The sequence below is a fragment of the Acanthopagrus latus genome, chromosome 2, assembly GCF_904848185.1.
Source record: "Acanthopagrus latus isolate v.2019 chromosome 2, fAcaLat1.1, whole genome shotgun sequence".
NCBI classification, from domain to species: Eukaryota; Metazoa; Chordata; class Actinopteri; order Spariformes; family Sparidae; genus Acanthopagrus; species Acanthopagrus latus.
Genome location: NC_051040.1, coordinates 5,258,075 through 5,491,691, shown reverse-complemented (window position 1 = coordinate 5,491,691; position 233,617 = coordinate 5,258,075). Strand labels below are relative to the sequence as shown.

At 41.4% G+C, this 233,617-nt stretch overlaps 8 protein-coding genes and 1 long non-coding RNA gene across 18 annotated transcripts; 6 read left to right on the top strand and 3 right to left on the bottom strand.

Annotated features, from left to right (window-relative positions):
- The first annotated feature begins 6,142 nt into the window (after positions 1-6,142).
- Positions 6,143-10,867, top strand: nars2 (asparaginyl-tRNA synthetase 2, mitochondrial). Its single transcript, XM_037081737.1, has 14 exons — positions 6,143-6,482; positions 7,374-7,483; positions 7,597-7,717; positions 7,969-8,109; positions 8,206-8,286; positions 8,391-8,485; positions 8,647-8,779; positions 9,114-9,212; positions 9,334-9,371; positions 9,479-9,545; positions 9,672-9,809; positions 9,947-10,044; positions 10,495-10,521; positions 10,629-10,867. The coding sequence occupies exons 1-14, from the start codon at positions 6,327-6,329 to the stop codon at positions 10,771-10,773; spliced, it is 1,449 nt and encodes a 482-aa protein (XP_036937632.1). The 5' UTR covers positions 6,143-6,326; the 3' UTR covers positions 10,774-10,867.
- Positions 10,868-11,858: 991 nt separating this feature from the next.
- Positions 11,859-46,762, top strand: gab2 (GRB2-associated binding protein 2). Of its 2 annotated transcripts, none has more exons than XM_037081724.1 (10): positions 11,859-12,287; positions 27,134-27,434; positions 39,118-39,346; positions 41,250-41,842; positions 42,627-42,724; positions 42,877-43,156; positions 43,334-43,424; positions 43,569-43,671; positions 43,807-43,926; positions 44,041-46,762. In XM_037081724.1, the coding sequence occupies exons 1-10, from the start codon at positions 12,216-12,218 to the stop codon at positions 44,182-44,184; spliced, it is 2,031 nt and encodes a 676-aa protein (XP_036937619.1). In that variant the 5' UTR covers positions 11,859-12,215; the 3' UTR covers positions 44,185-46,762. The 2 variants fall into 2 exon arrangements, with proteins under 2 accessions (XP_036937619.1, XP_036937612.1); XM_037081717.1 differs by having other exon boundaries at positions 11,860-12,287; positions 43,804-43,926.
- Positions 46,763-49,512: 2,750 nt separating this feature from the next.
- On the top strand, positions 49,513-88,298 carry zmp:0000001236 (mastermind-like protein 2). The gene is made up of 5 exons (XM_037084469.1): positions 49,513-50,947; positions 78,473-79,693; positions 85,465-85,629; positions 85,719-85,827; positions 86,616-88,298. The coding sequence occupies exons 1-5, from the start codon at positions 50,537-50,539 to the stop codon at positions 87,461-87,463; spliced, it is 2,754 nt and encodes a 917-aa protein (XP_036940364.1). The 5' UTR covers positions 49,513-50,536; the 3' UTR covers positions 87,464-88,298.
- A 4,948-nt stretch (positions 88,299-93,246) lies between these two features.
- yap1 (Yes1 associated transcriptional regulator) lies at positions 93,247-118,225 on the bottom strand. Its single transcript, XM_037080822.1, has 8 exons — positions 117,449-118,225; positions 116,053-116,288; positions 105,323-105,441; positions 103,927-104,040; positions 98,487-98,653; positions 95,939-96,066; positions 94,635-94,747; positions 93,247-94,070 (listed from the first exon to the last, which is right to left on the bottom strand). The coding sequence occupies exons 1-8, from the start codon at positions 117,647-117,649 to the stop codon at positions 93,835-93,837; spliced, it is 1,314 nt and encodes a 437-aa protein (XP_036936717.1). The 5' UTR covers positions 117,650-118,225; the 3' UTR covers positions 93,247-93,834.
- A 3,960-nt stretch (positions 118,226-122,185) lies between these two features.
- On the bottom strand, positions 122,186-132,318 carry cep126 (centrosomal protein 126). Its single transcript, XM_037080701.1, has 11 exons — positions 132,179-132,318; positions 131,533-131,652; positions 130,124-130,269; positions 129,912-130,023; positions 129,533-129,704; positions 125,606-127,559; positions 124,186-124,304; positions 123,742-123,811; positions 123,159-123,368; positions 122,977-123,041; positions 122,186-122,886 (listed from the first exon to the last, which is right to left on the bottom strand). The coding sequence occupies exons 1-11, from the start codon at positions 132,214-132,216 to the stop codon at positions 122,803-122,805; spliced, it is 3,090 nt and encodes a 1,029-aa protein (XP_036936596.1). The 5' UTR covers positions 132,217-132,318; the 3' UTR covers positions 122,186-122,802.
- Positions 132,319-133,679: 1,361 nt separating this feature from the next.
- On the top strand, positions 133,680-141,684 carry trpc6b (transient receptor potential cation channel, subfamily C, member 6b). The gene is made up of 12 exons (XM_037080799.1): positions 133,680-133,814; positions 135,194-135,962; positions 136,335-136,520; positions 136,627-136,791; positions 137,292-137,508; positions 138,066-138,293; positions 138,869-139,133; positions 139,251-139,446; positions 139,621-139,827; positions 140,050-140,106; positions 140,699-140,774; positions 140,875-141,684. Exons 2-12 carry the CDS (start codon positions 135,216-135,218, stop codon positions 141,021-141,023), a joined length of 2,493 nt encoding a protein of 830 aa, XP_036936694.1. The 5' UTR covers positions 133,680-133,814; positions 135,194-135,215; the 3' UTR covers positions 141,024-141,684.
- Positions 141,685-143,306: 1,622 nt separating this feature from the next.
- Positions 143,307-149,190, top strand: pgr (progesterone receptor). Its single transcript, XM_037080809.1, has 8 exons — positions 143,307-144,610; positions 145,328-145,437; positions 146,248-146,364; positions 146,680-146,985; positions 147,320-147,464; positions 147,589-147,719; positions 148,530-148,687; positions 148,773-149,190. Exons 1-8 carry the CDS (start codon positions 143,703-143,705, stop codon positions 148,926-148,928), a joined length of 2,031 nt encoding a protein of 676 aa, XP_036936704.1. The 5' UTR covers positions 143,307-143,702; the 3' UTR covers positions 148,929-149,190.
- A 1,767-nt stretch (positions 149,191-150,957) lies between these two features.
- On the bottom strand, positions 150,958-217,708 carry LOC119009441 (rho GTPase-activating protein 42). Of its 9 annotated transcripts, none has more exons than XM_037080715.1 (27): positions 215,181-215,383; positions 207,077-207,150; positions 205,686-205,828; positions 199,841-199,936; positions 194,556-194,617; positions 176,008-176,079; positions 166,212-166,313; positions 165,855-165,965; positions 163,998-164,102; positions 163,049-163,178; positions 162,581-162,681; positions 161,863-161,972; positions 160,591-160,647; positions 158,529-158,607; positions 158,202-158,241; positions 157,822-157,884; positions 157,550-157,624; positions 156,826-156,910; positions 156,592-156,650; positions 155,956-156,061; positions 155,570-155,729; positions 154,692-154,842; positions 154,028-154,429; positions 153,514-153,670; positions 152,192-152,254; positions 152,012-152,091; positions 150,958-151,124 (listed from the first exon to the last, which is right to left on the bottom strand). In XM_037080715.1, exons 1-27 carry the CDS (start codon positions 215,232-215,234, stop codon positions 151,036-151,038), a joined length of 2,826 nt encoding a protein of 941 aa, XP_036936610.1. In that variant the 5' UTR covers positions 215,235-215,383; the 3' UTR covers positions 150,958-151,035. The 9 variants fall into 9 exon arrangements, with proteins under 9 accessions (XP_036936610.1, XP_036936618.1, XP_036936628.1 ...); XM_037080723.1 differs by having other exon boundaries at positions 154,028-154,417; XM_037080733.1 differs by lacking the exon at positions 160,591-160,647.
- LOC119009502 lies at positions 215,435-216,797 on the top strand. The gene is made up of 3 exons (XR_005071746.1): positions 215,435-215,530; positions 216,296-216,373; positions 216,636-216,797. It is a non-coding gene; the product is annotated as an uncharacterized LOC119009502 (long non-coding RNA).
- Positions 217,709-233,617: the final 15,909 nt, after the last annotated feature.

Genomic DNA, 233,617 nt, shown 5'->3' with positions numbered 1-233,617 from the left:
CTTCTACTGAAGGGGATTATTGCCTTTGTAAGGAAGCGAGAGGAGTGGAGACTTCTCTCCAATGTGATCTACTAAAATAATGTGAGATGTCTCCAAAGCGGGACAGGAGGACGCAACAAGGACAGACAGATGCACTCCAGTGTATGTGGGAAGTGTTTTAACAGCGGCCGAACATTACCAAACTTTTCAAATGCCCTTGACAAAGCTGCTGAACTGCCCCAGGGGTAACACACCAGTTACTTCAGCACTCTGACCTTAGTGATTAAAAGTACATGTCTGGGATATTCTTGCCTACAGAGGAGTTGATGTCAAAGTTATTTTTGCTGTACTGTGATAAAGTTTTGAAACCAGTTGTCATTCACTTATCATCGGATCGTTCCTGCTTCAACAGGGGAGGTGGATGAAATAAATCATCAGGGGGAAGAAGGACTCATTAATCAGAGGAGGGCAAAAGTACACACATTTTTCACATGGGAAGAAGTACAGATACTTGTGTTCAAAAAAAGGTTGTGGTGAAAGTACTGATTCAGCTTCTTTACCCAAGCAAAAGTAAGAAATGACAAGCTGCTTTCTACTGGCCATCTCTGTGCAAAGCTTACTGAACCTGAGTCTTTGTCACTACGCTTCTACCCTGCTTCTCCAGCTCTGTCTGTGTCCATCTTGTTAGGCCATTATGACGTTTTGCAGCAACAACAGAGAGCAAAAATTAATAATTCCCATCCAATGCATTAAAATTGAATTAATGAGCCTGTTTTTAAAAAGTAAGGAGCAGAAGACTTCTGCTCCTTACTTTTTTAAAACAGGCTCCTTTGTGTTAAAATGTAGGAAGTAAAAGTAAAATGTTTTCACGTAAAGTTCAGTATTACTTGTGGACTTTCCACCTCTGACATTAAAAATGGAAGAATGCTTCCACACAGATGAATGGAATTAACAACATTCACTGTTAATTAGAAAGACAGATCGTATTTGATGTGGCAGTGACAGAAATAGAATATTATTGTTGAAGGAATAGACTTTTTTCACAGCAGCTACTTTGAACATAGGTACTAATACTAAAGGTTCTGCTGAGCCTCAATTCATGTGTTCACCTGCTATTTCCTGTCAAAATGGCTGCAGTAAAAAGGCTGCATGCATGTGCAAAATCAATGTCATGTCAATTTGACCTGTAGTTTCATAAATATAGTTTATTACTGCAGAGAAAGAGCCAGCCAGACATGCAAGCAAGCACACTTACAGGTAGGTGGATATAAATAAAAACGCATAACCTCTCTGGAGGAGATAATAACTACACGGTGCAGCTAAAGTAAAATCTGTAACTTCACAGCAGTTTGCAGCAGCGTTAGGCAGCTAAAAATGTCCTGAAAGAGTTGTAAAATGTTCAGGTGGAGCGACAGATCATAAAACTCTTACAGCAGCGTTTCCTTTTCAAAACCTGACTGAAAATATGTGATATGAGGAAATGTTGATGAGAAAATGATCAAGCTCCCCAGGTTGGTAGATCAGATACAGGTTGACAAAGATTTGAGTTAAACAAATGGAATTTATTTTCCACACAGTCTGACTTTATTGATTTATTATGACATCATGTGATCAGACAAATATCCAGTAAACGCTGGCTGTTCTGTACAGGAAAGCCCACATAGGTGAGATAAGGCAAAAAAAATCCACTTTTATCTGGGGTGACCTAGATACAACTAGAATTCACAGTTCCGAGTTAACATTTAGGATGGTTTGTGCAAATGATGCTGTAAACGAGGATGAGGGTGCTCTATCCTTATTGGAGGTTAAATTAAGGAACCGGGGGGAATATGAAGCGGAGCCCAGACCGTATCCTCTAAAAGTCGGCTCTGACAAGTGATGCTGCTGTAAAGAGCAAAGTGTGGATTAGAATGAATTGTTTCATTTGACTGTGGCCTGTGTGTGTGTGTGTGTGTGTGTGTGTGTGTGTGTGTGTGTGTGTGTGTGTGTGTGTGTGTGTGCTTGAGACTAACACTGTGTGATGAGATACAATATTTTGATATTATCTCTGCTCTTCTATTCTTCATTATCTATTCTTAGCCATCTCAGGAGAGTCGTGTCTTTGACTACCTCCAGCAGAAGAAAAGAAAAGGTTTCAGGTGGTAAACTGTTGTGACACTTTAAGGTTGAGTCTGTGATACCGTTGTCACATGACCAAATCTGTGTTTTTCTGTGTTTGGATCTGAAGTTCTGATCACTTAAATTGCAACATACAGTATGTTAACCTGATCACCAGCCTCTGTGAGTCACTACAACACTATCTCATACAAAGCTTTGCTGTAAGTTCATACAAAGAGAAAGTTTTGGGACACACTTGCAGTGTGAGAACAATAGTGTAATCGACTGTGTTGTTCTACTTCACCAAGCTTCAGCCAGAGAGTGAATTATTCGGAGGCTTGAGTGCAGAGCGAAGACTCCACTCAGCTGCACAGGAACTTCTCGAGTTTGAATCAGAATTAGCAAAAGCAATTTCAGCAAATACCTCAACAGCAGGCTTTATAGAGCAGCATGCTCACTTTGAAGACATTTCGTCGTGAGCCAAGAAATAACATAAAAGCGGTAGCAACTGAACAGGATCAGATCAGGATTTATCTTCTCACTGCCACCCAATGGTCAAAATACAATTTGGCAATGTGTGTGTTTCTACAAGCCACCGACACGTTGAAATTTTATGTATCTTTATTTTGCTACTGTTTCTTTGTGTGTCCTTAAGTTCAATTTTCAGGGTGTAAGTTTATGATCTTGTTAGCTCAGCTCAGAAACCTCTTGGTTAGGGCTGGGAAAAGATCAAGTTTTGGCTTAAAAGACTTGTTCTGGTCACCACAACCAGAGATCTGGAATTTGTCCTAAGATCTATACTTGAAAAACAGCCCATGACAAATGTGAACAAATCAGTTTGCAGAACTGGCAACATTTTTTCCTGGCAACTGGACTGTTTGCTCTTAAAATCAAATTTTCAGCAAAAATTTACACTTTCAGCAGTGAAAGTGAAAACAGTCTTTCAGAGTCAAACTCTGCACATATATAATTTTACACAGTGAGGCTCAAACGTTTGAGGACAAGAAAAAAATCAACATGTTTTTGTCTGATCTAGGAGAGGTAACATCAAACCTGTTGTCGAGCAGTCCTCTTTTCCTTTTTGATTGATGATTTTTGCAGTTTTATGGCGTCCCTTTGTTTCACTGCACTAATAAATGTTGCATTATTTTCATTATTGATTAAGTCATCCATTAGTTTTACAATTAATCAATGAATTGAGCGCCTAGCATGCTAATTATAAAATCCACAGAGCATAATGTGATAATTGCTAGTTTTGGCTCCCCAACATAGATTTGGGAAGCAGCAACTGTTTGGTATTTTCGCTTTATGAATTACTGAAACAATCAATTAAGAAAATTGTTAACTATTATATTTCTGTTGATATTTAAATTAACCAAATGATCATTGCAGCTCCATCACAGATTTGATTGTATAGAACTGATTACCCTGTTATGACTGAACATCATTACTTCCAAAACAGTGCATCTTGAGCACTGTTAATGGCTATTTTCTTTGAACTGCTGACTTCTGAAGCTGCTCAATTAGGTGTAAACAGTCACACACAGAATTCTGCTCGTAACTGGAGGATTGTAGGTGAAAGCGGTGCAGCAGTCCAAATTTCTCTCAGTAAGGGTTGTTAGTTCCTTTTGATTTGTGTTTGGCCGCCTGTCACCCGAACCCATTCCCTGAAATCACATCACTATAATGGTCTAATCAGCACTTAACGAGCCATGTTACATAAAATCAATGCACCCTTCCATTTGAGAATGCAGAATATTTGGAGGAGCTGATGAAGGCTTGTGGAACGGGCAGAAGATGCTGTCGATATATGCTGCAGTTGTTGGACAGGCAGTACCTGCGGAGAGCAGAGGATGCAGTTGCCCTCTGAGTTCAGTGATCCTCCTGAGATCCAAGCTTTTACAGCAAAATCCTTTGTTTTGCTGACTAATCGTGTATTGATTTTAACAAGTTGTTAAGCCCAAATAAGGTTGTCAGGCCACTGCCAAACAACTCCTCTACCTGTAGAGGCTGCGGGAACGGAGAGCTATGTATCTCCCATTAGGGCTACCATTTGACTTCTCCTCTTGATTTATTATATGGGGAGTGTAAACAGGATAACACTTTACTTTGGGGTGTTTTTCTTAGCTGAGCCACAATCTTATACAGACAGCAGAGCAGACTGTTTTCAACTTGTTTCATGCATAGATTGCCTCGTGGTTTGTGTGGGAAGATGTGTGTCTGTGGAAATATAAATATATGCGACACGCCGTCACTCCCATGTGCAAGTAGTCAGAGACTGTTTCAAGCCTGCAAGAAAAGGTGTGTGTGTGTGTGGGGGGGGAGATTACAAATCAAGTTATAGCGACACGCGGGGGGTACCTCAACTGTGCTGTTCCTATTGATGCGTAGAAAACAGTTCCTGGATGCAACCTGAATTCACTGTTGGGCAGGACTATCTGCTGCCAATGAAAGCCAGCAGGTCCTTTGCATTATTGTTGATAGAACTGCAAAGAGAACATCACAATGCCGGCTTGTTTCCATTCCGGTAGACCTTGGAGCTGCAAATGAATAATATATTCGAGGTAACTCAGGGGTAAATGAATAAATCTGCATTAGGTGGGGATTTGGAGGGAGGAGTGGAAAGTGTCATAGAGCTACAGCACTACCTTGTGGTAGAGAAAGATATTGCCCATGACCATATGGAGGGGAAAACAGATCCCTGCAGACTATTACTCCAATTATTCATACAATTAATCTTGATTTCCAAAAAAGAAATGTGTATTATTTTTGTTTTTTCCTAGAAGCATCTTAGAGATAGGCTTCTCCTGATTGGTGTCTTCCACTGTTTTGATAGAAAACACGTTTCAACTTTTCTCTGAAGACACAGAAACTCGACCTTTACAAATTTCCCCAATATATTTTGCACTCTCTGTCAATGATTCGGAAAATGGAATCGTTCTGCTCCCCATTAAGATGAGACCACGTGCATAATTGCTCCATCCATGCTGGGGATAATTAATATCAATGACCCTGCTGACTTTTCAAATGCATCATGTTAGGTTTAATGATGATGTGTCAGAAGCAGCCCGAGGTTGAGACACCCAGCTCTGTGTATGCTGGCAGACCCAGACCAGGGGCTCCAGAGCTGACAGGCGAGACCAGGTGAATAATTGTCTATGGCATCTTATTACATTGCTGGCATGATCTGATTTACTCCGGCAGCAAATGGTGGGAATAGACCCAGTGTCGTAGTGGGTATAGGATTAACGAGGTTTATGCACAAATGGACCTCACTCTGACGGCAGATACATCATACAAGATTAAAGAGGATTTCCATGTGGTCGTGATAGCTGTTCTGCTTGCTTCATTACACTATTGAATCACTCCGTATGTGTTACATTTTAGAGTGGAAATACATTTTCAACTTTTCCTCCTATGTAGAAAATGACCTTGGTTGGTGGCCTAAATTCAACACTTTACACTTAGAGCTGATAGACAGTGACTGGGATATTAAGAGACCAAATGCTTCTATTAGAGTAGAGAACAGAATTTTATTTTTAAGAAGTCATTGTTGTGGTTTTTCCCCCACATGTCACATCATGTAACCAGTCAAAACATAAAATCAGAAATGAGTAAACTACTAAAAACTGCATATACCGCATGTGTTTCAGCTTTTGGAAACAAATTTAAATGATTTGCTTCTAGTTCTTATAAGTGGTAACACTGTTTTCATAATTGCTCCTTCTTTTGATAATTTCACAATTCTTTATTTTTTGAATAAGATGTTGTAGTATAAGATAATAAATGAAATGATAATAATGACACTGCAGTCCTGAAATTCTGAATTTTGTTTAAAATAGTATTCAGGCTTCAGTATCAGTAGTTTCTGCAATAAAACCAAATGTCATAAATTACCCACATAAATAACTGCAATAGAAACTGTAATCCTAAACTTCTGACTTCTCTCTATAAAGGGCTCCAGGCTCTCCTGAGGAAAAAAAAAACTACAACTCCCTAGAGCAATAAAAGCACTGCTGTGACATACCGACATCTGATTGGTTTATCCTAATCCACGTGACTCAATTGTGCGTCTGACGAAAGACCCAAACAGGAAGCGTTGCTGTCAGACAAGTAGAAACGTGAAAGTCAAAGCGAAATGTTAAAAGACAGTGAATTTAATGGAATATGTCGTTGTTAGTCTCTTTTAGCTGTCGCCACATGGAGTGTTTTTAGCGGGTTTCGTGTGACAAAGTGCTGCTTTAGTTACGATGTTCCGGGCTGCAGCTACAATGTTCTCTGTTACACCTTCACTTTGTCGAGGAGTGTTGTTCAGTATTCGACATTATTGTAGGAGGACGCCAACTAAACTCAGAGTATCACAGGCATTTTCTGGAGCTGAACTGGGAGCCAGTGTCAAAGTGCAGGTGACGTTATCGCCTCCTTGAATGGTTTGATGTTTTCTGGTAGTCGTTGCTAATTTATGCTAACATCAGTCCTTCAGTAACGTGCTACTTATTATAGCACACACACGGCGGTTATCATCAGATGTTGCACACTCAATTCACAGAAATATATTACCTCAAATTATTGCTGCAAACAGCCAAAGCTTAGCGTTACATTAGCCTGGATAATTTTAGCATTTAATGCTAAACCAATAATAATTTATTTCTGATTCCAATGATTATAAACATACTGAATATGGGCGGCATACACGTAAATACACTACTCAGAATTGGTGTTACTTGGCTTTTTACTCTGTGACATATCTGAATTTTTATTATGTGTTTTGTGAATTTTTTTTTTTCCACAAAAATATTGCATATCCATGCACACGCATGTATCCACCCATATCCCAATATCCTTAACTAATTATCAGCAGTGTATATGTATAATTGAATTTTTTCTTGTAGTTTTTCTTAAGTAAGTTTGATATCAAGTTCATTTGGGTGATTTTCACTTTCATCAAAGTAATAATTTAACACAATATCTCTTTACTCTTACTCAGGTGTGACTTTTGGGTCCTTTTTACTACATTGCTGGGGCTACACATAACTGAACATGTACTTTTCTGTCTATTACTAAACTAAACTATTATCAAATAGATGTTTTATTTGAATCACAGCACATTTTGCACCCTGAACTTTGACAGCGATCTAATTTTCACACTTTACTTTCCAGGTCTTTACATTTAGCTGACATTTTATTGGGAAAAAATGCCGAGTGAAATTCTTAAATGACCATGCAAACAAAAAGAAGATATTTCTATATTTATTACGAGAAGGAACATCTAATTGTAGTTTGATTCTCTGTTGCAGGGATGGGTTCGCTCTGTTAGATCTCAGAAGGCAAATCTCTTTCTCCACCTGAATGATGGCAGCTCTTTGCAGTCATTGCAGGTTGTCGCCAGTCCAGAGCTGAATGATCCGTGAGCACTTCTGTTTTATCCCTGTAGATAATCCCTCACATTCCTCATTCCTAAAGTAAGAGTAAGTGGTCGTGTGTAAAATACTCTGTCTTTTACATTTTTCTCAATTTAAGGTCGCTCACATTCGGCAGTGCTGTTGAAGTCACAGGTGTGCTTAAGAAAAGTCCACATCAACATCAGCCAGTTGAACTAGAAGCAGATCAAATCCACATAGTTGGAGAATGTAACCCTGTGGTAAGGACAATAGTCTCCTCAAGCATCCCACACACATTTTACTGAGTCACTGTGCAGGTTTGAAATTACACCTCATCTCATTCCTGCACTGTTATTCACCTTACAGTTGCACCACCTTCATTTTCACATGCTGCATTTATGATGACAGCTGCCTGTAGTAGTTCTGGTGGCTGGACTTCACTTTACTGCTGCTTTTCTTTTGTTTTTTTATTTTCATGTTGCTCTTATGAGCTTTCTTTTTTTAATCTCAGGATTTTCCCTTTAAAATCAAAGAGAGACACAGCCTTGAGTATATACGCCGGTTTCCTCATCTCCGCTGTAGGACAAACGCCTTCAGCTCCCTGCTGAGAGTACGAAGTGAGGCCACCACGGCAATTCACTCATATTTCAAGGTGAGAACATCAGTAAAAGATGTTCTAACAGAATGAAGTGTATGCTTTTTATGTTTATTATGTGTTTTCTTTTCTTTTTTTTTTTTCCAACTCAAGGAAAATGGTTTTGTGCAGATTCACACTCCAGTCATCACCTCAAATGACTGCGAAGGAGCCGGGGAGCTCTTTCAAGTTGAGGTGGGTACGATGTGTCAACAGATATTCTTAACGCGATGGTTTACATATATGTAAACAAAAGGATGACAGTCACTGAAGCCTCAAAACTTTGTACTTGCACACAGCCATCAAGCTCAGAGAGAGAAGAAAATGAGAACTTTTTCTCTGTACCGGCCTTCCTGACTGTGTCTGGTCAGCTTCATCTGGAAGTGATGTCAGGGTGAGATAAAATACATGAATTTATCTTCTGATCATACGCACATTTTTTAAATTTTTTTTAATTCACATATCCGACTTGTAAGTTCTGCCTCAGAGACTAAGAGACAGACACATACACTGAAGTACACTTCTAATTATGTCTTGTCACTCACACTCCTCCAGGGCCTTCTCCAGGGTCTACACATTTGGGCCTACTTTTCGGGCAGAGAACTCCCAAAGCAGACGCCACCTGGCTGAGTTTTACATGGTGGAGGCCGAGGTCTCCTTCACAGAGTCCTTAGAGGATCTCACCAAGGTACCCTATTCCGTTGTCCCCTAAAACAGCAAAGCTCTGTGACATTGATCAAAGTAGCACATCAGTTATAATGTCACCCTGTCAACCCGCTTGTCAGTCTGCATAGTTTTGTGCAAGAAATAGACTGATTTCTTTGTCCAGAGAAGGAGAGACTGAAGAATATTAAAGCTGTTTGATATAGAGCAGTCATCACAGACTGACTTATTCTTTCAACATCGTGGGTTCCTGCACTGTGGGTTCAAGTTTTACACAACCCTTGTGTGACTTTTAAAGTTGCCCTTGTCCACAGTCATCCAGAAAAGCTTTAATTATTAAACCTCGCCCCGCTCTGTAGGTCATGGAGGACATGTTCAGATCCGCCACGGAGCATGTCCTGGCTCACTGTGCCGAGGATGTGGATTTGTTTCACAAGCATGTGACTCCTGGACACAGGGTGAGTCCTGTAGGACGCTGTAACTTTGGAACATAATATGGCTCCTTATGCCAACCAGCCACGACTGCATCTGACTTCATTATTATCTCAACTTACATGTCTTCCCTGTTGCATCCATAAGAACACTGTAGATTTTATGCTGAAGAAGAGATTCCCCGTGTAAGTCTCTACTTTGCTAAACATGGCATGTAAAATGTAATCAGCTCAAGATTAAAGCCAAATGATGAAGGCCTTGAATGAATAATACTGTCTCGGTCTACTTTTAGGATTACCTACAGTGAGGCGATAGACATCCTCAACCGCAGCTCTCAGAAATTTGCATTCCCAACACACGTAAGTGGCGATGGTTTTATTTTATTCTTCATAGAACAGACTTGATATCTAATGTTACTGTATATTTTTCACAACCTCTGTTATTCCACAGAGCTCTGTACTAACTTCAGCTCTTCTGTCTCGCAGTGGGGATGCGACCTTCAGACAGAACATGAGAAGTACCTGGTGAAACATTGCGGCAACATTCCAGTCTTTGTCACTGATTATCCTTATGACCTCAAGCCTTTTTATGCAAGAGACAACAAGGACCATCCGGAGCATACAGTAAGACGCAGTTTAACACTGTTAAAAATGCTGAGCAGATCAATCATTTAACCACTCAGTTCCTTCCCTGTGGTGTCAGTTGGGTTATCGCAGCGATTTGCATATCCGAGCTGACTGCGACTGTCGCTTGTGTGCAGGCAGCTGCAGTGGACCTTCTCGTGCCAGGAGTTGGAGAGCTCTGTGGGGGCTCGCTGAGAGAGGAGAGGCTGGATTTGCTGAGGGCTCGGCTAGAAGAGTAAGAACACTTACTCCAGGGGTATCAGAAGGCCCAGAGGGTTGTCATATCTGCTTAATGGCTTTAAATTATTTTGTATTTTCGTTCCTTAAAATCCAGCATAATCCCAGTAGTGTCATTCTGGGATAGCTGGAGCTTTTTTAGTGCTGCAGTGGCTGCTTTGAATAAAAATAAGTTTTCTATAAATTCAAATTTGGATATATTTTCTGTACACTTGCCGTCTCCAAGGGCAGCAATTTGCAGAGTCAGAGATTTTGGCTGTAAGAACACAAAATAACTTCCCCATGATTCACCACACATATTCAGTGGTAGAAAAACCACAGGATGCATATCAAATCCAAACAAAAATGGTATTATAACTGAGGAAATTAAATGCGGTTTCAGTTTTTGCAGCTCAATGTGCTGAATTTATCTACTGCTTTAAGACCAATTATCATCATTCTTTTCCAGGGTTGGATTAGAAGACACTTACAGCTGGTAAATAAAAAAAAAAACATATTTAATTACAGAGCTGATACTTAAAAATAAAACATCCTCAAACATCAACAGATTTGTAATGACATTTTTATTTATTTATTTCGCAGGTATCTGGATCTGAGGCGTTTTGGCTCCGTCCCTCATGGCGGCTTCGGTCTGGGATTTGAGCGATATTTGCAGTGCATTCTTGGTGTTGACAGCATAAAAGATGTGATTCCTTTCCCCAGGTTTTCCCATTCATGTCTTCTATAAAACAGTTGCGTGCCTAGGAGATATTTTTTTTTGAGTCAGTGAAGTCTGTTTTTGTTGTTATTCAAACACTGAATAAATGCTACATTAAATATTGTTTTCTGTTTTTGCTGGTGGTATATTTGCCTTTAAAATATCATTGGTTCCTTTCTCAAATGTTTTTTTATCAGGGATGTTTGAGAGATCTGTTATTTTTGACAATGTGGAATTTAATGTAAGAAGAGATAATAATCTTTCATTGATCCCAACAGGGGAAATTCAGGGTGCCCAGGGACGGAATAAATACAGATAAATAGAGAAACTTTAGAGAGAATAATTAAATGTAGAATACGAAAGAAACTACACAAGAAACACACAAACAAAAGTTAGTAGCAGTACACATACAGTACCCTGCTAGTGTTGTACTTTAGTAAGGCAATATATTTTTGAGAATCAGTTTAACATAATTTGTATTTGTCATCAGTTGTTCACGACTTTCCAATCACGACAGTATGATTTATATCTTCTCAACAAAGTGACTAGTTACATCAAGTTATGTCTCCTTTTCTCGACCCACTTTCACATAAAAAATAAAAGTATGTCAAGTGTCAAGTATTCAAACTCTCCACAAGATGGTGCGTTTTCCCTCTTCCGACCAATCGACAAAATGTGAATCTTTTACCCTGCAGCTGTTGACTGCTTTTTTCTTTTTGATTTTGTTACCTATTTACTTTATTTCTTTTTTTTTTCCAAAGCGCAGAAAATATACATATTTTTAAACATTTCTTATGATTGATCACAAATATATCATTTTTATAATAAAAAGTGAAATCGGATGCGTTTCTTTTCTTAAAACTAAAACAAACTCACTTCGTTGGTCTGTTTTCTGCGAGCTGTGTCTAACACTGTCTGCATCGATCGATTCCTCCACGATTTAAACGCGTTTGGGAATGTTGGAGCGACTTTTGTGGCGATCTGCTCTCCCATCCTGTTCATCCCAGCAGCGCAGCCCATCCCTCTCTCCCTCTCTCCCTCTCTCTCTCTCCCTCTCTCTGTGTCTCTCTCTCTCTCTGCTCGGTGGGCGTGGTATGAGTTGGGAAAACAAACTGCAGACACCCTACGGTACTTCCTCTCCCTGCATCAGTTGAGTTTCCCCGCGACTCCTCGTCAGCTTCGTGCGTAATTCTCCACGAGTCGAGTTGCGCCTTTTTTTCTCTCTTCTTCTTCGCCCAGCCCCAACCGGGGTTTTGCGCCGGTCGTTGCGCACGGTACCACCAGGAGCGACCGGCAACATCACCGACCAGCACTACTGTGATTTTTTTTCTTCTTTTTTTTTATCAAATGGGGGGAGCGGACTGCACCAGTGGGAGCCAAACGCCGACAGCACTTTGAACGGGCCAGCCGTCATGTACTAAGTGACAGACGGGCGTTTGTAGAGCGACAACAGACAGAAGACAGCGACGAACATGAGCGGCGGAGAGATCCTCTTCCAGGGCTGGCTGAGAAAGTCACCACCCGAGAAAAAACTGAGGAGATATGTAAGTAAATCACACTTTCGATGAGTTTCTCTGTGTTTTAAGAGTTGGACTGGTGCAGGAGTTCTGTGTGTGGTTTCTGTGCTGCCACTTAAAATAAAAAAAAAAGTGGTGTCAAAGTGAAGACATTTAAAGTCCAGTGGTAGCAGGTGCATCCCTCCACCATCTGGACCTGTCTCCTCTCTCTGCCCCACAGCAGGCACCACATGTTATCCTCCAGTCTCAGTCCATCAGAGGAGAGGAACCAGTGTTTCATATGGAAATGCAGTTGTCAGGTTTTTAATGTAATGTAATGTAATGTAATGGGGTCCTATGACAGCGTGGAGGTAAGCCTCTGTGAGAGCCGACAGCTGTCTATAATTTGAACTAAGCAGCTCTGAGACACAAACACAAACTGCCAGCAGGCTTTATCCGATCATGATGAGGTAATGTCTCATCAAGCAGTGATGTGACCAGTTCTCATCTTGGCCGAGCCGACTAATGTCACAACAATGGTGATAACTCCACAGCATTAGGGTGCCTTGATAAGGCTTTGTAAGCCAAAGCCTGCTGTTAGCCTCTTGCTGGGCGCTGGGCAGGGAATGGCTGCAAATCAGATAATGGGATTTATGGAGGCAGATAGAACCATGAGACAATCTCCTATAAATACAGCTGTCCGCTGTTTATGTATGGTGTTGCATTACCAGGCCTCTCCATGTTCCTACTAGCTAACTTTGCCATGATGTCATCTCACTGTTTCATCTGGAAATCCATCCTTGAATGTCTTGAATTGCCCCCCCTCCCCACCTCCCCCTTCTCCTGTCCTGTCATTTCCTCATTGTCTTCCACTTAAAGCTGGCTAATGTTTACACAGAGACCACCGTGGTCAGTATGGAACGGCAGCTGCGACGGTGCAGAGGAAAAAACTTGCTCGGTTCGTAGCAGTTCTGTATAAACAATAGGAGAAAAAAGAAAAAAAAAACCCTCGCAAAGGCAGAAAGAAGCTAGCAGAATGGCCTTCCTCAGGCAAAAGTGCAGGGAACAGCCTCTCAGCCCTTCTCACCCTGCTTCTCACCCTGAGCAGTAACCTATAAACAACTGCTCTCTCACACACACACACACACGCACACACACACACACGCACAGTTTCAGCCAGAAAACAGTGTCATGAGATGGAGTGTCCAGAACAGGCAGACTTTGCGATAATCTGTCCATCTGAAATTCCTTCCACTTAAAGTCAAGGCTATGGACAATCGGGGCCATTTACTCACCAGTATTGCTGTCATCTGACATAGTTGACGTCCAAACGCAGAGGGATATTTTCAGATACCACTTTCACATACTCTCACACACACACACATTCCAGCCTGAAGGTGTGTAGTGTTTCTCAAGGAACAAGGTGGCAAGTTTGATCGTCATTATATTGGAATGAATTGAGGAGGTGTAAGGAATGTATTGTCTCGGAGCTGTAACTGACACTACAACAGATCCTACTGTCATTCCTCCTTTAGGAGATCACTTGCAACAATGGGAAAGTGTTTTTTGTTTTTTTTTTGTTTTTTTATCCATAAAGACACCTTCCCTGTCAATATTCCACCTGTTTCCACCACAGAGTCCTCCCTGAGCCAGACGAGGCCTGAGTTTGTTAATCAGTGGTGAGTCGCTGGAATGATTGGTCACTGTGTTCAGACTCGGCGACCTTCCACAGATGGTTTCTGAAAATGTAGCACACGGCTATGCATGTCAGAATGCAGCGTAGAATCCAGTGCAGGGTTAGGAGTAGAGCAGAAACTGGTACTACCACCATGCAAATTGTATGCAAAAAAGGGGAGCAAAAACACTGGTGGCAGTTGAAGCCTGGATTTAAACAGTGGATAGGACGTGAGGCAACATGTTTTCCCAGTAAGTGGGATAACTAGTCCTGGTTAAATGCTTGCTAATTGTTTACAAATGTGATTAACTCTCTGCAGTGACTCACTCTCCCTACAACAGCTCCTTCGCTGTGCAAACACATGATGAGCATAAACTTTCTGTGTTGCCCCCCTCTCCAACATGTGACCGAGTGTAGTCACTTTTCACACGCGCCGCTGCATCTCCACAAGGAAAACAGTCGCGCTCTGATGTCTCAGAGCCGCTAAATGAATCACTCGGTTGTAGTTATCTCTTCTCGGGGGCCGACTGAGGCTCCAGAGGTGGGCAGTGGTTTCGGGGGGGGGAGTGGCCTGGTTGCTTTTGTTGAACAATGTCCAGGATAAGCAGAAGGAACATGAAAACAACTGACTAATCCAGCACTTGCCCAGAGCCTCTTGCATAGTTATGTTGAGGTTATGTTGCTCAGTCAGTGGTCAGACAATATGCTTCATCATGTCTGCTACATTAGCACAAAACAACCTTTTATTAGAAGCTGCTGCTAAGCCAACTCATCACATATCAAATCAATATTCTGTTGAAATACATTTGTTGACACAGCTCTTCTTCCTTGACACCTTTAGTTTGTTTCCGCCTCTTCCTTATCCTGGTTTTTCCTGGACGTGTCTTCGTGAAGCACAATGTTGACATATGCGTAATATAAGACGTCATCAAAACGAATCATGCACGTATGAGCTGTGGCCTATTTGCATGAACAACATCAATCATGCATGGGATGTGTCACAGTGTCAACAATTTAACTCCTGTTCCCAGGTAGTGATCAAGGTGCTGTTGGCAAAACCCTCCCAGTCTGCCCGTTGTTGTATCTGACATCACAGACGTGTCTGTTCACATACAGTAAAGCATTGCCACATTCCAGACAGATCGTATCGGCAAGGTGATAGCTGCTTCTGCTTTCCTCCGGCTTGCCAGCTTCTCGGGGCTTTATAGCGTCTTGCCCTTGTGGATGGTACATGAGAAGAGAGAGGAAGAGAGGTGGGGGGAGTCAGTGAGTTTTCAAGGCAGGCCTCGCAGTGGAGCAGCAGCAGCCGCTTGTGTCCCACTGTCAGCTGCCGGGTCTGCTGTTGTTTTGCAGAGGGGCTTTGGGAAGTCCTTGCCCTCAGAGGTCAACAGAGAACGCCTCCCAGTTCCTGCTTTGACAGACACCCAACGCTCACACAGACATTTTCCTTGTTCCACTTTATCTGTGGGCCCTCGAACGGGCCTTTTTTCCCCCCAGAAGCTACAAAACTGGGGTGGCTTTATGTGACTGCAGTATCAAAGTCAGATAAGTTTATCGTGGGTTAGATATGTTCGCTTAAAGGGATCCTCGCGATTGGCATACGGCTGGAATCTTCATCTTTCAAGATGCTGGAAACAGGAAAACATTTGACGGTTGTCGTAATCTTAACTATCAATCAAAAATATGTGATACGTTTTGTGTAGACAAGCTATGTATCCTTTTCAGCAGCGCATTGTAGAGTACAAGTACACTCAATCGACATTCATGAGAAATGAATGCATGAACTTGATAGAATTAAACTTTCTCGCCTTTTTCTCCGGCAACCCGAGTGCATCCTTTCATCCACTCTTGCCATGCTGGCCTTGTTTGAACCTTTGTCATAATATCCTGTCCTTTGCCATGAACTCTGGTTTAGCCTGTGTGTTTTCTGTCCAAGACTTAATTATTGCACCAATAGCAGTCGCCAGACTTCCTTTAGATGGTACCTACAGGAAATGTTGTGACAGAGGTCCCATGACAGGGAAAAAGATTAAATTGGTCTGTGAGTATATAAATGTATTTCCATCTATCAAGACTATATCAGCTGAGCTTAAAATACTGCTGGTCTGAAGGAAATGAGATCCGATTGATTTTTCTCTCGTGATTCGGGAGAGCAGTGAAAATGTTTTTACTTGTTTGCTGAACCCTCAGAAAGGACACTATCACGGCACTGACGGTTTCATTTAATGGAGCTAAAAATAATCCTAAAAATAATGTCTCAGATTGCAATAACAGGGATTTCTGGGATTAATCCATTTTTATTTTAGACCCCTCTGCTGCTACTTCAAGGAAACATTGTACTAATGAGACCATAAACAAAAACAAACACAAAATGATATCCTTGAATCATGCTACTAGCTCTTAATAGCTTCTGTGTCGTATAACTGTCATTAGATTGACTTTCTGAAATGGGCTTTGCAGTTGTAATGTGATTCTTTGCACTGGAAACAGTTGCTCACACCTGAGGGCTTCTCTGATGCCCCCCGAGCAGGTCCGTTTGGTTCAGTTTAGATGCAGCATGATAGTGGATGGTGAGGGACAGGAAACTGTTTAACTTACTTCAGACAGCGTGTCACATGGCCGCTTACTTCGCTGGAGTCATTTTAGGTATCGGAAGGTTATTTCACTAATACAATAACAAGATCACCACGGTGCCCAGCCAGAGATGACAAGTGTTCACTTTTACCCATTCCCAAACAACATATTTTAGCTAACGTAGAAATGCAATTAATAAACATACTTTTAATTTGTGAATGTACTCTTAACTCTGCAGATTACTACAACACTGGACTCTTACTCAGATGTTGTATTTTGTGGGTTGTAATAACCAACAGAATGATTAAAGATATTAAATACGCTGTCTTGAAATAGGAAGCAGAGTGTGTCATTCCCTCGGAACAGCATACTTGTAGGTAGTGATATTTATACTTGTGTTTCAGCAGGTGGTGGCTGTTTATTCCTGGAAATATCATAACGTGTTCTGTGAGGTAGGACTTTGATAAAAGCTGAAATAATCTTGTTGGGACATAAATTGTGAGCCGTAGTTGAAGTCAGTATAGTATATGTAATGGTATGGTTAGGGAAATGTATTTCATTTGGTAAAAATCATTTCACCAGAATAACACATATATATTGGAGGCTTGAAATATATGATTGTGATATAAAGATACATAAGAGTTCTAATAACATTTACATTGTTCATTTTCCAGTTCTAATGAGACAATAATTGGCCTTTTTAATGGGTTAAGCTCAAATACAGTTTCATGTGCAGTTCAGGTCAGCTATGAGGCAAACTGATTTTCTCTTTTAATAATTGATAAGACTTGATCTGTTTACTTGAGACATTAGTGTGACAGTAAAAAAAAAAAAATCCAGGTACACTTTCATAGACTCAAATGTTGAAAAACAGCTTGAAGAACAGAGATGTGGGGCCAGGTGATTCCTGGTGATGACACAGAGAAGAACTGCGATTAAATCACATTGACCCGACTTTCCCCAAAAATGTGGGATATCAGCCGAGATTTAAGAAGTGTGCATCCCTTGAAAATATGTTTTATACACTTTAAAAATGGCCCTCACTATTTGAACTTTCTCAGAACCCTTAGCCATGTTATTCCTAACTGAAGTGGGAGTATGAAGGCAGCTGCATTAAATAGAATTGTACCACAAACAGCTGTAAATATGCTAAGATTGGAGTGGTGTGACGTGTCGTCCTTCTGTTTCATGTGAAAGTCTTTGTCATGCTGTGGTAGTTTGTAGGAGTTGGAAATGTGTAAGCAATGTGCCGTTTGGCTGAGGTTGTGGTACAGGTGGTTGTAGTCAAAATGAAAACAGCTACAGGCACGCCCATGTAGAGATCATTCATTTGGTTTAGGAAACAGTGATGCAGTGGGAAGTGTTTTATTTTCTATATATAAATCATTTTCTCACACAATTGTAAAACCACAGTTCAAGTAGCCAAGCAGACGTGAATGTGAGTTGCATCTCTGGATTGATACTTTAATACTCAAGTTCTGTGTACCTGTTACGTTGCCGACCTCAGAGATACTTTTTTCTGTCATCTTATGATCCAGACAGCGATGAGTCAGAGCAGTTCAGGAACTGAAATTTCCTACAGCTGAGGTTCAGATAAGAATAAACTCCTGAGTGTTGTGTCTATTTTGTCCAGGGTCCTGTGTGATTCCAAGATTTTCAGACGACACACTGCACCGGCTGGTTGGCATCTTGGAGGTTCACTCTCTCAAGACGCAGACAGTAGAGGCACCAGACATTCAGTAATCTGGATGGCATATTCTAGTACCAGTAATCTTTTTAATACATCAGATTGTCTCTTACATAAAAGGTAAATGATCAGCTCGACAGAACAGCTCCTAATTTGGTTTATTAGGCCATTTTATTGTGTTTATTGTGGGAGGCACTGGTGTGTGTTTATGTACACAAATGACAGCATGGCAAGTGCTCTTGTAAAAGACTGTTATGGTGACTTGTTATACTACTACAGTACAGCAAGCACTGACTCCATTGATATTAATGCAAACCTGACAAAGTGAATGTCCGGTTCATTATGTTCAGTATTAAAATAGTTTCACAAGAATAACAAGACCAAAAAGCTTTTGTAAAAAGGTTTTATGTCATATAACAGTCCATCTGACAAGCTATTTGTCTTCTGGTTTACCATTCAAATCTTACATTTTGGTCCTGTCTTTAATTTAAGGTTGTTTGTCTCTCATTTTATTTTATGCTGTAATTGATGATTGATTAGAAATAGCCACAAAAATTGTATTTAATTATCAAGTGAAATTATCCAGGTGGCAATTTGAGACGTTAATAATGACGACCACTGTATGCACCATTTGTGTGCCGGTGCGCTCCGGCTACATGATGTGTTTTCCAATATATTTTGCTGACGTCATACTGTACACGCAACATCCTGAATGCACCATCAGTCGGCTGCCTGTGATGATGCACACCGCTGGGTGAGAGGAGGCTGCATCATGTGATGTTAGCCGGAGTGATGTCGTGACAGATTAAGTTGCTGAGGTCAGACTTCCTCTTGGAGGTAAATGTTTCTGCGCTGCAGTCAGAGAGACCAGGAGATGCTCACAGCACGCCCTCCATACACCAGACGCGTATGAGTCGCAGCAGATGGCAGAGGCAGTGGAAGTGACACAAAGAGTTCTGATTAAAGATAATGCTCCCCGTTAGTCAAACTGTCAAGGCGGGCTCACGCTAAATAAGCCCAGCCTTTTGCTGATGTGGAGACACGGTGAGAGATTAGTCATTTTCCTAATGATGGAAGTGTTCAACTGCAAATTGAGACTCATTATATCTACTGAGAGCTTTTGAGAGGTTGTTTTTCATAGGATGTGCTGCAGATTTCACAGATCATTGCTCCTGTGAAGTGGCTGAATGAGGACTGTAGGTACCAAATGCAGCATCCCTCTCTGTCATTGTCACACCTGTAGGATGGAGCTTTCCGTCACAGTCATGTGGCGTTGTGCGTGGAATCATGTTTCCTAACGCTGAATCACATCAGGCTCTATTCTACATGCACTGAACGGGTTTCAAAGCTGATGTCTTGCTTTTAAAAGGAGCTTGTGTATGTGCACAGATGAGGGAAACATCAGGAGTTAAGTGTTCCCACCCTCAAGAGGAGCCTGTCTGTCTTAGCACTCCATGGCTAACCTCCCACCTTCTTTATTAACACACAAGAATTTATGGGCCTGTTTGGGACTTATCTGCATGTGTTATGTCTCGCAGCTGCCGGCCTTCCAAGGCCAGTGTTTTGACTGTTGGGGAAACCTGAGCAGTTTGATTTAAATTGCAACGGTCCTCTAATGCATCCGTTGGACCTACATGCCTGTAGTTTTATACTTGCGGCAATTCTGTTTAACATCTTTTCATGTTTACTTCTCTGGGTACACGGAAAGGACAGAGTCGTGTCCAACCCAGGAGCATCTGGATCTCTTCACCACTCAGACAGATAATGGGCTGGAGCTGCTGGAAGTGCAAAATGGACACACATTGTTGGCACACTGTCGGACTCCTGTTTTGTTTGTGACCTGAATTTATTGGAAAGGCTCCAGAAATGCGTGCTATAAACTTTGTCTGGGAGAGCGTTCTGCTTAACATCTCGCTCAGTCGAGTCGAGATGTGTAAAGCCCTGTGTAAACTGTAGGACATGCTCTCTCTAGTTCATTTGTGGTTTATTTAAGGCTCACCGTTACATGGTGTCACTTACAGTAAATACAGATACAGATCTGTCAAGTGCGGAGAAGACGCCTTAGACATATTGGAGGACGAATACATTGAAAGGTTAGAACCAAAGTGACGGAAGTGACATTTGACCAACTTTACAGAAGATCCAAAACAAAAATGACCATAATTCTTCCTGATCTGCCTGAGATGCTCTGGTCAGTCTCCTTTCAGACTCATGGAAAGCTCAATTTAGTAGTGTTATATTTTATAATGCATTTCTTTGAGGCCTGTTTTCTTAAAGAGAGTTTTTTTTCCCTCATTCTCTGAGCCAGAACTCTCGATTTACATAACACTTATTCCTAAAAAACCTGGCTAAAATGGATTTTCTATGGCTGTTGAGAGTATTTACTCACACGTGCCCTTTTGGTAGTAGAAAGAGGTTCATCATATGAAACTTTTCTTTGTGCTATTAGTGATGTTCTTCGAATGCAATTGTACTGCATTGTGTCACTCACTGACGCTCCCATCTGTTCATGGAATGTGGACTGACGTGTGACCCACTATTGATTAGGACCAGATAATCAGGACTCTGTCGTCATTGTCTGCCACAGTCCATCCAGCTTTGTCCCCATCACCGCATTAACCCGAATCACAAGTGTTTAGGCATTCCCTCACACAATCACGGCCATTATAGGGTATTAGTCCCACCTTTTTTTATGTCATGCATTGCAAAGTGGTCTCTGTTGAAAGGTTTCCTATGGAAAGACACAATTCTAGCTTAAATCCAGCTACAGAAAGGGAAATAAATCAACTCACTGATGTATTAAACATTCTTCTTTTGTTCCCACATGAAACAGATGTGGTGTGAATGCATTGAACAAGTAAAATTTAAAAACTGCACATATGAGCAGTTGACAGTCTGCCAGAATAATCAGTGATAAAGTTTACTATATAAGCTTCCAAATCAAGGTTACAAGGTGCTTTCAATGGAAAAGCCAAGATACAAATATGAGTCATAGTATTTGAAAACTTTTGCTGAAATAGTCCTTTCCTTTTGTCCATCCCTTGCTTTGAGGAGCAGGGGTGTGTTAGCTGCTTTGTTGCATTGTGAGTCTCTCTTGAAAGATTATGTCTCAGTGCAGAAAAATCAATGACTGGAAAAATAAATAACCCAATTCTTGACATTATGATTGTGGACTGCACGTTTCTCACAGCTGAACCAAAAGTGAGGCACAACAGACATAACCGTGTTGTTGATTTCATGCTCTGAACTCGGTCACTTTTTTCAGTTTTGATGAGGATAGCCGAGCTAATAAGATAATGGAAGTAAATTCATCTGTCTATTTTAATTATGGATCAATACTAATACACAATGTTTTCAAAGTAGTAAGTAGTCACATAGTGAGTAAAAACAAATCAATAAGTCAAAACTTTTGATGCACTAAGATGCATCAATAATTGTTTTGTAACTGCATTGTGCCCCTCTGAATTTTAAAAGTACAGGATAAAAAGATTAAAACGTTTATCTTTTTTTGATATTTGATATGTGAAAGCTCATACTTGACTTCTGGGAGTCCCTGTTGGCTGAAATCGGATACTAAAGATCCCCCCGACCACTTCTTCCTCCCCCTCTTCATTTTGCCCATGCGCTGTCCCAGCCCTTAGAGGCCGACCAGTGGGAACACTCTGAGAACACTGATGGGATCTCTCTCAACTCACCTTTTACTATGAGCAGTAATGGCCCAGCGCCAGTGCATTTTAATGCAGTCTCATCACGCTGTTGTCAGTGTTTGTGTGTGTGTGTGTGTGTGTGTGTGTGTGTGTGTGTGTGTGTGTGTGTGTGTGTGTATGTGTGTGTGTGTGTGTGTGTGTGTGTTAGCACTCGCTTTCAGGTTCAACATCAAATGGGAGACATGTTGCCTGAGGCGTACAGTCCTACTATAGCCAAGCATTCAGAGTCGCAAGAGGTAACTCTCCCTGCTGCAACACATGACCTTTACAAAAGCTGCTAATAGATGAGAAAATGTACACAAGCAAGGCCCGCTGCAGCTACACAGTGCTGGTGTTTGTGCAGCTGTGTAGTGTGTGTGTACTGCAGCAGCAGGTAAAGCTGAGGACGCAGGGCCAAACACAACAACCTGCCATCTCCTCCTCTCCTGCTATAATAGGAGGAGAGGTAAACAAGACCATTCTAGCCTGTAACTGGGATAACACGTGTGTTAAGATTAGATGTTTGCTCATGTACATTTAAAAAACATGTGTTCTGATGCTTATCAGGCCAGGCTGTTGACACAGCCTACTACTACTACTACCACACATACACGTACACACACTCTGTATTGCACTTTTGCTGGGAGAGGCACACCTTAGATAATTGTTTAGGCCACAACCATCTCAGTTCATTAGTCAGTGTTATTGGGACAGCGGAGTGATGAGTTCAAAGACACGAGACTGGGCTTGTTTTTATGGTGTTTATACATATGTGCCAATACAGAGAATGATTGCCGTCACTGTCACTGTCTATTTATCTTCTGAAACATGGCGTAAAGCCTTGGAGAACTATCAACACAGAGACAATAGTGTCCCGTTTATTTCTATGAATGGAGAGCGTTTGTATGAATTTGTTTGTTTTCCCACAGTATCATTGTGTTGCAATCTGCCAGAAATAGAGCACAACATGCCTATGTATCAACACGCAAAGAAACAAAAGGAATTGGCAAGACAAACTTGTTTTGATCCTATTTTTGGAAGTAAACTTGCTCAAAAGATTGTTATGTGCGGTTTTGTTATTAGATGTTTTCCTTCCCAGCCATCTAAAATAGATGCAGACGTGTTGTACTTTGTGCTGTGGTCTCTCAGTATCTGTAGCTGGCTGCCATCAGCATGGGACAAAGAGACTATGTTGGAACAAGGTAAGATCAAGCCTTTATGGGATGGTTGAATAAGACTGAAGGGACTAAACGCTGTGCGTTCATAGTTACGGATGGCTGCTCTTCTTCTTGGAGAGCTTTGAGCGCTGGCAGGCAGTCCCTTTTTTTACAGTTAAGAGCTGAGACCTTTATAATCCAAACAGAGGGGTTGTTTAACCTAAAATCGTAGGATATCTTCACAGAGTTCTGTCTTTGCTGTTTCTCATTAGAAGTATTGTTTTTTTCTGTACTCTGTGCAGTTGTGCAGTTCTTTTTACTGCTCAGATTTGACTTTTATTTGACTTTGATCTCATCTGCAGTAAGAACAGAAGAACCTGAAGAAGAAATGCCGGTACATGGGAGTTACAACACGTCTCGTGTGGCTTGTTGTGTTTTGCACAGCGTAACTCTTTGATATTGTGTTAGTTTAGGGTGTGATTAGTGGCCTGGCTCGCAGCTTTTCTCACTGGTCCAGTGGACTGTCCAGTCCAGTTGTTAACAAGGGCAATGTGTCTCAGCAGAGCCGCTTTTTTATTTTCTGCGAACAGTGATGCAGCTTAAACCAAAGCCATGAGGGGGAGGGGAAAGTTGAAGAGTAGGGAGAGTTCAGCCTAGTTTTACAGCTTCAGCCCTCACTTCCCAGCGCTTCAACAGTGATCGATGAGCTTAGACATGCTCTGTAGGACAGGCGGTGGGTGGGTTAGCTCATTTTGTTGTGTCCTCCTCCCCCATGATTTACTTTGCCAGGGAAGTTTGCTCAAATTTGAGAGAGTGTGTGAGGGAGAGAAAGAGAGAGAGAGAGGGAGATGAAAAGCTGCTCTGCCAGTTGTGTTGTTGAACAGGCGGATTTGAAACTGAATGCACCGAAGATGTTTTTCTTCATTTTCCATGCAAGATTTCTGTGAGGAGCTCAGCAGAAAGTGAATGACAGAGGGAAACATTATTCGGCTCTGCCACTCAGACCAAGCTGTAAATTATTTTGTTCTTGAATTAGACAGCAACTGCTCTTCCTGTGGAAAATACTCATTCTATTTTTAGTTTGATAAGGCCTCTAAATGAGTTGTATTTCCTTCGTGGTTGAGAGCTGTTGCTGTCTTGGGTTAATACGCTGGCCGCAGCTGAAGGATGCCAGGAATAACCCAGCTGGGTTGTGCTGACCTCTCGAAACTGGGCAACGCTCCAGGTCTCAATTAAGTGATGCTCTCTCTTTCCAGAAAAGGCAATAATATTTAAATGGGGCTTGCAAGAGTTATAGCAATTTCTCTGTGACGGGTGCAATGGCCCTGAACCAAAGAGCTTTGTGGTCCAGGAAAAAGAAATAAAATGTATTCACCTCTCTCTGTTTGTTCTCCACGTAAAGTGTAATAATTATATCATTGCTAATGGTTTTGGTTCTTAATGGCTTAAGGTAAATAAAGGTCACACTTTGACAGAATACACGGAATTCTTAAAAGGAAACTTGGGTTAGTAACACTGTTGACTTTGAAACTGCTTTCCCACACCCTTCACCAGCGCAATCTGTGTTACTGAACATTCATCAGAGCCTCCCTTATTGAGAAATTACCTAATACATATTTTGCACACGACTACGCAACTCAACAGATCATGCTGATTAAACCTCATTTTTGTTCACACTTCCTGCGACTGTGGCCAACGGTAAGATGCACACAGCGCTGCAGCGCTACTATCAACAGCATTACTGTTGTACTGCCTGCAGCTTTTATCAGTGTATCAGTCTGACAGAAAATAAAATGAAAAAGCTTTATACCCCGGCACCTCAGGATTACTTCAGCTACACATCGAAGATAAGATCACAGTCTGCACTTCCTGGAAAGAGAGAAAGAAAACATGTTTCTGCCTCTTCTTACCTGTGTTCGCTTCTCAGGGGAAAAATAAACAGAACAGCCAACATTTTAGAATTACACCTCAGTGACGTCATCCACGAGAAAAGACGATGATTGCTGAGCATATTATAGGAGAGGCAGTGTTCCGCTACCTTAAATAAAGATATTCTGTGCAAATGTGGAGGAAGTTGTACTACTTTTATAAAACACGCTATAGATTTAATGATTGATGCTACTGTGAAACACAGTATGTAATATGGAGTTGTTGTCTCTGCAATCTTGTGAGTTTCTTTGGGTTTGAACATTGTTTTAAACACTGGCAATAATGAAGTAACTCAAGAATATATATATCTAACAAAGGTCTCTTCATTTTCAGTCATTTTAATGCAGACATGTTACATATTATATCTTTAAGAACATTTTGAATTATTAGATTGATTGTGTGATGAGAAACGTGAGGAAGTTTCAAACAGCTCTCCACAGATGACAGTGATCGATAATGTTTAAACTCCATAAACATAAATAATTCCAACTGCAATCAAAATTTGTACACAGGGCTGAATTATATAAAACTCCAGCTGTCCCAATAAAGCTTTATTTGAGGTAGCTTATCACAATGTCAAGAAAAAAATGGTTAATTTATTTATTTATTTAGTTTTTTACACAGTAGAGACAAATGACTGGGCCGAGGAGTTTAACATTAACAAAACCCAGCTGAAGAGGCAGAAACTCCCTGTATTTAGCATTAGCAGTGACAACTAGCATGACCAAAAGAAGGAATAAAGGAGCGGCACCATACGGCGCCACACACTCAGCAATGACCACTGAGCAGTCTGCAGATGGGATTGAATTTTGTGAAGCCAGAAAACACCGGATAAGCAGACATTTTGTCTTGTTGCAGTGGAAAATTCACATGTGTGACACAGAAGACAGCTCTCCTCGATGTGTTGCAGTGTTCCAGTAGGAACCGACAGTGTGACAGACAGCCAGGATGCACAACACAATACCAGGACACTGAAACCAAGTGGCGTATTACAGCCAACATTGATTTGAGCTCATAAGAAAATTCAGTATGCCTGTTTCCAAGGGAGATTAGGAATACTCCTCTGAAAAGCACAGGAGAGACGCGACGCAAATCCATTTTTCAGCCCTGTGTGCGTGTTTGTGCGTCTGTGTGGTGTCAGTCTGGCTGAGGGGGGCGTGGGGCAGTTAGCCTTGCGGCAGTGTCTGTGTTGATGGAGAGAGAGAGGGGGGGCCTGCAGGATCCTGTGTGTCAGCAGCCTGCATGTGAGAGACATTGCCGAGCGGAAGTGCATCACTGGCAGATGTCCAAGCGCCCCCCTTCCACTCCCCCCTTTACTCCCCCTTTCCCTTCCTGGTCTATCTTCCTCTTTTGTCTCTGAGCACAGAGAACACAGAGGCCCTTTAAGACAGCCACTGGAAAACACATATGGAGCTGTTGTAGTCAAGGCCGCTGTTCTTCCTCTATGCTAATCTATTTTACAAATACAACAGTGACTTTGTCGGTGTGAAGTTAACACGTTGTATTGTAGGTTTCTCACTCTTGCATCATAACTGCGAGCATTGTTGGAGTGTGTGCGTTTTGCCGTCTTGTCATGTGGTTAACACAAGGGATGTTTATTTACACTCTCGCTCGAGCGACACGCACGCATCCAAGATGTAGCTTGATTTGGATTGGTTCACATCGGTGTCACTCGCCAGTTCTTGTGGTGGGTGGAGCCCTCGGTCTTATAATGGAGTTGTCATGGAGGAGCTCTGCTTCTCTGTTAGCTCACAGAGGGATATCGGCACAGGAAATACGTTGGGGAGGGAGTAAACACCTGCTGTCTCCCCCTCACAGCCTCCGACACAAACGCAAACCGCACACAACCACTCGCGTGCTACAGCACAGTAACCTGCTCAAGTAAACAGAATTTGGTTTCTGTAAAGTCTGTTTGATCAACAGTTGACATCAACTGAAGTCCAGCTGTTGACTGCGTCGCCAAGGTTACACTCTGCATCACACACATTAAGAAATCAAACTGAATCTGTTTATTATTTGAGATGCAGATGGTATCTGTGTTGCTTACATAATAAAAAAAATTCAAGGACAAGTTTATCATTCACTGGCTGCACACACATGATTTGGACACACTGGCTCACAGCACAACCACTTCCTTTTTGTGTACTTTGTGTTCTTTTCTTACCTTTTCGATCTGTTTTTCCCAGGCATGGAAGAAGCGCTGGTTCATACTCCGCAGCGGCCGCATGAGTGGCGACCCTGATGTTCTGGAGTACTACAAGAACGACCACTCCAAGAAACCCATTCGGGTCATTGACCTGCACTGCTGCGAGCAGGTGGACGCTGGCCTGACCTTTAAGAGGAAAGAGTTCCAGGACAGCTTCGTGTTTGACATCAAGACCTCAGATCGCACTTTTTATCTCGTAGCTGAGACTGAGGAGGAGATGAACAAGTGGGTCCGCTCCATTTGCCAGCTGTGTGGGTTCAACCAGTCAGACGACAACCATGGTAGGCAACCCGACCTGTCCGAGCTGCTCTATCCCTCCGTCACTGCTTCTTTTAATCACTCCACTATTTTCCATTTTCCCTCAACTCAGGCCAAGATTATTGTTGTTTGTTTATTAGGCCAGATGAACTGATAAGAACCCAAAGCTGAAGCCATCTCTGAAAGAATTCTATATTCTTTATTTCTATCTTTCATTTGGGTTAGCTACATTTTTGTAAGTTTGATAACTGATTAATTATTCAAGTAATTTATCAAGCAAATCCTCCTCCTAAATGAATACCTCCTTTCCTCTGAGTGTTCGTCAAAGCTTTGGGAAATGGTTTAGGACATTTTTCACAGTTCCCTGAGTAATAATGTGTTTCAAGACAAACAAGACAATAGAGCAAAAATCACCTCCATTTTATTTGTCTGCCACTGTCGTTCCTTGTGTTTTGTTTATTTGGAACAGCTTGCATCTTAATTGTCACAAAAATTCAGAAGCAGAGGTCCAACCACATCATATCATTGGAAATTTTTTTTTTTGGAGGGAATAGAAGAGGAGCATCCCTGCCAGAAAGATAAACACAGTTTGAGGGTGTTACGGATTTTTTTCTCCTCATTTGTTTTGTTAAAAAAAGGTCTGTGGATATGAGCCAATTTCATATTTAGAGGTTTGAGTTTGTGTTTTTGACACCTTTTCTGCTTCAAACTTTACTTATGTGCATTAGAATGCTTTGTTTCATTCCTATCATTAATAAAGAACGACAGAATTGCACCATAAAGGATGTTGGATTGAGGCGTCTATTGGACGATGTGTACTAATGATTATGCAGTAATGTTCTAATGTAAAGCAGCTTCTGTCTGAGGCAGGTAAGAGCAGACCTTTCACCTTTGAGCCATAGATTTGACGTAATTATCATAATTACACTATGCTGATCTGTTGCTATTAAAAACAGAACTGCTGCACGCACAATGTGATGACTCAAAATGAAAGATAGCGAACGCCTCTTTACTACCCTTCTCACAGTGGGCGAGGCTTGTAGCAATGTGGGTGAACTCACTACTAACCGATCTGTTTCTTTGGATGAAGTATGAATGTGTTGTGTAGTTACTGTCATGTGAGCTCATGAGGTTTGGTGGTAAGATGAATCAGATTCCAAAGAAGCTGCGATGCTGCGTTAAACATAACAAAACAGAACGCAATCGTTTGTAAATGAACTGCGATGGCCAACAACAGTTTAACGAAGTGTTCCTGAGGCGATTTGGCAATATCCTTTATACAATAATGCGTTTCACAAAGAGGTGAACTTTGCCTCATCCTTGCTTGTGAAAGACTGAGCCTTTCAAGGATGTCGGTTTTATACCCAGTCATGACACGATCACCTGTTACCAATAACCTGTGGAGGGTTCCAAACAGGTGTTGTTTTTTGATTTTTTTTCAACTTTTGACAGCTTTCCTGGTGATTTGCTGCCCCTGTCTCAACCTGTTTGAAATAACGAGCATTTATTAACAAAAATCAACGAAGCTGATGGGGTTAAGCATTGTATGTGTCTGATATATCAGTATAGTGTATGTGTCCCATCCAGATTGGGACTCATGCTGTTTTTTTTCCCGCCATCTGGCAGCTGGTGGACGTTAATTCTTGTGCACATGGTTGATCATGTATGACGTGGGACATGTGCAGGTGTGGTGTGTAAAAAAAAAAAACAGCTGTGGAGAGTTTAATAATACTCACATCATGAGGGGATACCCCAAGTCCAAGTTCAAGGATCACAAAGTCTGAATCTCAAACTGTATTAACTGTAGCCAGCAGGGTGTGGCTGGGAGAATGGGTTTGGGGTAGTGAGAGAGTTTATGTCATAACAGCTGCATCAGTGATTGCAGCCCCTTTCAGTATAAACATCACATCAGGCCTTCTTGATCATGTAACTCTGTTTTCCCTGAAAAGTTCAGTTTCCTTTTCTTAGAAACGTCACCAAGAAAAACTGTTAGCTCTCTGTGTTCATCCAAATGCATTTTTCATACTCTATTTTAGTAGGTGGCAACTTATGAGTAGAAATTAGAATTTGTTAGCACCCCTCTGTGTGCTCGCTCGTTCTCTGAAAAACCACTCACAGCTTCTTTCCATGCAAAATTAGGATTCTCAGCATCATGTGTGCCAGGGGGCTGTGATGGAGACGTGCGTTTCAATGCTCTAGATAGGCGTGAACATTTTATGCAACTCCTCCTGGAAATATGATATAAGCTTCCCGTCTTTCTTAAAGCACTCAGTGTTTTTAAGTGCGTAGGTAATAGTGGTTTTAATTTTTCCGTGTGTGTGTGTTAATAGTTAACCAAACATCCTGGAGAAAGTCGTGTTGTATGTTTTTCCATCACGAACATCATGTGTCCCTCAAGGGCATAGCTGCTTGATAGCTAGTGGTTCCCTATTACGTCATTACTACTGTCTTAAAAAGAAGGACAAGCAAAGACATACATTTGGAAAAGCAGTCATGGATCCTGAGGTGGTTAATGAGACAATCTGACCCAGTAAGCTCTGAAATGACTGACCCTTCATCTGATTGTGTTCGTTCACTGAGAAAGATCTTCCTGGCATCTGTTCAGTTTTCTACTCCATCTGTCTATCTTGAGCAGACAGAAAAAACACACACATATCTTGAGATATGTCCACAAAGCATGTACCTTCCCATTTCTAAAGAATATGTTGTTGACTTGGATGCAGATCCATCCCTCTGCGTAGCTCCTGCCTACTCCCTTGTGTGGTGTCAGGTTGTAGTCAATGTGGTGGTGGAAATAAATACTCACCTCCTCTGAACTGTTGTCATCAACATCTGCCTAGAGATAGCAAGTGCTTTGTGTATATTCCTGCCCAAATGGAAAACTAATCAGACATCTTGGTTGAAACAAGTCTTTTTAAGAAAATGCAAAAGAACATTCATTACAAGAGCTGGTGATAATCCCTGTCAGATCTGTTTTATAGTATCTCTGTAGCCTTTATAACATGAGGGATTAGTTAGTTACCAAAATTGTTGTTAATCGGTTATCTACTGATCAACTCATCAAGTAACTGACTAGCCATTCCAGCACTGCTTGCAAGGAATGAAGCAAAACAGTGCACGTTTCATGAGGAAATCAAAGAAAGCTTCCTGGTCCCTGCAGTCACCGAGAAACAAGTACCATTCTGACAGCACCGTCTTGTCATGTGGAATTTCTCAGCACAGTTTGAAAGTGCTTTCGCTCTATCCGACTGAAAAAAGTACCTGTTTATAGAAAAAGAAGGTGTGTTGATGCTGAATTTGATGTCAGAAAGCATGTGTGTTAGAAAGAGTGTGTGAAAGGAGATCACATCCTGCCTGCATCAGTATTCCTCCCGCACTGATCTTGATCTCTGAGCCTGAACACACAGAGCGATCATGGAGCCAAGCCACGGTTTCAAACCAGCAACACATTATCTGTTGTTTCAAACACTTAGCTTTTATCAGTTGATGCTGGTTCTTTTATCTCTGGATTTGTGATTATAGTGTGTTAAAGTGACTCAGATATACGGATGGTAATTGAAGCTAACGGAGGATAACTGCGCACAAACCTCTTTAAGTAGCAAAGACACTTTGTGGGTTTTCCTCTTGGCAAACAGCTGCAGGTCTGAGGCGGTGTGTCATCCAGCAGACGGGAATTCCCTCTCTGTACGAAAACAAACCAGGTTGGAAAACAAAAAACCGTGAGAAGTAAGTTCCCTCTATGCAAATGTTGCACAGGACTACAGAGGCAAACAGAAGAGAGGCGCGAGTTCTGAAAATAGCGTGTTTGTTTACATACAGAGTCAGACTGAAGGTGTTAACGAGACTGAAACGCATCAGCTCGCGCGTCTGAGAATCACATTGATGGTGTTCTGCAGCCGTAATGTTACACACTGTACACAGTGTCATATTTGTTGTTCTTATACAGCCGCAGTGCCAATGGGAAGTCTAAAATGATTGTGCAAGGGATTAACCAGGCTCAGCCAGACAATAGCAAGTCCTAAGGAGAGTAAAGTGTTAGTGTCTCTCAGAGGAGTTTGTTGAGACTTTGGCAGCATCAGTTATATAAGAACCTTGATCTGAACTTACCTTTCTGGCCTCTGCTGCCAGCAGTGAGCTGCCTCTCAGGCCTGTGAGGAAGGTTGGCCAAGGGCAGCACATGACAGCAGCTCATTGTTACACAACGCAGCTCTCCCTGTCTGCCTATCTTTCACTACATCTAATTTTGTTTTTCGCATACACACAAATTTTACACACATGGTCACGCAGAAACACACAGCGGCCGTTTGACACTGACCTCGAATCACATTATTTCAGATATGAGTGCTAATGTTTATGGTGTTGTATGTCATTCTTGATATAAACCTATTTTACTTTTATGAAAACAAATACAAATATTTACAAATGTGTTCAAAGTTTTAACCAAAAAAAAAAACAGGATTAGAAAAATAAAAGTTACAATGGCTAAAAAAACAACTTAGATAATCATCTTGATTAACATCTAGTCTATCAGGAAATGCAGCTGAGAAGCATTTCTTTATAAAAGAGCCTCTGATACTTTCCAAAGAGTACACTATTACACAGTTTGTGTACTTAATTTCTTAAGTAAGCACTTCCTGATAAACTCTCTCCTTTTTTGAATGCTTAGAGCAGCACAAGGAGACTTAAAGGAGGATATCTGTTTCTGAGATCTTATATTGATATTATATTATATCTTATGTTGATCTTTTTGGTTTTATTCACAGAACAAAAAAAAACCAAGCATCTGTTATGTACAACATATTTATATTTACTGACATGTACATCTAGTACATACAAATATACACATATACCCTCTCCTTTGGCTTCTGACTGTCTCTACACATGCACAGCCACCCTCTCCCTTCCCAAAGTGCCCTTCGTCTGCATTGATTTTTTGTTGAAATAATGAGACTCCATGGCACTGGAAGGTCAGGTTTCTGCTGCCACAGAGCTGTCTAAGAACGGTTCACTGTTGCTGCCACTGCCATGCGTCTCACAGCATGACGAGCAGCATCTGAAGCATTGCCGGAGACCTGAGACTTGAGAAATACGTTGCGCGTGTCAATCATTAAAATGATCAAAGAAGTGTGGCGTGATTTCTGTCTGTAGAGGTGAAGAAATTCAACAGAACTGAGATGCTCGAGGGTGTGCAGAGTCAGTCTTGTTTAGTTTTGGTCTTTACCAGTGAAATTGGCGAGCAGTGGGCGTTAGTTACTACTCATTATAGCACGTCTGATCATTTTCTTATACAATCACGTACTCACCAAGCTATATGTGTTTCCAAGCTTTCATATTCTGTTGTTGGGTGTTAGCGCTGTTGTTATCAGATACTGATGGCTGGGTGTGTGGCGTGTGTCTGCACCCAGGGAGACCCACCCCCGAGCACAATCTAATGAATGGAACATCATCTCGTCAATCACGGCCTTTGTTCTGCTCTCTCCCAGCTGTTTGAACTCCGAGACAAGGATAATCTCAACCGAGGCGTGAGGTTTTTACTTGTCAGCAGTCCTCTTTTTTTGTTGTTGTTTCTTGTTTTTTTTAATATATTCCCTTTTTTGCATGATGGCTCTCGCTCAGTTTTGTTCTCCTCCTCTTCAGTTTGTCTGTTTCCCTGGCTGTCCCTTGGGGGAAAAAAAAATCTAAAGTCAGTATTGTTTTTCACTTTAACTGTTGGCCTTAAGACAGTGAGAAATGGAAAGAGAAAAAAAAGAATAACTACTAAATCAGCGTTTCCAACAGCAGCCTCAGCATTTTTTTTGTCATATGGGCACTGAAAACAGATTAGATTTATTCAACAAACTCTTCCACAGTGGGTTCACATTAATCCCTCTGTGTGCAGCCAGATTGATGATTTGTTGACAGCAGATGTGCGTCTCAGTAATGCTTAAAAATGTGTCTGGGTGAAATTAATCAGCATCATAGAGATTTTGACCTTGCCATCAAGGTTTCCAAAACAATGAAAATGTCACGGAAATAGTGTAACGCATCCAAAACTTCCCCATTTACTCATTCTTACATAAGAACGGCCAGACATTTGTGCTGAAATCTTGACTTACCAACAATGATTAAAGAGGAACCTACGTGCAAGATAGTAAAGTTGTGGCCATTGTTTACTTTTCTCGTCAGTGGTGGCAGCGCTGACGAAAAGTCGGTTAAAGTGTGACCGGTGCTGGCGACACATAAACCTCCTCTGACAGGAGAGGAGTTTCACTAAATGAGAGGAATCAAAGAATCAAAGCAGAACATGTATTAACATGAAAGTAGCAATGCCAAGGTGTGAAAATACTAGTAAGTAGTAGCTCATAAGTACTCATTATTACTGATGCATTCATCTGTTCATCAATTTCTTGTTGAAGCAGGTGTCATTGGTTTAGAATAATACATCATAATATATTTGTTGATTATATGCTGTACAGACCTAGTGGAGTAAAAAGTAACAATATTTGACTCTGAATTGTGGTGTAGTATTGTAAGGATATGCCAGCAAAAAATGGTGTATTGTAAAAAGTTGTTGTTTTGTACTTCAGCACAGCATTTGAGTAAATCTATGTAGTTACTTTCCACCACTGGAAATCGATCTTATTTTCAGTCAAGTCTGTTTATAAGCAACAGCATTTTGTAGAATCTTCAAATAAAACTTGAAAATGCAGTCCAGTACCTGGTTTTGAGGATTTTATGCATACACATGAACTGTGTCTCTATTTTACATCAAACCTTGTTCATCCTGGAATGTCTGCTGTCCACTATTCGTTTGATTGATCATCTTTGTAGATTTGCTGTATGTGTACAGGTTCTGAATGTATGCGTAGCCATTTTTCATATGCAAGTTGGCATCAGCTCGATTGTTTCAGATGACAGGTTCAGTACTGGTATGTGGCTGAGCCAATCACTCTAATTGGTGGCTGCCACCCAGCCTGTATTCATATGGAAACTGCAAACGGACTGTTTTGGAATGAGATTTTCCTTCAGCCAACTGTTGGTACACATTTCAGCTGCTGTAGGTAGATGTTTAGACCAGTCTTCAGCTGTAATCAGCAATTTTGGAGTATAATCTTCTTTCTGTCATGCAGAGAGGTGTCCCTCCTCCGTCACACTATTACAGTCACTGTAATTGGTAGGCTGGTACCATTGGTGCAGAGCTGCCTCCTCTGTACAGTAGCACACAGATATTCCATGTAACTGTTTAGATGCAGAGACGTTTATGTGGGCAGCTGTTTACCGCAGCATGGCTGCCTGTCTACAGGACTACAGGACTCTCTAACTCTGTCCCAGAAGTTAGAGCGACAGGCGATCAAATGAAACACACCTTGATTAAAACTATGTATTCTTCGTATTACTGAACATTGTTGTCTCAACGCAATCTGGGAAACATTAACTTCGGTTCTTTTGTAGGCCAACTGAAGTGTGGCATTGCCAGCAGTGTTAACAGATGACCGCGCTGCATGCAAACACCACCCAAGATGCAAAAAAAGGCACTCATAGGTTTATATGAGTGATTGTATGCATCCTGACCAGATGACTGGTGTTTATTGTAAATGAAGAGCATACACATGTCACATTCTCCATCCTGCCTGGCTTCTGTGTTTCCACACTATCTTCCCATGCTGTAATGCACTATATTGTCAGGGAAGATTATCTCTTTTTTTGTTTTGTCGGTTGTAATCAGCTGCACAGCCTTTTCCAGGTAAGCCTAGCATTTTTTTCCAATGACAGAACGAAAACCAACACTCAACCTCCACCGCAGTTGTCTGTGTCCACCCTACTGTTGCACAGTTACAGTGTTTATCCACCCAGTGCTTTGCAGAAATAAAGTCACAGCGTTGAAAATGAGCTGCTGTTTCAGACTTAGCCCGACTCTGATTCATTGGACCCTTTAGGTGATTGATCAGTCCAGTGTTTTGAGGCAAATTGATGTCGCAGTGTGGTCGAGGGGCGGTGATCACATGACGCTGCAGAGCAGGCAGGCACAGGGGAGTAATGTGATCAGGGAATGCTCCTGTGTGTCTGCTCTGCTTAATACTCTTCTGAGCTGTTTTCGGGGGAGAACGAGACAGCCATGTCACTTTGTTCACTTCAGACTAAGTAGCAGAGCGAGGGCACCATTTTCCCTCTTCCTGTTGAGTGTCATACTCTCTCAGTGCTAACAGCTCTCCTCAGTGCCTACCTAGCCCACCTCTGCTGCAGCTAGCATCTTCTTTATCCAGTTATGTCATTCTCATGGAAATCTCCCAACCCCCCACTAACCACACAGGCAAATGGACCCACTATGTGGCCTTCTGGGACTCAGTGTTGCTTTAAAGAGCTGCTAATCCAGCAGATCCAGGCTGGACTACAAGTAATGTATCTTAGTACTTAGAATCAGAAGTGAAGAAAAAACAGTTTATTGCTTGAGTTATTTAGCTGTTGCTCTTTTCTAAGTTGACTTACACTAAATGAGCAGGTAGAGGCCTTTTCAAGGGCGCCCATGAGGGGATCAAACCTATTGCCTGACCTTTGCGTCACAAGATGGCCTCCCCCATCGCCAGGCCACCCTGCATATCTGGGGTTAATGTGCAACACTCATTTCAGCTGTCTCAGACCTGAGGCTATATTTTTAGGTCCAATCTCATATGAAACCATTAAGGAAATTACATTTTTCTTGTACTCAAATTGAAGCAAGGTGGACGGCGTGTACCTTAGATGATTATCTCTCTTGGAGTATTTAAGGGATGATTGCACTCCCAATGAAAACTGACGCAATTCAAACACTTCCTCTCCCTTTACGTTTCCATCAGACGCCCTTCAATTCAATAGGTCAGTGGTATTTTCTATTTATACATCTCATTTCAGATCAGATTAGATTATCATATGTCCTCGTCTAATTCTAGCCGGACTGAGAGGAAATGAGCACCCTACAAAGACGGTCTTGTCCTCGGTGATCCAGCAGGGTTCTAATTTTGGCCCCCTGAGACCAGCAGCCGGCTTCTATTAGATTATAGCCACAGAGCAGATGAGACAGTAGGTGATGTATTATAGAGCGTAATTGGAAAATTGCTCATGAACTTAGGAGCTTTTTGACCCAGTATAGCCATATGTCGTCCACCAAGCAAAAAAGGGTCTTTTTGATGCATTGCTGTTGATAGTCTGATGTTTGTTTCGAGCTGAGGAATGTCGTGGGAAAAACTCTTTGTCTCTTTCAGCTGGCTTGTTTGATGTTCGAAGCTTCAGCTCAGTCTTTGAGAAAACTGTTTTCTGGTAATGACTCAAACAAACTGCAGATAGGCTTTATTTTACTCATGCCGGTCCCTCCCAGTTTGTTTTTTTAGGGTTCTTTGTAGTATGACAAATTGCTTCTCACTTTGGTTAATAAACATTTTAGCACCTTACATTGAGTGTCACAGTACATTAGCCAGGGGAGCTAGTATTACTAGAAGCACCTCAGGGTTCCAGCTTTTTTATTTTCTGCTATTTTCCTCTATTTCTGTGTTGTGATTCTCCTGACTTGATGGAATTGCTTCCCAGTGGTAACATACATCATCAGACCCATTAGTGTCAGTGATGAGCCATGTAGGCTATTCCATCAGCAGGCCGGACCAGCCGTCTTCCTGCTCCTCCTGATTCTTCTGACAGTCATGTGTGGCAGTTAATCAAAAATGATCCAGGGCACACAGAAAAAACACAACACATTAATGAGATTACATTTTACTCTTTGCTTCTGAAGTTTGGTCGTGTCCTCGGCATTTTGATCACCAGGCCTGCATGTGTTTTTCCATGCAGCGCTCCTCTCTGGCGGCGGCGGCGGTGGGGGTGGGGATGAACTGTCTTTCTACAACAAATCAATATATCTACCCATGTTAGTGGGCCTAGTACTCACCGCACTGGATGAAAGCTTTTACAAAGCTTTTTGTGGAGAAAGGAGATGATGCCTAACCAGCCTAGGGAGAGTGGAATGGCTCAGAACAATGGTGTAATTGAGGCTCGTTGGGGGGAGTCCCTGCCTGTGTGGCTGGCTGTGGGCATGAGCATCTCACTGATGTCCACTGGCCTGGAGACCCCACAGCAGAGGCCTTTTTTCCCCTCAGGCATGGATGTGACCTCATTCAGCTAGCTGGGCTCCAGAATACCCCCCGCCCTCCAAACCATCCCTCATGCATACACACATGCTCACACACCACATTTGTATTTTCTGTTTTTCCCAGTGGCTGTGGTCCGTCTGTATGGCCAGCGCACATCATGACTCACAGAACATTGTGATCTTCTTAAAGGGCAGTTTGATCCATAACGTGCTTTGTAAAGGTCTGACAAAGGCAGAGGAAGAGGAGGAGGAGAATGGTGGTGAATAACCAAAATCCTTGTGTGTCTGTTACGGCTGCAAATAACAATTATATTCATCTTCAGTTAATCTGCCGATTATTTTCCAGATTAATCGATAAATTGTTTGATCTATAAAATGTGAGAGAATAGTGAATAAAGTCCATCCCAGTTCTGCAAAGTTCTTCAGACATCTTGGCCTGTTGGTTCAAAACACAAAGACATTCAGCAAAATACGGTATAAAACAAAGAAAATCAGGAAATCTCCATATTTGAGAGGCTAAAAACAGCCTTTTCTGCCATTTTTGCAAAAAAAAACTGAAGAACAGGAAGCTACTTTTCTGACAGGATTTGAATTGGAGCCGAAGTAAATGATAAATAGTTTAGATGCTTGATAGAAAATGTGTAATGATAGAAAAATGACAGTGTTTAAGTCATTTATTAAAACTAAAATGCACATTATATTCTTGTCAATTAAATATCTTCACTTTAGTCTCTTAATCTTACTTGATTAATCCAAAATGTTCCTTTCAGTAATCTACCTTTAAGATAAAATATTTCAAATGGCAGATGTAAATGACGCATTTTTCTCAAATAATCTCATACCAAACCTTGCCCTTATTGTACTGTGAAAGACAGAGATTATCAGTAGAGGCTGATTGATGGAGATTTTTTGCCTCTCTCCCATCAGCTAGTGTTGCACACAACATGGGTCGATGGATCAGTGGGCCGCCCACTCTCTACTCCTACAGCTCAGTTTGCGCCTCCTCATTTTGGCCCCATGCCACGTCTATTTGCAGCATCCCCATCTCAGATCTGTCTTTTCCTTGTAGCCTTTGCAATGCAGATATCAGGGATGCCACACGGAAAAATTGAGACTGTGTTGGTCACACAGTCCCAGTGTTCAAAACAATGGTCAGCTCAATAAAATCAAACAAAGCACATTGATCCTGGCCAAAAAGGATAACTTGGATCATGTGCTGTTGAACTGCTCATACCCTGCAGCTATAAAAAAAAGGCAGAAGGATACTGTTTTCTCTTCTCCCTCGAGACAGATCCCTCTATTCTATTGATTAGAGAGCAGACAGAAAGCTACTGAGTACAAGACTCCATGCAAGGCAAGGTCATGCAAAGGCTTAAAAACCATCAAATGAATTACACACTGCCCTTTGACTTCAAGGACTGTGACAACAAATGGAAAATGTTTTAGGGATTAGCATTTGTGTGATTGTTACTTTCTGTAGCATTAGATCACACAGCATGTCCAATCTGCAGAAAACCGATTTTTACACTTCAAGACAAGATGAAGAAAAAACGAAAAAAAAAAAACATTCTGCGGGTTAAACAATCGATAACTCTACTTTCCTCTGTCTGCAGATGGCAGGTTACACCATATGCCCCGCTCTGTCGGAGCAGATGTCACCGGCTCGATGGCTCCTCTGACCGGAGAACGCAAGTCCTCTGCCCCCATCCACTCCAGCCAGCCAGTCCTCTTCACCTTTGACGAGCCTGTGCGCCACACACACCACAGCTCCCTGTCCAACAGTGCGCCCCAGGACTACCTCCTCCTCCACCAGTGCATGAGCAGGAAGACGGAGAGCACACGGTAAAGGTCACGACCCTCAAGCGTCCTGTGTCAGTTTCCTGTTATCCGTTAATGCAGGTCAACATACAGGTTTACAGCACTTCCTCAGTTGAGAAGCCCCCAACAGAACTACTGTTGGTGGGGAGTTATCTAACTGCCTTGTGTGTACGTACATGTGCATGGTAAAGAAAGATTATAGTGCATCGTACAAGTATTCTGATTGAGGAAGTGCCAATAATTAATGATGATATTAAACTGAAGTGACTATTCGAACTGAAACAGTCTCAAACAAGTGATAGATCATCTTCGACAAATGTTTCTGTGAGCATGGCTGGTAAGTCTGAGTCCAAAAGCCAGAGAAAATGGTAAAACAAACAAGTTATTAACTAAAATTATGTCTTATGAAATGATTCAAAATGATAAACTATCACAGGATCTTTTTGATATGGATTTATTCTGGGTATTAATTTGCAATATTTATTTAATGATCAAATAAAATTAACAGCGTTTTCTATTTTTAAAACAATCAATACGTGACACGACGACACAGTATGCACAAGTCTAGGAGGTGTGGATACTTGAGCAGCTGTATGTGGACGTGTGTGCCTATCTCAGCTTTATGCTAAGCGCGAAAAAACAAAGGACCAAGCATTTATGTTAAATGCCCTCCTGAGTTTTACATTAACATTCACCTCACCTCCTGCAGCCGTCATGCCTGCTTCCAAGAGTCAAAAGGCAGCTTTAATAATGATGCCATTCAGCAGATAGCCCGGCACAGTAGATGATCAATGAGGTTGTGGCTGCAATTCATCAGCCCTATAGGTTTGGACTCGCGCGGGGTTAGAACTGCCCTCTCAGACACAAGATTTGCACATAAATCTGCTGTGTTGGAGCTCTGAGAAACCCAGGAAATCAAACCTCACAATCCATCTCATCAGCTTGATGCGGAGATTTCTGTCACTACCTCACCAGCTTCTGCACTGTGGGCCTGCTAATTAAGATAGGCATCTGGTGGTGGGGTATGATTCACGTCAGAGTGAAACTCCGCTCGTCTGATTACCAACGTAATCTACACAAAGAGCCCCAGTGCAGCCACAGTGATGGAAGGCAGAGTGATTAACCAAATGATTGATTGATGATTGAAATCTTAGGGAGACAGAAGAAGAATTGATGAAACATAGTATTCCTCGGAGTCAGGGAGCAAAGTGTTATGCCAATATTAATTGTATTACTTTGATGCATTACTCATTCAAATTTTTTTTTGCATCCATAATCAAGATTGAACAGGACCATTAGAAACCTGCAGTGTGGCTAACAGAAAGTCATGGAACCTTAAAGAGATCAGCACAGACATAAAGGAACGACTCATTGAGAAAATCTTATCGTTGCATTGGCCAACTAAGCCGGACCATTGGTCAGCTAACTGGCTAGAAATGTCTAAGCTTGTAGGGCTGCTCTAGTTGGCACTCAAGGTCAAGCTCTACAAAAGAGCCAGAATAAATGAGGCATGTCCCGAGGGTGCCTAACCAAAGCTGAGAAACTGTGGGAAAGTCAGCATTCTCCTCCTTAACATGGATCTTTTCTCCCTGACAACACTCTGCAAACATATAAACAAATCAGCCTTTTTCAAGGAAATGTTAGAAATACAAAAGATGAATACATATCCAATCGCTGCAGTAAGGTACTCAGGCCCTGGTGGCAAGATCCCTTTTGCAAATGTGTGCCAAGACCTACAAAGCTTCCTCTGAAGTGCTACAGTGCCATCTAGTGGCTATTTGGGCAATTACATTAAAATGAATGTTAAATTTTATTGTACAATTATTTTGATGAGACAGAATTCTGTTTTCAAGGGAGGATTTAGACACCGCAGAATGTGGGCAAAATAAATACTGACTGTGTGTGTATGTCTTTGTTCGTGTTGCAGGAGTGCCAGTTTCTCCCAGGCCACACGAAGCAATCTGTTTGTGGGGAGTGACTCTGCAGTGCAGAAACTCTCACATGGCTTTTCACACTGTCTGAATGGCATGGGTGCTCAGCTGCACGGCTTCTACAGCCTGCCAAAGCCAGGGAAACACCAGTTACCGGGGCATGATGACTCCCCACAGGAGGCCTGTTACGTGCTTCCTCGGGGTTACAGCTCTGAGGCACCGACTCTCAGCGGTCTCGGTGATGCTGAGCTGGAGAACGAGGAGGTTTACACCTTTAAAACGCCGTGCAATGCCCTCGCCACCATGCACAGCAACGAGCGTCCAACTGACAATTATGACCTTCCCACAACACCTGGCTCCTTCTACCAGATCCCCCGGACGTTTGATAAGAATCACAATGCCTTGACACCCTCCAGCTCTGAGTCCTCCTGTGCGCCTCCTCCCAGGCCCCCTAAACCTAGCCAGTCGGAGGGGCAGTGGGGGAGTCCTCACTCTGTAGGAAGCCAGAACGGAGAGGTGACGTCTGCAGTGTCAGTTATCCCACGCAGGAATACTCTCCCTGCTGTCGAGAACATCAGGCTGCACAGAGGTACACCGAATTCAATTAGTGCTTATCTGCTTTCCCAATTGGTTCTTCACGCTGCTCATGTCGTTAAGCAAAACCTCAGTTGACTCATAAAGATCTTTTTAAAATCACACATTTCACTTGTTTCCTGTTTTTCAAAATGCAAGTCTGACTTGATCGGTCCATTCTCTCGTGGTACTGCAATGACTCTGTGCTTCCTCTTCCTCCCCCTCTCTTTCTCACTCCTTCCCTCTTCCTCTATCTCTCATTCTACTGAGCAGCTGAGCAGAAACAAACGGGCCAGTCTAGCAGACACTGTTCTGTTGAGACGCTAATGAAATTCAAGCCGTACAGCCTGCTCCAGAATGCCTCGTTCCAGGCTGATAAGCAATGAAAAAAAAAAAAAAACACTTGCAGACACAATGCACTGCCTCTTATTATGCTGTGTTCTCTGCTTTGCCAAGCCCATGCTCAGGCCTCGTATAGCTTGTGACAAGAATCGACCTGTGACCCTTGTTAGTGAGGCTACAGGCTGTTCATACACCTGTGCTGCAGAGAGTAATTATAACCCAGTGAAGCATGTAATGAAATGTCACTCGAGTTCTGTTTGTTTCATTAGAAACATGAGTTTACTCCTTGAAATGTCACACATTTTGTCGTGATTTTCCTCTGCTGCTGTGATTATTGTACAATATTTGACTTGTGTGGTTTTGTCATTGTGCACTATTTCACTTTAGGGGCATTTTTTTTCCTTTTAGAGTTTATGGCAGTGGTAAATATTGATTTTGTTCCTCCACTCTCTCCACAGGCTCCTCCTTTGAAACTAACAGCCATCACCGTCCCATCCATTTCAACAACTCAGGCCAGTCCGTGGAGTCTGTCAACGATGGCTTCAGCTCTTACCTGGTGAGTCACTCACTCCATTTAACTGCACTCCCTCCTCAGACTGCAAAATACAGTTCTACCATCTTTATCCGATTTAGTGTTGTAGTTTTCCTACAATACTGAGGCTAGCGAGTCAAAGAGAGTCATGTGCTGTCTGTCTCTTTTGACACTAGAGAACCAAAGCCCCTCTGACTCGCTCAGACAGCGGAAACTCGGATGACAACTATGTGCCCATGAATCCTGGCTCGTCGCCACTCAGCGCTGCCCAGGCTGACAGTCCTAAGAATATCTACATCCCTATGAGCCCTGGGCCCCATCACTTTGATTTCCCAGGATTCTCTGCAACATTACCTGCCCGTAAGGGGAGCAGTGCCTCCCTGTGTCACCGGCCCAGCCGTCTCAGTGATGTCACGCCACCACCCATCAACCGCAACCTCAAACCTAACAGGAAATGTGAGTTTTTGACAGCAAAGTCCTCACTGATGTGAAGGCTTTGGTTTTGATTTCTTTTAATTGCCATTTTTGGAGTCAAATCACCTACAAAGTCTGCATTGTTAATTGTTTTTTTTTTTTGTTTTTTTTACCAAGACAATGACTTTTGTTGACACTGCCTGGTCTTGTTTTCCACAGCGAAGCCAACACCTCTTGATTTGAAGAACAATGGGATCATTGATGAGTTGCCATTTAAGAGCCCAGTCACCATGTCCTGGACACGGCCCATGTGAGTCTCATATAAATCATTCAGGATGGTTTATCCAAGGTCACTCGTGCACACACAGTTTGATGGTACAGATTGGTGCTGTATTTTGGTTCTGCCTGAGGTCAGAAGGTAGAGGCACTCACATTCCTGTCTGCTTTGCTTCAGGCCCGCTATGAACTCCATGTCCTCCCAGCACTGTCGACCCATTTCTACACAAAGCATCACCAGCACCGACTCGGCAGACAGCGAGGAGAATTATGTGGCTATGGTGAGTCCCAATAGCTGGAGGGGAGATGGGGGGGGGCACATTGTGTTCTTTGTTTTAATGATCCCCTTGTTTGCGTGCTATGCTTACTAGCTGCACCCTGTTTGAGTGAAACCTCCCTCCTGTCCCCATTAGCAGAACCCAGCGTCTACCTCCCCAGCCGTGAGTGGCACCAGCAGCCCGGCCCCCAGGAAGTGTGGCAACGTGGACTACCTAGCACTGGACTTCCAGCCTGGGTCACCCAGCCCACACAGAAAAGTAAACAGATGAAATTGTAGCGTTGATTTATGATAGCATTTGTTCTTATTTCTACCACAGTGCAGTCTGCCCTCAGGCTAGAGGCTCACTCCTGCCTTATTTATCGTTCCACAGCCCTCAACATCCTCTGTGACCTCCGATGAGAAGGTGGACTATGTGCAAGTCGACAAAGAGAAGACCCAGGCTCTGCAGAGCACCATGCAGGAGTGGACCGATGTGCGGCAGTCTACTGAACCTGCCAAGGGGGTCAAGTCCTGACACTGACCTGGAAGAAAAGAAAAAAAAAAGAAGAAAATTCCAATCTTAAGCCAAGCATCCCCAGTATCATGTCTCTATCATTACTATGAATACTGGCTGGGCTTGTTTAAGACTGAAATATTTGGACAATAAGCCATAACCTATCTAATGCCTGTTCTCTGTGATGATTTCTACTGCAGTGCACTGCTAACATGCAGGATATCAGGCCATGCAGGTGCAGCATCCTGCCAAAGCTCTTCATGCCGACTGTTATAACAGTGTATGGACAATTGATAATGTGTATGAAAATATCATCCGTACTCATTAATCCATCCTTTAGAAACTGCAAGCGTTTCATCAAAGCTGTCTCACACACACACACACACGCCCCTCTGCAACAGTCAGACATTTTTATTAGCATCTCGCAAGCAATTTACCAGATTGCTGCTGTTTTAAAAGAGTAGCAGAGGCTAACTGGTCGATAACCATATTAATATACTGTCAGAGTATGCTTACTGATCTCAGGAATGCCAAGATGCACTCCAATTTTGGCATGCAGGCAGACCCTCTCTTTTCACTTCAATCTATCATTTGTGCTGAGTCTTGCAGAAGCAGTGAAGAGATTATTTTCACTGCGGGCAATCATTTCAGCTTAGCAGTGCATGTCTGGTGAGAGGAGGAGGAGGAGGACGAGGAGGGAAAAATACAGCCATACAAATGTGTAAAGGCCTGTGTCAGAAGCCCTGATGATAACTGTACACGGATGTTGCCTTAGTTTCAGTTAAAAAAAAAAAAAAAAGAGCCCAAACTACGTTTTTAAAAGCTGTCGTGATGGTTGGCAGGTCAATTATTTCAATACAGGTACAAAAATCGTCCAAATGTACAGAATGAAGAAAACGGAGACAGACGTGAAGACGAAGTGTCTTGTATCTACGAAAGTTTGACTTCAGTGGTCATTTCACTTCAGGTTATATCCTAATACATTTCATCGCAAATGTGCACTGACCAAAAATATGATTTAGTCGGAGGGAGTAAAAATAAAAGCAGAAGGCGTTCTTTCCAAGGAGTTCAGATATCCTCCCTCTTTCTTTCTCTCCATCTCTCCAGAGACCATAAATACAAGCTAAGCAGAAGGAGAATGGCATATTTATGTTTTCTCGAATTCAACCATTCACTGATGTATGTCTTCGGTCTTTGATATTCCACACACTACAGCTACAGCTCCGTCTCTGAAGAGTAATTGTTTTCTGTATGTAAATTATTAATAGAATGACATATTTGCAGTGCATCTTGTTGACTGTTAGAAAATTGGATGCACTTGTCTGAGACAAAAAAAACAAAACAAAAAAAAGTGCACAACAGAAATGTAACATTGTGCTTTTCTCGTAAAAGGCAACCTGCCACCATGAAGGTCTGCCAGTGATCACAGTCACTTAAAAAAAATAGTTGAGGAAAGAATGTTTTCTTAATTTTCCTAAACTCTTCTATTTTGTTAATTTGCCTTATATTTTTCATTTGACTGTAAATTTTGCCTTGGAGAAATTTCATTATTCACAATATTATTCAAGCAAGAGCCATATTATATGTAGGACAACTGAATGATCAGTTTCGAGTTCAACTTAAGTCCAGTATTTAACTGTGGGCTGGAACCACTGAGGGGTGAACCCCTATTAGACCGTAATATGAATAGTCTGGCTGTGCAGTGCTGGATGGTATTACTGATTATTTCATTAAGATTTACTTCTTAGTGTTTTTCTACCATTTTTACTGCTTTTTGTATTCTTTTTATCATTATTTTCTACTGATAAGTGTAAGCAAGTGATATTCACATGGATGGGGCCAGGCTAAATTAAGCTAAGTTTGTGACAGTGTGTATGTTATTCCTTTTTTTTTTTTTTTTTTTTTTAAACTTTCCAAATTTTATGATCCGTACATGAAATGGGGAGCCTGGCAGTTTTGAGTTGCACTGGCAAAGCCCTTTCCCGGGCGAACTGTGATCCACGACGAGCGAGAGAGAGGAAAAGAAAAGACTGAAGTAAAAGCCCGTCTCCCTGTCAGTCTCTGAAGTGAAATGGATGTGTAATTTATTATCTAGAGAGACCCGTTGTAAGCAGAAGAGCTTGTGTATGTGTTGTGGTAGATTGTGAGTTTTTAGTATGTTAAATGACAGCCTGACTGGGCGAGATTTGAAAACACTGCTCAGATCTACTGTCAGACTGTCACTGGGTTGACGTACTGTACTAGTAGAGATCTTTTTTTTTTTAACCACTGTTATTGCTACTACTGTAAAGCATTTGCCGATTGCTTGTGTGTTAATTTATTAATTTATTGTGCATTTTGCAGTTGATAAATGTAAAAAAAAAAAAACAAAGGAAGAAAAAAACAAACAAAACAACAACAACCAAACAAGAAAACCTTCTCTTTACTAACATTGATGTATGCAAACTGTCTTGATTTTGTGAAGCAATATGACAAACGATGCCAGTCTGATGGTAATGTGGTACAGTTCATTTGGGATACGTAAGAATACAAGACTTTGTTATTCCTGTATTATGGTAGACTTAAACTGTGGACATAGAATAAATCAAGAAGTGAAAGTTCGGCGCTAAAGTTCCTCTTTGAATATATAAACCAAAGACACAGTGTTCTGGCAGCGTGGCACCATTACTCACCCACACATTCTTAATTGGTGCTGTAATGCGCAAACCTCAAATATCTGCTGCCCCCTGTTGTGAAGTACAGCAGCTGCACTCATTTGCATGGATACAGTATAAGAGGACAGTTCACTGCTGCTTAAGTTGAGGGTTAATGAAAGCTAATACACGAACATGTTGTGTGATCTATACTTTTGCCTCATATTTCTTCTTCTTTTAATACCAAAAACTTGCAAATACGCACCGCCCTCCCCATAGTTTTCTTCTTGGAACACAAAAAACAAAAAATTATATTTAATTCACAAATGTGTCCATTAAATATTTGATTATTATATATATATGGTTAGAACAAAGAATTGGTTCCTCCAGGATCTCTTAAACACATGTACTCGGCACTCATTTTATTCCAGTAATGACCAATGACTAATATGCCATTTCCCCTAAATGAATTTAAAAATGACTCATCAGATTTAATGTCTGAGTCAACCAAGACCCTTCTAACAGATTTCTCAGAGGGGCAGCTGAGAAAAACAAGATGTAGAATATTTCTTTAAGCACTTGCAGACTGAATTTTCTGACCAATAGATATCAGTAATAGCGGCCCCTCGTGTATCATCTGCTCCTGCTATGGCCAGCATAGCAATGAACAATTATGTATTAATCCTCATTATTAATTATTCTGATCCAGAAGGACATCCTTCCAAAATTAATTTCTATGGGTCCTTAAGAAATGTGAAGTAGACGGTTTGCAAATTTGACTGCAGTCAAATGACTGAAGTTGAAGTCCACATGACCAAAACTTTATTTTTACTCATTTATTTACCAGCAGAGTCTTCTGCAGTGGTCCTGCTTTAAATAATGATTTTAATGTGTTGTTATGTATTGCTGCAGAATGCATTTAGAACAACATCTGGTGTCATGCCCAGCTGTTCATAATAATAATAATAATAATAATAATAATAATAATAATAATAATAATAATAATCTTGTGACTCTTTTGGGCTGAAGCAGGGGGTGACCAGGGGCTATAATTAAATAAAAGCTGAAGCTGTATTTGGTGCCAGGCCGCTTCGAGAATATCAAAAGCCAGGGAGGGTCAGTCTGATGATTCTGGTGTCTGATAAGTGTGCCAAGTCCCACTTCCAGGTCAGCAGGGAGGTCTGAGTGTGGTCAGAGATTCCTGAACTGCAGAGTCAACAGGTTGGTGACCACAACAGCCAATCTCGATCCACTGCCAAAGTAGCACAGGGGAGGATTACAGATCCTCGATTACTACATTATAGTAATGATAATAATTATTATTATACTTATTATTATTATCATGATTTGCTCCATTTCAAAGGGGTGCAAGGATGGATGGTGTTTTGGCTCTTTCTGTGTGGACTGAGCACAATCTCCATGTGTTCGTGTGGTTTTCTTCTGGCTGCTGCAGTTTCCTTCTGCTTTTACAAAAACATACATCCTGTGTCTCTGTGTGTCTGTGTGATTTGCCTGTCTGTAGCTTTAACCCTTTATGCGCTGAGCTGTGGGTTCAGTATATGTCTTCATCTACTTATTGATGGGTAAGTCTACAACAACCTGTGACCCTTATATTATCAGGAGATGATCGACTGAATGTGTGTCTGTTACAGTGAATAACCTCAAGAGGGTGTATAATTGATGCAACTGAATATTCATTTCATGTAACTTAGAAATGAAACAGCCAGGTGGTAAGAATGTTTGCAGTTGACATGCAGCAGGTTTCAGGTACAACAGCACCCTCAGTTTCCAGAAAATAGGGGGACAGCGTACGAGCACGTCAGGAGCCAACCAGCTCTTCTGAGAGGTTATTTGTAAGTTTGTCTGCTTGTTTGTCTCTTCAGAGAGATGGAGGGATTTGTTTGTTGAATCAAAATGTTTCAGTGAAATTAATATGCAACACAGTCACCTAGAAAGTAGCATTTCGGTGAGATACGGGACCTTTAAAACAAACTCCACCTGTGCAGATGGTAGATTAAAACTCATTGCAAGCGAGAATAACCTTCATTTTGAGTCATTTTTAAAAATGTATTTGTTATAATTGAGCACTTGTAAAGTGTTGGCTGTTTTTTAATGTGTAACTTGACTGGCATGCTGACTAGATGGCAGCTTATTATTGAGCAGTAGGGTTCCAGGGAGAGGTTTACTTTTGCAGTCGTTTCTTCTCTGAGTGACAATTTTATTAAGTTGTGGAACCTCAGTTAATTAGTCGTTAGGCCACTTTACCACAACCAGATAGAAGCTTAATATATCTGATGTTGTATTGACAACCTGTGGCCACCGTTTCACAGGACTTTAAATGTAACTAACTGAGTTTGTACCATGTGTTAAATTACAGTTACTTATTCTTTAAGGCTGCTGCTGTAAATCTATGAAGCCCACAGAAACAAATGGAAACCTCTGCAGGCTTTTAGTCGAACACAAGAAACATTTAAAGCGCCTTCACAGTCTGTATTAACCACAATCAGAGATATCCAAGATGTATCTTACACCATCACAATCTTCAAATCTTTTGAAATGTTAATAAATCATCTTAATCTTCTACCTGCCAATTCAACATTCGTGTTATATTTAATAATCATTACTGACATCCTGCCCTCCTCCTCCTCCTGGTAGAGGTCCATGCCCAGCAGGACAGTTCACCCTTCGCTCCACTAGAGTGTGCGTTTGGACCCCGTTTGGTCCGGACGAGTGTATCATGTCAGAGGAGGAATGTTCATACAATGAGGGTCTGTGTATTGTAGTTCCGCTATTGCCTCGGTGCACCACACGGACAAACGATTGTCAATGGACTATGTGAGACGGATCTCAATCGGTTTATGCGACGGCTTCCTGCGCCTCGGCTGCGTGCTTTTCTCACTTGTAATTTGCAACCAGAGCCTCGTTGTTGTCCGGGTGGAAGAGAGAAGGACAGAGAGAAAGGACTAATTTCCAAAGGAAAAAAAAAATGCCGTGAGTCTTGAAGTTTAGTGGGGTTTTGTGCGTCTGTAGATTCTCCTATTTTGGCGACCATTCGCTCACTTTGATTATTATTATTATTTTATATGTATAGTTGGCAGCCTTACTCTTTTTTGAGTGGGGGAGGAATATTAAATAAGTGTGGCACGTTTGAGATAAAGTACGCTGACAGTGTGCCAGGGATGTGCCCATCGATGGAGCCGAAGTTGTGCGTGCTAGGGTTTTGAATCATCCGAGGGGATTCATACTGAATATAATTCATCTGTGAGCAGAGGTCGAGTCGTTAAGCAAGAGCGGATTAATTCCAGCTGTGAGTGCGGGAGTCTCTCCATGTTTGTAAATCATTACAGTTTTAATTATAAGCCGACCGAGTAACACCCCTGAGGAAGAGATTACTAATCAAATTCTGTAACATTTGGACTTTCTGATGCCTCTGTAGAGCGGCAGTGTGAGTTCATACTTACCTTATCTCACTTTATAGCTCAGTGTTTTTTAATATTCTGCGTTACTATAACATTTTCTATCAGATGAGAAGATAACTGTGCGACACGTTTTTCAATAAATATCACAGGCTACATCGTGTTCCCCCCCTCAAGTGACTTAGTGCGTGCAGTACAGTCGTTTTCCTTCCACATGGGATCATAGCTGAGTCCGCACGTCTTGTTTTCTTCCATGCCCGTGCTGTGGTCCATTATTAGCTCAGTGGACCTCAGTCTCCATAAACTTGTCGGGGACCCGCGGGCATGGGAGAGGCGACCCCTGCTCAGTCCGCTGCAGGGGCATTCGTACCCATGTTGGGTGTCGGTTTAGGAGCCATGCCCGGTGGGGTCGGCGGCGGGCCGGTGGTGGCCACCTCTCGGGGCTCCGCGGTGCCACAGCTCCACAACGCCATCGTGGAGCGTTTGCGCGCCCGCATAGAGCTGTGCAGGAGGCACCACTCCACCTGCGAGAACCGCTACCAGAGGGGTCAGGCCGAGAGCTCGGACCGGGAGCACGAGAACACGCTTCACCTGCTCAACATTGTCCACCAAGGGCCTGGGAACCGAAAGGCAAAGGGCAGCCGGGGATCGAACCAGCAGCCTCCCGAGTACAGCAGGGCCAACGGAGAGCAGAAGGGCGCAGAGGGCGAGCAGAAGATTTCCACCCGCATAGCGGTGAGTCTTGAATGAATGAATGAATGAATGAATGATGGTGGTGATGATGCTGATAAGTGAAGCTTGTGGTAACGATGACACACACGGTGCGATCATGATCATCGCGGTGATGACGTTGAGGATGGTGATATGGCTGCTGAGCAAACACTGCGAGATCTGCACAAACTTACAGGGCAACAAAACTCAGACCAGTAATGATTACATGGCATTCGAGCATTGTGCCAATCTGCTGGCCACAGCTGATTGCTGTGATAGTGTATTATGTAATGTTTTTTCCACGAATTACTCAAAAAAAAACCAAAAAAACAATAAAAACCTTTAAATCTTTATAAATAAACAGTGAGGGCCCTGTCTGTCCAAGCCTACAGGGCAACCAAATCCAGATCAAATGACCCAAGAGAGCCAGGAAATGTTTTTAAATCAGAGTAACAAACTCCAGGTTCCTGATTTTGCTGATTAAAGGGCCCCTTGAAGTAGATGGGATGATACAGGATCACAAAGCTTGCAAAGCAATCCATTCAGAGGAAATGGTTTTGAGGTCAATGGGCCATGGGGATGTTTTGCATTTACTGCAAACCATGTCAGCATCTCTACAGTGCAGCTGATCCAAACAGAGGGATGCAGATGCATTCTTGTGGCTTGTTTAACCCATTTAATATGCACCGGTATCTCATTTTGCAGTACAGATAATTCCGTTTCCTTTGTGTGTCTCATGAATTTGGCAGATTCTCTGGAGGATGCCACCTGTCATTGAGCAGGTTTCTCAAAGTGTGCCTTAACAAGAAAGTTGTGTTTGTTTGTATGTTTCTGAGGCATCCAGTATTTAGTAAAGAGCTGCGTGGCTTAATTTTGTACAGTTTGAGAATCTTTCTAGTGAAGGATATTGGGAAAGGAAAGTGTAGCTCGCTCCCTCAACAACACAGCCTTGTACAGTACATGACACAGGGAACACAGCGTGGCTTTCTGTGAGCTGATAGGACCGACTTCCTGTATGGCATCTGTTAAGGGCACAGCCAGTGAGATGTGAGATTTATTTAGTTGTTTTCTTTCATTGGGCACGAGGGAGTTCAGCATCTCAACTATGAATTATTTCCCAAGCAGAGTTTCAATATAATGTCAACAGGGTGAAAGCTTGCAGATGTCCCTGCAGTAGATTTGCTTGAGATGTTGGATGGAAAAATAAACAATGTAATTTTTTTTATTTTTTTTTTTATTTTCCAGTAAAGCCATAAAAGGGCATCGATGATTGTTCTGTCACTTCATTTATTGCCATCACTGGAATTGCGCACGGGATAGCCTCCACTACATGTCATGCAATTGTATTAGCTTTTGCCTTCATCAAGACTTTCACACAGAGGAAAAGTAGATTTTCCGTGATTTATAGTGGTAATATAAAGCTCGGTACTGCCGTGGAACATGATGGGAGGCAAGATCACGGCAACATCATGGATTATATTGACTGTCTAAAAGAGGTCAGGGAACATCATTATCAAGTACTGTTTCATTTTTTTTTTTTCTCCTCTTTTTTTTTTTTTTTTTTTACTGATGTTGACTCTGGAGTAGCGTGTTCTACATAAAACTGATGAGTGCAGCAAGATGGTGAGGAGGAAATGAAGTCCTGGCGCACATGTTTTTATCAACCCTGAGGTTAATATGTTTTTCGCAACTCATGATGATTGGATGAAGCAGAACAGCAGCCATTGCAAAATCCCCCTTTAATGCTTTTATACTCCATCTATCCAGCGTTAATACTGCAGAGGGTTCTTTCTGGAATCTCTTCAAATTGAGTAAAGTGTGGAAAAACACTTGAAAACAACAACTTAAACATTTTTTTTTTTAAAAATAATCTCTGCTATTAAGTACAACTTGTGTTTCACATGTTTTCCTGGGGTGCTGTAGTAGTTCACCATACTACATTCTTCTGAATTAAAAAAAAAAAAGTAAGGCTTCTACAATGGCCACATCTGTGCATGTTATTGACTGTTCACATTGGAATTTGCGATGGAAATGTACACCAAGTGAGGGGCAAACAACACAATGGATTATGACTGGCTGGGAGTGCAGAGTGAGCAGCACTTAACAACGGTGCTCATTGAGTCCAGATTAACAAAGGATATTCTTTTAGATGAAATTGGAGAAACGGGGAAGACGAGACGAGAGCTTACTTATCCAAACGTCTCAGAGAAATGATTTTCCATAATGCTTGCACGCGTTCATCGAAAGCTTTTTTGGAATACTCATATTTTAGATGTTTCACAACCATTTTTTTCTTTTTTCTTTTTGCAGTCTTTCCCTTTTTATACCTGTATCAAGTGAATGCATTCAGCAGAGAAATAGGTCAGAGTAGAGGAGCTTAAAAAAACACGAGCCCTGTGTTACAATGTACAGACATTCAGTTTTCATCAGATCAGGATCCAGCAACCATCGCATCGCACAAGTCTATCAACAATACGGATAGTGAGTACACAAACTAAAGGCTTAACAAACAGTGATACAACCTCGCTCCTCATAGCATGCCATACATTGTCATGCCCTATTATCATGCGTGTAACAAATGGCTCACTAAGCACCTTCTTGAAAGACGTCCTGGCCATGAAACTGTTTGAAGCACAAGGCCCCCATATAAATGTTTGGAGCCACTGAATACATTTCCTGCACATGTTTACTTTAAGTCAGACAGGCCTTGAAAAAGCAGTAGGCGAGGGATGCCTGGTGATTAACAGTCCTGTGTGCACTGGGAGGATTTTGTTATTTCCCAGTCTTGTTCTAGTGACAGATCTGGGAACTACGGGCCGAATACAGCATGCGCTCACAGAGAAAGTGATCTGTATGCTGATGTATTTGCCCCTGTTGTGTTTGCCCACTTGCCCTCTTTGTGTCCACCGCAGAGCAGCAGCTCTTTTTAAAAAGTAGGAGTGTGAGGCGTCTCGGTCGTTTAGTGGTGTAAAACACAAACCATATAAAGCAAAGTCCCCAAAGTTTAAATTTGGCTGAAGAACCTTGTCTTCCTTCTTATCAGTCTTATCTCCCCTGACATGTTTCCACTCACTGTTTACTGTGAGCTGCCCAATTAAGGCACAATGCCAAAATGCTCTTTAAGCTTTGTGTAATTTCGCCACAGTTGCAGCACCTTGGACAAAAGGTCAACATTGAGAACTGCTCTCAGATGCACATTTGAGTTTGATGACAGATCAGATGTTTCCAACTTGGAGTTCAGGACTTATAACAAAAGGGTCACAAGATAAATCCGACAGATGATACTTTAATCCTTCTGGACTAGAAATGATTGAAATGAAGCAAGGAAATAGGAAAACTCTTAGCATGAATTGGATGAACAGTCAAGGGAATAATGATGATGGGTTGCAGGTTGACTTTGTATTGATTTAAAGGGTCACAATGCAAAAAGGTTTTGAACTACTACACCGTGCTGTCTGTTGCAGATTACTGTCTATCAAGACAAATTGCAAGATGACATTTTTTGTTAAAACCTTAATCAATTGTACAGTTTTTTTTTTAAATGTATAATTGCATGCTCATGCTCATGCTCTCCTCTCTTCTACATAAACCAAATGCACTGTTTTGCTGTCTCTTGGCTAATAAAGCTAGCTTTAACGTCACCTCCTTGCTATTGTTCGCCTACATTATTATGTGGGTCAAAAGCTCTTGCCAGCTCCCTCTTTTTCTTCTCCTTTCTTCTCTGAGATCCTGATTTATGTGCAGGTCCTGGCATAGCAGGGAAGTTCACTCCAATAGTTGCTATTAGTTAGTTTAGATCTGTGAAATTTTTAGGTCATGTGGTCGGCTGAAAACCAACACATTTTATTTTTCATTTTCATCATTTCTTCACTTATATTTTGGATGAACAGGATTTTTGCTCGCCTCCATCTGCCCCCCAGCTGGGCACCAGAAAGCTTTCTCCTTGAGTTTAGCACCTTAAATCAGAATAGACAGTTCTACATCTAAATGTTTAATTGTCCTGCAGGAGTCATATTCAGCCCTGGTAAAATTAGCTCAGTCTTCAATCTGCGTATTTAGTTTTAAAAGGTCAAGAGAGTATTTTCTTCTCATAGTATAATTGTTGTATCAAACATTTTTTATATTTACGTTTAAAGCACATGTGTTGAGCCAACAGGACACTGAAACAGAGCAATCCCATCTCTTAATTTTGTTGTCGCCAAGGGCACCACAGCCACCAGCTTACCAGAGGATTGACAGCTTACTCAGATAGGATAGAGAAAAAGAATTCTATTCTCTTGTGGTCATGTATGATGGATGCAGAGTAGTGTGTGTTTGTGCATGTGTGTGAGTGCGGGGCGGAGTGTGCACTGTAAGTGCTTCCTGGCATACCCTGTTTGGCTGTTGAACTGCCTGAATCAGAGCTGCCGGTGGTCTGATTTCAGACTGGCTCGCCTGTGATGTGAAACAATTAGCCCAGGTCCATGGGGGCCACCCACAGTGAAGCCCACATCTCTGCCCAACCCTGTGGATGCAGCAAGGATCCATGTTCATCCCACAGATCACTCCCATGTTGTCATGGGAAGGCTAAAGTTTTTCTTTTTAGGAGTAGCTGGCTGTCAGTTGGTCTGAATACTGAATTACTTTAAGTCCCCTTTAGTGAGGACTGGAATCGCTGCGGGTGCTTTTTTTATTGACAGCACGAACGCACTGTAAGTCTGATGTGATTAAGCTTGTCTCATTGTGTGGACTGCATCTGCGAGATGAGTCTAGCATCTCATAGTGCTCTGATTAAAAGACATTAAGATAGGCCTCCATACTGTAGTAAAGCCATCTGTTAATCTCCTCCTTCTATTTGGGATTAGTGCTCATTCCAAGATATGGTTTAAACAGGGCTAAAATCAATCCAATTCTGCTCATGCATACTGCAGTTTTTGGTCTTGGAATATGTATTTGAAATGTCCTCTGTTATATAAATGTGAGTATTTCTAACAAAAAACACCCAATTTAGAATATTATAAATATCAGTTTTAAGTTTTTACTCTGTTTACACATATACAATGTTTAGGCAAAAAGACAAGGTCATATATTGACAGCTTATAACACTGGATAATTGGATGAGCGTGCACTATAATGTTCTTTATCCACATGCTGCAAAAACTGACAAGTCAAGTCAAAATTATTTATAGCGCACAAAGCATTTGTTAAAGGGCTGTACATACTGTATAATGAAATCAGCAAGTTGCAAAATTAGCATGACCAGCTAGCATCACAGTTTTCTTTTTCACTGAAATAACGATTACATTTGTGAATTTTTGTTGAGGTCTGCACCAAACAAACATGTTTTCCTACATCTGATTTGAAGGCCAGGATAATGTCTGCAGTGCTACAGTAATTATGAATCTGTTTTGTCAAATATGTCACATATTTGTCACATTCTCTGCAAAGTAAAAGGCTTCACATATAATAAAAAAGAAGAATTAGCAAGTATGTATATAAGTGAGATAGATTACATACAATGCATTAAAAATGTAATATTTGTCACACACAATACGATAAAGAAATGATAAGCAACATTAGCAGAACATATCCAAAAATGTGCAAGAGTGAGACAATGACATGCACACATACAGTATATATACAAATATATGTTACTGTGCCCACATTGCGCGAAAAGCTTTGAGTCAATACAAATCTATTATGCTCCATTTACGATCCACCTTACTAGATTTAATTTAAGAAAACTGATACCCACTGGCCTGACGGTGTAGTACACCCTGGAATGTGATTGAAGTTAAAACTCATTTGTTGACATTTGCTCAAGCATTTCCAGATTCACGTCAGGCAGTAACATGTTTTCCAAGATGGATATTATGACTTCTCCATCCATAAATGTCTGTGTTGTGTCTGACACCACATAAACAGAAGAAAAGCATCATTGCATTCAGCTCAGGAGGAACATGACAGTGGCTTCCTACTGATACACATCAGCTCACTGACTTATGTAATAAAAGTTAGGGCCATGTAACAGTATGTTCTGGACATTCCACTGTCATATCCGAAGGCAGTTCATAAATTCTTAGAACAGAGTAGATCTATGTAAGCACAGCTTGTCTTTTAAGGAAAGGGGGGAAGTGGTAGGTTAATATCACACACAAGTATAATGCTGTGGCTTGTCGGTTTCCAGGAAATTACTGCCTCTGGAGGACATTTGTTTGGACAGTATGTTGATTTTGACTTAGTTAATAGCTACTGTATCATCTTCCGGCTAAATCGTGCATGAAATGAATGTCTCTGTTCCCCAGTAAACATAGTTTGATGATAACATCAGCGTACATGCATTCTAAACAACTTAAATTTTGTGATCGTGATTGGTATGTCCTCGAGGGAGAGCAGGGTACAAGCTTCAACAAGCTTTGCTCTTGGTAGCCAAACCCAGACACCAGATTCTGTGGCACAAAGCAAAGTTCACTGATGACTGACATGTCTCAGAGGAGCTTTATTTTTCAATCCCCTTTTAGTTAATGAAGATGTTATAGACTGTATTTCCAATCTTCCACTCTTTTAAAGTCTTCAGTGTCAAGGTGGCACAACTCAGGATCTTCAGCAAAACATTAATTCTAGTATGATGATGTCAAAGTATGTCGGATGAAATTTTAAGTGACGATTTAAAGGACATCTCCAGTGCTGAGCTGTAGTTGCAGTGTTGTGTCTCACTGCCTCCATGAGATCAAACTGGTGGTTTTACGAGTCTCCTTTCATTGTCTGTCCGGCCATGGTAGCTGTCGCTGACTACCCTGTTCCAAACAATGTTGTTAATAGCAGAAAACATGTATCACTTCCTGTGCACCGGTGGATTTTTCCCAGAAAAGACCTATGAGACACTGGGTGCGTGAACAGTACATGCTTTCATGATTATGGTGTAATTTTCAGTCACTGATGTAGAACAGCAGCTTAAAGGCCACATGTAGTGCAAATAAAAATGCTAAAATCCACACGGGTGGACTGGTCAGGTCAGCCAGAGTGAAGGTGGGTTGTGAGATGAGTCTTGATTGTGCAGTTTTAGTGCACAATCTAAAAAGTCCACATGCGACTCATGTATAAAGTCCATGTCCTAATGCTTTCGGGTGAACTGCATCATTATATCACAGTTAAAGCTGCAGTGATAAGTTGATTAACTGATTAGCTGATCAACTAAAATGATAATCGACTTTAGGCTCTGGGAAATTATGCTGAGCATTTTTCACAATTTTATGGACAACAATTTTAATAACTGGCAGATAAATTGATAATTGAAATTATAATTAGTTGCAGCCCAGTTCTCACTAATATCTATTTCCTGTTTTTAGCACAGCTTTAGAAATTGCTTATTTAAACCTAAGCACTGAGAGATGGAAAGAGGTTCATCATGTAGCTGGAAAAGTACTAAATCTACATTATGATAAAATATATTTTGGCTATTAAGACCTTAGTGACCATTCTGATGAATGAAATCAATGGAAGTTTATGTTATTAATTTATAATTATGACTGGATGATTACATATAATGTTATCTCAATAGAAGAAAAACTGAATCCAGTGTAAGCTGTCTTAAAAAGACAAGGCTCAGCAAATATGATGTCATGCAGCGGCAGCAGCAGTGTGTTGGAAATAGTGCTCTGTGAATCTGGGACATCTCGGTACCTGGCAAGATTTGCATTGCCTTCTCCTCCTGAAATGAGCACACTTTCATTTCTTTTTCTGGACTAATTTTGTTAACAAGTTCCGATCCTGACAAAAAACAAAAAAACAAAAAACGCACCGTACCACAAACAAGAAGACAAAGAACAACATGTGAATCAGGGAAGACGGAAATTTCCCGACACCCAGCAGGGCAGTAAGGATGTGTGTCAAATCAAAGACATTCATGGATCGACTGTTATACAGTATCTCTAGTAGTGATGTCTGAAGAATCCCCTCATCCTCGTTCTCTCTTCCTTCACTAAACCACCCTCCCACCCGCCACACACACAAACACAAGCACACACGTAGACACACGCACACACAACCCACCCGCCTCATGTTTTATTCAGCAGCCTATGGGAAGGCTGTATCAGTCTTTGAAGAGTGCTGCCGAAATCATGTAGTAGACCCATCTCATCCTCAGTCTTCAAGGGATGATACAATGTAAGTGTGTACATGCTCAGAGGAACACAGGGGTCCGACAGTCCAGGTGGGCCAGGTCTGCCGTGCAGTTGTATGAGGCCTTATGGGTAAATTTAGCCTGTAGTTGAACTTGAATGACTGCCCGTCCAGGGTTAAGAACCCTTTTTTTCTCCACAGACATCTGGTTGCTTGTCCCTGGCTGTGGTTTGCAGCCTCTAGCAGAGCTTGCAAGGTAACAGCTTTACCTTCAAAACACCGTGTTAACATTGCAGAAAGTACACGATCAGCATCAACCTTGCAACGTCTCCTCCCTGGTGGTGCAGGTTGTTTTGTTGTTGTCTACCCAGTCTGCTAATTTACGCTCGGTGTGGTAACAAATGAAAGGTCATGTGTATGTGCGGGGCATAATTTATTTTCACATGATAACAAAGATGCTGAAACAATTCATCAGTAAATCAGATAAAAAGACAATTAATCTGTAGACATTTTAATTGTCATGTTAAGTACATGAATGTTATGGTTTTGGACTGCAATATCTGAATAATATCTCTTGGAAACTGTAATGGAAAAAAAAAATTCCCCCCTTACCTGTAGTGATATTTATCCAGCTATATTTTCTGTCTATATCTCTGCACATAAGAAAACGTGCATCTACTGTTAGTTAGGCAGCTAGCCTAACAAAGCTCACTTCGCTTGCTAGCGTTAAAATTAATCCGAAGTGGACGCCATTAATGTTAACATATACTGTATCACAAGCACGAGCCTCTCCTTCATGAGTAGGTGCACACAGCCTACACGGTCATATGGAAAGAAAATAGTTACATGGAACTGCTCACAATAAGGTCTGTGGATTGTCTTCAGTAACCGGGTCATGATGTCTGGAAAGAGGCACTGAGTTTTTCAGGTGTATTTTTTTGGGGGCACTTTTAGCACCAGTGCCATCCAGTTCTATAATATTTTTAGAACTCTGCTACTCAAACCAAATCCATCTGAATGGATAAATAGCACTATAGATAAGAGTTAAAATACTTTTTTTGAATTTTTTTCTGTGTGTCAGTTGAAAACAACATGCATCTTGCTCAATAGGAAACCATGTTGAAACCTGACATGTGTATGTTTAATATATCTGCAATATGTTTAGTTCACCAAAAATGGAAAAATCGGTTCCAAAAAATGCTGCACGATTGTTTAAAATTTCTGTGTTGATTCTGCAGCTGCAAATTAGGCTCTGCAGCAGACTCTTGTGAATATGCGTGAATACTTGTTTGATGTTTTGAATATGAATTACCCCACTGTTCAGTGTTTCATCCAAGTGAACATTTCACTGGGTTGAAATACCTCCGTTCCCTAGAGGTTTGGATTAGAGAGTCCCCACTGTATTCCTTTGTTGTTGATTTGTGCTTTCAGCATGCTTCCCGTTGTTACCAGCACTTTGTTTGAATCTTCGAGCATTATGTGGACCTCAAGACACAAAGAAAAACTCATCTGCGCCACTGAAGTCGATGGGGAATTTTAGGATGACTAATATATTAGCGCACCATCGTAGCTATTAAATCCACTTGACTGAGGAAACATTTTTTTTTCATGGCTTTTCATCATCTGGAGTTTAGACATAAAAATATATGTGAAGCTCGGGGCAATCGCTTAGCAAGAAAGGGCCGTGTTTATGTACATCTATATATTCAGAGGGGCCTTGTAGAGGTATCCATTCATGCCTGATGTGATTTCTTCTGCTGAGAGAGCTCTTTGAGGTTTGTCAGGTTTTTCCTGCTTGACTTAATTGAAGAGAGGGCAGGATTGTGTGTGAGGAAAAAGAGGGAAGGGAAGGGGGGGGTGGAAGGGAGTGGAGGGTAGTGCCTTGGAGTGTCTTTCCACAAGTGCTTTGCGACCCAGTGCTGAAACTGGAACCCTGTGGGAACAAGCATGTTCAGGTGTATTTTATGTGCAGTGCATGGAAGGTGAATTGAGGGGACAAATTGCAAGCAGCAACTGAAACACAAGCGGTTTGCTTCGCTGCCTTGTTTTCAGCACTCGTTTAACCCATTATTTATGGTTTCCACCATTTTTAGCATTCATATTGTGCCTCGCATCAACAGCTATGACGGTTTTGTTTTGGGCTGACAGTTGCGCGACGCTTGGATAAACAGGAGCTTATCTATAACTGTTCTCACACTTATCTGACAATCAGCCACCTGATATGTCAGAGTTCCCGATACTTGTTTTAGCTGCTGTGGTAAACAGACCTGCTGATCACCGGAGAAGTGGGTGTGGATGTCAACTTATGTGTTACCTTGTTAACGTAATGTCTTCACCTCGCTGAAAACCTTTACTCCACAACAAGATACAGTATGTTCATTAGACAAAACCATCCAAAGCCACAAAACCTAATCAGTTGTCTTGCTCCTCTGCTGAGGAACAAAAGCAAAGCAGCTTTATTTGCAGGGACTTCAAACAGCCTATTCTCCCCAGGGTCATTACCCTGCTCAGGAAATGAGAAAGTGGGCTCCTGATGTCACTGGCAAACCCCTTCCACAGAATGCGGGCTAAAGTAGGAGGGGGGAGGGGAGGGCCACGCTAGATCAGAGTTCAGACATGTTTACATTACAGCTCAGGATATTTCTCAGAGCTCGGCCAAGCTGCTGAAGTTCCCAGGCTCCAGAGTTGCGGAGTGCTGAAAAGAGGCACAAGCATTCACTTTTTCTTTCCCTTCTCTCCCGCCCGCTCCAGCGCTCTGGGGTCGAAGTCATAGTTCAACTCCATTTGCATCTCTGTAATGTTCTGCTCTTTGCTACAGTTGTCCTTGGGGCAATATTATAGATGTGGAATATATGAAATGTGGAAAGTCACAAACATGGTTGACATTGACAATGTTTGCATGTCTGAAATGGTGCTGCTGACATTGTGTTAGTAATGAAAGTCGAGAACTAATAGAAAATTCAGCACCGGTGTACATTATTACAGTTTTTGTCTCTAGTCCTTGACGTCTCCTTTTCTTTATGTTGTGTCTGATATGCATACACATTTACTCTGCCTCAGCGGTGACAATAACAATATGCTGTCCCATCTTTTAAGGTGAGCAATTGAGTTTAACAAATTGGTATTTTATTAAATGTACTATAGATAGTCTAAATGTAATACTGATACCTTTATTTGACCTACATAAGCAAATGAGACCGTCAGTGAGAAGACTGGCTATTTTCATAGAGTCATTATAGTTTTTCTTAATGCCTTTATGTCACCGGGTCAGATTCCAACTTATCCAGTTCGGATAATTGATAAAATTAGTACTGTTTTTTATGGCGTAGTGCTGAGGATGAATTGAGGAAAGAAGTTGCTGCTCGTCAGTCAGGTGTTACGGTATGGCTTGTTTCCCCATCATCATATTACAGTTATTAATCTTACAAACCCAAAAAAATATGTTCCCTCATCATGCAAACAGGTGTGCTTATACGTTTTTCTTTCACCTGCTTTTAAAACAAATGCATGTGCTAGTCTGATCAACATCTTTATCACAGGAAATGGTCTGTGTTCATACTTCTTTTGTCCACAGAGGCCACCATATCCACAAACCATGGAAGTCTCTTGTAGCTGCTTTAAGTATCAGATCCATTTTAGTTTTGTCATCTTGATAGAGATCCAGGGATTACTGTTTTTCGTTATAACCCCTTGTAGAGCAGTGTGGCAGGATCGTATCGAGGAGCGGCTGCATCACCCTGCCTTTATAGAGCTGCCAGCTGATTTAAAGCGTTTAATTAGTCGGGATTTCACCTGAGACTTGAGAGGATTTCTCCAGTTTACATTTTGGATCTCATTGTCACAGCCTTTGCTGCCATTGTTGGTTCTGATGACATTGTTCTCATCAAACCAATTACTGGTATCTGGTAATGTGACAACATTGTTTAAAGAGAGTCTGACTGGGCATGGAACGTGAGTGTTTAGGCATCAGACGATTTTAAAATGAATCTCTATGTATGCCAACTTATTTGGAGGAGAAAACAAAGGCAAACAATTAGAATTAAAAAAAAACTGTCACTTTTAATCATCCATCACAATTCAACCAACCATACTTGCCTTAGTTGTGTGTATACTCTTCTTATGCAGTTAGGGATTATCAACAACATTAGGGATCCATTCACTTTTGGCTTTACCTCCAAAGAGAGTCTAGCTAATATGTTTTGGCTTTCTAGCTGTTCGGCTGCTAATTTTGAACCCATTGAACGTTGTTGTTGTAGTGATGCTGTGGTGATCCCAGAGAAGTACAATAATATCATAACCATGTTGTTTTAATACATTTTGAAAAGACAATAATCTCCTTTCAATTTGGTTGTGGTTACACAAAAAACAGACTTTGGTGCTGTATCAGCCTTCAAACTCTGACAACCGTCAAATCCTAGTCCAAATGTTTCAGACTGCTAGACCAGCCTGTCTGGAGCATCAGATACGGGTCTAGAGGAAGAACATAGATGGTCTTGTTTCTTGCCTCAGCTCTGCCAATAAGGCTGAGAAGTGGCAGCTGGAATGTTTGTGTTAGTGCTGTGCTGTGGTGAGGTGTCACGGTGCTGAGCTATGCTCTGGCGCCTGCTCTCTCTCCACCTTGCCTCGAGGCACACAGACACCGCTGTTGCATCTACAGCACGCACGGAAGGTGAAACCAGGGGAGGATCTCTGGTCTGTATCTGCCCCCGGTCGAGTCATCTACGATTTGGTTTTAACAGGAAGCAGGCCTCAGGTGACAAAGGCTCGGCACCGTTTGGTGGTTATGTTGGACTATTTTCCATTTTGAGCTGATTAAGCTACAAACCCACAGATTTGGTTATGATTTCAACTATGCCACTGCTGCAGTTAAAAGTAATGCTCTTCGTCATAAAATGGATTCTTAAAAGCGTATAACAGGCCATGTTTCGCTTATTAGGACCAAGTCCCTTCTGGCAGATGTAATAGTGCAGGATTTTGACTGGCAACAGAAGTTCCTCTAATTCAGATGAGGCAAACCTCAAGTTATAACCAGGTTTGGATAAAGGATTACATGTAACAGGATTATCTAAGCAGATTATGTAATGATATCGTAAAAAATATTGTAACAAAATGTAACAAAAATACGTAATAATCAGGCCAAATCTTCAGAGATCAGAAGATTTCAGAAATGAAATCATAGACACATTTTCATTCATGAATTACCTGGTGGCTTTAGATTACCTCTTTAAAATTCAATTCGATTCAAAGTTCAATCAGAGAAGACAATTACAAAAATGGCTAATTTGAAAATGTAATGAAACTTGCATAATGTTTTTCAGTATCAGCGATGTGTGCTCTTTGCATGACAAGCCTATCCCCAACATGAGAAGATTAAATGAACGTGTAATGAGCACCGTCACCTTAAATCATGAACCAGATAGTAACAGCCTGGACATGTTGTGTAATGTGTCTAACATTTATGGAAGCTGTAGAAGAATGTGTCAGGTAGATACCGACGCTGTGCAACAGTGATGATCACTGTCTTTTTTCAATTTGTGCATTTTAAGTACCGAGAGCTTTTATTGAGTGTGGCCATTTCTGAGGCTGTAGTTTGTGGTGGATTGCGTGACGGTGTTAATGGGTTTCTATGGGTATGTGTATTTTAAGATAAAGGAAAAGAGAAATGAAAACAATGATAAAACTGGGAAGTTGAGCAAGGCACGTCCTGCTATCTGTGTAAGGGCTTTTCGTTTTCACCGTCCTCCTCCTCTTGAAAGGTCTCTGCCACATTTCTCGTGGTATTACTCCTAATTCTCCTCAGTTTGTTGCATTTGCCACTTTAAGTTTTTATCTCATTTTCACCACTCTCAAGAAAAGTACAAAGTGGGTTTAATCCATCTGGTAAAGCCAGGTGGTGAATGTTGCCTCCAGGAGATGAGAATGAGTCTTAAAACAATTAAGGAGGTGAATCCTGTAACAACACGGGAGCTGCTTTTGAGCGGGTAGAGAACATCTAAATAAAGCGTGATATTTAAAAAAAAAACATGTAGACATTCAGATTATCGTGAATTATAGAGAAGATACAGGGCAAGACCAAATCATATGTCTTGTTGACCTTTACAGCAAAGACACGAGTGGTCTACTCCAGGATAGACTTTGTTTAAACATATGCAAGTGAAGTGGACCCTTTAAACAAACCCAGGTCATATCTATACTATATCTGGCGCAGGGAGGGGAGGTACGTGTTGGGTCAAGTGCTACTCCCAATGCACTAATAATCAATTAGTTATCTAACCCTTCACTGTGTCACTCTCTCTGAGGAATGAGTGTTATTGTGTGCAGCGCCACACCGAGCTGACTTGAAAGAATATGATGAGTGTGTTGCTATCTATCCTGACAACATGTTGGAGAGAACTAATAAAAAATACTTAACCACAGACTGTAAATACACAGTCAGAGGTAATGGTTCCTGTAATAAAATCCCTTTTCTTTCATTAATTTTTTGGCTGACTTGTTCTTGTAAATTGATGGCAGAAAGATCATTAAGCAAGTAAAGACTGATTCTCTTGCCTTTTCTCCTCGCGGAGGAAAAAACAAAAAAACAAAACAAAACTGTGATGCTGCATTCTTTTCATAGCTGTTAGTGAGAAAGTGGGGTTATTATGTGTGCGTATGCATGATAACAAGAAGGAGAAAGAGAGTGAAGAGAACATTCCTTTCTCACTCCCACTCTCCACCACCACACCCCCATTGCTACTCACTGCCACCCCACCCCCAGTTTCCTTCCTGTGCTTTTTTTAGAGTCTATTGGATGTTTTTCCCACATCCGGCAACAAAGCCAGCCTTTTTATGCCATAACCTAACAGCATGGTGTTCTGTGGTTCTGTTACACGCAGGCACGGTTACATGTGATAGATTAATTGAAGCCCACTCTTTCCTAACTTCACGTCCTCCTTTACCTCACTTGACAGATGGCTGAGGTGTTCTAGTTGGGTGGAGTGTCTCCATTCAGAGAGGAGACAGGTTTTATCATATGGTAAAGAATATGTTCTGTGTCCTGTTGCCAATAACACTGGTTAACTAGATAAGCGTCTTGAAATATTTTCAAATAAGACTTAAATACTAAAAGGTGCTGTGAGGAGGTAGTGATGTCGCTGTGGATATATCATGCAAAGGGAATCTACGTAATTCTCAAACTATCAATTTTAATATTGTCTTAATATTAGACTTTAGCTATCTTTTGGATTTGCCTAGATGTTCATTTGCAGTTGTAGGTTGTGCCTTAGCCTAAGTGGGTGGCATACACACCGCTGTGAGCTGTTGTATCTGTGTCACTGTGCACCAAAATGCTTGTTAGCGATGGGAGTCTTTATGCCACTGTGTTGAGTTTCAAACAATGGCGACTGAAACTGGGCTGATCATGTTTGAGTTGTGGAGTTCATACATGGTGAACAGCAGGGCATTTAAGAGGGAAGACGTAGGAGGAGATGGTGCGTATGGCTTGTTGAACCAATTTAGGTTAAAGGAGGGAGGGAATTTTCAGTACTCCTGCGTAGGGTATGACCTACCTACGCCGTACCTTACCATGGCTTAGATTCGATGCAGAATTCTTAACCCAAACTCCGGCTCTCACATTTAGCCGAGTGTTTGGAAACAGTAGGAAGGGGAAGGGATAGTACTGGCAGTAGCAGCGTAGACCGAGTACATGCATAAAACTGTCTCTGAGAAAGTTTTGCAAATTCAAAACCCTCATGGTTTGGAAATGCCTAATAGCAATTGATCTTATTTGTAGTTCCTGTCAACAGTTTCACAACAATAGTGGTCTAAGGGGGAGATAATTTTGTGTTACAGAACCACAGTTAGCCGCTTGCCACTTGGCAGCACGGCTGATTAGAAGCAGCTCTCTCGGTAGATTTATGACGTTGCCACCTACAGGCAGAAAGCGTTGCAGTCTGTAGACATGTGCCATCTTGAGGCAGTTTCTTGGTTGCATATTGATGCCTCTGCGTTAACTCAAACTGTACTGACAAATCTGCTGGGCTGACACTTATTTTGAGGGCCTGTTGTCGGATGAGTAGCTTGTTTTCATGTGCTTTACATCAGTGACACTGTTCTTGTTAGAGTATCTGCAATATAGTATTTTTCTCATTCCATTTTTTTTTTATGTTTTCATGTATTTAAACAAGTGGCCCTTAAATGTTCACTTAAATGGACCACTAACCAACATAATATAAGATATTTAGATATATCCCGCCTAATGCTCTTTTCAGTAGTTAGTACATTATAGCAGAACAACTTTTCAAAGCGCTGATTAAAATACTGACACTTGTGTTTATCAGCGTTTGTCCTCATTGTCATTCCCAGTGAATTAATTCCCTTGGTAAGAGGGATTTTTCCCCTCTATTATGCTGCCTTGGCTGAGTTTGAATCACCGAGCTCATCTGTTTTGCCTGAAGTAGTCAAAGCGAGGGAAAAAAACAGCTGTCTAGTCAGTGAAGGGATGCCTTGCCAGTTGAGCTGTGAAATCCACACAAGCAAGCAGGATAATCTCTTCCACCCAGGCCAAATATCATATCCTGGGATGGAAATACAGATAGTCTCATGTACAAAACCTTGACCTAACAGAGTGTAATTTGATCTGACAGCAGCATAATCTATAATATGCTGTCCCAAATGTCATCACATTGGCACTGAAGGTAGATGTTCCTTTTTTTGTTTGAACGGCGATTACACCGACAACATTACATAGGCTGAGCAGCATGTTGTTAAAATGCAGCATTGTATTCGGTTACGTAGCTTTTCCTATTGTGATTCAAACGAGATGAAGAGTGACTCACGGAGGGACCCACCGACATGTTTGTTTGTGTGTTAATGTCCAAAATGTTCACATTTTCTCAGCCTGTAACAACCTTAGGCTGGCTGGGGCCCTTGTGCAGAGCAGACTGGAAGTGACGGATTGATTTACTTGTGTTTCCGCTTCCCACTCCAATTTCTGCAACTTGTACTGTGGATCACTACGATGAGCCAGTTTATCGCTATACGACAGCCTCTGTTCAGTTAAGTTATTGTTGTTCTACGGCCCAGTCCTATAGATTGGTCAGAGCGAGCCTGGCTGGGTTCTGCACTTCCTCCTTGAGCAGATGCTTTGACGATAGCCACATGGCCGAGTCGCTCATCTAAGCTCTTTTCTTTGCTTTTCAGGTTTCACTGTCCATTTGTAATACAGAGCAGACACTGGTACAAGCTACTTAAACATTTATTACCAGACTACTAAACTGCTCTTAGTGGTAGCAGCAGAACTGTATTTTAAAGAGTAGACGTCCTCTTAATTTTAATTTAGCATGTTTAATCAGGAACAGTCTGAGGCTGTACTTTGGCAGGAGAAGGACTGGGACTTATTCATCATCAGTTTGCCTTTTTCAAAGCAATCGACTACATGTTTACTTGACCAGATGCCACTATTGGGACAGAGAAACTGCCTGTAACTGGTACAGGCTATTTTGGGGTGAACTAGGTACTTTTGCACAATTCCCTGTCCTGATCAGTGGAAATCTGCGTAATCAGTGTTTATCTTTGAATGTCGGTGATCACATCATGGGAAAGTTGTTTTTTTTCCTCTCGGGCAGATTACCTGAGAGCTCAATGTGACTCCCTCTCACTAGCTGCGACATGCAAAAAGACCTGAAGCGCTGGATCACAAGGCCCACTTAGACGCACACAAGGGCTGCCTGCATGCAGAAACATGCTCAGGGACATGGGCTCTGCTGCAACCTTGAACTCTCCCTGCCACTGTGAGAGCCACCACTTGCCCAGACAGCGGTGAGCTCAGTGCCTGCAGGGTTACAGGCAATTTAGGCAATCCTTGGAATGAAATGTCTTTTTATAATACACATGAAGGAGAATAGATGTTTTATTTTTCAAATGAAAGCATCCCTTATTAGCCTAGTGAGGCAGCAATGGAGAAGAGGGTAGTGAGTGTTGTCCCTGAATGAAATGCTAAAATGCTGCTCTGTGGTTTCTGTTCTCTGTGCACAGGAAGTTTGACCATTAGGGTGCAGAATTGAAACAATCTGGACATGTTATGACCGTGCAGAGTTGAAGCGGCTGATGTTTCCTTCTTAGAAATCCAGTTAAAACTTTTGCATTAATATGAAATCCTGTTTCCGGCTACCTGACAAATTTATGTCTGTATTCACTCCCCTTGTAGTTCTGTTTTGGTCTTCACCTCATCTCAAAAATATTATTCTTTGCGTTAAATTATGGTCTCATTTAAAGTAAAACGAAGACTATAAAGCAGGGTGTGCTTTAGGGTGTGGCTACCTTTTGATTGACACGTCGCTACCACAGTGTGTCCTCAGGTTCTCAGTCAGATCCAGTCAGGATATCCTACCCAATTCCACCCACTCGTTCAAAAATGGTCACCTCTGGTTTTTAAAAAAACAAAAAAAAAACAAGATGGCAACCGTCCACTAACCACTTAATGACGTCATGTTGGGTTTACACTTGGTTTTGTCCCATTTGTGTATTTAAAAAAAATTTCTTTTAGGTCAGCTCAGAGTTTTGTCTGGGTTTGTAAAAAGGAATTTAACATATGCTCTTAACAGACAGTATCTTTCATCAGCCAGCGGTGTGAGAAGTTATTTAGTGCAGCTATTAAATTTACTGCTCTACCTGATGTTTTTTTTTTTTTTTCGCAGTCACACTTGATCCAATGACTTGTCTCGACAGTGTCAAAACCAGTTGTTTTTTTTTTAGGCCAAGGTATTAATTATTAAGGCAAACAGCTTTGAATTCAACTGAATTGTTTGTTTTTCATGGATAATGGTATCTAACTAATATCTAAGATATATCAGTATCATGTGATGTTTTGTTTTTGTCCTTCTGGGAAATGTCAGGCTGATGATAAATTTTTAGAGGTCACATATTTTCTGCACCATGATCCCCCAATGCCCCCCCCCACTGCACACTTTTTCCTCGGCTGGAGCCTGTGAGAGCTCTGCAGTGTTTTCTGTGTCCGTCTCTGCCAGCGCCGGTCTACACAGACCTTATTTGGAATGTCAGAACTGATAGGAGTGGGAGTCAAACAAAGCTTCCCACTCATTTATTTTTTCTCCTTACTTTCGAGCTGCAGCAGTCCCTTTTCAAACCGAACTAGCAGTGGATTGTTTCAGAGCGTGAGTGCAGATTAGTGTTAGACTGCTCGCCTGTCCTAATGCATGTGTGTGTAATTTAAGTGAAAGCTGAGAGAGATGACAAAACTCAACAAGTATACCCTTTTCAACTAGTGGATTTTTCCAAGCTTTTTTTTTCCATTGAAGCGGTTTAAAACACTAAATGTGTTTCCCCTCTCTAAAAGCATGAGGCTTATCAAGACCTGGCTGAGTGAAGCAGCATTAGCACAGCATTAACCACTCAGCCCAGGTTTCCCACGGGATATAAAATGGATCCTTGTTTCACTGGGAAATCGCCACAGCAATGCTGCTAAAGAGCACTTTGCTGCAATCACATCAGATATTGACTAATATTGTTTCCTGATTTGGAACAGCAGTCGCTGGGCTCAGAAGGGAGCATTAAGGAATTCATCATCCAAATAGCTGAGCAGTAGGACATAAACAGCTCATAAGTACTAAATATGGTACAATTAAAGATCGTCTCATCAATAGTTAGTGAAGATGCTAAATAATTCATACTAGTGTGATGCCGTGCATTAGCTAGTGAAGCTAAATGATGGTTTTCTTTCTAGTGGCCAGAGATATAACTGAAATGGCTCAGGACTGTGTTGCTCAACTCAGCAGTGGCACTGTTGGCTCTCACCGTGCTGCAGCTGCATGCTGAAGAGCAGCCAGATGTTTGAGATGGTGAAATGAGCCTAGCGAGCAGGAAACGGCTCTGCATGCCATAGGAATCGTCTTTGAAAACAGGAAGGGAACTTGTTCCCTGCTTATGGGCCTTTTCCTGTGGCATGACCGGAGGCAGGCCTTGTGTTTGACGGTTGCTGGGAAAAAGGTACTTGTGGTTGTATGGCAATGGCCTTTTAAGGGTACAAACATTCGAGGAGGGCTTAGGACCTGTTTAACAAGGGATTTGTTGTCAGGGAAGCTAAAATCATCACGTTGTCTATCCATAGTGGCATCATTTTCACATGTTACTCTTCGGATCTTTGGAACTTAATATCATATAACTCCAGGCTGCCTAAAGTCAAAGGTGTCGGTGTTATTATCCTGGTTTAGCTTCTCTTATGTAATAAATAGCTAATCCTAACAACTAGAAATGTTAACTTGAGGAGTTTTCTTTCATTCTTTCCATGCTCACAGTGACCTCTGGTGTTTGCAGACTTTGATAATTTCTTATTCTTAAGCCTTCGCTGTTAAGAATCTTTTAATGTTCTGATTTATGTTAACCTTCCCACACCCTCAGGCAGTTTCCCAGCCTGAAAATTGTTTCTTACCGTCTGCCTGTCACATTTAAGCGGACACAGCACTCATACCAATTTAAAGAAACATGTCATCATGGTAGATACATCATATCCCTTCACTTTTTGGTGCAGTGTTCAGCACTTTAGATGTGGATTGGACTAGCGAGAGCTGATAGAGGGTGTTTCCAGCACACAGGGTGTTGGACCAATGAGAATTTAAGCCTGTTACCACTAAATTAAAGCCTTTGCGCTACAATAGCAGCTCAGTCTATATGCAGTGGGCGGGCAAGAGCTATATGGTTATCTGTGAGTAGCTCTGGGCCTGTTTGAATTGTCTTCATGTCCAGCGCCTATCTTTCTTTTAAAATAACTAAGTGGGGACAAAGGTGGGATTTGTCTTTAATAGGAAAAAGATCATGATGTGAAAGTTGAACCTGGAAATGGTTTTTCAGTGTGCTCGATGTATTATGGCAGTTAATTGGAACACGTCCTGTAGTTTCCCGATTTTAATCATTTATTGAAGGGATCCCTTTTACTGTGGAAGCGAATACAGTGATGTATGCTGCATGGGATTGAGTCCGGGGAGCCCTCAGTCCCCCTCAGTAAATGTCTCTGTGGTTAAGAATGACATGTAGATGAGAGGCGACAGCAGTGTCAGGAGCTCTGTGAGCCACATGGCCATGGGTGATGTGATGTGACGGCTTGTCACTGCGATGTTGGTGACCTATGGTACGTCTGCAGTGGCGTGGCCTAGCTGGTGCTGCGGTGATGCCTTGACAGAGTCTGCCTCCCCCCTCCCACACAAGCTCACACACCCCATATTTGTTCCCAGGATCACTTCACCGCGATCCTTCCATGTTGGGAATCTGCGGGCCAGGAGTCTTGAGCTATCTGACAAAATACCTGACAGGAGAATATACTCGAAGAATATTATGCACAGTAGGCCTTTCAAACTACTTTTATAGGTCAAGAGTAATTTGTGTTTTAGGTCATTTTAAGGGATGCCTATTTGAAGTAAGAATGATTACAAGTCCAAAGATTGCAGAGATGTTTTATTTAAGCGGTCATATTTTCGTGGGGGTCCATGCATATTTTTAGAGCTGCCTCCTCCCGCCTCCTTTAACCTTGGCGATATCCCATTAAACTCAGTGGCTTGATTTTGAACAAAGGGCATGCCAAAGCAAGGACCGATCGGAATGCAGCTTTTAATCTGTGCATTTGGATAAAGGAGAGCTGATGTTTGAATGGGAAGTGTCTCCGACAGGATTTTTTTTTGTGCGCAGGCTGCCTTATATTAAAATAGCAAGTTTCTCCATGGAATGTTGGAGCTGAGCTACATTAACTGTTGAAAAAAAAAATCTGCCTTCAGTAAACATAATGGATGATTTCTCTTCAAAGGAGCTCTTATCATCTCTTCCCATTTCCCAGAGGCTGCCACAAAGCTGCCTCTCCTTTTTTTTCCTGCTGCCGCTGCTGCTGCTCATCCTTCTCTCCTGCCTGCTCTCTGGAGGGCAGCCTCAATCTAATACAACTGTGTCAGGAAGTGTGGGGATGCAAAGTGCTGATGAGCCAAAAGTAGCCCACCTCTGCAGTGTGCCGCTTCATCCCATCACGCGCCAGCCTGATTAGGGAAGCACACCATGAACCTATGCACACATTCCCGTGCAACCTTACGGCACATGCCCTGTAGAAACAGATTAAATATGTGTCTTTTGTTAAGGGAATATGATGAGTTATATTCCAAGTCTTCCACTTTGAGAAAAACATCGATTTTACAATTTACTATGTGTAATAAAAGGATCAAGCCTACTGATGTTATCATTCTGTCAGCCAATTTATCCACCAAAACACAGTGAAACTGTTTTAATTCAGTGCTAAACGTAGCTGCCAAAAGCTATCTTATTTGTAATCTAGACCTTGTTATCTCTAATAGATATATAGTCTTATTTTTTAAAATATAAATTCCGTTATGATTCCTTGTTGCTGCCTCAGTACACCTTCAAACATATTTCATTTCCCTTATTCTTCTTAATATTCTCAATTTTGTCCTAAATCCGTGTGAAACTTAACCCCTTAAAAAAAGGAAACAGTTCCAGAAAGACAGCGCAGAATCTGACCTGATTTGACTGAAACTCCTCCTCCTAAATTGCCTTGTGAACGTACGTACAGCCTCAGCTTCCTTACATTCCTTTAAATAATTAAGAATTTCAAGTTATCCAGTATGTTCTGGATATTTTCTCTGGATGTAGTATCATGGCTTACAGCATTAGACAGCTAGTACAACCCTATAATTAAACTGAGCCCTCTACACTTTCTCAGCATTCTGCAAGCAGATAGCTGAATTTTGTATGGCAGCTGATCATTGGCACAGGTCTTAGGGCTCTTGTTTCTTATCTGGCAATAAAGGAGCTGAAATCCCCTCTTGCAACAGTATGCAACCTGCAGAACCGCATAAATATTATGTCTCCCTAGGAACACAATAGTCGTATTTATGCCTTTATTTTGGGACTGTTTTTTCCATGTCAAGTGCCGAGAGGAAGGTTTCCAACTCTCGCAGGAGCGGATTGCAACATGTTTCAGGGCTCTGGTGAATAGATTAAAGGCTGGCGAGCTCGATCTTTTGTTGAGCCGCACTCTCATACTCAAACACAGACACAAAACCTTCGAACGATCTCAAACCTATATCCTTCAAGCGTGCATTACTCTGAGGGCTGTGCTGCTGGTATGACAGATGGTACCAGGAGGCCTGGTGTTGTGTCCCTGTGATGGCTCACCCGGAGCCCCATCCACAGTGCTCAGCATCACCACACTGCTCAGCTTGACACACGAGCTACCAGCCCTCCAGCTCCCAGGAATAGATAGCTTCTGTTGACAGGGCCAAGGTCAGGAGCCTTACTGCCACAGTCAAAGGGCATCAATATGCTGGATTGAAAAGGTTATGTTCAACAATGCGATCCAGCTCTAATCTACTTCTTAAAATTATCTCGTTGGAACTTGTGTCCACGAGCAGTACAATAACAAACTCCGCTGCCAGAATAAATGTTGGCACTAAACATCTCTGCAAACAACCAACTTTGTTTCTTTTTGTTACAACTTCACTTTCTTTATATTCAGTTTTCAGTTTTGGCTCACCTGGTCCTGTCGCCAAACCAGGCTGGAAATTGTCCCAACTTCTTGTTAAAAATGCTCAGTTTTTAGCTGCAAATTGTTCAGACGCCCACCAAAAATATTGGGTTTTGTTGCCACAAACATGGCAACAAATTTTTCCCAGTGTCCCGTTAAAAAAAATCCAGTGGTTTCACACTTCTCATCTAGCTGTCACAAGACCGCCATCAGCTCCTGCACCTGATGACAGAGTCAGCTCATATACATGTAATGTGAATATGACACGCTTTGGTAAAATGTTGATAAGATCAATATGAAACAAACAAATTTAACATTATCTGTTGTTTGCGGAAATGGGCAATGGGCATAGAATGGATAGATACCACAAGACGTTTGTGGTGTAAAATATTTAAAACACGACAGATATATTGTGTTCCTTTTGGTTTACTATAGTTGTTTGACGTTTAGATGTTGCAACCCGGCCCCGGATAAGCAGACGAAAATGGATGGATGGATGGATGGATGGATGGATGGATGGATGGATGGATGAATGATTTTCTTACTTCTGCAAAACAAAATCTCCTTTAGTTTTTTGTAATCATAAAAACCATAATTCAATTTCTGAACCTAGACCTTAAGGGTTGGTTAATGTGTTTTGCCAACAGAGAAAAAAAAATGTAAGCATTCATGTTTCCATCTCTACAACGATCAGTATATAATGCATATGTCTGAGCCTCTCATGCAGCAGGAGTCACTTTCAAAGTGATTCAGAGCTTCTAAGCTCATTAAATGTTAATCAAAAAATCTATTTTCAGTTCACTTGGAGATCTGTCATGAGGATTTCAGGCCATTCGGAGGCCACTACTTCTGAGTGCTGAGTGAACAGGACGGTCCTTTATTTTTTGAAAATATAAGAAAAAAAAACTAGTTTTGGACCTTGGGTATTAGTTTATTGTCTCTAAATTGAGCTAGCACCAGGTATGTACACATAACAACGATCTAACCTCAACAAAATCTTGACTTCACAAAATCTTGAGGAGGTTGAACTTGGAATTTTAAACTAAGATATGCACTTGAGTCCATTTTTTAAATGGCACTGAAGCAGTAGTGAGGCAACCGCGTCTCACAATGGCTTTTTGCAACACATCCACTTTCCTCTCCATTATTCATGAAGTGTTTTCTCAGACAGTGCCTTGAACCATGAGGAGTGCTCCTGTCTGTCTTCCCCAGAAAGAGCCCTGTGGAACGAGAGAAAGTGTGCATGAGCTGCACACACAAGGAGGCCTGGTTTCATCTGCATTTGGAGAAAAACAGATGTCCAGTAGTCCACAGAGAGGCGTAATGTTTAATATTGTGCATCTCACTGAAGATGGCAAAAAAGAGCTCCTGAGTGAGACATTCTATAGATAAAGTTATGGAACACTTCCAAGTAGAAATTTTATATTTTACTAAAACTTCTTTGTATTAACTCGGCATCATTCAGCCAGACAGTCATTGCATCATCTTTCTCTTTCTTCTCTGTAGTCTGTGATAAGACCTTTTCTACTGAGTCTTAGTTTGTGTTTTTAACTTTAAAGTACTGGTTGCATTTTTACAAGATTTGTACCTACCTAAATTTCAAAACATTGTGCATTTTACATTTACATTTACATTTAATAATTAATCACTTTTTCTAGTTATTTATTGCCCTCTATTGTTCTCATGTATTTCAACAGCAGGAATATTGATACTGGATATTTTTCAGAACATAACACTTCATGATTATTGTTTGTCTACCGTGTTTGAACACAGGCGCCGACATGTTTTGAAAATTCAGATGGCTTGGGGGGGTCTGTAAATGCAGCACCAACAAGAGTTTAAAATAGGGTCTGCCTCCAGCTGCAGAATTACGCACTGGCAAAATATTTTGACCAAAAAAACAAAAAGGGCAAAAATGTGTCTTTGGCTGAATGCAATGTTTTTTTTTTTTTTGCTTCTGCCTTGACACTGGTCGTTGTCATGAGGCTTTAGCAAGTTTCACCTGTTTGAAAGTAGATTTTCCTACTGTACTGAAATAAACTGAGCGGTTAGTTGGAATGCAATCTGTCCAAGGCTTGGCGATATGGCCTACAAATATTATTGTAATATATTTAGGCGATATCACATTACACATGTTACCATTATCATATAATATTTTATTTTTGGTATTTTATTTTATGTGGTTCTTCAGAAAATCGTTTCACTTCACTTTAATGCAGACTGTAAAACCAGGAAAGGCCAAAAGGTTTGCCATATCATGATAAAATATGTTTAATACCAAATCTCATATCACAGTTTTAATGTGACAATTTATTGCCCAGCACTTATCAGCAAACATGCTTTCGATGGTCAGCATTAATGTTAAGTATTACAGTTCCTACCTCCCACAGCCACTGAATCGATCATGTCAGCGTCCCTCCCCCCTTTCAGTTCAACACCACCTCCACCAACATCATCCATCCACATCCATTCAATATGTTGAAACACACACATACACACTTATTAGCTTTAATAAAGGAGGCTCGGTGAGTCACAGAGATATTTGTGCCTTGATTAAAATGTGAGGATGTATCTCTGAGCAATTGTTCAGAGCATTAGCACAAGTAATGCAGACACGAACAGAGTAGAAATGTAGTGAACTGCGGGATTCAGTCCAAAGCCTCGGGCTATGAATCATCTTAATCTAATGTGTGCCAGCAGGTGGAAATGACTCAAATTTGTTCCCACAGTGAAATATGCATCACACTGATATTCCTCTCCTGTGTTCAGGTTGGTGTACAATCAGATCCATTTTGTTTCCATGCAGGCACCACATTAAAAGATGGTCAGATAATCACTCATTTTTATGTGTATACCACAGTGAGCCTGAGATTGCTGCTGGATAGACAATTTCTTCATCACCGAACTGTTGTTAATGACTCACAGGCACATGTGAAAGAAGAAACTCTTATTATTTTGTTGACACAACAATATACGTTCCTGTAAACATGAATAATCTCAACAGAAAAAGGCGTCGTGTTAGGGTTGTTAATGCTTCAGTTTTATGGAGTGTTGCAGAGTGGTTAGAGTTGTGAGTCATAGCTATGTGCTTATTACCTTAAAGGAAGACATGCATGGGGATATAGGACAAAAGGAAGTCAGATATCTGCACCGGCATGTTAAGCAGAATCTCAGCCACAAAGGAGAAACTCTGCTATCTAACGAAGCACAATGGAAGAAATATAATGTATGCAAATGAGGGAAACAAAGACCCTATTCTCCTCCCTGCGCTCTGTCAACTGTATCAGATTCCTAGCTATCTTCTCAGCTCATCCACTGCGCTCAAACTACATTTTATCAAAACAGTTTTTCTTAATGCTGCAGCAGCGTTCTGCTGCATTGGAAGTGTTTAAATAAAATTACAGATGAAAGCTTTGTATGGTTTAACTGAATTTATCTGCTTGATCTGGTTGATTTATGACAAAATAAAGCATTTGAGACATCATCAACGTTGCCGAATCAAAAGTTGTAACATTGAATGAAAACACTGCTATTAATAAAAGCAATCTTTGGAAATTTCACAAGTTGGTGGAGTGTACAGCATCTACAAGCCTCGGAGCAAATTGTGAAATTGGATTAATTTACATGGTGATACTTTGAGCTGCATGTAATGCTCCCATCTTCAGAACTATCACCATGACTTAAATTGGCTCGCAAGACAGCTTTTGAATCGAGTGGAATAATTAAAGTCTTGTTATGAAAACGATTTCTTTAGGGTTTTTTCTCTATTGAAATTTAAATTCCCAAACGATGAAGGTCGTTTTTTGAAAAACACTTATCAGTAAATAATAAATTAATGAAATGAAGGTGAGGGGATGTGTCCAAATCAATTGAGGTCTTTTCTGTCTTTTTTTCTAAGTGTTTTCTAAATTCTACTCTGTTGTGTTTTACAGCTTCAAGGATCCTTACGAAGGAAGATTGAGGGAAATGCACCAGGACACACACCAAAGCAGAATGGTCTCTCCTGCGGTTATTCTGGATCAGACTTTAAGCGGGTCCGTATGGATACCGGTGGTCTGGGACATGGGCCCTGCAACCATAGCTTAGCCCAGTCTCACTCCCTACAAGGGTCCTCAACCATGGGCCTGCAGAGGAAGAGTTACATGATGCCCCATGGAGTGGGGTCAGACATATTCAACATGACCCTGAAAGAAATGAAAAAAGAGCCCACTGAGGTCCAGTCCTGTGGCCAGTCGAACGCAGACATGATTTTTGACTTCAAAGATGAAGGTGGTGGTCAGATTGACCCAGACCTCCAGGATCTTTTTGATGAGCTGACTAAGTCAGTGCCAACACTGAATGACCTGGAGTTTGAGAAGATACTGAAGCAGGATGATACATTCGGCTTGGATCTCGGTCGGCCAAGCTCAGCAGGAGCGGCTGCCAGTCTTTGTTCCCCGATGGAGAGGCCGATAAAGATGGAGCACTCCCCAGATTTTGGCCAGGTTCATGGTGGCTCGCCGCAGCTTCGACCAGCCTCAGCAGGACCCTCTTTCACGTTGACCAGCACCTCCTCTACCACCACGTCACAGAAAGCTAATACTCAGGCAGCGCAGCCCAGAGCCATGCCCTGCTGGCCAGAAATATCTCACGCCGAACAGCTGAAGCAGATGGCAGCAAACCAGCAACAGCCAAGCTCTCTGCTCCATCACCACCACCAAACACCACCTGCGGGATTGACCAGCTGGGCTCCTGCCATGAGTACCCACTCCTCCACCAGCGCCTTTCCCCAGGACAAGGTCTCCAGCCCGGCTGCACTTGGCCAGCAGAGGATTGGCTCCCAGAGTAAAGGGATCAACAACTGCCTCTTCAAGTCGAATGGTCACAATGGCTCCCATCATTTGGACATGAAGGTTCTCAGCACCAAGCCCACGTTGCACTTCAGCCCTAAAGCACCCCATTCTGTCAGCCAGCCGATGCCTATCATGGCAAGCTCAGTGAACAAGACCTCAGCCCAGCAGCAACAGCAGCAACAGTCACCATCGACTGGCCAGAATCAGCCACATTCGGCTCTCCACTTCCAGAACCAACAGATCTCCACGTCAGCGGCTCTCTGTCTGCCACCCAAGTCTGTTCCTGCAGGGCTGCCGTTCAAACTATCACAACAGCGACAGGTAAGGGCTCTGTCCAAAACTCCTTACAAAGGATTGTTCATGAAATTCAAATGTTCTAGAAATTAGAACAACACTGCCTTTTGCTTAGCTTGATAACTAGGCAGTCTTAACCACAGCAAGGATCCAACTACAATAACACTGGGATGCCGTGTAGATAAAACAGAATGTTATATTTTGGTATAATTCTATTTGACATAAACTCAACTAAAAACACTGCTAAGACAATATGGTAGATGTTTAACCTCACCAACTTAATTGATTTTTGTAAATATGTGCTAATTCTGAATTTGATGCCAGTAACGTGTTTTAAACAAGTTGGGACAGAGGCAACAAACAGTCACATAACATGATTTGTAAATGAATTTACAAATTAATTATACAGCGTCCCAGCTTCTTTTGGGGGAATCGAGGTTACAGACTGTAAACCTTAAAATCCCCACAAAGTGGCCACAAGGTCTTTAAGTGACATCCTGTGTATCTGCAGTGATGTATGTGATTATGTGACATGTAGAATGAAATTGGAGTTACAGGTTTTCATGCAACATTTAGCCTTGGTGATAGCAAAAATGAGGTATGTGTTTAGATTATTGAGATAACCATGACCTACAGTGTCCCTATGAAGCACCATGACTTAAATGTACAACTAACTTATAGAGTTTGAAGCTGATAGTACAATATGAGGTAACCCAAATGTTCTATTTTTTGTGTTATTTTATTTATTTATTTTTTTCAGCCGATGTCGAATATCTTGCTTGTGTATTTTATCACACTGCGTATTCAAGGTGAATAACAAATGTTCTTCTGCTGGAGACACTGTAACATGACACACAGCAGTCAAACTCCCCGTCTTTGGTCTTCCTCATCAATCACTCTCCTCAGTTCGCTCGCAGCAGCCAACCTGCTGTCTGAAGCAGCAACAATGCAGCGCTGTTTGTTTTGGGACTTTTACTGTCATTGTTCCCGCTGCTGTCTATGCCTTCGCTGTTGTGAATCCCTTGAATATGTATTTCCCCTGAAAGTGTTTTGACGATGACACAGATTGCCAGAGCATGGTAGATTAACATGCAGGACTTCTAATTTCTCTGCTTGTCATGGTGGCTCCCCGTCAGGGCACAGATATGCACAGCGGGATTTGCTAATTGGAGGTTGTTAGCTACAAGGGACAAGTGGTGGAAAATGACAGTAATCTGCTTAGCCTGGTGCCGGAGGTTGAATCACTGATTTGTTATGATTGGGGAGATTTAGTCCGTCCCCTCTTTCATTTTTGCACTAACAGTATCTGTAGCCGTCTTTGTGTGAAATGATAATGCGAGCCACACAGGAGAGCTCTCATAACCTCTACAGATCAAGGGAAGTGCTTGAGTGACTGGGAGAGGGTGGGAGGAGGGTGAAAAGGAGGGAGTTAGACAGACATGGAAGTAAACAAGGTAGGATGACAAATCACACAGATCACATCGGTAAAACAGAACCAGTTTTACCACAGTGCTACAGAGTCACGTGAGGCTGATTATGTTCATGGATGGTCTCTAGACTTAGTTAAAATCCCCCTGAAATATTTACATTTTCAAAAGGTTTCTATGAATGTATGAGCAGTATGAGTGTATTGATCAGTGTTGATTGATCTGTCAATTTCTCAATTGATGCATTAGTTGTTTAGTCTATAAAATGGTGAAAAACGTTGATCAATCCTCCAATGTCTTGTTTTGTCAAAAACCTTAAGATATGCAGTTTACTGTCATTGAGGAATAAAGAAACCAATAAATATTCAGATTTAAGAAGCTAGAATCAGGTCATTTTGACCTTTTTTACTGTTAAAAATTGATTAATCAATTGTAAGAGTAGCTGAGGATTTATTTTATAGCTGATAACAAATTGATTAATTGTTTCAGCACTAGTGCCAGATACTTTCTGTACACACAATACACGTAGTAATTAAAATTGTAATCAAACTAAGAGTATGGCTTAAGTCAGAATTAGCACTGACATTAGTGCTATTCTATAGCTACATGCTATAGTAGCGTTGGCAGTAGGGATCGTGCATGTAGCATGTTAAACACATAAATTATAACCAGTCAAAGCTGAAAATTACAGGTGTGAGACAGAAAGGGAAGCGACTGAGAAAAGCTGGATATCAAATAATGAAAAAGCCTTAAATGGATTTTGATTAATTATTTAATAAAGCAAACTTTTTCCAAAGCCTGGAGCTACTGAAAGTAAAAGCTCAGTCACCTCTGGTCTTTAAAATGCTGAGGACATGCGGCTGTGCTGGAGTTCATTAGGGGTAACGGTTGGGTGAGACTTTCCCAAGGACGTTTTTAATGTGCAGTTTGTTTGAGCAAATGAAATATGCAAACGTGAAGTTATAGTGATCAGGTAGTGTAGGAATTACGGAGGAGAACCGAGAGCCCCCTTGTGATTTAAGTGTTTGAAAGAGGCTGATAATGGTGTTTGTCTTCTGCAGTCAGCACACACGGGGTTAAAAGTCCAGCTAATGAGGAAGGGACAGCTCACAGAGAGGAGGGGAAAAAAAAGAGTGGAGTCTCTTCCCACAGTGAATTGAATTAGTAATGCCGGAGAAATAAAGGTCCTGAAAGAGTGCCCTGCTCCCCTGTGTAACACTAGCTACCAGCAGTGGGTTTCCTCCCACTGAGTGAAGCTGAAGACCGTATTTTTTTTTTTTTTTTTTAAAGCAGCCAGAGATGTGAGCTCTGCTGCTTGTTTGAAGCTTCATACAGTTTAATAATCGGCTGCTGAGTCAAACATGTCAAAATTCAAAATCCACCACTCTGTAACCCTCAGACACACACACTCTGGCAGGCGGCGTACAGTGGAGGACACTAATGCATTATGAGACCTGGGTTACTGTGGTTGGTGGGCAATGCTATTTCAAGGGCAAAATGTAATGCTGCTCGTTACATCGGCCGTGTGGTTGTGTGTATTCAAGCTAAAGAAAGGGAAGCACTTTTTTTTAGGTTCCACTTTTGCGCTTTAAACTCCAACTACAGTCCTGAAGGTAGCACAGACACTTAACTTCAGGAGTTTCTACTGACTCTGCAGGTTGAGAGCACCTTTTAGCCTGAGGATGTTTTTTGACCTCTGAAGTACCAAAAATGATCACAGGTCTTTGTGCCACTATGGAAACTTTTCCTCCCAGTTTTACAAGAATATGCATGGTCTCCTCTGTTAATATGCACCATACAGTTATTCATGCAGGTGCAGCAATAACTATTTTAAAGAAATATTAAAAACAAATTGGATTTCAAGCGCAATCCGAGGTGTGTTCGAGCTGTTCACTCATCTATAAATGTACTTGTTACAAAGGGAATCGGACCCAGAACATTGAAAGAACTCTTTTTTAATTGACTTCCAGTTCCATTATAGCAGAACACGGATATATGTGTATAGTTTTAGTTAAATCTAAAGATGAACATTCAGATTGAGCTTTACAACATCTTATCAATAGTGACTTATCACTTAAGTCAACATGGTAAAGCTTTATATCCAGGTCCTTGTAATAAATAGGTAATAAGGCACCTATAAGATGCTTATTAATGTGTATTATATATATATATATATATCTATATATATATATATATATATATATATATATATATATATATATATATATATATATATATATATATATATATATATATACACACACACATATATATTAATAAGCATCTTATGAGGGTCTCATTAATTATTTGTTAACATTTATTACACGGACCTTAATATAAAGTGTTAACAGACAACACTGTCACGTCAACTAAAGACAGACATTGGGCAGCATTTTCATCATCCTAGTGATTAGCTTCAGCTACGGATTTACATTTTAAATACCAAACGGGAGCTTGTACGTTGGTTGCCAGAATACTCCTCTTTACTGAAAATTCAGAAACCCAAATTACAGCTACAACTGAAGATAAAGGTCTGTGCTCAGTAAATAATGGCTCCTCCATGTTTGTTGACGATCTTGTGGCACAACATCCCTCGGTTGGGATAAGAGCAGGGCCACAGGGGTTGAGCCTACCAGGTCACTCCAGCAGTGCTGTGAAGGGAGTACTTGTTTCCTGGGAAAGGGAGCCGCAGCCAAGTCCAGATGCCGAGGCGCTCCCCAGGGACAGCGTCATGAGTCCAGACTGGAGGAAGTGCAGTGTGAGAGCCGGCAAGGCTGGGCCTGGATCACTGTCAGCTGCCTGCACTGCCGCAGGATGGGAGACTAAATCACTCTGCTCCTTCTCTGAGGCCTGAACCACATGTGGTATTCATTTACAACAAGCTTGTGAAGAATGAGAGGGGGAGAAAAAAACATGGAAAACAGCTTTATGACACATCAGGATGACAGAGAGGATTACTCAGTTGTACACGCTAAAACACCCCTTGTTGGGTTTTTCTTACAACAAAGAGGGAACAAGCCCTCTCCAGTGTACCTCTGCAGGGAAAATGTCTGTGGCGGTCACAATTTCTCACAGGCTCGATAACTGGATGCAGTGAATCAAAGCCAGTGACTCCGCTTTCTAGAGTAACAGGAGAAACCGCTGTTTTGATGTTTTAGTCCCTGTGTAACCTCATTGCCATGCTTGGTTTGCTGTGTGGGTTGAACTCGGGCAGAGAAGGCGAATATTAGCTCGTGAAATGGCTTGTGACTCCTGATGAGTTTCAACCTCCCTCATTCTGTGATCTTGTCTCGTTAGTTCTCCAAATTTCATTCCCATTCATTATCATTCACACACACACACACACACACACACACACACACACACACACACACACAAATTTATGCACATACTTCCCACTCTTTCTTTTTTTTTCCAGCTTTTCTTTCAGGGACCACAAAGTCACCACCCTGTAGAGATTCATCCTCTGCGAAGAATCTGTCCTCTAAGTAATGGCTTCAGCTAAACGCACTGTTAGATTTCTAATCCATTTCACCCTGGGAAACATTTTAAGTCAACACGGTGACTGACATTGTATACACAGCTCGTGTTGACTTGGATTTGGTGCACAATAACCTTGCTCATGACAAATGCTCGCACTGGGTTGAAGCTTTAGCTTCATAGAGAGAGTGTCCACAAGAAGGACTGGTTTTACTTGGAGCCTTTAGACGGTCGCGGCACTGCTGCCTTAAAAAAAAAAAAGCTAAAAGGAAAATATGCATTACAAGGACGTATAACATCTCAAACACCCATGGCTGGTGAAAGCTAATCTGCAGAAGCATACGTTCAGGACAAGCCCTCAAAACAAAAAGCCGGTTTGGATATCTCAATTTCATGTGAGTGCTGCCGACTACAATGTTTTAATCAGTGTGATAGTGCGAGGAGCCAAATGGGTTTCTAGTGGATAGAATGCCTCTTTGCCAAACACAACACTGTGATCAGTAAAGGAGAGCTTATTAAATGGAGGTAGTCATGGTGCTGGCGCTTAACTCCCCATTGGCACACATTTCCTGCTGTCTCAGGGATTCTTTCCACTCTCTTTAGACACAATTATCAAGGGAGAAGCAGGCCTTGAGGAGGGCTCGCACTCCCCCTTCCAAAAAAAGCCTCTCTCCAAGTCTCCCTTTTTCATCTGCAGAGGGAGTAGCCTTGACCACATTCTGGAGGTTGAATAGCATCTTTGAAACAGATCCATGATGTCTTGTACAGTCTTGCCCTCTAGTGGTCAAAGCGTATTATTGCACCGTTCTGGTTTTGTGTTTTTCTCCCAAAGCTTCTACAAAAAGCATCACTGACACTAGTGTAAAACATCCGTGTGTGTCTTGTTCTCAGGGTGTTCCTCCCGGCCCGAGGATGCCCACCAACGGAAGCTTAGGAGTCATGTCGGCCCAGTCGCAGCCGCGGCCCCCAGCACCCAGCAACCAGCAGAAAGGCCCCGCCAAAACTCAGGCCATGCAGCGACAGCTCAACCAACCGCAGCACCCCATCAGCAATTCAGTGGGTGACGTCTTGCATCGTGGTGCTTTCAATGGTGTTTTTTTTAAAATAACTCAATCAGTAATCACGTCTTTGTCTTTCCTATTCAGGATAAAGACAGTGCACATGATCAGTTCAGTCGTCATCTCACGAGGCCGCCGCCTGATTACAAGCAGTCAAGAAGTATGGTGGGAGTTCAGCAAGGAAGCATCTTCACAGGTAATGTTCATGTTGTGTTTTCTGAAATTTGATGTTTAAATATGCAAGTGACTCATCAGGAATTAAAGAGGTGCTGATTTGCACGAAGTTCTAGATTGGAAATTTGAGCATTGGGTGAAATATTTGAGACGAAGGTTTTTACAGAGGGGATTTTGGAGACCTCTTTTTATCCATCAGCAAATTCTGAAAAAAGATGTGAAAAACCCCCCCGGCAGAATAAGATAGAATCAAACTGGACAGGTTGTACTGCAGCGGGACTGAAGTGGAGATTATAAAAAAACTCATTTTGAGAAGACATTTAAAATTCTAAACATTTTTAGACAGAAAATAAGAAACTCCAGGTGTCCTAATGAAAAATAATCTTGTAAAAATCATCTGTGAACAGGATATTTTCATTTTTTAAGTGACTTTTTTCACATATGAATGAAAATTTCCACTTTCACATGCAGATTATATACATTAAAATGTTATTTTGTAAAGTTTCTTTGCGTATGGTCGAAAGCGCTAGCTATGAAATGTATCATTGTTGTTGTTGTTATTGTTATTATCTAATAAAATCTGCAGTTTGTGGCACCCACATGTTTTACAATCTGAACTCTGAAACCTAAATGTGAATCGTGGCCATTTTCTGTCCTCTATTCTACAATGAGTCATATTAATGGAAGGAACTAGCCCATAATCTCAGGATTACCAGGGAATGAAAAAACAGTGTTTTCACAGGTAGCGTCTCACCTTCAGTGCTGACAAATGACAACAATTGTAAACTATTTTTCTTTGTTTCTCTTCAGGTCAAAACTCCTCCCAGTCTTCGGGCAGTGGTCCTGAGAATGACCTACAGTCTATGTCTTGTCACCTCCCAAGTAGATCTGCTACAAAAATGAGTCCTTCGCCACCGGACCGCCGGTTTGGTATGGGGAATGATTGTCATCCGAGCTCTTGTATCGGCCAGTTCCAGCAGCATAACAATCAGAATCGAATTGGACTCAATCCGAATAAAGCCAGGTTCCTGGGGCCAAACGCACACGGAAATTCTTTTGTGATAAACAATAACGCAGCAGGTGTGCAACACCCGAGAACGACGGCTGACCTGCACTCCTCAGGGGTGCCGGGACAGGGTCTAGGAGGCCTGATGAAAAACGTCAACATGGGCTGGGGCACAGCCAACAAGCAAGTGACAGCCGGACTCAGTGTTAGGCGGCTACCCAATCCACTACAGTCTCAGGGTGCACAGCTGGACATGCCAAACCATCCGTACCAACAGAGACACATCGGCCCTCCCAACCAGGTAGCACCTGACATCGGGATGCTCCCTCATAACCCTGCGATAAGAGACACAGGCCCAAGACCGAGCCAGCCTCTGATTGGATCTCCATCAGCAGTGGGGAGCCTGAACCAGGCCTCCCCTGAGCAGAGGGTACCAGCAGGCAACTTTGCAGAGCCCAGTCCCAGCTCGAGCAGCTACCAGAATAACCGGGCCAACCGTCTGACCTTTGACTTCCTCCCCGAGGGAGACAACACAGTTCCAGGGATCAACACGGACTCAGACTTCATAGACTCTCTGCTCAAGTCTGGCTCTGGGAACGATGATTGGATGAAAGATATAAATCTGGATGAGATTCTGGGCAGTCACTCATGAATTTTGGGTCATCGATTGCTAAAAAAAAATCATAGAGGTTATGTATGTAAGATGTGAGGGGTAACATTTTTTAAAATGATGTTAAAATGGAATTTTATAAACTCATATTATTTGTTTTATTCAAGTATACTGTATTGTTTTGTATTGTATTTACTGTGAAAGGAATTTGTGTTCTGTCCTTAGTACTCAGCATATTTTACTCCCGGTATATCGGCCAAGAAACTGCTTTTCTCTGCAGTCACTGTTTCCGTGGTCTCTTTGTCATACTCATGCTGTAGTGCTGTCGTAGAGGATAAAATACCAACTTCACACTGTGAAAAGAAAACATTGCTGTGTTGCTTTCAAGTTTCTAAATCTGCATCCACTATTTAGCATGACATGGTATTAACCTTAACAAGTTTTGCTACCATACACACAGAGAATCTTGCCACAACAGATGTTTTCTTACTTATCGTTCAAGCTCTTTCATCTGTGGTAGTTTTTGATGCGATTTTAAAAAAAAATGTAACCATTAGTTTTTTTGTTTTTTTTCATGTGATATTTAATAATTATTGGGATAGTAATGATACATTATAATACATGTAATTAATAAAATTGATTTGAATAAATGAATAAATAAAAAGCCTTGTTCCTTCTTTGATAGATGCTTTGATTTGCAATCTAAAGCAAAAATAAAACTGCTTTATGAAAAGAAGTGTTCTCTGTGGCTTATATTATTAAAAAATAATTATTGTATAGTGTGTTAAAATCTTCCAAATCCCAATTTTTTCCTTGCCCCAAGGCCCCCGTTAATGCATTAAATTTGTATGAATGACTTGAAGTATAAGGAATTGTTTTACGACGTGTAGCAGGAATATGATTATTATGCTGCCAAAAGAAATCTGCATTTGAATAAAAATAGGCTTCTCAGTGCAAAGAACTGATTCTAATTTATATTTGTCCAATGTGAACAATTATGCTGAAGGTCAGGATGTTCTTTTCGTGTTATTTTGGGGTGCGGTACAATCAGCTATTCAGCGCTGTCTAATGTGTTTTAGTTTAAGTGCAAAAATATCTTCATATCTTCTTTCCATAGATTTTAGGATACACAGCAAAGGAAATCTACTTTAAGTGGTTTTAGTACATTCACATACATTTTATTTTTGTCTCCATTTTTTGTAGTCCATGTGGGTAAAAAAAAAAACTACAATACCCCATGAACATGCTTCAGTGACACAGATGTTTTGCATTGAAACTAATTAGAGGAATGTCTATAAAAACCAGCGTATCATTTGGTTTGCCTTGAGTTCCCAAAAACGATCTTTGATCAAAATGTTTCTATAAAAGCAGTATCTTCTAGGACACATGTGCAAGTGTCTTTCCGTCCCAGGTAAGCTTTAAGTGAAATTTACTCCTCTCAACACAAAAAAATAAATGAATAAAAATAAATTAAAAAAAAAAATCACTATTTGACACATGGAAAAAAAAAATCACTTGTGGACAAAAAAGAAAATCTGTTTCTCACGTGAAGGGAAAAAAAAAACGAAAAAAAAAAAAAGAAATCGGCACCAGAATAAAAAGAATTCTGGGAATGAGCAGGGCTGAACCTCCACCTCTGTGTCCAGTAATAAAAGACGTCTTCACTTCACGCGGCAGAATTTAGTGTGTCCACCAGGGTCTTACTTCAGATCAGATCAGGGGAAAAAAAAAGAAAAAACAATGTTTACTGCAGAGTCACTTTGAGTTTACACACAACATTCAACATTTTCCCCATTCCAACAGGAGCACTAAGCTTTATGCTTGAATATTAATCGATTACCATTTAATCTCATAACATTTTCTAAAAAAAAAAAAAAAAAATTGAAAAAGAATTATTTTGTGGGTGAATGTATTACTCAAGTAAAAAAAAAAAAGTTTTCACTAGTAAAAATGTATTATCAAAAAAATGTTTCACTTCTTTACTTTTTACCCCCAAGTGTGTGAAACCCAGTGAAAAGAATATGTTTCCAGTGGAGCTAAGATCAGTGTTTTCGTTCTGTAATACCAATTTTTGACCACAAGAGGCAGAATTGCTTCACTACTCATGTCACTTTTTTTACCCCTCTCAATCCATGAAAAAAAAAATTATTGGAGAAAACACATTTCTTTGACCCCGCACGATACATGAAAAAAAAAAAAAAAATCACAAGCACAGAAAAAAATATATATTTCATGAGTGAATTTCTTTGTTACTCCTCCCTGAAAAAAAATCTGGAATGCAGCTTGATTAATTGAATATTGCAGTTCATCTCTTTGTCCACAAAAAAATATGTACAGGAAAGTAGTGATATCCATGTTTTAGATTCAGGACACCACACTGCCCTGAATCTAAAACATGGATATCACTACTTTCCTGTACATATTTTTTTAAAACTTTTTTTCCCACTATTTATACAATAGACAACATTTTCACCATTCCAAAAAGAGCACTAAGCATTATCCTTAAATATTAATAGATTAACATTGTAATTTCATAACATTTTCTGTATGTTCCTTTGACTTCAACTAAACATCTCACAAAAAATCAAGAGTCATTGGGGGATGAGTATGGAAGCCCTGGAAGGTAAGGGATATGTTTTTTTTTTTTTATCTGGTGCTCCTTTTTCTAATTTTTTTTTTTTCATGTGTTGAGCCAAGTAAAAAAATCACTTTAACTGGTGAAATGTATTTTGTGTGTATGAAAACCAGTGGAAAAAAAGCTCTTTTCATTCTGTTTCACAAATAAGAAAACTTGTCACTTGTCATGTCACTTGTTTTTACTCTTCTCAACACGAGGAAAAAAAAAAGAGAACTTAGGAAAGAGGGCAGTGAACACTCCCGTTTCTAATTACAGATATAAATACTCCCGCGTTATGTTGGTTTGTGAGAGTTTTCAGAGTCAGTGAAGAAGTAGCTCCTCACAGTGTGCTAGCATAGCATTAGCATTCATGACTTCAGCTGGCACCAGTAGGGCTGTAGTGCCTGTTAACACACCCAATAAATAAACATTTACATTTAGACAGATGCTTTTCTGCCCTCAGGTGGTAATACAGTGTAACTGCAACACATGAGTGGCACTTCCGCCGAATACTTTCAAAATAAATCGTGAAATTAAATATTAGTGCCATATTGTGATGATCATAGCAAAAATAAATAAAACATACTACATAATTGACCAACCAATATTATTGTACATTTGCATCTGCACCGACCTGATTGCAACTAAAATGTTCCGTCCAAAAATGTTTATTTGCATTTGTCTATAATTTACAAAGCACTTGTTATACATAAATATTTATGTTGTTAGTCATGTTTTTTTTTATTTTTTTTTTTATACATATTCAAGATTCAAGAAACTTTATTGTCCATCACATAGTAACAGAAAATTAACTTTGGTTAGGGCTTGAGCAACATAAAAAATATTCACTCCCACAGATTTATGTATATGTCAAATTCTTACCTTCTAGTATGTACATAACAGCTCTGTTTATTTTTGCTTTTCTTTATAAAAATGTTTAGCCGTTTGTCTTATTCTAACTTCCTGTGAATTGTTCTCCATCTCAGTTCATGGAAGGCAAACATAGTGTACATGTGGACAAACCTGGCCAACACAGCTTCTTACTTCAGGGTACAGTATAGGTTCGCAGTACAGATAAGTCTGTATATTTAGAAATCATTAAATACAAATGCAAAACGGTGAAATACATTACCACACAAGGCAAATGTTACCACAAAGTATATACTTTATTTCAGGCCAATTTCAAAGTATCATATGAAGCAAGATATAATGTAACAGAATTTATTGTTCTAAAACACATGCACATATCTATCAAAAAAAAATTGAACAGATCATTACTGAATATAAATTCATTTCATGTGCATTTAGAAAACTCTAAATACAAAATCCTTTAACTTGTGTGATTAGTTCTACTGCTACAATGACAGTCAACAGCTAATATGCTCCGACAGTTACACTCTAAGTAAGCATAAAATCAGGTTTGTGTGACAAAATGCGTCATTGCATCAAAATGAAAACTCTGTAGCCGTGCAATACAAGCACTGTAGTGTACCACTCATTTTTAGTTGCATTGTTCTCACCAACACTGTTTATCCATCTTAAAATCCATCAACACATGATTTAATGATCAATAAAATCAAACTAAAAAGAGGTTTCTCACACAGAATAATAAAAAAAAATGTTCATGTTCTCTGATCTTAAAAAAAAAAAAAATTGTTCCATCAAGTTAATGCTACCAATTAAGTATTGGTTGGCAATAGAATCAGTGTGACATCATGCAAGTCCTCAACCAGGGGCGTGCGTGGTCGGCTGATTATTCAAAGATTACTGCAGTAATGCAATGATGTGTTCATGTTGTAAACGTCAAAATAATGTGATTATGAGAGAGTTGTCAGTGTGTTGTCTCCGTCGCTGCTGTAGCAGTTTCTTACTCGTAGAGAATGTAAACATGTGAGCGCTTAAAGAATCACTTGCTTCTCTGTTCTGAAACCTCATCCTTAAATCTCAGGGTTAGTCACTCAAAACAACCTTCTTTGTCTAAAAAAAAACAAAAACAAAAACAGAAATTAAAAGAATCTCTCAGCTATATACCTATTCAGACGTGTCCATTAACACTTTAAAAACCTACATCATTTTCTCATTAGCTTATACAGTGTGTTCAAACAGAGGCTGATTTACAAATCAGACCGTTTTTTTTCTGGACTCTGTGTGGAAAATGGAAGCAAAAATAAGTGTTAGCGTCATTACAAAAACATCTTTGGAATCCGCCACAACAATTCCTGACTGAGATAATAACTGATTGTTTCTTGATTATTTCACAAAAAAAAAAAAAAAAAAAGAAGAATTCAACAATCTGCGTAACTCACCGCCGTCAGTCAAACCCTGGCCTTCTACACTACCCCCCTCAACATGACTCTTAAACCTGCTTGAACTTGTCTTAGCTGTCTAACCCCGTAGAATCACACACTGTAACTCTTGTATACTGAACGTTGTCACAAATTGATCAAAGAGCTATAGTTTCTGTTTAGCTGAGAGATTTGCCTTTTTTTTTTCTTTTTTTTTTGGTTAATGTTCAGGAAATATAGTAAAAGCTGCATGTGATCAACAAATAAACAATAACACTAATATGTATATAGTAAAATCAGAGACGAGAAGAGAATCAGCTAAATGGTTAAAAAAAAAAAAAAAAAAAAAAAAAAAAAAAAGAAGAAGAAGAGCCAAAACTCAATCTGCAGTCTTGGCAGGATTCATCTTGGTGAAGTGATGCGTTAACAGTCGACCCTGTTACAAATGTATTATATTCATCTATGAAAGAGGTTAAAAACAAGCAAAATGCCTTTTGATCTACGCTATCATACATATGTAGTAACCTAAAAATAAAAGAATACTAGAAGGATAAAACAAAGAATGAATCATGATTTAGGCTTGGATAAGACTGAGATACAAAGAAGCTAGGATTTAAAAAAAAAAAAAAGAAAAAAAGAAATCCCTAAATCCCCTTATAATGTGTTTATAAAACAAAAAATACATTTTTGATTATTCAACATTAGGCAGAGGAAAGTGTGGCTGATGTTAGCGATGTCAGCCTAATGCTTATTGCTGCGTTACAGAAACGTAGTAATTGTTCGTGTTGCTCGCGTCTCAAAAAAATACAACTGAAGGCACTTGATCTATCAAAGGATTAACTTAGACTTGCTGGCACAGCCAAGCAGCAATGTAGTCCGTCCCCAGGCTCCAACCTTCTTACCCACCCACCCGCCCACCCCAAAGCAAAGCCAACATGTTCAAACTGGGCCTCACGTTACCTTTACTCCAAATCAGTATTGTTCTTTATGCTTCAAATACATCATTTTTGGTTTCTCAGGCTTGTTGAAAACAAACAACAAAAGAATAAAAACCTCACAAGGCCAAATATAAAGCTACTCAATCTAGATGCAACAGTCCCAAATACAGTTAAGCAGCGCCGCTTCACACTATATTGCAAGATAAAAAGAGGCAGGAGAGTACATGCGCCCGCCCAGCTCGGATATGAGGGGAGAGCAGGGGAAGGAGTGACCCCTGCTCTAGGTAAAGATGCCCTTGATTCACTGACAGACCGGTGAAAGATTTGGGGACCCTTGCGTAATTGTCTGTTCATGGGCCAGCCTTGAAGACACAGACAAAATAAAGAGATAACACACCAGTGAAAAGAATACTGCCTCAAAAGAGGGTTGGCCTTACACGCCAAGACAAAGACGGAAGTCCAGAGACGCTCGCTGAAATGTCTTGTAAAAGCATCTATGAATCCTTCACAGATTAGAGCAGGCAGCAGTTCAGAGTGTAGGCAGAGGAGGAAGGAGCGCACCGCTCGCGTCTTCTATAACCATGTGAGGAAGCTCTCCTTGTCGATCCTGGTAGCTGCCAGCACGGACTCCATGTCGTTGAGGATGTCGGAGCTCAGGGCCTCCTGCAGGCTGGGCATCAGCTCCTCGCCCTCCACCGCCATGCTCTCGCCCTCCAGGGTGCCCAGGTCCACGTCTGTCCCGGGGATGGTGTCCAGGTAGTCAGGGAAACGACTGGGCTGTGTTGCCATGGAGGGTGGAAGAGGGTCCCCTGATGAACACGAAAGAGATGTTAGGATGACTTCTGAAGATCTAGTCAGCTTAGTGCAATGATGATGTTAACTGATGACCTTCTATGTTTTTCATGCAACTGATGCCTTTATTCCTCAAATCTGAGTGTTTTCTTACACAACTTGCAGTGGGCCTCAAATTCGTTATCGTCAACAGACTCACTGAATGTGCGATTACCTACATTACTTCAAGAAATAACTTGTTTCTTTGTTAGGACCACTCCATGTGAGTGTAATGTAATATTTTCCTGTTGGTCCTAATCAGCCATCATAAATACAATGTGGTGTTTCAGAGCTGTGACAGAGAAAAGCACTAAATCCGGTCATACATTAAAGAAGCTTGGCGCGACAAATGTTGAACACTTCTGGTTGAAAAATGACTTAAAAAGATAAATTGATTATCAAAATAGTTGGCAATTAATTTTCTTTCCGCAGGGAAACCGATTGATGGACTAGTCGTCACAGCTCCACTGACGTTGCACAGAAATAAATGCTTTTTCAGACAAAAGACACCAAACAAAAGTTCTGTTCTCTTCCTGCCTCACCTGTGTCCATCTCATCCACACTGTTGAGGAAGTCATCTGGAGTGCGAGGGACGCTGTAGCTGCTCATACTCAAGCCGCTGTCTGTGCTCTCATCCCTGGAGTGGTAGGTCCCGCTGAAAATAGAAGAGTAAAGAGATCTGGGTTGTAAACTCTGCACCGCGGCTAATAAACATGATGACTTCCAACGAGCATGAAGGAAATAAAAAGGTTTTTTGTCTCTGCAGAGTTTCGGGATGACCTCAACGACCCTTCACTTAACTCCACTTTGAAAGTGAACTGCGTGAATCCAATTAACTGAACCGAAAAAGCAAACACACTCGGTTATTAAAAGTAACAGTGTGGCCTTAATTCCCTCGGGGACTTTCTGCATACATCCTTCGTCTGAACACTTCCATCCATGTGGAGGACTTGCAGTGAGTTTTGCGGTGGCTGATCCACAGCGAAACCTCAACATAACACTATTTTCGCTCTCTTACTGCAGAACATTAGGAAAAAGAGCAACAGTGAATTGGGCAACAGAGAGACAAAGAGGCAGAGGGAAGACATTTGACAAGCCTATACTAATTAGCAGAGGAAAAATATGTAGGCAGAGTATGGCAGAGGCAGGATGAATGAGGCCATTGTAAGAGCAGAGGAGTGGAGGCAACAGGGGGAGGAGGGGAGATTAGGTCGGCCTGTCGACTGACTGGACCACATGTTCTCATGGCCTGCTTGCTATTCAGCTCTTTCCTCACAGAAGAACCAGAGCTGAGGGCTGCTACCCCATGATTTCCCAGAATGCCATGGAGCAGCGTTCACAGACAGAAGAAGCTCCGATCCCTTCGTGTACCAGCTTTTTTCAGATCTAAATTTAAAGTCCAGTTTTTTATTTTTAAAAAAAAATCTTTTATCTATTCAAGTTGTGGAAGCTGAATAAAATCTAAGTTTTGTACATTTTTTCACAGGTGACGCCACCATTTCTGTTCTGATTCCTCTTTGTTGCAGCAGTTGTACACCAGAGGTCGTCATTGTGCAGTTATCTCCAGCCCAGACCTGCTGCTCTGAATGAGTCATTACCATGTGAAGAGGGTTAAGCCCAGAGATTGTCCTTCTGTTTTTACTACTTGTGTAACTCGGGGAGCTCTCACCAGAGCTCAAACTCAACATCCGAGCAAACAGATTCACTCAGACAGGATACATAAAAGTCTGACGAGCTGAACCAGAATGGGAGCCCTCGCCAAGTGACGTCAACCAGCTGCAACTGCGCTCTACTGTACAAGGGGAACATTTCCTCCGTTCGCTCTGGGCCTGTGTGTGAAACCAACCTGTTGAGGAATGGGTCAGAGCTGTTGGCTGTCATGGTCCGGGCATCTTGGGCCATAGGGGAGGACACAGGGTTCGTGCTGCCATCTTGATCCATACTGGTAGGCAGCTGATTTCTCAGAGCGAGTTCCTGTGACGACAAAGCACAAAACTCATGAACAACACAATCAACCCCACCCCTGACCTCTAATTGCACACAGCTTCATGAAAACATGTCAGAACTGCCTTATGTCCCGGCTGCCCCACAGCATAAAATGTTAAATTAAGCACACATACTGCCGACATTGGTGCTCTCCATTCCTCCCCATACACAGTGTCAGATTACATGAGGGGGCGACCACAGTTGGAGACAATTGTTTTCTACACATGCTGTATCAGATAAGGCTGCGGATATGAAGTCATGTTCTTTTTTTTCACCTCCTTCCCTGAAAGTCCTTGGACAGGAAGGTGGAATGATTCGACTTGTGTCACAGTTTTGAACGTTTACAGGGTCACTGATGACAGCCAATGGGATGTTCATATGTTTTTTTTGTAAGGGTGTAAAGTAGCTGCTATGGTAGCTGCTACCCCAAGCGGTGGTAGAAGCTTTTATTGGTTGTGGTTGAGGAAGAGTGGACACAATGTTCCCTGAGGCAAAAGGCTTTTATCTAATCTTTATAAAGTAATAGTTGTTGATTTTTTGCGCCTTTCCCTTTATTTCAGTAGAACTTGAACATGTTCCTTCTCGAGAATCTAAACCAGAATCCAGTGCACACGCGTAAACAATCTGGTTCTGATTAGGAGGGATTATGAGGGCTGTGGACTGTAAACAACCTTTATGGTTTTCTTTCTGTGCATGACCAAGCAGCGTCAGCACTCGTCTGCATACATCCACACCCGTTCTTCATCATATGTCTTGCCATGTGGAATACATTTAGGCGTGGCAAGCATTGCCCCAATGTTGAACTCCCTACACGAGCACATAATCACGCTCCTCTGTATTTGCAAACACAGTATGGCCGCTGTATTCTAAACATCTTGTATCTGGAAAGTTGCAGGAATTAGAAAGTTCACTGGAATCCATGAATGATTTTAAATGTACACGGTCCGGTCTGCACTCGAATCTTAAAGGGTGACTCCAAATATTTTACACATTAAAGTGTGTTTACAGGGAGTACTAGTACATATGTGAAAAAAAATATATAAAAAGCCTTTTGAGGCTCCAGAAAAGCTCATGTAATCCAATAAATAGCTGCCAGTGGTGTCACTCAGTTGCATTGTGGGTAATGTAGGTATCCCGTTTTTAAAAGTATGTATATGTATTCCACACACACATATTTCCTCTTCTAAACTTGTTGATCATCATTGAAGGCCGAAGATTAGATAACATGCAGCTTGTTCTGGAGCAACAAGACTTCATAGTACTGTCTTATAACAAATGTTGTCATTGCATAATTAATTAATTATGTTATTGTTTACTACATATCAGTGGGGAAAAGCAATTTAAGTGGCGTGCTGTGTACAATTTTGAGGTAATTTTATAGTATCTTTATACTTCTGTTTCACTGCATCTTAGAGACAAATATTGTACTTTCTATCTTCACTGCATTTATTTGAGCGCTTTAGCTATGAGTTTAAATTCAGGTTTACATCAATACAAAAAAACAAAAAACATTAGGATGTATCATTTAAGTTTAAGTCCTTAAACTACTGCTACATGTAAATGCGCGCAGATTGAGAGAAATCAGTCAGGAAGACAGGAAAAAGAAAATGGCAGCACTGAAATAACCGGTTTGCTCCAAAAGATTTGTTTACGTGCATGAAAACTTTTTTAAAAAGAAGGAAGAGAACAAAGTTTAAAGCCTCGATATGGCTAAGAAATCACGATTCTCCAGAAGTAATCAGTTGTAACCAGATCCTCGACCCCATGATGAAACCAGATTTTCTCCGTCATATGACCTTTTCACAAATTTGACTACAAGGTTACTTAAGTATACGCCTAATATGTCCTGAGGATTTTCAGTGAGGACAATTTCATCACTACACCCTGTCACAGATAGAAACTAAGGTCATTTCCTACTCTGTGAACTTTAAACAACCCGTTTGAATTGCATGGTAAACAAAGTGGCCGGCACCCTCATTCATAATCATAAAGCTCCGTTTCTAGTGTTATGACACAGCCTTCAGTAAACGGCTGGACTTGGCTGCGCCGCCCTTGCGTGGGCTGCACGGTGACACATCAGCGCTAGGAAGTGATAAAATTACCACGCATGACTCATCGGACTCCACTGCGGGGCGGTGTGACAATAAATTCTGATCAAAGGGGCTTAAGGTCCAACACAATACATACGAATGATGAGTCATACGTAAACATTCTGCTGGCACCCTCATTCAACCGGTGAGCAGTCAGAGGTCCAGTGTCTTGCTGCTACCCTGATGGACACATCATACTGAAAGGACTGACCCTGTGATCTTTGTGATACAGGTTAAAAGATCCTCCACGAGGCCGCAGCACATCTCGGAAGCCTTTAGATTCTTCTATAAAAACACTTGTAACTCTTCACTCCTGACCTGTGGTCTCTGTCGAAGCAGCTCCTGTTGCTTCAGTCTCAGCCGTTCCTTCTCGATCTGCTGCAGTCTCATCTGATTGTTGCCTCCCATGACTCCGCTGTGGCTGGGAGGCAGCGGCCCTCCCTGCTTCACCGGGGCACTCTGGGTGATCCTCTGCTGGTTCAGGGCTGCAAGAGAGACGGACAGGGGTTAAACTCAATCCGTACTGTCTGAGTAACATTTAGTGCTCATTTTATACATTGCATAGTGAATAAAAAAAATCTTTTGGGTCTCAATTAAGTGGGATGGGGCTCCTTTGTCCTTTGCATCACCATTCTGGGGCTAATTTGTTGTATGCAGCTTTAAACAATGAAAAAAAAAATCCTGCATATAGGATCTTCAGCTGACTATAAAACACACGCAATATCTGTGCAGCTACACCCTTTAATGCTTGGCTGCATTTAAACACTGCATAACAAGACTGACAACCCGAGCGTTTCTTTCTTTTTTTTTTTTCCCCTTTCTCTCTCTCAACAAGCTGAACTTGTAAAAGACCGGAGCCAGTGCAACAGGTTGTGTAGTACAAGGGAAGTCCCAGCACAAGTTTTCAATCTAGCATCTCAAACAACCACTATTCCTGTAAGACCTGATCCCCTCCCACTCACTGACTAAGACAGGCTTTGTTAGTTGTGTGTTGTACATTGCATCAGTTATGACTTATCCTTTTCACCGTGCGTTTCGTTTCCTTCTAGACAAATCACAGCTTATCCCCCCAAGACTCCCTGCCTCCTTTAACCTGGCCCGATGGCTCCACTTCAGCTGATTTACTGAATGCATTATGAGTAAAAAAAAAAAAAAAAAAAAAAGACACTGAGAAATTCATTTAAAATAGACCTGCATCAGGTTCTGCGATGCTATTAACTTCTAAAACTTCCTTCAACCAACCCAACGCAATTGTGATGTGTGCCAACAACCTCACTGTGTATTGGAAACACAGCTGTTCCCCGGTGAAATCTTTGTTATTCTGTACTCTAGTGAGGGTGGGTCTGATAAACATGAGCATAAAAGCAGCACAGCAATGCAGCAATCTATGCATGCAAAGTAGGTCACACGTTTTATCACCGTAGTAGAGAAAGAGAAGCGAGTGTGCTGGACCACAAGGGGTGTAACAGTAATGGAACCAATGAGGAGCGCTGTTTGCTTATGCGCTTGAAACACCAACCAAAACAAAGCCTTGACGGGGGCACAATTTTCATGCGGGGCTGCCTCTCTCTGTGCTGTCCTGCCCGCCCCGGCACCTTTCTCATCACCATTCAATCACTGTCTGTTTACACTATCTCAGGAGCTGAATGAACCGTGGCTCAGGGCTCTCCCTGGGAAGCTCTGCAGGCCCCGCCCTGCCCTGCCCTCCGTCTCCCCCCTTCCCTCCCTCCCTCCCCCCCTCTGTCCACGCTGCCGCTGCCTCCCCCAACAACCCCACCCCAGCACATACGCTTGCACACAAACACATACAGAGTCATGGAGCCGCCGCCTGCTCCTCCTCTGTCTCCCTCACATACACACAGAACTGAAAGCCATGGGAGAGTGTGTTACTTCTCCCTGCTTCTTATCTTTGGCAGATACTGAGGCCTTTTGTGGCTGAATCATTCCAGCATCAGGGAACCATCAGCTGTTCTGAAGGCAGAGGTGCTGTACATGTCAGCAGCTGTAGATCTGAAGCTTTGAGCTTTGAAAAAAATAAAGAGAAGCATGTGGAGACAGATTTCACTGTTACACAAGGCCTCACATGAAAGGAAAAAAAAATGGTTTCACACGACCTGGGTCCTGATTTTTATAGTTTTGACCATTATTTGTATTAATGATTACAGCATTGTTTCAAGATCACTAATTGGAGATTTGACAGGGCAAGAAGTGACAATCAGGCAACCAACTTATTTGAACTTATTTGGCTTAAGCTGTAAATTTTCATAAAAGTTTACAGACAGTGTCTTGGAATTTACTGTAAGAATTTTATTAACATTGTCGTTGTTAACATAACTTAATGTGCACTAATAATGATCCCAACTGTACGCCATATTATCAAAGCTGTCAAAAACAGGCCCAAACTATGTAAATAACACCCAAGTTTAATTTCTTTGAGGTGTGAGTTCTGCAGAGGATTGCGTCGAGAAGTGAGGAGGGCATTTGGAAAGCGATCCACCGACACACTAGACCGCATGTTGCTGAACGCGGTCTTACGGTGGAGTTTCTTGTCAAGGTCTCCCTCACAGACCAAACAGCTAACAGTAACCAATGTTACTGCAGGAACTATGCACAAACAATGAGCATATCGAAGCAGCGAATTACATCTGTGGGTGACATAGAAAGCCAAGGACAGGTTCAGTTCAGGGCCAGAGCGATAGCATGGAGGGAGGCTACAAGACTCTGTGTGTGTGTGTGTGTGTGTGTGTGTGTTTGGAGGGGTGCTTGAAGTCAGCAGCACATACGGGCGGTGATAGCTGGTGGGGCAGGCAGATAAGAGACAAGTTAATGCTGTCTGCCTTTTGTCTTTTTCACGCACCCCTGCAAGACAACGAGCCAGCAACACAGGCCCTTATCAGACCATCACACTGGCAGGCACATTACACCACAAGATCACCTGTGACAGGTAGAGTCGAGGGTGTGCAAGCAGCGGGAAGTTCTCTATGTGGCCAGGGCACAGCACCTTTGAAGGCTCTGTAAATATTTGTCTGATGTCGATTAAACAAGTTTAAAAAAAAAAGAAAAGAAAAAGGTCTCTCGGGAAGGTGTTGTGTTTCTGGCATCGAGATAAGCAAAGTGGAGCAACAGTCTGGATGTGAGACAAACACTGTTTTATCGTCTTGTACAACAGTAAGGTCTGAGTAAAGCTAGCCTGTGTTGACCTGGCGCTGCATGGCAAGGAGACGGAAAAAAACTGAGTCCGTCTGGGAGCTCTGTAAGATTGGGAATTATGTCAGCACATTACAGGGTAAAAAATCAAAAGTTGTACTGGATTTATCTTTTCAGTGAAAGTAAATAAAATCAAAATTGATCACTGACACTGAAGGAATTCAAAGAGATTTTTTTTCATGGGTTTTTAGTTAGTTTAGTTAGAAATAAGGTCTATGATCAAATCAAGTCCTGGAGATTGTTATGCTTTGTTTTACAACTTTGAGATTTAAAAAAAAAACAACAACAAACATGGAGACTAACTAACCTTCAAACTTGTCAACTGATCATTTTATAAAATATATAGTGTAATATAGCAGGAAGCTTAGTGCTGGTGACGTTGAAGTCATACGACCACGATGAAGTTTGATTATCACATTGCTGAACAAAATGCACAAGTGTCATTAACTTGTGTTTGCCACAGAGTGAATTTTCTGCAATACTACAAAATCTAACTGAATAATCCCACAGGCTTTTTATCAAGAGATTCAGGGCAATGCTAACTACCAGGTTAGTCTGCAATAATACCTCATCTCTGCTGCCCTCTTATAGGCACACATAAATCTAAAAGATAAATACATGTGCATATAAAACCTACACTGCGCACATTACTAGAAAAACCTCCAGGGTTAAGATTAAAAATATGAATCTACCCTTTAAACTGGCTTACTGCTGCCTCATCACAGTATGAGTATCTAATTGCGGTGACATCAGGAATAAAATGCCACTTTTCTGGTGAAGTACTCAGAAAAACATCACATGACATGATCCAGCAAAAAAAAACAAACTCGGGAGGAAACCCGCCTTCGTGCATCCTCAACTATCCTCCTCGCATGTTTTCCTTGCTGCTCATCCAGAAGTCATACGTAGGGAGACCAACACAACCACACAGGCCAGCCCCTTTTTGAACCCAGCCACAGTGCAGTCATGTCTTGTTCCCTGTTCACCACCTCCTTGGATCTTAAAGAGGATGCATGCTTATCCCGTCGGCATTTTCCCTCTGTTCCTCCGTTTTTCCTTTCTTCCCCTTTCGCCTCGCCTCTCCCAGCCGCCTCCCCCCCCCCACCTCCCCCTCTCACATTGGAGTTCTTTGACTGAAAAGGTCTAGAACAGATTAAGAGTTGGACCACAGAATAAAGAGGCCTGGCAGAGATTCAAGTCTGTCTGGAGCTAGTGCAGAACGGGGCTGTGCCTGCACTGGGCCTCATGCAGGGGAAAGCCAGCCGGCAACAACCCTCAGTTAAAGGAGCTCTGCTGCTTTTCTTCTCAAAGCTCAAATTAGCCTCCATTATCAAAGCAGCTGGCTTATGATTGGAGACCTACATAGCAGCAGTATAGAGGTATTTCTGAAGCTGAGGAGCCCAGTTCTATGCACAAATGTGAAAGAAATTATTAAAAAATAAATACAAATGAATAAAACTTGGTGTCCACTAAGCACGGACCCTCATTGATGCATAACACTAAAAAAAAAATGTCTAAACTCAAAAGTATCGCAAAAGAACAAATAACAGCAGAATGAACATTATAAGAGATGTAAAATGTATAACTAAGAGCCTTCAGAATAACTAAATACAGAAAAACTTTTATCAGATGGAGAACAAAATTGTGTTTAAAATGGCACATCATGAGTTAACAGTCTCTTTCTCCCTCTCACTCGCTCTCAGGGGCCCGGCAGCCTTGTGTGTTCAAGACTTACAAATCTTCAAAGAGGTTCGCCGATCAGAGCCGCCATCTCTTCCCAGCTGCCCCACTCCTCTTACAACTCTGTTTTGAACTTTCCTGCCTCCCTTCAGACTGGGACACACAATTGCTTACAGAAAAAAAAACAAAAAACCCTGCCCTTTAAGTGCCCGGGCCCGATAAAAAGTAACACTAACATTTAACAGGATAACAGCCAGCGTGCTGATTCGCACATGTTGCCTTTGTGAACCAGGGTGAGCTTCCCTGGGGAACGCTGCCTGTAACGAAGGGACGGCACCTGAAGCGTAAATGAGTCAGAGTGACATAAGCAGGAACCTTCATCTCTGGAAGCCTTCCTGAGCGCAGGAGGATTAGCTCATTCCCATGGGCCGCAGAGAAATCTCAACACATGTACCTGGTCCTGTCACTTATTCACCAGCCCCTGGCCACCGCACACTGAAAGCTAACTGTCAAACTTTAGCCCGGCCTGGGGGGATTAATGGCCAACTCAGCTGTTGCTCCAACACTAAAATGGCTGACAAAAGGTTAGGTGCAGATTTGAGGGGGTGGGGGGGGGGGGGGGGTTGGTGAAATCTGGAGAAATCCTGTGGTCTAACCCTAACCCCAACCATGATTAGTCACTCCTAAACAATGTGGTGAGGTGACCAAACAATGAATCATCCAGAAATTAACTCACTATTTGAGATACAGAGGCTGCTCTTTTAACATCCCTTGGTATTATTTTAGTGGCAACTTCATTTAATAAATAGCAGATGCATGGGTTTGTACTTAAAATCAGGAACAATGCTAAATTTATCTATCATAAACTCACCAAAGCGTGGGTCAAGTCGTGGGTCAAGCCAGGATGTGGTCTTGTTCTTGTGGTTGATGTAGTAAATTTCTCCCTCTGATGTAATAGCTTGTTCCCAGCCATCAGGAAGAGGACCTGAAGGATGCCATGCATATGTTAAAGAGATGCTGCTGGTCCACTCACTGATTACACTTTAGTTTTACTACACAACATATAGCAACTAGCTGAGCTTAATTTACAGGGTATTGTAGTTATAGACACTTTTAAGTAGGAGAAGCAGTAATATCAGATATATATCATATTAGTTTTCTTCTTTGAGCTTTAATGCTGAGCTTTATGTGTTTTTTTTTCCACATTCAAAGCCTCTATTGACTCGTTCCAATAACGCTTCAAATGTCATTATATTTTAAATATAAATGAATATATAATTCATCGAACAAAATCTTCAATTAAAACATAAGTGATTATATGAATTAAATCAAGAGCTGAGCGGGAAAAAAAGTACATTTTAATTTTTTTTTTGTTCCCGGTAAAGACCTACGTAATAATGATAATAGTGTTGAGTTGAAATAAGACTTTTTGTTCCTGTGGATCATTTACAGTGCTGCTGCTGTAGGACCACCCTGGTAGCACAGGTGCATGCCTCCCTTTGTGTACAGGCAGAGCGCAGTGTGACTGCAGTCAATATGTTGTTCTGTAAGGCTCCATGAGGATTACTGAACATTTTACTGGCCGATTACATCCATTTTTTATGAATTAAATGTACAGTTTTGGACTTCAGAATGCTCTGGAGTATAAAAACTATATAAACTATTAGCGTAGTTTCATTTTTAACTGCAACTGTGCAGAACTACTGGCTTTAGACAGAATGAGCACACACGTACAGAGAAAGCTGATTTGGAAATCAATGTTTTGGATGAAGCTTAGAAGTTTTATTTGGTACAGCTACTGAGAATGTAATACATCTCTGATAAACAGACGAGGCTGCTCCTCAAAATGTCTTCATGCTGTTTTAGATTTCCACGCAGGTTGCCAGATGGAACAGTGACGATTTGCGAAAAACAGAAACTTCATCGGTAAACTCTGTAATCTGTGAGTCACGGAGCTCCCAAACATGTCAGACAGGACCTGTCACGTTCTACCTCAGCCTTACCTCACCTAGGGCAAATTCCAACTGCATGGACAGAACTGAGGTACAGAGCGTCTCAGTGACATGTAAGAACTAGACTCGCCTGCTCCTGACTTCTACTGTACGTTGTAGAAAAGAAAAGAAGAGCCCAGAAATAATCTCAAAAGGAAACGTGATTCTGACTTAAACGCTGAAAAAACCCACAAATTTGTTGAACATCATCTGCTCTACACGGCATGTGCTGCTTCTACAGTGAAACTAAATATCACAAAATCAACATATACGCACCACTGGCCGGGTTCATAAGGTTCTGTTGCTGGACTGGCACAGAGCTGGTCGGGGCAGCCTGGTTCATCTGGAGCAGGGCTTTGCGAGGATCCTGCCAAGTGGTGGTCTGATCAATGTGGCTGATGGGAGAAAAGAAACAAAAAAAAAACTTAAGTCAGAAAAAAAAAAAAAAAAAAAAAAAAAAAAAAAAACCACGAACAGTAATTAGTAGCCGGTTCAAACCAGGGGCAGTATCAGTGCACAACAGCAGGTCACATACAGGAACAGATGACTCAGAGCAGTTTCAACAAGCTCTTTTGATGAAAACTCTGAATCTAACTCCTGCTTTCTGTAAACGATGACTGTTACAGGAACTCGGCTGGGTCTGTTTGGATCCAGTCTGAGCCCACAATTCAATATAGATTTACAAAGGGTTCATTCTTAGCTCGGACTGGTAGGGGATATTTTTCACTATAATTAAATTGTGTCGTAAATCAGAATTGAGAAACTGCACCTTGTTCTGAATTAAAATAGAGGAGTGCTGCACCTATTTTATAAATTGGTACGTCTCTTCCTTAAGGGATTTTTTTTTTTAAATCATCCACCTTTTTAAATGTCCTTTATGACAGTAAACTACATTTCTTTGGGTTGTGGGCATCTTGGACTTTTTTAGAAATTTTAAATACGAAACAACTAATCAATTAATCAAGAACAGAACTGACAGATTAATCAACAAATGACAATAATCACTGAGTGACAAGACAAACGGAACACAAGATGACCGGAAAACAAATCCAACATCTGTTATCCGTCATATGTTCGCTGAACGCTTCTTTGTGAAAACGTCTAAGAGGCCTCGATTGGTTTCATAACAACTATTGTAAACGTGAAAACAATGTTGCTCCATCTATTTTATGGTACGTCTTTGCTGGGACAGGAGCTGGGGCCGGGGAGGGGGGAGGAGGGGGCATTGTGTTGCGTTCTGTGAAGGCATTGATAATTAGTGCTTTGTTGGTACTTGTTGCTTGATTAAGATGGAAAGCTAATACAGGAAGCCCTCCTCTCCCGAGCAGGACCCTCTCTATTGAGGGAGGGTCAGTCCCAGGGCTCAACGCAGGGGGTCCTTTTTCCTGGAAGTGGCTCGGACACTGTGGAGTGTCAGGGGCTTTAACAATCTGGCGCCACATTTACAAAGCTTTCACCTGCTTGACAAAGGCACAGACTGAGCTACGACCCAAAACCCCACTATTCACTTGTTCTTTTTTTGTGTTTTGAAACATCCCATTTAAGGGACGCCCCCCCCCCCCCCTCACCTCCAACAAATGGGCTCCAAACTCATGTAGCTTGTTTATGTAACGCCACAACTCTTGTGTTTATTGTGCAGCGGTGGCCACGTTATTCAAATACACATGACAAAAACCAAGAGTTGGTGTCAAACACAAGTGAATTCCACCCCCAATCTATCCGTTGTACCCTGTAGGAATCACTTCTAGATGTCTTCCTCTTCCACCCACTGCGATTCTTGACAACTCGCTGTTAATTTGATCCCAAAGCGCCATTAGCCCAGATTTTGGAACAGCTGGTTGAAGTGAGAGATTCAGAGAGTTTCTCTTGGCCTCTGTGGTAATCCCAGCCTGCCTGTCTGCTCTCTGTCCCAGGCCAGAGAGCGAGAGGGCCTGACTCAGCACTCCTCCCCCCCACACAATGCAACCCATTTTGAAGCCCCCTCTTGTTTATGCTTTACTGATCAAAGGAGCTGCCAAATCCCCTACCAAACCCTCCCCCCCAGCCCTCACACACACACACACACACACACACACACCACAAACCAAGCAAAATAGCTGGAACTGCTCAGATTGGAGGGGCCCCTTGAGAAAGAGGGGTCACAGGGAGCGGGGTGAGACAACTACAGAAAAGAAAAAAAGAAAAAAAAAAGTGAAAGAGAAAAAAAAAACATCTACGGAAGCAATCCCTCTGAATTCCATTGGCTGCATGAGTTGCTGTGGTCCTGTTACACGCCGAGCGCCCGCCCTACCCCCCTTCACTGCCTCCTTCCCACTCTGGAAACTATGACATTTATTATAGAGGGGAGGGGAGAACAGGGGAGGAGACTGGGAGAGGAGCACTGGGATAAGGGAAGGGAGGACTTATCGCAAATGAGAGGCCTGCACATCCTGGTACACCAGTGCCGAAACAGAGAGGCTACGGCTGGAAAACACTGATGGAAATATACAACCTCAAAGCCTCCAAGATCTCTGATTATAAATCCTTCTCCAGCCCCCCTCGAGTTGCGCTCCTCGGCGCACAGATGAAAGTACAAATATTGAGTTTTCTATCAAAGCCTAGTTCGGGAGGCTAACATTTGTACCCCAAATCAATCAGAACAGATGTAAACAAGGCTTCAGATCAAAACAGAGGAGATTCTAATCAAAAACGCCTGTGATAAAATCCACACAGTGTGAGGGCCTCCAAGTCAGCACCACACTGTATTCATAAAGCTTGTACGTGGGAAGTCAGAGAACTGGTAAATGAGTTACCAAGTGCCGGTAATTCATCACCAGGTTTTAAAACTAAAAGATAATCCATTCACTCAACCTGCCCTGAGCCCTACATGGTCAGGGCTATACGCCGCTTCCTGTAGGCGAAACATAAAACAAAACAATGTCATGGCAACTGTTGGGACGGCTGGAGGCCACCAGTTGCTGTTAGGAATTGCTGATGATCTGCAACCTCCACGGTCACAACTGCTCGGTGTTGTCTTTACATGTCTCTGACACCACGGCAAGCTCAGCAGGACAGACATTGCACCCTCCCCCAACATCCATCCCCAGGGCAGGGCAGCGGACAGAGCAAACTGGTTGTGGATCAGACCTCGTCAACACTAGCACGCTTACGTTTCAAGACAAAGTTCACAGGTTTTCTGAAGTCACGTCCAAACTTACAAATGGTAACTGTAAGACCAGACTAGAAATAAATATATCTTTTGGGTCTTCATGAAGAACTTTCGTCACCTTGACTAGATGGGAGGGCAGGGAAGCGATAATGTAATGTTGTGTGAATGCCAATGAAACTTGGCACCATTAGAATCTGTTGTAAGAGATCTGAATTCAAACTAGCAAATATCTCCATGTCGGAGCCAACTATGAACTTTAAAAAGGCAGCCGTCAGGCCTCAAGAGATAAAACAAAAGCTGTGTAACATTTCTGTCAAGTGGTTAGTATTTTTAAAGCACTGTTTGCTGCTCACAAGTACTGTATCGCCTTTTTCCACCAAAGTAAAACCAGTTTGTGCATCTAATTCTTAACTGTTGAGAGCATTTCAGCCAAAAACTACATTAGTTTGTAAGTCGGAACCAAACAAAAAAAGTAGGTTTTTCTTCACCTGATGTGCAAACCGAAATACTCTTACAGGCTGATGTGCATTGTGCAACTCCTCCTGTTTGATAACACATCCTCAATTACATTGTTTGTGCTTAAAATTGGTAGAAATATTAGTGCTTCATTAGAATACCATTAGATCAAGAAGAATACCTTTCTTGGTGGTCCAACCTGCGATCCTATTGTGGATGACAAAACTTTGAAAATAATCAATGTCTCTGCCTGCAATCTGGTATAGTAAGCATTCTGCTGTGAATCTCAAACAGCACATCTTAACCCATCATTACCTTCTTGAGGCAGAGTAAACCATCTGTAAAATGGCCAGGTACTGCAGGAAAGGAGAGCAATGTGGTTCAAACGTGACCCGTTATCAAGTCGGTCGCCTCTACTGTTGAGCTTTACTTGCTAATTTTTGCTCAAGCTGTCATCATGGGCGACTGTGGCTTAGCAGAGCACAGAGCAGGACTCTTGATCCACCCAAGCACTTGACATCTCCTTGACTGATGGCCCAATTATCAAGGTGGCGTTTATTGGGCCAACGTTATTTATATGTGTCTTGCTGAGAAGGAGGGTGAGAGACCTTTCGCATAAAGGCTAAACTTGACTCTGCTTAAATGATCTGCCGTTCAACTGTTCAGTAACAGCCACATGGAAGCTGCTATCCATTGACTTGGACTGTTTTTGCTATACCAATATAATTCAAGATATAACTTCTGTTTTAGTACTTAAATGTTACAAGACGGAGTAACTTAGCAGAGGCTAAACATCCTTAAAAGACGTCCAAGTGAAGAACTCTGAACGCTGCACTTGCTGTTTCACAGACCGCATCTGATTACAGTGGCATGACAAACCTCCTAACACTCACAATGTCTGTTTACACCCACGAAAAACAGTGGCGTTTACATCTGGCTTCGTGGAGAATGTTCTGTCCAAAAATAAGTCAGCTCTGTGGTCTAAATGTCTCAGAACAAGCTCTGCTACCTGCCAAAGCAGCAGATCAAAGCGAGATTTGAGGCCAGATTGACTGTTTATTCCACTGAAATTGACTCAAAGCCAAATGTCAAAAGCTGCGTTTCACTGGTGTAAAACAGGGGAGTGAAGCTATGGGGAGTGCAGCAATGATGAACACGCCCTACAGCTGAGTTGTCAAATGTTAAAAATGGGATCTACAGGCCACAGTGGCTCCACCCAGGGAGTATATGCTTGGAAGGTGGTTGAGGCCAATGACTAAAGAGTGCACTGAGGGAGGCCAGATGTAATCAGGCCTCTAAGATGAGGATGACCACCTCCACTCTGGTTGACTGGGGATGCCTGGCTGCCTCTCTATCAGCAGGACATCATCAAGAGAGATTATTGGGGCAACCTCTGTGACCCTATTGTGGCTTTAAGTTTCCCTTTGAAGGAGGGTTTGTATCACCATACTTCCTAACGAAGCAACTAATTCACAACGTCCCAAGACTGAGTGTAGCTCAGAGGGTTTTGTCTGACTTATTTTCAAAGACTAATACAAAACACTAATTGACTTATACGTGGCCATGTGAGATTATTTCATTTTTTTATTTAGCAAAAACTGAGGCTGTGTTGGTTGAACTGCATAAGTACTGATTTGACTTGTCACTAATGGGTAAATCCATATTCAAAAAGTAAAAACAATAGTTCAATGTTAAGTGTGCAGCAGTTGACAACATATAAATAAATGTTTATTTTGCCATTTAAGTGCTTTTCAGCTCCTGTAAGGTGCTTTAGTTTAAGTCAGGGGAACTCTAAACTCCACCTGAGCGGGTCCACTCAGATACTACATCTCTGTGGAGATGCCCTCAGTGACAGTGGAGGCATTGATGTCTGGAACAGAGGTGTTACATCAAGACTTTGGTAAACACTAGCCTGACTTTCTCACAGTCCCATTTGTGTACTGAGCTGACAGGCCCCAGTTGAACAGGAAGGGCCTTGTCTGTGTGTGGTCAATAAACCAAAAGTTTGTCAAACACAAAGTTGCTCCAAATGAGGGCTTCACGCAGACTTGCAGCCCGGGCCTTCCCAGCACCATTTGTGACTGACCGAGTGGCCTTAGCTCATAACAGCTTAGTCTGAGATCCGATTTCTATATTGATCACTTTAACTTTGATGCAAAGTTGAAGCAAATTAGAGAACAGTTGATACTGAAAACATGTAGGTATTATATATGATGTTTACATAAGATGCTGAGTATGAGATTAGTGTTGACCAAGCTATAAACTAAATGCATTTCAGATAATGAACTGTCAACACTGCTGTGTGCTTTTTTTAAATTTTTTTTTACAACAAATGTGCTGCAAATACCCATACCCGTTTATCCACCAGATTGCAGATTAAATAACTTCAAAATGCACTACTCTGGTATAATCACTCTAAATCAGCAAAATAACTAGTTAGCAAATAAATGTATCAGAGTATAAAGTACAATATTTGCCTCCAAAATCTAATCGAGTGAAAGTATAAATGAGCAGAAAATGGAAAGTACAAATACCTAAATTGTTCGAGTACGCTACTTGAGTAAGCTGTACTTACTTAGCTAGGCTACGTTGCTGGTTATTCTAAATTCTAACACTATGACTTTAATCTTTACTGCAAATGTATATGACCCGATTATTGGTTATCAGTCGCCTTGGTTAGTAATAATCAGTATCTGCACTGACAAAAAAAAACATGCTGTTCAATCTCTAGTCTAAAGGGTCTGAATTAAAGTAAGGCAATGGTAGTTTTTCTTTATTCAAAAGGAAAAATGTTGGGGATTTTAAGACGAGAGAGAACCATTTCTGTTTTACACAAGCTCGGTATTACAATGGATGTAAAACGGTCGGCTGGAAATCCCGACATAATCTCATAGTCCAAAACAGCAATGCGCAGATATCCACTGCATACAATGAGAGCATGAAGTCCAAGCTGACGCTTTGATCAGTCCCGCTTTAACTGGAGGTCTCTTTGAATTGTATTTAGTGCAACAGATGTTCAGGAAACCCCAGATAATGTACACCGAGGCTCGACTATTTATCATCCTGCTTAAATCTCCTGTTTTACCAGAAGACATGTGCAGCTTTACAGGGTTAAATTTAGCAATATCCTATAATTCAGAGCGGTAAAGATTAACAGTGATTGCAATTGATTGAAGTTATTCGCTGTGACCAGATAAGTTAAGTCACACGTCAGCCATTCTGGTTGTGGGAAACCAGGCTCATCAAAACAGTTTAAAATCCAATTGAGAAAAGACAAAAGTGTCCATCAACACTCGGCTCTACCTGCCCCTGAGGGCAGACAATAGCTGCTCCCCCAAAGCTTTCCTCCTCTTAGGGCTGACTTCCCACGGACTAAAAGCTCATTCAAAGCTGCATTTAATAAGCGGCCGGAAACAGTGATTACCCCTCCTAGTTCACCGGTGTGTCTAAATTAGAAACCTTCATTAGTTTATGACCCAGCCCTGGAGACCGGCCCTGCCCCCGTCCCAGTACCAAGCAAGGTGACCCAACCTCCCTGCCCCTGCTGTCATAAATCAAAGGCCACAGCAAACTGCTGGAGGAAAGAGGAGGAAAGGTCAATAGACTTTGTTGACATTCTCTCAGTCCTCTCTCGGCTTTTGTTTTTTTTGTAATCGCCGAAACAAAATAAAGATTTTCGCAGGAGGCTGCTCGTATTGCATATTAATGCTTTATCACAATTTATCCCAGAGCCTGAGGTGAAGTCTTGAATTTGAAAAAACCTTGAAATCCAGATTTTGAGTGATAGAAAAAAAAAAACTGAAAAAAAAGCAGAAAATCCTCCAAATTGAGATGCTGGAAACAAATAAAGTTGAGCATTTTTCTTGAAAAATGACTAAAATTATATATATTGATTAGCAAATTGTTGGCAATTAATTTCTGGGGACTGAATAATCAAATGAGCTGCTAATCATTTCTGCTGTCAGCGCTGTTGCACTAAGTCATTCAACTTTATATCATATAGGCTATACATATAAGATATACTAGATTTTACACCAAACTCCTACTCTGATGAACATTTCAGAACATGGTGCAACTCTTAAGAAAGCCGCAGCCCTCTCTCACCGCCATCTTTAAACTTCATGTCAACCATTTGTCTATTTTGGGAAGGCTCACATGAGTCTCAACAGGCCTGTGGTCTGAATAAAGATCACTGTTTCACTGCTGGGACAAAGGGAGGGCCGGAGTTTCTTTTGGCCCCTCTTCTAGTCATCTCCACATGGCTGCCATTTAACTCCATTGACACAAAAGAGGCACCATCACAGCGCCATGGCTCCATTCATACCAAAACGGAGCCTGGCTTTTAAAAGGGAGTGGGACATCGGCATCCGCGGGGGCTGCTGTGATTCACAGAGGCCAATCAAATCCGACTGTAGGATCCCAGTGCACCAGTGAACAACAGATGGGGGAAAGAGAAATAATTCTAGCTTTAAAAAAAACAAAAAACTTTCACCCTGAGTCGATGTATCTCTAAGGACAACAGCGGTCACCTGAGTGAAATGTGAGCCCCCACTCTCCACTCAGCTCTGCTAGCTGCTGACGGACTCCCCACCCCCACCCGTCCACCCACACACACACACACACACACTCTCGCTCGGCTTCACCCCTCCTGCAACACGTCTCAGGCAGACAACCCCTGTTTATAAATAGGGGAGTGTCTTTTCCAGCAGCTCTGCCGAGGCCGCCTGTATTCCAGATCAAATATCTGAGCTTTGATGTGCGGCGTATGGAAGATGTCTCCTCCAGTTTTCCTCACTGGAACACAAACACTGTGTAGTACACTTAGTCTGGTTGTACAACACGCCAGCGGAGACACACTTCTGTACGCAGCTGCTCAACTGTTTTTCCTTGTTAGTTGGAAAGTGAGATGAAAACGTGGTAAACACACACAACCTTTATCTGCTCTGAATGTTTAGCCATTTATTCTTGATGTGCTGAAGTTTGACATGCAGGGATTTAAAGCAGGTTTTTCCTTTTCTAAAGAGAAAGATGGTCATAAGGTACAAACCTAAATTGTGAACATATTGTCTTGTGTTATGTTTTATTGTGCCTTCAGCAAGGATTCAAGGACCAATGTATGTAGTTCAGTATACTTTAGTCTCTGCAGATTTAGTGTAGATGGGTGAGTACAAAAGACTTGAGTATTTTTTTTTAACAAAGTTTGTCTCTCCTACCAAAACTGTAAAAAAAAACTATTTTAAGTCACAGTTTAGAGTCCTGTGTATTAGTTTAAGTTGGTTTTGTATCAAGTTTCACTGCTGCAATTGTAGATTTTATGTCTCACAGTTAACCAACCAGTCATAGACGGTATCTCTCAGCAGATGTTGTTTTCCGTATAAAAGCAGTGAAAAAAATTAATCTAAAAGCAAACATAAAGTACGCAATTGTTATATAAACAAGGAAAATTTGCAGTTTAAATCTGTATGTGTTGACATATTCCTACAAACTGCAAAAAAACTTGACAAAAGCAACAAATGTTTGAGCTACAAGTAATAAAAGATTTCAGTTTGGTCACCCAGTTCTGTTTAAAAAATTGCTTCATTGTCTAGAAGTGCATTAGCTTAGTCAGTTTCTGAACAACTGCAGCGATCCTGGGGGAGTCAGAGAACAGCTTTTACTCCCTCCCACCCCCACCAGTCCTTTTGTACAATTTTAGAAGAGCCTCCTCAAAACAGACCAGATGTTCTCCAGATGTGAGACCTTAAAACATCTGGTACTGAAAGCTCTTTTTTGATCCTAGTAAATTTGAGGCTATCGTGTTTGTTCAGACCCCGCGTCAGAGAGTAATATTTCCAAGAACTGACAACATGTTGCATTTAATAGGAGTAAGAATGGCAACTTCCAATGTCAAAAGCATCTCTGCGCACAATCTGCTGAGCATTTCATCAGTGGAACATTTCACAATGGGCAGATTATCTCAACATAAATAGTTGACAAAGACGTCACTTTTATGAATAATTCAGTCTGTTCGCAGAACTGCAGAAAGTGGAGGCATCACAAGACTAATGAACACACAAGAAAGTTATGGAGAATAAAAACGAAAACCCTCACAGTCTAAAACGTTACTGATGAAATCAACGACGGGCCTGAAGGGGCTCTGCTATACCTGCTCCCCACAATTAAAAAAGTTTACGTTGGATCATTAATATGGAAGAGATCTGCTGGTTAGCAGATGAGTTTTACAGAGCTGCCTGTCCTTTGCTGTCTGGGGCGGCTACAATGGTCCATTGTTTCTACTGAAACCTGAGACCAAGAAAAGGAACACTACATACAGCAGCAGTCCCTCATAAGACCTCTCTTGTTTGCAGTGGCCACCAAATTTAATAACCTACAATTTAACTATTGCAATTGTCTCTTTTTGAGCACACTGGTCACCATTGTGCACTGTAAGATTGGCAAATTATTGTCAGCATAATGTACACCGAACAGAGCCGCACTATGAGAGTCCAACCTCAAGACCACTGCTCTGCTAGCTTGGACTTTTTCTTGGCCGCTACAGGAAGCTCAATGTTTCCGTTTTTCTCAAGAATTGCAAAATAAGTGTTCAATCTGTGCTTTTAATATTCCATATTATGTACATTAAAGGATCAGTTACACATCTGTTGTCCTTGAAGGATAAATCCACCCATAAAAAATGTAAATTTTGTGATAATCTATTCAACCCCATGATGGTAAAAAGACAAGTGAATATTTTTAATTTTATAGTCCACAAACTATCTTCTCACACTTATAACTAACTTCAGCATTTAAAAAGGTAAAAATATCGCATTTTCAAATCAGTTGGGATGTCATGCTCCTACAGACTTGGATGTTTTCCATTTTTTTATATAATTTTAAGTCCACATCTACTTTAATAATTTAGAATGCTGCAATGCTGTTTTGCTCCAGAAATGTTTCGTGAACTACAACATTTCACCTGACTTTCCATCGTCGAGTGAAAGTATAAGCAGATGATGACTTAATTCTCATTTCTGGGTGAATTTATCATTCTAAAAAAGACTTCAGTATAATTTGTAATGTATATATTGTATGTCAGTGACCAGTTTTCTTTCTCGTCTTAAGTAAGTCTTGACCCATTTGAATACGTCCATTTCGCTGGCTGGACATATTTCATTGATTCTTCTTGAGTTGTTGCATTCTGAAATGTGATAAAGAGACTGGTCTTATTTGGTAAAATGAAAGGACACAGATTTTCCATTGAAAGGTTTAACATATGTGGGTTTTTTTTTAACAACAGATACCTTATTTCTTGCATCTGATATTGTCTGGCCAAGAACTTAGCGATCAATTTTAAAACTATTTTCATTTTCTGAAACCGGCGCAAACTTTCCAAGGTGTTGACACTTGTTGCCAGCATACTCACTTGAGAAAGTATCTCTGGCCAGAGGCGGTCTTGGCCATCTCCCACCCCGGGGGCAGAGGCACGTCATCAGGAATCTCATAAGAAGACTGACGGAGATGCTGAGGGTTGGGGCTCGTCGGGGGCATGCCAGACATGGAGCCACCAGAAACGGCTCCCAGCTGCAGGGAGGCCGGAGACGAGTGTGCACGGACGTGGTGGGGCGTGAGCGTGCCGCCGCTCCCAGCGTCAGTGCTGGCCTGCGTTGGAAGAGAAGTGATATCAATAACAAAAACAAAATTATCAAAATATTTTTGAAGTAATGCTTTTTTATTATTACACTATTATGAGGAGGATCAGAATCGTGTAACATTGGGAGTTTATTTCAATATTTCTCCTTAAAGTTATCTTTTAATAAATGACTGTTTAATTTGTCAACTGTCACACCAAAACTAGTATTTCTAAAAGAACTGGCCATATGGACACACACCTTAAAGGATCCATTTGTTGTGGACTTCAAGTCTATTTACTATAGACTTACTTAGATTTACCATTTCAGTCACTTCTCAGTGGTTTGTAATCACTCCACATGTTAGAAAGTTATTCTCATGTGCATATGTACACAAGTTTGAGTGTTGTGTCTGTGGATGAGGGAATCCAAGGCCTGTGCGGGACAGGGTGGGTGGGGGTTGGCACACACTCTGCTGCACAACAACGCATGCGCACTGAAGACTAAGCTCCACAGAGACCACAAGCAACAGTTGTGTGTGTGTGTGTGTGTGTGTGGTGGGGGGCGGCAGAGGGGGAGGACATGGGGGGGAGGGGGTAAATAGGACGAATTCAACAATCGTAAGATCTTTCTGTCAGCATTACAGAACACTCTGTTTACGTCACTCAGGTTTCATTATTTCCACACGATTTGTAACTCATCTAATAAACACGCAGCCGCGAACGTGACTAACCAAAACATCTACACATAAGTGCGAGTTAACTCGTCCCGTGTGGGTTCAGCCGATCTGACAACTCACTCATCACCACTGTTATAATATCATACATCGGTAATAAAGCCAGCTGCTGAGGCCAAACGGGAGGGTCTAATGTTTACTCACTTTACTTTTACGCACAGGCCCCACAAGGCCTTTTTCACAGCAGTGATTTTTTTCTATGTTGCTGGGAGATTTTAAATCACATGTAGTCCTGATGTGATACAATGTGTGAGAGCGGAGGGAAAATACATTAATAAACCTCTCAAGGCACAGCAGTAATATCCTTAAAGGACATTAACGAGTACTAAGCAGGATAAAGTGAGTACAGGGTGACTGTACCAGTCACACACTGCAGGCCTGAGCCCCCCACAGGATGGGCCCTGCTTTAATCGTGATTTCTGGGAAGGGGCAGCGGAGAGACAGGGCGGGCTTACTTGTCTGGAATGGGACTTTGGTTCAGGAGGTTTGAAGAAGGAGTCTGGCAGCTTCCTCATCCTCATGGGCACGGAAGGGGGGACGATAGTGTTTTTCGGGTTCATCACGGCGTTGAAAAGCGCCTCCAGGTCGGTCTCTGAGTCGCCCCGTACATGGACGATCTGGTGTCCGGCAGGAGGGTTATGCTGGCTCGGATCCATTGTCCCCCAAAAGTCTGCGAACTTTAGGTGTCCGGGAAAAAAAAAAGTCGCGGTCAGGAAAAAAAAAAAAAAACCCTCACAAAAAAAGTTTAGAGCCAATCCCAAACTTTTGTTTTTGTTCCCTCTTCTTCTTCACACAGCAGGAAAACAGGAAATCTCGACGACAGTCAGTAAAACTTGTCCCGAGTCATTCTAGAGTTGAGCAGCCGAGGACTGGAGTTTTCTTTCCAAAGTGTGTTAGCTGTCGATACCTGCAGTGAAACACACCGTTTCCCTGTTGTTTCTCGCTGGCATACTTGTGAATATAACAAAGCGCATATCTACACCACACTGGAATCTATGTTGTCGTCCGGCCCCAACTTTTTCCCAAAAAAAAAAGAAAGGGGGGAAAAAAAAAGGGAGACGCGGCCACGAAACACGAGAAAATAAACACAACAAACGCAAAAGTCTGTCCAAGTGTTCCTGCGCTCCGGCCGAGCTGAAGCTGCTAGTGGAAGTTCTCACAAGAAAGATTCATAGTCCGTATACAACAAATCTCCGCAGCTCACTTGGTAGAAAAAAAAAAAAAAAAAAACTTTTGCTCCAGTCGGGTCTAAACTTTGGGCAGGACATCAAACTTTATGACTCATGGGACGTCTGCTCCAGGAGGCGGGGCTTCGCTTTAATTGGGACAAGAGTGTTTAAAGGTACAGTCAGTGCAGCCCAGGGGCCCGAGGACGACTGGGGGCCTCCACACATAATATATGTATGTATTTTTTTTCAAAGTTTACATAAAAAACACGAACTTCGATTGAATAAATTCGATGCAAAAAGACCCAAATTGAATAATAAAAAAAAGAAGTTGAATTTAAAATCCCCCCACTTCTAAAAGATCAGCCTCCAGATGGTGACTCGTGTTATTGTTTATTTAAAAATCGATTGAGATAACCGAACGATCATTCTTACACATTAATTAGATCATCTGGGCAACAATTGCTGAATTAAAGTGTTCATTATTTTGTTGGCAACCACTTGAATATTACAAGGACCCCTGCTGATGCCTGATTATCCAGCTGGAGCCCAACTTTGGGAAAAAAAAAACAAAAACGAAAAACACTGAACTGTGGCTCATTTGCAACCCAAAATGTGGAAGTGCCAGAGTGTTAAATAAATACAGTAGAGATGCAAGTTTCACAAGTTGTTCAGCTACATTTAAAAACAAATGCACATGGAATTAAATTAAACAGAAATATGTAAAAACAAACACATGGTATAACTGCTTTTAAAAGTTAAGTGTTTCTAGGGAATGTTTTTTCTTTTTAATCTTACACAATTTATTGCATTTCTACGCTACTTTGAATGTGTTTATTTATTTGGCACATTGGCAAACAGTGATTTAAAACCACACTCCCTCACCAGCGTGTTGCCTCAAAATAGTACTATGCTTTTTTTTTTTTTTTACAGTGCTCATGAAAAGTAGATCCATGCAGTTCCCACAATTGTTATGCTAATGAGGCCCCTCTTCCATTGAGAAATCATTTTGTCAAGATCCACTCTCTTTGGATACAGAGGCTCTGTTTCAACTCTTTTTCCCATACATCCACTGAATGAATGATTATGAAGCCCCATTAAATACCCGCAGACACTGTAAAGCCCCCACGAGCAGATTAAAGCGCTTCCCCCTGCCACTCTCTCACACACATGCTCATGTTTCTAACCAGATGCACGTCACCGAGTCTAGCTTTTTTTAAATTCAGTTTTCTTTAATTTCATCTAATTTCGAAACTTTATAATTAAGCAAAATAAAGATTCTCAACAGGTCCAATGTAATGACTTCCTGTCAGCCTTTTCATCCAGGGGCCTTTTTGCTCCACAATTATGCTCCTATATCTGTCTTCTCTGTCCAATTATTTAAAAAAAAAAAAAAAATGTAAATCAAGGGGCATTTAATGATTATAGTTCACACCACAGTTATCTGAGAACATTTGAATGTCTGTGCAGAACTTAATGAATGTGCTGCAAGCCCACACATTCTGATTTATGAATGGCACATTCTGTGCACACATGCTGCCAGTCAAGAGATCTCCATTGTCTGGGTGAAAGTGGTCATTTTCACATCATTGTAACGCACTCAGACACATTAAAGAGATGGACTGCAGTGTCCCGGCAGCCCTGAGGGGACCACCCACTTGGCTGAGTTGGGCCACTTTTTAGTCAACATCTCTTCTTCCTGCTGAAGGGACCTCGAGTCTCGCCGGGGTTCGGTTCGATGGTGCGTTATACCAGCAGAGACGATTTCCTGGGCTCCATTTCACAGAATCAATCCGAGGTCACGGAACACAGGGCGGCTATATCCAGTCCTCCCTGTTTGAAACGCTTCGCTCGGGTGTTATTATCGGATATGATGACGCACGGTGTTGCTACAGACAGCTGGGCAGATGGGAGCTGGAGTGCCCCCTGCAGCCTGTGATGGGTACAGGCAGTCTGTGGGTGCACATCATAGTAAACAGGCAAACTTGGTATCCCTCACACACACATACACACACACACGCACACCAGACTTGACTTGAGTAAAAGTCTGAAAGTACCCTATATTAAATGTAATCAAGTATTTACATCCCACTGTCAATAAAATACATTAATTTAAAAATTAACATTGTGCATTATTGTCTCTGATGCTGCATGTAATCTGCAAAACAACTCTTAACCAAATTCATTAAATAGTCGCGTAGCAGAAAATAGAAATATTCAGGTATCTAAAAATTGTCCATAAGCTGCATGTGAATAAATGTGCTTGGTTACATTCCATCACTGGAACAAAGTTATTCTGTGTTAGTATTGAGGGTTTTTAATCAGATTTATGAACATGTTTTATAAATAAATTTGATATCCAGTCATCCCTTATAAGTATGTTATTTCTTTGTATAATCTATATTTTTGCAAGTCTGTAATGTGTAATTTGTTTTCAAAGAGAGTAAAGTTGAAAACAAAAAGGTAAGACTAATTTCAATATTGTCTTCATGTGCAATGTTGTTGAACACAGTTGCAACCTTCCGTCCACAAAGTCGCATCTTTTTTTTCCAAGCATCCGACTAGTTTTTCAGTGTTACAGAAACCGAGCCAGCAGACGAGACGCTCGCTCACGGCATGTTAAATGGACTGTAACAAAACATGACAAAATACTTGTGAGATTGAGCTTCACAACGGACCAGGGCACAAGCTCGGACTTGCAGCGGTGGAAAACGTCTTCCCTTACTCTCAGCACTCTTGCCCTTTCTTGTTGAGTTTCTGGGTGTTGTGCTGGTTAAGGCTTAAATGTCATTAAGCTCACCATTGTATTGTATAATGACTCTGAACATTAACAGTACTAGGCCAAAGGGAACAGATTTCAGAAACTAAACAACCTGCAGCAGAGTGTTCGACGCCAAAGTTTGGTCAACGCTGTGCAGACTGCACAGATGAACTCTATTGTGCATGATTTTACTATTTTATATATCTGTTCATGTGCGTTCAGAGTAAGTTAATCACTAATAAAAGGGTGAAGGGAGTGTAATTAATGGACAGGATGTTTATTTTTTTATTTTTTATTTACTTTTATATTGTTCTAAAATGCAATGAATGAAAAGAAAGGCAGTGTTGAAGCCTGGTTATTTGGTGTTTTTTTTTTTGCTTCTACTCTCCTTTTTTGATTTATTTAGGAACACTTCAATTAACATTGAACCATCCTGATAAAGTGCCAGTGTTTTTCCTCTCTAATGACTTTATGCCCATTGGCTTTGAGGTGACATCAATGTCCCTCCTCAAATAACCACATTCGACATCTTTTGTTCTTTTTACTAGAGAATCTCTTCGCACAAAACTCGTCAAAGGGCTTCTCCTGCTTCAGGCATCATCATGCACTAAACGCTGAGCATATTTTTTTTTCTGAGCATCTCTCTTTGTTCTCAGTTATGGTGTAAGATAACAAGGAGAAGGTGCGTGACTCTACATGGCAGCGAGACAACCACAGTCGCTTCATTGTTTACAGCTCCGAAGAAGAATGTATACATGGATAGAACCAGAAATGTGCAGTTTAACAACAACAACAACAAAAAAAGAAGAAGTTTCATCACTGATGGGAGCCTGACTCTTCAAATGAGTTCGAGCTTCCTCCTCCTCTTGGAGCAAGTCCCGACAGGCTGGCTGAGGGGCAAAACCAGACATGCTGGTGAAGGAGGGGCAACTGAACTCACATCAATAATCCCTGCAGCTTTTTCACTGAGGCAGAGAGAAACATTTCAATAATAAGCTTTTATCTATTATTTAGACACCTGACATCAAATAAATATAGGCTTTAACGTACAGGTGTTATTCTAATTTAGGTGCATTTTAATGAAATCTGACCGTAAGCAAGTTTAGGGTAGAAGCGGTTGCAACAGATGGCTGGAAACCCTCTGGCAGAAGCTCACCTCGTTGAGCCAGTAGGTTGAGTCAACTGCACAAGACTTAATCGTCCTTTCTGCAGCCTTCAAAGAAAGACAAACACACCTTCAACATTGCGACACTTCTCACAATAAACCATTTCCGGTCCTTAGTCCGTTTATTGACTGTTCTACACATCACTGAGGTAATAGTAACGCTGCCAAACACGCTGCACCCAGTCCATTTATCAGTGCATTGACAACAAGCTTTATTCAGTTCCAGCCATATGGTGTCAAAGCCGTAAGACAGTTCGAGTACGACTGCTTCAAAATCAAGCCAACACAGATGTACAGTGCATAACTTCCAGTCAGTTCTGGTCATGTGTCAGCTAATAAGAGGGACCTTTTTTCATTTGTACAACAAAAACAAATCAGTGTAATTTTCATAGGCACTTAAAATATGACTGCTTAACAGTAAGTGGGTCGACAAAAGCAACAAGTGTTTTCTGAGACAACATTTTGTCTGAGCAGATAGCAAAAAAATAAAAAATAAATTCTACTTACTTACATCAAAATTATTTTCTAATTTTGCTGATATGTCTAACGGCCTCTACAGTCCACTGCTACTGATCCCCTAAATCTTAAAGTTACTTTTATGGGCATATTTAGTTTTACAGGAGGTTCGACCCATTTTACAGGGTGATAAAGTGCTCTGTAATATAGTACAGATAGGGATAATGCACTGATGGGAGAGAAGACCACACATGCTGTGAGTCAGAATTTCTTCTGATATCGAGAGCGGTTGTTAGCTGAGGATGCACGGTGCTTGTGATGGTTTCCGACTTTGGCTTCCCTTGTCTGAAAAAAAAAGGGGAAGAAGGTATGTAATAAAAGATGTGGAACAGTACGCGATCAATGATGTTTTCTCTCTTAGAAATTCATACTTACAGAGGGTCCATCAATAAGTACGAGGCCCCGCGTGCCAGTACTGGCCCCCACATGTTCCCTTACACCTACAAACAGTAACAGGTAGGAGAAGTTGTACTGCACTGAAATGACAACGTATTAGTACTTTTCTGTGATACGCAGGATCTAGTTAAATGTTTCTGCAGTGTTTACAAAGTCCTCACAGAACAGCTGGTGGTTGAGTCGGTCCAGAGAGAGGAGGATTTTCTGCTCTTCCAATGAAATGGTGGTGAGTCCCTGCTGTTGGCTCCGCTGCTGCACCGTTCCAGGCCTCTGTGTTTGGGCCGTTTCCATGGCAGCCACAGTACCCCTTTCTTCCAGTCGGCCTTCAGCATGTTCTTCAGCCAGGTGTAACCGGGCCGCACTTTCCAAACCTGAGAGCAGAGGCGAATTTCACATCAAAGGCATGCATTCGCACCTGTTTCTACTTTACTTTTGTTGTTTTTATGGATTTTTAGGAGTAAAATACAGCTGTGCTGCTGTCTTTCTAAAATTCTGATGTCCGCTGTACTGCACAAATGATTGAGAATCGTCCTAGCTTAGAATAATTACTCCCAGATTACTTCTATAAGCTGTTGGATACTTCAGATTCTTTTTGGTTATATATAAAACATTACACACTTTGGGGAGAAATCTCATGAAATGCAGAACTTGACAGAAGACAGATATTTTAGTAATACTGCTGTTTATAGAAATTAAAAGTTATTTTCCACTCTCCATTAAAGACAGACACATTGAACACAATACCTTCATCTGTAAAGGCCATGTCGTAAGTGCCGGAAAACTGGCTGACTGGCTCTGTGGTCTGTTTTGTTGGCTGCATAGGACAAAATAAACACGCGTTAAGACAGTTAAGACTTGGATTAACCTTAAATGAAATTTATGCAACCTGCACTACTCAGAGAATCACAGGTGATTGGCATAATAAGCATAGTAACTGGTAGAGCAAGTTGTCAACAAAAACATCATGCATCAACGTTTATTTTTTGTAAAACACTGACAGCTCAGGTCCTTCCAGTAAGTCTTGTCTTGACAGGCATAAATCGTGTTGTCTAGTCAGTTTTACCAACACTAAGGACAGCCTGAAAGGGACTACAAAACTGATTCAACAAGTTCAAACACACACCCATTTACTGATCTTCAGTAATTATTCTCACTCTTCCTCCCCACAGGGCATCTGCATGCATGTACCTGAGAGGTCTGAGGAAGCCTTCTGTTCCCTGAGCCAGGAAGCTGTCTGCTCTGCTCCACGCAGGACTTCCTCACAACCCGCCCACTCTCCAGGGCCTGTCTTCTCAGCTTGGTTTTCGCTGAAAGAAGATGCATTTACTTAAATTGTTAAATTAACATAAAAACATAACAACATTCAACAAATGATAAGGTCAGCTGGGATGTGGTGAGCCCAGGCCCCTGTGGTCCTCTAAAGAGGATATGATAAAATGGTTTTCATCTTTAACCTGCAATACAGACGACTGAAGATCATAGCAGGTTATGTTCAGATTGTGAATAAGAACTGGAGGTGCGCAGCATTTTTCCAAAGTGTTAGAGAATAAATGGAGCAGAAAAAAACACATTTAAAGACAGACTGTGAGATCGAGAAAGCAGACTTGAATGCCGAGAAAACAACATAATAAGTTTGTGGCCTGAAGTGAAATATGAAAGAAAAGACACCACTTTATAACACTGTGCTCTAATTGTTGGTGTATTTCTCCTTTTTGTTAGGGCTTTTACGTTTCTCGCAGAAGGTGACATTGTAAGCAAAATGCTGTAGGCCATTTTGTCTACATTGTGCAGCTCAAGACGGATCTGTTCAGCTTTGCTATTTCAAACTGTAGTGTGTGAATGTATGTAAAAGCTCTAATGAAGTAATTACATCAAAGGTACATTCCTAGTAGTATTCATTGTTGCAGTGGAAAATGTGGTTTAGATCCAAGGTTTGATCTCACCCGTAAAAGGGGTAAGAAAGGATAAATGCACTCCTGTGACTGCTTTGAACCGATGATGGCAGCATGGGAAAGACGAGGCCAGACAGACAACAAACAACATTGCGAGGCAGAAAGTTTTCAGGGTCAACTAGGTCCTCTTTTCCAGGTATTACTCGATTCTCAGGAAATCAAGACTTCACTGACTATTCAGTATCAAAACAAAAGATGATGTAAACAGAGCAGTCAGTTATTATATGAATCACTTTCAATAAATGAGTAATACAGAAGCAGAGATAAACACTAAGCACCAGAGAAAACATGGCGTATTGATGCAATTTATGAAAATCAGCCTTCCAGTGAAAAAGGATCTCTTGGGAATCTTACAAGTTGGCAGTGGACTGCAAATTGGCAGTCACACAAGCATCATGCAGCTCATTCACTGCATTTTCCCTTCAATGCGATTATACGTTAGGACAGCTACAGATAAAAGGCCAGATTCGAAGGCTCACTGGGACTGTAAAAAGGATAAAGCATTAAAAGGGATCAGAATAGGGCACTGTAGCTAGTACTCAGATTGTTAACTTGAAATGTATCGTTTGATAGCTAATGATTAGAAACAAATAAGCTCTGCACACACAAAGCAAGCCACAGCTGTGTGAGAGGCAGTCAGCCAAAATATACATTACCATCCTTGGTGGCTAAAGCAGTGCGGACACCGCTCCAGAGCTGTGAGATCTCCTCATCTGTGGGAGTGCAATGCAAACGGAGGCCTTTTTCATTGTACATCGTCCCTCTTCTTCTACTGCTGCCCTGAGTTTCCTGATGACTTGAGCTGGGCGTGCCCTTTGTGTTGCCCTCCGAGACGGGGCAGGTATACGAGGGTGGAAGTGGTGTGTACATAACAGTACTATCTGTTCTCATTACATGATGTGTGTAAGGTGAGAAAAAGCCTTCGGAGTTGTCCTTGTGCAGGGCCTGCTCTACAGCCACAGCTTGTTTACAGTTGTTACTTGCATGATCCACGCCATATGGAGTCTTAGTGACGTATGGTGTCTTTTCTTCCACATATTCCATCCTAGGAGGTGGGCGGGGCACCATGATCTTCCCTTGGGTTTTGGCAATCTGACTCACCTCGGTGGCAGATTGAGGTCGTATGACAGTGCCCTTTCTAGTCCGTGAGGAAACAGGACCCGCCACAGCTCTGGCAGAGCGCTCTCTCCGAGGGACCTTGGGGCCACCAGTGGCGATGCTGCTCCACGGCACCTTGACCTCGTCTGTTCTTTCCTGGGCCAAGCTGACTTGAACCACAACATCTGCCCACGCTTGCTTTGTAAAGTGATAACCAGTGGAGGCTGGAGAGGTCACGCTGGGTCCAGACTTGGAAGCCCCTGAGACTGTAGTGAGACTTAGCTGGTGGTCGTCTGAGTTGTTACTTGACTGATTAAGATTGGACTTGCTTTTCATCTTTTTCATTATGCCCTGTTTTTTGTCCTCTTGTACCTCATCAAACCAACGCAGCTTCTTTTTGACCAAGTCTTTGCCCTCCACATCCTTAGTTTTTGCCCTGGTCAATTCAACACTATCTCTGATCGCTAAAGCTACTTGTTTCGCAAAAATCAGATGTCCTGAGCCATACACACATGTGGTATCTCCTGACATGTATTTGGGTTGCTTTTTAAGGATTCCTTTAATGAATCTGACTTCACATACTGAATGAGGTGTCCCCACTGAAACAGGTAATTTTTGTACTTCCTCCTCAGGATGTTTAAGGCACTTACGAGTGTCTGATTGAATGTTAGACAAGCATGTGTGCTGCAGCAATGCTGTGTCAGATTTTGGCTCTGAGTTTGAAACTTTATTGAGGTTGTTTATGGAAACACTAGGGTCTTTCTGGGACGACAGATAGTGGATTTCTTTTCCTGTTTGCTGAAGAGGTCCTTCTTTTGAGGCATTATCTGTTGCACTATCGTTCAGGAAAATATTTGGCTTTGGGGGAGCCCTTAACAAAATGTCTTTGCTATTGCCATTTTTGGCAGGCAAAAGGATCTCTGTAGCTGATGGATGTTTTAATTGTCTGTCATCAGTGACCCTCTGCTGCCTGAGATCCAACAGAGTCTCTTGCTTAGGACACGAAGACTGAAGAGCTGTGTTGCTGGACGCAGTTCCACTTGTAACGACGATGTTGTTGTTGGGGCTGTGCTGTGAGGAGTTCACCTCAAAGTGATCTGGGTCCGTACTTAGAATTTCACAAAGAGTGAATAAGTTGCAGTTGTGCAGAGCAGGCTGGGCCTCAGTTTTAGGCGTTTGCTCAACAGACGTAAACCCCCAAGAAGCCTCAGTAGTGTGGATCTTAATGTTTTGCACTTCAGAGTCCTCTTGTGTTTTCATCTTAGTTTCATGCAGTTTTCTTGACTGGGGTAAGTTATCACTGAGGAGCATCATCGTTGAGAAAGAAGTTATGTCTGATGTTGGACACAAATCATTTTGCTTTCTCAGGTCTGGATGGGGCTTCTCTGAATCAAGGAGGAACGATGAAAAGGAATACTGGTGATGTTTTGTACTGTGGTAGGAGTCCTCATTCTCCAAACTGTCCTTACTGGAAAGGCTTTCAGAATGACAGCAGTCAGACAGCTGGCTGTCCTGAAAAATGGGAGAACGAAAGGGATGAGTAAAAACTGATAATATGATAATAATATATAGATTTCCACAGCAGTGATCTCTCTTAAAATCAACTTTCAAGGGTAAGATTACATATTACATATCAAATGTTTTATGGTCATTTTAAACTAGCTGTCTGATTCAAAGGTGCAATTCATACAAGAGTTTGTTAACAAAGCTGAGATAGCACGGCAGAGACGAGAGAACAGCTTCACTGCAAAATAAAGTGACACCCTGCAAGTTGACAGTGAATATGTGAAGAAAGTGTGTTGTGAATATCCTCTTCTTAGCTGATGGTATGGCACTGGATCAGTATGTGTAATATGCACAGGCCAGGTATGACAGGGACATGAAAGCAACACACCAAAAAATGGAAAATGGATATTTCACCTTTCTCTCATTCAAATCCCACATTAAACGCTTCCCTGAGGCAAAAATTATTCAAAGGAAAATCAAGATTTCTGTTCCAAAATAAAATTAAAAATAACATTTACATATTAAACAGTACACACACTAATTTCACCAGAGGGTGCTAAAGTTTGTGGCAGGCAGGTGGGGACTTCCTGGTGCAGGAAACAGCTAATGTCACACCACTGCCCTCTAGGGGTTCATTTGTGTAGGATGAGATGGACAAACAGGTATTTGAACTGCCTGATATCCTGATGACAATGTGACATAGTGTAAGCTAGTTATACAAATATGTTCAGTGTTCACACACCACGTAAGAGGTATTCATTTCTGAACCTCAGTTTTAATCTTAACCCTCCTGTTGTCTTCGGGTCAAAAAGACCCTAAACTGTGTTTAACAGCAGAGAAGACACCTTAAATGTTGTTTTTTCAACTTGAAATATTTGGACTTTTCCTAAAGTGACACCAACATTAGCCAAAGGGAAGTTACAGATAACAAAAAACACAGACAAACACATACAGACACGCGCGCGCACACACACACACACACACACACACACACACACACACAGTGCTGATTGATCTAAAACTAAAACTTTCTTGTGCAGGTCTACCGTCACCATTCCACAACCCTGTACACAACTTTCAGAGATCAGAGTTGAAACAATTCCAGACACGACCATCAAGGCCCTGTTTACTGACACTTGTCAGTGTAAACATGCTGCGGATGAGAGAACCCTCAGTTCTCTCAGAGAGCATCAGACAGAGACTAGCTGTTGAACAAAGTGCAACATTTAGTGGTTAAAGAGCCAAATATGATGATAATGTTGCTCCATAACAGAAAGACATGCAATAGGTGACGATGTGTCTGCTGCCCCCAAGTGGTCCATAAAGTTAGTTAGTGCAGGTTGTGTGAGCCAACTATACGTACACAAACAGAACCAGATAACATATTGAAACCTTTTCAATTAACTTTTCAAAATAGGCAATTAAACATAAATTATCAATTTCTGGTTTGTTGGTTAGAGTGAAAGTGAAACTTCTGACAGTGTCTACATGCTGCTCACAGACTGATATGGCTGGCTGAACAAGTTGCCTAATACTGAATCCCAGAAAGTCTCAGCATGAGATTTCATTTCAGCCACTTCTTTGTACAGGGACCATTTCTTCTCTTCAATGAGCTTCAAGCACACTCTGCTCTCATCCTCAACAACGTCTGTACAGTTTCTAAACTTCAGTCAAAAGGTATCTACCAAGTATAAGCAAGTGCCTAAAATCATCAATAATACAGACTGAAGTGCAGTTTGGTTTTTGAGCAGGTCATAGCAAAGTGGCCACTCTGCTGACCTACCAGTATTAATGCAGTGTTTGTATTTGTGTGAGAAACAAAACAGCATCCTACAACACGAGTCACCCCTGTACAATAAAGAGGAGAGATTAAGTCACATAATACCAATACATTAAAAATGAGTATAAGTAATCAAGGGAGAAAATCTTTCTGCAATACATTTTGTATCCTGGACATTCGAGTGCAATAACCCACTTACCTGTGGACTGTGATCCTGTTGCTTTTCTTGTGCCTTTTCAGTTTGTTGACTGTTCCTGAAGCAAGTCATGCTCTGCTCCTGAAGCAGTTTAGTGTAGGCCTCCACAGCAGAGAGTGCTTGGCGGTGGGAGGATTTAGAAACTGTGGGAGGCTTGGGAGACGGAGTGCAGCTTCTATAGAAGAAACATAAATACAATGTATGACTTATCCAGCCATTCACAAGACTAAAGGCTATGAGAAATACATACATTTCTAAAAAAACAAAAATAGTACCAACATTTGAGTATAAATACAAGGGTTTTTTTTGTCTCATCAGAAGTGACTGGGCTATCATTAGCATGTAGGACACATGAGATATAATCATTAACCAAACTTTTTACCTGTTAACGCTGGAGTTGCTGGACAAGAACGAGGACTGCCCGCTGTGTGAACTGAGCGTGCTTTGAATTTGATTGAGTGCGTCTTCGATATTTGGGTTATTTCTCCTAAAAGCTGAAACAACATACGTGACATATAAACAAGGTTACGTGCGTCAAGTTTGTAGTGTTTTATTTCATGCGCTTAGGAGCATTATGTAAGATACATCACTGACATTGTCTGTATCTCTGAGAAGGAGGTAGATGGGCTCTTTGGAAGCGCTCAGTTGCATCCTGTACGCGCTGTCTGCGTTGTTGCAGGATATTCTGCCGCAGCCGCTGCTCCTGCACATCCCGCTGCTTCTGTCTTTCCTCCAGAGCCCTGAGGAAGAGCAGAGCATGAACCTGAGGGACATTTTAACTGATTAAATGCAGACTGACCACGTTTTAGGTAAAGAAACCTGAGTCCATTCCACAAGATATGTTTTCAGCATATTCATTAATAAATTAAAAGCTACCAGAGCGCTTCACAGAGGAAGCCAAAGATAACATCGGCCGGGTCAATCAAGGTCAGCTTGAATGTTTTATTGATAGGTTAAAATGGAATTGTAATCAATGTCAACACAAGCAGAGTACATCTTTAAACAGTGTTGAGAGCTAGAACAAAAACTACAATAAGCATTTAGTTAACACACACTGTACTACTTAAAATAAAATCTTTATCATCTTGAATTTATTACCTAATATATTTAATCTTGTGCATCTTTTGGAGCTGTAAAGATTGGAACTCCACAGTTTTAGTATGGAATTAAATTTGAGACTTTACGACAAGCTCGATCATGCAACATGAGGAAGTGTTAAATTAGGCCCAGTTATTTTCATAATCAGTTATTCTACCAAATATTTTCATGTTCAATGGATTTGTTGTTCAGACTATGAAAAAAGTATCCCACAGACTCTTCATTTGCTATCATAAATGACAAAGAGTAGAAAAGCCTAAAATATTCACTTTAAAAGTGAAATATATCTAAAAAAGTACAACAGCAATAGTTTACTCAGACAGTTTTATGGTTACCAGCATCAGATGTATACAATTATCTACTGCATTTAATATTGAATACATGTTTGTGACATTTATTTCAAAGGTAAAGTTAAACAAGTTATATTTCATATATTGTTAAAGGGATAGCTAATCCACCTCCTTTAATTTAAGCTTCCTTTAAAAGCACAAACATAATGATCAGCTGCCTCTGTAAATCCAAAATCTGTCTCATTTAGAAGGATATTAATATCAATTGCCTATTCTGATGTGAACTTTCCAGCTTTAGGAGTCAGACAGGTGAAGCCTCAGTCATGGCTCTGACCCACAGTTACCTTACGGGGCAACAGATCTATTTCAAGGACTCTAAAATCCTTTCAGCACCATGAATGCCTCAAAGGTGCTAAGCCGAGGACAGGACCATAAGCCGTCTGTCTGGGAGGTGCACACTGTACACCAGTAAGCTTCCAGGGGAAAAAAAAATGGAAGATGCTGCTTTGAGTTTACAAAGAACTGGCAGGTTTAAGTGGCATACTGAACTGAGAGGACACATCCAATCAGTGCTAAACCCTAAACATTAAAGCAGAATTAGACAGTAAAACGTACTTCCTCCGTCGGTTGGTTTCCACAGAAAACTTGCGAGCACGGGCTCTGCATAGCTTCTGTTCTTCGACCAACAGTTGTCTCTCATTTTCGAGGCCTCCATCAGCTCCCAACCTTGAATTTCTGTGAATGAGCAACTAAGGAAAGCAGCTTTATGGGAATGTACAGATACATGTCACCGCACTGTAACCTTTGACTTGTATGACACAATGTCTTGATGGTGATATTGTGACAATATTGCAGGGCTGACAATTGGTACTTTCACGATATATAACAACAGTGAGATTATTAATAAATACATCATCTGGCAAATTATAAATAAGTATCTGCTGTCAATAAGTCTCAAATAGCAGGACTGGAAGACTTGTTTACAAAATTACAATAAATCTATCTTATTATGTAGATATGCATAGCCAAATGGGTAAAGGCAATTGGAAAATATGACCTATTCTCATGATGCAATATCAATATATCGCCCATCCATACTTTGACTTGAGTAAATAATTTGATTAAAGTTGTTTTTATGGGGTACAAGTCCTGCCAATAGTGATACACAGTGTCAATAGTGACATGAGCAGCTCCTCTACATGTTCTTAAGCATTTCTATAATAACCCTACAGACACAGACAACTAAACGTTGACAGGATACGAATGGTAGAAGAAGGTGTCTTGAGGAACTTGCATCATCCGAGGCAGCTGCTTCCTCGCTGACACCGGGCAGACATGCAGGTTAGCAGAGCTGCTAACGTTAGCCGCTAACTTGGCTCGTCAGGTCCTGTTTAGCTAACGTTCAAAACTCAGTCAACCATTTTCAGGGCGAAGAAGAAGAAGAAGTTGCAAAGGAAATACTCGAATACACATCGCGGCGACTTCTCCTTTGAGAATGACGGGCTCCTCGGTCGTTTGGTGAAAGTGAGGAATAACCGAGCTGAGCTGTCACTTTCCTCGCTCTTTCACCCGAGTCTGTCTTGTGTGTACGGTCCCTCCGCGTTAGCAACCGAGGACGCAGTTCCTTGACAACGGGGACTTGTGATGGTCGTACCCGACACGTCCAGCAGAGGGCGCGGGGCTCAACACATGCAAGCGGCCTTCAGGTACACCTGGAAGTGTCGTAATAATGATAAACAACAGAATATAGATTGAAACAAGGAGCTGAAAACAACAACAGCAACAACACAATCCAACAGAAATAGAAGGGTTAGTTAAGGTAGAAAGTAGTAGTAGGAATAATGTATATTCAATTAAATGTGTCATATAGTTTTAAGTTTACGGTTAATTATAATCAACAAAGCTGGTTTAAAGTTACGTTGACTGACATTAAATGAGTGCACGTCTGTTTCTGCGCTCTTACGTGTAAAGCGGCATATAAAGAAAAATACAGATTTATAAGATAAGATACGGCAAAATAAAACAAGATACAACTTTGTTAATCAGTAAGAGAATCCATATTTCACATGCTCAAAATGACATAAACACACGAACATTAAACAGCAAGAATAATCATATAAAAGCAATCATGTAAATGTTTTTCTTAAAAAAAGCAAATACACCTTTAAACGGGATGCAAGCACATAATTGTCTGATTATCTTGGGGAGGATTGTTTTTGCATAGCTTAGGCTCTATCAGCTCATGATCGATGCCCTATGAAATATGAAGGCACGCGTGTCATTATTACGTGTTACATTTGATGGCACCTTGAGTTAAGAGGATTTAGGAAAATCTGCTTTTTACAGATTGTTTATGCCACTGCATCCAATCTATTCTCAGTGTGTCAGACATCATATAGAGCATTAGTGGCGGTGCTGCATGCAGCCTGCACACTGACAATTACAAATAGTTCCTAAGAAAATAATCCCTTAGCCTTTGTGCCTCAGTTTTTGACACAACCAGGTAGGTCAATGCATTCCTCTAATAGATTGACATACTCGTTTGTCTCTTTTTTTTCTTTTCTTTTTTTATGGGGGGCTTATAGATCATAGCTATGAAAAATTAAGGAAGTCAAATTGAGATATACACAGGATGATACAACAAACATCATATAATATACAAGATACCTTTAAAGCAGATACAAAACCGCCCACTGGGCGTGGAGAGGCAGCACGTACCGTCAGCATCCAGACCCAAGGTGGGACGCAGGGTGAGAGCCACACTCACAGGTGGGCAGCCGGCTGACATGTGCGGGATCACAGGCTGTACGAGGTGCAGGTGGCCGCCTCTGGACGCAGTTTTGGGTCGACACTTGATGTGAAAAGTGAGGTCGTCTGGGACACCAGTGTTCTGAGAGGTGAGTGGATCATCCTGACTTTATATATTGCTGTGAGTCATATATGATGCATGCTGAAGATGACATGCTTGGTGAGGCTTCTGAGGATAGAAAACAAAAAAAGCTTCAGGCCCACATGATGTAGGAGAGGAGCCACTGTGAGAGGCTATTACTCTGTGATCTCATCCTGCAGTATAGTGCCTGCCCCTTGTCATGTAGCCTCATAAACGATGTGTACCTCTTTGAGATGTGACACAGATCTCTTCTTTTCAGTAACTAGAAATGTTAACATCACATGCACACACACACACACACACACACACTCGCACATACACATCACCTGATGACGTCAACGGCAGGAGAAGCTTATCTGTCACACAGTACATCATTAAAGTAGTGCAGGAAGTGCTAGTGTTGTAATCCATCATGCCAACAGCTGCCTGTCCTGATGAAGAAGAGGCAGCAGGACACAAACAGCCAGGCAGGTAAATCCACACAGAGCAGACACCTATTCCGCTTTTAAACCCAAAGAACTTGTGATAAAAATGTCATGTTGTGATCATATCAGTTCTTTTCTTTTCACACCTTCTGGCTGATGACATAGTTTTAATTTTATCCTGTCTCAGCTGAGAGAGACTTGATGTCAAAGATGGATAGTTGGATGAATTCCCTCGGTATTAAAACATATTCTGTCCACAGCCTGCACTCACCAGGTTGTTCAGTTGAGTAAAATCTTATTAACGCTAATTATGATTGAATGAAGGGACGTTGTCACCATCTATCATCGTCTGTGCCGAAGTAATTAGCTCCTGAGATAACCACGTTATTCTAATGTAATTACTGGACAGAAAGTGGATTTATTTGTTTGACATTGACCCGAAGCATAATTAGGATTTAAAACAGTCTCTGTCATATGGTCGTACAGTCATAGTCCACTGAAGGATCCTAACTAACATCATACTTAAATAAAAGTTTACTACTGGACTTACTGTCAAACACCTGATGACAATGTTTTATAATATTCCAGAAATACAAATTAAAATCTTCCAACTGACAGAGACTGAGAGGATGGACAGCACCAGGCTATGAAATGAAGGAGAGCAGATGATGGCGCTGTGGGTGGTGTCACACATGTAGTGAGAGTTATAAATCAGCGGAGACCAGCTGTCCACTGCACCCTGTTGGTCATTCACTACTTAGGTCTTCTTGTTATCTCATTCCTAGAGATTTGTTAGAAATATAGATGGAGCTAATGTTCATTTACATAAACAAGCTGACCACTGAAAAGACTGTCTGCGCAGAAAGAAACTAACAGTAACTCTTACTAAATTTAAATTTACAAACATAAGGCATCAGCCATATACTTTCATATGATGTGAAATGTTTTAATCTGTGTTTAGGTGGAGCAATGACAGAAGAGCCATGATGCTGCGGCCAGCCATGGCCAAACCCCGGAGACAAGCTTTACGGGGAGCCGGATACCTGTCTCAGGCTCAGTCCTCCTCCTGCCTCTCCATGACAGAGGAACTTTTCTTAGATGCTGCAGAATACGGCAACATTGCCGAAGTGCGGCGGATGCTACGTGAGCTGCCGGACCTCAATGTCAACTGTGTGAACTACATGGGCCAGAATGCATTGCAGCTGGCAGTTGCCAATGAGCATTTGGACGTGACAAAACTCCTGCTTCGGAAGAAAGACCTCGCCAGAATAGGAGATGCTTTGCTGTTAGCCATCAGTAAAGGGTACATCCGTATAGTGGAGGCCATACTGAGCCATGAGGCCTTCGCGGACGGTCAGAGGCTGACCAACAGTCCCAGTCAGGCCGAGACACACGATGACTTCTTTGCCTACGATGAGGATGGCACACGTTTCTCTCACGACATCACCCCCATCATCCTGGCCTCCCAGTGCCACGAGTATGAAATAGTGCACATATTTCTTACGAAGGGGGCCCGTATAGAGCGGCCCCACGACTACTTCTGCCAGTGCAGGACCTGCAGCGAGCAGCAAAAGCACGACTCATTTAGTCACTCACAATCCCGTATCCATGCGTATAAAGGTTTGGCCAGTCCAGCGTATCTGTCACTTTCCAACGAGGACCCTGTGACGGCGGCTCTGGAGCTGGGCAATGAGCTTGCAGTTCTGGCCAACACTGAGAAGGAGTTCAAGGTACAGTTTTTAGAGGTCCAGTGTGAGGGAATTAGCAGCATCTGGAGCCAGCTTTTGGTACATCTGCTCCCTCTGCAGACAGGCTGATACTGATGTAACAAAAACATGAGTCTTAGTTTCAGGTTGTTCTTTACTCAAACACAACATTATATTCCATTCCTACCAATACGCTTTTATATTCCTGCTCTCAAAAACCTTGAAATCCGGCACACTGGACCTTCAAGTTAAGTGGTTTTCATTCAGTAAGATTTCAGGGACAACATCTGTTGTTGAGTAAAAGATTACTTACTGCAGTTATGACCGGATTTATACAGTTTGTGTTATGAGTGATTCAGAAAAGAATGAGAACAATGTTGCCTTTGTATGTTACAGAATGATTACCAGAAACTGTCCATGCAGTGTAAAGACTTCGTGGTGGGACTTCTGGATTTGTGCCGAAACACAGAGGAGGTGAAGGCCATCTTAAACGGAGACACTGAATCATGCCAAAGCTCTGAAACCTTCGGCAGACAAAACCTTATCAGGTTGAAACTTGCAATAAAATATGAAGTAAAAAAGGTAAGCAAGTGAGAGGAACACTTTATTTTCCAGGATTAGATCTGATGTTCATACTCAACCTTGGGTTCCCACAAATAATTCCTCCCACTTCCGCTCCCTCTCTCAGTTCGTGGCACATCCAAACTGCCAACAGCAGCTCCTCTCCATCTGGTACGAGAACTTGTATGGACTACGTCAGCAAACCACAGCAGTGAAAATCCTGCTTGTCCTCGGTGTAGCTGTTGGGTTGCCTGTCCTGGCCTTCATGTACTGGATAGCACCATCGAGTAAGGTGAGTCACAAAAGAGTTGACATTGACCCTGACTCCTGTGTTGCACCGTGCCTGGTGCTGGATGTTTAAACAGGACAATATTTGCTCAAACATAAAATACAAAGACTTTATAAGGCAATAAAATGTCATGGCTGTGGGTTTGTCAGCTTGTTGTGGAGTTCTTCCAAAGTGTTCAAACTAGATTAATGCAGCTTTAAATGTCACTATACGGCCAAGCAGAGTATCCAAAATGCACGGGCAGCAGTTTTATGATACAAGTAAAACATAAGCACATAAAACATTGTATTACTGCAGAGATGCTCCAGAATACAAATTATTTTCAAAAGATCTAAGGAAATATACTTGTTTAGTACAGACCCCTGCAAAAATCATTATTATTTTTATATTTATTTGTTGTTTTTCTACAAAATCGCAATATGATTTTTTTTTTTTTTTTTTGGACATCATTCAGCACTAATGTTTAGCTGTACTCTTTCTTTCCATTCCCTGACTTGTTTCAGTTAGGAAAACTTGTGTGTGGACCTTTCCTGAAGTTTGTGGCCCACGCAGCTTCCTTCATGATATTTCTTTGCCTGCTGGTCCTGAATGCAGCAGACCGGTTTGGGGGAACGTCGCTGCTGCCCAACATGACCGTCCACGACCACCCCTCGCAGCTGTTTCGTATGAAAACCACCTCCTTCACCTGGATGGAGATCCTCATCATATCCTGGGTCATAGGTCATGAGTTTAAACACACACGCCCCAGTATTCTTTAAAATTCTCACACACACCTGAACTAGCCATCAAATCTTTCTTCTTTTTCTATTATGTTGGTATATCTTTTATTTATGTTAATGTATTCCTCTCCCATCTTTCTGACACTCCTGTCTTCTTCTCACAGTACAAGTCAAGGTCCCACACTTTTCACAGTTACATCATTTATGCAGGCGGATGCAGGGTCAAGGATATTGCAAGTCACGGAGGAGTTACAAATCCCCGAACATCTATCATGCTAGGAAATGGCCTGCATAGATAATTATGTATTCTCAGCACATGTACCATAATAAATCAGACTTGTAATGACTTCCCAAAGACGGAAAAGTCAAGGTGACACTGTCACTTAGCTCTACAGGCGAGCCAGACATTACCAAATCCTATGTGATAAGACTATCAATGCAAGCCTTATTTATCATGTTTATACATGTTATACAAGTATATCAGCCATTATTTCATGTGACATTTTGTGAGAGAAACAGTGTGACTGATAAAAACATTTCTGATTTGTTTTCCTACAGGGAAGATCTGGGAAGAATGTAAAGATATCTGGTCGCAGGACATCCGGGAATACATCGCTGAACCCTGGAACCTTCTTGATTTTAGTATTTTGTCCATTTTTATGACCTCTTTCATTGCCAGATTAATGGCTTTCTGGCATGCATACACTGCCCAGTGTTACGTCGACAAGCACTATACTGACCTGTCCAACATGACGTTGCCCTTTGAGATACAGTATTTCCAGCTGGGTAAGTATATACATACATATATGTATGTATGTATGTATGTATGTATGTATGTATGTATGTATGTATGTATGTATGTATGTGTTAGGGGTTGCCAAGGCTTCACAGGAGGTCATGAGGTCTTCTCTGGTTTCAGCAGTGTGAACAAACATTTGCTTTTTAAATATAAATTTGGCCTTTATTTCATAAAAAAATGTCTCCAAAATCTGCTCAAAATTCAAATTCCAAATCGCTTGTTCGACACAAACCTCCTGGACTTACTGCATTAATTATGTGGTGTAACTGTGCAGTTTATCAGATGTTCTCAACTGTTATTGTTACACAGTGAAGATAATATGAACTGACCATTAAACATGTAACTTAATCAGAAGCCGTCAGTGATAGAAAGGGATCCCTCAAGGACAAAGACTGGGGACCACTGGTGTAAAGCTGCTTTTGACTTTACCTGCTGAACTTTATTTTCTAATTCATTATTAGAATGACCACTCAGTTGAATTAGCTGTAGCAGTTGTATACACAGACGATGATCTAAACTGAGTGAAGGTTTACTGACTGCAAACTTACTGGTTTCCTTTCAGCTCGAGTCAACTGGATGCCGTCAGACCCGCAGCTTATTTCTGAAGGCCTCTATGCGATCGCGGTGGTGCTGAGTTTCTCTCGCATTGCATACATTCTGCCAGCCAACGAGAGCTTTGGCCCTCTGCAGATCTCTCTGGGAAGAACAGTGAAAGACATCTTTAAGTTCATGGTGATTTTCATCACAGTTTTCGTGGCTTTCATGGTGGGGATGTTCAATCTGTACTCGTACTACCTCGGAGCCAAGTACAACGATGCCTTTACAACGTGAGTGTAAAACATCTGTAAACTGTTGCATAAACACGGACTGGAAGATGGTTAAATATTCAAGCAAGACCTCGGTTGCTCTACGCTTGTTTAATTCCCATCTCTCTGCTCCTCCAGGCTCGAAGAGAGTTTCAAAACGCTATTTTGGGCCATCTTTGGCTTGTCGGAAGTGAAATCAGTGGTCATTAACATCGACCACAAGTTCATCGAGAATATTGGCTATGTTCTCTACGGGGTGTACAACATCATCATGGTGATTGTCCTGCTGAATATGCTCATTGCCATGTTCAACAGCTCCTTCCAGGAAATTGAGGTACGTCTTCAGCATCTACACTGCTACATTACTCTTCCTGTTTGTGCTGTGTATAGGAGGATAATGACCAATTAGCTGTGAGGTCCTGTTTTTTTTTAATTTAACATAATTTGGAAGCAGATTAATTTGATTAAATCTCTGAATATTCACCTGTTTCATTTCCTGTTGGTGCAGGATGATTCTGACGTTGAGTGGAAGTTTGCCAGAGCTAAACTGTGGCTGTCGTACTTTGAGTACAGCGGCACACTGCCAGTGCCCTTCAACCTCGTACCCAACCCCACATCTGTCATTTCCTTCTTGCTGGGGATGAGGCAGTTTCTTTGGGATGTACCTCAAGGCAAAGGCAAGGGAAATCCAAATGATGAGATGGAGCTTAACAAGGTGAGGAAGTAGCTGCTGACAAAAAATGATATTTCAAAGGAAGGAAATTACCAAATTCATTCTCTTGAATGTAAAAAGCAAGGTTGACCTATATTCTAACTGGCCTACAGAGCCCTCTTGTGTTACATTTAGGAGTTGCAGGTGTAAGTGTGTTCCTTACAAGAATGTTTTAAGATAAGTATTAATGTTGCTTCATCTCTTTTTTCTTGTCTTCAATCTTAGTTGAGGCAACAGGAGGACCTGAGCGTGGAAGAATCACTCGGTCCAACCCGCCACCAAGTAAAGCAGCTTTCAGTGCTGATTAACCTGTTAATAACAAAGCTGTTTTTGGTTTTATACTCATAGACTTGTGACCATAAATAATGCAGTGCTAGTGACTTAGTGGGACTGTAGCTCCACATTTCCATCTAAAATAAAAATTCTGTCTTTCTCCCCTCAGAAAGTTGGGTGAAGTGTCATCGTCCACAAAACATTTTTGGACTTTCACAGCAAAACAGAATTACAACATTCTCTTAAACACCTGAAATATATTGGGACTTGTTTCAAAACATTAAAAAAAAGCCTCGACTGGCATAATTCAAAGACTCATGCAGACCCCAAACTGATTTGAAAAGACATGATTTACACTCTTTTTTTTAAGTCCAAATCTTCTAATGTAGCTGCAAAGCTAAAATCATTAACTCAAACCTGTTCCGAAGCATCAGTGTCAATCAAACCATAAATATAATCAAACAAGCTCACTGAGTTAATTAGACAGCTGCTCTTCTTTCTCTTTTTTTCTGTACACCTGTGATTTAAAAACCAAAAAAACCCCAAAAAAAACAATTAACTTATCAGTTCAAGACTCTAACCCTTTAATTCTTTATCACAGAAGATAATGAATCGCCTCATCAAAAGATACATCTTGAAAGCGCAGAGAGACAAAGACAACGATGAAGTGAATGAAGGTGAGTTCAGCAGGTCCTCTGGATACAGTGCTTTTTCATGTCTGGATCACGTAAATACAAAAACACCTCATTTGATGCTGTTTCCTTTACTGTCCCACAGGCGAACTGAAAGAGATCAAGCAGGACATCTCCAGTCTGCGCTACGAGCTGCTGGAGAGGGGGAGCCGGGACATGGAGACACTGGCAAAGCTCATCAGGCAACTGGGAGAAGTGATGAACATTCACCAGAGAGAAGAGCAGAAGAGTTAGCTGGCTGCACTTTCTTAACTAATGTAGATATTAGAGATGTATTAACTGGACTTGCTTCACTCTCTGAGTCATTCAGGGGTGCACTGTCTTAACACATGTTTTTAGACAAAAACTGAGAGATTTATATTCTGTATTTTAAATATACTAATATTGTTAACATCTTTCATTTTTTCCCTTAGTGTAGATGTATCACTTCAGGAGTAGAATACTTATACAGATTTGTCCCTGTCGCTGCATGTGCACATGTATGGTAATATGCACCACAGACTGCTAATATATGATTTTCAGACTTTGATTTATAGATGATTTTTTTAATCTGGAGTAAAAGCAGTTTAAGATGAATTTGAAAAAGAACTGCATATATTTGAAGTGGCAGGTTGAGAAGTCGGATGTAACACAAAGATAAATGATGCTTGTTGGTAATGGCTCAGAGCTCAGAGCTGTCTGTTGTTAATCTGTTAAACTGTTAATCTCAAATTGTGAGATAATTACTATCATTATTATTTTTCCTGTAACCTTGGAATCGTCCAGCAGGACTCCAGTTTTAAAAAATATTCATACAAGACCATTAACTTGTTTTATGTTGTGTGTAATAAAAATGTTGATCACTTAAGCATAATGTTTAATGGACATAATTAAAGGATTATCTTCACCTCATGGACTTCGGCGGGTTTATGGGTTTTTTAAATGGTCACAGCAGATGCTGTTGTGCCCTTTCACGCATGCTGTGAAGCAAGACAAATGTCTGAGAGTAGTCTGACCTGACATGTAGACACAACTCAGCACCATCTAGTCAGGTCGGGCGAGTTTTGAGCTGTCAGGAATCCTGACTGGAGCTGTTGTGAGGACTTTATCGTCGATTGCACAAGAACTGAAAGCTTTTGGTTGCTGTGAAACATGAGCATCGCATTAACAGATTACAATTTTGTCTCAAAGCCGTGCTAATACAACATTTGAAGAACACATCATGAAGATATGAGAGAAAAACACTTATCCAAGAACTATGTAGGCCACGGCTCGAGAATCCCCTCTGATATCAAGCAGATGACGCAGGAGAACAAGAGGGCCAAGGCCTGTGTGTGCATCACAACTACACGCATCAACAACATCCTCACTCAGCTGATTAGCTTGAATAGTAAAACCTCTCTGCTATCTAATAAGGATAACTGAACATGAAAGGAGATTAGGATGCTGTAATGACTCCTTAGGAAATATAGAGCACTGCCATCCAGACAATACCAAGGTTAATACTCTCGACTTGATCAAATGCAGTTCATGTGCATTCATACAATACAAAGAAAAAACATTAAGTCTGAGTTGAGAAGAAGAAGTAAAAATAAATGCAAACATGCAAAGATTTGAGAAACATGAAGACTTTTATTTTGACACCTTCATCTTTACATAATAATTTAACTTACTTGCACACTGTAAAAAGCAAATTATAGAATTTAGTGGAATTAAATTATCTTTTGTATGTTTTAAGTCGGTTAAATTTAAAGTTTATAGCTTTTTGTTTTCAGACAACTTCAGTCTTTTGACTTTAAATGATGAGCTGGACGAATGTAATGTACATGTAGGCTACATGATTAGTATAATGTCAGACTTCCCAGCATGCATTGTTTGAGAGGTAAAACTGTCCTGATATCCCTCTATGTTATGAAAACTTGAAGCCAAACTGACACGCTATCCGAGTTAAAAGTTAGTGTTACATTCGGTCCTTAATTTATCAAACTTTATCTCTTGTCTGGGGCGGCTGCTGCTGTTTCTTGTGTGAAACGAAAAATTGACTCTTCAAAGTTTTTACATGGAAGGAAATCAAATTGAATTGTAATGATTGTCAGTGTCATTAAACAGTCGTTGATTCAACTTCATATCTTAAATTAACTGCAGATGTATTTTGAAGTTCAGTTCACTTTCAATTGCATCTCACTAGGAAAAGGAAAAGGAAACTCTAAAGAGGATTTCAAACGAACTATTCAAAATAAATTAAGCTGACTAAAATATTCGCAGCAGCAGTTTAACTTAGATGTTTTTATTCTAAACAACCTAAATGTATTTGCAGTGCACAGCTCATGTAATTATGAACTTAATGGCAGGTTTGTAGTGTTTATTGTCTCATCTCCCATGAGCACCTCTTTTCTAATATTTTCCTGTTCGGCCAAAAATAAAAACAATATGTTGTAACTACCTGATTCGTGAGCAGCAGGGAGGAGACTAATGACCCTTGAAATTGAAGTGATCCATCGTCCAGTCTTCTCATTGGCTGGCCCATTAGCTATAGATGTGCTGTGAGGGAAGTGTTTCTCCATACGTGTGTCATCCTCTGGAGGCTCGGCTTTTCAGCTCATGAGGAAAGCTTCTGGGGCCACCCGAGCAAGGAAACATAGTGAAAGGCTCAAATTAACTTCAATATGCGAGGTTCAGTTTGTAAATCCGCACCTTTTAATGCCACATCATCATTATGCTTAAAGTACGTTTTCTCCTCTGAGCAGCTGTTACATTTGATGGAATAGACTCTCGTGTGAAAGACAGGAGAAGTCACAGCCCCCCTCGACGAGGAGGAGGACCACCACCACCACCACCACCACCACAGGAGAGTCTCTGAGCTACAGCTTCTCACAGCGCGTCCAGCCCCCGGGGCGCACTCCACTGTCTGCAGTGCGCGTCGCGGTTCAGAAGATGGAAAGCGAAATAAACGAGAGGATGAGCGCCATCAGTACTTCGATCGCCGATTCTACCGATACAAGAGTGAGCGACTTGATCGACGCTGGGTACGTTAATAATAAATTATCCAGCACCTCGCCGTCTCTTACCTGCACGTCCTCCACCGTGCGTAATTTTGGAAACACTGGCACACTGATCCACGGTCTGAATTCAAGCGGCGACGGCGCAGTTTTCAGAGACTGTGACATACTCGACGGTTCACTTGTTGCCAAACACTTTTACGCACGCAGTGAATATCTGAAGTGCGACAGTGTGCCTTGGGAAGATTTTGTAAGCGTCCAGGGGACGAATGTGGCCCCATCCGAAAGTTTACCAGGCGCAAGTTTAAACCTCTCCTCGACACCCGGAGCGTGTAAGTTCATCAAAGATGAGAAGGAGCCTGCTGTGATTATGGAAACACCCTGTCCCAGCTTTGATCCGTCACCGGAGATACCTGCTCTTGACACCTGTTGTCAGACCAACAACAGGAAGCAGCAGCTGGGGCTGAGCGACAGCGAGTCGACGGGCTTCACGCCGGCCGCTCTCGGCCCTCGACCGGGGCTGGAGGGATCTCCAAACTTTCTGATCGACCTGAACCAACCAGAGCAGCTGCCGGCGCTGGGCCAGGTGAGGACAGACTCCAGGTGCGGTTTGTCCGGGAAGGCTGTCATCAGCTTTGACGCAAACAGGCACACGGCCCCGCAGCTGACCATGTACAAGAGCGAGGTTCCCCGCTGGCAGATGCAGACGTCTCCAGCCGAGCCTCAGTACTGGGTCCAGTCCGCAGGGCTGACGGAGGGGCCGTTCACACAGAGCGGCTATGATGGGATCCAGAGCCAGCCCCTGTCTCAGAGGAACCCATCACCCTTCTCTGCATTCCTCGGGTAACATGTAACGACCACAACATTCAGCTTGAAGTCACTGTCGAGATGAAAATACAAAGCTTAATCATAGTGTAAATCTGTGCTTCTGTGTGTGACAGTTGGAGTTTAAAGATGGAAAGTAGACAGCAGTTGTGTTTAGAGCAGACACCCACCCACACACGCATGATCAGATAGTAATTAAAGATAGGTGTTTGAACAAAGTACTTACCTCCACTGAACAACTAACAGTCTGAGTCACTCAGGATGTTTCTGAGTCTGAGGAAGTGGAACAAACAAACTGTCAGATAATGACTCAGTTTGGTTTTTTCAGTGAAAACCAGACACCATTTGCTCTGGTTTTGGTTTTCGTCAGTTTCAGATTATCAGAAAGCTCCATAAAATCGCACCTGCAAAACCATTTATCATTTCTTCACTCATACATCATTACATAAAATCAGGGTCCTTCACTTGCAAACACAGAAAGGAGCATATTGAAAAAAGCTTTAAAAGCCAATCACTCATGTCAGAGTTTTATTAAAGCAATAATCAGTTCTTGCCTCTCCTCAAAACATAATTAAACTCACATGTTTTACCTCTTAATATTTCCTTTTCACCATTATGAGATGTGGAATTAAGTTTTAAAATAACAATTTTTAGATTCAAGACCCAATGTTCCTGTCAGATTAAAGAAAACAATGCATTTAGTTCAATCAGTGTGTGTTTTTTTTCTTTATCCAGAGTGCCACCTCAAAGAATGTGCATGATCTGTGGTGACGAGGCATCCGGTTGCCACTACGGAGTCTTAACCTGCGGGAGCTGTAAAGTCTTTTTTAAAAGAGCAGTCGAAGGTTAGTTGAGAGCCTCTGTCTGCTTCAGGAGCTGTCTGGTGCTTATTCATCCAATCAAGTACAAGTTCTTGTTTTTAATTTGATTTATTACTTGTCAAATATTGTCCAAGTCAAATAAACATTGTATTGGGGCTGTTGCGAAAGGGACAAACCTGAGCCATCGGTTATAACAGACAGTTTGACTGCCTCTTTCAGGCTTTCAGGCCCTCTTTAGTTTAATTCCCCCAACTTAAATTTATGATGTGTCTTTTCTCTGTTGCCTGTGATCTGTCGGTGTATGTTCACTGTTCTTTCTTTAATCCAGTGTACACACATAATACTTGAGAAAAATCCCTACTGTGCTACATCATTTATTATTATTTTTTTATGTATACTAGTGGGTATTGTTCAGAACATCACAACTAAAAGATGAGAGAGGCTGTAAAGGGGGAGCTGCCTTGTTCAGTTCAACTGACCTTCTAAGGTAGTTGTTAAAGGTCATTAGCAACAGTATCACATTGACCAGTGTTCACCGTGTTCCTTCATCTTGGACGTTTTTTTCTTGTTATCTTGTAATGCGCGATATGTAAGAGCCACTATGTCTCACTTTGGCCGTGTCACTCTGTCCTCACAGCCTTGCCTCTATCTAATTTTCCTTCTTTAGATGCCTCCTCAGAGCGCCGCCTTAGTGTCTCGGAGAAACCTTGTTAGTAGTCGAGAGCCCCTCATCATGTTTCTCCTCATTATGTGCCCTCTCCTCCTTCTTACGTGTTTCAAAATCAAGCGCTGTCAAAATTGTGTGCATTGTCTGTCACCCTTTTCACCCAACAGGCCACCATAGTTATCTCTGCGCTGGGCGTAATGACTGCATTGTGGACAAAATCCGAAGGAAAAATTGCCCTGCGTGTCGTCTCCGAAAGTGCTATCAAGCCGGAATGATGCTCGGAGGTACAATTTGGTTGGGTTTTCTTTTTGTAGGGGACTGCGGTAGAAATAAATCAATTGGCCGTGTGGCACCGAGTCACAATGTGAAGTCATGATTAGCTTCAACGAGTGTTAAAAGTGCCAAGATCAGTAGAACAAAGTCAATATAGCTGGAGTCTTTTGTAAGCAGAGATATTAAACTCCTTTTTCAAATGCAGGTTTGAGCAATTCTACCACACAGTGTGAGAGACACTGACAGTGTGTGTGTGTGTGTGTGTTATGAGCACAAGTTGCGCTCCTTGTCATCAAATCTAACCCGGCCTTGAATTCATGTTGCAGGCAGGAAGCTGAAGCGTTTCGGGGCACTGAAAGCCTTGGGTATGGCCCCGTCCCTGATGTTCCAGTCTCACTTGGCCATGTCCAGCGACAATCAGGCCTTGAACTCCATGTCTTGCATACCAGGCATCCGTGAGGTGCAGTTCTCCCAGCAGATCATCAATATCCTGGAAAACATTGAACCGGAGGTCGTGTACTCGGGTTTTGACAACAGCCAGCCTGAGGTTGCCCATCTCCTGCTCACCAGTCTCAACAGGCTGTGCGAGAAACAGCTGCTGTGGATCGTCAAGTGGTCCAAGTCTCTGCCAGGTAACGGCTCTCTGCAGCTCAGGGTCACCACGGTTGTTGCCATGGGGACCCACTGTCAGGCCTCGCTGAAGGTCGCAGCCTTAAAAAACACTGACTGAGAGAAAAGGTCATTAATACTGGATATGAGAGAAGTTACTCTTATAAAAGCATTTGATTGTCACAAGAAATGTTAAAATAAGGGGTTTATGGGTGTGATGGTATATCAGTGCATACGGGTTAGCATACAAGTTGCATCCACTTTAAGAAAAAAAAAAAAAAAGAAAAAACACACACAAAGGAGCAAGAGGTTGACAAATTAAATGTTCTCCATCGTTGGATTTGATTTTTCTTCAAGGGTTTCGCAGTCTTCACATCACTGACCAGATGACCCTCATCCAGTACTCGTGGATGAACCTGATGGTGTTCGCTCTTGGGTGGCGTTCCTTTCAGAACGTCAACAGTGAATATTTATATTTTGCACCCGATCTGGTCCTGAGTCAGTAAGTAACACAGAAATTACACTGACACATTCACAAAGCAATGATTTCGGAAAAAATGGATGGAAAAAAAGTCATGTTCAGAAACATTAACTGTTTTATCTTCTGTTTTTTTCGTGTCTGTCAGGGAGCAAATGAGGAGATCTCCAATTTATGACCTGTGCCTGGCGATCCAGTTCATCCCTCAGGAGTTTGCAAACCTTCAAGTAACCCGCGAGGAGTTTCTCTGCATGAAGGCCATAATACTCCTCAACACAGGTGAGAGACAGCCAACTTTCTGAAATCGGACCCGAGACTCAACTTTTACCTTACGTTGACCTTTTTTGTTTTTGCATTTACTGCACGAGGTACAGTATACAGTGTTGCAAACAGAGACGTGAAGCTTTGAAGACCATTTACTGCAGAGCCGCACAATAAAGGGAGTGTTGTACGGGGTGACTGGACCTTGAAAAAGATTTATGTAGCGGCTGCTATCAAGTCCTGGTTTTACACTTGACTTGAAATTATTATTTTTTAATAGCAGCATGTTTCTTTTTGAGCCACCATTGTTGACTGGAACTCCTGTTACAGTTCCTTCATGTTTTACTACATTTAAAGGTGCAGTGTGTAGGGTTCAGAGGGCTTCAGGAGGCTCTGTTGACAGAGGTAATATATTTTTTTTCCTTTAGTCTACTTTTACCTGAAACTGAGAGTCATGTCTTCATTATATTAGAATTAGTCTTTAATATCTACAGAAGGAAGAGGGTCAGTCGTGTGGCTCTTCTCAACTTTACAATGTTTATCAGTGTGCATTGATCAAATTTCTGATGACAACATGAGTCATTTTGCTGGGGTTGTGTGACAGATGACCCACCATTTTACAGCTGCTTCTTATGGGGAAAAAAGTCTTTCTTTGGCCTCTGCATCAGATGAAATTGTTATTACTTGGTTTGGTCACTTTGTCATATTGGCTCCTAAGCATGGTGCTCTTCCTGGGAGTTTGTTTCCATGGAGTCTGCTATGTTTCTACAATTACCCTAAATGGAGAAATGATTGTTTGAAATATTTTTTTTTCCTGTCTACTCTCAGTGCCTCTTGAAGGACTCAAAAGTCAGGGAGCATTTGAAGAGATGAGACAAAACTACATCCGGGAGCTGACCAAGGCTGTCCACGGCAGGGAGAAGGGCTTGGTGGCGAGCTCGCAGCGGTTCTACCACCTCACCAAACTGATGGACGCCATGCATGAGGTCGGTGCAGTGTGAATTCATGTCTTAAATCGGGGTGTGAATTTAATGAGATCCAAGACAAACATGAATGTCTCCTCTCTCGCAGATAGTGAAGAAGGTCAACCTGTTCTGTCTGACCACCTTCATCCAGGCAGACGCCATGAAAGTGGAGTTTCCAGAGATGATGTCAGAGGTCATTGCCTCCCAGCTTCCGAAGGTCCTGGCCGGCATGGTGAGGCCGCTCTTGTTCCACTCCAAGTGACGATTCCAGCACAGACACCACAATGCCTGCGGAGTCGTCCTATGACTGGACTCCTGACATGTCATTTTCTGGATTTTTCACAGCCTTTCGCTTTTGTAGTCATTATTTCTTTGGCAAATTGCATCTAATGGTGTTAAGCTCTTCTACTTCATGAGGTGGAACATGTTCCTTAACGTATGTATTTTAGTACAGATCTCCCATGAATATTATTAATTCAGAGGCATCAATCAAAGCTCAATAAAAGCTATTGGGAACCACTACAGATACTGATATTTTTTACTGAAGTTGTGACAGAGAAAAAGCACAAACAAAAACTATGAAAACGGTGTTTCTCACCAGGATTTTATTCTTAATAAAAGAAAAATGTAGGCGAAACTGACAGCACCCACTCAAACTAGTGATTAAATTATTTTAACGGGACTGTGGAGTGACTCACTGCACCGACTTCAGGGAGGAGAAGATAACGATCTTTGAAAAATATTTGAGAAAAAACAAACAAAACAAATGACTTCCTGTGAACTGATGTTGATTAGAAATAACTCAAAAGGCACACATCTCTTGCCGGGGATGAACAATGCCCTAAATGTGATTTCTTATAATATAACTTTAAAATTTTAAAAGTCTGAATCTAAATTTGCATCTAAATACACACAGCTACAGATGCTAATGGGATGCATGTAACAGAAAGTTAGTAGTTAATTAAAAAATAAATAATGAATTCACATTGTTGTGAAATCCTTTAAAATATGTGGATCAACATACAGAAATGTAAAAACAATTCTAAGACAAACAAGTCAGACCACAGCTGTAATAAATCACACTGTTTTATTTTTAGACATGTTTATGCGCTGTCAAGATACAGTAAATGATTGCAAAGAAACAAGCTCTCCATATTAAAACAAAACAAAAAAAAAAAGGATGTGAAATGTTACATATTCAGGATATGAGTATCATTTCCGCGATATGCCCCTGCATACTCCGACTGTAAGGGAGTATTATCCCAAGGCCACCTTGCATTCTTAAAAATGTAAATGGAAAAAGAACACCGTGGTCTTGGCAACATCCCAAATACATTTTCGGGACAGCAGAGAAAGTTTTAACCTTGGAGTAATTTCTCATTTTTGTAATAAGGAGGAGTGAATGGGCTGTTGATTAGTTTCTTTCTTTTATCTTTTGTTTTTTTCTGAAAATGTATCACTGAAGCTACCTTTTTAGGTATCTATTGACTTTGTACTATTGAAATGTTTATTACTGTTACAGTAACAAAAAATTAAATATTTAAAAAAAAAGCATCTATAACATAATATAATCCGATACATGTCTATTACTAGTACACCAGCGCACCAGTGACTGCAGTACCACAACCGGTATTGACGGTGGAGGCTCCACCTCATGAACATAGCATTCATATCATTATAAAAAACACATCTTTACATACAGCATATATCTGAAGCGATAATTTATAGTAATAAACAGTTTACAAGAAGTGATTATTTTTTTGATTAGCAACTTCAGAAGAACTCATGAGCTTTAAAGTACCGTACAGTACCGTGTAGCGATCCAGAAAGTGCACTGCAGCAGTGAGTTTCAGTGGATGAACAATGATCACAGGCCATAAACATGAAAGTTAAGGTGCAAACCCATTACGCTTTCTCTACTAGATCCTAATAGATTAGACTAGTTGCCTTATTTTAAATCACAGTTGTTGTTTTTTTTTTTTTCTCAATTAACAGTTCATAAAAAATGTTTATGAAACTGAGAAGAAGTCTTGTTAAATGGGATGCGATTGTTTTGTGATTCTGTTGGCTAATACTGGGATTAAAAAAAACAAACAAAAAAACATCAGTGCAGTCGATGGGTAATATATGTACACCTAACAATAATATTATAATTATTTCTTCCTAACATCAAAAATCTTGGCAGACTCTCTGAACAAAGGAGGTACTTTTTAAAAAAAATTTTTTTTAGCCTTTGTACTTCTGGCTCTGTTCAAGCAATTACTGCTGCAGAAATGTCAGTCAGGAGCAACTCAGTCAACCACATGGTGCATTATTATTATTTTTTTTTCCATGGATACCATGAAAAGGATGGGATGTTTACCAGTTTGTTAGAGGAAGACAACATAATTCTCAGGGATTAAACCCGTTCTTCCTTCGAACGTTGCCTGGAGCCAGCCTGGTTCAACAGAGGGGTAGACTAGAGGACAAAAACAGGGAAAGAGAAAGGATCCTTTAATTGAAGACAGAGAGAGAAACAGACTCCTGATCTTGTGCAGACCTCCTGCCAAACTTTTTCAAGCATCAGGGAAAGAAGACTAATATAAAAGGATTCAAGTTGAATTTTAGAGAAATAAAGGTCAGGGCGATCCCTATCAGCAAGTTTGTTTATTTTACCAACATAATTTTTTTTTTTTTCTCCCTGCTCTTCCACGCTCCCGCTCCAAGGGGCAGTTTGAGAACCACTGATCAAGTGTAATGGCTCGCCTCACATATGGTGTAAACCATAAAATCAACAACATGAATCATTGCTAAGATGCATCAAAATTACGGGGAACAGCTTTCAAAATGATCAGCTACAACCATCTGGCACAGATATGCTGAATGAAGGCTGCAGAGAGAAAAACCCTGTTAACGTAGGGAGCAATAAAAGTGCCCTGCCTGCTGGTAAGTGGTAGGGAGCGTTTGTTGACGTTTTTGCGTTTGGCTGCTGCCTCTGCTGGCTCTGTTAACAGGGAACAGGCCCTGGTGCCGTCAATCTCTAGGTTACAGTGACCTGTCAGCGCTGGTCGAGGGCCAAGTCATCTCTTCGTGGAAAAGGCAAGAGGCAATAAAATATCCTGGGTCTGTTTAGCGATGGATTAGGGGGTTTCATGCTAGGAGCAAAATTATTTTATGCCCCCACAAAACACAGGGAATTAGCCAAGTGTAGCTGTGTGCTGCCAGTACACACCAGATTGTCTGTGTACACTATCCAATGTCCTATCATCCTACGCAAGGAGGCATGTGTGATGTTGTGAGCACTTCTGGAGCAAAGTAACTGTCTGCTGAAGCATGAAATGTTCGCCTTATGTCTTTTCCGCTCACCGTTTGAGAAGTGCGCCCCCTGGGGGAAGCTGAGCTCATGGCTGTGCTCTGCCTCACACGAGTACATCGCCTTGGCATCCCTACAAAGAAAACGAAAACAGGTAATGTCATGGCAGGTTTTGAGGGGATCAGTAGGATTCAGGGAAACCTGTGGTAGATGAAGTCATGTTTTTACGGCACCTTCCAACAGGAACGGACTGGGGCGAAGAGGCATTTTCAAAAAGCAGCGCTCTGGCAGCGACCCTGAAACAGCATGAAAACAGAAGTGTTCGCTTGAATTGATTATATGAGGATATTAAAAAAAAAAACAGCTGGAAATCAGAATTGTCTGGTAAATTATGTAATCCTCAAGTAAGCAAAATACAAGTACAATCTGTTTTGATATATAATTGTCTAAAAGATGTCAAAAAATAAACTATAGGTTACAACTAAACCAAAAGTAAATCTGTACACTTTCCCTCGGCCCCGCCAGTGTTCCTCATTGTTTCAAAAGAGGTGAAAGGCATAACAACACAATACAGGAGGTTTCCTTCCTCCGGGTGGACTCAGCTTCAGCTGAGCAGAACTGAATTAAACCATATAACAAGGCTGCACTTGACCCCGCACGCAGCAACCTCAGAGTCAAGGGGACAGCAGAGCCTAGGGCAAGCTGGGTGGGTGCTGTACAAGGAAACTACTTGAGAGACCGTGTGACTGGCTTCTCAGACATGACAAGTCAAACAATCTGTTTGTCCCGAGAGAACGAGTGCAGACTGCTGCTGCTGCTGGGTCACATCAACCCCAGAGCAGGCAGAACGTAATTAAAGCCAGCTCTCCCACCAGAGAGGGAAAGACATAAATCTCCAGCACATACTCATCTGATCTTAGAGACCTCTCAATGCTCACTGCTCGTACGTAGACGAGGCTGATGACTCAGAGGGGAGAGACAAAGAGACGCAGGAAGACGGAAAGAAATGTTGTTGACTTGTAGTTATTCCGTGGGGGTACATTCAACTGCACACATACATGCACAGGGAAGAGAGGACAAAACCAAATGTTATGCTCATAATTAATTCATCTTCCAGTTGTTGGTTTTGAATAATCAATGAATCCCTTTTGTCAAAAATGTCTTTACATCTTCCCAGAGCATTTTTGCCTGTTAGTTAGATTATTATTTAATTAACAGAACTGGCGTTAAAGGTGAATTTTGTAAAAATGAAGCCAGTATAATAATAATAATAATAATAGTAATAATAATAATAATAATAATAATAATAATAATAATAATAATAATAATATATCATCACAACTGCTCCTTTTGCTGTAAGCTAATCATCTCAGTTAGCTGCAGAGCTAGTGGCTCTTTTAGCTGACTAGACTCTGCCTGGACCTGGACCTGGACCTGGACGGGTGGACTAAACCTGGCTCATCCGCCTCCCAGTGAACCCAGCGAGACACCGGACTTCAGCAGGACGGCAGGTTATGATGAGCAAAACGATTAGCTTTTTAACAAAACCCCTTACACTGAGCCAGGTCTTTGGTAGCCGTTGGTAACTGAGGTGTTCATCCTGCGGCGGATCACTTGTTTCGGAGGAATGTCTGGGTGCTCAGCAGGCTTTAAACTCTCTTTGGGCTCCAGTGTTGACAGACTTTGGACAGATCCAGCGCAGCTCCTGCGGCCTTGAGGGAGACAAACAAATAATAACTCCTGTCTCCACGAAATGTCACCAACACGAGAAAGTTTGATACTAAAACAGCTCAAACTCTGCACAAACTAATTCAGGAAATGAGCCAAGAAAATAACATTTCAACACTGCTGTTTACATAACGCTTATGTCAACTGTGTGCTGAATGTCTCTGAAAGGAGCGAGAGTCTGGGAGGAATAAGTCATGACAATAACACCATCCAGCTTATGAATCCTGTCATGAAAATGACACTGTCATGAGGTTTCTTTCCACTTCATTACTGCAAGGGAAACAAAATCAATGATCTGATGACAGACAAGCCTTAACTGGATTACTTGATGATTATACTACCTTCGGATATATGCAGTGATTTCAGAGAGGGAGCAGGTGAGCGGGGCAGCAGTGCTGGCCTGAGGTCAAGGCGACAGTGGGGGGCTTTTTTGGGGGCAGGAGACAGCCAGGGCGCCGTGCTGACTGAGGACAGGCTGAGAGCATCCTCTGACTCTCCATCTGTACGCCCCGCATCCTCCCTGGAGCTGGACTCTGGACTGCTGATACATACGGTGCTCCTGGGGCCATTTGAGAGCTGTGACGGCGTACGGCGGAGATCCAGGAGCGACTTGTCCTTGACTGGCGCAGAGGAAGCTGTTTTGGAGGAGGTATTCTGCTCAGAGGAGTGGGAGGACAGAGACTCCATGCTGCCCATGGGGGTGCTGCCTGGACTGCTGCTAAAAGTGTCACCTATGCAGGGACCAGAGAAGAGGCATACAAGGCCCTCATTAAAACCTGCTGAATGAGGAGGTAATTATGGTTATTAATAGCCTGAAAAAAGCAGATAACAGTCATTTGAAAGGGTTATTCTGGCTTTAAAAAACAGCCAATATGAGGTGACTCTCACAGAAATGTGGTGAAACAGCATGTGCAGGTGTCTGATTTATATTAAATGCCACCAATGGGTTTTTTGGGACATTGTGGTGTGACAACCTGTGGTGGCAATCACTGCTTTGGTACTCACTTTCCGCATCGGCCAGGCAAAGCTTTGGGGTGTAGAGGCTGCGGGGCTTCCGGGGCCCCGTAGACAGACAGATGGCCCTACTCCTGCGAGAGCCGGGCCGACTCTGGGGTTGGGGAAGAGGAACGTTGGGATCCGGAGGCTGGTGAAAGATCTGCAGGTCGAGAAAGGAGCGCTGATCACTCAACACAAATTACACAATCTGTGTCTCTCTTAACCAGCACAGACTGGTATTTAAACTGTGTTTTTGGAGTTTGTTATAAATAATATTTTACAACACTCACTACCCACTGTAGAGTTGCCTGTCAGGTCAGATAGTTACGTTCATCTTTCATCTAAACTACTAAGTCAGAAAAATACAGTGGTTTCTTGCTATTTAAGACATCCCTGAAGAAGATCTGAAAACTGGAATCTGTGACAGATTTTTTGACAAATTCTTTTTATTTCGGTTCTTAGCCAAATGACTGGAAAGACTTCAGGTGTAACAAAACTAAAGCTTAGATCAGCAGGTGGAGAACATTGAAACAGCAATGCTCTTTTTAGTCACAATATTATCGGTGTATTTGTTCCAAGTGAGTCTTGCATCCAAGATAATGCTATGAAGCTAAATCAGAAGTATCACAGGAGGTTTCCAGAAAATACAATATTTCAAAACATAGAGTATATAAATAATGCAATATGAAGTTACTTGTAAAACAATAAATAAAATATTGTCTTCGTGAAGTGGCAAGCTCTTTTTTGCAAATCATTTTGGACACAAATCTGTTTTTGCTTGTGTGGAACGATGGCTAACAAAAAGAAATTAAAAAGAATTAAATGTGCTTCACAATGAAGGTAAAAATACAAGAATACTGTACATCCAAAGCCAAATGGTAAATTACCTTAATGAAGTTCTCAATGAGAATTTCCACCACAATGTTCTGGAACTTGATGTTCATCATGGCGGCCACAGTTTCCTCTTGTGACCTCATCAGCGTCGGCCCGAAGATGACACCCAGGTTGGAAACCGTCATCAGGTTCGACTGGCTTTGTGTGGAAACTCTGCATGTGGAAGAGACGCGTAAGATGCTGTTCTCTGCTGACACACCCATAATGGAAACTCTTAACCATGTGTAGTTATTTATCAGACTCTGACAGATTCAGAGACACCTGTAAATACATTAAAGAGTTCCCGCGCCGTGATGACACATTTAATCAGTCACAGCAATTTCTATCTCCTCTCATAGAGCTGTTCTTTTTTTTCAAGGCTCATTACTGGAACACGTACGTGACGAGGTGCTTTATTAGTAGCTCCAGCATTTCCTTGTTCCTGTCTGGCAGCTTGTGAACCAGAGCGTGGACAGCACACACCCTGTAGTTCTGGTCATCGGACTCTGAGGAAGGGCAAATTGATGTAAGATGATCAAGAGGCTCATGTACTTGAACAGAAAAAACGACAAAGCTGCCAATTATTGACCTCTGACATTATATCCAGAGGTGTAGAAAAAAGCAAATGATTAACACATATATTAGAGCAGATTAAACCAATTTAACTTCTCAGTTTGACATAATATGAGAACTACGTGATGCACATAGCGTGAGTGTATTTTCAGAGATGGAAGACATTTAATTGGTTCAATCTTTGCTCATTTCAGATCCCTACTGTTAGTGCTGATGCAGTTTACATAATGCTAAATCTGAAAATATGAAATTCGCAAACATGACTATATTTACATTCTCATATACATCTTTGATTCAAAACATTCATACAGTAAACACAGGATTCATCTGCGGTGTCTGTTTTGAATTTGACCAAGCTCTGCTAACTTTAAAATCTCCCACTCATGTTTAATAATAAAATGAAATGGAGCAGTTAGTAGAATATCTATTATATTAAAGCGGTTAGTAACTTTTCACAACTTACTGACAGCCATGATAAAATCTTTGTGGAGCTTGAAGGTCATTAGAGGCTCAGAGAGACATCTGGTGAATAAAAAGAACCGTTACCATTTATTTCTGCAGTGACATTGGGCTTTTAAATGCAGCCACCTTTCCTTTGGTAGCTCTGAATGTGTGACTAACACATGGAGGTGAGACATTATGGAGGTAATTATGATTTCTGACAGCTAAAGATACACAGCTGGTGGGGCGAGCTGACCTGAGGTAATTCTTCAGACCGCTGGTGATAGTTTTGTTGTCCCACGTCTCTGGATCCAGGTCCATGTCCACTGGTGCCTTGGACGCTATTGGAAACACATTTTATTTTTTTTATATCACAACAATGAGCGAGCTGTAAACTGACCGGAGAAACCAATACAACCTGACATGACCTGCCAAGGCGGCTTAAATGAGCTTCGAAATTATGGACTGTTCACAGGCGTATGTGTGTGGTGTCTCACAGAGATGGAGATAAAGCTTGAGAGAGCCTTTAATAAATCATTTAGACATTTCCTGTTCAAATGTATGAAATGTATGCTAACAGGATTACCCTGGTTCATCTAATAAGGTAATGACAGAGTAATATGAGGCCGGGTGGCTGTTACACTGTCACACCACTGGGAGGACCTCTTCCCTCACTCTGCAGGCTCACACAAATTCAACCCGAGATGGTTGTGAAAAATGAGCTGTTCATTTGCGAAACCTTGACAAGCTATAGAAAGAGAAAGTGACCATTTGTTTATTTGGAAAACAGAGAATTTAAATCTATTTATGTTAGTTTTGCTTCATGACACGTGAGAATATTGTTGAGAAATAACCTGAGGACTGAAAAAACACGTGATAAACTCTGATAATACTCTGGCTCCAGTGTCTTGAACACAGACTTCATGAGCTTTTTTTCACCTTCACCTTTTTTCTTTTCCCCTCATTTTAAGGCTACTTACAAAAGACAGTGGTCATCAGCTTCTGTACTTTGGAGTTGACCCCTCCGATTCTGTACAGTCCCATTGTGTTTATGCCTGCGCCAGCAATGAAAAAGGAAATTCAGGAATCGAAACAAGGAACAAAGATTTTATGTTCAGTTAAGAATTAGGTACGTCAAAGCGATGTGTCAGCGCGGCCCGCTAATGACTGAAGCACATTGTTATTCATAATCACAAGCAGGATGCACTAAGGTCGTTCAACAAATGAAAGCTGAGAGATTTAAAAGCCTCACCTCTTGTCTCCACCAGGTCAATGCATTTCCTTATAAAGTTAAAGCCCGCTTCATTAAGAAATGCTGTAATACAACATGAGAATAGGGTTGACACATCAATTACTGTCGGTTAACTGCGCACCATGCAGGAATAATAAGCACTCCCCTATGTTTTTGCTTTGACTAATAAGATACAACCCTTATGCTGCAAGGCTCTGCGATGTCAGCTGAGTGGGTGTGTGTCAAGTAATTGTGTTAATGAACAGATATAGCTATAGGTGATGGAGGATATGTTTGATAAGTGTGTGTTGGGGATTCATTCCAAGTGTTATAAAATAAAAAAGTGTATGCAACTGAATAATGAAAGGGGTTTTGAACGATTAAAAAAAGAACAGACTTACTCTCTTCCTTTTTGCTTAGTATGGCTGGCAGGTTGTAAATCTGGAGAAAGTTTAGAAAAATCATAATCAATTTGAGGAAACATTTGGTTGAGAAGTCCCAGAAAGGAAGAGATTTCTGTCACACAGTTTTCCCAGAGTTTCTTTGCTTTATGTAGACTGATCTATTATTAGCACAAGTTGATGGTGAGGTCATCTTTCATTCTTCGAGAGACTTAGCCTGAACACACCAGAGGAGGGTGCCGGTGACCAATAATTCAGTCGTGGTATTGTTTTCTTGTCAAAGAAACTACTAAAAAACATCCTGGCTGAGCAGCCAGAGCTCCTCACCGGCTCCTTGCCATCCATGGCCTCCAGCCACAGTCTTCTGTTGGACTCTGACAGTGCCTGCAGTGTCATAACGCCATGCCTGGAAAGATATCAGAGAAAAGCTGGTCTCAGTCTGATCTCATTGCCTTGGGGCCCCTGGACAGACCGTGTTTACACTGGCTGAGACCACTATAAAAGGACTAGTGTGACTAAAATAGCTCGTGTGCAAATGCTTGACTTCAAACTGTGCCCTCGGTTGGCTCAGCGCTTCACATTCCACCCCCAATTAAATGCTACATGTGCTTAATATTAGAGTGATTCACTTTTCTGCACCCCAACATGCATACACCTTCATCTCATCTGTGTTCCACAGCGCAGCAGGTATCACGTGTCATGTCTCACCTCACCGTGTGCCACATAGCTTCACACCGGTCTGAGCTACATATCTGCAGTCGATACACAGCACTGCACAGGGATGTCATGATAGAATTAAGTGATGACAGCAAACCAAAACAAACCCCACCCAGTAGTGAGAGTTAGTACCAGCATGGAGCCATGTCAAGTTGCATGTGTTGCGATTAATATCAACCAAATTAACATATTTGTACTCTAACTTTGAGGGGAATCTCACTGTGCAGATAGTTTGGGATTTATTTGACCAGGTTTTGAGATGCGAGCCCAAACCAGTGGAGGCAGAAGACATTTCATTTTTGATGCTCACAACATTGAAACATTGAACAGAATCAGCAACATGTCTGTCCTGTCTCTAATTCACAGAACCTGTTATCTGCCTCCTTTGGAAGTGCTTTTGAGGAAGGCCCTATGAAAAATGTTGATAGTCAAGACAGTGAATTATTCCCTTCCTAGAAAGACATGTTGCTGGTGAATCTTTTAAATAACACTTTTCCGTTCCTTCGTGCACCACAAATTAAAGTTTTTCCAGAGATGGGTATCTCAAAATCTGGGCAAATAAAGAAAAAAAAAATCTTCAGTAAAACTGGGTGAATCAGCCCTGTAAAGGTGAGGTTCTGAGACGGCCCGATTCTGGCTGGGCTATAGGTGTAACAGCTCGTTTATTATAATGAGGATGAATAGATGAGCTTGAAGCCGACTGGAGCTTGAACCAACTTGTCCTTGTGGTTGGAAACAAGCACCTTGGGGCATCGTCGTTTATGATAAATGAGTTGTCTCGCAAATAAACTGCAGTTATTGTCCGTGCTCAGTGACACTCAGTGAGGGTGAGCAGCGCCGGCCCTGCTGGTTGCTGTGCAACAACAACGCTCGAGCTGTGATGATTAATTGATTAGTTGTCAGGTATTAAATTAATCCCAAACTACTTTAACAACCGATTAATTATTTCAGCAATATAATAAATAAATAAAGCCCAAATCCTCCGTTTACAGCTTCTTAAATGTAACTATTTCCTGGCATCTTAACTCTTCTAGGACAGTCAGCTGAATATCTTTGGGTTGCGGACATTTGGAGAAGTCTTTTTGGGCTTTTGATTTACATTTTTCAACATTTTCTGACTTAACAAGTAATCAATTCATCCAGAATGTAATTGATAGTTGCAGCTCTGAGTAATGCACAGCCATGAGCTAACTCTACATCCTGAAATTCACGTCACAGTAATCACCTCCTATCAAGCTCTTGTGATGCACGACCTGATCAATTCAGCCACTGTTAATCAGCGCGCAGCCAATGTGTTCAATCTTTGGGCAATTCCTTATCCTAATCCCCCCACCCTGAACAAAATCAAATACAAATCAGTTATGAATGTTTCCATACAGCTAAAGATTTCAAACTTCTCAGGAGAGACAATATTGTTATTTGATTCTCAGGAAAACCCAAATCAATATACTACTTGAGTAATTGTAGACGAGTATAAATAATTTAAGAATACGTCTGCATCCTTTAGCCCATATTGACCAAGAGATGATTGTGATTTAGTGAGGTGGTAAGGAGGTTAACAGTATTTCTGGAGAAAGGCTTAGACTTGAAGACGGAGTGCACGATATGATTAGCAGCACACATGCAGCACATGCAACTGCTCTGAAAGGGCAGCACTGGTCAGTTCACATACCGGACTTTACAGAAAAACTGAAGCGGTCTGAAAAGAGTTCCACGACAGATGTCGTTTCTACATTGACATGAACACAGAGAAAAAAAGACGGAATGGGTTCAAAAAAATAGCGTAAAATATGAATGTTGTGGACAAAACAAACAAAGAGCTCAGGAGGGTAAGGGCTTGAGGAACATGCAGGACACGAACAGAGCTGAAAACATCCAACGCTGGTAAACAGGGACTCTCTGAAGATGTTAATCAAACCTGAACAGCTCTTGCAATGCTGAGTACCCCCAAGATAATCTGGGTTAATCTCTAGTATCATTTGGGTTTGATAGAACTCAAAATGCATGAGTAGAAAAACATCCCACATGCACCGCGTCTTACATGATTTTACCACTTTTCCCATGTGGCTGACTTTTGCTTTGACAGACTAGCTAATATATAAAGTGGTGATGTTTTTACTAATTGGTTTCTTTAAATGCTCTGCCTGGCAAATGTGGAGATGTTAAAGGGAAGGGGTAATAGTGTTACAGGACAGTTTAGGCCAAAATCAAAAATAAATATTACTTCTCTTACTTTTAGAGCTATCTATCCATCCAGATTGTTTTCCTGTGAGTTTAGAAGATAGCAGCTGTAGAGATTTCCACCTTCCTTTGATTATAATCAAAACATAGTAAGTGAAAAACTCCACTGCATAGTCTGTTTATAGAAATCACTACCTGGTTACTAAAGATAATCCACAGATAATCCTTGTTGTGAGCAGTTTCATATAGGAACTATTTTTTGTCAACCTAACTACACCCGCCATCTGTATCACAACACAGCAGGAAGCATGCATCTGTCCATGGATGAGAGGCTAACAAAGCTAACTAGGCTAGTTGATGTTACAGCACTGCCAAAAAGGAAGCCATTAATGTTTTCATCCTGCGCTGTAACAAGCACAAGCCTCTCGCCAGTGAATGGACGCACACTTCCTTCTGCGTTGTGATATGTTTAATATCTAATATACTTTTTGACGCTTTGAGTACCAAAAGCCGAGTGCCATCTGGTTCTATTGTATTAAAGCAACGGGAGACATCCCCAAGGCCGATATCTCAAAAACTCAGCAGTTCACAGCAAAACAATCTCGATGGATAAATAGCACTACAGGTAAGAGAAAAAATGTGTGTTTTCATATTTTGGGTGAACTGTCCCTCTAAACATCCCGCTTATTTGTATGTTTTCAGTCCATGTAAGTGAAAAGACATCTTTGGAAAGAACAGGTAGATGATTCAGAAGGTCACAGACCTCTCCACCACTTCAATATCAAAGCAGAAACGCTTGTCAATGGAGTCAGTTTTCCTCCGAATGCAGGACTTGAGTTTGAACATTTCCGGCTGGTTCAGGACGAGACCATTCTAGAAATAAACACAGCATACGTTCATAAATATAAGTTGTGTTAGAAAATGGCAGAAATTACATAACACACATAACTTGTACTGTTATGCAAATGTATACAGAATAGTACAAACTGGAATATGATCATCCTGTTAGTACATCCAAAAGCTTGGATGGCAGTTTATCTAAAACACAAAGTCTGAAATAAGTTTCCCCTCATTTGTAAATGTTTGTAAATGAGATGGATGTGTTCGGTGTACAAATCAAGGCACACAAACTTTCTGTTTAAAGTTTATTTTGCTTTCCTTGAGCTCCTCCTTTGCTATTTGTGGATTTTGCTATCTTTGAACCATTTTTGTCCGCTTTGAGTTAACAAGTCTTATTGTTTTCTGTGCCCAATTCGCAGTTCTGTCAGCGTGACTTTTTTGTCTTTCTTTTCCCCGGTGGGTAGAGACATTCTTCTGAGCCTCAGGGGGGTTCTTTGTTTCACCCACACAGATTATACTTGCTCAGTCTCAGCTTTTTATTTCTATGTTCAACTAAATGGAAAAAAAAAATGAAAATGAAAAAAATGAACCTAAACTAAAAAAAAAAATAGTCAAGAAAAAAGTCAAATTAAGAAAACTACCTGTTTCCCGGCCGACTTATTTTCAGTGTTGCTCATGCTGAAGGTCTTGCTGCCTTTCTCGTACGTGCAGTAGTGACGTATCCAAGTGCATCCCAGAGGACCTAAAACAGAAAAAATAGAGGGAGACGGAGGCTGAGCCAAAATATTTTTCTCTGAATCACAGAGCTTCTGGAAAGACATCTGAAAATCAATTTGCAATTATAGTGTGATAAATCAAAAGTTGTTTATCACGGCTGATAAAAATCTACCATTTGGGCATCTCCCCCCTTGTTTGAGAGCACATCAAAGCGAATCGGTAAACAGGATGAGTTATGAGCTCTGTGTGTGTGAGATCTCTTCTGCAGAGGCCTGGGAGAACTCAGGACATGTTTATGGTGATGGATGTAAAACCATGCACTTATATACGAGGCGGGGGGGAGTGTGATGGGGTTGGGCTGGCTAACTGGGAGCCCTGCTACAGAGACTCACGTTTCTCCTGGACGTACAGGAAGCCTTCCATCGTCCACTGGCCTGGGGGTTTATAGTCCTGATCTGCGGATCTTATCCTCTTCATCAGCTTCTCCACTTCCTGCTTGGTGCTCACAAAGTTGTTCCGTGTCTGTGCAGAAAATGCAGGACAGGATTATAATTGCATTTCAAAAGGAAGTCTTCCGTATCTGCATTTTTTTTTTCACTGCCATTTTGCATTTCAAAAATATGACTTTGTTTATGTCGAGACTGAAATAAATTAAGAAAAAAAAAAACGTCCAACATCTGACAAAATGCTTCATACTTGTGCAGCTGCCTGAGAACACCTGGGGAGAAGGATAACTAACACATTGGCAAGACTTTTGGAAAAACACAGTCGCAGCGTCTAATTCAAATATTTTATTTCAGTATTGGAAGAATGACCTTCATGCGATCCAAAATTAGGACAGAGAAACGGAATCTTCTTTTTAGGAGACAAAGGGTCGGAATGAGGCTGTTTCATTTCCCCTACAAGTGAGATGCTGAGACAGCCTCACCTTTTCCCCGCTCCTATTAGAGCTCTCTGCATCTGAGGACACACAGGGAGGGTTACCGAGTGGAAATTGTCAGGGCAACGGTGCTGACATTTCAGGTCAAAGAGAAATTTGGGCCCTCAGGCTGCAAGCGGTAAGGTCACGGTGATAGAAAGAGGGGGCACGGCAGCAGCTGTAGTTTTACTCCCTAACTTTTTTTTTTTTTTTTTGACACAGTACCATTAAATGGCCTGCAGTAACTGCCTGCAATACAAAACTGAAAAATATTGATCCTCTGTGCAGCGAAGAATCTCATTTAATCACACAGCTATCCATTTGTGAAAACTCTGCTTGTTATGTCGGGGTATGATAAGCTGCAGAATCTGATTACGTGGCTGGTTGCCTTTGTGTACAACCCCCGAGGTGTTGAGACTTACGTTCTGTAGGTTGAACTGGAGCTGCTGTTTGTATGGCTCAAATTCATGAGCCAGCTCATATCCTTCATGGTAGAATGTAAACAAGCCCTGAAGAAAGGCCAGGAGCTGGAGAGGAGCAATATTTAAGGGTGAATAAACAACACAGAGCTTCATTACAGATTCACACCTGAGAGTACATTGTAAAGTGGTACACTGCAACATAAATTTGAAAGATATTTATTCCACTCAGTAGTGATTTTCATTCTCAATAATGGATTTAATCACAATTCTGTCACCTTAAAAGTACAAAATTTGCTTAATTCTGTTCTAAAACGATCATCATGACGTACACATTGCATTAAAAACCAAATTAACTTCAGCAGGACTGTACTTCGTAAAAACAAAACAAAAAACGATTAGCAGATCTGAAGAAATGAAGTACTTTCATGTCAATGCACTGAATATTGCACATAAGATGAAGGCCCAGTCGCAAGAATAAAATGCTGTCTTTTTACATTTCTGCAACAGTAAAATCATACATAAAATATCAGGATTTCAACAAGAGAGACAACAAAGTACATAATACATTATTCATCAATTTGTGTCAATATTTTTTTTTCACTATGTGCAGCCAAGGGAGTAACAACTGAAATGTCATTACACAATCCCGTACTAACTAATGATAATTACATTTCTCTTGACTATTTTTGGATGAGACACCAGGTAATTTAAGCCATAAATTAATATTTTGAACCCCAGCCAAGCAGGTTTTGTGCCTAAACCTTACAAGACCATAAGCACTTTGTTGTCACAACATGAAATTAAAATTATAACCTAAAAAAAACTTACAGTTGCAACTTTAAGAAAAGTGAAGTTTCAACATGTTTGTGTTTGTTTGCAGAAATGCATATTACTAATATTTATTCATGTGATTGGGTTGAAGATTCACAAGGCTGTAGTTCTTTTGTGGCAAACAGATATTGATCTTATTTTCTGTATAACAAACATCCCCAACTGTTGTGGAAAAAAAAAAAAAGCACTGGCAGTATTGTTGGAGGAAAGAATTGATCCCATCTCTGGCATGGAGGATCCGACAAACACAGAGCAGCTCTCAGTCAAATCCTCAGACACAACCACTGATTTTATTTCTAGGATGAGGCTTGGGTATATCAAATGTTCAAGGATGAACCATCTTATCTGGGACCAGATTCATCACAGGCAAGGTTGAGGCTTGTCATTTTCCCCCCCTCCACTACCTGGAGATTTACATTTCTGGCCCGGGTTCTGGGTGACCTGCCAGTGAGTGTAAACAAATGGGAGTGGGGGCTTTTCAAAGAGCCACTTCGCTGCCATCTCAAATTCCCAGACATTTAACACCTAGAGAACTTAATTATCCCTTGTATCTTCTCCACTAAAGATGTTAGAATTCACTCCATCATGTATCTCTGTGTGTGTGTGTGTGTGTGTGTGTGTGTGTGTGTGTGTGTGTGTGTGTGTGTGTGTTCGGGGGGGCTTTTATACAGGCTTTGATTTGCACTTAGTCTTGTTTTATTTGACAACAACCACTTTATCTAATTTTATCCACTACTTTGCCCAGATGGATTGACTATATTACAGCGGATTCGGGATGCAGATGACAAATTTGTGTAATACACGAGCATAGATGTTTACCTGTGAGAGACGTGTAATTCAGAAGAGAGCAGACACTTAAAAAGCCACTTTCATTAGCAGTAAAAGACTCTGCGCTATTTTGAGTATGTGCCACTTAAACAAGTCTTTTAACTACATATGTGGAGGAGAAAAAGGCAAAGCAATGACTGCATCTTAAATATGCATTCAGCACCGACTGAGCACAGATATATGCAAAACTTGTCTTACCGGCTCAACAAACTCAAATTTCTTCTTTTCTTGCACTTCTTGTATTTTGAAAACGTACTCGAGGGACGCGTCATAAAAGAGCTGTCTTTCCTTATCAATCTGCGTGTCAGCCTGAGAATGAGCAAACAAAACCAGGGTTAAGTGCCGCGGCAAAGACGGCGGTCAGACTGGGGGTGCAGTGTGTGGACAGAGAGCTAATGCTCGCATCACCACCTGGAAACAGTGTGTGCTTCAAGAAGGGATGAGCAAACAGCAGCTCACAAACAACAGCTTTATTTCTAGGAGACACTCAGCCAACCATAAAACAGTATTATTCAAAGACATGTTTGGGGATCAGAAAATTTGTTTTGGCTTTACCTCCTGCAGATATGCCTCCTTCTTTTTGGATGATAGGTTGAGGTGTCTCTCGAGCGTGGAGTAGTATTTCTCTGTTTCCTTATCAAATTTCTTCTTCCCCTCCTGAAAAGGACACATGAAAGGCTTAAACATCACCAACAATGTGTCATGCATTGCTGATGTGGGTGTGTGTGCAATTGAGCCGCCACTAGGTGGAGGTGTAAGTACATTTTCACATGGCATTCACCACATGTCTTTAAAAAGTCCTGTCAATGGATTAGCACAGGTCATAAAAGCGGCATCTGACCATGTAGTGATGAGGAGACAACGTCGGCATGTTCAGTGAGGACCATGCATTATCAACAGGACCTCTGAGTAATATATGCAATTGTTGTTACAGTGCCCCAGCTGGAGACACGAGTTCACAGGAAAACACACAACATTCTAAATCATCAACAGCATAATGCGTTTTGCACTGTCACATACAGCGCTGGCTTGATGCTGGCTGAAATTTCCTCTCCCTTGTCATGCTCCACCTACAAAGACGAGTCAAGCTCCATGGTCATGAGTCCCAGGATTGTCCCAGAAGGCTCTGAGGAAGCAACAGGAAATGGGCTTTTCATGCCAGATGCCCATCTATAAAGCATATGGACGGAGAGATTGAACATTTCACCCCCCCAAAAAAAAGATCCACTTTGCAGGCCTTAATAAAACTCTTCCCAAGCAGAGAGAACCTGTCTGTGCGAGAGCATTCAAGTGTCTCATCTGCAAGTCTGACCTCTAAACCGAGCTTTGCCCACTCGGTGCCCATCTCACTATGCAAACATTCACAAAGGAGGCTAAGGGAGAGACAGAATAAAGTGGGGTGGGGGGGGGGAGTGTGAGGAAATGGCCAATGTAACCAAATCCTGCTTGTTTGTTTTCATTCCCATGGCCCTGAAATTTAGCAAGTCTAATCTACCAGCTACTGATATGACCTAGAACAGTGTTCTGCCTCAGCAACCCCCACAGCAGTTAAACACACTGGAGGAATTTGTCGCAAGACATTGTAACTGCCCTACATAACTATTACAAGTACAGCGCAAAAAAATCAATAGATAATTTCATGTAGTAGCATCTTATTTCCATCTTTCCTGTCATGTCTGACCCAGGAACGATCTCTGCAGGAGTGGGGAAGACAAATCAATTGTGCACAGGCCCAATATTCAGAAACAAAGAGGAAATAAACAGGTGGACAGCAAAACAAACATATGATTAAACACGATATCTGGCAGACAGGAAATACATTTCCCTAAAGGACCAAGTATTGCTTGGAGAACAAAAGTGGAGCTGACTGTCGGCCTTTTTGACTGCTGTTGACGTGACATTATTTTGTGAGCACGCATGCAGCTGAAGCCCCGGGGAAAATACCAACACACACACACACAAACACACACACACTGGGGATCACATTAAATTAAGAGCTTTAGGTTTAGCTGAGCCCCGCAGTCACAGCAGGAATCTCCCAGCACCGCTGACCAGTGTGAGCATGCCAGAAAACTCCTCGCAAATCACTCCTCCATACGTCTGGACAAACTCTTTCACACTTACAAAAGAGTGGGGAGTGACTCAGAGCTGCAGTGAGTCTGTGAGGCACAGCCAGCCTGATTAAGTCACCTAAAGTGTCTTGCTTTGTTTTGATCCAGGGAGGACGTGTATAAACGGGTGCTACCATAATGATACCCCCTGCAGAACACCAGGTGTTTGACGGTTTGTCCGTGCGGTGGGTGCACTCCCGCCCCCCCCCACCCAACCCCTCCCGGATATGTTTGTGCAATCAGAGTGGAATATGAGCGATTTAAATTGCAAAGACTCTCCTTGAGACGGGGGGGTGGAGCGGAGCACGCACGCAAGGCTTTGAAGCCCAACACGTGGTGGCGGAGGACATAGATGTGGATAGATATAAACCCTGAAGCGCACAAGTTTCTGACACAAACTAATGCCGGCGCCCCAGAGTAATCAGCTGGCTGGGAATGGATCACGCCGAAGCACTTTCCAACACTCTGTAGCGCAGAAAACACACATGGACCTACCACTTGGGAGATTTTCTCATCTGATTGCTTTGTTCGCCCTCATGAATAAATCAGATGCAGGAAGAGAATATTCTGATGCAGATTCCTCCTCTGTGGTGGAACTCCTGACTGGCAAGTCTCACACTGCCGTTAACGGTGCTTTGATGCCAGCTGTAGTACGGGTAAATTTGCTAAATGCTCATATAACGTAGAGAGGAAAACTGCAAGGCAGACCATCTTCTGGTCAGGTGTTTCCTAATTTGCTAAAGTAAGGATGCTGAGAACAACCGTGAAGACAGCGGGAGGAATATTTCGAAGCTAGCTGTACATCGCCAGTTTTGACACTGGCCCTAACGAGCCTCAGGGCCATCATTCTGAGCCTCTCATCACCATGGTAACAAATGTAAGCGGCAAGGAAGGTTGGTTGTGTGTGTTGTGTGTGTGTGTGTGTGTGTGTATATAGAGGAAAGAACCCCAGATATCAGACACACTATCTACACCCCCTCACATCCACCTTATGCCCTGGAATAATACAAACATCTGACGCTAGCGTGGCGTCACGTGCTGCATAATTCTCCACACGTTCATTTTAAATGTATCTCAGAGCAGTGACATGAAAGGGAGAACTCTGCAACCGTCCTCTATGAACTCATTAGAGACAGCTAATTGGAGCAGGGGTCCAGAATGGTGATTAAATAGCAATAGCCAGGTTATTTTGATGCCTCCACCACACTCGAGCAGGTCTCTATTCCACAAGGGAAGGCGGCGAGAACACAAGGATCCAGCTCGAGTTCAGTTACTTTGCTGCAAAGCCAAGAAATGTCTCCCCCTTTACCTGAAATCCCACTTCCTGACGAGACATCACAGACAGCAGGAAGTTGGCCAATTAACACAAAATAATTACAAACATCTGCTTCTGAAGAGCTGAAAAACAAATACCCAGACTTCTGAATAGAACATGTTTAGTGTGTGTGTGTGCGTGTGTGTGTGTGGCAAACTGCAAAGCTTTGCTTGGAAAACAAACTTTTATCAGTTGATCACTGTCTCTGCTCTCTCTGACACATGATAAAAATAAAAGTACAAAAATCTGCATATACTGTGCACGCTCATTCTTTATTTTCTTTGTATCTGATCTGAGACTAACTCTTAAGGTCTGAGCTGAAGCAACCAGGAAAGAAAAGCGGGTTTCATCCTAAGATCAACCTTCAAACGCTTCTTTATCATCATGTTGTGAAAAAAATCTTTTGACAAGCTCTGCATGAATATAGATCTATACTGTATCCTATAGGGAGCCCTTAGGCTTCTCCCTGTCAAGAGCAACCTAAGCCTTCTCCTCACCACCTAACCCGAGAGATAATGAAGGCAACTTTTTGGTTGGATTACGCCACTGCTCACTGTTGCCCTTTATTCATTAACTATGTTTGGAGTCACAGGAAGTTATTAAATCTCACCATTGACGTGATCCGGATATTTTAATTACAGCCGGTTAAGAGTTTGTTTTGCTTTGCATTTAATTTCAGACTGCGTGCTAATGGTCAGTCTTGTGTTTGTCTCTGAAGGGTATTTTCAAAACAGTTCTGCTTTATTAAACCCAAAGACAGAGAGGCCTGACAGGAAAAGCTTCACCACAGATAAGGAATGACCTTAAACATAAACTCAGTGTCTCAGAGTCACTTTCGGGTTCCACAGAGCAGTGAATGTACTGGAAGAAAATACAATGAAAACTAGAAGCTATTCTGTCAAGTTCATCCTGCAAAATGCTTTCACAGAGTCACTGTTCAAGTGCAGCGTAGATAATGTCACAAAAAAGAATTGTATCAGTATAATACCGAAAATGTGTGACATCGTAAAAACAGATATTCATGAGTTTTGAAGAGGACAGTGAGATTAGTTGTCCTTAAGAGCCAATCATCTGCTCCGAAGATTATGTGAGACGTAAACAGCAATAATCATAAAAATAATTTCACATGATAACAATAATGACTAACTTACATTACTTCCAGACCGTTTGTCTCTAATTCAATTATATGCAATGTTGCTGTTTGTATTTATATTTAAATATGATACAAAACACGAGAAGCTGATGTATTCACAGGGCCTGGTTGCTTATTTCAAACAGGTAGAGACTAAACTCTCAAGGACTGCCCTGTAACGTCCTGGAGAAAAAAGTAATTACCTTCTGAAAGATTGTTTTAATGGTGTTTCTGCATTATTGGGTAGAGCAAGTGGAAAGTGATAGAATAGACACTAGAAAAATGCAAATACATACATTTAATTTGCATCACCTTATTCCTGCAGTTTGATGTTTTGCAGCACACATTTTGAGTCGGACTGTCGTCCACGTTGCTGTCATCCTGATTCATGTTTTCCTCGCCGCTATTAGGTGAAAAATTTCTAAGTCTGTGGCAGTTTTCTTGTCGAGTTTGAAGCGTCCACCTCTTTGATTAATCACTGATATATTAACTGACACTCGCAAAGTTTATTATGCAACATGATTTGCATATCTCCAGGACATCAATTCCATCTTTGATCATCTGGTGTCTTAAGTGGCTGGACTCGTGCCGAATGTCAATACAGCTCAGAGAGCTCTGCTGCGCTCTGCCTGTGATCCACGTACAGTGTGAATAGTTTAGTGCTCACACGATCAGTTTATTAGCTTTAGGTCAGTTGAACACCAGTCAATCAGCTATAATTCATTTGGATCACTTTGTATAAGATTTGAATACTTCTTACTTTAGCACCATCTGGTGGAATTATTGATTCTAAACCTGTGGTCATAATAGACAGTTCACCCAACACATATTCTTCCACTTAACAGTAGCGATATTGATCCATTTAGATAGTTTTGGTCTCAGTTACTGAGTTTTGGAGATATCAGTCATGGAGATGTCTGCCTTCTCTTGAAGGATGGAACCAGATGGCACTCAGCTTGTGGTGCACAGAGGGCCAGAAAAAAAAAAAACATCTGAAAAACTCAGCAGTAAAATTGCTTTCCAGAAATCATTGCCCGGATACTCGGGATCACACTCGGGAATCCACAGACCTCGTTGGGAGACGTTTCATGTAGAAACTATTTTCTTTCTGTAGCTCCATACAGAAGCAAGCATGTATCTACTCATGGACGAGAAGCTAACGAACATAACCACTGAGGAGGTCAATGCTAGATTCCAACATGAAACTGCTTACGATGTCCGCTGATAATCTTGGGTAACTGGGTCATGACCGACTCATATCTAGGGGCGATAGCTGCAAATCTCACGACCTGCTAAATCAAGATAATCCACAGACTTTGATCTGAGCAGTTTCATGTAGGACTCATTTTCTGTTTAACCCAACAACACAAGCCAACCAGCCAACAGGACGCATGCATCTGCCCACTAATGAGTGGTGAGCTAACAGAGCTAACTAGGCTAACTAATGTTACAGCACTGGAAAAAAAAAAGGAAGCAATTAATGTCACATCTACGTCGTTACATGCCCGAGCCTCTCATCAATGAATGGCTGCACGCTTCCTTCCGTGTTGTGATCTGTTTATTATCTCTAGTAACAACGGTTCATGATTTCAGGAGACAGACATTGCTGTTGAGTTTTTCAAATGCACTTTTGGCACTTTGAGCACCGCAAGCCAGGTGCCGTCGTGTTCCATTATAGTTTCGTCTATATTTAAGAGAAAAGGCAGACACCTCTATGGCCGACATCTCCAAAACTCAGCAGCCGACACAAAAACAATCCAGATAGATTTAGTACTACAGATGTTAGTGTGAACTATCTGTTGAACATCCCCCAAAGCAATAGCATGATGCAATCATGGAATCACAATTTAATTTTACTGATTTCTTTTTTTTTACAGTGGCTTTTGCCCAGCCCAGCTTTTCTGCAACACAATTTAACAGTGGTGGGTTAGAAAAGGCTTCAGTCACTTTTCCACACTCACCAATTCCCAAGGTTAATCAAGGTAACTGCTCACATTTGTGTGATTGAAAGATTTTAGTGTCACCCACAGCTGGCAAGCATATCCCCAAACCACTGTTAATTGATCCCAGCACTCCACAGGATGTAGGTTAGCATATTTTGAGATTTCATAGCAAGAATGCAAATGTCATCTCTGCCTCTGGAGGCATAACTAGCCAAGAATCATCTGATGTCTGTGCAGCCTTTGTCGGATGAGGACAGCTCAAATTATCAGTGGCCATCTGACTCCCATCTGGGTCTGTTTGCACTGATTCTTCACACTCAGCTAGCGGGGGACCCCTACGGTGCCCCTAATGTTGATATTGTCACAATTTCAGAGAGCAGGAATGCCACCCACCAGTTGGACACCCCCTGGTACCTTCTTGAGATAGCGTCCCTGGGGTTTGTTCAAATTTCAAGGCCTTAAACAAGTCTGACAACCAACAAACACACAGGTACACATACATAGTGTGAAGCCAGCTTTAGGCAATTTACCTCCAGTGGTTTTAAGTTTGTGGAAGTAAATACAGAAGGTCTATGTGAGACTTCAAGGAAAAGGTTCAGGTTAAAGTTTTTTAAAGGATCAGTTAGCGAAACAGAGAAGCTGAAGGTTGATGGACTGATAGAAAACAGCAGAGGAAACACTGAAACCTGGACAGGTTTTCATTCCTTATTTCTGTTTCTGAAATATCAGTCCCAGGACATTACCAACTTTCAGCCTACGAAAACAGATCTGAAACTAAAAAAAGAGCCAAGCCATAATTTCACTTCTACAGCCAACACATGGTCAGTTCATGCTCCAGTGAAAATACATGAGAGTTTCAACTCTTGTGGCTTTCTCGATTCGTAATTTTCATAAACTGTGCAAAGTTTGAAGTTTTTTTCCAAAACATTTGACTCAGCCTTGTGTGAAGCAGACTGTGCCTAATATGTCCTGTAGTGCTGCAGTCAATCTGCTGGTGTGTTATGGCCATGGAAGTGTTGTGCTTGTGCCTAAGAAGCTGCTACACTGGTACGTAACCTCAGCGGGATTACTCGCAGTATAACCAAATAAGGCAAGAGCTCCCCGTTTGTCCATCTGACGTTCTCAGACATGAAGCGCAGTAACTGGAAGGGTCAGACAGCCTGCAGATCTCTCCAGATTCTCGGAAGAGTGGAAAGTTGCTCAGCCACTCGTGATGTCTGCCTTTTATCTCACTCTAGTTGGGCTAATGTTTAGTGGGGGGATGGGCTGTAGGAGGAGAGAGCCATTAGGAGGAAGTGGTCGGAGAAAAGAAGAGGTAGTGGGAGTGACAGGGGTTGTGGCTTTTAAGAAACCATTTTATAAACATAGAGAGCCAGTGCAATAACACTGAGTACCACGGTGGGGACGGGGAGAGTGAGGGAGAGAGATGGCAGCAGAATGTGCCATTTCATTACAGTAGATACATGTGATGGTTGAGACATGGAGTGACAATGGTTATTAGCCTGGCCAGTAAAAAAAAAAAAAAAAAAAAAGGAGAGTGATCGATGTTCATTCTTCAGCACTGAGAAGAAAAGTGGTTCCTCTCCATTGCAGGTTGGATTGTGAGGACACAAGTCAAGTACAGTAAAGAAAATAATTATTTTGCAATCCAGTGGCTGTCAAGTCAAGTGAAATAAATCAAGCTGGGTGAGAGTGTGATTCTGAGGCTGGAGTGTCCCTCGCAGGGGTTATGGCTATGTAAAGATGTGCAAATGATTCACAGAGTTCAGTGCAGAGTTAGCAGTGGGCTCAGAAACTCAGTGGGAGATCTGTGGTGAGGCTCGAGATCTAGCAGCTTGCTCATGTGTGATCTCACCCAGGGAGTGACCACAAACAAGCTGCCGTGCTTTCATTTTATGCCTTTGCATTGGCCAGAAATGAAAGCATAGCTTGTAGCAACAAGCCCACTCTGTTCTTCGCAGTCAACTCGGGCTTCAACAACATATCCGCGGTGGAACCAGGATGCCTCCGAGCAACACTCTGCAGAACCCCCACTGATATCAATCCTCTATATCCAATAGATTAGTCAAGAATGCATTACATGTAACAGGATTGCAGTAATCTGATTACAAAAATGGTGAACCCAATATATTAAATTCACAGTAATCAGATTATGAATGCATTAAAGAAAAAGTCAGCAAAGTCAGGAGGGAACAGCACTGATGCTGAAGCGGTCCTGCACATTTTCGTCAGGGCTGCACGATGACGGTGACTTGCAAGATTTGTTGAAGTCTGTACAAGACGAACATGTTTCGTTTGTGGGCGAGGACATCTCTGCAGCAGTACAGTTCTTATTTAAGAAGTCGTTCTGTCACATATTTTATATCAAAGCTTAATATGTTATATTAAAAAAGAATTAATAAGGTAATAGATCCCTTACAAGTCCTTATTAGATGCTTACAGTCATAATTACAGGTTTGATTTCAGCCCAGACCTGCAAAATCTGGTTAAGATTTAACAATAAGTAATAAAAAATAATTAATATGCTTATATTACTATAATACACTTTCATCATGGTCAACTGTAAATGTCTAAAAATGAACATTTTTATGAGGCTATAATTAAGACATAATGTTATCAAGCAATATAATATATCTACTGTCTGAATCTTAGGACCTTAATATAAAGCGTTCCTATAGAGCTCAACAGTCACCGCCCACTTTTTTAACGTCTCCTGTTCATTCATTCACTCCACTGACGTTTCATAAAATCCTTCTATAAAGACTTTTAAGCCTGGAACCAAGCCAATAAACTACGAGGTGAATTGTGACCATAAAACATTTAATTCGGAGCAAAAAAAAAATGTGGAAAATGGAAAAAAAAGCAAAGGTACAAGACTGTGTACATAATTATCTAAAGAGTAAAGGAACTACTTATCCCATAAACCACTGCGAACGTAACAGTTACCGCAAATTTCATGTTTGCTAGTTACTGCTACCACTGAACTCTACGATTGTTTACAACAGAGCTACCATGATTTCATTTTCTGACCTACTGCGTTTTTTTTAAAGCTGAGGATAAGAATGCCGAAAGGGGTGAAAATCACTACAAGTCTCAGTGGTAGCAGTAACTAGCAAACACGAAATTCGCGGGTTCGGTAAACATTTCCATGGTAACAGTGAGCTCCACCAATCAGAGACATTGCTGTTACACTATAGGATTGTGGGTAGTGTAGTACTTTTCCATGATATCGCAAATAAAACATGTTCTTCTTAAAACAAGGTTGACATCATGCAGACTTGTAGCTTCTACAGGATCATGTGCCATCGTTTCACAATCTCATAACTCGTGGCAAGTCTACTTTGGATGGTTACGACATTATGGCCAATAATCAAAATCCACTTTTCAGAGTATGAATGGCATTTCCACTTCCGGAACCTCACTGTTGAGCTCTATTTCATTTTTATACAAACAATTGCAGCTTCTGCAGTTTGGATATTGCACTTGGTCGTATTGCAAATTTAATCACATCACATCTTCAAATCTAATACGTATAACTTGTAAAATACAATTTCTGTCACACTGTTTGCCAAAGACGGATAATTGCTTCGATCAATATGGACCTTAACATAAACACAAATCAACTCAACATTCTTAATATCTTTTAATATGGCAAAGTGACGTCTCTGTTTATATCCCTGATGAGTCTGATAGAGACACTTCTCTTCGCAGTGTCACACTTTTTCTTTTAATTAATGATTTCAATACTGTGGGGGAGATGAATGGGTTGAAGACGAGAGGCGAGAGTGTCAGAACGCGTGGAATGTCTTTGCTGTTCAGTCGCTAATTGCGTGCGTAGGTGGTCTCTTACCTTTGCGGCGCCGATTTGCTCTTTCCGAAACTTTTCCAGGGGGGTAATCAACACATCGTCTGCATTCTGAATCTGATGTAAAAAAAAAGAAATACAGACAGGAAGGTGTCAGAATGAAAGATGCAAACTGACTTACTCACCTTTGGAACGATTTAAAAACGACTATTAAAAGGAAAAATATCACAAAAACCTTTCAATCTAGTGGGAGTCATTCAGTTTCATCACAATGGTCTTGATCTAGAAATGTGCCAGAAAAAGTGTATGACACACAGGATATAATAGCACCGAAAATTATCCAGCCCAAGTCAAATACAGATGCATTGAGTCCAAACACAAGTAGAGTATAGAGCAATCATATTCATTAATATCTCTTAAGCCAGCTACAATGAACAATGTGTTACTGTGAGGTACCCGAAAATGAGTATCACAGAGATAGGAGATAGAGCACTCAACAATGGCTCGGCTAGATAGAAGAAAATGGAGCCTTTTTTATGTGAAGCACCAGCGTTGTCAGTCCTCGCTGAAATATGGCACAGCACAGGCAGGAGGAGGGAGCTTTACAATCGCAGCCTGCGATGCATTTAAATGTTTGAGGTATGTCTCCACATATTGGTGACCTCTCCTGTGACACAACCGGAGTAAAAAGGTCTCTCCTGGAGCCTCGTCCTTCTCATTCCAGACAGAAACAGATAAGGTGAGATATATTGTGCCAATTACAGCCTGTGCTCAATCCCTGCGAGTGAGCGTTTTGGAAAAGTGCCATTATTAAGGTGCTTCTGAATTTCCCGTGGATGGGCTTTCATCCAGCAGAGATCAGATGACATCAGACCGGAGGGGCTGCTCTACAGGAGGCAATGTCACAAATGACATGGCTCTTAGTTTGATTTAAGGTGTTATTCTGTGCGGTGAGTGTATGTGATAAACCAAGGCCTGAGCTCTATAATACATCTATGATACCAGCACTAATTTAGAGGTGTCGGCTCAGATGGACTATCAGCTCTCCAGCTACAGTCCTCTGAACACACAAACACACACACACACACACACCGTCTCGGGATAGAGTTTTTGTTTTGAGCCATTAATCACAGCGCATTTTCATTGTCCCAAAATAACCCTGTCAGCTCCATCAGCCAACCAGAACGAGTGACTTCAAACGAAGCCACAATTTCTCCGAGCCCGCAGTGTTTCCTGCATGCGCTGCTGTGACATGCTGTAAGCTTGAAGTGTAAATGTGCAGCTTTGTTGTAATAATGCACTTTAATTACACTGCGATGTTCGAGGCCCTTCAAATACAGACGGACATTTCACACTTGAAATAATGTTGTTCACAGTAGGTGGTTACAGCTGTAAATATTTGCTGTCTTGCTCTTTTTCTATAGGGCTGCACTGATCGTGATATTCTGGGCTGATGCTGACGCTGTTTTTGTTGTTATTTATTCCCCTTTAATGCCAATAATAGTATAATATTCACCCAGCATTTCATTACATGTGATCACAGAAATTCATTAAACAACCTTTAATATGCCCTTTGTTTAAAAAAAAAAAAAAAAGATTCTTATTTTCACCGTCCTTACACAACCTTATAATCTGATGGCAGGAGTTTCATGAGCCAGTTGGTCATGAATGAGCCGGCGCCACATTGATGTGACACATCAGATAAACATCAGCCACTGCCATCTGTGATCAGCTTATTTATCAATCGATGTGTTGGTATCGGTCGAGGCCGATGTTCAGATGATAATTGGTGCGTTCACAAACGTGTAGTTTACTGAGAAGCGAACAGTCAACTGACGTTCAGGACTGTGTGACTCATGAATCATCATTTTGACAGCTGCAACGTTACATAATAATTATGCTGGGATGATTAATTGATCAACTACTCTAGTTTATTTTTGATAACTATAATTTATTAATACCGAATACTTCTTTGCAAATACAAAGATGATCTGATCTGTGCTCATCTCATAAATGTATTCATGGATTAATTCACCGTCATATGTTTAGTTCATGGTTACTTTGACAATTACAATCTATATAGGACTATGCAATCATTTGACATATGAACTACTAATCACAGCCGTGAGACGCCGTATAGTTTGACACTCTGCTCTCACCCTACACTGCAGAAACACTTTTAAATTGAGGGTGTCACTTTCATCACATGCACTGCCAGATTTCACACGAGAGGGTGTATACTGAGCAGTCAAATAAGCACTTCTAAAAAGACAGTAAAGAGAAGAATTATAAATAATATGCTGCTCGTTCAGACCTGCATTACTGATCAGGCAGTCACTGGACGGGCTTGAAAGCATTGATAAAGCATACGGAGGAGAGCACTTGTGCAAGATAAACCAAGGCAATTTGGGTACAAGTGAAACTCCATTAGGAGCGTAGAGGACATTTGGCGGTCATCAAATCTAGCTGTTCTAATCCTCCAGTCATATCAAAGTCATCATGTTATCTACTGTGTCAACAGGGAGAATTATACTACTCTGCCTGTGTGATAATGTCATTTCCTCTGTCTTATCTCCTACGCTTTCAGTCTAATTGAGCCTACAATATTACCATGCTTTAAATGTAGATTTTCTAATACCCTCAGCTTTTTTTTTCCCATTCTCAGTTGAATGGACAGCACAATTAAATAAATGGCACTGTAAGCTTTGGGGATTATTGGCTAATATTTACAATTGAATGAAAGAAAGAAAAAAAAAATCTTTCTAGTTCTTTTCTGGATTTCTGTAGGGTCGGTTGTTGAGTTCAGTCTTATTTAGGACTATTTCTATTACCTGGAAGCTGACTGATCAAAATGAGACTTATGTTTACATTGAAATGGAATAAGAACACATTTATGATCAATTGTTCATTACAAAAGATTAACAGTGTGGTAACTCAGAGCTGCAACAATTAATCAATTATTTTGATGAATGAATCCTCAAGCAATAAGCATTAATCAATCGACTGAGTAAAAGTGTGAAAATCTCTTCTTCTCAAATACGAATATTTGTTCTTGTTTCTTTACTCCATGTCACAAAGACACTATGCATTTCATAGACCAAACAACTAATTGATTAATCAATAATCAACAATGAAAATAACTGTTTATTGCAGCCCAAGACACAATCAGCACACATTATATCCAAACCCGTTAATGTCCAAACCAGTGCAGAATGCAGACGGGAGATAATCAGCAAGTCGAGATTTAAAATGCTAAAAACTCTCAGATTAGTTTTGATTATTCGTTTCCAATAAGCTGATTCAGATAATTATTCTTGACGGGGGCCAACTTATTTAAACTCAACCTATTACTTTCAAGCTGGCATTGTGCCGAATGCCCTCAGCAACAGCCTCTCTAAACAGGATTAAATCCATATGAGCGAGCACAGTGTGATGCTTGAAAGGATGCAATAGCGCTAAGCAATTTCATTACCAGATAGGGGGAGGAATGTCAATGCGCTGTATTTCCCTCACTCCTGCTTTTACCAGTCCAAATATCAAGAGGATCAAAAGTCTTGCTCTAAAGGTTAATTCGCGGAGACAGAGCAGAATGCCACCAAGGCCGAGACAAATTGAATAGAACAAAGTGTGCCGATTGAATTCTGCCTTTGACACCTGTCAAAAAAAAAATATCTTCAGAATTTTCAATGTGAATGTGAATGTCCCCTTCAAATAGTTTTGGACACGCGTGTCTTCCTCATTCACCCGTTGAATTAAATGATGGGTTGATATACTATTCATGCACTTTTCATCCATCCTCTTTTCAAACACATCTATGTTCTATCTGACAACATCTATTCATGCTGTTCACACATGAGCAGAGCACACAGAGAAGCCTGCAGATGACCACATCACAGCCAGGTAAGCTTTTTGCTACCGTAGCATTCGTAAGCTCACCAGGCTCCACCCATGTTGTTTGTGCTGCAGATGTTTACAATGTGAAGAATATTGTGTTTCAGATCCATTGGAATGGCTTTCAGTTGCAGAATACGTTACTGCAGATTGTCACATTAATTCTTGGTGACGCGTTTGTGTTTTCCTGCTCTTATATGTCTATAGGTTATAATCATTGTTGCATTTAACTGCTTTAATTCCCTGGTTACAGCATGCAAGTCTATAACTGGGTGATAAATAACATTTATAGTCCTTTTGCCCGTTCCGTTTTGACAGTGTCCTCACAATAAGCAGCCAGCCTAATACACCTGAAGCCCTTCCTCTGCAGTGCAAATCAACTGAATCTCTTTGTACATCAATACACACAAACACATGCATGCACACCACTCCTGCTATTCTTTTGCTGGTTGAAGAGGCGTCATAAAAGCCTGCTCGCTCACCATGTTGCACTACCGTTCAGATGAAAAGGCACTTTTTTTTTTTTTGTTGTTCACTCTCGCATACAATATCCAGGCAAACGTGGATTTGGGCAGTGAAGAGTGTTGTGGAAAAAGGCAACCGGGCTTTGACAAGTGGGTGTTTAATCGTTCTGTGCTTGCCAGTTAAAATCTGCCATGACAATTTGGTAAAAGCCGCTAACAGAGAAAGGTGAAAAAGTCACTGACATTTCTGAGTTAAAATATATTAAGAATTCTGATTCACGTGAACCAGTAACCTTTACTTTCAATATATCACATTATTTGCTGTATGTAACACAACCGTTGTTATGGTATATCAATAGACACAAGTAAGGCTTTTGACAAGTGTTGCTTTGTTTTGATATCTGGTTTGTACAAGTCGAAGCGTTGAGGAGTCAAGAGGTGGCAACAATATAAAGAGAATTTCTTTAAGTCTGATGCTAAACATGTTTTTGATCTCAGAGCATTCAGAAAACCACAAGTGTACTATAGTCTAAGTTTACTTTAAACATAAAATACATTATGAGAACCGGCAAGCAGCAGGAGAAGAGAGTCAGGTGCATAGCCAGACCGTCTGGAGGAATAAATACGAACACTCACATCAGATTTCTTCTCTGATCCGGAGCTCTTAAATGACGGCAGGAGAGCTCAGGGATTACTTTTTAATTTCTGGGATTAAAAAGTGTATTTATCTTCATTCCCACTTATCAACCTGAATGCAGCAGAGATCTGTGGAGGTGACCTCCATTGTGGGGCTATGGTTTATGATCTGCAACGTTGACTGCCAACTGGAGCTGGAAGGGAAATGTACTGTTACTGTTACATGAACATAATGTTACTGAGAAGACAGGACAGGGAACAGGACAGAGAGAATTGGACTCTGGTGAGTGCTGAGTTTAATGAGAGCATCAACTTAACACACCCTCAGTGCCTGCCTTTGTTCACCATCTTCAGGCTAAATGTACAGTAAAGTAATCTGTTTTTTGGGGGGCGAGTAAAGACTGCATGAGTAACACAAATATACACATGTTGAAACTTACTTCGCTGGCAGTGAACACACTCTGTCCCATAATGACAAGTGACAAGCGACTACATGAAACGCGCTGTTACCTTTAGTAAAAACTGCAGATTTCTTTGGGTTTGAACATTGTTGGAAACATTTGGGAAATGTACGCATAAAACTCAACAAAATATATAACACAGGTCGAGTCGTAATAGACATTTTGATGAAGAATTCTCCCTTAATATAGCTTTAATGGTCAAAGTGCCTGCCTTGTAATTCTGTTCTCCTGTTATATTAATCAAGAATATTCTCATGAATGTCGTCTATGTTTCCACCTTGAGACCATGAAGAGGTCTCTCGGTGATAAATATTAAATCATTGATTTAACTATGCATACTGTGAGTGGCCTTCATTCCTGGAAGTGATTACATCTTCCCATTAGGTCGTCACCTAAGTTTAGCTGCCATGTGTGAATGATCGACGAAGTCCTTTGGTACTGAAATATAGCTAGTTTGAATGAAAAATTGTGTCCATTTATCAACCGTCGAAATCCAGCAGTGAGCCGCGTGTAACAGAGGGATGTTAATACGTGCTGCTGGTGAAGATTCATGAACGGGAAAAAAAAATAAAATAAAAATGGATGTGTTTTCCTGACGTGACAAAGGCGGTCCGAGTGTCGGACATCTGCACATCTTTCTCTTGAGTTGTATTACAGCTAATGATAGCCGGCAGCGTCACATAAAACTATCAGCAACACTCGCACCAATAACCACAATGACAGCAGCGGCAACCAAAAGGAATTACCCTAACTAATTAAAGTAGGTGTAAGCAAAGCCCCCACAACCTAATTAATGTGCTTAATGCATAATAAACATTATTGCCCTCATCATGGTGACGGAACGAAACATCCCGTTTCATGCTGACGGTGTGATATGACCTTTATTGAAAGAGGGGAGTGCAATAGCTGTGTGCTTCAGTCACTTCTGTCTGCAGATTGTTTTGGACAGAGGAGTGAGTGTGTGTGTGTGTGTGTGTGTGTGTGTGTGTGTGTGTGTGTGTGTGTGGCAGGGGGGGAAACAATCTCATTGCAGAGCTAAATCTTTATCTGCTGCAGCACTGGCACCTGCAGCAAGCTGAAAAGTCATCCTCCCCCAACTTTTTTATGAGCTATGAAATAAAAACAAACCTTGTGCAGACAGAGTCACGGAGCGGTGTGAGAGTAGATGTGACACACTTGCCCTACACATTTCATCGGAGAGTAAGCTGTTAAGCAAGGATATGAAGCAGCCGCCGCTGAAATGGAGACAGTAGCTGGCGTGCTGGTCCCACGAGGATTTTCTGTTGTTTGTTTAAAGTACAGTTTGGTTGCCTCTGATATACTGTAATGCTTGTTGATACCTCAGTTTAAGGCTGCTGTACAGTGGTTACGTATGTGTTTATCCTCGTGTATTAAACTGCTGCTTCAAATGACGAGCCGTGGTATGAAATGATCTGTCAACACAGACCTGTACAAGGAAATTTTTAAGCATGAAAATCATAAATTTAGGGTTTGTCAACTTATCTACCTAAAACCACAAAGCTAACTTTAATTCATTAAAATAAGATTAAGTCTACTCTTAGCCCCTGTATTAAAAAAACCTCTTGTAAGAGTCGATTAGCGCTCAGCTCTGTACAACGGGAAACAATCTTTTTTTTCTGGTCAGACGTTCCCTCTGGAAGATAAACAGTTTCTGATTACTGAGGCAGCCTGTTGCTGCAGTCGTTACTCAATGTTCTGGATGTTACTGTTTGTTTAGTTTAATGGACACGATGAAGTCACCAGGACAATAAATGGACTAAGTGTTCAACTGCAAAGTTTATCTCGCACTTTGATTCAGAGATTGTAATCAGTGAATTAGTGAGTGTGTCATAGGCTAAAAAAGCAGGGAGGAGGAAATCTGTAATAATGGGTAAACTTATAGGATTTTTGGCTAGGAGGGCAGAGTTAGACAGGCAATAGTCAGTGGCAAATTAATCAAGCAGATTTTGGTGCCTAAACCTTAATAGGATAGATAACAGGGATGGGGATATAAGATGTTTTGTCGAATATAGAAAAAAATACTTTGCATAATTTGAGGATTATTGGAATAATATTGTGAACTGCAGTTATTTGGGCCAGGATTCATTGTGACGTGGCATGACACGGTTCGGTATGATACAGGTTGGTGGCAGAAATTGTAGATCTTTTACATCTTAAATTTGAAAATTCCAACTCTGTGTTTGATTACGTGTTCCTGTTTGCATTCAAATCACAAACCACCACACTTACACAGCACTTTTAAACCCATTTTCGTTGACATTTTGACTGCCCTGCTTTGTAATCCTGTGTTCACGTATGTTGTCAACAACGGCACAAAAATGATTTCTGGTTGTCTCGTGGTGAAACCTTTGTTGTTCTGAGCAGATACGCTCGGAGCGCGTCACACTGAATGTGTACACAGCAGGGGCAAATGACAGCAACTTAAAAATAGTATCATTATTTACACATGTGTGTCACAACAGGAAGCTGTGCTGTCAGTCAGGTGTGTGAGGGGGTCAGATTATTCGGAGGGAGCTATTGTAAAAGTACGTCTGTCCCCCTCCCGCTGCACTGCCATTGCACTGAAACTAAACATTTACAACACCAACCCGACTGTCATCGTAAAAAATTAAATTGGATCCTAAAAAATGTAGCTTGCTGTCGGTAAGTTAGTAAAGCTGGCAGGCGGAGTTTACCGAGAACCCTGAGTGAGCGAGATAATTTGTCTGCTGAAGTAACATAGATATTTAACCACCATATTTCATGTATTAATTAATGTATGCCTGGCGAATCTTCAGGCTGATGTATCGGAACATAAAAATTCTCGCCTGGGAGAGGTATTTCAGCGCGGCCGGCTCTGTGGGATCCAGTCCCTCCTTAGCACAGACGAGTGACAGGAAATACATTATGTCAGCAAACAGCCTCTGCTAGTGACTGCTTAATCGTCTTCTTTCCCTTCCACACTTTCCAAGAAACAGCTGCCTTCAGACTGACGGCTCACATCAGAAGAGAAACTGCATTCCATCAGAGGAATCTGTGACCTCGCCATCCTGAAGTGACACATAAAAAAAAAAGCAGAGAGCAAAAAGACAACGAGAGCTGCAAGAAGAAAAAGGAGTCACTGCAGTGCAGCACGAACAGACCCAACACAGAGACGTTCATCAGCTCCAGTGAGGTTTGTTTTAATGAATTTGTCTCAGCCAACGCGTGATTTTGGGGATATATCGGGAACGCACAAAGTCCATATGACTTGCTTTGTTGTATAAACTTTGGTCCGCCAGGAAATCTGGAAAACAGAAGGTGTTTTGGTCGTTGCCTGAGGTCAAGAGCGAAGGTTTGCAATCGGATGCCAGGGTCATGATTCTACCATTATTGGACTGAAGTGGTTCACATTATGTTTACAGGCGCACACAGAGGCTACGACCACCAAATTAGACATATGCTACCATTTGATTGGTTGATTTGAAATGAAAACCTGGTAACTCCCTAACTAACTGTCACCTGCTTTTATTTAAACGTGTTAAGTCTTGTTAACGAGCAGACTAACCCTCGCTTCTGTCGGTAAGGTTGCTAGTAAGAGTAACTACAAAATGTGTGGGTTTTGTATCAGCATATGATTTCAATTCCAGCCCAGACATCCCATGAAAATGTCAACATTAATGAAAAATGTTGTCTGCAGCAAACCCAGCAGGAGGCTGGAGCAGTAGAGCAGGCGGACGAGGGAAAAGGTGCATCTTCAGGGTTTTAGGTGAGGTACCACTTGTGAATCATAGTCTGGTATTATCAGCAGGCATCAGCATTAAAACTGGAATTAATATGTACAGCAAATATAACCTTTAAAATGCATCTTTGGGGTGGTTTGTTGTATCCACAACACAGTTGAGACCAAACCTAAGCCCTTGCCTGAGGGGCTTTTCGTTTTTAACAAATACTTTTTTGCACAAAGTGAAAGTTACACATGGATCAGGCTCAGATACACTGAGACAAGATAAATAGATAAAATCATCTTTATCCTTCACTAACCTGCTGTTAAGAGAAACTCAGAGCCTAAACTAACAAAACAAACACCACATGTAAGTTAATGTAATGTAATTTAAACATAAATGTAATGTAAAGAAAAATGACTGAGATGAATAATGATATACACAGTGATATCTTTGCTCATGCTAGCCAAGGTTAATTTTATCTGTGGGAGGGTTTGGTACTGTCCAGTCCAAATACTTTTCAGACTTTCATTAAACAAGCCACCGCGGCTGTTGCTACGAACAATGACTGCCTTTATCTCACACTGTTGTTTCAGGGTCAACGGGACATTCCTCAGTTCACAGGCCAGCACACAAGTTACCCACAGAGCGGAGTTACTGTGCTGTTAAATCCTGAGAAAACAGCAGCAGCGAATGCCTCATGCCAGACGGAGACACTTTTCACCATTTGGTTTCAGTTCCGCGGCATAGACAAATTACGTGCGATTGTTTGTGTTGAAGGCTGCTGAAGGAAATGTAAACCAAAGGAAAACTTCCAACGTGGGAAATAAATGCAGTGCAGTGCAGAAAATCAGCACTTAAGGGACTGTTGTTCATCTCACAGTAGAGCAGGAAAAGGAAACTGGAATTACAAGATTTATCTTGTACATATTACTGGGAGAAAAATAAGGATGCTACAGCTTTTTTTTAATATTGCCACGATGTCTAGGATTTCAGAGATAGCGCTGAAGCCCTAATGCTTTTCCCCACTTGTTTTTCTCTAACAGAAATGAGGAAAAATGCGGCCCTGAATATTGACTTAATGTCATTCCTATTTATCAGTCACTAATGAGCTGAGAGTGCATTGAACCCAAATGTTATTTTTTTTCTATCCGTCACACATCACATGCATCATCTTGTTCATATTTACAAACCGTTGAACATGCAATAAATAAATAAATACACTGAACACACCCAGATGTGTAAAACATGGCAACATGGCACCCTCTTTAAGTAGCATGGCATAGTTATGTCAATTAGCAATTTCCAAGGGACATTATCGACACAGACTAAGAAATGCCTCTGGATGCAATTAGATATACCTACATCCAATTAGAGCAAAACACGTACAGTACAGATAAACAAGTGCACTTATTAAGTCTCACTGAACCAATTTATTACTAATGGCAATGCAAAGACCAGCGTGAATCTCGGCCTGCTGCTTTGTTTGTATTGGTTTTGTTATAATTCCATTGGTCAACACTACAAGTGCTAGTAAGCTAGCTTCTGCCCATCAACCTAGTATCAAGACAAACAGTGTTACAGGCCCGCCAGTCCACCATTTTACTGTTGTGTTTGGCATTGGCTCCCCGTGAAATCAACATGGTATCATTCTGTGGTCAAGTTAACAATCAGAAACATGGTGGTTACCCTTTCAAATATACGCACCAAAAGTAGTTAGGTTTAGGAAAAGATAACACTTTATCAGTCAACAGTCAATATTCACTTTGAGTTTTGAGTCACTTGTTCAAACAGTCAGTCGGTAGTACCTTAGGCCTTGTACAGTGTATCAAATGTCAGTGAAGCTTTAGCAATTATGTTATTTCTCACCTAAACAAACAACCCAGGAATTGTGACACCATCATACGAAGGGAACTCTTCCACTTCAAACCCACCTACTGTGGATAAATGGTTGTGACGGGCCCGAATACACCTGGTTGGCTGGAGATCTGTATGAATGCTACGGGGGCCAGATTCATCCGTCAGAGCAAATGAAACATGAGCTTGCAGATTCGTCTGGTTCCCAAACTAGTCTTTCACTGAAACACTATCACATAACAAGAGTATCAGCAGGGAAGAAGAAAAAAGGCACACCGTTTGGAAACATCGATAACCTGACACTGACCGTTTCCTTGAATCTTTTTTTCCATAAATGTTTGTGCTTTTACCTTTTATTTACAGTTTCTAATTTGTATAGAGCTTTACAGCTTTTTAGACAGCTACACCTGATTTTTATTTTATTTTTTTGCTTTCAAAAGAAAAACAACCACAACAACGACAGGAAAACACAATCCATCTTCCACTGCAGCCATAAAAGGCTTCCTCCCTGGGGGTTATGATCATCACTCCAACAGCAACAACATCGGGGCAGTGCCCTTCCACTCCTAAATGCCATCCATGCTCAGCAGTGCTGAACCTTCTCAATCCATGCAGAACTTGAACCACTTTCGTTCTTTTTATGCTGCTGAAAGGGTTATCAGCAGGGGAATTATACCAGAAATCTTTGTAAAAAGATAGTATAGGGGAAGTCTTCCCATGGAATAACACACTTGGGTAGTTGGTAAGCCAATCACAAAGTGCACAAGCAAGAAGATTTCAGGCCTGGCCACCTGCCAAGCCAACAGACAATAAAATGTGTCAAGCTTGACAAGGCCTGCAGAAATTGTGCCACTGGCTGGCGTCGATCCTGTGCAGACGCACCGCCGATATACAGGATGCTGGTTAACATTCCACAAAGGACACGGTGCTCGATTTGAGACGTACAGGTTTCCTTTCCATTTGCTTTGAAATGTCTGGGTTTTAGTGATTCTTATCAGGCTGCGCCCTTCTATTTTTAGTCCACAGATTCAGTCCAGATGTGGAATGGGAATAAGGGGGGATGTTTTTTTTTTTTTTTTTTTAATCATTAGAGATCTGCTACTGAAAGTTTGCACCCACTCAGTGTGACAAGATTCTTTTGACCAACGCGTGGCTGTGGATGCCACATCTGTCTGCCGTAATCTATTAGCACTAACAAACCTTGCAAATAGAAACACCATCTGGCAGCTAGTGTGGCTTAAGTATAGCAGAGAGTCAAGTCTCAGCTGGTATAATGCACAATATTTCATGTTCTGAGGGTAGTGCGCTTCCCTTGTTAAGAAGAATTTTGTACATTTGGTGAACATGTGTTGGTTTGAGGTGCTCTAATTGAGTTCTGAGACCAACTGCTTTCAAATTACACAAAGACCAGAATGAAACCTTCTGGTCATCAGCACCAGCCAGATGTCCACACCACGACAGCACCGATCCGGAAGAAAGCATTCAACGAATTTCCACTTGGTGCTCTCTCAAGTGACAGTCAATAGCTTTCTTTTTCCTATTTTCTATTTTTTAAGAAAATAAGAGATGTTCAGTGAAAAGTGTCCTGACAAAATAAGCTTTTCATACCTTGAACAATATTTGAGCCAAGGACTGACAGCTGAATATGTGTGTTTGGCACCTGTCTCCCCTGACAGTCACACATACCTCATCTCTACATTGTAGTCTCTACGCTGTCATCCTTGATTTTGTGTCTTTATAGCTCAATATGAAACACACCGACTGCTGCTTGGAAATGCAATAACAACGTTCACTGATACAGCTGTCAGAAACCAGCACACAAAGCAACGTAAAAATCTGAACCTGTAGGACTCGCTCTACGTTCCACCTCGGAATAAATATCAGAGGGTGAAGAAATAAAACAACCATCTACAGAGAAGTTACTTTGTCGACTCTCTGCTGTGACTCTGCTGAGCCTCACTGCATCTTTAGCTGATCTAATGAACACTGTGTGGATAGAATATCATCTCCTCAGATCGCTCTATAAAGTTTATTCCTTGCGTAGTCTGAATAAGTGTGATGCCACCAACGTGTTTCTTTCACAGTGAAGCATGAATGATTTAACAGCTGTGGAAAAATATAATATAAGTTATCTGTTTGGCGGCATCGAATGGGATATTATTCATTGTGCTTTAAAAAACAGGTTGCACTTTTGATTGGTGGCAGCTATGATTTATTGATGTCAGGGCAGAATGGAATATGATCAAATCAATATCTGTCTACTTTATGAGAACAACTGTATTCCCTCAGTGTCGATTCTACAATAAGCTCACAGATCCGACACTATTTACTTCATAAAACACGTCTAAACATGATTTTACAAGATGCCCTTCATAGTTTTTTGAAATCTGCAAAATTACAGGGTATGCTGGCTGTAGTTAGGAAGGTTACTGCTGAGTGGTTGCTCAGTTATGTCATCAATATGAGTCAATGCGCTGGATCCTTTTGGTGTTAGCAAAATGTGGATGTGATGTGATTCCTTTGTCCAACCAACGGTCCAAAACCTAAAGACTATCATGAATTATAAATTACAAGCAAATGTTTGACATTTCAGCTTGAAAAATGACTAAAATGATTATCTGATTATTCACTGAGTTTATGATCTAAAGTTTGATTCAAGTTTAAGTCACTATGGTGGAATAAGGGGCAATTGCTGCAAATTGTAATGCTGTGTCTATCTTTATTTGGCCTGGACTACATTAAAAGAGCATTTTTAATTATTCATGATGGAGATCAATTTACACCCAGGTGGCACTGTTGTGAAAACTGTGAATGAGAGACAGTCCTGGAAATTGAGACATAGAAAATATGCTTGGTGTAAGTCAGGGACCTGGCAAACTGCCTAATAATCACAGAGCTTGGTATACACTTCCCGTTTCTCTAAATGAGCTTGAAATTGAGCACAGTAGCTACAGACCTTATTAAGCATTGTCAATCACAGTGTTACACCCCCACAAGTGAGGTGAGTCATTATCAGTTTGCAGTTCATTTATAGGAGCAGCGAATGAGAAAAAAAAGGTTATTTCACTTCAAAATAAAACACCAGCCGGTAGCATCTTCACGGAAAACTACATCAAGGAGTCGTTTTTCATATCACAGGTATTTTAGAAAAAATACTACCTTTACATATGACATTAGGTACATCGCTGGCACTTGTATCCCAAGAGACTGTGCAAGTGGAGAATACCTTTACTTCCTGCTTCACCAACGTTAAAATCAACCATCAGTTCAAAGTGCAGGGATCAGAGGCATTTTTCTCTCATATTCCTGTGATCTAATGAGACAGACGAGCGCTAGGTGAAGAGAAAAGAGATGATGCAAAACACGGTGCTTTTCAAGCAAGTATAGAGGGGTACAGTATGAGCGAGGGGGGAGTGTGCTATGAATAGGTTTTCACTTATCAAATCTATCACAGCTGAATGAAGCACTGCATCCTATGGTGTCTGTGACCAGTCATAGCCGCTGTGATTTATTAATTCATTTCTAATACTTTGGAATCATGCGTGCTGCTGTTGTCGTCGGTTTTCGTCATACGAAGCTGTGCTACCATTCAGTTTCTGTTAATACCTCAGCTGTGTCTCTGCTTGTCATTTTGATTTGTTTTTATGTCTTTGAAATTAAACACTTTCATAGAAAAGAATCCTACCGAAAAACCTGCATTAATATGTATATGTCTTCTTTCCGTGGTCGTGCATACAAATGGCATAAACACACGGAGCTTCAAAGCAGCTTCCTTCTTTATGCCAACCAGATTTCTGACCACAAAATGTGCACTAAAAAAAACAAAAAAGGCTGTTTTTGGATGTAACTTGGTGTGCACAAATCTGCTCTGATCGCCCTCGACAGCCATCAAATGACCACCGCTACACCAGAAAGACAAAGTCACAACCATATGCCAGAGCTAGTTTGAGGCACCAGGGACAGTGAGAGCCAACCAGCCCTGTGTCACGCCGTGTTTAGTGGCGAGTGTGTCACATCCCGTTGCTGCATCCAGGACGAGCCGTTGAAAGTGTTGAAATGTAAAAAAACGTTGCCACAGAAAAGTGCGTTCCTCTGCTGCCTTTGTGAATCCGATCAGTAACAGTGACAGCGCTGCCTTGGGATTGAGATGAAATGGAAAAAAAAAAAAGAACTGGATAAGCATTGCCAGCACAACAGCTTGAGCACCACTCAAGGAAATGATGTGTCTCACAAACACATTTTCAAACAAATTGTTAGCAAATGGTTTGTTTGTTCAGATGGAGATCACAACTCACGCCGGCTGAGATTAACGGCAGTATAACGGCAACACATTCATATGATCCACTCACGCCCTTTTCCGGCACCATCAGAGGCCAGGAGTCCCTCGTGCTGCCCTGGTGACACAATCCCATATCTTTAAGACCAGGAATGGACAACACTAATGCCATTTCACTGTAATAATACCCAACATCTACGAGGATATATAGTTGTCAAGGATATAATATATATTTATTACCCATGACTGCACATTCTACACTGCATTAATGTTTGTGCATGTTTAGGTGTGTTGATCAGGGATCCCAAAAAAAGGATGACGTTTGCGTAAAATGATGCATCGAGTTGAAAGCAAATCTAATTTCCTTTCCTGGAGAAAATATTCTCAAGCTCTGCATCACTGCTAAATTAACCAGACATTGCTAGTTGAGGCTGACACGAGCGTCGCAGGCCATGCATCATCTACGGCAATTAAATCACTTACAAGGATCAGAGCTTTGGGAAAAAAAAAAACGGAAAAAAAAAGAACGCGCTTTACAGGCGAAGTGGATTTATGAGCGGTGCCTTTATGCTTGTCAGATTGATTAGGATGACACAATATTCCATAAAGCTACATGGCCTGCACAGAGGTGACCCACAACTTTAAAGGGCAACGCTTTCTGTCATAAAATTTAGCTGCACTTTGAATGTCAAGAGGAGGGAATTTTTCACATTAAGTCACATAAATCTGAGCCATATATTAACATCTATAGGACGAGCCTGTGTTTTTCAGCAGCTACCACTGTAATACCTCAGTACAATGCAGAGTCAAGCTGAGGTACAGTATGTCTGTCTACCACATGTAAATGACGCACTGCGTGGGGGCTTCAGTAGTTTGATCACATTATTCTAGTATTCTTAGAAACTTGTGAACCTGTGTGTTAATCCCTCACGTCTCACCTGTGCGCCCCATTTAAAGTGTTGTTTTTTTTTAAACTGAGAAAAGTGGCTGTAAGAAGTTTGTAGACTGCTCCTTCATGGTGTCCTAATGAAAACGTCTCAGGCGGTTCCAAAACCTATGACTGCAAACCTGCAGCTGCTCTCATTTCCATATCAGACTTGGTAAATCAGATGCACAGCTGAGGAATGTAGACTAAAGTAATTCCTTGCCTTGAGGCACCTCTCGTGTACACTCGCTTCTATAAAATCCTAGCGAGACAACTGCAATTCCCTTCCAACCTGCCTCTGGATCATCTACAAACGGTCCAGAACACTGCTGCAAGGCTGTTGATCAGATCCAGCAGGACAACTCACATCACACCCACCTCAACTTTGTCAAATTGTTTTTTTTTTTCACCCACATATAAGCCCTGAATGGTCAGGCACCTGCATGTGTACATCTCAGTCCTGCTTCATCCTTATTTCACCTGTAAGTCACTGAGGTCTTCTGACCGGGGCTTACCGGTTTTCCCTCGCACTTGATTGAGAGAAGAAGGTCATTGTGGCTCTGACACTGTGGGATACTCTTCCTGTAAGCTTGTATTCTGCAGTCTCTTTTGATGCCATTAAAGGGCAACACCACGTATGTATGTATTCAAGCCATGGGGAGCACTACTGCGTATGTGGCATCCAGTAGCGTAAAGCCTTTTGTGGAAGCTGCATTCAATTTTCAAGTTTCAAGTTTTGAAAACCGATCTAGAATTGCACTCCCCTAAAACTATTGGACTCAATGATCAAAGCCAACACAGAACCAGAGACATATCCTTTGTTATTCCACACACTATTTTTCCTTTTCAAAGACATGGCACCTACATTACCCACAATGCAATTTAGCCACTGAGTGACCTCACCAGAAATAATCCATCAGATGGCGTGCAGCTTCCTAAGGAGCCACAAAACGCTTTATACTACTTTTTCCACATATGTAGTAAAACTCCCCTGAGACCTGTAAACACGCCTTAATGTATGAAACTGTGGCGTTTTCCTTTAAGAAGCAGCTGAGACTCATTTATTCAAGCTGCCTTTTGTCTGCCTCATGCTGTCTAGGGTTTGTGATTTTTGCTGGTTATATTTCATTGTTGGTTTCTTTCTTTCTTTTACAGTTTTTTATGGATTTTACGTCTGTGAAGCACTCTTACACTTGCTCTGCTCTGTGAAAAGTGCTACACTTAATAAACCTTACTTACATCGTTTGGCGTTAGTGAATACCTTTTTGTAAATGTTTTTTGCATTTTCTGATGATCTCTCTGAAGTATGAGACGGACTGCAGACTATTGATTTATGAACTGGATGAAATATACAGTGTTTCAGATGGAGGCAGGTAGCTTTTGTTTTGTCTGGATTTGTGTGTAGTGCTCAGGGGGTCGTGTTTGTGTGCGGCATTGTGGGACATCTCTTTATCCATCACTATTATTTGGGGGAGGTCTACGTGTACACTTGGATAATGTTTATGTCCACATTATGATTATGTCGATGTATTGTGCTGCTGGATGATGGTGGCCCAAATGTCTGGGTTTGTTATTGGCCATTGTGTCCGAGTAATTTCATGAGGGATGTGTGACGTCCATTCATTCATTTATTCTTTCATCCACTCATTAATACTTAATCTCAGCACCACCCTCTAACATGCCTACTTTTGCAAAACAAACCCTCAGTGCCCACCAAGTTCGTTCTGCCACACAGTGATGACTCTGTAAAGATGTGTAATGAATCATCAAGATATCAAAAAGAAATGCAATTATATTTTTTTTAACTTGAAGAAGAAAACAAATACAAAATGCATCAGAATGTATATCAATACCATTTGAGGCGATCATCCATCATGAGAATTCCTTTATTTGTCCTGCAAACGGGGAAATTTCTGTGTCACAGTGGCCAAAGGGCAGTAATCTTTGTTCTGCACGGTGTATATTCACAACCTGTTTCTCTCTTTCAGTTCCTACAACCGCGTCTTTGTTACACCACGAGGAGTTTTGGGGTATTTCCATCCTCACTGTGTTTTAGTGGAGCACCAGTGTATTTCCACAAGCTGAATAAGACTGATTGGTGTACAAACACAGTGTCAGAATCCAGGGCCCTATATTGACGGCTCAGTTAGGTTCGGAGAGAAAATGGGAGGCTAGAAACCTGCAAATCAAACTCTTTTCACACAAAGTCTCTACTCCATACGAGTCCAGATTAATACAAATACGCACAGCACAAACCAATTTCTGTCAAAAAGGTTATTCTTACAGAGTGTCAAATCCAGGCAGGTATGTGCTGTCTGTCTCTCTTTTGTTTCATACATTCACAAATCCTATCTATAGAAAGAGAAATTGAAGTCTTACCAGGCGTCTACGTTCTTCTTCAACAGTGTTCAACAGCTGCGAGAACTCTTTGAATGACTGGGCTGAAACACAAAGGAAATATCATTTGAGGATAATATTAAAAATGAAATATACAGATGCCAGTTTCTGATATGTGACTCTGTATATCTGCAGATGCCAGTGCAGATACCTGGGCCACTTTCTTGACTATTATATCACTCTTGTCATTGTCGGTATGATTTGTAAGGTTACATGAGGCTGTAGCAAACCGCACAGCACTTCTTACTGGAAGAGCAAAAACAGATACAGACATGCATTAAATGTAAATGTATTCTAGTGCAATCTACTTGAACTGCAGGTTAAACAGACTTGGCGGCATACAAACAGGTTCAGAAGAGCAAATCTCTATGGCAACTATTTAAATGTCTGGAAAAAAAAGTTGAACCCAGCAATGCATCATCCACCACAACAGGGCAGAACCTTATGTAAAGTATAATCTAAGACAAAGATCCCTAAGCGCTCAGTTCGATTCAGGAACATTACCATTAGGCCTAATGCCGCTCCAGAGGACAGACGTTGTTGTGGGAGTTGGTGCAACTGAGAATGATGTTTTTTGTCTTGCTGTCTAGTCTACGAGGACATATGAGGAAATAAAGGATGCACTTTTCACCCGCAACACTGATTTTTTTTGGCTGGATGATTATAAAAAAACTTGACTTGTGTTTCAGGAAGGGAACCTTTTTCGTAGCACATTTTAGTTTCGCTCATGGTCTGTTGTATTGGAGATAGAGGAAATAATGTCTCTTTAGGGAGACACTGAACACTTAAACTCTTAAAGTTAAATTGTGTGTTGGATATGCACACTGATCTGATAAGTGTTGCTTGATAGAATTCAACAGTTGATTTAACTGACCTCTGCAGCTGCACTTCTGCTGTCCTGTAAACCCACGAGTGCTTGACATGACATGAAATTAATTAAAAAAAGTCCAATCAATCAAAAAACAAGGAAAGTTCAATGTTGATTTCTATGCATGAGTTCAAAAGTAACGTGAGTATTCTAAAGACGGCAGTGGCAGATTAACAATTAATCAATCACACTATATAGTCTGGATCAGTAGGTTGTTTAATGATGTCAGTCCAATAGGTGTTGAGTAAGTTCAGTGAGTGTTACCGATATCGGGATGGATCTTAGTCTCGACTCTAGTGAAATATTGTATGTTTGGTCAATAAATGCATCAACATGTAAGATGAATCATGCACAATATGTTTACCATCGAGCGAGTACACAGTGATCCACTGCGTAGTTATATTCACATGATAAAAAGGGATATTTTAACACAGGGGCTCAGTCGTTAAACATCAGATGTTCCTGGCACCCCACAAGCACTGTAGCACGGTGCTAAAATGTTTATCTGTGCTGCAGCATCAGAGCCTTCAGTGCAGCACATTTTAGAACCTAATAAAATCATGCAGCTGTCCAATTTAAAACCAAGAATAGCGGTAAAAAACAATACTTCAGTGGAATGGAACCCACTGATTGCTTCCCTTTATTTTCTTTCCCTGCTAGGCTTCACAATATACCGTCACAATGTAGGAGATGTGGTAGAGATATGTTCACGCCATCTGGGCTTTACTTCGGTGGTTTAGATTACATTCTGCGGGGTCGGATGAATTCAGCATATAATACATCGAATCTTATCTGCCAGAGAATTGTGCCTTGATAGCTTCACAGCTTCATTAAATGGGGGGCCAGATACAGTGTGGCCTCTGTTGGTCAGCCCCTGTGTCACCCCGTGTCCAGCCATTTAACAGCGGTCGAGCTGCTCTGCTTGCCAACACAGTAACATCATTATCAGCCGCGACAGCCTGGCATGGGGACCCATGCATCATCTTAGACACTTTGGTCCATTTACACACCAAAGCTTTTAAAGACCAGGGAGCAATGATTTTGTGCCAGTGATCCTGCAGGCAGGCTGGCCTCCTATTAACGCCACTAGCTCCTTTATCAACAGCACAAACCTCTCAGGGGGTAAAGGGCACAGCTGGAGCCGCTGATGGGACAAGATTAGACTCCAATGAAAGGAAATGGGAGTCAAAGTGAGGTTACAGCTTGCATATCATTCACTGGTAAATGTAAGGAAGGTGATAGACCTAATAAATCACTTAATAGAAGAAAATGTGCTAATTCAATCATGGATGACTAACGAAGATGAGCTTATACAAAAATACAGGGAGAGCTTTACTGTACACGTACATTTTTTCCTACATACAATATGAAGACTTCAATATTTCTGATCAATTTTTTGGGTTCACATGCTGCCCTTCTGTGTGATACTCTAGATCTAGTTCTGGATCTCATCTGATTTGTTCCACCCCAGAAGGCTCTGAGCAGCACCTGGAGACTGAGGGATTGACCTTCTGAGAGAAGGGCATGTAACTTTTCTGAAAAATTTAAATTTCTATAGCCACATCAATCTTTTGGCCCCATTGATTCCAAGATAACTGGCGTGGAATGTGAATGTCACTGCAGGAAGTCATGGAGTAAAATCAATGAAAGGTCAGGTGAACCCTTCTGGCAGCACATACAGGGTCCTGATGTTATGAGGGGAAGTTGGGAGCATCAAAGTGAACTATACCAATACTGAATCAAGATTGTGGCTGGCATTCACGCAAGGGTCTAGCTATGTCAGTCAGAAAGCTCAGCTTCACTGATGACAAGATTGATTTAAACAGGCTGCTCCATTTTTTTTTTTCCTCAAACAGTAATCATGGCCTTTCTCTCCAAGACGGTGAGTTAACAGCTTTGAGTATGAGGAGACCATTTCTCTTTTAGAGGATATTGAACGCTTAAACTCACAAACAAAATACACCAGTTAGTCCAATTCCAGGCTAAGAGCTTGTGTGTCGGGGATGCAAGGAATTCAAAGTCTTGTGTTGCTAGACAGAAAAAATAAATGGTTGCCTGTCATTTTCAATTTATGCTTCCGCAAATTTTTTTTTTATAGTCTTATCCATGGCAACCACAGGCCCCCTGCGTGACTTACACTCTATGGGCTCCATCTTACACTCGGTGCAAAGTGACCCACAGAGCAGCGCAAGCGTCATTGCTGGTTTCTGATCGACGCAGATGTCGCGCCCGTCTGTGTGCTCCTGGGCGTTTTGGTCTTAAACTGAGGTGTGGTCAGGCTCACTGATGGTGGATTGCTATTTTGAGGCAAGCAGAAATCAACAGCATCATAGACCAACATAAAGTTAATCTGAGGTCAAAAGCGCAGTCTGATTCCTGCTATTTAAAAGGCGCTTTGGATGCACCTACACAGGTGGGTTCACGCCGTTCATACGCTCTGGTGTTACGATTTGAGAGGCTGGACTTTTAAATAATCAATGAAGGTTATCAGCTGTTCCTCGTATGTAAATGTGCATGTAAATATTGAGATACACAGACTGTTTCTGCTACTGTAGGAGCCCTGCAGGTAATGTCATTAATATTTTCCTCATCAAGGTATTTCTCCCCTCTCACCGCACCTGTTATTGATCAGGATGATTTTTATGACCCGTCATGCCTGATCTAAGGACAGAGGGACACACCTCCTACTCCTCAGTATTTTTTCATATGCAGTCAAACTAAGCTGTTGATGTCACAGATGATTGTGAAATGGCGGGTGAGAAGGTCCAGGAGCCGAGGATTATGCATGTGATCCCTCAGCAAAGACGAATTCCACAGTGTAATATGTGTCAGGCCCTGGCATGGAGACGACACTTGGGTTGGTTTGATTTATGTTCCGCCCCAAAACACACCCATGACTAATTCAGAGTCTAAATACCAACTCTTTGCACCACATCTGAGCCCAGATTATCTACTGCTCAACTATCAAAATGGACGAGAACATTCCATCACTGTTTATTTCTTCCTGTGGAGCTGTTTTATAATATTTTGGTCCAGTAAACGTCTGTCAGTCAGAGGGATGAAGGCGATGTGGCCGGTCTCTGTCCTCTTAGATGACTGGTCCTGTGGACAGAGCTGATGAGTGCAGGTCGTAGTCGGCGTGGATTGAAATCTACTTTCTCTATCGTGATGTTAGAAACACTAGCCAATCACAGTGCATGACAAAACATGAAGTGTAAGAGACATAATGAAACTCACGAGGTGAGCGGCATGAGAGGGAGAAGTGTCAAATGACTGTGTTGTTATTTGTGCTGATGTTTAATTCACAGCGATTACGATTAAAGGCCTCCAATGTGAATTTATCTTTGTATGTCTTTCACAATAAATACAATTCTTCCAAACAGGTTCCTGTGGCTCTGTCCGCTGAGCTCAGCCAAACTGCTGGCATGTATTGCGCCATTGATTTGCACTGTAAATACACAGCAGGTCCAGCTACATAACAGGTGGGCAGCTAAAATATCCACTGTTCAATCTGTTATCAACACCGCTCTTGATTGAAGGCCAGGGAAAGTGTGCAGTGCCTCAAATTAAAGCGTGCTTTATTCTAATGACGCTTGCATTTGGGTGTGGATTTTTACAATAAGCGTAATTGGTTTCCTGCACCCCTGCCCATCATACAGACGCTGCAGCTTCTGGAGAAAAAAGGGAAGAATGACTATTCATTACGCATTCAGATGAAGATTACAGCCTCATGTAGAGGAGGTCGATATCCAGGCTAGCCCTCACAGATGGACAGTAATTCAGCAGTCTCCAGCTCCACGGAGCGGAGGACTCAAGCTGGGGATAATGAGCAGTGAAAAAAAAGAAGAGGCCAGACTGGGAGTCCTGCCCATTAGAGCCAGTGAGGCCCACTGCACAGCTGCTTTCATATTCCTGTTGGAGGCTCGGAGGTTCGCACCTCCATTAATCTCTGACACTGATCACAATTAGTCTCTTTGATCTCTTATAGGCATGAAAGGATACAGGGGAAGCATCATAAGCAAATCAATAGCATTAATTATACATGCGTAGTAACTTTAAGATCTACACTCACAGCCAAATCCCATTCCAAGAATTTGCAGAGTATGCTTAATTCAGTCTGAAAACAGTTCTCGATGACTCTGACAAAGCTTCTCCCTTTTCTTTCAACTACTTTCACCGGTGTAAAATTGCTCAAATACAATAATGTCATAATTTGAGCACTTGGCTTGCGGCATGTGTAAGTACCGCCGCAGTATGTGTCTCCTGACGGAACAGAAATGTCAGAAAAGGTTTGAATTGAGGTGAAAATCCGACCAGCCGGGAAGTGCAGAGAAGAAAGTAGATAAAACACTTCACAGAGAGTGATGTGCCCTCCTGGGCCAGGACAAAGTGAACTTACCGATGTTCACCTCGTCATCTGTCTCTGCATCACCTATGCACTCAAACTGGAACTCCTGCAGGGACTGGGAGAACTTCTGGACGGCAGCAGAAAGATCTGCAAGATCAGAGGGAGTGAGCATCAGAACAGATCACCGCGCAAATTAAACAGACACTGACGACACATGGACAAGATGCTACATATGCACAGTAGACAAAAAACAGTGATGCTGATGCAGTAAAGCCATAAATTATCTACTTATCAAGATTGGCAGTGAGACTGACGTGTAGTTTATCTGATGCCTCGAAAGTGACACAGTTAAATCAGCAAGTCGCAACTCTTCAGACGTGCAGCAGGGCAGTTAGAAACTAAAAAAATCCAAGCTCGATATTATGTCACAGGATTTGTGGATTTGGATCCTTGTAGCCTTAGCGTTACAGGAACAACCCTTCTCTATGTAGCCGCTAAAAGAAAAACTCTAGAGCCAGCATCTGGTTTGTCCATTCTGGGCTACCGTAGAAACATGGCCGTGCATCATGGCAGGCTCTGTGGAAAGAGGATCTGCTCCCTGTGTGGATAGCAACAGTTTACGTAAGGTCACAAAAACAACACAAATCTCAGTTTCAGGTGATTATACACTAATTAATACATAATTAGGAATATCATATTCCATTTGGCCCCTTAATCCCACACACTGGACCTTTATGTTTGCTATTTGCCTTTGTCAAAATTATAGAACCTATACACTGTATACCACACAGACAGTGTATCTGTTTCTATGCTGGATCTTAAGAGGGCTACTGTTTGACAACTTTGACGAGTAGAATAATGCACCTTTATCATCTGCTGACTGTCCACTTCCATGCCCACTGACATTCATGCAATAGCAATCTTCTGAGTGGCTGCTGTATCTGTTTTATTTACTTTACCACTTGTCCATTGATCATAATACCAACATCTGTCCAGGAAAAAAATAGACCCCGCCGTGCTGCCTAACCTTTGTGTCAAAAATGATATAGCACAAATAAAAGGTAAAATTCCACCGTTGGATACTCTCACACAGCTGGATATGGATTTATGATGTTTATTGCATTCCAGGAGTTTAGTTGTGATAAAGAGCTGTCCTTATTTTCTCAGAGTGACACGTGAAAACCTCCAGAAAACAGACCTGAGCTTTTTTTTTTTGTATTGCAGCTTTCCAGCAGAGAAAAAGCATGCACCACTTTTTATTCAAACATTCACCAGGGATGTCAGTGGAAAAACTGATACCTCTACAGTCTCAGAAGTATTTTTCCGATTGTAAATTTTGAGTAGAGCCTGACTGATACTTGATTGTTGGGGCCGATGCCAATGAACAAAAACAATTTCAAAAGGAATATCGATATATTTCAACTTTTGTTGGAGAATTTCGTTGTTTTTCACTCATCACGTTAGTATGTTGACAGGCTCAAAATAATACAGTACCCATGAGCCTTAGCAATCGTTGCTGTGGAGAAGAGGCCAGCTGGTTGAAATCAGTCCAGGCAAATTCACAAAGCGTTAATGTGGCAATCAAGAACAAATAGCTGCACCGTAGCTGCTTAACTGATCCTAATATGAACTGAAACCAGAGCTGTTGAATCGTTTTAACAAGTTCTACAATGCTCAGCCTCTGCTTCTGTCCTGCTGCCAGATCCTTTGGAGCGTTCTCATCGAGTTCTCTCGCAAGGTCTTCATTTGTACAGTCTTGTTCCTTTGATTTATCAGCATTGAGCCAGAAATGGCAAATTGCGATTGCTCATTGTTTGCGGAGATGAGTCAACCGGAGTCTTACATGTTCATTCAGGATTTGAATGTTCTCTCACCTAATATGGAAAGAAAAAAAGAAGCTTGTGTGTTAATTTCCTGAATGCTGCCCACCCAACATGAACCATCCCACTTCACCGCTCTATCATCCGCAGAATAAAGACAAGCAAAAGGGCGACATAATGGGCCCACCAACGTCAGGAGGGGCATCTCTTTGAATCTGACTCACCTTTTTTAATCATTGCACTATAATTATGGAATTATTTTATTATCAAACTCAAGAGAGTAAAATGAAATCTGGAGTGTATCTTTAATATGACTCATGCACGCAAAAGATTCAGTATCCCATGATCTGCAGAGACGCACTGTAAGTGGTCAGACAATTTGATCTCAGTCACATGAAAATGTTTTGAAGAAAAAAGCAATTAAGCTGCTTTTTAATGCGAGGGGACCTGTGAATAGCTGACCCAGCGCATGAATCAACTGCATTTTTTTTTTCTTTATTATGCAACTGATTTCATTTTGTGTCCTACCTCAGCTACACAAAAGGTTAGCTGTGGGTCTGCTGTGTTAGCACTGCGAACATGTTCTTGCTGCAGTGAAGGTAACCCATGTTTACAAGTGCTTTAAAGAGTGGGACGAGGCTCCAGCACGTAATGGGAGGCTTTTAACATCCCATAATTTAGCTGAATTTATAATTAAAAGCAAAACAAGATGGAATTTTGAAAATCCTCTGACAATTTAGCTGTCAGCCCACACAGTTTGAGACGTACACATTTTTTCTCATAGCCTTTGCCGACAGTGACTCACTAACTGTTTCTCCCTCTCACTCTCTCTCACAGTCATGTCTTCACTTCAAACAACTGTGGACTCTTGCCTGGAAGTAAGAAAAAGCACATACTAATATAGAGTATATACATGATGTGTCTTCCCAAGGGGTGAGCTAATGGGTAGCTGGTGTTCCACCTCTTCTGCTCTCCACACACACACACACACGCACACACACACACACACACAAAACCTGCATGCAACCACAACCCACTCAAATGTGAATGGACAACACTATTCAGACTGCAAATGGAAACCAGAACATTTCTGATCCCGAAACCCTTCCTGTTCCCTGCCAACAGATTTTGCATTCGGTATACTCACACATATACGTCATACTGTATACTGATATTTAATAGATTTTTAATAGCTTATAGTTTTTATCACCTATAATAATAATGACTGAAAAATGAAAGTTACAAGATTTAAAATTCCACTTTTTCCACAGTTTTAAGTTAAGCTGAACGTGTCTGATATAATGTTTTGACAGTTCATGACAGATACTGTGTCGAAAGCTACACAGCTCCTACTGTGACAACAATAGTTGATCTAAAATCCCAAAGTACAAACCGGCCTCGAAAAGCCTGCAAAAAAAAAAAAAAGAAATCAATGCTCTCATCTCCACAGGAACATAAACTGCTTGAAAAGATGGAGAGTGATATTTGTCAATGAAAGGCTTTTTCTAACAGCATGTATTGTTATTTTGTGTTTCACTCTTTTTTAGTTATCTGAGGGGACAGAATAACAGCACTGTGGCTCAACGAGACCACAGACTAAAAGGCTCTTAAAGACATCGACACTATATTAAATGAGTGTGTCTGACCACTTGTGAATGCTGCTCTGAGTGCCACAAAGTGAGACTTTTCCATGTGCACTGCGCAAGGGAAGTGGTCCTATCGTTCCAGTTTTGACTCTAAAGCTGTTGATTTGGGATCGATACCTGGCTGCAGTTGTCTGGGCGCGCTCGCAGGACCATCAATAACTTCTGCTCTTTTAGCTCTGACATTCAGACAGGCTCAGACCTCTAAAAACAAACCTGCGATGCCATCAACTGAAGTGCTTTCTTATACACGGCCAGACCGAGGAAATGAGGAAACATATGAAACCAAGAACAAAATCAGCAAGATCGCACAGGCAGGAAAGTAAGAGACCAAGAAGTGAGCTTTAAAATTCAAGCCAGCAATAGACGGGCAAACAGAAGCTGGCAACAAAGAAGCACCGAGGAGAGTACAAGAAAAAAAGCACAAAAACACAAAGACAAAGCATAAAGCCATTGGGAACATCAGGAACAACGGGAACACATGAGGAACAGACACAGGAACAATGAACAAATGAAACACAGGTGTACAAAGAAAAAGGGCGTGAAAAAGACAAAGACAGGAAGGAAGAGCCATGACAGTCTTGCTACGCAGTGTCACCTGAGATGCAACAGCTCATTACCAAAAGTTCATCTAGTACGTATTCTTTATATAGTCTTTACTTTTATACCATTTATGGTAATTTAAGTTCTTGGTGCTTGTGTTAAAAAAAAAAAAAAAAGAAATAAAATAACATTTCAGGTTAAATCGCATCAGACTCTACACTTGGTGTGTCATTCATGTGTCATTTCTGAGCACCTTATAATTTTAATGAAGGAAAAATAATGATCATTTTAGCATGTATCATTAGCATTTTACAGCCACGGCTCTTAAGCTTTGACAGCACTCCTGCGACAAGGGCTCGTGGGAGATGTGTCTGAGACTGAAGCAAACTGAACAGTACTTAGCGACAAAATACTACATCGCCCACAAGCTTTAGTTACTTACTAACATAACTTGTAGCAGCAGCAAGGGAACTGATGGGGAGCAGTAAATGCCCGCTGAAATAATCTGCATTATCATCAGTAACACGGTGGTCAAGCTCACTGTTCATTCTCTGCAGCTCAAAAGATGAAGTGACTGACAACTGATTTTTTTTTTTTTTTCAGTGTTGCTAGGCTATATTGTGATAAATGATACAGATTTCAATATTTTTGAAATATCCTTATAAGCACTTCATAAAATCAAATAAATATCAATACAATACTTCTGACCAAATACCTTGATGCTGATCTTGCCACACAATACAGGGATGGCTACAGGTATTGTTATTCGTGCTTTAACAAAATAATAACACAACAATTTTGGATGAATAATCATCAGTCATGTGGATATAATGACTAAGTGGGTAAAGGCAAATGTTAGAACAGTCTACTGTAATGCAGCCTTTATACACTTATACATATCATCATTAAAAAGCTAACTAAATGTTCTCTGGTAAATATCCCAATGTTGATTAGACAGCTAAATACTTACTATTACTTATTTATTTCTGCATTTTCACTCTAATAACTTACATAAGCGTGCCTACATGATGAGACTCTCTAGTAACACCCCGCTGCTGCTATATGTCAATGTAAGTATACACAATTTATAGATATGTACCATATTCTATTTGGGAAATGCTCGTGGGAGACCTCTCAGAACAATTTTGTGTTCTCTTTCTCTCTATATGCATTATTTATGCAGTTTGGGAAACATCACAAATGATTTGGGTCCTCTGCTCATTAGTGGGCACTGCAGGAAATACTTCTCAAGCTCTTAGAAAGAAACTCACTTAAAGTGATCACAAAGATAAATGGAAACAGAATCAGTGTAAAGGAAGATAAATGAACAGCTAACATTTTTTTTAACTGAGCTAAGCAGTAGAGCAGTAATCTGTGTAACACATTAAAGTTGAACCTTTAAAAGTTTTGTGGAAACAAAACAGACAAAGATTCTCTGCTTTCAGGGATTTTTAACGGTTTAAATGTCAACGCTTGCTGTTGGCGTTCTGCATCCAAATATTTAAGCCTGCTGATGAATTAAATTTTTGTTGATCACTTTTTAATTGAGCGGTGTGTTGTGTAGCTGCCAAGGCTAAACTTTACTTTTTGGAAAGCGAGTTGTTACTGGCAATAACACAGTGGAGATCAATCACACCGCAACCAAATCAAATTATAAACCAAATGACAGTACAAGTCTACAAATGCATTTAAACGCCATTTAGTACTCCAGTTTGTATGCTTGTTGTGCTCTTTGCAGGCCTGTCATGTTATTACCAGTCATACTGGAGTGAATAGCACCTCAAAGGTAATACTGGTGCTATAGAGAGACATAAAGCAGCAGAAGAGATTAGCTTCCACTTGAGAAGAAGGGGAGGGAAAAAGGTATAAAAGACAGAAAGGAAGAGGCACCTTTGTCTGCTGTACAGGAAGAAGAGACTTCATGGTTCCCCAGATATTTCATTTTTCTCGTACTCCTCTGCATCTCCTCTGACAGAGGCAGGAATTTGCTCCATATCAATTTGAAGGTGTGTGCGTGGTGACTAAGAGCTGTGCTGTTCAGGGGAGTAATAAAAGGAAAGAAGCGTAACTTTGATAAGGTCTGAGTCTGAAGATGTTATTTACCACATGAAGTGTAACAGTGAAATAAGAAGGAGCTATTGCGGCACAAGAAACAGAGGTATGAAAGAAAAGACAAGCTATTTTTGACATTTTTACTCATTTAACCACAATAGACAAAACACTATTTATACCAGCACCCTAGAATAGTGCCATCTAATTTTATTGCACCCAGAAAACATTTTATTTTACCCTGCAAATTATTTCCCTAACACAATATTGGGACCTAATGATTCTTCACACAGCATGAATGCACACTAGGTAACAGACAGAACCATATGGTGTCCTGGCCTGTGCAGGTTTGAAATCAAAGAGCAGAGCTCTGACCGCCCAGCCAAGACACGACTGGATGGAGCAGTGATCCCAGTTAATGCCCAGTGTGCAAGATGTGTGAGAGGACTATGGCTGTCAGTCAGCACACAGCAAAGCCCCCTGGGTACGCCCTTTATCTCGTCTCCAGGGCAACCACACAGCACCAAATTTCATCTGCTGACAGCCCTGGACAAAACACAGTCAACACTGCAATTTTCTTGCAAAGAGTAGTGCGTGCTTACTTCAGTAACCATTAGGACATGGACTATATATGTATATATGTAAATATATATGGTTTTTTTTAATGTTTTAAAACAATTCCCCATCTACCTCAGTTGCCAGGGAGAACGATGCAACACTGTTTTTCTATGAGGCTCCAGAAATGTTTCATGGACTTGCGTTCCGTTGGCGTGAGGTTGATTAGATAATGGCTGAATTCAAATTTTTAGGGGGACTCATCATTTAAATAACTTAGCTTAACAGGATCGTAATGCAATGTGATGCTTGCGTGGTATCAGTCATTACTAAAAAATATTACCTTGTAGTTTTAAATACTTAAAATGCCCAGAAGGACATCAAATATTAAAGCTTCTCTTCAGTATTACACTCCAAATGCGAAGGTGGCTCACATGAAGTTGGATTTCTATTCAGCGGCATTTGACTTTTAATTGCTTCATGGTTCAATGCAATGTGAGAGAACTCCTTCTAGGATATAAAGGCATTTGGACCTAAATTGCAAGGGCACTGGGCATAAAACCTACTTAACTGCTAAATAAATAATATAAATATTCTCCAAACTCACACCACCCAAGAGAGACACACAGCCCTAACAAAGAGCAGGCGGAGAGCTTGGAAGAAAGTGACAAGCATACCCGTTTGCAGCACATCTCCAAAGTCCTCTTGTCACTAGGTTTGTCCATCCCCTGCAGGCACTTAAAGCTGCAAGCTAAGAAAATATAGAAGGAAGAATTTTAAAAATGTCCTGTTGACAAGCACTTGTTTGGGCATGCATGAACGTCAGCGCGCTGCACTTCCAGCCCTCCCTGTTATGTGACTGACACACTCATCACAACACTAATTACTAAGCAGCATCCTTGTTGTGCTTTCACTCCTCTGAATATTCTTATGGGTTTGTGCTAATGAAGTACTTTAGCACAAATTAGCCCAGAAAAGCATTTTAAAACCTCGAGTCATGAGCATGGATGTGCTCCATTAAAAAGCAACAATCTGCACTAAAAAGCCTTCATCTTCAGCTTTTGCTAAATAGCTGCATATTTACACTTCCCTCTCTAATGACACTGGATGCACTCAAGGTATTTTCTGTTCAATATTTACAAGGCACATGCCCGGTCTTCCCAATACGCATTTGTCTTTCAGTGAGGCAAACAAACAAAAACAAAAAAAAAGCATAACGCCATGACTTTGGTAGAGACAGAACACTGTCTGCCTGTACATCAAAATCATAGAGAGAAACACTGCAGCCACTTTATCTTGTCAGTGAGACGCAGACGCTTTCAGATGAGAAGGTCTTCAAAGGCGAACGCCTCTATGCACCCAGCTTAACGAGAAGCGGGGAGATCTCTTTGATGCAACAGTGGGGCGCATTGTGCCACTTTGATTCCATTTGGAGGGATTGTAACAGGGGAGTGGCCCTTCAGGTAAAGGCCTCTTCCGCCCGCTTACTACTGTGTTCGTCTGTCAGTTGCCCAGCAGGGGAGCCAGAACAGCTTTGTGGAGAGAGCCAACCAGACAGGGCCCCTGCACTCCCAGAGAATACCGAACACTTCCCACCACCAACTATTGCCTGAAACAAAGCCTTATCTAATAACTCCATGCTCAGTGCTATAGGAGCAGGCAGTAACTTTAAGTGGCAGCTGGTCAACCTGCAAACTAATTCTTCTGTGTGAGAGAGGTCTTAAAACAGCTGAATAAAACATGGAGGGAGGAGAATTCAGAGCATGGTCTCTGGGGTGCACTGATACAGCATATATACAGTACTTTAGCATTAAAATAGCTCTTAGCGATGGCTTGTGATGCTATTTGGCAGTTTTCATGGCACTTCTTTCAAGGAAGGAAATTTGGGCTGGTGTAGCCATGTTTTAGGATTAAGACTTGGAATCGAGTGACGGTGCCATGACTCTGAAAGCAAAAGTTGCATGCATCAAGCGCTAGAGTGACATCTAACACACACTGGGCAGTGTTTTCTAATCAATAACAATGTCATGGCATCTACAGTCCCTGTTATGTGGCATTTGTTCTCCTCCTCTCTTAGGAGGTAAAGACACTCCTTTGTTTTTTCCCCCAAGTTATCCCTTCATCCTCATTTTTGGTTGCTGCTATTCTTCTGTGAGTAAGATGCCAACTGCTGCTCGCTGCTTTTTAAATCCCCTGGTTGTAGGTCGCACACATAACATGTCATTAAAAGTCACAGCCCTGTCCCGGCATGATTCATTTATTTGCCATTATTCATCTACATCACTGCTGCCTCCACTGCCAGCTTAAAAGGAGGAAGAACAATGACCCGACCAACATGTGTTCAAACATTTCAGACAGAACAGCGAGGTGGACTAATGGTGCAGACTTCCTGCCATGAACAGGCTGTGAAATAGATGCTCAAGTATTCTGATAGAATAAACATAGCAAGTAATGACTTGTTATAGCAATCTGTATGTGAGCTTACTATTGGCTGCTAAATTACATAAACTAATCCAAGTATGTTGTAACAATGCACTGGTCACTGGTGATCAGGGATGACAGGGAGAAATATACCTTTTAAACACACCTATCCCTGCAGAATACACTGATCAGATTAAATCTGCATTGTTTTCATCTATCTCAAGTGTTACCAACAATTGAAGACATGAAAGAAACTGACCTCAGTTCTTTGATATGAGGCTGATGCAATGCTACAGCCTCTTAAGCTCAAAAGAAAAAGATCAGAGTTATTAGCCCTGCAACTCTGCTGGAATGAAAAAAGCCAGCCGAGCCAGCCTCTTCCATTTATCACCAAGAATACAGCCTTTAGACTGAGTTGAGAGATTTTCTTTCAGAAGACAGGCTGACACAACTTCTGACAAAGATGAACTCGCCTCTGAAAGAAAAAGCACTCTGAAAAAAAAAAGAAAAAAAAAAAGACAAATTTCACGTTTGCAGCAAAAGCTGGCGTTCACAATAAGATTCAACACGACGTCGACTTTGTGTGAATCCTTCTTGTTCTTATCGGGGTGAGCACAATTAGCCAAGAGCAGGCTTCCAAGTAAGACAATTAAAAAACAAAAAAAAGAGGTGTGCAAAACCAATTTAAACTCTGCATTGTCCAAACACCTTCTGATAAGACTTGGCAACCCACGAGGCCAGACGCTGGAGACTTTCTAATGTGTCATCCAAAGTCTGAGTTTAGCATCTGCGTAGGCTAAAGTGCAAATCCACCTTCTTTCACCACACAAACTTTGGATTTATCTCAAGAATGTACAGCACACTCATAAATCATGTTTGAGAGCCAAGCCTGGATGAGTGGTTTAAAGTATAGGTAAATTACACAAAGCCTGTGTCTCATTTCACCCTAAAATACACTGCATTTGGAGACAGAGCTGCAACAATCAGACAATCAGTGGATTATTAATATACTGACAACTAATTCTGATAATGGATTTATTGTGGTTTCAGCAACTCAAGTCAGTGTGTCTGGGAAGTTGTGTTTTTGCATTCGCAACACAAATCTGTGGTTTCCTGAAAGTTTCACCAGTCATAGCAGACACACATATATTTCATCAATTTTAACTTCCTTGTATGTGGTTGTGAAGAAACAGACATTCTTCTGCAGGGAGCTTGTGTGTTTTTCTTCCCTTTTCTGCTGTTCCTTCTCTCCCATTTTCTGCCCAAGTGCCACCTACAGGTTGATTTCCACCTATGCATTCTGGTCATTTTGCCCTTTGGTGCTGGCCAATCTACATTCGGGAGGGTTCAGTAAAAAGGAGTTCGCTCTCAGTTCACCCTCATTTTTTCCCCTGTTCTTTGCCTGTCTGAGTTGCATTGTACTGTTTGGGGAAACTTGTCAGGAATGCCAAACAAAAGCTATGTGATGGGAGGTTTAGGACTACAGGTAAGTTTGGGTACACTCTTTCACACATAGTTGTGTCGCAATTCTTCAGGAAAAGCAGCCATGAAATAAGAGGCCGCAACAATTCCAATAAAGGCTGCAGTATCCTGGCTGGACTGTTAAATGTAATCATCCGCTGCTTTTTCCTGAAAAAGAAGCAATTCAAAGATGCTACTTTTGGCTCTGGGAAATTCAGTTGATTTCACAGTTTTTTGAAACTTTACAGATTAATTGATGTGTTGATTAATCGTGAAAATAATCGAAACACAAATAGGAGCAAGCTGTAGCCCTACAGCTCAACTCAGCTTCACTGAAGTGGAAAGCGTCACTTCTCGATAGTCTTTGCTTCTATCAACCATAAGAATGTCAACGACCTGTTTGGTGACTTTCAAACGCCTTAGAAAGCAGAGCATTCTAACTTCATTAAGAACAAAGACAAAAACCTCACATATGGTAAATAATGCAACAATAACCACGTCCGCTTGGAGAGAGCGAGTGAATTATTAATGTGGTGAAGGAGAAACACAAATGCATCACCTTATCCTTCTCAGTCTGAAGACGCAACAGAAGCACCGGCGCGTGATGCCGGGCGACTGTAAGCATGAGGACGGTGTGCTCAGTGTGACAATCACTTTGACTGGCAGAATAACAACGGAGCACTTCAAAACAGACCTCAATCTGGAGTCCAGCACATTTCCCTGCGTGGTCTGAGGGGAGGCAGCTTTTAGGAAATACAACACATCTAATCCTTTTATCGAAATTTGTCCACACAAACAGCCGAGCCGCTCGCAGTGCTGCATGGGCCCGGGCTCGCCGCGCCGCTCAGCTTTATTGCTAAACAAGTCACATAATGTCCTCCTGTATTTCACTTCCATTACACACGTTCAGATTCATCAAAGTAGTCAAAGCAGCGGCAGTACATTACAAATGGTATAATCCTGCAACACACTGACTGTTTTACAGTCACAGTCCAACAGACGGCCAAACACACAGAAAATACACAAACTCACACACACAACACACACACACACACAGTGAAGCAGAATGATGTCCGGCCAAATGCTATCTGAGGGAGGATGGGGGATGGTTATACAAGCATGTTTACAGGACATTTCCTGTGGCTGAGCCTTGGGAGCATCATCTGTCCGCAGACAAACAAACACTGAGAGTTCCCAAAGCTGAAAGCTTTTGTGACATCACTTTGAAGGAAAACAGCCTTCATGCCATGTCTCCATTAAACAGGGTTAGACAGTGACGGTCCCTATTTATAGCTATATTAACTCGCATAAGTACCTCACAACTATGCCGGCACAATTGGAACATGTAAAGACGCTGTTTACATACTTGTAAAACACTGTAATCTTTTTTATAATAACGGCCATGCCTGTCAGCCATTAATTACTGTATGCATCCCGGAGAGGAAGCATCACTCCGGCTGGTGAGCAGGCGTGGGCATGGATAGTGGCAGAGACAGACAGCTAGCATAATAATGGGCTGTCTCCTAGTTTAGGCTGAGTTAATCTCGCAGCATTAATATAAGCTTGTGAAAATTAAATGTTTACTCCTGTTCACGAAACCTTCTGGATAACCAATGTTGCTTTTCGAAAGGTTTTAATAATAACCGTGGAGAGTCAAAACAACTTGAGGTGGGAGAGCTCGAGATTTTAGAATGTGATGGAATACTTCTTTTTCCAAACTTCACATAACCTCATTGTCTACGCTATGCGAACAGACACATAGAGTGATGTAGCTAACTAAATGGCTATGCTGACTGGACCTCACATGGCCCTTCCTCTGCTGAAGTCTTGTAAAGAATGCAGGGCAAGTTTTGGCTAGCAAGGTGAAGGAGGAGTTTTTGTTTTTTTTCTTTTTCTTTTTTATTGCGGTATTTTGTTTCATGGTGCAAATGGAGAAATTCCTAGGCTATTTCATGTCTGGCCAAAGTCAACATAGCAATTGAAAATTGAGAAAAAGACAGCAATTTAGATTGTGGATTGCAATTATATAGATCGTGATGCTATTTTTGGGGCAAATCCTCCACCCATCAAACAACCTCTAAATACACCTTAGATTGGAAAACTATTGAGTTGTGCAGAAGGTCTAGGCCAAAACAGCAGACGTCTGGTGGCGGTGTTGCACAATTTCCTCAAGTGCCTACATGCACTAACTGGCAGCTGGCCTGGTGCTTAACAGATCTGTACAACTGATGAAGGAAGGACACAATCAATAGCCCAAAGGCTACCTGAGTATGAGAGGATTCCCTCACAGCACTAGGACCAGTTAAGAGCCTTAGTCAACAGTATCTTATTATGTTTTTCAGACACATTTCTCAATGATACATTATGATTAATGCTCTATAGGAAGGGTTGCCCCGAAGTGGGGGTAAAGTTGGCCCACCTTGAGGTTCAATTTATCTTAAAAATATCATCAACATCGCTGCTTAAGTCATGATTATAAAATATCCCTGGTTATTGTATGGCAAGCAGTTTGTTTCTGGTCTGTGGTACAACATTAAGTTACATTTTTTGCCATTTCCACACAATTTGTAGCCTGGGGCTGCCATTTGGAACAGTTTTTAGCAATACTTGATTTTTCGCTTGCAACTCAGTTTGAACCTGTCGGTAGAGAATATGGATTGGACCCTTCAGAAAATAATGTTGTAAAGCTTATCCTCTGAATCGGATGACTCATAGTATCGCAGCCACTTTCAAGACACAGGCTCACACAAAAGCCAACTGAATGCTACAGGTTCAGTGTGACAAAAGTCGAGTAAACAAGCGGTTGTTGAAAAAGGTCCCCATCGAGTGAAAAAAGCGGTGTTATATTATCCTTGGGAGCTGGCCAGTCAATCCACCATTAAAAGGACTTACAGTATATGACAGGCGGTGAGAAAGAGGACGGCAAATGGGAATATAGCAAATGCAAATATGAAGCCACAACCAGCAGCTTGTCAGCTTTGCTAAGCATATACAGCAACGCAGTAAAGCCTACCAGAACATCTGGAGCTCCCAAATTAACATGCTTCCTCTTGTTTATCTAATCCAGACAAAAAAGTTTAAAAACCACAAGTTTTATGTGGAGTTATGTGACCGACCGTTTCTTGTCCAGGCAAAGTCACATCCTGCAATCTGTTATCACTGTGAGGCCGCAGGGCACGGACTTCAGGACGTTATCAAAAAAATAGTGCTGCACATAAAGAAATGTCCACATCTGCTTCATTTAGTCTTGATGATTGTTGCTTGGTCCCAACAAAAGATCTTTACTTTAATGTCCATTTTATTTAATCATGTGTAACGGACACTTTGGACAGCCTGCGTTATCCTAATAGAACGTCTTACCATTTGAATGTAAATGCTAAGTAAACAACATTGCTTCCAATCATGCCTGGCTACATGCCTAAGTGCTTTGTATACAGACTTACCTAACACATCTACAATGTATTGTTAAATGAGTCGTATCTGTGGTTTTTCACACCCCACTCACAAAGAGATAATTAGCGCTTTTAGTGTATTTAATTACTCCTGTCAAGCAGCGGGATTAATAAAAAAGCAGTTGCAGTTGTTATTTACACCAGGTGTGAACAGTCAGTGGCAGCCACAGATACTAAGTCAAAGATTACTTACAGCATCTGCAGATAGTTGTTACCTGCACCTGGAACAAATTATCCACGCCAACAAATAGCTAATATCAAACTGTTGTGAGCTTTGGGAATGTTTACACCACGATCCTAATCATTAATGCACACACTACCAAGGAGATACGACTATGAATGTGATTCCTTCCCCATTATGTTTTCCTTTGGAGGGAAGAAAACTGACAAGAAAAAGACAAGGCCTCTATTTTATCCCCAAAGTTTGATGCTACCTTTCTCTACCACAGCACATCATTATTTCAGCAACAACAAAGTAGGGCTGTAACTTACACTTATTTTCATTATTAATCAATCCATCACATATTTTCAAATCGAATCACTTACTTGTTAAGTCCATAAAATGTCAAAAAGTTGTGAAATCTGCTCATCACAATCTCCCAGAGTCCAGTGGCAGAGTATTTTTACACTTAAGAAGTTGAACCAGGAAATGATTGACTTATTTTTCTTTTAAAAAAGGGAAATTTTTAAACCATTTTGATGACCCATTAATCATTGCGTCAGCTCACCAACAAAGACTCAACCTTGAAAAAGTTAATCACATTTGTCATTACAAATAAGTAACAAATAAACAACTTCATGATTTTTATGGTCATGGCATACACATCCTGTACACACGTATACTACACACACACCAACATAAAGTACTGTTGCATGTATTGGAATCTGCTAAATGCAGTTTCAGTAATGCGTGGGACCATTTAACAGGTAACATATTAACATGACATTCAAACTTGACTCAACAAGCGGCATTCACACAGACAGCCACACGTGAAGGCCGATTAATTATTATGGTATACTATTTAATCTTTAAACATGAGATGATTACTATTAAAAAAAGGGCTCCGTTAAGGGTCTTTCAGTCGTGTCACCACTGATGGGGGGTCATAAAGGGTCATAAACCCCTGTGGCATCCTGAGTTAAAGCCCATTAATAATTTACTTCCTGCAATGCTCTTCCTGCGCTTTCGCTCCGCCTCTGACTGAAACCGAGATTTCCAGTTAAAGGACTGTTCCACTCATACTGCTGAGGTGTGGCCATGTTTTTTTGGGGTTATTTACTGAACCAGATTACATTCCTCTTCTCTGACTTGTAAGGGTGGGATCAAACAGGCCCTCAGATATGCCGTTTTCCTGCAATCAACGCCAATTAAAAGCAATCAAAAGTTTCAATCCACTTGCTACTGTCTTATATGCTTTGTACAACCAAGAGCATTAAGTTCTCTCACCTCATGTACCGATGACATCCTGCCTGAGTATCCTAAGTGCCATGAATAAACCATCCAGGAGGGTATTCCTGTCTACCTGTGCCACCCTGTCCACTTCCCCTGCAAAAATGACTTGAAATTGCTTTGGCCTTCAGCTGCCCTTAAGATGAAGAAAATTATTTCAAATATAGTGGTAAATGTGGTAAGTGCTCCTCGCTGCTTTTGTTGACATGGAATGTTCCCATAGAAACACGGAACTAACAGCCAGTATCGCACAAAAACAAGCTGCATGTGGCTACAGCAGAGTGATTGTTAATTAATTGTCTACTTCGTGTTTATTCAGCCATCAATCTCTCCATCACACTCAGAAAGTGAGTGAGAGTGTGGAGGATTCTGAATACAATATTGGGATATTATGCAACTACATTTATCACCATGATGGAAACAAAACGATCCATCACAGCGTACCAGTGACAGGCGAGCTGGACCTTCGTCGTACACTTGCAGTTTGGTTTGGTTGAGGGAATAAAAATTAGGTGGTTACGTTTGGGAAAACACTGAGGTTTGGCTTCAAATAAAGTTCCTTGTATAACTACTTCAGAACGTACCTACTTTATGTACGTAACACTTTGTATGTGACACGACTTTGCTTGACTTCCTCCTTTGCTGCTGTACAAACTCTGCCACCAAATAAACGTTGAACAACGGGTCATAATAAGCTACTTTCATAGTAGACCAATGGTTGTTTTCTGAAGAAGACGGCCTGTGCGAGGAACTTTTGATTGGAGTGCTATGAAACCATCTAAATGTAATCTCAAATGCTTTAATAGGATGTCTTTTAAAAGTTAAGACACGGGCGGAAAGTGGAGCAAAAGCCAAATAGGTTCTGATCCGGTCCAAAGGCTATGTTAGCTTCCACGATAACTGTAGCTAGCTGTCTTGTGCCGTGACACTAATGGCACGCATCGAGCAGCTACTTGGGTAATGGCGGCCATCATTACAGAGAAATGGGTCACATTTAGCATCGGTTCTCCTCAGTGAGCATTTAAAATATTCAAAAGTCCAATTTCCTTTCCGAGGCTGATTAATAATACTTCTCCATTAATTTGGTTTGTGCTGTTATGTATTTCCGACAGTTCCCATCTATTCAGTTGTTTGGGAAGCTCCTTCAGTGCGCTCCAGAAATGTTTCGTGGCCCACGAGAAACGTCACAGGTGGGTGAGAAGATAGTGAACAGTTGCTTTAACCCCTGTCAGTACGTCTGCTGGTGGCATTTCAGCATCACCGACTGACCACACAAGCAAGGACATGTTCTGTGACGCAGAAAGAAAAGAGTGAGCGCATGAAAAGAATGAGGCTTTCTCACAGGACCATGCCAGGTTGAGCTGTGAATAAAACAGTGACCACATCACATGGACGTGGCAGCTGTTTTCCACGTTCATTGGGCTTATTTCTGATCTTTTCTCCATTTCACAGACACACTTCTGACGCTGACCCTACGGGGGGAACAGCAGCAGAACAGGAAGTCCACTTTAATCAGCGCGGAGGAATTTGAGATTGAACTTGGGATTTGGAGAGGACAATGACCCCATGAAAGAGTGCTGGCATCCTCATCCACACAGTCACACACACACACACACACACACACACACACACAAGCTCTCGATGATTCACTGAAGACACACCACCTCCAGCTTTCACTCGCTCCTCTGAGGTGCCTTGAAAATCTCTCTTGAGCATCTCATAAATGGAGCTGAAGTGAAGAGCAGATGATAGTGATAGTGATCTGCATGTGCCTGGTTCTGGTTCTGGTTCTGGTTCTGGCCTCAGTAAAGCCACTCATATCATGCTCACAGTTTTGGACTCTGGGTTTTTACTTCAGGCTCTGTTGGACGCAGCGCAGCCATGGAGGCAGACACAAAGCCTTACAAAAAGGTTCTGGAATTACAACAACCTCCGAATAATGAATTTAAAAAAAATGACTGAAAGCTTCCCACCAGCAATAATAACGTTTCCCAGTAGGAGAGCACTGGGTTATTCAGCTCGGGTTCAAACAGACTCCACTCAGACACCAACACAGTGGACCTAAATACTCTGTAATGAATGCATCAGCTAATTACAAGCCGCCTGTGGCTTTCAGGTGGTTAATAGTGTAAAAAAAAAAAAGAAAAAAAAAAAGATTATTTCTGGACCCGCAGGAGGGAGAGAGGAGGGGGAGGGAGGCCGGGACTTACTCTTGAGCGCAGTGATGAGCATGTTTCCATCCTTGATGAGATCTTTGATGAATTTGTTTGTCCGCTCCAGCTCGATTTCATGACATTTGATCCGCTCCCTGAAGTCCGGACTGTCCAGGAAAGAGTCACTGAACTCCAAAGTGGGGAGTCCCATCGCGCCTCAACGACAAAAATATAAAAAAAAAAGCTGCCTCTTTTTTCACTCTCCACAACTCTGCATGTACGCGTCTGTGCGTCCTCACAAGTTCCAGTTCCGAAGTGATAGAGTCGTCTCCAAGTTTCACCTCCAACCCCCCCTCCAAACAAAAAAAAAAAGTTTTCCTGCTCCTCTCAGTTCCTCACTTCCGCTTTGATTTTCTCCGCTACTCTATGTAAAACTAGCGGTCGTGTGACTCCTGCTGGTTGCTGCTGGATACTTTACAGCAGCTCGTTGTGGACCAGAAGCTGCAGATCTTCCTCAGACGTTCAGGGGAATGAATATAGATACATATAGTGTGTCACATGTGTAACATCAAACTTAAAGACAAACTGCGGGCCTGTTTCCACAATTGATCTCCTTTAATTAAGTCTATTATGGGATGTAGTGTGGGATGCCCCCCATGGGAGAACTCACTGGCAACAGGTCCTGATTATTTTTCTTCATTAATTGGCCAATTAACATGTTTTCAATGTTGTCATGTCCTTATGGCATATACTTTCTTCTTCTTTCTTTCTAGGATGCATACCCACCATGATTAACTGATTAATCAATCAGTCAGTCAAAGTACAATTAGTTGCCAACTATTTGCATAATTGATTAATCATTAAAGTAATTTTTCAAGCTAAAATGTGACACATTTGCTTCTTAAATGTGAGGTTTGCTGCTGCTATCTGTCATTTATGACAAACACAGTTTTTTGGTGTGTTGTTTGGAGAAAAGAATCTATTTGAAGACACAAACTTAGGCTCTATAACAATCAGCAGATTAATTAAAATATTTACAGTGGCTGCAGTAGATGTGTAGAGCTGTGTGTGGGTATTGTGTGGTGAACCATAAAGCAGGAAGTTGTGAGGACCAGATAAGAGTGGAGGGGTCTGCATGAATAATCCCTGATGTAAAGGTACATTTAAAGTCCTGAAGCAGATTTTTTTGGGGGGTTTGTAAACATAATTTGACCCCACCCCACTTCACCACCCATGAGTTTCAAACACTAAAAGAAGTAAAAGAAAGGCCTCCATTTAAAGGGTGAAACAAAGTATGAGTTTCAGCTTCTGTGAAAGTACAATAACAGATATTATCAGTGTCGAGAGAGCTTTGCCGACTACCAATTACTTCACGGCGCTGGAAGAAGTGTAACAACAGCAAAGCTGCCCTGAGGTGAAATCTGGTTTGGTTAGCTGAAGCTACGACTACTTTGAAATCACTTGCTTGACATGTGAAACAAAATTATAGCAAAATATATAACAAAAAGTCTCATGCCAGTAAAAAATTGGCACTCAGTAAAGTTTATTGCAATAAGTACCCACTCGAGAGAGAGCTCAAGAAGTGTCAGCTCAGGTTTTATATGGACGTCCATCAGTCAGACAGCTGCCTTCCAGATACTAGAGTTCATGTTGAGCTGAGCTGGATTACTCTATTTAAACAAAAAGCAACAACTTTTCTGAATATGTGTTAATGAATAGCAATATTCATGAGTAAGACGACAAATAATGTAATTTTTTTCCCTGTCCCTTTATGGCCCAAACTATTTCTATGCAGAAAATGTAATCTGCAAAAATCCTTTAAGAACTTGAATCACTTTAAATATAAACGTCACCAGACACTAGTTACGTTTTCACCCACGTCCATTTGTTTGTTGTTGGTTTGTCAACAGGATTATACAAAAACTATTGGGCAGATTGTCACAAAACTTGGATGGAGGATGGGTCTCAGCCCAGAATAGACCCCATTACTCTTTGGTGCAGATCCAGATAAAAGGAATGGATCCTTGAATGTTTTAACACTGTCTTTAACATTGTGAGATATGACATTTTTCAATAGATTATCAGGGAATAATGCAGACTTAAATCTGGTGATCTTAAATTTTGGTCTGAAAATTACTGCCCGTTTAAAATTGAGAGTGATACACTGATATTGTGTCTGATATTGGATCAAGCTGACTGAATTATAGGGAACTGCTGGGCCTTGGCGGAGGTATGCACTCTACTGAGTGTTATATAATTATCATTTCTTGGTCTAGTCTTGAGTCAGGGCAACATTTTTCACCATCTACATGGTAGTGTCAGTTTCAGACCTGTCAAACATGCTTCTCTTGGCAGAATATTGTGACAAATTTGTTTTCAGACTGAGCAACAGCTGAATTGTGTCATAGGCTTTTTAACTAAAAATTAACACTGTTAATCAGGATATAGTGCTTCACATTTATTATTTTTGTTATATGACACATTTTTTCTAATTCTCTCACCCGCTGAGCCGCGACCCAGTCACATCTAAGGTTTTTGGATAAATTATGCCTCACTTTTTAAAGTTGTGAACTGTACACTGTGTAGAAATTATGGGTGACAATGCATCATACTGGAATTAGAACGGATTTGAGGAGTGGGATCTGAGTAAATACCTCAGTTAATAGAAGCAATTAAACAAGAGCCTAATTGGAGTCAGGGGAATTTGTCATATACTTTTTTCCTGCAACAGGAACGTGATAATGATGTCACACTCCAAATGAGTATTTTGGTAAGCATGAAGCGGAGGCTCTGTCACCACTGGCACTAAGTCTTTTGGATGACTCTTTCATATGGTGCTTTACTGCATCAGGGGGCCGGCAAGAAGCTTTATCTCTGAGCAAATGTAAAAAACAGTCTCCACGGAGAGGCAAACGTTGCAGCACTGGCTCGAGCCAACACACACAATGAAAATACTTTAATAATTTAATGATTTAATGCTTCACTATCAACAGCATACCGTAAGCTCCGTGGGTGGGGACAGGCTCTTGCTCAGTGTCATTCAGAAGGTTGCCTTGCAGCCTTCTTCCTTGATAACTAACTAGCGACCTTTCCTAATAAGATACCTTCTTTGACAGTAGGTAGCACAGAGATAAATCAGTGGAGACAGATAACCTTCCTGGGCGGCGTCACGTGGCTGCAGCTGAGTTGTTAGTGTGTGTTAACGTCATGTTCCAGCAACAGCCAGCAGGCCTGTGGTCAAGCTGCACTTTCTAAACTGATAACAATAAATTCTTTCTCTTATCAATGCTGCTGTACTCAGGAGCTATATGAACGTCATGCTGTGATGCTTCATTCAGTCAGGTAGAAATTATTAAAACATTTTAACAGGAATATTTTTTATCAGATCCCTCACAAGCCTGTCCTGTTTCATCTACAGTAGGGAGCCACAGTGACATTATGAATCTACACAGGCAGGAGGACTGAAAGCAGCAGTGGAATATAACTAAGTACTAAAGTACCCATGTACAATTTTAAGGTGCTTGTACGTATTCTGCTGCTTTATACCTTATACTTTATACCACAATCTGGAGCCAAATGTTGTACTCTTTACTCCCCTTGATAACTTTGGTTACTCACCTAAGACATGCATTTTTATACAATTGATTATAAGACAAATTTCTCATAAATTAAATATACTATTTTCAGTTTCATCCTGCTACGTAGTCTCGTTCATGCATGTTGCATACATCATCCATGATTAGTTAAAACAACATCATACAGAAACTGGCACTTGACACCGAATCTGAGAGCAACACCACCGTCGTAAATACAAATCCCAGGTCTGTAACAGTTTGTCAGACATAGCGTAAGTGCTAGCTACAAACAAAACTCATTACATCATGACAGGAACAAGTGATAGGGAGATGGAGTGGCTGGGACATGAAGAGACACCATTCACCTTATTACAAGACACCGTAGCATCAAAAATATTTTGAAGCTGTTATTTTCAGGCAAACAAGTTAAATTAGCATATATTAAGTGCAAAAACCAAACTATAAAGGCAAGATAAGCAGTAGTAGAATAAAAGGCACACAATCCTTGCACCCACGTGGCTTCAAATGGGAACTATCGGGAATTGAAGTGTGGAACAGGATGAGACTGTTTTGAGCAGCCCTGTTGAAACTGAAGTTGACGTCAGAGAACGAGCAAAAGTGCTACTTAGATAGCGCTGCTGAGGCTTCCACAGCACCTGCTATCCTTAGCAGCAGCACGACTCAAAACAGGAAGCTGGACAGAGTGGGCCTGAACTACCAGATTTTAATGTTGGTAATGGAACTTGGAGAGCCTAACATTTTCTGGTGTAAGAAGTGGGAAGCTCTCTAGACTAAAGGGATGAATGAACTCAAGTTTTATTCTGTGTTGCTGGCAGCCAATGAGGAAAGGGGAAAGGGATCAGAAATTAGACTTTTGACGCTGAAGTACATTTGATATCTGGTACTATAAATCCTTTACTAATGTACCATTCATATGGGTGACTTTGACTTTTATCAAAGTAATGTTTGAGCACAATGTCTTTGCTTTTACCTAAGTACAATACTGCTTGAAAGATTGCTTCCTCTGTGTCCTATAACTGAATGAGACAGGTCCACGGCTTCCATATTTTGATGTCTAACTGAGATGTGAGACAGAGCCATCAATCCTCAGGCATGATAGCCTCAGAGAGTCTCATTGAAAACCACAGCCACAGTCAAAACCGCTGTGAGGAAGGGGAACAGAGGCTGGCCTCTGGCTGCACCGGAGGAATCAGCAACAGCGGCGACATCTTTCTTTACACATGTGCATTTACAGTGATGAAATCTCAGGCCTGCTAATGAAACCAAATGAGAAACCCATGACTGATTCACTGGTAGGCGTCACCGGGTGCACCACTGAAATCATATTAAAATTGCATGTGACAAAGCTGGTCAGGGATCCTAATTTGCCTTCAGATATGTGATTGCTGTAGCCATAATAATGCCCCTGCATGTAGTATCCATTCAGTGGGATGTGACTGTGGGAAAGGCAGGGGTTCAGCCGTTAGGTAATGCTCCGAAAATAAAGCTAAATACGATCTGCGTTTAAGTTGTTTGCAGCTGTTGGAAAAATTATCCAGAAAAAAGTTGCCTGAACAACCCACCAGCAGACGCTTGTGGACGAATGGCTAGCTGTACGAAGCATGGCTAATTTGCAATCTGAAATAGCTTGCCGCAGAGTCTTTGAGGGACTTTCGGTTTAATTAAGATGATACTCGATGGAGAGCCGTGTCCCTGAACTCCTCTCCCATGAAGATGTTCACACATTTATATTAGTCATGCGAACGCGAGTTCCAACGAGAAGCAGCGCACATGACTTTCTGTGTGACTGCACCTATGGAGACCAACCAAGAGCCGTGAAGAAACTGCCCGGGAGCTTAACATGTGCACTAAAAAAAAAAAAACTCACAGGCTTTTGTCACACGCTGAGTGAACGAGACATCTTTCACATACTATATCGTACATGTGGGGGAAGAAATTAGATATGAAACACACACATCTTCCCACGTCCTCGCTCTTGTTCTCCCTGCTTTAAACACAGCCACTCCGGCCCTGCATGATGGAGAATCAGCAGCTCAGACAGAAAAAAACAAATGTCTTGAATTTCACAACAGATATCCATAATCCATGCAGAATAAGCATTGATTAGCTCTGCAATGACTTATGTGCAAGTCAGGCAACTTCTGATTAGATTTCCTCTGATATCACTGCATCACACAGTGGGGTAGTCAGTGTGCGTGCTGGAGGATGCCTGGTCTCCTCGTGGTGGGAGAGGCGGGGGGTTGTTGGTTCCTAACATGCCCCCGTCAATTCTGGCTCGTGTGCCATCAGTCCTGCAGCAGCAGCCCTCGGGGGTGCTGTTTGTTACACTGTGAGCAGAGAAATGTGATACATTAGTGTAACTGTTGCTCCAAGTTAATTGCTGTGTGCACTCTGCAGTACTGAACTGGGTTATTGGGTGAAAGATGATGACTTGTGCGGTGGACTCAGAAAAAAAAGTTTCTGCTCACTGCACAGCTCTCAATTTTCCATATGAAAGTGCAGAGATGATAGCAATTTAAGATGTCACACTTGACATGTGTATTACTGGCCAGGATGCAGCTAAAAGTCCCCGGCAACAGCAGAGGAAGACATTTAATATGACATTCAGTATCAGCCATAGCTGCACGGCGTAGGGAAGCATCAGGTATTTGAATTTAACGTGTTGCGTTAATTATGCATTCCAGACAGACGGGTGCGTCATAAAAAAAAAAGGCAGATTTAGATAACTAGACTTCTTGTGATGGCAATTACCTCTAAATAATATGAGCTGTTTTCCCCAATTAACAATTGACACTGCCATGCGTACTCTTCATTTAAATCAGGTATTAAGGTAATTGCACAATTTCCGGGTGGCACTCAGCTTAGTTCCAGAGGAGAGCTTTTGAGAACAAGACCTGTCACTGTTTTCCCAGCTCATGATTAATGACCCTAATTTAGAAGGTTTTTTTAATCCAATCATGCCCTGACATTTCCTATCAGATGAGTCCTTCCTCATTCTTTCTGTTGTTTACCTCCTGACAGTGCAATCTGCCAGAGTGGCTAGTGCCGCGCTCCTGTTTATGACTCCGATGTCCAGATGACGTTTTTGAGCAGTTATGCACGATTACCTCCTCTTTTACGCAAAGAGGCATCTCCAAAGCATGCGACTGTCCACAGGGATTCCATTCATTGCTTTTCACTGCACAACGAAAATAGGGATGGTAAGCTTCAAATGCCACAGTCGCATTTGAGCTGAGGCTGGTGTCAGGTAAAGGACACATCCTCTCGAAAACGGTTGAGCTAGAGAGTAAATGCAATCCGGCACACATGAAAGCCTCGTCTGTGTCTCTGCATCTGTAGCTCTTGACTTACAAAATCTTCTCAGCGCACATAAGAAGGGTTGTCCTCAGGAGCGAAGCGGTTTTATTTTTTGCCCCATTGACCTTCATAAGGTGATTTTGTCCTGGCATACCCCAGGCACACCTTTAAGTCCAGGTGATAAATGACCGGAGCGACTCCACCGGCTTCGTAAGCAAACAGCTTGGGTGCTTTGTTAGGAGCTTTGCTTTAATATGGAACAGCAGAAATGTTAAAAAACATCAGCACGCCCCTGTTGAGCTGAAAAATGACTCTGCGGCACCTTCATCTGTTGACCCCACACTGTGAGGGTGTTTTGGTACATCACCAAACGAATCGCATCGAAGGTGGAACTCTGAAACTGTTAAGCTGTGAAGAGAATAGTCACCGTGCTAGAAAGAAGCCTTTGTTCTTATTTTAAAAACCAGATGCAGGTTACCACTTCAAGTGGTTGGCAGCTGCTTCTGATTCTGCGAGAATCTCAGAAAGAACTTTGATTCCATTTTAGCTCAAAGTCGACTATTTCACATCTGATACATCGCTGAAGCATGACTGAATCATTTGTCTTCATGGCACAGAAAAGCATGCTTCCCATCTCGCCCTTTGACCATGAAAACTACAATTCTGTTTGAAAGAAAGAGTAAAAGTGAAATTTGTCCATAAAATATGATCTAAAATGTGACCAGTAGTTGTTATTTTCACCTCTTTAAAGAACTATTTTGAGCAGTTTGTCTTGCTGTCCAATGCAACAAACATACTGGTTCATTAGTTTAAAATGCTGATTACAAAAGAGCCACGGTTAGAAAACAGTCACGTGCAATAACGGGTGTCATTATTGGACAATTCAATTTAACCATCTGGGACTCAACAGCAAAAGGATCCAGTTGATATCCCAGCAGAAAACAACAGATTGCATTTAAAACAGGATCACTCTCTCGCAGCTCATTCCGTCTGGACAGCGTGCTTTTGACCAGACATCTTTTTTTTTTTCTTTTTTTTTTTTTTGCGTGTCATTCTGATTGGAAATGTTGCCATAGCTTTTTATACTCTCCATCAAATGTCGGGCTTTAGAAGCTTTCGGTAGAATTATTTGTTACTGGGAGAAGTTTGGTTAATGATTAGGGATCAACGTTTCTTCTGCCCATGAATATCATCCAACTTTGTATCCCACACAAACATGATTAATATAATCTGAACATGACACAGTTACACAGTAAACATTGCTGATAATTGTTGAGTTTTTTTTCTCATCTTTGAGATTTGTTTTTATGGTTACATTCACACCAAATTAAAGTTATCATGCTGAGAGAGCAGTGGATTCTAGCACAGTTTATATGTTGTTGTTGCATTTATGACTAAAGCAATATCGTTGGCTAAAAGTAAGCACAAAATCTATTTTCGCTGATCCAATCCAGCCGTCACAGCAATAAAATGTGGGTGATCAAACCCTGCAGTCCGAGCAGATTTGTTTGTGAGGCCTGAGTCCTGTTCAGCTCTTTGCAGAACAAGCCTCGCGTTGACTGGTATATTAGTATTCCTCAAGCAGACCTGAGAAAGCTGTTGAGACGCTCTTGATCAGATAAATCAGTATTAAGGGTTTTCATCAGAGAGAGAATTACACAGGTCCTCCGATGCTTCAGACTCTTCCTCAGGGACGCTGAATTATAATTTTACATTCTTCAAAAAGTTTTCCAATCATCTCCCCCTTCTCATGGTTAAATTTAAAGCCCATTAGTTTTATGTCACCTGAAGTTTCTCTATCCAATATATTTCCTCTGCTGACAGAGAGAAAAGGGGCCAAAGAGATTAACTTTCACTGAGCATGCTAAAGGAGAAATCAAGCAAACAATTCTTCCGAAAATTCCAAATTGCAGCACTGTGATAGTGAGTTCCCAGAGGCAGAGAAGGGGTATTATGTTTCTGAGTGAAGCAATAAAAGCACATAAGTAAGCAGTGACGTGTGGTAACACTGGGTGGCTTAGAACAATTGCTAAATTCTTCTATGTAGTGAACTAAGACCGTAATTCAATATAAAGACACTATTCAACCATTTTTGGGGGGGATAAATGTGAGTTTTATATTATAGGTATATGTCACATTCAGTAACTGACATAAAGGCAATTTTTGGCCATTGGTGATGAAACAAAAAGTACTCTGGGGGTCAGACTCAATAACTGTTATTGGGTGTAGAAGTCTGAAAAAATTATCAGTGAGTTTAGAAGAGTTTTTTTCTTTCAGGAAAGTCTTAATAACTACATAGCTTTCAGTTTTAAAGGCACAAAAATACATGGCTGGACTTCTAGTGATTGACCGATAAAGGCTTTGTTAACTCTCTCTGGGAGCCCTATAGCTTACAGCAGGTAATTGAAATGAAAAAAAAGGGGCTTTTGTTGGGTCATACCCACAAAAGAGCCTGTGCAGCTAAAAGCATGCGACTGAAAGGAACACCAGTCTTCGATTCTTTTTCCGTCCAAAGCAGATATTAATACAGCCTACACTTTCATGCTTGTGATGCCTTCAAATTAATTTAAGATGCTCACAGTCCATCAGTGTGGTGCATAGAATATCATCTGACAGGTTAAATGCTGCAGAGGAGAGCCAACAAATCTATAACACTACCAGCCTCAATGGACTCAGAATGATGCTTCACAGATCGTATTCATGTACCATACAGAGGCCCAGCTGTGCCTTTCAATCAGGTATCCTTTGAATGTGCTGTACCAGAAACAAGGATTGTAATGGCAGGTAGTTACACTCTCCATGTGGCAACACGAGGTTGCAGATACTAATGAGGGACAAAAATGAAAAGGACAAATGAAAATACACTGAATTTTTTAAAAAAATCACATTTTTATTCAATTGTCCAAATCTGTGAGGTCTTCTCCTGTCAGCAAACGGCTCAGAATCAGAGGAACATCCAGTGTGACTGCAGGTGTTTATCCCTCCTGGAGGAGCTCCGCCCGGCTCTCCCCACACAACACCCGGCAAACATTTTATATATTATTTAAGTTAGACACCATAAGCTACTCGTCATGCCAGACCAATTGAGGATGTAGCTGTTGAGTGTAATTTGTCATTTAATGACTCATTTTTTTTATTACAAGGACAAAATGGTTCTGATGTGTCTTGTTTCTAAAAGTCACATGATCTGTCTTTAATATAAACTGAGACTGACAAGGACAGCATGGCATTAAAAATGTAGCTAAATCAAAAAAACAAAACAAAACTATATTTGTCCCCAGGGGAAAATTAAAGGCGCGTTGAGTAGTTGTACACAGACACAAACAAGTCAGCATGTTAAGTACACAGTCTGATATTATTAGTATTTACATGAGGTGCAAAGTAGCATGGATGTAGGTTGGGTTGGGTTGTGCATCAAGAGGCAGATTCTTAAGACGATACAATTCTTACGTAGCCTTAACAGCAGAGTCATGTTATTGAATTACCATGTCGATTATTAACATCTGATAAAATACATTAACTTCACATGGCACCATTTAATTATCTGGATATTAGAGGCCTTTAAAATCCCTTCGAGATAAACAGGCAGCTGCATCATCCTCCCGAATTTATAACCACATCACGTTTTGGTGCATTAGTTGAATCATTTTGATACCCAAGCAGGCATAACTTTAGTAAACTAGGCAGTGTGACATTTGGACCCAGCCATTTCTCAACGCTGTCCAAAACATTTCCCCGAAACGGACAAACAAGACCACATTCCCACATTCTCACCACAGCCCTCACTGTGCAGCAGACGCTGCTCACAAATGTCAAGTTATTATTTTCCATCTCACAAACATAATGTGAGACATTGCAAAAGAAGACACCCAGCCTATGTCCCGGTGCCATGAGGTCGGGACTAATGACCTTCCTGAATGTCTGTAAAGACAGCTTCAAAACTGTCATCCGTCTCCTCATCACAATGTCCTTACTCAAGCACAAAGCTGGTAAATAAGCAACAGGGAGTGGAGAGTGCATTTGACAGAAGCTCAATAATCCAAGGTCAGGGCATTTAACAGACAAAGACAAAAGGCTTATCTCGCCACTTTTCGTTTGCCTCACATCACCAGTAATGCCAATCAAGCCAAATGAGTGACAGCCTCCACTTTAAAGATTTATGCTAATCTGAAAGGCTGCACTGAGCTCTCCAATCCACCTATTGTCATGGTGTCAGGCTCTATGAGCACGTCAGGACAAAAGATGCCCAAAACAATCTTCCTGAGATCCACCTGGACGTAACTTGAATCTGCTGAGAAAGGCTTGGTAACGCTTCTGTGTTCAACACGTTTCTGTTTACAGAAGGAATACTGTTCACAGACGAGGCATCGACATCAATACCTCACTTTCAACCTGCATCTATCAGGATTCATCGTTTCCTTGGAAGCAGATTATACCTTTCATGTGTCATGTGATTTGATGTGCAGCGTTTCCAAACATCACTCACTGCTGAATGTGAGGTATCGTAGGAAGGAGGAAGAAGGGACGTCTGACATTCTGATGTGACTCAGGTGTGACAAATCCCTCGGCGGATTTGTGGTGAAACAGCTGCTGATTGTAAACAGGCTGCTCAGAGACGGATGTGACACAGCTGAATGATACAAAACAATCAAGTTAAATGATTCCAAATGATTATTTACCCCTTTCTGGACATTGCGATATGAGTTAATTTGAACAGATGAAACAATGACATTGTCTAATGCTTCAGTTTACAGTATGATGAACCATATTTTCTGAGACAGCAGCTTCGAGTGGTGTAAACAACATCTGGATTTAGGTTCTAGGATAAAAATAAGTAGTAATGTCACCACTGCTGAGCGAGTATTTCTCACATTGTTTCAACATTTAATCTTAATTATTTTTAATTATGATTAACATGTAAGTTTAGGTGTTGAGTCACGTCAATAGCAGGTAATTAAAACTGTGCCGGCACTAAGGAAGTTTGTTATGGCAAATCTAATGCTGTGTTCAAATCAAAGTCAAGAGAGGCAGCAGGAAAACTTCGACCATTTATTTCAGAAGCTCACATGCAGACTGATAAGCAGACAGGCAGGTTCACAGGGAGCAATCAGAGAAACTCAAATACTACGAAGGGCAACAATCCAACAAGGCAACTAGGAATGAACTGGCAGAATCTGAGATGCGGTGGGCTGGTTAAGTATCCGCAGGGCTGACGAGGGAGAGTGGGAACAGGTGTGTGGAAGGGCGGGATCATCAGGTGATGGAGAAAGAAGGGATCGTCCGAGGGAATGGTGGAGGATGAAGGGAGGATGAACTGAAGGGCCTAGAAAAAAACATGAATGTGGCTGGAGAGGAGTTGTGGATTAATATTACTGTCACTGTTCTAATTCTGGTGTTCATGTGTAGAGACCCTGGTGATACTACGAGCAAAGTTTCATGTTGTGTCGAGCCCTCTTAGTGTTTTACACATTGTGATTTTGATGATCGCTAAAGTGCCTGTAGCACTGAGAAAATGAGTTTGACCTGAAAACGAGAAGAAAATAAAATAAGGTAAATCTCAAAAGTGCCTTTTTCGTCGTAATTAAGCATTTAAACAAAGGTTTGACTCGGGTACATTCACAAAAAAAGCCTAGGTTGCATTTTGGCGAGAGTTTCGCTTTAATGTATTGCATGTTTAAGGTTGAGTTCATGTTAACTACACTGCTGGCTACTTCAATAGACAACAATCCATCATTTTTCATAAAATCATCGATTGTTTTAGTGTGTCTGTATCGAGAGACACACTCATCTCTAAAAACCTGTTTTAGAGAGGAAGAGGAGACAGATATACCTTTGTATTCATTAGACAGCCAGCAGCAGAGCGATATTAAGAGGGAGACAGAGAGGAAGATTTAAAAAAGATTCCCAGGCCAGATTCAATCTCCGCTCACTGAAGGCTGATGGTATGTTTCCAACCCTTGAGCCAACTTTCAGTATGTTCTTCGCTGCGTGCCTACTGAATCACTGCATTTTTAATGCTCTTCTTATGTCTCTCTCCGGAAATGGTCTCAGTCAGAGAAAAACTTTTTGTTTTTCTTTTCCTTGGATTTCAGAGCTCTGTTGCTTTAGTTTTCAGTAAATCTGTTTTTTTTTTTTAATCCTAGGAAAAACTATGAATAGCCGGTGAAGACAGGATTTGTTTGTTAGAACAGAGTTCATTAGTATGCACGGCATGAATGATAAACTGAGTGTGGATTTCAACAGGCCCCGGTGGAAATGCTAAGCATGTTATAACATTATGCCAGAACTGCAAAGTTGCCGCAGGTTTTCTTCACTGCGAGGAGATGTTGTGTGATCAGAGTCTGTTTGGACTGTTTCAGTGTGTGGAGTGAAAACAGGTGAGGTGACCCTAACCCACCGCAGCTAGGACCTTGGAATGATCTTGCTAATACATTGTTTGAGACCATGTTTCAAATGACAAATTTGGGTATTTTTAAGCAGATTTTTTTCCCAGCCCTGTTTTTAATATGATAGAAACTGGCCATTTCGCAGTCTGCCTGTAATGACAGAAGCAGGGATTTTTTTAGCGAGATGTCAGAACATTTCCCAGCTGTGTTTGTGGAGATAAAACCAAGTATGTTTAAAGAGATGTCAGGAAATTTTCCAGCTGCATTTGTGGTGACAATAGTCAGGTAAAGTAGTATAAAGAGGCTGCATAGGAAGGTGGACAGGAGACTTATCCAAGTAGTTTTCTTGGCTAAACCCAACTAACTGCAGCTACATGACAAAGGTGTGGTGCAGATGTTTCTGGTTCGCTGGCAATCGACTGATTAAGCTGTTTAGGTAAGACGATGAGTGAGACGTTGGGATGTTTTTTTCGACTGTGTTTCTGGCAAAACCAAACCAAAACTAATATTGTAAGCCTTTTCCAAACCCTTACCAAGCGGCTTTTGTGACTAAACCTCATCAGACCTAAAACACAGCGCTGTCACAACGTTAAACTGAAAACGTTTCTGAGATTTGCACGAACAGACGGAGCAGACATTTACTCTGCCATCTTGGTTTGTTACTTCGCTTTAAGTTTATTTTATTTGAAGCATATATTGTGTAAAAAATGAATGTGGATATTTAGCTGCCACTCCTGTCTGCACGAAATTAATCCTGACCACATCAGTGTCCATGCCAAAGCATTGAGGCCTCGGGGACAGTCCGGCGGGAGACCAATTGAGCTGCGGCTTACATGCAAAAACCGCCATTTTGGAAAGATTGAAACTTGTTTTCACAAACGGCCTGATCTGAGGCTTCTAGTGGTTGTCCATTGTTTGAGTAATCACAAAGACAGCCTTTTGTGTGGAAATGCTAAACTGAGATTAGCTCGAGTGGTCCAGCAGGCTACGCAGAGCCACAGAAGAGTGTGCTGTAATCACACAGTCGCCCCGATGGTGTGGAGAGCCCTGTAACCGAACCACTTAAAACAAGCTATGCAGCCGCTCTGAAACAAACCCAGAGGAAATCTCAGAAGATTATCCAGCAATTGCACAAGTAAAGACATCCAGCAGGATATTCAGAAACCCCATATTATATTGATTTTATGCCAGTACGCGATACAGTAAACATATCAGTGGCTCCATTGATTTCAGTGGCTCTGCTTTTGAAGGATAAATGGCCGTTTTCATATTGAGTACATTCACGCAAAATTTCAATTTTATTCATAACCTTCAGGAAAAAAAAAATGCCACAATATAGCTGTACTTTATTACCGCCATCTATCAGTCCATGAGGTTGACGTTGGTGCTGCCATGCAGTGCCTTTGCAATAATTTCAATTTCACTGCAGGATCAGATCATTTAGATTTCACCAACATAAAGCGGATATCCATAAATCACTTTTCTTTGTGCAGTCAAATTGTTTTTTCCCCCAACCCCGATAAGAATTCTCAGTTGTTAAAATGGATAAATGGCGTCTCAACAATATGCTTATCTTCTCATGTGCAGCATCAAACATGTGTGCACGGCCATTTCAAAGTGAGAGGCATCTCATTTACTGTGAGGGGTTTGCATGCTGTAATGTGTGACGACGACGGCTCCGACAGCACCCACTATTATTTGATGATTTATTGTAATTCTCTCACTATGGACATCTGCTTTGTTTTCAGAGCTTTACTTCCCAGCTCCCCGTTGCTCTCTCCTGTCATGTATTTTTCCTACGCTTTGTCTCAACCATAAAGGAGCTGTCTAACACGCTGATTGGTCTCCGAGATGACGTTAATCAAGAGGCCCTCTCAACAGTGAAGACCTTGATGTCCGGTCCACCTGAACAGACAGGTGGCCCATCCCCTGCTGTTTGTCGAGCATCCTTAAAATTAAACTGAGCTCCGTTTTCCTCTGCACAGGAAAATCAGTCCGACTAATCTACCACACAGGGAAACACGATCTGCACATGTGACATGCTGGCCTGAACGAAGGGTAAAGTGCACCACTCTTGAGAGCAATTTCCTCATTTGAGCTTCAAGTCAATAAGGTCAAACATAGGACATTAATCACCAGAGTTTAAAAAAAGAAAAAACTCTCGACGTCTCAGTACAAAGAGAAGTGGCTCTCCGCTCAGCCTATGAGTGTAAACTGAGATTTCCAGCCTACAGCTCATTAAATCTGAATTGAATTTCTTTTCAGTTGCCTGTGTTGCAGATCTGTATTCACCTCGGGTGATAAACCTCTTCTGGCTACCAATTAAGGGAAAACATTTACATGCACAGCCCAATTTAAATGCACCACCATCAGAGCAGACATGCTCAATCACCTCCAAGTCTGTCTCATTCATCATGGTCTTTCTTAGAGCTGCAATCTCCTTGTGTATTGATTCTGCAGCAGGCGTGCATACCTGTTTTCACTCACCAGTCTGGGAGGACCTCGCCGCTCAAATGGGACTCTGCCTCAGGTTGCTGTTGGGCTTTGATGGTGTGCACCTGTCATACAGGGAAGACGTTCTGACAACACTGTGTGTAAGACATCAGAGGTGAATGATTTGAGCCTTGAGCGTATTGGCAGTCTGTACGGTAACGACGCTGGCATTGATTCGACAAGTATCATTGTTGTATCCTCCCTTTAGATGTTGGTTGCCTGCAAGCATGTGAGATGTACACCGACATGACCCGCTGGTTTATACTGTGGAGTACTCCCTCTGCTCAAGGAGGATGAAGATTAGATTCACACTTATACAGTGTTAAAACCTTGTTTGATTTAAATTATATGTATTTTTTTTTTTTTTTGCATTTTTGGTGATTATTTCAGATTCAGTCTGGAAATGCCTCTGGTACAGCTTAAAATGCTGGATCAAGTATCAAGTGCTCAAGTCTACACTTCAATCCAATAATACATAATTTATTATCCCTGAAGTGGGAACTGTCTGT

Coding starts and splice junctions, on each gene's coding strand:
- zmp:0000001236 (XM_037084469.1), top strand. CDS start 50,537: ATGGGAGAGGCGACCCCTGCTCAGTCCGCTGCAGGGGCATTCGTACCC. Junction 79,694..85,464: donor AACTATCACAACAGCGACAG/GTAAGGGCTCTG, acceptor TCTTGTTCTCAG/GGTGTTCCTCCCGGCCCGAG. Junction 85,828..86,615: donor GCAAGGAAGCATCTTCACAG/GTAATGTTCATG, acceptor GTTTCTCTTCAG/GTCAAAACTCCTCCCAGTCT.
- LOC119009441 (XM_037080715.1), bottom strand. CDS start 215,234: ATGGTTTATTCATGGCACTTAGGATACTCAGGCAGGATGTCATCGGTA. Junction 158,242..158,528: donor CCATGGATGGCAAGGAGCCG/GTGAGGAGCTCT, acceptor AACTTTCTCCAG/ATTTACAACCTGCCAGCCAT. Junction 151,125..152,011: donor GGGGGCGCACTTCTCAAACG/GTGAGCGGAAAA, acceptor TTTGTCCTCTAG/TCTACCCCTCTGTTGAACCA.
- yap1 (XM_037080822.1), bottom strand. CDS start 117,649: ATGGATCCGAGCCAGCATAACCCTCCTGCCGGACACCAGATCGTCCAT. Junction 96,067..98,486: donor TGCTTCGACAGAGACCACAG/GTCAGGAGTGAA, acceptor TTGTCGTCACAG/GAACTCGCTCTGAGAAATCA. Junction 94,071..94,634: donor TGTGGATGAGATGGACACAG/GTGAGGCAGGAA, acceptor CGTGTTCATCAG/GGGACCCTCTTCCACCCTCC.
- cep126 (XM_037080701.1), bottom strand. CDS start 132,216: ATGATGCAAGTTCCTCAAGACACCTTCTTCTACCATTC. Junction 130,270..131,532: donor GAAACCAACCGACGGAGGAA/GTACGTTTTACT, acceptor GCTCTTCCTCAG/GGCTCTGGAGGAAAGACAGA. Junction 122,887..122,976: donor TACTTATTGATGGACCCTCT/GTAAGTATGAAT, acceptor TTTTTTTTTCAG/ACAAGGGAAGCCAAAGTCGG.
- trpc6b (XM_037080799.1), top strand. CDS start 135,216: ATGATGCTGCGGCCAGCCATGGCCAAACCCCGGAGACAAGCTTTACGG. Junction 136,792..137,291: donor GGATAGCACCATCGAGTAAG/GTGAGTCACAAA, acceptor GACTTGTTTCAG/TTAGGAAAACTTGTGTGTGG. Junction 137,509..138,065: donor CATCATATCCTGGGTCATAG/GTCATGAGTTTA, acceptor GTTTTCCTACAG/GGAAGATCTGGGAAGAATGT.
- pgr (XM_037080809.1), top strand. CDS start 143,703: ATGGAAAGCGAAATAAACGAGAGGATGAGCGCCATCAGTACTTCGATC. Junction 146,986..147,319: donor GTGGTCCAAGTCTCTGCCAG/GTAACGGCTCTC, acceptor TTTTTCTTCAAG/GGTTTCGCAGTCTTCACATC. Junction 147,720..148,529: donor CATAATACTCCTCAACACAG/GTGAGAGACAGC, acceptor GTCTACTCTCAG/TGCCTCTTGAAGGACTCAAA.
- nars2 (XM_037081737.1), top strand. CDS start 6,327: ATGTTCCGGGCTGCAGCTACAATGTTCTCTGTTACACCTTCACTTTGT. Junction 8,287..8,390: donor GGGAGCTCTTTCAAGTTGAG/GTGGGTACGATG, acceptor ACTTGCACACAG/CCATCAAGCTCAGAGAGAGA. Junction 10,522..10,628: donor TTAGAAGACACTTACAGCTG/GTAAATAAAAAA, acceptor TTTATTTCGCAG/GTATCTGGATCTGAGGCGTT.
- gab2 (XM_037081717.1), top strand. CDS start 12,216: ATGAGCGGCGGAGAGATCCTCTTCCAGGGCTGGCTGAGAAAGTCACCA. Junction 12,288..27,133: donor AGAAAAAACTGAGGAGATAT/GTAAGTAAATCA, acceptor TGTTTTTCCCAG/GCATGGAAGAAGCGCTGGTT. Junction 27,435..39,117: donor CCAGTCAGACGACAACCATG/GTAGGCAACCCG, acceptor CTCTGTCTGCAG/ATGGCAGGTTACACCATATG.